Raw genomic sequence first — 288,358 nt, 5'->3', positions numbered from 1 at the left:
TAGAGCATGCTGGTAGCATACCAATAACACAACGATAACCCCACAGTGTCCACCCTTTCTTGTCCCCCATCAGATCTGCAACTGCCACATTTCTTAACTTTTACGTTTCACCTTGAGATATTCACGCCAGTGACTGTGTCTCACCATCCTTGTGTCAAAATATTTTTGCTTTTAGCTAATGTTTTTCTTAGATTGATGAGGGTCCAACAGCTTCCCCAACAATAAAGTTTCCAAAATCCATAACAATACAAGCTTTGGCAAAACCCAAAGTCTGTGGATAAATACTAGACCTACTAGCTTTGCCAGTACTTTTTTAAATGTATGCGTATGCACTGTCTAAATCACAGCGACTAGTGGATGTGCATGAATGTGTTGTTTATAAATAAAAACATACATTTTATATCACCAAACTGAATTCCAATAAGATCACATTCTAGTCTGTAGCTCAGCTACAGCTGCAAACAGTGGTTTAATAAGGTTGAAATAGATATCCCCATGATGAAGGGACAATATTATCTATGCTAACGTGCCTCCCCCTAGTAGTTGCCTATCATTAGTCCTGGAGTCTAGTGCATGCTCTCATGCCCATTTTTTTCATGAACCATTTGACACATGGGTGAGGGCGTACGCAGGCCATGCTTAGCTTTTTATTTTGACAGACCTGATCGCATGAGCTGGGCTCTTCCAACCATTGCTCTAATAGAGTTGGAACCACCTAGCTACTCCTAAACTGGACCCGAGATTTGGGCAAGTCTCAATTAATCTCCTTGGTTGTCTGGGCGCTGTGTGCGGACCACTGGCACACCCAGAGATGTCATCACATTTAGTTTACATCTGTGTAAAGCAGCGGCCTGCAGGGAAGCTTATGGTTTCCTTTCCACAAAGCTCAGCTGTAAATGGATCATTTAACCCGACAATCTCCAATTTGTTTGACAGTTACTAATTCCTTAGCCCGAGTTTTGTGCCCTTCTTAGAGCACCCAGAAGTCATCATCATCATCATCATCATTTGAGCTTTATTTCGGCAACAACTGCCATAAAAGTAATACAAATACACATATAAAAACATATTTCACAAAACAACATTAAAAATACATTACTAAAATGTTTTAAATAAAAAATAAGAAATGTTCACATTGCCAGTACTCAGGGCATACAGATCAGACACCAAATTACTCTGTAAAGGGATGCATGTAACTTGGTTTTTCTTAATATTCGTAGGCCTGTGTCATAAAACATTTAACCACATTTACATTCTAGGTCAGACAAATAACACAATAGACTTAAACAAATAAATTATTTTCCGAAAACCTTAACATTTTTTCCCATACTAGGAAGAAATCCAATATAATACAATTTCTACAGTACAATCTAAGAGATATCACTGTTAAAACAATTAAAAACACAGTCTCTATCCTTGAGTACATATTATGTCAAGAAACTTGCTCTAGTACGCCATACGGCTACTAAGAATTTTGCCACAGCACACACCACCGGCCCGTGAGTACTGGTACAACAAATCCTGAGAGCCAAATGGCGATCCCTAATTCCAATAGAATTAAAAAGAGGTCTTATCCAGCGGGCCCTTTGATTTTTGTATGCAGGACAATAAAATATAAGATGACTAATCGTTTCCCTAACGTTGCACCCCATAGGACAAAGATCTGACAAACTAACAGTTTGCTTCCATCTGGAGGTAAGATCACGAACTGGTAAAGATCCCAGTCTAAATCTTAGGTAAAGTGCATGTGCCGCAGGATGTAAAATGGTATCGTAAAAGTGCTCGAATTCATAGTGACACTTAAAAGATAAAAAGCTGTCCGTCATACTACCCAACGGAACAGCTGCTAGGATGATGTTTGAACACTCACCCAGTATGCGTCTTTCAAAATCTGTGAAGCGTTTTTTGGAAGATGCAAAGGATCCATCCAATAGGAGCCCAGCCCAAGTTTGAGAAAACCTTTTTTTACATACTGATACCATGGAATTATTTCGACCTGAGAGTCTCTTTAAAGCGCTACTAGCCATATCCTATAAGGATCTAACGCTGCAATGGGCCAAATCCGAATCCAATATTGCAGCGGTCTCAAGGCGGCAATATCGGCATTAGAATACAGGTTTAAGTCTATTCGGCTAGGCAAGGTAGGAGAGCTCAAGGGAACTTTTAACATGGCCTTAATAAAAAGGTTCTCTGCTCTTTCCATACTGTCAAGCTTACTATGGACCCACAACTCAGCACCATACAGAGCACTCGCTCTGGCCTACACTTTATAAATATCCACTGCAGGTGTGACAGGGAAGGCGGGCGTTCTCGCAGCAAATCTCAAAATACCCCCTATCTTTTGTTTAAGGGGCATAACACCCTTTGTTAGGTGTGATATCCATTTATGGGAATTTTCTAGTCTAATCCTCAGATAGTCAAAATCACTAACACGTTCAAGAACCTCACCGTCCAGCACTATATTCTTTTTTGCTCTAAATTTTGGGTCGCCAAATACCATGCATTTTGTTTTGGTACAGTTTATTTGTAAGCCATAATCCTTACAAAACCTCAAAAATCTCTCCAGAAGCCTAGACAATCCAGAGGCAATTTGGGATAAAAACAAGGTATCATCAGCGAATAGCAGACACAGGCGGTCATTCTGACCCTGGCGGTCAAAGACCGCCAGGGCGGAGGACCGCGGGAGCACCGCCGACAGGCCGGCGGTGCTCCAATGGGGATTCCGACCGCGGCGGTAAAGCCGCGGTCGGACCGGCAACACTGGCGGGCTCCCGCCAGTGTACCGCCGCCCCATTGAATCCTCCAAGGCGGCGCAGCTTGCTGCGCCGCCGAGGGGATTCCGACCCCCCCTACCGCCATCCAGATCCCGGCGGTCCGACCGCCGGGATCCGGATGACGGTAGGGGGGGTCGCGGGGCGCCTGGGGCATTGCAGGGGCCCCCGTAAGAGGGCCCCTAAATGTATTTCACTGTCTGCTGCGCAGACAGTGAAATACGCGACGGGTGCAACTGCACCCGTCGCACAGCTTCCACTCCGCCGGCTCGATTCCGAGCCGGCTTCATCGTGGAAGCCTCTTTCCCGCTGGGCTGGCGGGCGGTCTGAAGGCGACCGCCCGCCAGCCCAGCGGGAAAGTCAGAATTACCGCCGCGGTCTTTCGACCGCGGAACGGTAACCTGACGGCGGGACTTTGGCGGGCGGCCTCCGCCGCCCGCCAAGGTCAGAATGAGGGCCACAGTGTCTTGGTACCACCCAATTTCAGGGCATCACTTAAGCTAACAAGTAGGTACGGGGTACAGGCATTTATAAAAAGTAAGAAGAGAGTTGGAGCCAAAACACATCCCTGCCTAACACCTTTCTGTATGGGAAATTCATCCGATATCTCTCCGTCCTTCCCCCACCTTACTCTAGCAAAGCTCCCTGAGTAGAGCTCCCTAATCAGATTTAACAGGGGGCCCGGGAATCCAATTTTTGCCAGAGTCTCCCATAGCTTAGGACGGGGTATCAAATCAAAGGCAGATTTGAGATCAAGGAACAGCCTACCACCATCCAGGTCCACCACCTTCCATTTAATCGTAAGAAAGCGGAAGACCTGGTCCACCGTGGCCGTCCCTCTCGTAAAGCCCGTCTGCAAGCGGCTTACGGCCCCATTTTCCTCCATCCAGGCTCTGAGCCTACCCAGAACCTGGAAGGAAAAAATTGCTGGAGATTGTCCAAAAGGCTAATCGGTCTATAGTTTCCGGAGCTGATTTGTCCCCTTTTTTACAAATAGGGACAATTATTGCGCCCTTCTACAAGTGGGGAAAGATGTTGCTCTCCAGAATAGCATTTGAAACTTTATTAATGTAAGCTCTCCCTTTCGGATTGTCTACGCCTACCTATGTCTTTTCTTAGCTATTGGTTCAAGTAAAGGGTCTAACTGTATTTCCATATTTGCATGAGTGATTAATGTCTACTTCTTTTATTAAGGCAGAAAAGCTGTTGTCGTGGTAATTGCTCTGCTCCAATCTTGGGCCTCGTGGTGAACGTTAAAAAGTTGCATCTTGTTCCATCGCTAGTCCATTCTTTGGAGCCCAATTCGATACACATGTGAGTGTAAAGTTTCTGGCAGCCAACAGGAGATTTTCAGTCATATCCATTGTCCAACGACTGTCAAATAATTATCATGCTAGAGTGAGAGATTGGCTCAGGATGCCACGTCTTCTAGCAGCATCCACAGCTGTTGCTCCATGGACACGCATCTGTCTGAAACCAGTGGTAAACCATATTCTGGGACATTGTTCCCCAAACTCAGCAGATTAAGAGCCGTGGATTCCGTTCACCGTAAAAGTCTATCAGGCCCTCTCGATGGTGGTTGGGGAAGAAAAATCAGGTGAGGGGAATATTCTTTTCATATCCAGTCCCAGCCATACTGGACATAGATGCAGGTCTTTGGGGGTGAGGGGTGATTCTAGAGGGTCTAGAACAAAAAGCCCCTTTGTCTCCCTGGTAAAGGACCAAGTGTTCCAACTCAAGGGAGTAAAAAGTAAAGTAAGACTGTTTATTGTTTAGTTATTCAAAACCATAACAATGAGTAAAATGTTATACAATACATTCACAACCTTAATAGTTCAGCATTTACAGCCTTGGTGATTCGAACATCTATTACTTATTTATATAATCCGTCTTAATAGATAAAAAACACAATATGGCAACTCAGTCAAGCTGTCCAGTAAGCCACAAAAACCATTCATCACTTAAAAACATTAAACATCCTAGTTTCATGTATAAAACATCTCTAAATACCATTAAATACCTAACAACACTTAGACTAAAAAATATCAGCGTATAATTCCACCCAATGTTTCCAGTGCCCCACCACATTTTTAATACACTATAATAAGCATTGTCACATCATTTCGTACAATGAACCACACAAGCACCGCTAGCGGTCCTCCTTATTGGACCGGAGACCCCTGTGCTCACAGTACCCTGAGATGTTATTAAAATACAAATGACTGAAAAGTGCTGAGTGCATAAGATTTAGATACTCAGACAGTGTACAGAGGTCCTGTTTGGGGCCTTGTCTTCTTTCCAAGCCTACCAGTCAGTGCACCTGTATGGTTTGCTATCAACATCTTGGGGACATTATGAAAGCTTCCCTTTGAATGCGTTCCGCCTATTGCTTACCATTGGCTTTGTATTTCTTAACTCACGTTTGCTTGCCTTTTTTTGCTGGCTTTATTTCTTTTTGCTGTCCAACTTGAGTTTGTCCCGCCCATAGAGCATAGCCTATTTAATGTGTTCTTCCACGGCTTGCTTAAAGCATTACATATTGTTCTCATCTTGCCAGATTTGCTGTGTATTCAAAGACAGAGGTCAAATGTCAGGCTCATGCTAAGGAACTTGGTGTTTACTTTTCTTTCTCTGACTTCAAGTGAGATGAGTTATGTGATAATCCTGCAGAGAGCCCATTTGAAAGGAGAGGCTGTAGAACTTTTTTTTCTAGCACATATCAAAATGTAAACGTGTGTAAATGAATTGTGCAAATATTTCAGAATGTATCAGAATTAGGAAAGCACAAATGAAGCATGTTTTTTTACTCCACTCTATGCGGCTCTTCTCCATTCCACTGTACTCTGCTACATTCTACTCGACTCCACATCATACTCTAAGCCATTCTTCTCTATGGCACTCTAGAAACTCTTTGCTACTCTTCTCAACAACACTCTATGACATTCTACAATACTCTACTCAACTCTCTGACACTCGATGCTACTCCACGCTACGCCAACTCACTCTGACACTTTACTCCAGTCCTCTTTACTGAGCTCTATTCTACGCCACTCAAGGCCCCTCCACTCTATGCCTCTCCACTCTACTTCACTCTATGACACTCCACTGCTCTCTATGCCTCGCCATTCTACATCCCTCCACACTACTCTAGGCGACTCCACTCTACTCTACGCCACTCCACTCAGTGATACACCACTCCACACTACGCCACTCTGACACTCTACACCGCTCTATGCTACTTAAGTCTAGTCCCCTCTTCTCCAGTCTACGACACTCCATGACATTCCACAATATTCCACTCTATGCCACTCTACTCCCCACTTCTCTCTAAGCTACTCTACTCCACTCTATGCAACTCCACTCTACAACCCTCCATTACACTACAACAATCTATTTACGACACTCCACTCTGCAGCAGTCCACAACACATGCCACTCAATTGTTCACTACAACACTCTTTGCCACTCTGCCCGATGACACTGTATGCCACTTTATTCCACTCTTCACCACTCCACTCTATGACACTTTACTTCATCCTATGCTATGCCACTCTGCTCCAACCTACAGCACTCTACTTTGTGACTTTTTACTCCACTCTGGGTCATTCCACTCTACTCCACTCTATGTCGCTCCATGACACTCTTCTTCACTCTATGCCACTCTACGCTACTCCTCTCCACACTGATACTTCACTCCATGCCCATCCACTCTAAGCCCTTCCACTCTATGCCACTATACTTCATTCCATTCTACGCCTCTCTGCTCCCCTCCCCTCTGCTATGCTCCACTCTACATAATTTCATGATACTGTACTCTATGCCACTCCACTCTGTGACACTAACTGCCAATCCACTCTGTGCGACACAACAACACTCTATGACACTCCAATCTATGCCAACCCACTCTGACACTTTACTTAACTTTATGGCACTCCACACTACTCCATTTTACTCAGCTCTATGCTACTCCACTCAACACCCCTCCACTGTATGACACTACACTCTACAACACTCCACTGCACCACTCTATGCCCCTCCATTCTACGTCCCTCCACTCTACTCCATGCCATTCCACTCATTGCTAATCCACTCTATGCTTTTCTATGCCACTTCACCCTAGGCAACTCTTCTCCACTCTACGACACTCCACTCTTTGACACTCCATGACACTCTGCTCCATTCCACTCTGACCCACTTCACTCTAAGCCACTCTTCTCCACTCTATGTCACTCCACTCTCAATACTCTACTCCACTCTGCAACAGTTTACTCTAGAACACTCCACAATACTCTACCCCACTCCACGACCCACTATGACACTCTGCCACTCCAACCGATGAAACTGTATACCACTTTACTCCACTCCACTCTATGACACTTTACTCCACTCTATGGTACGCTGCTGCACTCTACTGTACTCCACATTATTCCACTTTACAACTTTTTACTCTACTCTACTCTATGCTATGCCACTCTGCTGCACTCTACTGTACTCCACATTATGACTTTTTACTCCACTCTATGCTTGCCGCTCCACGCGCCTCCACTCTAGGTCGCTCTACTATATGAAACTCTACTCCACTCAATGCCACTCCAAGACATTCTCCTCCACTCTATACAACACCTCTCCACTCTACAATACTCCACTGTACACTATTCCACTCTCCGCCCCTCAGCTCTATGCCCCTCCACTCTACACCACTCTGCTATACTATCCTCCACTCTACAACCCTCCGTGACATTCTACTCTACGCCACGCTACAACACTTCACTCTATGCCACTGAGCGTCACCCCACTCCACAGAACTCTGTGTCACTCCACTCTATGCCACTCCACGATACACCAACCCACTCTGACACTTTACTCCACTCTATGGGACTCCATTCCACTTTACTCAGCTCTACGCTATGCCACTCAATGCCCCTCCACTCTACGCCACTCCACTCTATGCCACTCCACTCTATCCCACTCTGCAACGTTACACTTTATGACACAGCATTCAACCATTCGCTATGCACCTCCTTTCTACGTCACTCCACACTACTCTCTGCTACACTCCATGCCCCTCCACTCTAATTCACTCTGCTCCCCTTCCCTCTACTATCCTTCACTCTACAGCCCTCCATTCTACGGCCCTCCATGACACTCTATGCCACTTCACTCTATGCCACTAAGTGCCAATCCACTCTACGCCACTCCACTCCAAGCCACTTCACAACACTCTACGCCACTCCATTCTATGCCACTCCACTTCATGATGCAACACTCTATGGTCCTCTACTCCACTCTATGCCCCTCCACGTTACACCACTCCAGTTGATACCACTACATGCACTCTACACTGCTCCACTCTATGACACTCTAAACTCCACACTATGAGACTCTATGACACTCTACGCCACAACACTATATGCCCCTCTAATCCACTCTATGGCTATCCATTCTGTGCATCTCCACTTTGCGTCACCCTACTCTCCACCACTCCACTCCACTTTAATCCCCAACACTCCACTCTAGTCTATGACATCACTCTTTGCCACTCTATGATGCACCACGCCACCCCACTCTCCCCCAAGCCACAAACATTTAGCCAAGCTAAACAGCAGCCACGCCGGTGTACAACATGGCTAAAACACATTGGCAAAGCCAATAGGTCTTGCATAGGCGAGACCTATTGGCCTTGCCAATGCTTGTTTAGGCATGCCCCATAGCAGTGCAAGCTGCTGACCTGCATGACCTAAAGTGAATGTAAAAAAGTGATATGAAGCGGCCACCTTTACCCGGGTCAGAGTTTTTTTTTCCTTCACTTTAAGTCATGTCACATAGCAGTTTGTTCTGCTGTGCAGTATGTCTAAAACAAGCACTGGCAACGCCAATAGACCCTGTCTACAAGGGTGTTTTTAGCTTATTAATTTTTTTAGTCATGTTGTACAATAATGTGGCTGCTTTGTAGCATGGCTGAAAAGAAAAAAAATAATAAAACCCTTTGAGGCAGCCAGCGCTGGCTTTGTCATAATGGCTTTTTTTTATTGCTGGAGTGGACAAAACTGAGGGAGAGAAAGAATGTGTTGGGGATGCAACACGGACAATTCAGGGATTGGGGGAGAAGTGCTATGACGCAAGCAGTAGCAGACAACGGAAGCAAGGACGGAGGGTAGGAGTGGGCAACCAATAACAGAAGGTGGGAAGGTGTGGGCAGGAAGCACAGACAAAGGAGGGACACAGAGGGGGGAGAAGTACACGGGGAAACCAGAACACAAAGACGTATGCTTAAAAAGATGTGTAGTGGAAAGACACATGCAGGAATATGGAATTCCTATAGCCTGATGCCCAGGACATATTGTTTGGGGTCAAGGACTATAAGTTTTCATGTTTATTTTGTCCTTAGGACAAGTAGGCCCAACCCCCTGCAGCACAAACACTTTGGCTGCCAACTTACAGCACCACATAATGGATCAGGGAAGGGCATTGTCTGCAGTTAGATTAATGTTTGTGTCTATATGTGAATGCTGTTTGAACTTGTAGTTATGATTCATTTATGCAAACCCTTTATTATTAGGCTGAGCGCTTTAAGGAAAATGTTGTAAGCTCGGACTGCACTAAGGAGATTGGTTCCATTATGAAAATGTGTACAGACGTTTGCAAAGTTTAACAATATGAAACTACTTATAATGTTCTCAGAATGCTCTCTGATGAGATGCAAATATTTGTAGAAGCTTGAAAGCAAGTCTGATTCATAGTTTTCAAAATAAAATGTTTCCAAATATTGCTACTAGGAATAAATAGGCTCTGCTAATCTACTTTGAAATTTTATTTCTTTGGAGCATCCTTCAGTAAAATGTGTTGATTCATGCTAAAAAAATCATAATGGGAAATCATTGTAATCATATTTAACAAGATTACGGGAAAAAATAAAAATAAACAAGCTTTGGCAAAGCCAATAGGTCTCATATTGGTGGTCAGGCTTTTTGGTTTTGCCAATGCGTGCCTTGTTTTGACATGGTTTTTGTAAAACTTTATTGTTGTGGGAGCTGTTGGGCCTGCACCTTTATAATAAATACTGGCAAAAAGAAAACATATTTTTTGTTCTCAAAAAGCACACATTGCTCAGAATTTCCTGGCACTGAGCAAAACTACCTTGTGTTCAGATATGCTCCGTGTGAAAGAGCAGAATGCTGTCACTCGCTGTGAAGCCAGCGATAGATAGAATTTTAATTAGAGGCCCAATTCTTAAAGAAAGACACAAAAGTGCACCCATGGTATACGTCCTTGCATTAGTGCAGATTGATGACGTGAATTCACAAGAATTTTCCGAAGTAGGCCAGAAAATTGTACTCCTAGAAAATACTTGTGAACATTTTAGCACGAGCAAATATGCATGCGTACATTTGCTCATGCAAATATCTGTTGAGTGTTTACAAGTTCACTTCCATCAAACCATTTTTGTTCCCAACCCTGGAAGAAGTTTTACTTCTGCCCTTGTCAGGAGTAAATTTCCAACCTTTTTCAGTATGGAAAAAGAGCAAAGAAGAGCATAACACACAAATACATTCTTGTCAAAACAGACAACATGACAACAATCCAAATCTGGTATTGGTGGACCAATCCCATGCACCCTGGGGACTCCCCAGCAGCTGTATCTGCTGCATCCATTGCCGAGCGTATCTGATTGTTTGAGATACTCTGTCCTTCCTCCACCACCTGTTGTGCTCTTTTTTGGAACTTTTTGGGCAAATGTTCAATGAAATGTTGCATTTCGTCCCAATGAGGCCTATCATATCTCGCTAGCAATGGCTGTGAGTTGGCAATGTGCCATTGGTTGGCCGCTTGTACTGCAACCCTTTTCCCTGCAGCGTCGAACTTGCGACTCTCCTTGTCTGGAGGTGGTGCGTCTCCCGAGGTGTGTGAGTTCGCTCTCTTACGAGCTGCCCCTACTACCACAGAGTCTGGTGTTAATTGCTGCGTGATGTATACAGGGTCTGTTGGCAGTGGCTTGTATTTCTTCTCCTCCCTTGGAGTTATGGCCCTGCCCTTCACAGGCTCCTGAAACAGCTGTTTGGAGTGTTTTAGCATTCCAGGTAGCATAGGGAGACTTTGGTATTGGCTATGTGTGGAGGATAGTGTGTTAAATAAAAAGTCATCCTCAATAGGCTCTGCATGCAGGGTGACATTATGAAATGCCGCTGCTCTTGACACCACCTGTGTGTAGGCTGTACTGTCCTCAGGTGGCGACGGTCTCGCTGGATAATAGTCTGGGCTGTTATCTGATACTGGCGCATCATAAAGATCCCATGCGTCTGGATCATCCTGACTCATTCCAGTATGAGTTGGGGACTGCATCAGTGGTGGAGTGGCTACCGGTGATGTGTGCGTTGAGCGTGGTGGAGATGGTGGCGGTGTTACTTGTCTTGCCACCTTTGCCTGTGGCTGCTTGTCTTTTTCTTGAAAGGCAAGTCTTCTTTTCATCCTAATTGGGGGAAGAGTACTTATCTTCCCTGTGTCCTTTTGGATGTGGAGCCTTCTCTGAGTGTAGTCTGGCTCCATTGACTGTAGTTCTTGTCCGAACCTATGTCGTTGCATTTGTGAGGACAGTCCCTGTTCCTCTGTGTAGAAACTTGTTTTCGGTTCCGAGGCCGGATGTTTCGGAATGGAAACTTTTTCGGCAGTCTTTTTCGGCTCCGACGCCACTTTTTTAATTTTCAGTGTTCCACTCTCTCAGTGCCGACTCATTTCGGTGCTGCCCTCTCGGTGTCGAACTTGCTCTGACCCGCTGTCTCGGGGTCGAGTCTGCTCTGTGTCGGTATCTCGACCGGAGTCGGATGTCTTCGACACATGCGTGCCCTTTTTCGGTGCCGATGACCGGTCACCTATTATTCGGGTTAAGCCATGGCCTGCTGGCGGTGGCGTCCCCTGGGCTTTAGTGGTTTTTCCGTGAGTTTTATGTGTCGACATCTTACTCACAGTTTTCGGCGTCTGTTCGGGATCGACCTCGTCCGAGTCCGACTCCTCGATGGAGAAGGTTTCTTCTCCCTCCTCCAAGTGTTTTTGTCCTGTTGGCGCCGACGCCATCTGTAGTCTTCTCGCTCTTCGGTCTCCTAATGTCTTCCTCGACCGAAACGCTCGACAGGCTTCACAAGTATCTTCTTTGTGTTCTGGAGACAAACACAAGTTTCAGACCAGATGCGGATCTGTATAAGGATACTTGTTGTGACATATGGGGCAGAAGCGGAATGGGGTCTGTTCCATTAGCCTTGAAGAGACACGTGGTCGGGCCGACCAGGCCCCGACGGGGGATCGAAAACCCCAAAGGGCCACCGGAGCTCTTCAAAATTCAGTGTCGATCTGTTGTAACTAACCCGATACCGAACGCAAACAATACCGTCAAATTTTCAGAGATTCTAACTATCTTTCCGAACCGAAATGCGGAGCGAAAAGGAACACGTCCGAACCCGATGGCGGAAAGAAAACAATCTAAGATGGAGTCGACGCCCATGCGCAATGGAGCCGAAAGGGGAGGAGTCCCTCGATCTCATGACTCGAAAAGACTTCTTCGAAGAAAAACAACTTGTAACACTCCGAGCCCAACACTAGATGGCGGGATGTGCAAAGCATGTGTATCTGCAGCTACACATGCCATCGAACATATATATACAAACACACCTACATAGTATGTATATATTTGTATTAAAAAACATTGAAAAAAGCAAAGGTTAAAGGGAAGGGACATTATAGCTAGTCACCATTTATAGTTATCTCAAGTAAATATAACTTGTGCCCTAAAGAAACTGTAACTAACTCCCCCTCAATGCACAGTGTTGTCATCAAGTATGTCATTTCCGATGTTACAGTGATGTTATCAATGCTGCCATAGAGTATGTCACAAGTACTATAATATGCGAGGCAATTAGTAGTGCATGTTGAATGCGCAAGTTATAGTTACTTTAGGTGGTCGGAGGAGAAAGACGAGGAGCCATGCAACGAGCCCCAGGGGATAGGTACACCAGGGCTGTACTAAGGCTCGAAGAGGGGATGCCCGCACCCCCTCCCAAAAACATAAAGAACAAATAGGTCCCAGGGGATGGGGTCACCGGGGCCCACCCCAGGGGGCTTATTTTTGAAAAAGCACAGATGGCCACACTTTTTTAAAGGTTTTTGCCCCCCCCCAAAGACATATGGCTCCGCACCAGACCTAGTGGGGCAGGGAATCCCTACTTTGTAATATATATACATATAGATTTGTTTTTTACTTCTTTTCAGTACAGGGGAGTTTTAAAATGGCTGATGCCACACCTTGATTCAGGTGGTGGCAGCCAATCAGATCTTATTTCTAGATCTGTTGGCTCCGAGGTGTGAAATTCTTTTTAACTTTAATTTTTTTAAACTACTGAACGAATTTAAACCGAATTTAAAAAATGTGCACTTTTTGAACCAAGATCTATCCTTCTGCCATATCTGGTGAAGTTCTATTCAGCCGTTTTTGCGGTATCGCTGTTCAATTTACCTATGAAACATTGCATGGGGAAATCACGTTTTGGCCTTCTTGTTTTTATTTGGTTCCCACTTAACGGATCACTCTGAAACTTTTCAGGAAGGAGCGGAGGTGGAACAATGAAGGTGCAGAATCTGCAGTCACAAGTATCCATCAAAATGGGGAACATTTTATGCTAAGAGATTTCAAAGTACAGCCAGATGAACCACCATCTAAGTTCTGGTTATAAAGCAAAAGTGCTTGATGGAGAGGTGTAGTTTTTCAGGTTGCTGCTATACATACCTCTTTCAATAGGACCAGAATAAAAATGGAGGTTGTGGTTCCCATTTCTCCTATACAACAAGCTTGCATTATACCAGGTAGAGGGAAATATGAAACTAGCCATGCAGCAATACTTTACTTTGACAAACCCTTGCCTTCGTTGTTTGGTCCTTAAAAACATAAAGTTGGGCAGTATGACGAAAAACTATTTGTTACACAAAATTTTAGACATCACTTGACTTCAGGAAGAGTGTCATGATCTCTCTGCTACTGGCCCTGGTTGTGGGAAAAATTAGACAAAACAATCTGCTGTTTTAAGTGAAATGATATGTGGACTTTAGGACTAAACCTGGAATTTATCCTGAGAGTTACATTGTCCTTGAAAAAACAGAAATACAGCTTCTAAGCCAAAAGTTGCTCGAGTCTCACTAATTATTGTGGCTGAGAATATGGTTAGTAAAAAGGCAGTTTTACAAGACAAATGTTGAACCACAGATTTGTGGATAGGTTCTTAGGAAGGCTTCATCAAGGCAGCCAAAGATGTATTTAACTTTCACGCTAGAGCCTTTTCTGACATTGGTGGAAATCATTAAAATAAACCTCTAATACATTCTTTTATTGATTGGGTAAAACAGTGATAGCTGATCTAATATTCTCAGGAGTCAGAGATAGCAGTTAGGTGCACACTTACCGAAGAGGCTTGATTTAGTGAGATGTATAAAGTTATGGTGAGAACTGGTGAGCAGACATTGTTTAGATCTTACCTAAGTAATAAGCTTTTTCCATTTCATTCAATATGATTTTAATATGGATAGTGCACTACTGTAGGAAGTTGGCTCTGTATGCACTATTTCAAAGTAAGGAATAGTATGCACAGAGTCCAAGGGTTCCCCTTAGAGGTAAGATAGTGGCAAAAAAGAGATAATACTAATGCTCTATTTTGTGGTAGTGTGGTCGAGCAGTAGGCTTATCAAAGGAGTAGTGTTAAGCATTTGTTGTACATACACAAGCAATAAATGAGGAACACACACTCAAAGACAATTCCAGGCCAATAGGTTTTTGTACAGAAAATGAAAATGTCACTTACCCAGTGTACATCTGTTCGTGGCATTAGTCGCTGCAGATTCACATGTTTGGCACAGTCCGCTGCCTGGTGTTGGGCTCGGAGTATTACAAGTTGTTTTTCTTCGAAGAAGTCTTTTTGGTCACGGGACCGAAGGACTCCTCCCTCTTTGGCTCCATTGCGCATGGGCGTCGACTCCATCTTAGATTGTTTTCCCCGCAGAGGGTGAGGATGGAGTTGTTTGGTATAAATAGTGCCCATGCAATGGAGTGAATATGTATGTATTATAAGAGTTTCTAATAATTATTTACAAATGTTCAGATGTTTAAGGTTTATGATCTACTTCTAAACGGCTACAGGCTTCCCGGGGAGGTGGGAGGGTACATGTGAATCTGCAGCGACTAATGCCACGAACAGATGTACACTGGGTAAGTGACATTTTCAGTTCGATGGCATATGTTGCTGCAGATACACATGTTTGGCATAGACTATAAAGCAGTTACCTCCCCTAAAAGCGGTGGTTTAGCCTGTAGGAGTTGAAGTAGTTTGGAATAATGTTCTTAGTACAGCTTGGCCCACTGTAGCTTCTTGTGCATTTAGTACGTCTACACAGTAGTGTTTAGTAAACGTATGAGGCGTAGACCAGGTTGCAGCCTTACATATTTCGCTCATAGGAATGTTTCCTAGAAAGGCCATTGTAGCACCTTTCTTTCTGGTTGAGTGTGCCTTTGGTGTAATAGGCAATTTTCTTTTGGCTTTAAGATAGCATGTTTGGATGCATCTGACTATCCATCTAGCAATGCCTTGTTTAGAGATTGGATTTCCTATGTGTGGTTTTTGAAAAGCTATGAACAGTTGTTTTGTTTTCCTGATTAGCTTTGTTCTGTCAATGTAATACATTAGTGCTCTTTTGATGTCTAATGTATGTAGTGCCCTTTCAGCCACAGAATTTGGTTGTGGGAAGAACACTGGCAATTCTACTGTTTGATTTAAATGGAATGGTGAGATTACTTTTGGCAGAAATTTTGGATTTGTTCTTAGAACTATTTTATTGTTGTGTATTTGAATAAATGGTTCTTGTATGGTAAATGCCTGTATTTCACTTACTCTTCTGAGGGATGTGATTGCAATGAGAAATGCGACCTTCCAGGTTAGATATTGCATTTCACAGGAATGCATGGGTTCGAAAGGGGGACCCATGAGTCTTGTTAAGACGATGTTAAGATTCCATGAAGGAACTGGTGGTGTTCTTGGTGGTATAATTCTTTTTAGCCCTTCCATGAATGCTTTAATAACTGGTATTCTAAATAGAGACGATGAATGAGTAGTTTGTAGGTAAGCAGATATAGCTGCGAGGTGTATTTTTATAGATGAAAAAGCGAGATTTGCTTTTTGCAAATGTAGTAAGTATCCTACTATGTCTTTAGTAGAGGCATGTACTGGTTGTATTTGATTGGCATGGCAGTAGTAAACAAATCTTTTCCACTTAGATGCATAGCAGTGTCTAGTGGAAGGTTTTCTAGCTTGTTTTATGACCTCCATGCATTCTTGTGTGAGGTCCAAGTGTCCGAATTCTAGGATTTCAGGAGCCAAATTGCCAGATTCAATGATGCTGGGTTTGGATGTCTGATCTGTTGTTTGTGTTGTGTTAACAGATCTGGCCTGTTGGGTAGTTTGACATGCGGTACTAGTGAAAGGTCTAGTAGAGTGGTATACCAAGGTTGTCTTGCCCATGTGGGTGCTATCAGTATGAGTTTGAGTTGGTTTTGACTTAACTTGTTTACTAGATATGGAAGGAGAGGGAGAGGGGGAAAAGCGTACGCAAATATCCCTGACCAATTCATCCATAGAGCATTGCCTTGTGATTCGCGGTGTGGATACCTGGATGCGAAGTTTTGGCATTTTGAGTTTTCTCTTGTTGCGAACAAATCTATCTGGGGTGTTCCCCAAATTTGAAAGCACTTGTTCAGAACTTGGGGGTGAATTTCCCATTCGTGGACTTGTTGGTGGTCTCGCGAAAGGTTGTCTGCTAGTTGGTTTTGTATTCCTGGAATAAATTGTGCTATTAGGCGAATGTTGTTGTGAATCGCCCACTGCCAAATTTTTTGTGTTAGGAGGCACAATTGTGTTGAGTGTGTTCCTCCTTGTTGTGAAATAAAACATTTGCCTAGGATCAAACAATTTGGTTAAGTGTAGAAGCCGGAATGTATACCTGTTTCTGGTTTCATGTTGTGCAATTCAGACACTAGATGTATATGCTTCTCTACAACCCCTTTACCACTACCTCTCCCCACCCCCAGCCCTCCGACCGCTATCCTGCTGGCATCAATGATGCCCTCGGTCACATCACAGACCAAACAGTGCGGCCTCTGAGAAAATGTTTGTGAGTACCTATGCTCTAGAAGATTCCAACAAACTATTGTGACCTCTGCTGCGCTGTCTAGCAGTGCTAGAGCCCAAGTCTTGTTCTTCAAGAGAACCCTCTTCCTGAGTGGCATGTCGAAATGAGACTGCTGCCACTTTTTTCTTTTTAAATTGTTGTTTTTGCTGTACAGGTTTTTCTTCCTTTTTAACAGAAACCTCCGAAGAGCGTTGTGATTCCTGTCTCAGTTTCACATACTCTGTTCTTCGCCCTGATCGCCCACCTCTCTCATTTCTTTTTTCCGATGAGTCCTGAAAGGAACGAGATTTGTGTGTATCAGTATATTGATATCTATCAGGCGTTTTTATATTTTCTCTATTCCTGAGATTATACCTATTCTGTGGGGTCTCCATCCGTGGAGATTCTCCCCTTTCTTTTTTAGGTCTTTGTTGCTTTTTATCCCAGCATTTCTTATTACCCTCAGGTTGTTGTTTAGTATTATCTTTATTAATTTTACCCTGAAATAGAGGTTTTTGTGGTCTAGACCCTAGGCTATCTCGACCGATACTTGATTATGTTTCCGCTATTATTTTACGCAGCTCCCGTTCCTGATCTTGTTGCGGAACGTCACAGAGCCGCATGTGCACTGCAAGTGCAACTGCTTCTCCTTTAAGGTTACTTAGGATGATTGAAGAAACTGTGGCAAAATTGCCCATCAGTTGCCTTCCCAAATCTAGGGCCGGGGCAGCCCCGTATTCATCTTGAATTTGTTTAAGCACTTCCGGTAAGTTGGCAAGTGTCATTGTACCTGTGCCGTTGTATAGAGCGCGGCAAATACAGTGCCCCATGTATTACAGTGTTCAACTGTAGGGACCATCCCAAAGGGCAAGCACATAGTCAATATTCTATGCTTATCCTGAGGTCCCATATGAGGAAATACTGCTTCCAGCGTATTCATTTTTTGTGCTAGCCAGAATGGAGTCTCCTCTCGTTTGGCCGGGAACTTGCCCATAATTGAATGTACAGTCACCGGAATTATACCTGGTGTTAACTGCATGTGGTTGTGCTGGAGCAGCACGCGCTAGGTTTGTATTTAAAGTTTGCATCACAAATTGCACTAATCGTCTGTATATTGCTATTAACTCAATGTATAACCTCAGCTACTGCTAAATTCGCAACCGCAGGATGTGGTGTATATGTGGCCAATAAAGGCCAAGTAGGACCGTCATTACTTAGTGGACCTAACCTTACTGGTAATATTGTATGGGGTAGGGCACCATCAAGCCAATTATTATGTTCTTGATAAGATAGATGTATCTCTAAATATGCGTACGCCCTGCTGTATTGTCCAGGCGCGTTCGCAACTGTATATGTGTGAAATGTATTTGAGTTTCCATCAACTGCTGGAAATGTGACCCAAGAGTAAAAAAGCTCTGTTCTATAAGCTGCGTGGGCGTCCACCACAAACGTGACTGGACCTCCCTGGGCCCTGAGGCCATTTGCTAGTAAGTGTGCTGTAAGAGGTTGTCGCATGTTAACAGCTATTTGTACAACCTGGGGATTCGCCATCATAGGAGCACTAAGAGTTCAGAGAAGGCACACCAAGATGGGGTTGTTTCCTTTTAAAGTTCAAGCTTGTACATCCGCCAGCTGAAAATAGGATTAGCTATATGGTTGTGGTGGAAATCCTCAGTACCACGGATGTCTCCGTATACGGAACTGAGGTGTCATTCGATAAAATGAGACTGAGATATTCCGGTGGACCCAAAAATTAGAGCCTGACCAAACGTTGGCGGCGCCATGTCGTGTAGGCTGTCATTATCTTAATGAGACTACTGGATTTTGAGCAGCAAGATGGTCCACAATGTGGGGGACTGAGTCTGACCCACGGTGGATGACGCTTGTCACTCCAAATCTGGGTTTTGCTCAGGCTTACTAGCAGTGCCTCATCTCCCCTGAGTGGCAGAGACAATTGGGCAGCCGAGCGCATGACATATCAGTAGTTCTCAGGGAAGTCGTGGTCACTCAAGTCACAACCGGTTCTCTCATTCACAATACGGGCCCTCATTCTGACCTTGGCGGTCTTTTCGCAAGACCGCCGAGTTACCGCCGCGGTGAAGACCGCCGACCGCGGCGGTATGCCGCTGTGCGCATTCCGATCGCTGGGAGCGTTCCGCCGGAAAACCGCCAGCAGCCACACTGGCGGTCGGCGGGAAAGTGGAGACTGGTCAACCTCCACCGCCACGCCAGCAGAACACCGCCCACAGAATTACGACCCACATTTCTGTGTGGCGGTCTTCTGTTGGCGGTCTTCTGTTGGCGGTCACCTCCCCATGGCTCCTGTCGCCTCCCGGAGGACCAACGCACAAGGTAAGTTGATCGTCTGTGAGGGGAGGGGGTGGGGGGGTGTTGTGTGATGTGTGCGTGCATGGGGGTGTGTGTGTGAGTGTGTAGAGGGGGTGTGTGAGTGCGTGCATGCGGGCGGGGGGTGCTGCTGTGCCTATGGGCAATGTGTGTAGTTCGGCGGGTGCGCATGTCGGCATGTATGTGTGCGGGTATGTGTCCCCGTTGTGTATGTGTGTGTGTAGGGGGTGTGTATATGTGCATGTTGGGGGTGTGTGCATGTCGGGGTGCGTGTATGTGCATGTCGGGGTGGGGGTGGGGAGGGGGTTCGTACCACCTCTGGGGGGTGGCAGGGGGGTGGAGGGTGTGGGGGGTGGACTCGGGGGGCAGTGGGGGAGACCCCTATCAGTGCCAGGGAAGGAATTCCCTGGCCCCGATAGTGCCTACCGCCATGGTTCGCATGGCGGTTCCCGACCGCCAGAAACCGCGGCGGTAAGCAGGGTCATGATACCGTTGGCGGTCTTGGGTCGACCGCCGGGCCGGAGTGCGCAGACTCCAGCCCGTCGGTCATGACCGCCGTGGCGGTCGGAGTGGGGAAGTGGCGGTCGATCGCGGCGGTGACCACCGCGGTCAGAATGCCATTTTTTTGACCGCCGGTCTGTTCGCGGTCCGACCGCCGCCTTTCCGCCGACCGCCAAGGTCAGAATGAGGGCCACAGTCTTATATATAAATGACAATAAAGGCAGTGTAAGTTTAAAAGATTGGTTTAATAAAACGACTGCATTTTGGATAGCAAAGCGTGAGCTGCAATAACCAGAACTATACAACACAGTAATATTAAAATAGTGACGATGAGAGTGAAGCACAAGAATAAGGCTTTCATAGAGCCGCTAGATTATTCTCTCTCTAACTTATATTTTGAGCACAGCATTTTAAGCTCTAAGCCTGCCCTTCAGGTTCCCCCGGGAGGACATCAACCCTCATACCTGAGCAAAGGCCTGTAATCTGCATCAGCATCTGCAACTGGGCATTCAGCATACAGTTGTGGTTCCCTGGCTGGAATCTCCCTCTTGACGTGTACTAGGACTAGAAAGTGTTTTTATAACTAACACGCAGATGTTGTAAGAAAATGTCCCTACGTAAGGATGTGTATTTTCTACCAATGCTGGAGACTAAACTTCTACCACGTTTACCGGCAATGTACCAGACTGTAGCCTTGACTGAAGCACAGGGCGATCAAGAATGCATTATTTGGGAACACAGTGCTGAATTAAGCTAAACAGTGTGATAGAAGAAATTAAAACAAGACCGTAAAAACTATTTATTGGAAAATAACAATGCAAAGCTGAATAAAAGATATCTAGGGCAAAGTTCACAGCGGCCTAGTATGTTAAACTAACGTGCATGGAGCAATACTTAAAATGGCTACACAACACTGGCAAGGGACCCTGCTCCTAAGCACTGACTTTCCATCCATTACTATCAGTCATCCAACACCCATTTGGGGAGTATATAAGATTTATATTACTGCTGGATGGAAACCACCTTAGATCAGAAGGTCCTAGGGGTAGTCCTTCAGGGCTACTGCCTAGAATTCCACATCAACCCAGTCAACACACTACCCAAACGCCACAACCTCAGTCAAGAGTATTTGACTCTCTAACAAGAAGAGGTCCCTGCCATGCTCCAGAATGGTGCCATACAACTTGCACCCCTGCATCAGCGAGGAGAGGAAGTTTACTTGCTATACTGCCTCAGTCCGTTATAGGACGGTTCACTCCTCCACATACTAGATCTGAGGCTACTGCATTGATATATCTTGTTGGAACATGTCCATGTGGCCACTCCATAAGATGCCATACTATAACTTTGATAGGGGGTGAGTCAAGACTGCCTTAGATTCAGAGATGCATATTTCCACCTCCCAATCCACTCTGCTCATTATAAGTGCCTATGTTTCATGGTAAGTTGGCAGAATTACCAATTCACAGTGCTACCCTATAGGTTCACCATAGCCCCAAGGGTCCTCACAAAGTACTTCAGTGGTGGCTGCTCATCTACTCTGAGCTGCGGTACACTTATTTCTCTACCTCTACAACTGGTTGATCAAGAGCAGCATCAAACAGCAATGTCTATCAGACACTCAAACAACCTGTACATATACTAGGATTCATAGTAAAAGCCAAGAAGTCTAATCTTCGACCTCAGTAGAATCAGCCCTTCCTGAGGTAAATTTTCAGGGCAACACTATACCCCAAGCAGCAGAGGATGATGGCATTTCGGTAGCTGCTACCTCTTTTTCACACCACACGTTCTGTAACCAAAGATTGGTAATGAAGCACCTAGGTATGATAGCAACATGTATAGCAGATGTTCCAAATGCCAGGCTGCACATGCATCCAGTTCAGCAGTGCCTCATCAGTCAGTTGTCACAGGATCAGTGGGAAGATCTAATTTGATAAAGTCCAGTATTTAGTGCACTTTGCAATGGTGGAACAGCAACAATCTGTTCATCTGCTTTCACAAACCTTCAGCAGAATCATCGCTTCCTGAGGTCTCTTTTCGGAGCAACAGTGTACCCCAAGCAGCAGAGGATGATGGCATTTCAGCAGCTGCTACCTCTTTTTCACACCACACGTCCTATAACTGAAAAGTTGGTAATGAAGCACCTAGTATGGTGGCAACTTGTATAGCAAATGTTCCACATGCCAGGCTGAACATGCTTCCAGTTTAGCAGTGCAGATCTGGCTTTTTGAGTAGTCCTGCTGGGCCATATGTATGGCCAGACTAATGCCTGCTCAGCAACAAGATACCCTGCAGGATGATTGTGCGCTCTACAGATCTGCATAACATAACATTGGCAGGTTTTGTGTGGACCCAGTTTTGCAGTTGACCATTTCTACAGATGTGTTACTTACAAGGTGAGGTGCACATCTTAATAATATTACCATCCTGGGCGCCTGGACCTCCTCACCCCCTTCTGTCCCCTTGACCATTGAGGGGCATATCAATTCCCTGGAACTACTGGCCATTTTTCTGCCCAGCAAAGCATTCTGCTCCATGGTAAGACAGAAGGTGTGCACAGACATGCTAATCATGTACTACATTCAGCATTGGCACAACAGATTTGACATTGGGCAACTTGCCATCACTAACTTCTTCTAGAAGAGCATCTCCCATAGGTGAACAATGATTTTGCAGATCTACAAAGCAGGACCCATTAAAAATGCTGCCAGTAGGAGCTTCATCTGCAAGTTCTCCATGGGTACTTCCACCAGTGTGGAGCTCCACTCATCAACCTATCGTCACCCCAGAAAAAGCAAAATGCCAAAGCTTTGCTGCCAGGGAAATATACAAACAGTCCATAGGCAATACACTATGGATGAATTGGTAAGGGCTACTTGTGTATGCTTTTTCACCTCTCCAACTCATTCCATACATTGCCAGGAAGATGAGGCAGGTATCAGCCACCATCATTCTTGTAGGTCCAACCTGGACTAACCAACCCTGGTATTAGATGCTTCAGGAGATGTCTATCGCCCCACATGAGAAACGTCACCCGGGGTGGACCTTTTCACTCAGCAAGAGTGTCAAATCAGGCATCTAGACCTTGTGAGCTCAACCTTGCCAAATGACACCCTCAGTCTTAAGAGTTTAGATATTTGCACCCCCCACATGAGTGTAAATCCATCTTGGAAGAAGTGCACAGGCCAACCAATAGGGCCTGTTATGCAGCCAAATGGAAATAAAATTACCCATTTCTGCTTTTCAAAACGGAACCTATTTAGGATTTACATTCAGGATATTGTTTCATACCTTTTGCACTTTCACAAGGCAGATCTATCATATCCCTCTATGCGCTGTCATCTTGCGACTATAGCTGTATACATGCAAAACAGGGAACCTGCTTTTTTTTTTTATTCTTGCCGTAAAATCGTTCATGGAGGAGCTCGAGGACTAAATCCCCAAGAACACCACTTATACCGGCTTTGAACTTTAATGTGGCATTGACATGGCGGATGGGGCCACCTTTGAACAACCTCACTCATGGCAATTGCAATTCCTTTCATGAAAGTTGTTTTGATTATAGCAGTAAGATCACTAGAGCTAGAGTGGTGCTTAGAACAAACCCCACATTATTCCCTAGGTGGTATCACCTTTTCATGTCAATCTGGCAATTGAGCTTCCTGTTTTCTTCCTACAACCTGCTACAATAGCAGAAAGAGTGTTACACCACCTAGATGTGAAGAGAGAGTGCTCATGTATTATAGTGATAGGACAAAACCCTTTCGATGGATCAATTCACTCTTTGTAGACTTTGCTAAATCTTATAAAATACAAACTATCTCAGCTGCAGACATTGCTAGGTGGATTGTTAAATGCATTCAGGCCACTTTTGCCAAAATGAAACATATACCCACTGCACGCTCAAGAGGCTCACTCTACATGTAAAATGGAAGTCTCTATAGCTTTCCTATGTAACATTCCTTTAGCAGATATCTACAAACCTGCTACTTGGTCAACGCAACACGCATTCACAAAGCATTAGTGCATGGAAATATTAGCTCATCAACAAGCTATGGTTGTCCAGTTGTTTTAAAAACATTGTTTCAAACATTTGCATCCTCTGTCTCTTAGCTACTGAGGGAGGAAACTGCTTTACAGTCGATGCAAAGCATGTGCATCGTCAGGCACAGACGATGTAAACGGAAAATGTTACTTACTGGGTAAGCATCAGTTTGTAGTATGTAATGCTGTAAATTTATAAACACTCACCCACCTCCCCAGACGTGGGCAGTGATGGCATGTTTCTTACTGCAACTATTCATATATTTTTAAATAACATTAAGGGCACTTACCAAAAACAATTCAAGGGTGGAGTAGGTGGCCATATGCAGTGTAATGCAAAGGGAGGAGTCATACAACGTTGTATGACTTGAAACTTCTTTGAAGAAAAAGAATTTTGTTGCGTCCAAGCCCAAAACTAGAAGGCAGGAGTAAACCGAGAATGTGAATCTACAGCACTACATGCTGTGAACAGCTGTATACAGAGTACATAACATTTTCCTTTCTGCTGTTGCAAAATAGAACTGCCCTTCACAAAACCGAATAAAGAAAAATGGCGCACCTGTGCAAAATGTAATGTGGTACTACACACTGCTTCTGTTCTGTTTTTCTCTACTTCTTTTGTAGGTACCTAATGTTGTTTTGTGGCAGCAAAAATCAGTGCTTGTTTTTTATTTACTTAAAAAAAGTAGAAACAATGCAACTTACTGCAATGGCCAGCACAAAAATATACCGCCACCTTGCAATATGTTGTGTGCCACTTTTGCATCCAGATAACTACTAGTAGCATAAGGCCAACGCCTTACAGATCTGTGGTATTGTGTGTCTGGTGCTGGCAGTCTCTTTTGTGGTATGGTCTCAATTATTTACCAGTAATTGCCATTACTGTGAATCCTTGCTTCCTCATCCCAGTCCTAGCTAGAGATGTCATGTCCTCAACATGGAATTTGCCACTTTTGACTTAACCCACCCCCTCTTTGTCTTGCTCCTCCTTCCTCAAATATAACTTCCTCCCATAGTAATTATACTTCTTGCTTCATCTGCCTCCTTGGGAGACTGGATCTGGCTTTGCTGGGTCCTGATAGTTGGGTAAGTGGTTTTTCAATCTTTTTACCTTGTTTTGGGAGTGCCTAGGTACTCCTCTGGCCTTAGAAAAATGTACTTTTGTCAGTGTGGGGGCAGGGTTGACATACAGGTGGTAGGGGGGACTTGGCAGGGATCTGTTCCAGTGTGCCCGATTTCTGTGGACAGCCGCGTTCTGATTAGGCTAGGAGACCAATGGCACATTGCCGTGCTTTTTGGAGGAAGTTGCCTCTTTCTCTTGCCTGCCCTCCTCCTTTGGTTTGTGCAAGGGACTGTAGACCTCTTTGATCTGTGTGTCCTCAGGCTCGTTGTTCTTGGTGTTATATGAATCTGTTGAGTTGGGAGAGGATGTTGGGTCTGCCTGTGGTTTTTGCAATTTTGGCCCTGTGTCAGAAGCTTGGAGGTGGCAAGGGAATGCAGTAAGTGCTCTGCTAATTGGAGGCATGATGAGGACCTTGAACTTGTAGAACTGAGGTGGCTTGCCTCTTCTATTTTATTAACTGCATCTGAACATTGACTGTATCCTAGGCACTACAGTCCTCCTTAGAACTGGGCCAAGGTGATAACGTGCACAGTTCTGAGGTTCTCACATTTAGTGCTGTGTTCATTTGAAAAAATATATTCAGAGGAAGGTTACTCATGACGGCCACACCCAGAATATTGAGTGCCAACTGATACCTTTAGGGCCCACTGGTTTTATGCAGTATGAGATGGCAGACACAGGCTCTGTTGAGGAGCTGTGAGACCAGTTTGTTGTCTCAAACTTTGAGTGATTATTTAATTCTTCTGGTTAACAATGAATGAAGTGGACACATGACATGAGACCCAAAAGTAATCTACTATTGAAGAAAGTGAGAAAGTGGCAACTTAGAGCCCCCTGGAAGCAAGGGAAGCAGATATGCTACAGTTGTAAGGAGTGACAAGATATCAGGCAGTTGAGAGTGAGCTGAATCTTAAGTATGTGGAACCTGCCTTCTTTAGATATTGACAGCTTGGAAGGAAGGAGGCAAGCAAGTAGGTAATGGAAAGAGCCGATATAGGTGAAAACTAAAAGAACACTGCGCACTAGAGTTGGTGCAGCATATCTTAAGGTGCAAGTGTCCATGTCGCAGTGTGTATGTGTCATCCCACTTCAGAGTTTGAGTCTGATCCACCCAATTTGTTTCTTGTGCAGGAGACCTTTGTCTTGTGTGACCTTACAAGTGACCTGCTGGATTTGATGTGTTGCTGTTCACCAGAGCACTAGATTATTTTAGGTAATAGGAGTCCTCCCAAACGTGGGACTCTTTTTATCATGGGCAGTTGCTGCCTCCATGACAAGCCCATGAAACCAGTAAGGGCTGGTGTCACCTGATCCATGGGAAGGGGGTCAGGCCTTTGTACCAGAACTTGAGTTAATAGATGCCTACCAGCTCTCCCTGTGTAAATCCCAGTAGTATGACATGACTATATCCCCTAATTAGAAGAGGTGGGCATAAAAAAGTTTGGGCAACCTTATTTGGTGTACACCTGGATTTATGGAACCCCTGGGGTTGTAGGGTGCTCGGGGGTTTAATAGTAGTCAATCCTGCTGTTTCCCCATCTATGCGCATGCCCCCTGTGTGGCTCTTTGCTTTCAATCCCACCTAGTAGACCCTTTGTAATCCAAGTGCATATGTCTGATTCTCATTTCATATCTTCTGAATAGAGCAAGAAGGATTGCATGTGCTTACTGGACCAGGACCATTCCAGTTTCAGCAGGTCAGCCAATGGCCTGAGAGGCATGAAACTTGAAAAATTGATATGGCTAATGGCATGGGCAAGGCCAGCACACCTCACGTAACAAAAGGTGTTGACTGTCCATCTCCTGCGCCCTGTTCTGCTGGATCGGCAAGAGCCCTCATAGAACTTATTGTACACAGATCCTTGGGATTCGAATCTGCACACTAAGAATTAAGGCTCCCCTGTAGTTAGTTCGTTGTTGTGAAGCTGCAACACACTGTCAAGGAAATTTACTTTTGACACTTTGAAAATCACTTTGATACTTTGAAATTCACTTTGTCCTAAAAGTTGGGGCAGGTTTGAATTTGAGTGGCTAGTTGGTTGGAGGCCACCTGGCTTAGTGCTGGATGTAAGGATACCCCTTTGGCTTAGCGATTGTTCATCTTCCACTTGAAGAGTGTTGTCCATCTTTGTAGAAGAAGGCTAGGTTAGGAGACATAATCTTTGGCTGGCTCCCCTGGAGGGATAGGGTAGATTTGCCCATAATCACAGGACATTTAGCCTCCAGCGAGACTCAAACCCAGTTCCCCAGCTTCAAAGTCAGCCGCTCTAACCATTATGCCACAAGCTCTACCATTGTTTAATGAGTGCAAACCTTGCTTAGTTTTAGCTTGTGATTTATTGTTTTATTTGCCATGCACGGAAGATGTCCGAGGATGTTGATCTGATGCCTGGAAACATACTTTTTCATCCCATCTCTTCCTCTTCCCTCCCCCAACTGCTCTCCATAATTCGCTTGTGAGCCTGCATGAAAGAAAGTGATAGGAGAGAAATGAGTGTGGCATCTTTTTTTGCTACCTTTTTTTCTCTCCTTTTTAGTCTTTGTACAGTTTCTGATTTAGTTTCATTAAAGCCCTCCTACATCACTTTTTTTTAAAAACCTATTGAAGAGCGTGGGCTGCTGCGCTCTATAGCTTTTTTTTTTTTTTTAAAGCATTATAGTGTAGTCAACACTGGCCTCACCATATCGCTTTTTTACTTTAACCAATCTTGCTTGTTATTATATCATCGTAACTCAGCCCTGAGGACATTGGAGCGCTTTACATTTAGCAGCAATTACATTGCACAAAGTAACATACATTTGTAAAGATGTGTCCAGAATCACGGGATGCTGAGCAACTTTGGACTCCCGGACTCAAAACTAATCATAGCAGGAATCAAGCCCAACGGAGTACTTTACATTTACCATCTATCACACTACACACGGTCGCCTTCATTTTTTAGTCGAGCGTTAGCGTTCGACCTGGTGTATACTTTTATTATACTTATACTGTGGGTTAAAGCAATTTTATTTGTCGGTTGCCGTGTCCTTTAAACATTCATGCTCGCTAGTGGTCAGTTCTGCCTTTTTCTCCCTCCTTTTTCTGTTTGAGAGCAATGACCTAGAACTGTATTCTTCCACCTTGGTTTCTTTATCTGTTGCTGTGACAGACTATTTTTTACATTCCTTTGGTGCTCCCCTTTCTCTGTGCTGTTTAGGCTGGGAGCTGCCTGAGTTTATTGCAGCATTCCATTCCTCCCACCTTCTCCCAAGCTGACATTTGTTTTAGCTAAAGGCTCCTAAAATAAGCTTATTTTACTAAATAAACATAATATGCCTTCACAGAGAGTCTCTCTCTCTAGGGCCTCTCCCTGCCAGCACTCACGACATCGCACACAGGGCATTGCTTATCTCCTTTATTGGGGCCATAAATCTTCTGAGGCTGCTCTGCTAACTTCATTAGAGCTTTTTTTTTTTTGCTCATGGGCGCTGTTGTCAAAATGACACTTGTTCAAAATGTGCGATACCTATTGCATTGCAAATGCTTGTTTTTAGAAGCTTGCGTTATTCTGCAGCCCTTAGTTTGGTTTTAGTTCATAAACATGAGCTTGCACATCCCATCGTACACTTGGTTGATCAACGAGCACGGCTGGCTGAAGATGTCATGTCGTGTACAGGGCAATGATGGGCAGTGCAGATAGGTGTGTCAGTGTTAAATGAGGCGGCAAGTGCCTGTGTTGTCGGTCTGTAGAGCCTCGTGTGCACACTGCATTGCCATTCGCCATTACGTTTGTGTTTTTAGGGGCAACTGTGGCATTCATCCTAGACCGGGCCAGCTGATCCTGCGCGGAGAGACAGGAGCCTGTGCTATCACCCGCATAACTACAGGTCACTATGCACAGCTGACGCGGAGTTCATTGTCGTGCTCGACGTGATCAATGTCACTCATTTTTATGAAAGTGTTGTCTAATGTGTATTTAATCGACCAAAACACTTTCCTACATCGCTCGACCAGAGGAGGTGAAATTATTTTTGCTGTGTATAATAACATTCCAATACTTTATGTGGGGAAATATTTACCTGGGCACTCTCTAATCTGCCCCTGTGTTTTTATGTTGGGATGCAGTCGCCTCTAGGCAGCAGTGTGCTGCCCAGATACAGTTCCTTGTCCTGCCACTAGGGGCATTGTCAAAGCAGGAAGTCATGGGTTGCCTCGCAGTCTGACTAAAATCAGAGACTCTCTGTTTGTGAAATCTATTGTGTTTGACCTTTTAGTTATTAGCCAATTGACCTTTGTGCACTTGTTTACTGGTGGCAACCTCATATTTTTTAGGGTCAAACGCGCAAGCGCTCCGGCCTTTTATAATCTTTCTCTGGGCTTTTAACCACGCCCACTCTTGCTATTCATTCTTTGTTGTGCTTGTCTTAAATGCTTCATTTTATTGTTATATTTTGTGAAATGTCCCTCCTTTGTGTGCTGAGTTCCCTTCCTAGGCGATTTAACGAAGTGAACTTTTTTTTTTGGCCGTCATACTACGTCACACTTCCTCCTGTTACAGCATGTGATGGCCCCTCCTCCGATTTCGATTTGCCTTTCATTCCAGCCGCAATCCTTTCTAGACATTCATGCAGGGAGCAAGTAACTCTTGTGGTCATGCTAATGGTGGCCGTGGTGCTTTGAATCAGCTTGCTTCTGTCAACTGTTTTACTTTTCATTTCAATTTATGTGGAAAGAAAAGATCAGTTAGGAATTCACCACGCTAATAGCTCTAACTCGAGCAAACGCAAGATCCATTGCTTTGGAAATGCTTATTTTAGGATATGCCCAGAATCACAAGTTGTTGGGCAAATGCCGGGACCCAAGTTCCAAAGTCGGCAGGCCGCTCCATAAGGCCATAGTCTCTGCCTTCCACCGCTCCTCCATTCTTCACCTTGTCCTGTGCTTCTCCCCGCCCTCCTGTTTCTTCAATCCCATCTAGACCCTTTTTCTAGTTTACACTGCATTTGTGTAGCTCATTGCTTTTCTTGTGCTCCTAGAACACACTGTGGAGCTGACTGTGGTTTCATTGATTAAAATCTTGTGGTACATTTGTTTACATGTTCATCCTTAGAGACTGGTCTGCCTTTGAAGTTGCAATTAAATTAATATGTAATGGAGCGCTTGTGCACAGTGAGTGCCAGCAGTGTATAGGGGTGCAGTAGCTATAATCTACCGCCTTGTGACTGCCCTATTCATTCTTGTGTTGCTTCAATTACTTTAATATAATTGTCGTTTCAGTTTGTGCTTGGTCCTTATAGGCGACTGTCTGGCCATTTGCAACCAACAAGAGCAGACAGTAAACTGTCTACATTACGCAAGTACTGCCGCAAATCTGGCTGGGTTTGTGTACCTAAGGTAACTAATACAACTACGGGCATTTCTTGCTGACAGTGCTAACTAGAGATGCACCGTTGTGTTAAGTGTACTGTGTGAAATGCTGCGACCTCCAGCTCGAGATGGCTGTGTATGGCAGAGCTGCACATATACTTCCCTCTGCTACTTATGAGAGGTCTTCCCAGAGCAGGTACCTGCTGCCTGTTGTTCTACACTTTATTTATCTGTTACTTTACAGCACTGTGATTCTGCTGGAGATGGCCTTTAATTAAATCTCTGATGTAACAAGTTTTATTAGTTGAAGTGCTGTCACCATTGTTAGCTGCACTTCATAAAGGAATTACTGCTTGGATAATATGTGGAAACAGACACCTGGTGTAGTGTTAATAAAGCTGCAAAAAGAACAAGTGATGGACAGAATGCTGAACAGTGTCATTCACCCCCAGTACAGAGTTCTGGGCCTAAATCCATTTTTTTTTTTTTGCTACCCGTGCCATTCCAGTTTGGCCCCAGCCATATTCAAATCAGCTTTGACCCTGGTCTCCATGGGAACAGTCCAGCCTGAACTGCCAGGTCTTCCCTGAACCGGAAACAAGCATCCTGGGACTGGTTTCGGGGAATCACCCCTCATCAAACAAGATAGCTTGACGCTAGTGGCATGGGGAGCACGGGACCCATGTCTGGGCATACCCGTCCCATTTGAGGCAACAACTGCAAAAAGAACAAATGATGGACGGAATGTCGAACAGCATCAAACATTCACCCCCCTGCCCCGTACAGAAATCTGGGCATAAATTCATTGTTTTTTTGCTACCCATGCCATTCCAGTTTGGACCCAGCCATTTGCAAATCAATCTTGACCCTGCTCCCCATGGGAACATTCCAAGCCAGGTCTTCCCTGGATCGGTTCTGGGGTATCACCCCTCCTCATCCAGGCTAGCTTGAATCCAGTGGCATGGGGAGCATGGGATCCACATTTGGGCATACCTGTCCCACTGAGGGCAACAACTGCAAAAAGAATAAGTGATGGACAGAATGCTGAACAGTGTCAACCATTCACCCCCAGTACAGAGATCTAGGCCTAAATCCATTGTTTCTTTGCTGCCTATGCCATTCCAGATTGGACCCAGCCATATGCAAATCAGCCTTGACCCTGCTCCCCATAAGAACAGTTCAGACCGAACTGCCAGGCCAGGCCTTCCCTGGGCCAGATACAAGCATACTGGGACCGGTTTCGGGGTATGACCCCTCATCAGTCAGGCTAGCTTGACTCCAGTGGCACGGAGAGCACGGGACCCACGTCTGTGCATACCCATCCCACTTAGGGCAACAACTGCAAAAAGAACAAGTGATGGACAGAATGCTGAACAATGTCAAACATTCACCCCCAGTAGAGAGATCTGTGCCTCAATCCAATGTTTTTTTTGCTACCCATGCCATTCCAGTATAGTATTATTAAAGAACATTAAAGCTGCCCACTTTGCTAGTACAAGTCACCTTCTCTTACTTCCAAGTGACTTACTCTTTATACAAGTAATTTATCATTTATTGCCAAGCACCTGGTCTCTTTAATGCCAAGCACCCTGTCCTGTGACAGGAGCATGCTGGTAGACATGGAGCAATGTGTTCACTACTGCTGTGCCAGCACTGAAACATTAAGTGCTGCAATTGGTTGCCATTTCACCCCACTCCAGTCTGCCCCACTCCAATCCAATCCACCCCACTCAAATCCACCTCGCTCAAATCCATCTCTCTCCAATGCACCTCACCTCACTCCAATTCACACCACCCCATCTCAGTCCACTCAACCCCACTCCAGTCCACCTCACTCCAAAATACCTCACTCTAATCAACCACAATACACCCCATTCTTGTCCAGCCCTAGTCCACCCAGTCCAATCCACCCCACCCCTCCCCACTCCACTTTAATCCACCAATAAACCCCCACTCAAATCCATCCACCACACTCCAGTCCAGCCTCTCCAGTTCAATCTACCCCACTCCAGTCCAGTCTGATCCACCACACTCCAATTAACCCAGCTCCAAATCACCCCACTCAAATCCAGTCCACCCCACCCCAATCCTATTCACCCCACCCCCGTTCCATCACTCCAATCCACCCATCCCAATCCAAGCTAATCCACTCACTCCAATCTACCCCATTCCAGTCCAACTCACCCCATTTCAGTTCGTGCCACTCTTCCCCAATTCACCCCACTCTTTTCCCATCCATCCCATTACCTCAATCCACTCCAATACATTCCACCCTATTCCATCTATGCCACTCCACTCTGCTACACTGCACTCTCCAACCCTTTCTATGGCTGCACCACTGAACACGACTCCCCTCTACTCAACTCTACTACTGTACCTGTACTCCCCCTACTCCACTCCACAACAACAAATCTACTCTACAACGCTCTACTTCCGCACTCCACTCTATGTCACTCTACTCCCCCACTCCACTTTATCAATGTCCACGCCACTGACATTTAGCCATGCTAAACAGCAGCCACACTGTTGCACAACATGGTAAAAACACATTGCCAGAGCCAATTGCTGTTGTATAGGCAAGAGCTATTGGCTTTGCCAATGCTTGTTACTTTTGAAAGGCCTACTTTGGTAGTAATCATGGTCACAGAAAGAGGGGGTTGATGATTCGGACTCTTTCTGATGGATAGATCTTAATCCACTAAAGAACAACAGCTGGAATTCTGATGTCATTGAACCTTTCAGGGGCGCCTCCTGTCGGGGGAAAGCAGCGGTGCGGGGGGCACAAAACAAACGCAACAGAAATGGATACAAAAAAAAAAGGAAGCTTACCTCACCCGCCGCATCACCGCTGTTGCGCCGCTCTTCTGGCTCCACTTGTAGGCACAGGCTCCCAGCCAGCCCTTCTGCCAATCCGAACGCTGCTCTCATGCTGCTGGTGCCCTGGTTTGGCGCTCCCAGGCAGACTGGGAGCCTGTGCCTTCTGTCTCCAACCTGGCAACACAGTGCCAGGTTTGAGAGAGCTCAATGTGCATGTGTATTTGGCTGCCCTGAGACGGCCGGCCAAAGATACATGCGCACTGAGGGGAGTGCACACCACTCCCCCTCCGTACTCATCGTCCCTCATTGCCCCGTCCCTTGAAAAATAAAATAGATAATAAACATTCTTTATTATTGTTTTTAGTTTTCAATTTTCTGCTGCTGCTGCGGAGCGGGGGTGTTTTTGAGATGATGCTCCTCCACCATAGCAGAGGAGCTGCCGCTGGAACCCTTGTCGAATTTGTCGGCGGTGTTAAATGCTGATAATAGGTGGAGGAAAGGCGAGAGCAGCTACACTGGCATGGCAGGGAGTGCTAAGAGGATGTTTTTGAAAATGTTTGGGGGTGTCTGGGTCAGTTGGTGAACCAGCAATATAGACCGACTTCATTATTTCTTTACTTTAAGACAGATAGTTGCTTTTAAGTATTGTGTTCCTGTCTGTAGTTGATTTTGCAAATTGATGTAGTGGTCTTTCAGGAGCCACATTTCTCATGTTTATTTTTTGTTTTTTTATTCAAAGGAGTAGCCTTTTTTCATACACAACCCACATAGGTAAGGTGGGTACTTTGTAATGCAGATCTGAGCAGCTTACTAGCTTTTTGGTGAGGAGCTCTCTTTTATTAAAAGTGCACCTTTTAAATATATTTTCTGCATGTAGGCTTGTTAAACACAAACAATTATTTGGTTTCCGTCTTTTTTCCCTCCATCCCTTAGGAGTTATGTGCAAATAAACTAATGTAACACTGAATGGAATACCCTTTCAAGGACAATAGTAGTAAGCAATTAAACCTCATTACAAGGAGCTCTCAAGACGCTGCAGTCATTTTTCATTCGGGATTACACAGACCCAGTGTTCCATTACTGCCATTCATTTCACCAACAGGCCACCTCCTCCATGGTATCTCTTCACTGACAAGTTAAAAGGCATTGATCCCTGGTACCCCCATCTTTGTTAACATTTGTGAGCGTCCTCTATCTTCTTCAATTACTCTTTCCACATCTTTGGCGTGGGGCTACAGCACCTCTGGACGATGTCATGGAAAGTCACTGTTCAGAGGAATGTTACCAGAACTGTCTGATATTTGGGTAAGTCCTTGTCCCCTATGTTCCCAACTGCATCCCCCTCTTCTGAAATGAAGTATGTATGCACAAGAAAAATAGGGTCAGGCTGCTATATTTACTTTTATAGTTCAAGTAAGCTGTTTCTGACCATAAACATGATTAGCATCTGTATTAAATACTAAATATCTACTTGCCAAGTTAAAATGCCCTTTGAGTGACAATGTCACTCAACAATACCCCATAACTAGCATTAAAAAGCAGAGTTGGTACCAATGTAATCACAAATGTGGGCACCTGACATTCGACGTTGGTTAGTTTGTTTGTCGTAATCCTTGGTACCTTGATATTTTTGCGTTCTGGTATGCAGTTAATATAGACACTGGTTCTGACTCCCCCTTCCACTACGTCCTGCAACTATTGTCTCTAATGATGAGTAGCTGACATGTTGCTTCCTTATACTTAGGGCCCTAGACTGCCCTATTGTACCAATATGATACTTACTTTGTACTTGTGCCATGTATTTTCTTTGTGAGCACAATGTATGTCCTCATAGAATGTTGTTACTTAATGCTTAATTGGGAATCCATGTTCTTGGCTGGCCTTCTGAAGCCACTTGGTTCCGTGCTGAGTGTCCTTGGAGTCGCCGGACCTTGATGTGGGCTCCCTTTTGGTAAATGAAACTGGATTTTGTGCCACGATTGCTGCTTCCCCTTCTCATCCCACATTTGAGGACGAGGCCTATTCATCCATGGGAGTCCACACTTCTGTCCGGTGACGCTGTTTGCATGATTATCTTAGCAGGAATTTTGCCGCTACTTCTGTTATGTTTCTGCAACTTTGCACATCTTGGCCACTGGTGTGTGACCTGCTGGGCTCTTCACTTCCTCACGTTGCAGAGTTGCAAACGGGTTTTATCCCTATAAATTTGCCCCAGAGAACTGCCACAGCCTCACAAGCAATAGCTGCGGCTCAAGCTGCCTCCTTGGTATGAATACTTTACTATGGCGTATTTCATTGGTTGGTTCTACTTTGGAGCAGCCATCACGTGTTCTACATCAGATTGCCATTTTGAATCTGGTTTGTAAAACGGAATTCGTGTTGGTCACTACGCTCTCTTGCTTAGCATTTGGCAGCCATCTTAGTTGGAGTTTCCTAATTTTTTGCATACATTCACGCAATGTACTGGTCTTGAGATATTTCAGATGATTAATTTAACTGGATCAACTTGCTCTTGAGTATTGTCTCTCACTGGTTATGTTGCAAGTGTAAAACGTCTCCAACTTAAAAATGGTTGCTCTCAGAATGCGGGAAATAGTTCAGCTTCCAGTGTTACATATTCAAAATACAACATATTTACATGCACACAAGCTTATTTAAAAAGCCTTTCATTCTAAAAATGAATGTCCACCAACCTATACGAGAACAAAACGCAGGCTATTTGAAAGCATACTGCACACGCCACTGCAGTGATCACAGGCATATGAACAGACAGCACGCATCACAGCGGGAGCTCGTGCCAGGCAGCATGCGCCTCAGCGGGAGCTCATGTTGAGACAGCAGAATAACACCTATACAACACCCCCCTTTAATAAAAGAAAACAAAATTGTTACAACAATCAGTTAGAAATGATTGCGTGACCTATTACAACAAATGAATACTAACTAAGAAACGTAATAGCCCTGAAATTTGATAAACATTCCCAAATGGCAAGTATTTCTGATCCGCATTGTTGATGCAGGATTTCTCTGACTGCAACATTTGCCCAAATGAACAGGTTTCCTCACAACACAGTCTTACCATATCTGGTCCTTCAGATAACTGTGTTTCCAAAGTTAGCATTCCTGAAACATTTTGTGATGAGTTCAAGAGTTGCTGATACCCCCCAAAAATTGCATTCTTGATTAGGTGTCTTTGATCTCACCAATAATATTTTCTTTGCTTGCTCTTTAATAATTTTAATTGTATCTCGTTTACTCCACTAACCTTTGTTCTGTAAAACCTGTGAGACTTTGGAAATTCTGTCAACCTGAACAGGTAAATAGAATTTAGAACTTCCCTTCTTAACTCTAGAAGATACTGTCATGAAGACGCAATCTCCAACCTCAACATCAACCAGTTTTAACTCTGTATTTCTTGTCAGCGAGTTCTTTTGTTCGATTTTGCTTTTCAAGAACAGTTGCTTTAACATTAGATAAATCCTCAAATTTGCCCTTGTTCAAACCTCTAATTCAGTCATGTAATATGGTATACCTGGGCAGCGTTTTGTGCAATAGAGCAAATGGAGAAAAAAAACAGTAGTTCTGTGAGGGGTGGTTAAATATGACCATTTTTTTTTGTTTTAAAAACAATTTAACATCCTGACCCATTGTTAAAGCTGCGTGACCACCTAGTTTTAAGAATTTGTTCATACGCTCCACCAGACAGTTTGATGAAGGTGAGTAAAGAGCCACTTTAATGTGCTTTATGTGATGTTGAGATATAAGCTCATACATTTAGTGTGAAGTAAAATTCATACTACTGTCTGTCACAGTTTCATTTGGTGAACCTTCAATATTAAATATGCAAAATTGTAATGATTATGTCAGTATTTGCATTGGAAGTGACACTAACCTAAACCCATTTGGAGAAATAGTCAATGAAAACAATCTGATACCTTTGATATGATGAAAGCAACTCAAAAGGACCTGCAGTGTCTAATACTACTTTTTGCCAGACCATGTCAGGATATGGAGTATCTGTAGGAGACTGGCCTGGCTTGTAGTGGGTACCAAGGGGTACTTATACTCTGCACCAGGTCCAGTTATCCCTTATTAGTGTAGAAGAGGTGTTTCTAGCAGCTTAGGCTGATAGAAGGTAGCTATAGCAGAGCAGCTTAGGCTGAACTAGGAGACATGCAAAGCTCCTACTATACCACTGGTGTCATATGCACACTATCATAAGAAAACACAATACACAGATATACTAAAAATAAAGGTACTTTATTTTTATGACAATATGCCAAAAGTATCTCAGTGAGTACCCTCAGTATGAGGATGACAAATATACACAAGATATATGTACACAAACCAAAATTATGCAGATAATAGCAAAAGGAATGAATGCAAGCAAAGTAAAGTTACAGTAGCTTGCAATAGGAGCACATAGGTATAGGGGCAACACAAACCATATACTCCAAAAGTGGAATGCGAACCACGAATGGACCCCAAACCTATGTGAGCTTGTAGAGGGTCGCTGGGACTGTAAGAAAACAGTGAGGGTTAGAAAAATAGCCCACCCCAAGACCCTGAAAGGTAGGTGTAAAGTGCACCTACAAACCCCAGAAAGCACAGAAGTCGCGATAGGGGGATTCTGCAAGGAAGACCAACACCAGCAATGCAACAACAGTGGATTTCTGGACCTGAGTACCTGTAAGACAAGGGGACCAAGTCCAAGAGTCGCAACAGTGTCGAGAGTGGGCAGATGCCCAGGAAATGCCAGCTGAGGATGCAAGGAAGCTGCCACCGGGTGGAAGAAGCTTGGTGTTCTGCAAGAACGAAGAGGACCAGGAACATCCCCTTTGGAGGATGGATGTCCCACGTCGTGAAGAAGCTTGCAGAGGTATTCCCACGCAGAAAGACCGCAAACAAGCCTTGCTAGCTGCAAGGGTCGCGGTTAGGGTTTTTGGATGCTGCTGTGGCCCAGGAGGGATCAGGATGTCGCCACTTGGATGAAAAGACAGAGGGGGCGCCCAGCAAGTCAGGGAGCCCTCACAGAAGCAGGCAGCACCTGCAGAAGTACCGGAACAGGCACTTAGAAGAGGAGTGAACCGGAGTCCACCCGAAGTCAGAAAAGGGAGTCCCACGACGCCGGAGGACAACTCAGAAGGTTGTGCACTGCAGGTTAGAGTGTCGGGGACCCAGGCTTGGCTGTGCATGAAGGAAATCCTGGAAGAGTGCACAGGAGCCGGAGCAGCTGCAAATCACGCGGTACCCAGCAATGCAGTCTAGCGTGGGGAGGCAAGGACTTACCTCCACCAAACTTGGACTGAAGAGTCACTGGACTGTGGGAGTCACTTGGACAGAGTTGCTGAGTTCCAGAGACCACGCTCGTCGTGCTGAGAGGGGACCCAGAGGACCGGTGATGCAGTCTTTTGTTGCCTGCGGTTGCAGGGGGAAGATTCCGTCGACCCACGGGAGATTTCTTCAGGGCTCCTGGTGCAAGAAGGAGGCAGGCTACCCCCAGAGCATGCACCACCAGGAAACAGGCGAGAAAGCCGGCAGGATGAAGCAATACAAGGTTGCAGTAGTCGTCTTTGCTACTTTGTTGCGGTTTTGCAGGCGTCCTGAGCAGTCAGCGGTCGATCCTTTGGCAGAAGGTGAAGAGGGAGATGCAGATGAACTCTGGTGAGCTCTTGCATTCGGTATCTGAAGAATTCCCCAAAGTAGAGACCCTAAATAGCCAGAAAAGGAGGTTTGGCTACCTAGGAAGGAGGATAGGCTAGTAAAAAAGGTAAGAGCCTATCAGAAGGAGTCTCTGACGTCACCTGCTGGCCCTGGCCACTCAGAGCAGGCCAGTGTGCCAGCACACCTCTGAATCCAAGATGGCAGAAGTCTGGGGCACCCTGGAGGAGCTCTGGGCACCTCCCCTGGGAGGTGCAGGTCAGGGGAGTGGTCACCCCCCTTTCCTTTGTCCAGTTTCGCGCCAGAGTAGGGCTGGGGGATCCCTGAACCGGTGTAGACTGGCTTATGCAGAGATGGCACCTATTTCCAAAGGCAGAGGGTGTAACACCCTCTCTCTGAGGAAGTCCTTTGTTCTGCCTTCCTGGGCCAGGCCTGGCTGGACCCCAGGAGGGCAGAAACCTGTCTGAGGGGTTGGCAGCAGCTGCAGTGAAAACCCCGGAAAGGCAGTTTGGCAGTACCCGGGTTCTGTGCTAGAGACCCGGGGGATCATGGAATTGTCACCCCCAATGCCAGAATGGCATTGGGGTGACAATTCCATGATCCTAGACATATTACATGGCCATGTTCGGAGTTACCATTGTGACACTGTACATAGGTAGTGACCTATGTACAGTGCACGCGTGTAATGGTGTCCCCGCACTCACAAAGTCCGGGGAATTTGCCCTGAACAATGTGGGGGCACCTTGGCTAGTGCCAGGGTGCCCACACACTAAGTAACTTTGCACCCAACCTTCACCAGGTGAAGGTTAGACATATAGGTGACTTATAAGTTACTTATGTGCAGTGGTAAATGTCTGTGAAATAACGTGGAGGTTATTTCACTCAGGCTACACTGGCAGGCCTGTGTAAGAATTGTCAGATCTCCCTATGGGTGGCAAAAGAAATGCTGCAGCCCATAGGGATCTCCTGGAACCCCAATACCCTGGGTACCTCAGTACCATATACTAGGAAATTATAAGGGTGTTCCAGTATGCCAATGTGAATTGGTGAAATTGGTCACTAGCCTGTTAGTGTCAATTTAGAAAGCAGAGAGAGCATAACCACTGAGGTTCTGGTTAGCAGAGCCTCAGTGAGACAGTTAGTCATCACACAGGGAACACATACAGGGCACACTTATGAGCACTGGGGCCCTGCCTGGCAGGGTCACAGTGACAGATAGACTAAACCAACATATATACAGTGAAATATGGGGGTAACATGCCAGGCAAGATGGTACTTTCCTACAGTATCATGCAGAGGTGTCACCCGAAACTTCTAATGTTTATCAGAGACCAGACAAGTAACACAATCACCAATATAGGTAGCTACTTGAGATTCCATGGCCGGCCACCAATAAAATTGTTTCAGGGCTTCACAAGTGCTACTTACTCCTAAATGCTGTTTCTGTACTTCTTCAGTCAGAGGCTTTCTCAAGGAATTGGGAGGAACACACAGGTCTGTACGCATTAAGACTCCACTAACTAATGACAGTTCTCCAGATACTTGAATATATGGACGTAATGACATCTATACATTCCTCTAACGAGGCCATTGGTTCTTCATATATGATGTGACTTTAGTAAATATTGGATCTTTGCTTGTAGCTTCTACCCATTTCTCATACGAATGCATTCCAGTATTATGTAAAATGTCCTCTATAGATGCCACAACGCATTCCTCTTTGGAATCTACCAACATTTCATCTGAAACTGGTAATCTTGACAAACAATCTGCTCTGACATTCTTACCTCCAGGGGTATATTTAAAAACAAAATCAAATTCATGTAATTTAGAAAGTAATCTAACCAGATGTGAAGATGTCTTTCTCGCTCCATCGCCATTGAGACGATAAATGAGAAGCTTGTGATTCGCAAACATATCAAATTGAGTGCCCCAAATATAGTTCTTCAATCTCTTTAATGCCTAGGAGCACGCTAGTGCATCATGTTCAATTGTACTGTAATGTGATTCAGCATAATTCAAAGCATCTGAGGCAAAGGCAATGGTGTTTTCTTTGCCTTCAATTTATTGGGATAGCACAGCTCCTAGACCCACTTGATTGGCATCCACAGTAATTAAACATTTTTCTCCAGCTACAAAAGGTGATAATGCCGGAGCGGATATAATCAATTTCTTGACATTCTGAAATGCTTCCTCAACATCATCTATATTTGGTTCCTTTTTTAGCAAGTTTCTTAACAGCTGAACAACATATGCATATCCCTTTACAAAACGTGAATAATATTCACTTAAGCCTAGAAAAGACCTAAGGGTATCCTTATCTCTGGGGAGCTGTGCATCCTGAATTGCTTTAACTAGGGAATATTTTGGAGAAATGCCATTTGGGCTGACTGTGTGACCCAAGTATTCAAATTCTGAACATTGAATCTGCATTTATCAGAATGCAGAGTGATGCTAAAATCCCTAAATTTATCAAAAGCCCTGGTTAAAGATTTCATATGCTGAGACAAAGTTTCTGCAAAGATGAGTAAATCATCCTGGAAAGCTTGAACTCCTACTATGCCCTCCAATACTTTGTCCATCAATGTTTGGAAGACACTGACTTCTGAATCCAGACCAAAAGGTAGACTTGTTAATTTGAAAGCACCAAAAGGTGTTATAAACGTAGTGAGATTTTGTGATGTCTGATCAAGGGGAATTTGATGGTACGCTGACTTAAGATCTAGAAGGGAGAAATATCTTGCATGACCAAGTTTAGCTAACAGTTCTTGCACCTTGGGCAGTGGGCGACATTCAACAACAATATTTTTATTTAATGTGTGAAGATCAACACAGAGTCTTATGTCCCCATCCTTTTTCCGTACGATTACTATAGGACTGACCCACTCAGAGGACTCAGCCTGTTTAATGATACCTTCACTTACCATTTGGTCCAATTATTTTTTTAATTCTTCCCTAACGGTGAAAGGTACAGGACGAACTTTATGAATGACCGGAATAGCATTTTTCTTAAATTTAATGGAATGGTTGTAATTTTTAATACAACCAATGGTATTATTAAAGAGCTCAGGGTAAGTGTCATAAATATTTTTTTTACTGAAATGTTATCCTGAATTTGAATGAGAGGTACAGGAATTTTACATATTCTCACAGATGGATCTGCTCCAGGAACAAGCATGAGCCCCAATTTAGCTAACTCACACTATCCAATGATATGTTTACCTTTAATGGCAACATAGACCTTGGTAAATACACTTCTGCCCAAATAATAGACTTGTTCTTCAAAATACCCTTTCACATCTAAAGATCTCAATGCTGAAATAAAATCCTCCACAGATTCATCTGTCGACTATTTCTTTTTAAAGAAATTAAATCTTTCTATCAGTAATACTTACATGAAGTACTATATTGCAGTTGTTTTGTTAGCACGCTTTTACAATTATTACAGCAGTTTGTTAATTTTAGTTATTAAAGCAAAACAACCGTGGGTGGGAGAAACTGATAGATTTAGATGATGGGACTTTTAATGCTTTTGGCTAAAATCAGCACCTCACTTAAAGATGGATCCCTGCAACTCAATAATTGTTTTTGAATCTTTTTTGAATAGCATCTAGAAACAAATTGAACATGTAAATACGTATCTAATGCTGCCCCAAAATTACATGTGGCTTCTAAAGATCTCAATGCTGAAATAAAATCCTCTATAGTTTGGCTGTAGATGTTCAATGGCATGTGTAGCTATAGATACACATGCTTTGCATAAGTCAGCCATGTAGTGTTGGGCTCGGAGTGTTGAAAGTTGTTTTTGTTCGAAGAATATTTTCAAGACACAGGATCAAGTACTCCTCTTCTCAGTGATACTGCGCATGAGCATCGAGTCCTTTGTCAGATTGTTTCTTTCCGCTGTCGGGTTTGGACGTGTTTTCCTCTCGCTCCCGTACATCTCGGTTCAGTATCTTCTGAACTTTTTTCCAAACTTTCTATAACCGTTGGTATAGTTTTGATCACGTTTTCTGCTCTTGTGGTCGATCTGCTTGCGATAGTCTGGGTCGACTAGATGCTCTTAGGGGCAATCTTGCCAGTCTCAGGCCTACTTCAACACCTGGGACTCGAACAGTGGTAGGCTTATGGAACAGACTCAGTTTCGGTTTTGCCCTCGGTGTCACGCCAAATTTCCCTACACCGACCAACATTTGGAGTGTAATCTCTGCCTGTCTCCTAAACACAGAGAGGAAACCTGGGACGCTTGCTTTTCGTTTCGATCCAAAAAGACTTTTAGTGATCGAAGAGCTCATCGAATGGAGATTGCATCCAAGTCGTCGGAGCACACACCAGACATCTTCAGGGACCAACATGCGCAAGAGGAGGTACAACAGAGCGGAACAATCTCCATTGAAGACTCCGATTCGGATCAAGAATCCGATGTCGACAGCCAGTATATTCCATCGGCGCAGTACTTGAGTACCAAAGCCCCGAACCACCACCCAAAGACAATAAAAAAGACTCCTGCATTGGTCTTGGGTCCTCCACTGCCTTCGAGCCATGGTCGGACCCGAAAGATACAATCGGATGACCAACCCTCGGGTTCAGCACCAAAAATAAAGACCAAAGTGCATTCAGCACCGACCAAACACCCATCTGCATCTGTTTCGGTGCCAAGCTGAAAATCGGACTCCTCCACCTCGGGGCCTAAAAGACTTTTGTTGCCGACATTTTAGACTCAAGCAGTCTGTAGCCAAGCTTTTGGAGATGAAACCTGTCAGGGTTAAAAATGCTCCAGATACAGAGGAATCATCAGAAATACAGCCCATATTGGAGGTTATGGACATTAAGCAGCACAAGATCCACATACGTAAGGATACTGGAAGGATCATAGCATTTCCTCCTCCAACAATAAGCGAAAACTGACTTTTCAGCAAACATTATACGCTGGGCCTCTACCTGCCGAAATCTCCAAACACAAGGAGAGCCAAAATCACCACAATAGCCTTCACCACTACATTCTCCTTCCCTTCCTGTTATGCCACCAGCCGTTTCTCCACCACATTCCCATTTACAGTTCCCACCGCAACAATTCTCCATTTCACCAGATAGGGATGATTTGTCAGATCCTCAACTGGATGTAGATCCGTGGGATATGTACGGCTCAGATCCCGTTCTTCCCAATGAGTCTGATTTATACCCAGTGAGGCCTTCCTTTCCCTGAAGATACCACCGCCTATAATCAGGTTAAAGCTAGAGCAGCTGTGTATCACAATGTACAACTGCACAACGACCCTATTGATGATGACTTTTTATTTAACACGCTAACATCTACTCATAAAGAGTTTCAGTGTCTCCCTATGCTTCCAGGCATGTTTAAACATGTGGAGGACATCTTTAAAGAGCCTCTGAAATGAAGGGTAATTTCACCTATTGTGGATAAGAAATATAAACCCCCACCCTCAAATCCCATGTTTATTAGGGCACAGCGATCACCTTACTCTGTAGTGGTCAGTGCAGCAAGAAAGCGGGCCAGTAGTCAATCCACAGACGAGGCCACTCCTCCAGAAAGGGAGAGTCGCAAATTTGATGCAGCAGGCAAAAAGAGTGGCCACTCAAGTGGCTAATCATTGGAGAATTGCAAACTCCCAAGCTCTCCTAACAAGGTATGACAGGGCACACTGGGACCAAATGGAGGACTTGCTGCAGTATCTCCCATCAGAGCATCAGAAAAGGGCACAACAGATAGTAACGGAGGGCCAAGCTACCTCTAATAATCAAATAAGATCCGCTATTGACGCGGCTGATACTGCAGCAAGGAGGTGAGCACCAGCATTATTATCAGGTTGTAATGGGGACACCGTTATTCGATTGCCGTCGGCAGTGACAGTGGCTGGGACAACCAAAACAGAAGAGACTGGAAGGCGCCTGAGGGGGGGGCCTTCGAAGGCAAGGAAGTGGAAACCTCTGAACCCTTCTGGAGTTGGCCCGACATAGAGGGGATCGGAGGAGAGGAGAACGGCAGAGAGAGAACGAGGAGCAGATGGAGGGCGAGAGGAGGCAGGAAAACCACAGAAACAGGAGGAGGAAAGGAATCACGATACATGGAGAGAAAGTGACACAGAGGAGGAAAAACCGGAGGATAGAGACTACACGAGGAAGCAGGAGGACAGGAAGAGCAGAGCTGACAGAGGAGGACCGAGAGTGATACTGGAAGAGCCTGACTGCGGGAAATCCTGCCACGTCCCTGGAGGGACGTGGCTGCATAAGGTACGGGCATATTTATTGTCAAGATCTCCCATTGGGGAGAAAGGGGAAGGGGAGAGGGTGAGGGAACCATCAGCAGACCTCACCCTATAGAAAGAAGGGGAGGGCACAGAGGTCAGGAAGAACGCACTGTCACAAGCACACATGCATGCCTGATAATTGTGACACTGGTGTGACCCCTCCCTCACGTCCACTCCCTTCCCTGGTGAACCATTCTCCTAGTATAGAAATCCATTTACCTGAAAACTGGGATTTTCTTGATCTCTCTTTCCACCGAGTCACCCTGGTACAAGCAGGAAGCAACGTGAGAGGAGCAAAGAAATCACCTAGAGAGGAAAGAAAAGAAGACAAATACAAAAGAACATTAAAACAAGAGTAACCACCATAATAAAAAACATTTCTAAGAAATAAACACAATACGCAGACAATTAACCCAAGCCTGTAGTCCGTCTGTTTGATAAAAACGACTTCTACGCTTACAGTGGTGTCAGAAGTGGGATATTTTCCCTCCGTTTATTAACTCTAACCCACCCACCCCAATCCAAGCATACAGTGGATACTAACACAAGCCTAACGGACATGATACGCCAATTGGCTGAAGGCCAGAGAGATTTACAGATAATATTTGAGGAACAAGGGAAGAATTAGTAAAAAGGCCGGGAGCAATTACAGGCGGCTTTGAAAAGCCAACCTACCATAACTGCAAACAATCAATTGGTCCATGAGACAGCCATACAAAAACTGACAGAGACCGTAGCCAACGCTAAAGTACATCTGAATGTTCCCAGTTCGGTTCTGAAGAAATACGTACTATGGGAAGACCCTGACTCATTTTTTACTAATTTTAAGAGGGTTGCCCATTCAGCTACATGGCCCGAGAACGGTGAAACCAATACATTGCCCCCGTATTGACAGTCGAATTACAAAGTGCTTATCAAGCCGCTAACCCGGGGGTACTACTCCATATGACGGCATTAAGAAAGCTATATTAGAAAAACTACGCTCCAACAGTGAATACTACAGAGTAAAATTTAGACAAGAGAAATGGGGTGCCCAGGATAATGCTAGAGCTTTGTATTTCAGGATTCAGGATTTAAGGTTAAGATGGTTAAAACCTGAGGAGTCCACTAAAGAGGCAATAATCCAAAAGATCTTACTTGAACAGTTTTTAGAAGCCTTAACCAGTTCCACCAGGCATTGGACAAAACAACACCTAAACATGTTTAATACCGAAACCATAGACTTAGCCAATGCCTACCATAGAACTACGGAGTGTAAAGCGTATCTGTCACGAAATAACAATAATGTTATGGGGAAACCGACAGTCAAAAAAAACCTCAGTACGGGAACCTGTGGAGGCTCCTAGACTTTCTAGACCCATAGGTAGAGAGATCAACAGTCATCCTCAATGTTATAATTGTGCTTAGTGGGGACATATCGCTCGAAATTGTCCCCGATGGGTTCAGAGCCCTGAACCCATGGAAATCGTTTTTTTGAAAGTAAGAGTTCTATGCGCAAAAGGACTTCAGATGAAATATCTCCTTAAGATGAAAGTCAGTGGACCACCTATAAGAGTCTTAATTGACTCGGGGGGGGTTGCCAGTCCGTAATACAGGTGGAAAAAGTAGCACCATAACAATGGATACCCAACCAGAAAACTGCCATAAGATGTGTAGATGGCGAGACACGCACAAATCCCCTTGCACGAGTCACGTTGGAATGGAGGGGTAACATAGAGATTCTCCGGGTGGGAGGGATACCCGACCTAATGCAGGACCTAATTATTGGCACCGTCTACACTGAATTTACATCCCTATTAGAGAAAGCCATCGCAGAAGAAAAAACTTCATAATGGATGTCAGGGGGAACTTTCCATGGTGAGGAAATAGAGCCAGGTAAGGAGAGAATAAAACTAACCCGGACAGAAAAGAGGGAAAATAAGAAACACTATTGTGCTGGAATCCTTGCTCATAATGTTTCCTTCTCCCCTACAGTTTCCTCCATGAATAACCCTACAGGGAGCTTCTGCACCTGTCAGAGAGAAGATCCCATACTTAAACATGCTTGGGAACAGGTTGTTCCTGAACTACCCAACCAGGTTGGAATTTATTTTTTTATTAAAAAGGGTTAGCTTTATAGGTATGTAATAAACCCAGATCAAAAGAGGACCCAGTTGCTAGTACCAGGTCCCTTTAGATCTCAAGTTCTACACCTGGCCCATAGTCAATGTGGGGGAGGTCATTATGGTGGTAAAAAAACAGAATCCTACCTGTTAACTCGTTTCTATTGGCCGGGAGTTTTCTCTGACATTAGAAAGTATTGAGCCGCCTCTACCCGGTGTCAACTTACCAACACCCTTCAACTGCTTAAAGCACCCTTATATCCCTTACCACTTGTGGATATTCCTTTTACCCGGTTTGGTATGGATTTAGTAGGACCTCTTAAACCATCCTCCAAGGGATATCGATACATTCTGGTATTGGTGGACTACGCCACTAGATATCCTGATGCTCTACCTTTAAGGAATATGACCACTAAAACTATGGCCCAATCAATGAGCAAACTCTTTCAAGAGTAGGATTTCCCAAATAAATCTTGACCAATGAAGGAACCCCCTTTATGTCTAAATTAATTAAACAGATTTGTAACGTACTAGGTAAAACTCAGTTAAAAACATTGGTTTATCATCCTCAAACAGAAGGCCTCGTGGAACGATATAACTGCACTATAAAGTCTCTACTTAAGAAAACTATTACAGACACCAGCACAGATTGGGATAAGAAGCTTCCCCTAGTCCTCTATGCTATTCGGTGCCATGTACAATCTTCCGCTGGGTATTGCCCTTTTGAAATGGGCTTTGGTAGGCTGCTCCGAAGTTTGTTAGATGTGGCAGCGGAACAGTGGGAGAAGGAAGAGGAAGAAGGGAAGGATCTCTTAGAATATGGTCAACAGCTCAAAGACACTTTGCATACATTGTGGGCCACAGTACATGAACAGATGGAGAACAGTCAACAAACACAAAAACAATATTATGATAGAAATAGTAAATTGAGGAACCTAAGGGTAGGAAGCAACATACTCCTGTTACTTCTTTCTTCTGATAATAAAATGTTAGCAAAGTGGCAAGGTCCCTTTAAGATCACCGGTAAGGTAACCCCGGTCGCTTATAGAGTAGCAGTACCACACGTGAAAAACCGCAAACAGATATATCACATTAATATGTTGAAAGAATGGAGGGAGCCAGAAAAACCTGTCCCTGTTTCCCTCATCACCACCACCTCACAACCATTGCAAATAGAGTTTTCATCCTTAGGCAGGGACAAAGATATAACATTCCCTGTCCTTGATGTAGGACTTTCCCCAAAGCAAAAGGAACAAGTACTAGCCCTTGTCCTTCAGTATCAAGAAGTATTTTCCTTTCAACTGGGACAAACAATCCTAGCACAACATCACAATCATACAGACCCTGGAAAATATGTCAGACTAAAACCCCATTGTGTTCCCGAAGCACAGAGAAAAGGTGTAGAGGAAGAGGTAAAAAAATAAAATGCTAGAGCTCGACATTATAGAACCTTCTACAAGTCCTTGGTGTTCTCCCATTGTCTTAGTAACAAAACCTGATAATAGCATCCGGTTCTGTATAGATTTCAACCAACTAAACGCTATTTCGACTTTTGACGCTTACCCCATGCCTAGAGGAGATGAAATGGTAGAACAACTAGGCGCTGCAAAGTATATGTCCACTCTTGACCTCACCAAGGGTTATTGGCAAATACCTCTTGCTCTAGAAGACAGATGTAAAACTGCCTTCTCAACACCTTCAAGACTCTATTAATTCAAAGGAATGCTGTTTAGATTACATGGCGCTCCGCCACCTTCCAGAAGCTTATGGACAGACTCCTAGTAAAACACCAACAACACGCTGCTGCCTATCTAGATGATATTGTCATGTTCAATCCTTCTTGAGATACACATCTGATGCATTTAGAGAAGGTCTTGAAAACCCTTCGGGAGGCCAATCTCACGGCAAATCCCAGTAAGTGTAAGTTAGCCCGAACTTCTATTCAATATCTAGGGTATGAGTTTGGACAGGGCACTATCTGTCCACAAATGGCTAAACTCCAGGCAATACAAGAGATACCTTACCCCACTACAAAGAAACAAATACGTTCCTTTTTGGGATTGGTTGGATATTATAGGAGGTTTATACCCCACTTTGCGGAGAACGCCGCCCGCAGACCAATGTGTTGCAAAGGAAAAATCACATTCCTACGTTAACTGCAACATAAAGAGCTAGTTTTGACACTTGATGGCTTAGGGGTCATTACAACCCTGGCGGTACAGGACCGTCAGGGCTGAAATTATGGAAGCGCCGCCAACAGGCTGGCGGTGCTCCCCTGGTCATTACGACCGCAGCGGAAGCGCCGCGGTCGCACCGCCGGGGCCGGCGGTTTCCCGCCACAATGGCCCCGGCAGTAGTAATCTGCCAGGGCAGCGCTGCTAGCAGCGCTGCCCAGGGGAATACGAGTCCCCCTACCCCCAGCCTTTTCCTGGCGGTTTGAACCGCCAGGAAAAGGCTGGTGGTATGGGGAGTCGCGGGACCCCTGGGGGCCCCTGCATTGCCCATGCCACTGGCATGGGCAGTGCAGGGGGCCCCTGACAGACTGCAGACAGTGAAAAGCGTGACGGGTGCAACTGCACCCGTCGCATGGCCGCAATACCGCCTGCTCCATTTGGAGCCGGTTCCTATGTTGCAGCCCACATCCCCGCTGGGCCGGCGGGCACAAACTATGTTTCCGCCCGCCGGCCCAGCGGGGATGTCATAATGGGCCCCGCGGGAGTGTGGCTGCATTGGCGGCCGCACGGCGGTTACCGCCGCCCGCCAGTGTTGTAATGACCCCCTAAGTGTTTGCACCCATCCTGTAGTATGTTGTCCAGATTTCAGCAAGCCTTTTGTGCTTCAAACGGATGCTTCTACTCAGGGATTGGGCACTGTTTTACTTCAGCCTGATGAGCACACTGAATTACACCCAGTTGTCTATATCAGTAGAAAACTCTTACCCCATGAATGAAACTATCCGACCATTGAACAGGAATGCTTGGCTATTAAGCGGGCGGTAGAGTCTCTTCAATATTACTTGCTGGGCCGTCCTTTTTCCATCCTCACGGACCGCACCCCACTAACCTGGCTAGCCCGGCATAAGGACCCGAATCCTAGAATACTTCGTTGGTTCCTAGCTCTTCAGCCTTTCTCCTTCCAGGCCATTCATCTTTCGGGAAAGCACTTGATCACGGCTGACTATTTGGCTTGCTTACCTGGTCCATCATGGCCTGAGCCGCCATCCTGGGAGGGAGAGTTCTGTAACGGGGATGCCGTTACTCGATTGCCGCCGGCAACAACAGTTGCCGTGACAACCACAACAGAAGGGACTGGAAGACACCCGGGGGGGACCTTCGGAGTCAAGGAAGCAGAAATCTCGGAACACTTGCGGGGTCGGCCCGACGTAGAGGGGATCGGAGGAGAGGAGACCAATGGCGGGGAGACGAGAGAGGCAGAGCAGAGGGACGGCGATAGGAGGCAGGAAAACCACAGAAACAGGAGGAGAAAAGGAATTACGATACACGGAGAGAAAGTGACACTAAAGAGGAAAAACCAAAGGAGAGAGACGACATGAGGAAGTAGGTGGACAGAAAGAGCAGAGCTGACAGAGGAGGACCGAGAGTGATACTGGAGGTGTCTGACTACGGGAAATCCAGTCACGTCCCTGGAGGGACGTGGCTGCGCAAGGTACAGGCGTATTTATTGTCAAGATCTCCCACTGGGGAAAAAGGGGAAGGGGAGAGAGTGAGGAAACCATCAGCAGACCTCACCCTATAGAAAGAAGGGGAGGGTGAAGAGGCCAGGAAGAATGCACTGCCACGAGCCCACATGCATGCCTGATAATTGTGACACCGGTGTGACCCCTCCCTCACGTCCACACCCACTCGGTCCCCTGGTGATCCAGTCCCCTAGTATAGTAATGCACTTACCTGAAAACTGGGTTTTTCTTGTTCTCTCTTTCCACAGAGGCACCCTGGTACAAGCAGGAAGCAACGTGAGAGGAGCAGAGACATCACCTAGAGAGGAAAGAAAAGAAGACAAAGACAAAAGAACATTAAAACTAGAGTAACCACTGTAATCAAAAACATATCTAAGAAATAAACACAATATGCAGACAATTAACCCAAGCCTGTAGTCCGTTTGATAAAGCGACTGCAATGCTTACACAGGAGATATGCGTGCTTAAGAGCTACAGGTTTCAAGCCAGAAATCCAGCAGGCGGTGTTAAATATGCCTTTTGACAAACACAATTTATTTGGGCCAGGGGTAGATACCACTATCGAAAAGCTCAAAAAGGACTCTGAGACAGCTACAGCTATGGGTGCGTTATATACTTCACCCACTCAGGGCACTTTTTGTAGGCCACAGTTAAGAGGTGGTTTCAAATCATCCACCACAGAGCCATCCACATCCCAATCAAAACAAGGAGATCACTTTTACAACAGAGGTGCATTTAGAGGCTCCTGTAGAGGAAATAATTATAGGGGAAGAGGTAAATCAACCCCTCCCAGAGGTTCCTCCACCTCAGCCAAGCATTGACTTCATACACATCCCCGCAGAGCATCCATCTCCTGTGAGAGGAAGACTGGTAAATTTTTACCCACAATGGCACAACATTACTACAGATCAGTGGGTTCTATCAATTATCCAACATGGCCATTGCCTAGAACTCATCTCCATTCCACCTAACATTCCCCCTCGTTCACACAGACTTACTCCGGAACATCTTGTCTTATTAAAACAGGAGGAGCCAACGCTACTCCTCAAAGGCGCCAGAGTCGGTACCTCTTTCCCAACACGGAGCCGGAGTATATTCACTATACTGCCTCATACCAAAGAAAGATGGTACTCTCAGACCAATCTTAGACCTCAGACCCCTCAATCAGTACATCTTTTCAGAGCATTTTCACATGGTCACACTGCAAGATATTATTCCCCTACTACAACAACAGGATTAAATGACAGCATTAGATCTCAAAGATGCTTTTTTTCGATATTCCCATACACCCAGCACACCGAAAATATCTCAGGTTTGTGATCGCAGGAAAGCATTACCAGTTCAGAGCCTTACCATTTGGGGTAACAACAGCACCAAGGGTATTCGCCAAATGCCTAGCGGTAGTTGCAGCATTCCTCAGACGACAACACATTCATGTATTCCCATATCTGGATGACTGGCTCATAAAATCCAGTACAGAGCAAATTTGTCAACAACATACTCAGTATGTACTAGACATACTACACAATCTAGGGTTCACAGTCAATTATCAGAAATCTCCCCTGAGGCCAGCTCAGATACAACCGCATCTAGGAGCAATTCTCAACACTCAGTCGGGTTAGCATACCCAAACTTGCTCAGAATTCAAGCATTTCACAATCTTGTATCGCAACTACAGGTCAACCACACTTACACAGTAAAGTTGGTCATGAAATTATTGGGAATGATGGCTTCATGCATTGCAGTAGTACCCAATGCAAGACTACAAATGCGACCACTACAGCAGTGTCTTTGTCAACAATGGTCTCAGTCACAGGGTCAACTTCAGAATCTAGTGTTGTTTGACCACGAGACTCATCGCTCTCTGCAGTAGTGGAATCACACAAACCTATCAAAAGGGCGGCTCGTTCAGGACCCAGTGCCTCAGACCATAATCACAGCAGATGCATCAATGATGGGTTGGCGAGCTCACCTCAACAACCTCACTGTACAAGGGGAATGGGACTCAGTACAGCACACTACACCACATAAACCACTTGAAATTACTAGCAGTATTCCTAGCTCTCAAAGCTTTCCAAATGCAGATCACATACAAGACAGTGTTAATAAAAAGAGACAATATAACTACAATGTATTATCTACAAAAACGGGGGGGGACAAATTCATCTCAACTGTCCCTTCTAGTACAGACAATTTGAAAATGGGCAATTCACAATCGCATTCACTTACTTGCAGAATATATCCCAGGGAGACACAACTAACTAGCAGACCTCTTAAGCAGGATGCAACAACAAGTAGTCAAATGGGAGATTCTCCCACAGGTGATTCAACAATACTTCCAATTGTGGGGAACACCAGAAATTGATCTTTTCGCGACCAAAAAAAAACATAAAATGACAAAACGTTGCATCCTGGTACCCACGCCCCCAATCCAAGAGCAATGCTCTATGGATCAGTTGGTCAGGGATATTTGCTTACACTTTTTCACCTCTCCCACTCATTCCATTTGTGATCAGGAAGATGAAACAAAACTCCCTCACTATGATACTTATAGCTCCCACGTGGGCATGTCAACATTGGTACACAACAATATTGGATCTGTCTGTGGTGCCACATCACAGACTACCAAACAGATCAGATCTCTTAATTCAAACCAGAGGTCAAACCAGACATTCAAATCTCAGCATACTCAACCTGGCAATTTGGCTCCTGAGGTCATAGAGTTTGGATATTTACAACTTCCATCTGAATGTATGGAAATCCTACAAAAGGCACGTAAACCTACAACTTGACAATGTTATGCAGCTAAATGGAAACGTTCTGTCTATTATTGTCAGCCAAAAAAACATCGAACCACTAAAAGCTTCATTACAGAATATTGTATGCTACTTGTTTCACTTGCAAAAAGTAAACCTAGTGTATTCCTCTATTCGGATACATTTAACGTCTTTAGCTGCATACCTTCAGACCAGACTGCATACGTCCCTGTTTAGGATCCCTGTTACAAAGGCTTTTATGGGAGGGTCTTAAACAGGTTATTCCACCTAGAGTTACACCAGCTCCTGTCTGGAACCTTAATATTGTACTCACAAGACTTATGGTTCCACCATTTGAGCCCATGCATTCTTGTCCACTTTCGTTTCTATTGTGGAAGGTTGTCTTTTTTTAGTAGCCATCACTTCTTTAGGAAGCGTTAGTGAAATTCTAGCATTCACTTTAGAAGAACCTTTCCTTCAGATTCATAAGTAAAAAAGTACTTCTGAGGACAAACCAAACATTTCTACCAAAGGTGGTTTCACCTTTTCATATTAATCAGTCAGTAGAATTGCCAGTCTTCTTTACACAGCCAGATTCATTTGCTGAAAGAGCTCTTCACACTCTTGATGTTAAAAGAGCTCTCTTACTATATAGATAGAACAAAGGATTTCAGCAAAACTAAAAAACTTTTTGTGTCTTTTTCAAAACCTCACAAAGGTAATCCTATCTCAAAAACTGGGCTAGCAAGATGGATAGTCAAATGTATCCAAACTTGTTATCTTAAATCCAAAAGACACTTGCCAATTACTCCTAGAGCTCATTCCACTAGGAGAAAATGAGCTTTCATGGCATTCTTAGGGAACATAGCAATAGCTGACATATGTAAAGCAGCCACACGGTCTACACCGCACACATTTACTAAACATCACTGTGTGGATGCGTTATCTCGCCAACAAGCAAATGTTGGACAAGCAGTGCTTAAAACACTATTTCATACTACTTCAACTCCTACAGGATAGCCATCGCTTATTCTAGGAGGGGACTGCTTTACAGTTTATGGAAAGAATGTGTATCTACAGCTACACAAGCCATTGAATGGGAAATGTTACTTACCTAGTAAACATCTGCTTGTGGCATGTAGTGCTGAAGATTCACATGCACCCACCCTCCTCCCCAGAAGCCTGTAGCCGTTGTAGTAATATATATTGTAAATATGTACATACATTGCATGGATATCTCTTCCCTCTAAATATATACATATATCTACACACACTCATTACTTCACCCTCCTGCGGGAAAACAATCTAACAAAGGACTTGATGCCCATGCGCAGTATCACCGAGACGAGGGGGAACTCAATCCTGTGACTCGAAAATATTCTTTAAACAAAAACAACTTATAACACTCCGAGCCCAACATTAGATGGAGGACTTATACAAAGCATGTGAATCTACAGCACTACATGCCAATAACAGATGTCTACTGGGTAAGTAACATTTTCCACACATGCTGTGCATACTCCTGGCATCTAGTGTTGGGTCTGGATGTGTGCAAGTTTTTTTTTTTTTCAAATAAGTCTTATGAGTCACAAGGGAGGGTGACTACTCCTCTTGGTGATAATGTGCAGGGGGATCGACTCCATTGTTAGATTTTTTTCTTTCTGCTGTCGTGTTTGGACGTTTGCTCCAGGTTGACACTGTTGCAGTGCTTTTTTCAGTTCACTGTACCTTTGCCTTCTTTGGTGTAGTCTTCGATCAAATTCTCTTTCCCTTGCGTATCAACATTCTGCTTAATTTCAATTAAGCAGGGTCTTCGTCGACTGCGGCCCCTCCAGGGTCTCGCCCTTTGGGGCTCAATCCCATCTCCATTGTATCACTCAAGACTGCCCACTGGTGATGGAATGGGCGTCCTTCCATTATTGTTCTCGCTGCCACGCGAAGTACCCCCTTTATTGACTTACATCAGGTCTGCAACTGGAACACAGCTAGGTCCACTGCAATGCTTGCCGCTTCTGCTCAAAAAACACTCTCAACCATTGTGCACATTGACTTGAGATGTCACGGAGTAGCATGGAAGAAACACTGGACCTTTTCGGTTTCAGTGACACAGAGGGAGAACAAAAAGCTCAGCCATTGGCTGCAGAGTAAGAGGTTTTCTCCTTTGAGGACAGTTCTGGATCTGACCTGGAGATGGGAGATATTCCCCCAGTTCAATAGTCTGTGAGTATCCCCTCTCCACCGACACCATCCAGAACAGCCTTCAGCTAAAAAACATGCAGCCCCTCTGGAACAGCAAATAGAGCTCTCAGTCCGACACTGCCTTTCAGCCATGTCTGCACCAAGCAACTGGTTCGGCCGCCCCATCTAGCTCCGGCTCAGTGCTGAAAAAGTATTTTTAAGCTGGGTGCTTCAGCTCCAGAAGCTTCGGTATCAGACCATCCCTCAGCATTAAGCCAATTCTCTGTGCAAGCCAACCAATGACATTGACTCCCACCATTTCGACACCAAGAGGACCTTCAGCACAGAGACAGAAAAAACTTCAGATCTGAACATTTCAAAGCCGCCTTTAATAACAGACACCGGTGCACCCTTTGAGCCCATCCTCCATCGACTACAAGAAAAGCTGGACTCCAGACAAAAACACATTGTTATATATCCTCTTACGGGCTGCCTCCTTGCCCATCCCATGCCTGTTGCTGCTCCACCAACCAAGAGACAGTTGTCGTTTCAAGAAGCCTTGAACAGTCCAATTCCTGCGAAAACATGCAAAAAAGCTGATATGACTACCAGCCCTTTACCTTTTGCACTACCATTGCCACCTCCCATCCAACCTCCTTTGCCTTCGCCCTCCGCACCTCATTCTTCATGGGACACACTTGACATTTTGTCACAGCAGGCTTCATATTCCGACACAACAGGCCATGGTTTTGGGCGGGCACTTGCGGCAACGTCCACAGGATGATCCGTGGGATACCGATTACTAAGACTCGCAAGGGGACACAGATCCTGATCTCTACCCTGCCCGCTCATCAGCTCCTGATGACTCTACATTATACCAGAAACTCATTGGTAGTGCCACTTCCTTCATCAAGTAAAACTACATAAGGAGCCCTTAGGGGAGGACTTCCTTTTTTAAATGCTTTCTTCCACTCCCGGATACCTACTAGTGCAGTGGTTCCCAACCTTTTGACTTCTGTGGACCCCCACTCTGTCACTATGGGAACCCGGGGACCCCCACTGAATCATTATTGGAATCTGGGAACCCCCGACCGAGTCATCAGTGGAAGCCAGGGCCCCCTGCCCAAACACTGATTATTTGAAATGCAAAACAATACACAAAAGATACTGAAACAAGCATTCATCAAACACATACACAAATGACAATACATTTTATTTAATTTGCAAACAAATATAAATAAATTAAAGAAATAATTTTAATAGAAAGGTTGGAGCTTTTCTAAATTCAATTGAAGCCACACATCACCCATACTATAATCTGTTTAATGCAACTGCAGTGCTCCTACAAATCAATCTGAGAATACTTATTTAATTTTTAGCCTTCAATTTCAAATCCCTTCATATTTACAGTACTCTTTAAAATGTTCAAATGTACATCTAGCCACTTTATTTCTGTATACTTTATTTATCTGTTAATATTATTTCATTTTTTAAGCAGGCGCGGACCCCCTGAGGAGGCTTCGCGGACCCCCCAGGGGTCCCCAGACCACAGGTTGTGAACCACTCTACTAGTGCTCAAGGGCATGCTTAGACATACCACAGACATCTTTAAAGATAGCTAAGGTTATAATGCCCAGAGTCGACAAAAAGTACAAGGCCTCCCAATCTGACCTAAGCATGGTCTCCTTAGTCATTACCATTGTCTGTAATTGGGCAAACCCTCAGGCTAGTGGAGATGCCCTGCTGACAGATAAAGAAAGCAAAAGAATTGATGCAGTGGGGAAAAGTGTTGCAGCGCAATCTGCCAGGCATTGGCATATTGCGAACTCTATTGGCCTCCTTGCAAGCTATGACCATGCAGACTGGGACAAGATGGAGGAACTTCTCCAATATTTCCCAGAGGAGGATAGAAAACGGGGTCAAGAACATGTCTCAGAGGGCAAGCTTATATCCAACTCATCCATAAGCTGTGTCCTCGATTCTGCTGGCGCAGAGTCTGGGGGAGAAGGGGAGTCAACACAAGCATTCTCCTACGGATTAATGCATGGATCCGCGTTTCTGGCTTTAACCCGAGAGAGTCAGCAAAATGGACTGAACATGCTATTTGACAGAGAGCATCTTCTTGGTCCCCTGGTGGGCCAAATGTTAGAAGCAATCAAGAACGACACATAAACGGCAAAAGAAGTGGGAGAACACCAGCTTCCCATGGCTCCTTTTGCTGCCCCACCTACTGTGAAGGTTCGAAAACAAGCCATTCGGACACCTCAACATCCTATTAGCTTACCAAGGACCAGCGCATCTCTCACAGGGTTTACTTCAGGTGATCCTGTAGGGGGAATAGCTCCTGAGGCAAGAGTAATTCCCCAAACGGAGCAACACCCTCCCAGACAGTGACTTCCTTCTTCTTCCCCATACCATATAACACCAATCAGGGACATTTACAGGAATTTCTACCCACATGGCAAACTGTAACCTCAGACCAGTGGGTGTTGGATATTTTCAAACATGGTTATTGTCTGAAGCTCATTTCCACAACTTCCAACAGTCCACCTCGCAGACACCGTCAATCAGTAGAACATTAAGCACTACTAAAAGAGGTAAAAACCCTCCTCCTCGAAGGGGTTATATAACCTGTCCTCAAAGATCAGCAGGGTACAGGAGTGTACTCGCAATTCTTCCTAATACCCCCCAAAAAATAGGTCCCTCAGACCCATGCTGGACCTCAAGCTCCTAAATGTATACATCCTATTACAGAACTTTCACATGGTGCCTTCAGGATGTCATCCTGCTTCTCCAGCAAGGTGGCTTTAGGTCTGCCCTAGACCTAAAGGACACCTATCTCCACATTCCAAAACCCCCAGCATATCACTGATATCTCAGGTTAGTGGTAGGCAGAATGCACTATCAATTCAAAGTCCTTCCCTTCGGAGTGACTACTGCACCTTGGGTTTTCACCAAGTGCCTGCCAGTGTTGGCCGCTCCTGTACGCAGACATGGCACCCACATATTCCTGTAGCTGGACGATTGGCTTTTCAAAGCTGCCACCCGTCAACAATGTCAAAATCGCACACAGATCAGAATAGATCTGCTGCTTCACCAGCTAGAGTTCACCATCACTGCCATCACGTCCCAACTCCAACCCCTACAGATCCGGCCTTACCTAGAATCTATTCTCAGTGCAGAAATAGGCCTAGTCTATCCCAACCAAACAAGGATCCAATCTTTTCAAACACTCACACCCTTGTTTCAACAAAATGAGCAGTTTACAGTCAGGATAGTCTTGCGTCTCTTTAGCATGATGGCCTTCTTCATTGCCATAGTACTTCATCCAAGGCTGCACATAACTCCATTGCAAAAATGTCTAGCTCAGCATTGGTCTCAGACAGCGGGTCATTGGGACAATCTAGTGTTGATCGGCTGCTGCACTCATCACTCTCTGCAGTGGAGGAACACCAAAAACCTTGCGGGCGGCCTTTCCTCAACCCTGTTCCACACATCATTGTTACAGTAGACGCATCACTCATGAGGTGGGGTGCATACTTACAGAATCTCACAGGGCTTGTGAGAAATCAGATATCTGGGTCTTAACATCAACCACCTAGAGCGTTTAGCGGTTCACCAAGCATTGAAAGCATTCCCACCTGTCCTCATTGGCAAGGTTGTCCTAGTCTAGACAGACAATATGTCAGCCATGTACTACCTACAGAAACAGGGGGACACACATTCTCCACAACTATCTCAGCCATCCAAGGCAATTTGGCATTGGGCTGTCTGTCACAACATCCACCTGTTGGTGGAGTCTCTTCCAGGAATGGACAGTGATTTTGCCAACCTCCTCAGCAGGAGGAGGCAGCAAGTCCATGAGTGAGAACTGCACGTGCAAGTCCTTCTCTGTTACTTTCACAAATAGGGGTTCCCTCAGATAGATCTGTTCGCAACCGCAGACAACACCAAATGCCCAAACTTCACCTCCAGGTTCCCACACCCCCAGTCCAGCGCCAGTGTAGAATGGATGAATTGGTCAGGGACATTTGCCTACGGTTTTCCTTCTCTCCCTTCCTCTTCCATTTGTTGTTCGGAGGCTCAGGTAAACATCTCTCACGCTCATCATGGTAGCTCCCACATGGGCCCACCAGCCCTGGTTCACAACTTTTCTTGACCTTTCAGTACCCCCCCACACCCCCACAAGAAGCTCCCCGACAGGCCAGGACTTACTTACACAGAACCATGGAGAAATCAGGTACATGGATCCTAGGTGCCTCAACCTAGCGATTTAGCTCCTGAGTGCATGAACATTCTCAGGAAAGCCCGTAGACCTACCATTTGGGCATGTTATGCAGACAGATTAAAGAGATTGTCTACTATTGTCACTTCAAACAAATTTGCCTTTTTAATGCTACAGTAGTACACATTGTCTGTTACTTGTTTCATTTACAGATCTCTGTCTCTCACTTCCATACAGCTACATCTCGCTGCAGTAGCTGCCTACCTTCAAAATAGACAACACATTTCCCTCTTCAGAATGCCAGTAATTAAGGCCTCTATAGAAGGTCTTAAAAGAGTGATTCCACCATGAGTCCCACCAGCACTCTCATGGAATCTTAACATTATCCTCACACAATTCATGGGCCTTCCATTTGAGCCCCTTCAAACTTGCCTCCTTCAATTTCTGTCTTGGAAGGTGGCATTTGTAATTACTATTACTTCACTCTGGCATGTTAGTGAGCTTAAGGCAATAAACTTTAAAGAACACTTCATAGAGACAGGGTTGTCCTCCGCACCAACCCCAAATTCCTTCCAAAGGTAGTCTCTCATTTCCATTTCAAACAGCCAGTCACCAAACCTCTCCTTTTTCCACAACTAGACTCTTGCAGAATGGACTCTCAAACTTTAGATGTAAAATGAGCCCTCATGTACTACACTGATAGGAAAAAAACATTTAGAAAGACTTAACAGCTTTTTGTTGCTTTCTCCCAATCTCATTAAGGAATAGCTATATCCAAATGAGGCACTGCTGTCATAGTTGGCCTCTCGCTCATAGGCGAGACTGCTGGTTTAGCGATGACAGCACTTTTGTTTGTAGGTGACTAAGCCATTCCTACAACAAGTCACAACTGTCGGCCCAACCCTCCTGGCTCACAAGCAGTACCTCACCAAAAACTCAACCAGTAAAAGGGGATTCCTGAGAGCTTACGCTTGGACTCTAGATAAGACCTCTCAGGGAAGTTGTGGTTGAACAGAATTTATCCTTTTCTCATGTTAGTAATACATCTCAGTCACACACAGGCAATAAAGGAGATGCAGAAGAGTTTTCAATAGGTTTATTGAAAAGACTGCAATCTACGATAAAATGCATGAGCTGCAATGATTAGGCTAATGAACTGTAAAAGTAGCATAATTGTGAAGATTAGAGTTGTGAATGCAAAACCCCCTACTATAAGATGCAGAATGCCTAGCATAGAAAACCTAATCTCTAACCTAATGAGAGCTAGGTATGATACACCTAATCTGCCAGTACCATCTCCATGAGAAGTGCCCCCCAACCCTTGTTACCTTGGAATGAGGTCTTTAGGTCCGACTCCTTGGGGATACAAAGGCTGAGTTCTGCAGCAAGGTGACATGAAGGGTAGATGGAACCTGGCCATTGGGCCTTGTCCATATGAGATGTATTTATGCAGATCATGTAGGATCCCTGACACAGGTATGTTCCCAAACAACTGATAAAGAGGCAGATTTGTGGCGTCAATTATATAAACAATCTCCAACAAGTGTACATTATGTTCCTGTCACACGTAAGTGAGAAACGGACATGATGTTAATACCTATGTACATCACTGATCATGATGCTGATAATGACACCTTCACAGAGTGGCACTAACAATGCAAATGAAAACATTTCCATAACTATAAACAACGGCAGCCAACTTAAAAGTAATAATAAAATAAATGGACTAAAACAAAGCAAGCTAAGTAGGTTAAAAGTCACTAGGTGACAGGGGCACAGGCCTGCAAGCCAAAAGGCATAGCTAAACACCTGGGTCCCGAAAAAAATTAAATTGGATTCACCACATTGCCAGATGGATATTTGAATGCATTCAGACACGTTGTGCTAAAGCTAAAATAACTTTACCTGCTCCTCCTAGAGCACACTCTACTCAAAAGAAAGGGCCTTCTATGCCTTCCTGGGGACATTCCAGTAGCTGAAATATGTGAAGCAGCTACCTTGTCTACACCACACACTTTCACTAAACAGTACTGTATGGACGTTTTAGCACGCCAACAAGCCAACATGGATAAGGCAGTGCTACATACACTTCCAAACAACTGCAACACCCGCAAATTAGCCATACTTTTGTTAGGACTGCTTTACAATCTGTATGCAGCACGTGTATCTACAGCGACACATGCCTCAAACGGAAAATGTTTCTTGCCCTGTAAGCAACTGTTCATGGCATGTAGTGCTGTAGATTCATATGCACCCACCCTCCTTCCCCGACACCTATGGCCATTGCAGTTCTCCCTTTATATCTATTTCCTCTTATGCATAGACACATCTTTAGTTATCACCTTGTTTCACACTCCATCCTCACCTGACATGTGGGAAAACAATCTAACAATGGAGTCGATGCCTCTGCTCTATTAACCTAAGAGAAGGAGTTACTCTACCTCGTGACTTGAAAGACTTCTTAGAAAAAAAACTACTTGCACACATTCCAACCCAATACTAGATGGCAGGACTATGTACAGCATGTGCATCTACAGCACTGCATGCCACGAACAGATGCTTACAGGGTAAGTAACACTTTCCTTACTGTTTTGGCAGCACCTGGAGGTGATGGTGAAGGTTGTGATGTCTGTGTGGAAGCAGTATGAAGCCTACAGAATATGTTTTCTGAACAAGCAAGCGTACTTCTTGAAGGATTTAATTTCTTTAGAAGGAAGCAATTGTTTGATGAAAGCATAGGGGAATTTATTTCTGGTCTCAGATTCCTAGCTTATACTTGTAACTTTGGTGATTTACTAGACACTTACATTAGGGATGAGTTTGACTTTGCTTGCTATTCTAAGAAGATTCAGGAGTGACTGCTGAGTTGTGTGGACCCCACCCTTCTTGAAGTGATTGATGTTGCCAAGGCCGCAGAACCATCTATGGTCTCTAGTAAACTCATGGCGGGGGAACATTTACATAGTTCACATGTTAATATTTATTCAAGTTCTGAGTAGCAACCTGTGAAGGCCTTATGTATGAAAGAAAAGTCTGCTAAGAATGCGCCTTAAAATGTTTGTTACTGGTATGGTTCAAAATTCCATTTAGGGAACCATGTAAATGTTGGAAGGAATGTAAAAAGGTTAGGCAATTTCAGGCTGCTTGCAAGGGTGGCAAGCCATCTTTTAAAATTAGTGGAGTGGATGATTGTATCTCTGATTTGCCTAAAGTACTTCTTTATGTGTACATGGTATCAACAGTGTGAGGGGTGATATTAAAGACCTTGGTGTGAGATCACAATTGGTAAAATCTCCATCAACATGATGCTTGGCTCAGTGGCCCCTCTCACAATTTTATCTGATGTTTGTTTTATCAAAATTGGAATATGGACATGCCTCTTCAAGGAGTTATTAAGGCAATTAACCATTGTTGTGGTTAAAAAAAAAGAAATCTGGAGAAATTTGCTTGTGTGCAGATCTTCACACATTGAACAGAAACATTGTGGATTGCCAAAACCTTCCAAAGGTGCATGGATTTCTAGCCAACTTGGGACATAGCAGATTACTTTTGCCTAATGATTTATGGTCAGCCTACCTCTAAGTTCCATTAGCAGCAGAGTCTCAGGATTTGACCACTTTTGTAACACCTTTTGGTGCTTTCAACGTCCTGCATCTTCCTTTTTGCCTAGATTTTTTGCTGAAAATGTTCAAAAGCAGAATTAAATTTTAGAAAGGGTCCTCCAAATTTTCAAGGATATCAGAATCACTTTGAGGAGTGGCACATTAATTTTTTTAGTACAAGACCTAGATTATTTGGGCCAATATATCGCAATTAAGGCGATTAAACCTAAGTTTTCCCTTGTGCAGGCTATTCAGGATGCAGTCCCTCCCAAAGGTGAGGATACTCTTCGGTCCTTTTTGGGACTTAGCAAGTACCATTCTAGGTTCATAAAGGGGTATGCATTTATTTTTAAACCGTTATGCTGTTTACTAAAGAAAGGTGTGAAGTTTATCTGGAATGAAGCTGCTGATAATGCATTTTAAAAAATCAAGTCATTGATAATTTGATAATTTCTGCTCCTGCACTGGTTTCATTTGATTCAGGGAAAAATAGTTTTATGACAATGGATGCCAGTCAATTTGGTTTGGGGGCAATTTTCTCACAGTGGTTGAACGGTAAGGAACAGACTGTGACTTTTGCATCTCGAAAATGTAAACCACCTGAGAACAACTTTAGCACGATAAAGAGTGAGGCACTTGCGTGCTGGTGGGCTGTGGAGTAATTCAGAACATTTTGTGGGGTATTCATTTTAAGATTTATACAAATCATATGCACCGTCAGAGCATCATCTTGGTTGGTGGGGTTATTGGCACGTCTCCAGAAATGTTCACTTACTCTCAAATGTATCCCAGGAGGTAGAAACAGTAAGGCTGATTGTCTAGAATGCCATTGGAGTCTGGTATGTTGACTGATCAAAAGGAAGATGTTGATTGTGTTGTGACATCAGTGGATGACATGTTGGAGGACAAAGGAGACGTTGCTAGACCTGAGTGGTTACAAGCTCTAGAATCAGATCCAGACTTAAAGAAAGTGATGAGGTATATCAGGGATGGTTGGCCTCAAGTGAGGAATTTGGATGTTAGTGTTTCACCTTTCACCAAGGTTACTGAAGAGCTATCAATAGTAAATGGTTGTCTAATGTGTCAGGATTTATGCATTTCTCCAACTGCTATTAGAGCATGCAAATTAGTTTAGCAAATGAAGGTCATTTAGCCATTAGTGGTACATTAAAGAACCAACAACTGGTGACCTTTAATGGATGTTCAAGTAGTTACATGGGTTAATTCTTGTAACATGTCTTCACTCGATTATGCATTGGAAGACTTTGGAATCATCTTTGTATGATGTTTCTTTACCCAAACATCCTTGGGATAAGGTTGCTCTGAATTTTGCGGGACTGATTATTTTTCCAAGTTTGTTGCAAAGTCCAATACCATTCCAGTCATTACATTTTTTAAGATTTTTATTTTAATAGAAGGTGCTCCTTAGTTCTTATCACTGATAATGGAAACATTTTACTTTGATGGTGATGAAAACAGATCATTGATTTGCACCATTTCACTCATCTTCGCTTGGATCTGTATTCTCCAACCTCTAGTGGTCTTGTGGACAGAATGAATGGGTTTTTGAAAATGGGAATTCAGAGTGCACCCCATAGTACTAGAGGAGTTTCTCCTTTTAAGCTATTGAGGAAAATAAATCCTATATCTTCTTTGTGTCCTGTTTGGTTGAAGTGCAATATTTCTGCGAGTGCCAATGAAGGTGAGCTATGCAAAAGAGTAACAGATGCTGTTCAGTCTCAAGAAGAGTTATTCCAAACATTGTTTTGACAAGAAACATGTCAGAGCTGATTTTGAATGCTGGTGATTGGGTATGTCTGAAGAAACCTTACAAAATCAGGAAAGGGCATTCCCAGCTTATGACTTTTAGAAGAGTTGTCAAGGTTTCTAAAGTAGCGGTCTTAGTGGAAAAGGGCGGTGGATCAGGTGACATTTGATGAAGTTGCCTTCTGAGCTAGCATTTTATTGACTTCTAGGCTTAGACTTGCTGTAGGTCAGGATTTTCCTGAACAGTTTGATGGTTCTTGGTGGTGCTACACTTCTGGTAAAAATGATGATGATTCTTTGGTAGAATCTTTCGCTTCAGGTTTGAGGTCAGCATTTAATATTAATAGGACTTTACATACTGATCCTGTACTTACGGATTCTGATAGTAACAAATAAGCTGATGGTCACAGGTCTAGCGTTGTGATTCCTATACATTTGCGCAAAACTAATACACCTATCAGATGTAAGGACTTTTGCATGCATTGGCATTTTCTCCCTGTGTTTTTGTGCGTTTTATTTTGTTTTTGTTTGTTTTGTAAGTGGGAAGATGATGTGCCAATACAATACTTACATTGCACTTGTGCCACGGATGTTTTTTGCGGGTCCAATGTATGTTCTTGTAAAATGTTGTTACTTAAAGCTTATCTGGAAATCCATGTTCCCAGCTGGTGTTCTGAGGCCACTTGGTTCCACAATGAGCCAGTTTGAGCTGGATGTCCTTGGAGCCGCCAGCACTAGGCTCCTTTTTGTTTAATAAAACTGGATTTTGCGCCACAATTGATGCTGTGCCTCTGTGTTCCACACCTATTTAGCTGGTTAATAATGTACCATTTTTATTTCCAAATAAAAATATTAGTGGCTCATTTTCACATCCATAGTCTAAAACTGTGTCAGAAGCTATGTAACACACTGTTTGTACTTTACAAAGTATCTCCTCCGTAAGCTAAACCCCCCCCCCACTTTACAGCGTTTGAGTTGATGTTTCAACACCTGTTCTGCCACATGTGGTGTTTTCTTCAGAACCTGGTTAGTAAATTGTAAGGTCCCCCAATTCATTTAGGGCCACGTATATTCCATACCACTTCTGTCTCGTGTGCTCCTTATACCATGACGTGAGATACACTTATCTACATTTCAAAATTGACATATATGAGTGGCTGATGAAAAAAGAGAAAAGACTTATAAGTAAGGTGCTTGTATGTCTCTTAGGACACACTAGTTAGTCACACCTGTAGTCTTTTGTTGTGCATGTAATCGTGGCATATTTACACTGTTTTCACTTATGTTAGTGACAGTGTCAATGGCAAAATATCCATTTGATATGGAGACCCATTTATACTGAATAAATGTCATATGTTTTGCGATAAATTTACTTGTATGAAGCAAAAAAATCCAACCGCAACTGAAACAGATTTTGGTGAAATTCCCAAGGATGGGAAGGTCTTCTCTTCTAGTACTAAAATCATTATTCTGTCTAGCTAACCTGGTCTGGTTTTTTGGACTGAACAGAGTGTCGTGTATCAGTGTGTAAACAACCCTGAACAGTATATCTGCCAGTACCCTGGTGAACACCCTAAGCTCAACATTTAAGAAGATAATAGTTTGGTTTGGTGCGCATTCATCCCTTGGTTTTTCTCTTTGAGAATGGGAGTGCTGTTAGCCATTTTCAAATCTTTAGAGAATATCCCCCCTTTCTTGGCCACCTTGAAAATATTTAGCTTATAAACTTTGGTTAACTACATTCTTTTAAATAAGTCTGCGTAAAATCCACGTGGGTTGGTTGTTTTACCTATTTAACTTTGATGGAGACCCTGTGTAATCTCCGGAGTAATTGCAGTATCCACGTTCAGCCTTAGGTCATTGCCCGGTACTGGGAGAGTTACCTCAAAAAAGAATTAAGGGTGTTAACATCCCTGTAGGGTCTGTTTGCTTACATTTCACAGTAGCTGAGAGAGAACAACGACGCTGTTCCCATATTCCTAGCTGTCTTCTGTTCCAGGCCATCTTGTAGTTCTTCAATTCAGCTATATTCTTGAAATATGGTCAAACATGCTATCAGTTTACCTGCCAATGCTGCAATTCTAGAAATAGAGCTGTAGCCTCGTTGTTCTTTAACAACTATTATTACCCTCACCCCCCCCACCTCCAGTGCCAGTCATGCTTTTAAAAGTTGCCCTTGCCCTTTTATGTATTGGCTGTCGAGGCCCACCAAGTCTCTCTGAATGTCCTTAACGTTCTCCAGCCTACTTGCTTGCCTCCTAAGGTCACTGTGTGAATACTGCGATGGCCCCTGTGGGACAGGCTGTAGCAGCTAGATAATTGGTATGATAAACTTGAGAAGAGGACTTGCACACAGTATCCACCCCCCTGGACTGACACTACCTACACCATTTTGTGGCACACAGAGAAGGACTGCATCCAGAAGTGGGAGGTACAGTACCAAGGTCAGGAAAACTGGCACAGCTAACCAACGTGTGAACGAATTGCATAATTTTGCAGATGCCTGAAGGTGGAGGGGAAGCAATTTCAGTGTACCTGGCTCACTTGCCTGATGCTTGGCTACATGATTGTGAGCTCACAACCACAAAAGTTCTGGAAGTAGTGATGGATTCTAGAACATTTGAGAACAAATTTTAGTCTTAACATAGTGAAACACCTGTTGCAAAGAGATTTGAGGAAACCATCTGGGAGGTTAGGGTCTAGCAAGAAAGGGCTGTGTTATTTGTCTGAAAAGGTAGTGAAACTTAAAGCCTGTGTGTGGAAAATGCTGAACAACTCCCTGATTTTTTTTTTATTTTTTTTTTATCGAAGAACTGAAGGTTTGAAGGGTGTTGTGCTCAGGTATTTATTAAGCTGTGTTGTAAGTAGAATGTAAGTGTTCGTGGGTAGAGTGTTGAGATTTGAAGGGGTGGAATGTACAGTGGGAACGATGGGACATTGTGGTGGAGGACGGCGAAAATAGATGACAGCTGAGGGACTTCTCTCTATGTACGCTGTCGGTGCGAAGGGATCTGAGTTGCAATACATCTTATGTTCTTATGTACCTTCCTACGCTTTATATGGTACATGAACTTAAGAATTTTGGCGACCAGCGCTCAGGACCCATCATCGAACCCATTAGTTTACCGACAGCCTATTTATACAGCAAGACCTTTTCATTACTTTGCACTGCCTGCGAGAGACTTTCATTATGCTGTTGGCGAAACTTTCTTAAGGAAATTCGCATTAGCACATTAACATTTCTTTAGTGACTTTTATTTTCAAACTGCTCACCACATACCGGTTATGTAGTTAAGCGGGTGACTGCTACTTTCGCGAGCCTTTTAGCGTAGCTATCAGATGTCACCAGGGTAGCGCCAACCCAGTCCTTTGTGCCGGATGCCTTGTGTCACTGAGGCAGTGCGTCTTTGTTTCTGTTCCTGCGCTCGGATCTGCCGCTGCGTCACAAAGCGCTCCAACTCTGTTCCTGGATTTGAAGTGTAGTGTGTGTAGATAGCACATCTACTAACGCGTAAGTGGCGACCATCCTCGCCCTGTTTTAACCTCAAGAGCAAAGTCGTTGCCTGTTATCGGTGACAGACACACCTGCCAGCATTAGTCAGCGTCCACAACACTTGTTTTCTATCAACATTTTTGTTGATGTTGTTATATTTGTTGCTTATTTATTACTCGTTTATACATGTAATAGCTGATACTTATTTGTCTATCTGGGTGGTTAGTAAGTTAAAGATTATAGCATGATGTAGTGTTCTAGTTTTATTCTTAGAATGCTCGTGATGCTGACTTGGGGAGATTCCACGTTCTATCTCGTGCAGTCTCCTGAAGTCAGTTGATCCAGAGCCTGTCCCTGAACGGACCTGTTCTTCCGTCCTTATTTCTTAAATAAAGGATTGTACCTACCTGGCTTGTGAGAAGCAATTACTTCAATTTGGCGACGAGGATCCAAACCGGCAGCGTCTTTGTCAACGTTTTCATCTTTTGGATGCTTCTCCACCGCCTTTTTGTACCTTGCCGCTGTCTTGGGGGCTGTCGACCTGGGACGGAACGTCAATGTAATTATCTTCGCTATATTTGTTTTTGGGGAGATTTGGAAATTATTCCTCCGTGCGCTTAATCCTTCCTCCGTGCGCGTTTGTGCCCATCCCGGCCGTTGGTGTGCGCGCGTGCAGAGCAGCGCGAGCAGGACAGCGCGAGCGTCCTCCTTTCAAGACGCGCACGCACTACGCGCGTCTCCTGGGCAACGCGACGCTTCCTCTTCAGCGAGTCTCCATAGCTACGAGCACGCTAAGGAGACTAACACAGCTTCCGCTAGTGTCTCCTTCGATCTCCAAGGCAGGTTACGTGTAACACATAAAGTGTATTATTTTGAATCTTGTGGATCTCTGCTGACCTTTGCATGTACTGTTTCTTCTGCCATCGTCGTGTTTTCATGGGGTTCTACAAACTGCACATTCAAACATCGTTAGTCTTTGAACATTATTAGCAAAGGAGGAGTCTTGGATATTTAAAAAGATTAAAAAAATTAAAATAATAAAAATAAAAATAAAGAGGAATAAATAAAATAAACAGGAAGGAGGGAAGGAAGAAAACAACAATTTTGAAGGCATTTTTCTTTAATTGCAAAACAACATTCTATTGTAAAGGGTTGGAACAGGTCCGAGAAGGGAAGGATATTATTATTTGTTTTTTAATTAATTAGTATTATTTGGTGGCATTGGAGGTCATTGCGTGTACATTATAATTGGCCACTAACATGGCGCAGGCCAATTTTACAATTGTTCCCCCGCAAATATTTTGGGCAATGGGCAATTCACCACCTATCAAGTGGTTAGAATGGAAAGACTATTTTTTAAATTATTTAGCTGCCATTGATATGGATAACAAAATGCCTGCAGAACAGAAAAAGAGGATCCTGCTGCATTCTTTGGGTCCTATGGGTCTAAAAACTTTTAATAAGATGCCCAAAAATGCCATAAGCGGTGATATTTGTGTTTTTAATGCCGCTATGCTGGATCTTGACAAGTATTTTTCTCCAAAAGTTTGTATGGGAATTGTCCGCTATAAATGTTTCCAACGAAAACAGGAAAAAAATGAGCTTGTGGATGACTATGTTGCGGACTTAAAGAAACTTGCTCTGGACTGTAGATTTGGAACAATTCATGATGAACTTATTAGAGATCAAGTAGTCATGCATTGCGGTAATCAATCGATTCAAGAAAGACTTTGGATAAATGGTGATTCGCCTCTGGAAGACATCTTAGCCATTGTAACGAAAGCAGAGATCTCGGAAAGAAGTTTAAATGAAATAAAATCTACAGGGAAAAATGAGGACGGCATTTACAAAGTGTTTAACCGCAAACCTGGAAAAAGTTTTCAGAGTGGGGAAACTGAAAGGAAATGTTATAGATGTGATAACAAGGATCATTTGGCTCACTCTAAGTTGTGCCCAGCGTTAAAAGTAAAATGCAATAAATGTGGAATGGTGGGCCATTTTGCCAAAGTATGTAGAAGTAAAAAGAAAATAGTTAAGTGTATTTATGAAGGTGATTATACGGCAAAGAGTGACACGGAGGAGAAAAATATGGACTCCAGGGTAATGGATGAGGATAAGAGTTTCGTACTCAATATAACGGAAGTACACACTAAGGAAAAACCAATATGTAACATGGAAATTGGTGGAGTACCAGTTACAATGTATGCTGACTCTGGATCACCATTCACAATTGTGAATGAGGATGTGTGGAACAAGTCCTTTGTAGTGAAGATTGGCAAGCAACTTACCCCGCCAGATATTCAGCCAGAGAGCTACACAGGAGAGAAGATCGACTTGTTAGGTTTTAGATGGTTGGCATTCTCGTTCAAGAACAGGAGTGCCAGAGGAAAGTTATATGTTGCTAAGAGGGGACCGTCTGTTCTTGGGTGGAAGGATCAAGGACAGTTGCAGATGATCCTAACAGTAAAGAAAAAGTGTTAATGGTAAATGAAGAATGCTCCGTGACCGCTGTGATGGAGGTCAAATTTCCCAAAGTTTTTCACAAGGGTTTGGGAAAACTTACCGGTTTCGAGCACAAGATCATTTTAAAGAAGGAAGCTTTACCAAAAATTCATAAGGCCAGAACTGTGCCGATCATGATCAGAGAAGAAGTCTCCAAGGAGCTGGACAAATTGATTTCAATGGATGTGATTGAGCCAACTGAGAGTTCGGAATGGATTTCGCCTGTAGTAATAGCTCGGCGCAGTAACGGGAAAATCCGTTTATGTGTAGACTTAAGATACTTCAATAATAATATCCTGATTGACCGTTTCCCTCTACCCAAGATTACAGAAATGGTTTCTAGTCTTGAGGGAGCGCGTTGGTTTTCTACTATTGACTTGTCATCTGCGTATCACCAGATTCCCTTATCCGAGGGTTCCAAAAGATTAACAGCCTTCATCACACCCTTCGGATGCTTCCAATACAAGAGGATGCCTTTCGGTCTAGCGTCTGCAGCAGCTGTTTTTCAACGTCTAATGCATAAACTGTTTGGGAAGGTTAAAGGGGTTGTGTGCTTCCAAGATGACATTTTAATTTTTGGGAAGGATAAGTGCATGCATGATGAGCGTTTGGAACATGTATTGGAAGTTTTGGGTGAGAAGGGGTTAACAGTGGAATTAAGTAAATGCAAATTTGCGAAAAGAAGTGTGGAGTATTTGGGACATGAGATTAGTGGTGAGGGTGTTAGACCAAAAACTGCTTTGGTGAATGCTATAATCGAGGTATCTCCTCCTGTGTCTAAAGATGAGGTAAGATCTTTTTTGGGTATGGCTGAGTTTTGTGCAAAATTTATTCCGAACTTTGCAGGTAAGGTTTACAATTTAAGATCTTTGCTAAAAAAGAATTCCCCTTTCGCGTGGAGTGAAGCATGTAATCAGGAGTTTGAGTGTATTAAAAGGGAGTTAAGTAAGGCTGCATGTTTAGAAAGTTTTGACCCTAATTTGGATACATTTGTTACCACAGATGCAAGTAATAAAGGTTTAGGTGCTGTTTTGTCTCAAAGGAATTGTAAGGGTAAGGAAAGGATTATACTTTTTGCTTCCAGATCGTTATCTCCTTCAGAAGAGAGATACTCTGTTATAGAGAAGGAAGCCTTAGCCTGCGCTTGGGCTTTAGAGCACTTCCGTGCATTTGTGTGGGGTAAGGACATAACCATTCGCTGTGACCACAAGCCTTTGATTAAACTTCTTACAAGTGAAGGAAGTGTAATGGCTTCTGCTAGAATCTTAAGGTTGTCTATGCTTTTAAAGGACTACACTTATCGTATGATGTATGTACCAGGCAAGAGTAATATATTAGCGGATGGCCTTTCTAGATTACCTAATTTGTTGGAGAAATGTGTTGATGACCCGTGGCATGAATGGAATGTGGCGCTTATACATGACTTTGGCAACCCTGCACTGAATGAGGATAGTTGGAGGAAGGAAATGCAGGTAGATGTTAGTTTACAGTCCGTCTTAAATTTAGTTTTGAATGGATGGCCTAGGAAGGATCTATTACCTGAACTGTGCAGAAATTTTTGGGAGGTAAGGAACGAACTTTCTGTTGTGAACAATGTTCTTTGGAGAGGTGATAAGATAGTTCCTCCTTCTGGTATAAGGGAGGTGATCTTAGAATTATGTCATGAGGGACATTTCGGCATCGTTAGAACCAAATCTGTGGTAAAGGAGCTGTTCTGGTGGCCTGGTGTTGATAGATCGGTGGAAAGATTTGTCAGAACCTGTCATATATGTTCTACAGCTGACAAAAGTTTGTGTACCCTTAGGCCTTCCATGCAGCAAACATTCATTCCGAGACAACCATGGGAATATGTTGCTATTGATCTCTTGGGTCCGGTGGGTGATTCTCAAGAGTTTGTAATAGTCCTTATTGATTTGTTTTCCAAATGGCCAGAAGTTGGCATTTTAGAAAAAGCAGACACTGTAAGCGTGTTGGAGTTTTTGGATAAGATTTTCCTCGCAGAAGGTATCCCTTCTAAATTGTTGAGTGATAATGGGGTACAGTTTATGTCAGATGCTGCAAGAAACTATTTTAGGAGACTGGGAATTGAACATAAAACTACTTCTTTGTACAATCCCAGTGGAAATGGAGCGGTAGAAAGATTCAATAGAGTAGTTAAAGGTATAATTCAAGGTGCTATGAATGGTGGAGAGGATTGGCACATTGCCATCTTTAAAGCTGTGTGGGCATATAGGATAACAGAGAATGTTACTACGGGTCTCAGCCCTTTCATTATTATGAGGGGAAGAAGACCAAGATGCAAACATAACCCTGCTTGGTTGAGCGAGACTGGTTTTCAACACTGGTCTGTGGAGAATGTAAGGGATTGTTTGAATAAATCTCTTGAGAAATCGAAGTCCTATTATGATAAGCTCCATCATGTTAAGTCTGTTGATATTAATATTGGTGATTTGGTTAGAGTTAAGAAACCCTACAAGGTTAAGAAGGGCGAGAGCCTGTACTTTAATCCTGAACGTGTCATGGAAGTTTTGCATAATGCGGTAAAACTGAGTGATGGCAAGGTGTGGAATCTTAAACGTATTGTCTTACTTCGTAACGGACAGGAATTGGGATGTGGTGGAGTTCACACTAACGATAAGGAGGGTGGAAAGGCTGAATGGCTGGAAGATGAAGTTATGAGTCACAATGTGTTTAATAAGGAAGCGCCTCCACCCGTTTTGTGCGAGGAGGAAGATGTGATAAGGGATTCGGTTGTCGAGTCGGAAATTGGGAGTGGTGGTATATCTGGTGGTGTGCAACAGGGTGAGTCTGTGGAAAGGACAAGGAAAGTGAGTGGTGGTATATCTGGTGGTGTGCAACAGGGTGAGTCTGTGGAAAGGACAAGGAAAGTGATTCCTCCTGGTTGGTTCAAGGATTACGTGTTAGGATACTTAACTGACGTTTCTGATTTTCATGTTTAAGTTCTTTTTATCTATTGTTATGTTAATTGTTTTTTTTCTTGTTCCATATTTTCTTGTTATATGAAAAGAAGGAGGATGTGTAGTGTTCTAGTTTTATTCTTAGAATGCTCGTGATGCTGACTTGGGGAGATTCCACGTTCTATCTCGTGCAGTCTCCTGAAGTCAGTTGATCCAGAGCCTGTCCCTGAACGGACCTGTTCTTCCGTCCTTATTTCTTAAATAAAGGATTGTACCTACCTGGCTTGTGAGAAGCAATTACTTCACATGACCACTATGGATTTATCATCACCGCAATTTTGCAATGTAAAGCAGGATGAGGTCAGCAGCTTAAAAGTGGAAGGATTTTTTCATCAATTATATTTAAACATTTCAAAACGTCATAAGAAAAGAAAAAACAAGTATTGTTGCATTGCCTTGGCCCTGGTGGCTTGAAATTATACAATGCATGGAAAAGAAACCACGCTCGGGAGTCAAAGGAGATGTATTCACGAGAGCTTTAGCAGATCTGGACGCATACTTTTCATCTACTGTTTGCAAAGCGATTGACTGATATACTGTTTATCTCAGGAAATAAGGTCCCAACGAGAAGATTCAAGACTGTGTATCCGCATTAAGGAAACTGGCATTATCCTGCATGTTTGGGAGTTTGGAGGATGAGATAGTGCGAGATCATGTAACTATGCACTGCAATAATCCTAATTTACAAGACCGGTTGTGGGTTCATGGTGAATCCAGTTTGCAGGAGGTCACTGCTATTATTAGCAAATTGGAACTTACCTCCAAGTGTGCTAAAGCAGCAGTGTCCTCCAGCAAAAGAAATGGAGAGGATGAAATGGTGAAAACTGTCAAAACAAAAATTCAGCGAAAAGGAGTTCAGGAGACACTGAGAAAGGATGAAAAAAGCATAGGGAAACAAAAATCTAATTCAATAATGAAGGATTTGAATAGTAAGTGTTACCGATGTGGTTGTTCTTCCCACCTGGCCCACGATAAAAAAAGACGTGCATTTGGGACAAAGTGTGCCAAATGTGGCATTAAAGGTCATTTTGCTTGTGTGTCGAAAAAACAAATCTGTTAAATGTGCTGTGGAAGAATGTGAAGAAGATGACCACTCTAGTTCTTACTTCGATAATACACAAGGTTTGTGTGTACAAGATAGTGTGATGCGTATGGAAAAACCAGAGAGAAAGAAGCCTATGTGTAGTATAGTGGTTGGGAGAGTCCAAGTGTCGTTCGTGGCTGACTCTGGGTCACCGTTTACCATCATCAAGAAGGATATGTGGTCTAATCTATTTTGTAACAAAATAGGATCCGTGTTGGAAAAACCAGACATCCATCCACAGAGTTTTACAGGTGAATCTATTTACCTTTTGGGATTTTGCAAGTTACTATTCAAGTTCAAAGGTATGAAGAATGAATGCAAACTTGATGTTGCTGTGTCTGGTCGATGTGTTTTGGGTTGGTGGGATCAGGGAGAGTTGGACATGGTACTGGATCCCAACAGCCCAGATCCTGTGTTGATTGTAAGCAATAGTAAGAACGATAGGACAGATGTTGTCAACTAATTCCCGAAAGTATTTACAGGTACATTGGGCGAATTGAAAGGATTTGTCAACAAGATTATCCCAAAGGAAAATGCACACCTTTTCATACACAAATTGAGAAACATTCCAGTCAGTGTGAGGGATGAAGTGATCCACGAACGTAATAAGCTGGTAGAGAGTGGCGTGATTGAGCAACTTGAGTTTTCGGATTGGGTAGCTTCAATAATTGTGGCAAGAAAGGCAAATGGTCACATCCGCCTCTTTGTGGGCTTTGAGAGCTTTATAAGAACATCTTTGTGGATATGTTTTCATTACCTAGAATTGATGAACTGTTATCAGCAACTAAAGGCATGAATTGGTTTTCCTCAATAGACTTAACTTCTGCTTACCACCAGGTACCTTTACACTGTAGTAGTAAACTGCTCACTGTATTTTTAACTCCTGTAGGGTGTTTTTAATTCAAGAGAGTTCTGTTTGGGTTGGTCTCAGTTGCAGCCATAGTCCATCCTCTGATGTACAAGTTATTCCACGACAGGAAGAATGTAATTGTTTTTACAGGATGACATTCTAATTATAGGGAAAGATAGATAAGAGCACAGTGAAGAATTACACAGAGTACTAAGGACATTAGAGTAGTATGGGTTGACAGCTGATGAAACTAAATGCAAGTTTGCAGAAAGCACTGTTACTTACATTGAGTATGAGATTAGCGCAAATGGTATTAAACCCAAAACCAATTTAGTGGATGGTATAAAGAAGGCCCTTGACCCTCAGAATAAAGACGAGCTATGATCCTTTTCAGGATTAGCAGAGTACTACTCCAAATTTGTGTACAAGTTTTCAGGAAAATTTGTATCACATCAAGCAGTTGCTGAAAAAAGGGGTTACACTTTTATGGACAGAGAAATGCCAGAGTGGTTTTGAACGCATTAAGGAAGACATTTGTACAGCCCTGGCACTCTAGGGATTTGATCCCAAATGCAGATCAGCACAGATGCAAGTGATAAAGGATATGGGGCAGTGCTATTCCAATTACAGGATAACGGAATTGAACATGTAGTTGCTTTTGCATCTTGAGCCCTAACTACAGCAGAGGAAAAATATTCTGTTATTGAGTGGGAGGCTGGGGTGTGTGTGTGTGCGTGTGGGGACTTAAACATTTTAGACAATTTATTTGGGTTAGTAAGGTGGTAGTAAGGAGCAACCACAAACCCCTTACTAAGGTGTTCACTTTGCATGGCCTAAGCAGTGTTTCTCCAAAGATAAGTAGATTGTCCATGCAATTAATGGATTTTGTATATGAAGTGAAATATGTTGCTTGTGCGTGCAACAGGATTGAAGATTTGCTAAGTAGGTTACCTTTACCCATCAGTGATGTGACAAAAAACAAGTGGGATGAGTACCTAGTAGCCATGGTGTTTGCAGAGGAATTGCAGAGCATAGGACAGGAAGAGTGGTCTGAGTCCCGCGTACAGGATTGTATTTTGGAACACTGTGATGGGTTATGTTAAGGATGGTTGGCCAGAAAAAAATCTCTTGCAGGAGGAGCTAGTCCTTTTTCAGGAAATAAGTTAGTGGAGGAAGGATGTTTGTTAAGAGGTGGCAAACGTATTCTACCCAAACTGTTAAGAGAGAAAGTAGTTAATCTTTGCCATGAAACCCACCTAGGTATAGTCAAGACCAAGACCAGAGTTAAGCATTCTTACTGGTGGCCAGGTGTAGAAGGAGCAATTAAACGAGTGGTAAGGGACTGTGTGAGGTATACTAACTTGGTTAAATCTATGGTTACATATAAACCGCCTTTACATCTCATAGAAGTTCCAAAGATGCTGCGGGAAAGCGTAGGGTTTGACATTTTTGTCCCTGTGCAGCACAAGAATGGTGTTTCCATTATAGAACATTTTTTCAAATGGCCAGAATTCATAGTGGTACTCAAAGCAGATTCTGAGGCTGTGATAGATTTCTTAGAGGACTTTCTTTGTCATGAAGGACTTTCCCAAGATTCTTGTCAGAAGTGTTCAAGGTGTTTGGAAAAAAGCAGGGATAGTGCATAAAACTACATCTTTATACCACCCTAGGGGAAAGGGTAATGTTGAACAGTTCAACAGCATAATTTAAGGGTACTATTGAATTGTCTAACACTATTGGTATGGCGTGGGAGGTTGAATTAAGGAATACAGTAGGAGCGTACAGGATTACTAAATGTATAGCGACCGAGCACAGTCTTTTTGAATTAATGAGGGGAAGATCTCTATGCACTAAAGATATGAGGTGGTTGGAGAGCATCAAAAAGGTTGTGTGATCACCTAGTAAGGTGAAGAAACATATGGAGTTGGAACATGTGAAGTAAACACAGAGGTAAGTAGGAGACATAGTGTAGGTACAAAAAGGAAGAAGTGCGTAAAGGAGAGAGTACATTTTCTGCACCTTTAAAAGTGAGTCACATTTTGTGTACTTTTTTCCTACTAAGTGATGGAAAAGTGTGGCATGCAAAAAGATTGGCTGTGTTCAAAGCGAAGAGTATGTTGGATTGTGTGAGGAGTGATCCCAGACATATGTTGTACGATTGGATGGATGATATGCATGAAAAGGAAAAATTCACGAGAGGTCATATCTACAGTTCCATGGCAACTGTTAATCAGGATTTGAATGACTTTCCTGAAAATCACATTGACAATGAAGGTCGCAAGCAAAAGACTACTAGATCAGGCAGAGTTTGTGTGAAGCATACACGCTTTGATTTCGTAGTAATGTGACGCTTAAATGCCTTTATGAGTTCGTAGTAATGTGAATTTATAGAACAACTTAAAGTATATATAACTTGGAAAAATGTAGTTCTGTTTTACATTATATCTTCCGTATTCTATAAAATTATGTATTTTTTATATCTTGTTGTTAGCTTTCCTTAACTGGGGTTTTCATTTTTAGCTGGGGATACAGTTTGTTATATTTTAAGGGGGAGGATGTGTTGTGCTTAGGAATATATGAAACTTTGTTGTGGGTTCTCATGGGTAAAATTTAAGTGTCTGTGGGTAGAATGTTGAAATTTTAAGGGGTGGAACGTACAGGGAGAACGTTGGAACATGGTGGAGGAGGACGGCGAAGATAGATGACAGCTGAGGGATCTATGGATGCTGCCGGAGCGAAGGGTTCTGAGTTGCAATAAATCTTATGTACCTTCCTATGTATTATGTGGTACGTGAATTTAAGAAACGGCTATTCCCACCATAGCAGTGTGCGCGTTGTATGTTTTTTTCAAATGGGCAAAAGGGTGGAGGGGAAGCTTTTCATAGGAGCTTGCTTGACAAATGCACAGTGTCCATGTTTTTTTGGTGAAACATGCACAAGTATCAGTGCCCCATTCTGCACCCAGCGTCCCACCTACAATCATTATAACAAGATTTCTGAATCACAGGCACGTGCTGTAATTCTCCCATGTGGCAACAACGAGGATCCTACCCCATGTATAAGCATCTGGTTTTACCTTTCACCAATTTACGTAGGCTGTACAGAAGCAAAAGAGGAGTTTCAAGGTGGCAAGAAGACATTGAGACTTGGGCCTAAGTATATGACGCTATTTCTGGCCAAGTGATGTCTCTCTCTGAAAGGGAAAATATAGCACCTCCCGACAACCCAGAAGGTAAAGGTACTGGCTGTACTGGTGGAGAAAAGTCAGACGCAGCTGAGACCTTGGTAGCAGTACCAACTTTAATGAAGGAAAGGGGATAGAGTGACAGGTTTTGGAAAACAGTGGGGGTACTGGCACATAGACACAGATCTGGGGAGAACAGTGAAAGCCTCAGCTAAGGTGCTTGATGGGATCCAGAGGAAACTACCAGAAACTTTATTGTCAAACTCACAATAGCAGATAACTGAGCTCTTCGCAGGCAGTGATGGTTGGCCAAGTGGAGCAAGAGATGTCTAGATAGGCATGACTACACTCCTCTGTTTTTTTTCTCATGGATTTGCCCACTAGGCCGTGCAAGGTTCAGTAATGTAAGGGAATGCAGGAGCCCTTAAGTGGCCTATTTGGGGATGAGATGGCCACTCCTTGGGTCTAATATGATACATGATTCTAGACTGCATCTATGAACTCCTACACACAGCAGGCCAACATTTTAGAACAGGAAAGGGGAGAACACTTGAGATGTCGGTTGGTGTGCAATTAATCCGGCTGTACAGGGTTTCCCACTGGCAGTGAGATACCATATTGTTTACTTGTTGGATTTGACTACTTTGTTGACTTAATAGCAAAGCTGGCACCATGAACACTTGATTTGTTGGGGTGCCAGCAGTTGTTAATCTAGGATATAGGAGAGGGTGGTTTGTTTTCACCTCAGCAGGCTTAGTGTACAGCAGCACTCCCATCCCTCAGCTAGGCAACCAGATAGAGGGCATCCTGCAAGCCTCAGTGCAATAGCCCCACCTCACCACACCCTCTGTTCTGCTGGGCTCAGACCTGGTGGTGGTCATGAGCTTGTCAGCCCCCCTGTTCCCAGACTTGATGTCCTTGTTGTAGGATTAATGAAAGGGTATGCCTCCCCAGTAGCCGCTTCCATCTAGTCACTTGATCTGCTGTACAAGGTTCAGTACAATAATGCTCAGTTCTAGCCCTCTCAGCCAGTCCCTTTCGGCCTGACACCAACCATAGTTAAATGGGGGATTTCTTGATTTTTACCACTTCTGGTGGATTGCATCTGAGGTCCAAGGTCTTTTTGCGAAAATTCACTGCTGAACATTCTCTAGGTCTTCGGCATCCATTCTCCCAGGGAAGCCTATATTTTCACTATGTATCTTTTCACAGCTCATCTGGTGGCTTGAGGTGATCCTATCTGAGGAGATGGTATGGTGGTTAAGTTTTGCTCAGTAATATCGCCAATGAATTACTGGATTCACACCTAAAAAGGAAAACACTGCATGCTACATAGGTTTGGGTGAAACCTAAAATAATGCTGCCCAAAGCAGCAGCATCCTTTTGACCTCCTCAGCTATTGTACAAGCAGGATATGTTACAAGGAAACACCGTATTGTAGTCTTCACAGCAGCTCCGAGGCATCATCTTTGTGCATGTATGGAGTGCACACCTTGTCATTGTGAGGTCAACGCACTCCTCACGCAGCCTTCGCGACGCAGGCGTCATCTTTGAATTACCAGTACACGTCACAATCGGGAGACGTACGTGTACCAGGAAGTCTTGGGGTATTACAAATTTCCTAGTTAACGAGAAGGAAGTTTAAATTCTATTAAGGACAAGGTTTGTTGCCAACCGGATTGTGTCCTGAAGAAATAGCTGATCTAAAAGAGTTTATTGTACGGTAGGTTAATCCAGATTGGGTTGATTACCCTAAGAAATGTATTATATGAGTAACTTCTGCCCCCAAGGGATCCAGATGTTTTTCCACACACCAACTATTCCATCATCTCCATGCCGATCGATACTTCTTGGTGGTGCCTGCAGCCCAAGCTTTTTGCATGAAGTTAGCAGCTTCTGCTGAAAGTTGTTCGTTTTTCCAGCATCCCCCGAAATCATCTATCCCATGAGCGAAAGATGTCCATGAAGGGCCATCGGGTGCAAGCAAACCAGGTGATTCTAAAGAATCGAAGGGAATAAGGCCAGTTCTGTTTGGAGATCCCAGCGTGCTTCCATCAGCGTCCGGAACCAAGCTTACGATTTCCAGATCGGTGATACTAGTACTAGAGATGCTGCTTGACGTCTGACCTGAGCCGCCACCCTGGGAATCATTAGAAAAGGTGGGAAGGCATATGGGTGATTTTTCAACCAATCCTGAAGGAAAGCATTCACTGCTGCTGCATCCGGGTCTGGTCTCCACCTCACATATTGAGGGTGTTGATGATTCAAGTGAGAGGCAAAAAGATCCAGATCACAAGGACCCCACCTCTCCATGAGGTCTCGGAAAAGAGAGCGGTTTAATTTCCAATTGCCACTGTCCGAGAAGTTCCTTGAGTTACAGTCTGCTATCGTGTTCCGGGTCCCAGGAAGTTATTTCGCTGTCACGGAAATCTGTTTCTGAAGGCAGTAATGCCAGAAATCCTTGGCTAGGTCTGCTAAGATTTTTTATTGAGTTCCTCCCAGGCAATTGATGTATTGAACCGCTGAGATGTTGTCCATCCGCATAAGGATACAGCATGACACTTTGTCCTTGGTGAGAGAATTTATTGCAAAAGACCCAGCCAAGAGTTCCAGGCAATTTATGTGAAGTTGCAATTCCTCTGTCGACCATCTGGCTCCCTAGACCAGGCGACTGGCATCTGACCCTGACTATGTCCGGGTTTGTCCCGAAGATCACTGTTCCATTTCAGGCTTCCATATGGTTTATCCACCATTGCAGTTCCCCCCTGGCTTCCAAATTCAATGAGATCAGTTGTGAGTATGTTAGACCCTTGCGTAAGTGAGTGGCTTTTAGCTTTTGAAGGGCTCGTTAGTGTAAGGGTCCCGGGAAAATGGTCTGGCTGGACGATGAGAGAAGACCCACTACTCTGGCCAGTTGATGTAATGATATTCTGTCTCATAGAAGGACTGTCTGTAGTTCTTTTCAAATTTTTGTGACCTTCAATGGATGAAGACTCAGGGAAGCTTTCAGTGAGTTGATAATCCTAGGAAAGGAATCTGTTGAGTTGGAACAAGTTGTGATTTCTGTTTGTTGATGATAAAACCTAGGTCCTGGAGTAGAGCAATAGTCATGCTCAAGTTGTATTTGAGATGTTGAGGGGTTTGGTCCATCAGAAGAATGTTGTTTAAATAGATGATTAGCTGAACCCTCCCTTGTACAGAGAATCTCCACCACTGGTCTTAGAAGCTTGGTAAAGCACCATGGTGCCGAGTATAGACCGAAGGAGAGAGTTCGAAATTCGTACACCTGTTCCTTCCATAAAAATTTGATAAATCTCCAGTGAGGAGGGAAGATATGAGGTAAGCATCTTTGAGATCCAACCTGACCATCCAACCTCCTCTCAGAAGAATGTCTCTCAAGAGATGTATACCTTCCATTTTGAAGTGGCGATAGACTAACCACTTTTTGAATTCTTTTAAGTTTATCACAGGTCTGAAGCCTTTGTCTTTCTTTTGTACCAGAAAAATATTGCTTAAGAACCCGTGCGGGGAAGCACTGACCTGTAAATGGCTCCTTTTTGTAATAGATCTTGCACCTCTGAATTGATAAGGATTGATTCGTCGTTGAATAAAATTAGCGGTCTTGGACGAATTTTTGGGATTTGGGATCCATAAAAGTCGATGTGAAAACCCTGAACAGTTTCAAGGATCCACTGTCATTTTCCCCAGTGAGCAAATTTCTGAATTCTCCATCCCAGTTTTTGAGGGGAAAAAGGGTATTGCTTACCGGAAATTCCTCCAGGTGCATTAGTTCCTGCTCTCGCAGCATGGTTGCTTCTTCCTTTTCCTGAACTTCTACTGGGGTAGAAGGTTCCCTGTCTTCCATCATTCCATCCATTGTTCCTTTTAAAGTGGGCTCTAGAGGGTCATTGTTGTGAGAAACGGCCAGAGGAGCGCCCCTACCTCTTCCGACCCCTGCAAAAATCTTCCAAGGGAAGATTTTCTTAATAGAGGATTGAGCCTTGTCAAGGGCGTCAAATGTTACCACAAACTTCCCTAATTCTTTAACAAAGAGTTCTCCAAATAGGTTACCCTGTGCATCCTGTCCTGCCTCAGAAGATACCAGTTAACCCAGTTTAGGGTCAATTTTCATGAGGAGGGATCTCCTTGGTTCAGTTGCAAATGCGCAATTTGCATTACCTAGCAAGCAGATAGCTCTTCGTGCCCAACCGGTGGTAATCTCATCAGATAAAGGAGTGCCTGTTTGTTTGGATTGTTCTGCCAATTGAATTGTCTGGGTAAGACGGCCAGCGACATCCAGTAGTTTATATTGGCAATTCCTCCTGACATAGAATCAGTTTGGTTTCCCTGTAGACTGCGCTGCCTGAAGACCGTAGCTCATGGCCCTTGATTTTGTCGGGCTTTCGAGCAGGATATTTCCTGTTAGCTGCAGGATTGAACCTTCCTGACTGGCTGCACCTGACACATTCACTGGACATCAGGATTTGCAATACCTGCATGTGAGTTTATTATTTTAATTATATTTTCCTTATTGATTTTTTAATTTACCGGGGATTCTCGGGTGTGTAGATCGTACACCGGGGTGGCTGTTCTTTCTTTGGACTCATCGTCCAGTGGCAGTGTCGGTGTATTACCGCACACTTGCTTAATATGTTGCTGTAACTTTGAAACTGTAAATATTCGGGTGTGGTACAGCACACCAAAAGACTGTTTTTTCATAGTATTCAGTGGCATAGCTTTGGTGATCTCCGTAAATGTATTTAAAGTTGGACATATGTGCAGGTATTATGTGTAGGATTTTTTCACCATATTCAATGACACAGCTGTGGTGACCTCTAAGAATATATTTAAAGTTGGAATTATATGCATGTATTAGGTGTAGAATTTTGAATAACATTTGCTTGCATTAGATATTATTTCGGGCTACCATCTTCTGCCTCAGCAGTGCCATTGAAGGTTTCTTGCAATGCAAAATATTACCCAAAAAACATCTAAAAGCAAAAAAAACAAAACACCAAAAAGCACAAAAATAAAAAAATCCCACTTGCCTCTATTAATTTATTCAATAAGAATAAATCCTAAGTGGAAAGACCCAAATTACACTCTATATCATTTTACAAAAATCTTAGTTTTTTATCTTACTTTTGTTTGATATCAAATTTCATATAATTTATATTCCATTACTGCTTTATGTTTGTGACATATTTTAGAACATCACATGAAACAGAAACAAAACACTGATTAACACAATTCACGCAACACTTATTGAAATTGCAATCTTTTCAAAATAGTGTCACCAAGAAAATAGTGTCACCAAGAATTCTTAAAAATCACCACCCCATTTGTCCCTTCCTTTGCACTCTCACATCACTCACACCACATACCACATGCTCTACGACCTTCCAGTTCGAAAGTATCGTACACCCCCAAACACAAACGGAGTCCGTGCTTCCTCTGCCTTCCATTGTGGTGTCACCAGACTGGGCTAAACAACAGTCGACGGACGCTTTGATGGGTTTACATCATCCTAACCACCTTTTCAGGACAACAACTCATTTACAAATTTCTAAAAGACAGGGATATATCTTGATGTTCAAGAGATTATATTATCTCATGAACTTTCTGAGGAGATTGAGTTCCACAGGACTCTCCGAAATGCTATCCCACACTAGGGCAGTGCAGGTACTGGTACTGGAACGGTGCAGGTACAGAGACCTATGGCTCTAGCTTTATGTTTGTATTTACTTCTTATCAGTATCCTAGCTCGCTGCTTGTGGCATCCATAATTCGACTGTTCGGGGCCTGTCATATATGTCCACCTCCCTTGCAGATTAACACATGCTCTGTGGGTGAGCCTTTGTTCCTTCCGAACTCACTCTGACCGGAATTCAGCGTTCTCATGCGATCTCAAATATTACTCCACTGCCTTTCTTCTTGTCCTCCCCAGGGGACCCAAATATCCGTTGGTGGAAGAAAGTTTTTCTACACTACGCCTGCATCTGCGGAGCATCACCAGATGTAGAGAGAAAAACGTCCTTACTTCTGAACTGTTTAGGCTCAGAAGGCCAGGAGGTATTTGAGCACCTTCCTCCCTGACCTTGATGTGAATGAGTCCGAGGATTTGAGTGAGTTTGACATATGTTTGAAGAAAGTAGACAACCATTATCTCCCGAAAGTGAGTACTTTCTTAGAACTGTACCACTTCGAAAGGGTGCAAGAGTCTGTTGAGGCCTACATCACGATCTCTGTAAGGTAACTGCCACTTGCAAATTTAGTGATTCTTTAAAAGATTGTATCTGTGACCAATTTATGTTGGGCTGTACTATAGAGAAAATCAGGGATGAGTTGTGGCAGAGTGACAACCTGAAATTAGATGAGGTGATCCTGGTATCAAAAAGGAATGACCATTCTCTTGTGTGGGGGTTATAAGGAAGGATAGTACTCATGCCCTAGTGAAAGTACAGTGTGACCAAGGCCACAATGGAGCGCTCAGACCTTGTCACAGACAGTACCTCTGGTTCCAATGATAAGAAAGGGTTCAAAGGCAAAAGGTTTTAAATGTGGTACAGTGGGACATTTGGCCAATGATAAATCTTGCCCTGTTTTGCTGACCAAATGCTGTAGTTGCGGCAACCTTGGCCATTTTGCCAAACTGTGTTGTTCTAAACAGAAAACTAAGCTTGTGAAGGAAGTGGTCAATGAAGATGTGAGTGACTGTGAGTATGATGAACTACTTTGTGGTGAAGTTGTTCTCCAGGTCAGGCAGAACAAAGGTAGGAGTCCTGTTGATAGTGTTAAAATAAATGGCCAAGTAGTAACAAAGCTGTTTGATTTGGGTGTGAAGCTTACCCTTGTACCTAAAGAATTTTATATCAAGAATTTGAAAGGGAAAGTGAAGGTATTTACTCCTGACATAAAACCCCCTGACACATGGTGGTCAATTGATACAGTTATTGGTTTCTTTCTGGAGGGTATCAACTATAAAGATCAGGTGACTGCAGGTACATTTACATTTCTTGTAATGGTGACAGCATCATCAGTTGGGTTTACCAAGGTTACCTTGATGTGATGTTGGACCCTAACAGTGAACTGAATAATATTCTCAAGAACACCCACCATGGTCATGTTTCAAATCCAGAAAAGAAAGTGGAAGTAATTTCTAGCACATTTGCCAGAATGAGGGAGAGAACAGAAGTATACAGAGAGGAGGGCAAGGGGGGTGGGGAGGGTTGGGCCCGAAGACATACAGATTTTGTAATGGGCCACAGGAGGTGGAGGAAAATGAGTGAATTCCTGGGGGTGGGGTGGGGGGGGCAACACACAAAGGCTGCCTTGTTGAGGGTGAATGTGTGTGTTGAAGAAGGTTCAGGTACTAAGTTCTGTTTTGTAATCCTGTAGTCTCTGTAGCAATAACTCTCAGCTTGTTGCTATCGGAACCCTGTGCAAGCCACAAGCTTCCTCATGTCGCAAAGCCACTGCCTGCACCGTACCCGACTTTAGGGTCGCTGCCCACCAGTGATGTACATCAAATAAGGTTTGGGCTTTCCACTGCATGGCTATGAGTCTCCTGACCATGAGAAGCATGAGGTCAGTAAAGCGGTTCAAGGCGTGGTCAGTTTTGAATCTTTGGAAGAGTACCAACAATGCTCCCTCCACAGTGTAAACAGTCATGCGACCAGTCACGTCTGCTAAAGCAGTCCCAAAGTCTCCCCTTAAAGCGCCTGCCACAGGGCAACCCCAGAAAATGTGTAGCATATCCACCCCCTGTTGAGGGGACAGTCTGTAAATGGCCCAAACATAGGGTGCAGTGTAGCTGGAGTTAGGTAAACCCGGTGCAGGATGTTATGCTGTATGTATTGAAACTTAGCATTTTGTGACAGTTTTCTGGGGTATAATAATGTACTTAGGCTCCACTAATTGGATTCACAAGGAGTGTCTATTCAAAAAGGTGGGGGGCGGCCCAAACGTGGTGCGGGCTCCACGTGTCTCTCCCATTATAGCAGACCTGGACTCTGTCCGCCATCTTACGGCGGCAGGCTATGCAATTTTTGTGGTCTTCTCTGTTTCTGGAGGTAAAGAATGCTCACAGTGGGGCACCCTCACTACAAAGCTTTGATACTTTTAGGTGCTCCATCTTAATTACTAATGTGAGGACTATGCGCAGCACTCAAATAAGTAAAAAAATGGCAAGGAGGAGGCCATCATGTTTTGTTTAGGGCTTTGGTCAGTCCTGAGGTGAGGTATTCAGTTTTCGAAATAAGTTTGTAGGTATTTTTTTGTCCATCAAAAAGTTTCAAAACAAATTCTCAGGGGTAGTACCTGTGTGAACAGGTCGGATCACAAACCCATAAAAGATGTGTTTTGCAAAAAGGGCTTGGATGCCATCTCCTCTAGAATTTGTAAGTGGGTGGTTACAGTTTTGAGGTTGAGTATGTGCCAGTACAGAGAACAGGGTGGCTAATTGTCTTTCTCGCCTAGTGGCAGTTCAAACTCCGACAGATACGGAAAAAAGGGCAAAGATGAACAGTGGGACTTGTATGACTTTGAAGTTTGCGAGGTCACTGAAGTAGTGGTCAGTGAAGAGGAATGGTGTGATGTGGTCAAGATGGTCACTGGTGGCTGGAATGGGAGGAAAGTCAAGCTTACTCTGTTGGGGCACAAAACTCATTCATTCATTCTGTGTCAATCAGAGAAAAAATAATTAATTTAGGACATCAGGGTCATCAAGGCATCTCGAAGACTAAGGAAAGAATCAGGTTGCACTTCTGGTGGCCCGATATTGTACAGGTTGAGCCCCTTGTGAGGGATTGCATGGAGTGTAATGCCAGTGATAAGGTGTTCAAGACTAGAGTACAACCCATGATGATAAGGGAAACCCCTAAAAGTGTTTGTCAATTTGGGGCCTGTAACCAGCAAAATTGGTCAATTGTATGTTCTTGTCTTGATGGACTTATTTTCAAGGTGGCCAGAGATTTATATCACACAGAGCATTGAAACTAAAGATGTCATTGGTTTTGTAGATCACACTTTCAGTAGAGAAGGCTACCTAAATGTATATTAATTGTGTCCAGCTAGTCTCTAAGGAGATGGAAGACCTCTTGTTAAAAAGGGGAATTAAGCATAAAAGATGCTCCCTCTATCATCCAGAGACTAACGGCATGATAGAGAGGTTTAACTGGGTGTTGAAGGAGTCTGTTCAAATTGCAAAATCACAGAATAAGGACTGGAAAATGTAAATCTTAGGGAGAGCAAGATTATACAGACTCACTCCTCATTCAGTCACTGGGAAGGTGCCTTTTGACTTGTTCGGGAGCAGAAAACCGAACACCCTTGTTTCCAACATAGATGAGGGACAAACTTGTGACTGGAAACCCTGATAATGAGTTGTGGAAGGATGCCCAAAACTTAAAGGTGTTGAGAAAACGCAATTTTAATGTGCGACATGCCAACTCTGTGACTAAAGTGATGGTGGGTGACATCGTGAGGGTGAACTGTCCTCAGAAGCATGGGTCTTTGAACTTTTTGTCCCCATTTATAGTTGTTAAATTATTTCCGAATGTGGTTAAGTTGGATGACAATTGCATCTGGGATTTAAATAGAATCACAGTGGTTTGTTCTAGTTCACCTAGTCATGGGAGTTCCCTGAAAATGGGCTTGTTTGAAGGGCCGAAATTAAGGAGAAGCATACGTAAGGTGATTTTGCCTACATTTTAGGTAGACTCTGTTTGAAAGGTGGGATAAAGATAAGAAGAGGTCTCTTTCCCTACCGGTTGTGATTTCTTGATGTGATGTCATATAGTCCTTTGGGTTTATTCTGGTTGTTTTGTGTTTTTTTCTCACCATATTTACTTTTCGTTTAATTATCTTGTCAAAATTATTTTGCTGCTAAGATGTGTGGTAGCTTGATTGACAGTGATAAATTTGTGTAAATTGATATGCAGAATACTTTACCATGGAGCATTATGAGAATGTTAGAATGTAGACTACTGTAACGCTTTGGAATGGATTTAGAGTCAGATAGCAGCTGGCTTTTCTTATGGATGGGACGTTTCTGTGTGCTGCAATAATTATTTTAAACAGTTCTAGCTTTTATTCTATCTATGTTGGTGAATGGACTTCTTCACAGAAAGTATATCCAAGGACAACAGTCTGTTGTCCCTTATAGGCCACCATCACTGCATTTGCAGCCAATCACAGGGAGTTACAAATTGTGACCTGCCTAATGATTATTCATTACAAAGGTTGTTTTGCAAACCCCTATGAATGAACAATGTGTGATCCAACCTATTATTACATTGGTTGTATCACAAATTGCATACCCATGTGTGAATGACAGATCCTGATATGTGGGTGGATCTTTGTACAACAACTTTATTTATTTTAATTCTCTTTCTTCTACAGAAAGCAATTCTTTTAAAAATGTTTTGGATTGCAGCAGTCATTTTTATTGTTATCAGCTCTCAAGTGAGAGTATCAAACCTATTGGCTTTGCTAATGCTTTTCATCAATTATTTTTTAGTTCTTTATCTAAAATATTTTTTCCTAAATTTTCTTTGTTCCTTATATTCTTATGTTTTTTTTAAACGTTGTTTTTTGAGTTGTTTGATTCTTCGACCTCAGAGGTCCTCCCTGGAAGTTTTGCTTTCCACACACACCAAAGGGGCAAGGCTCTTTTTGAAAGTCTTTTTTGTCCCTGCAAAGTTCCTTAAGAAGGTCTTTGAAAGAATATCTCTTAAAGTGTCCACTGGACAAAGTAGAGTAACACAGTGTGTCCCGAAATTGAGAGAGTAACCTGTGGGGCACTGGAAGGGGGGGGGGGGGGGGTGTATGTCAAAAAGAGGAAGACTGATAGCACTAGAAGTGAACAGATAGAAACATGTTAGTACTTTACAAAGGGGCAAAGATTGTAGCTCTTTCCACATATACATGATGAACCCTAGTTCAGTAGCCTCAGTGAGTATTCCTTTACCAAATTCGATCTACCTTATTCACACATGAATATTCAGCACCTCACTGGGTATCTGTTCCATACGGTGAGGTAGCAGTTCTTGTTTCCTCTTTAATTCTTATGGGTGTTTTCTTGTCAGGGTGTGCATATTCTTCTCCAATTGACTCTCTTTAAGCATGGCTTTTATATAGATTTTCAGTCATTCTTCGGTCATCTAAGATGGTTGTCATGTAAACGTGTTGATATGGGTAGTACAAAAAAACGGTACTAAGGTTTCATGTCCGGCACAGTCTCATTCTCTGGATACCAGCCAGAGCTATATAACATATGAACTCTCTGAAACTTTTGCACCCATATATATAGTCCATGAATTTTTCACAATGGCTTTCTGACACGATACATCACACTTTCGTTGTAGGCTTCAACACAAGTTATCTTCTTTATTTATAAGAATTAAAAACACTTTCATGGCCAACATGTGTTTAACAGCTTCTGCCGCTTCCTCTGGGCTGTAACACAGAAAACACCAGTATAACCAACCTAGAAGCCAAAAGGTGTTCATCAACATTACAGAATTCCACAATATTCTCTTGAAAACAATAACTTAAACACATATGTTAATCTATGCACCATAGTATGTTATACACATTGTACTTAGTTCACTTACCATTAAACATTGGATTGGTGCTTTAATTATTTTCATCCCCTCTTCTTTCCCATACCCGCTTCTCAAATAATGGGAAGACTCTTTCATATCTATAAGCACTTTGTCCCTGTTCAATAAGTGTGGTATTTGCAGCAAGCTCCTCTTCCTAGTTCACTGGGTCACCATCACAACCATTAGCACATAATCACCATAAGGCCTATATCCACCCATACCTGATAGATTCCTGACCTTCTGAATCTTGCCTCCCTGTTATGCTTTCGTTTCTCAGTCTTTGTAGATTCTGAAGAATCCAAACCCCACAATTAAACTCCACAATATACATCTCCCTTTCATGCTTCATTATCCTCAGTCAAATCAACTTAATTAACTTACATATTACTGTGTATATCAGCGTGTTAGTCCTAATACAACCACTTCACCATTCAAATTCCCCGATATCTTTCCAAGTTGTCAGTTCCACCTTTTTCTTCTTTGCCTATATATGTCAACACCAAGCAAAAATTCTTAACACTGCGCTCTATACACATCTGTTTTCCACACTTCACACTCTGCAACCTTCAGCATAGTGTGATAACTTCCATGCTTCCAACATATATCTCTCTCATGAGTGTCTTTCTAACCCCATGTTACGGGCTTCTGTCTTAAATACTCACCAGATTCTACTGTTCCTCTTACTCCCAATCAAACTCAAAAAAGAAAATTGGTGTCATACATTGATCTCACTCACTGTAATCCACTACACTGTTGTATTATTGACATTTCCAAGTCCACATTACTCAAGCTATATCTCTTTAAGGATACCTCTGTATGACTAATAAATTCCTCGTGGGAACTTCACATCAATTCCAATAAACCTTTTTTTTCAACCAATTTGCAAATTATATCCTCTTTTTAACCAAATTTCAAAGCATACTTTGTTACACAAAATAAAATTAGAATTCAACCAGCTCGGTCTGTGTATATCAACACCAAACAAAACTTCTTAACACTACACTCTATACACATCCATTTCCACACCTCACTCTCTGCAACTTTCAGCATAGTTTGATAAAATACTCACCTCAAACTCCCATGCTTCCAACATATATCTCTCTTATCAGTCCTTCAGATCCCATGATACTGCATCTCCTATAGTAACAAAACAAATCCTACTTTAAATCAAAGTCCCATCATCTAAATCTATCAGTTTCTCCCAACTGCAGTCATAAATACTCACCAAATTATACTGTTCTCTCACTTTCCCATCTTGATGTCGGCTGTCAAACCGGGCTCATTCCGAGCCTTCCTTAAAATACCTTTTTGCCCATTAGCAATCAATTTTAAACTCTCTAAATAGTGAACACTTGTTCTTTTTTGCTCAAACTACTAAGCTACAGTTTTACAACTGAAGGAAGTGGCCATCACCCCGCTTCCTGTCACCCAGTCAATCTAAAAAAAAAGCCCTGCTTGTTTCATACATGAATCTCCCTCTCTAATCAACTACAATAAAGCATTATTAACATTTTCAAGTCCACATCACTAATGCTATCCCTCGAACATTTACAAGTACACATCACTGAAACTGTCTCTCTTAAAGTATACCTCTGTATGTCTAACAAATTCCTCCTGGGGACTCCAGATCAATTGCAATAAACTTATTTTTAACGAAATTGCAGATCATATCCTCTTTTTAACGAGATTCAACACCTTACCTTTAACATAAAAAATAAAATTAATATTCATCTGTTTCTGCATCACCTCGCAACTTCAGGGATCAAACGCTGTATATCTGGTCCATATATCACACTCATTCCAGTCCATTACACTATTGTGTTTTAAACCTAACATCCCATATATTTGGTTATATCTCTTAAGCACAGCTCGATGAAACATTGATTTCTTCCTGGGAATTCCACATCAATTTGAATGTCCAAAATCTTAGAGCATAGTACAAATCATTCTAATGTCACACACTACTCTATGGCTCAGTCTCATTCAAAAATAACTAAAACTAAGACCGCCCTCTCTCTGATGCTGACCCCACCTAACTATACGTAACATATTTTCATTTTCTAAACAGTCTAATAAGTTAATCCACATCTGCTCCCTACTATTAATTAAATACTTCACAACTTAACATTCACTTTCCTCCAACTTCCCCTCCATCATATGGGATCAAACAAACACCATATATATTTGTTAAACTTTCTCTTCACCACTGCTCTAATGTATCCAGAGCACTTTGACTTCCAAATCAATCTCATATTATTTTTCACATACATCATACTGCTATTGCATTCCTCCAAAGAGATAGACACAAATTCCATACCCCCTACTCCTATACCCAAATAGTAGACTTCACAGATTTGCCAGTAGTAATAGTAGTTGCTCACAGGAGAGTCCAGCAACTCTGGAAGCATTGAGGGCAGCCTCAATGAAGATGACCTCCTGTTAGCTAGGATGGTCAAAAGATTGGCTTTGGAAAGACAGATCCTAGCCATAGAAAGGGAAAGGCAAGAGACGGGCCTAAGTCCCATCAATGGTGGCAGCAACATAAATAGGGTCAGAGATTCTCCTGACATGTTGAAAATCCTAAAAGGGATTGTAACTAAATATGAAGATGGTGATGACATCACCAAATGGTTCACAGCTTTGGAGAGGGCTTGTGCAACCAGAAAAGTAAACAGATCTCACTGGGGTGCTCTCCTTTGGGAAATGTTCACTGGAAAGTGTAGGGATAGACACCTCACACTCTCTGGAAAAGATGCAGAATCCTATGACCTCATGAAGGCTACCCTGATTGAAGGCTTTGGATTCTCAACTGAGGAGTACAGGATTAGGTTCAGGGGGGCTCAAAAATCCTCGAGCCAGACCTGCGTTGATTTTGTTGACTACTCAGTTAAAACACTGGATGGTTGGATTCATGGCAGTGGTGTAAATGATTATGATGGGCTGTACAATTTATTTGTGAAAGAACACCTGTTAAGTAATTGTTCCAATGATAAACTGCATCAGCATCTGATAGACCTAGGACCAATTTCTCCCCAAGAATTGGGAAAGAAGGCGGACCATTGGGTCAAGACTAGGGTGACCAAGACTTCCACAGGGGGTGACCAAAAGAAAGGGGTCACAAAGACTCCCCAGGGGAAGAGTGTTGAGACATCCAAGGGAAAAAGTAAAGAGTCTTCTATAGGGCCCTAAAAACCTGCTCAGGAGGGAGGGTCCAAAGCCTCTTCACAATCCAATTTTGGGTACAAGGGTAAAAACTTTGATCCCAGAAAGGCCTGGTGTCGTAGCTGTAATCAGCAGGGACACCAAACTGGAGACAAGGTCTGTCCCAAGAAATGTTCCACTTCTAACTCTACTCCAGCTAACACTGGAATGGCCAGTCTCCAAGTGGGATCAACAGTGTGCCCAGAGCAAATCAGGGTTCACACTGAAGCTACACTAGTCTCTGAGGGTGGGGTGGACTTAGCTACACTGGCTGCCTGGCCCCCTAATATGCAAAAATACAGGCAGCAACTCTTAATTAATGGGACAAGTGTAGAAGGCCTGAGGGATAAAGGTGCCAGTGTCACCATGGTAACAGAGAAACTGGTTTCCCCTGGTCAATACCTGGCTGGGCAAACTTATCCAGTCACCAACACTGACAATCAGACTAAAGTACATCCCATGGCTATGGTAACTTTAGAGTGGGGAGGGGGTCAATGGCCTGAAACAGGTGGTGGTCTCCTCAAATATCCCTGTAGACTGTTTGCTTGGAAATTACCTGGAGTCCTCAGCATGGGCTGAGGTAGATCTCAAAACCCATGCAGCCATGCTGGGTATCCCTGAACTGGTGTGTGTCAAGACAAGGGCACAGTGCAAGGCTCAGGGTGAAAAAGTGGTGTTGGAGCCTGGAAAAAGGGCCCAACCCTCCAATAGAAAAGGAAAGAAGACTGGGGAACCAGCTTCAACACAACAAGAGAAAGAGAACCTCTCTTCCCAGGAAGAAGTTCTGCCCTCTGAGGGAACTGAGCCCATGGAGTTAGAACCTTATCAGGTTGAGCTCCTAGGCCCAGGGGGACCCACAAGGGAACAGTTGTGTAAGGGGCAAGAAACATGTCCCTCTCTTGAAGGCCTTAGGCAGCAAGCTGCTGAAGAGTCCAAAGGAAAAATCACTGGAACACATAGAGTCTATTGGGAAGATGGACTCCTGTACACTGAGGCAAGAGATCCCAAACCTGGTGCCACTAGGAGAGTGGTAGTGCCTCAGGAGTTTAGGAAGTTAATTCTAACCTTAGCTCATGATGTTCCACTTACTGGGCATTTGGGACAGACAAAGACTTGGGAGAGGTTAGTCAACCATTTCTATTGGCCCAACATGTCCCAGAAAGTAAAGGGGTTTTGTGTCTCCTGTGCCACCTGTCAAGCCAGTGGTAAGACAGGTGGACACCCAAAGGCCCCCCTCATTCCACTTCCAGTGGTGGGGGTCCCCTTTGAAAGAGTGGGTGTGGACATAGTGGGTCCACTAGAACCTCCCACAGCCTCAGGGAACCAATACATACTAGTAGTAGTGGATCATGCTACTAGATACCCTGAAGCAATTTCCCTTAGGTCCACTACTGCCCTTGCAGTAGCCAAAGCACTCATTGGTATTTTTAACAGAGTGGGATTTCCTAAGGAGTTGGTGTCTGACAGGGGTACCAACTTCATGTCAGCATACCTGAAGCATATGTGGAATGAGTGTAGGGTGACTTACAAATTCACCACACCATACCATCCACAAACCAATGGTCTTGTAGAAAGGTTTAACAAGACTTTAAAAGGCATGATCATGGGGCTCCCTGAAAAACTCAAAAGGAGATGGGATGTCCTCTTGTTATGTCTGCTTTTCGCCTACAGGGAGGTGCCTCAGAAGGGACTAGGGTTTTCCCCCTTTGAACTTCTGTTTGGCCATCCTGTAAGGGGACCACTAGCTCTTGTAAAAGAAGGCTGGGAGAGACCTCTTCATGAGCCTAAACAAGATATAGTGGACTATGTACTAGGCCTACGTTCAAGGATGGCAGAGTACATGGAAAAGGCAAGCAAAAACCTTGAGGCCAGCCAACAACTCCAGAAGATGTGGTATGAACAAAAGGCTGCTATGGTTGAGTTTCAGCCAGGGTAGAAAGTCTGGGTTCTGGAGCCTGTGGCTCCCAGGGCACTTCAGGACAGATGGAGTGGCCCTTACCCAGTGCTAGAAAGAAAGAGTCAGGTCACCTACCTGGTAGACCTAGGCACTAGCAGGACCCCCAAAAGGGTGATCCATGTGAACCGCCTCAAACTCTTTCATGACAGGGCAGATGTGAATCTGTTGATGGTAACAGATGAGGACCAGGAAGCTGAGAGTGAACCTCTCCCTGATCTCCTCTCCACAGCCCCTAAAGATGGCTCAGTTGATGGAGTGATCTATTCAGACACTCTCTGGCTAACAGCAATCTGACTGTAGGAAGGTCCTACAACAGTTTGCTGAGCTCTTTTCCCTAACCCCTGGTCCGACACACCTGTGTACCCATGATGTGGACACAGGAGACAGCATGCCTGTCAAAAACAACATTTTCAGACAGTCTGACCAAGTTAAGGAAAGCATCAAACTGGAAGTCCACAAGATGCTGGAATTGGGAGTCATTGAGCACTCTGACAGCCCCTGGGCTAGCCCAGTGGTCTTAGGGCCAGATGTAGCAAGGCATTAGCGCCTCGCAAACGTTGAAAAACGCAGTTTGCGAGGTGCTAATGCCCGCACGCGATGCAGAAACGCATTTTGCGAGTCGGAACCGACTCGCAAAATGCATTTCCGGCTCGCAAATAGGAAGGGGTGTTCCCTTCCTATTTGCGACTCGCACCGCGATGTAAGTTGTTTTGCGACCGCGAAAGCGGTCGCAAATCAACTCGCAATTACCATCCACTTGAAGTGGATGGTAACTCATTCGCAAACGGGAAGGGGTCCCCATGGGACCCCTTCCCCTTTGTGAATGATCACAAAAGTATTTTTTCAGAGCAAACCGAGACAAAAGGTTTCGGTATTTTTTCTATGTGCAGCTCGTTTTCCTTTAAGGAAAATGGGCTGCAGATAGAGAAAAAAAAACTGCTTTATTTAAAAGCAGTCACGGACATGGTGGTCTGCTGTTTCCAGCAGGCCACCATCCCCACGAGTGCCCAGACTCGCTATGGGGTTGCAAATTGCGACCCACCTCATTAATATTAATGAGGTGGGTCTTTGCGACCCCATAGCGAGTCGCAGAAGGTGTCTGAGACACCTTTCTGCATAGCAAATTGCGAGTTGCAATTTGCGAATCGGAAGAACTCGCAAATTGCAACTCGCAATTTGCTTTCTTCCTACATCTGGCCCTTAGTCCCCAAACCTCACACCAAAGATGGAAAGAGAGAGATGAGGTTTTGTGTGGACTACAGAGGACTTAATTCTGTGACCAAGACAGATGGCCATCCCATTCCAAGGGCAGATGAATTAATTGACAAACTAGGTGCTGCCAGATACTTAAGTACCTTTAACTTTACAGCAGGGTACTGGCAAATCAAAATGGCACCAGGAGCAAAAGAAAAGACAGCATTCTCCACACCTGATGGGCACTATCAGTTTACTGTTATGCCCTTTGGTTTAAAGAATGCCCCTGCCACCTTCCAAAGGTTGGTGAATCAAGTCCTTGCTGGCTTGGAGTCCTTTAGTGTAGCTTATCTTGACGATATTGCTGTCTTTAGCTCCAGCTGGCAGGATCACCTGGTCCACCTGAAAAAGGTTTTGAAGGCCCTGCAAGCAGCAGGCCTCCCTATCAAGGCATCCAAATGTCAGATAGGGCAGGGAACTGTGGTTTACTTGGGACACCTTGTAGGTGGAGGCCAAGTTCAGCCACTCCAGCCCAAGATCCAGACTATTCTGGACTGGGCAGCTCCAAAAACCCAGACTCAAGTCAGGGCATTCCTTGGCTTGACTGGGTACTACAGGAGGTTTATGAAGGGATATGGATCAATAGTGACACCCCTCACAGAACTTACCTCCAAGAAAATGCCCAAGAAGGTAAACTGGACTGTAGAATGCCAACAGGCCTTTGACACCCTGAAACAAGCTATGTGCACAGGACCAGTTCTAAAAGCTCCAGATTACTCCAAGCAGTTCATTGTGCAGACTGATGCCTCTGAACATGGGATAGGGGCAGTTTTGTCCCAGACAAATGATGATTGCCTTGACCAGCCTGTTGCTTTCATTAGCAGGAGGTTACTCCCCAGGGAGCAGAGTTGGAGTGCCATTGAGAGTGAGGCCTTTGCTGTGGTTTGGTCCCTGAAGAAGCTGAGACCATACCTCTTTGGTACTCACTTTGTAGTTCAAACTGACCACAGACCTCTCAGATGGCTAATGCAAATGAAAGGTGAAAATCCAAAACTGCTGAGGTGGTCCATCTCCCTACAGGAAATGGACTTTTTTAGTGGAACACAGACCTGGGACTGCCCATGCCAATGCAGATGGCCTTTCCAGGTTCTTCCACTTAGAAAATGAAGACTCTCTTGGGAAAGGTTAGTCTCAGCCTCTTTCATTTTGGGGGGGGGGGGTTGTGTAAGGAAATGCCTCCTTGGCATGGTTACCCCCTGACTTTCTGCCTTTGCTGATGCCAAGTTATGATTTGAAAGTGTGCTGAGGCCTCTTAACCAGGCCCCAGCACCAGTGTTCTTTCCCTAACCTGTACCTTTGTTTCCACAATTGGCACACCCTGGCATCCAGGTAAGTCCCTTGTAACTGGTACCCCTGGTACCAAGGGCCCTGATGCCAGGGAAGGTCTCTAAGGGCTGCAGCATGTCTTACGCCACCCTGGAGACCCCTCACTCAGCACTGACACACTGCTTGCCAGCTTGTGTGTGCTGATGGGGAGAAAATGACTAAGTCAACATGGCACTCCACTCAGGGTGCCATGCCAACCTCACACTGCCTATGGCATAGATAAGGCACCCCTCTAGCAGGCCTTTCAGCCCTAAGGCAGGGTGCACTATACCATAGGTGAGGGCATAGGTGCATGAGCACTATGCCCCTACAGTGTCTAAGCAAAACCTTAGACATTGTAAGTGCAGGGTAGCCATAAGAGTATATGGTCTGGGAGTCTGTCATACACGAACTCCACAGCACCATAATAGCTACACTGAAAACTGGGAAGTTGAAAACTGGGAAGTTTGGTATCAAACTTATCAGCACAATAAATGCACACTGATGCCAGTGTACATTTTATTGTGAAATATGCCCCAGAGGGCATCTTAGAGATGCCCCCTGAAAACATACCCGACTTCCAGTGTGGGCTGACTAGTTTTACCAGCCTGCCACACACCAGACATGTTGTTGGCCACATGGGGAGAGTGCCTTTGTCACTCTGTGGCTAGTAACAAAGACTTTACTGGGTGGAGGTGCTTCTCACTTCCCCCTGCAGGAACTGTAACACCTGGCGGTGAGCCTCAATGGCTCACCCCCTTTGTTACAGCGCCCCAGGGCACTCCAGCTAGTGGAGATGCCCGCCCCCTCCGGCCATGGGCACACTTTTGGCGGCAAGGCTGGAGGAGATAATGAGAAAAACAAGGAGGAGTCACTGGCCAGTCAGGACAACCCCTAAGGTGTCCTGAGCTGAGGTGACTCTGACATTTAGAAATCCTCCATCTTGCAGATGGAGGATTCCCCCAATAGGATTAGGGATGTGCCCCCCTCCCCTCAGGGAGGAGGCACAAAGAGGGTGTAGCCACCCTCAGGGTTAGTAGCCACTGGCTACTAACCCTCCAGACCTAAACACACCCCTAAATGGAGTATTTAGGGGCCCCCAGAACCTAGCAAGATAGATTCCTGCAACCAAATACGAAGAAGGACTGCTGACCTGAAAGCCCTGCAGAGAAGACGGAGACACCAACTGCTTTGGCCCCAGCCCTACTGGCCTGTCTCCCCACTTCAAGAAAAACTGCAGCATGGATGCGTTCCCCAGGTTCCAGCGACCTCTGAAACCTCAGAGGACTACCCTGCATCTAAAAGGACCAAGAACTCAAGAGGACAGCGGCTCTGCTCCAAAGAAGAAACATCTTTGTAACAAAGAAGCAACTTTTAAAGACCACACGTTTCCCGCCAGAAGCGTGAGACTTTGCACTCTGCACCCGACGCCCCTGGCTCGACCTGCGGAGAACCAACACTACAGGGAGGACTCCCCGGCGACTGCGACCCTGTGAGTAGCCAGAGTTGACCCCCCTGAGCCCCCCCAGCGACGCCTGCAGAGGGAATCCAGAGGCTCCCCCTGACCGCAACTGCCTGCTTCAAAGAACCCGACGCCTGGTAAAGACACTGCACCCGCAGCCCCCAGGACCTGAAGGATCCGACCTCCAGTGCAGGAGCGACCCCCAGGTGGCCCTTTCCCTTTCCTAGGTGGTGGCTACCCCGAGGAGCCCCCCCCTTGCCTGCCTGCTTCGCTGAAGAGACCCCTGGGTCTCCCATTGAAACCTATTGCAAACCCGATGCCTGTTTGCACTCTGGACCCGGCCACCCCCGTGCCGCTGAGGGTGTACTTTTTGTGCAGACTGGTGTCCCCCCCGGTGCCCTACAAAACCCCCCTGGTCTGCCCTCCGAAGTCGCGGGTACTTACCTGCTGGCAGACTGGAACCGGGGCACCCCCTTCTCCATTGAAGCCTATGGGTTTTGGGCACCACTTTGACCTCTGCACCTGACCGGCCCTGAGCTGCTGGTGTGGTAACTTTGGGGTTGCTCTGAACCCCCAACGGTGGGCTACCTTGGACCCAACTTTGAACCCTGTAGGTGGTTAACTTACCTGCAAAACTAACAAACACTTACCTCCCCCAGGAACTGTTGAAAATTGCACTGTCTAGTTTTAAAATAGCTTATTGCCATTTGTGTGAAAACTGTATATGCTATTTTGCTAATTCAAAGTTCCTAAAGTACCTAAGTGAAATACCTTTCATTTGAAGTATTACTTGTAAATCTTGAACCTGTGGTTCTTAAAATAAACTAAGAAAGATATTTTTCTTTACAAAAACCTTTTGGCCTGGAATTGTCTGAGTGTGTGTTCCTCATTTATTGCCTGTGTGTGTGTACAACAAATGCTTAACACTACCCTCTGATAAGCCTACTGCTCGACCACACTACCACAAAATAAAGCATTAGAATTATCTCTTTTTGCCCTTTGCCACTATCTTACCTCTAAGGGGAACCCTTGGACTCTGTGCATGCTATTTCTTACTTTGAAATAGTGCATACAGAGCCAACTTCCTACACTGAACTACATCCTTAAAATGGCCTGCTGTTGTCCACATAGTAGCCATTCACATTAACATTGTTTTATTCATCATTATGCTCCCTTTCAAATGATAGACACATTGTTCATCGGTTTCCATCACCACACTAATATGTTTTATTTCCGAATCTGTGGCTAGTGATATGAAAAAATAATACTAGTCCATGAATGATGGACACCATGAATGTACAACCCATTAGCTAAGTATTATATTGTGCAGTCTAGTTGTTTAACTGCACTTGCAGCCTTAAAATGGCTGCTTGAGTCCACACTCTAGCCATTTTATCAGTGCTCTGAAACAGAGCCACAGGATCGCATTTTGCATTCCAATTGATCAGAGCCCTCTTCAAAGTTAAATCGTAAGCAATTTGATGCTACTTCCTTGACCCTGAAGGTTTTCACTTGATAAAATTCCTACTAACTGTTGCTCTTCCTCAAACTATTATTGTTACTTTTCATGCTTCAATATCAAGGATTGTGGTGAGCTCAAATGCAAAATAAATCCAATTGTAATTACTATGTGCATTTTTCTGCCACTTCAAAGACAGATGATATAAAAATGGTTTGCTGATACAACAGTAAACGAGATGTACAATTGTTTGTTTTACACTTTAGCACTTTTGTGATGTCACACTAACAAGCTATATTGTTTGGATTTAGAACAGATGGTTTAGGTGATCAGAGTGCCACACTTTTTGGTTTTGTGATGGTTCACTTGTACCTCAAAATGGATGTAACACAGATTTTATTTTAACTTCAGTTTCCCGAGGCATTTGCCAAAGTTTGTGTTTGCTCTCTCTTAAATTCGTTAGTGAAATCTATGACGTATTTTGTTTCTAAGCATTATCCTGAGGATGGTCTCGCATAATATTTATTCAAGAGACAGAAAAGTCGACATCTGTCCACTACTTGCCTCTTTGAAATCAGCTGATTCGGTCACAGTTGAACGACTTTCTTGTAAAAGTGGCCAGCAGTACCTTTGGCCCTCTCTGTAGATTCGATGGGGGCAGCTTTGGGTCATTGGTGTGTTGGATGCTGAAATTTATGTAGCCCATCATTTCTATGTGTATCTTCTGTTTGACCCTTTTCAGTAAAAATCATTTGTTTACATGTATGCGCCCGGTCTTGAATTATTTTCTTTATCACTTTGATGCTCAGTAGTGAGAGATAGCTCTATGTATATATTGTTGCTCAAATTTATTTATATATAGGGTTTGAATGATCTCCTTGTCAGTCTTTTGTTATTTAGCTTTAAAATGTAAGCATCTTACTTTACGCTAGTGTTTCCATCCAGGACTGGGAATAGGCAGGAAGTTGTGGAGAGGAAGGATAGGTCTTGTTCATGAACGACATAGGTACAGTGGAAACTAAACAAATACTGACTTTCTAGCTGTAAACAGGATGGGAAATGAGATCTGCTTGGGTCTGGGTCCATTCTAAATTATTAATTGACTGAGACGAAGAGACAGACACACGAGTGTTATCGGAGTCTTCATTCTTGATCTTTACACCCCCAACTAAATAAAAGTGACCGCTCTCTTGTTTTTTATTTTATTGCTGTCATTAACCCCAAGGATAAATATAAGAGCAATATGTTAAGACTCTGAAATGTGTAGCCTGTGGCTTAAGGTTTAAGTGATTAATACAAGATATGTAGAGTGGCTTTTGATCGAGATGGATTAAAGACTAGCTTTGTTATTTTTTTAATGGAATTGTGTATTTTTATTATCAAATGTATTATTTCTATAACATAGATTGTTCTGTTTGTCTTTGTAATGGCAATCCATTCCAGAGCTCATACCCTGACTCCACAAATCTGCGATCGCCATAGCACTTAAACTTGGTTTGGGAGACCATAACAAAGCAATAATAGTCTACAGAATGGAGCTGCCTTCTGGATTTGATATGGGGGGGATAGGTAGGAGTGTTCCATCTCATGTAGGCTTACAATGTCAGGATTTTAAACTGCCTTCTGTCCCTTATTGCTAACCCACTACTGGACCTCTTATAAGGCAAGACAAGATTAGTTTCATGGAGTGCAAAGATTAAATGCTGCTGCTTAATTTTGCACCCACAGAAGTCGAGCTAATTTAGTTTGCAGTAGGCCTCTATGTAGAGTATTTCCATCACCTAGCATAAAAATAATCAGTGCTATTACCACTACCATAAGACATTGTATAAAACACCCATCCATGACAATACCATTGAGTTGGAGACGGAGGGAATGAAGACAAAGGAAGCAGATATATAGTTTGGCCACAAATGATGACACGTATGATTACCTATGTTTTAGCTGCATTGGTTTCAAACATTCTGTTCCAAGCCAGCCAGCAGTCTTATTTAAACTTAGCCACTCAGTGGTGTCCGCTCGACCCCTTATCAGCATGTGTATTTCTGATGGACTCTTCTAATTGCATATTTCTCACTTTAGAATACTCCCCGAGGCCAGACTGGATCCAGAAACTTTCCATAGCTATTCAGTCATGCACTGCTGTGTGGTGACATTTGGCTCAGTGCTTGACTCCACACCGTCCCTTAAGTGACAATGCATAACCACATGCAAGCATCACCCCTGCACGCTGATGTCTGTTTTTTTACTTCCTGCACCTTTTCACAAGGATCTGGCCCCTTGCTTCCAACTTTGTCGGTTTCTCTGATGAGTTTTCAAATAATTCTCCAGTATACTAGGGACAATGGCTCCCATTTAGATCGACAGGGTTCAGGTTATACCTAGACTGCAGGAAGCATAGGTCAGTCATGGACTCACACAAGGTGTGCCTTTGGTTTCTGGGCTCGAAACATGCTCCAAGTCATGCGATAACTGTACCCTCATGTACATAACGACGATTCAAGACTGGGAGGTAAAGCTGTTTGTCCCACCGAATACAAGAAAAAGTATTGCTGTTCCAAATCACAAGCATGGACCCGGCTCAAGGTCATTCCCCCAGCCACTTTACTTCATGCTCAAAATCTTTCAGCAAGTCCAAGTCCAAATGCAAACAAAAGAAAGTAAATTGGAACTCGAGCCATCCTAAGGCTAAAGAGAAGGCACCAGCGTGTTACAATGGCATTCACACCCCTTCGAGGTTTCCCGATGTGGAAAATGCTGCTCAGTTGATTCCGACACACCCTGAATTTTCCAGGCCGTCAATGACCACGCAGTTGATCGAGATCTTCAAGGAGGCTGTGCTGCAAATTCTTGGTCCACTTCTGACGCCCTCTGGCAGATCTACCACTAGTGCCATCTGCCCCCTCAAGACCCATCATGGGGCCCATACTGACTCTGCCATAGATGTCTATTCAGGCCCTAAGGTGCACCCTGATCCCTACAACCATTACACCACTTCTGGCACTGTAATTAGATCTGGTGCCAATGTTGGACCCTGAACCGACTTTGGCTCGAGCCCAGCGAATGTGATGCTGTGAAATTACAAAAGCACAATTGGTTGTCATGCATCCCGCAACCCACTGCCTCTTCCATTTAACACCTACTAGCAGAGGCTCCATTATCTGTTTGGCTGTGACTCTAAACCTATGCCAGTGCAGCAGTACCCCAGGATATGAATGACGTTGATGGGGATGACTTGCACCCCCATTCACTATACTGAGGATGCCCAATGTATTGAGTTGCAATATGCCAGTGGGTTTGACACTTCGTCAGAGACCAAGCTTGACTTTCCACTTAAGTCATCATTGGAAGAGAGTGCCTCATTTGCAGTGGTGTTTCGGAGGGCAGCTGAGGAACTAGAATTAAAACTGCCCTCCACTGAGACCAAACAAATGTTCTAACAGATACTACAGCCAGAGACAGCTAGTCATGAGCCCTGGCTTTCTTTTAATGCTACCCTTACTGATATATTATTGGCCACTTTTTCGAAGCCTTGTTTTTGACTAACTGAGATTAAAGAGTGGACTGGACTGGACTCCACAGGCCAGAGTCTGGTGAGCCAAATTTTCTCACCAAGAAGCCCTCTCCAGAGAGCCTTACCATTCAGACCTTAAGCAGTAAGGTGAATTCTAACTCATTTCCCAGCACTCCTCTAGACAGAGAATCCAAGAGTATTGAGGCTTTTGACAAGCATGGTTTCTTTCACCAGTCTAGCATTGCAATAAGTAAATGCTGTGTTTTATTGCCGGGTTGTACAAGCCTCCCTTATGGGTATGTCCTTTGTTGGGTCCTGTCTTCTTGGCAAAAAGACAGATTGAGCATTGGAGCACTTTTTGGCTCAACTTTTTTGTAATAATATTTTAAGCCCATATTTTCATCACATAAGTACATCAGAGTCCTTCTCAGGTAGTGACTGCTACACATCTTTGCCCTAAGTGTTGAGCAACCCCAACTGTAAAAGGATATCACTGTCCCCCTTCGCCCCCCACACCCAAGGCAATCTACACATCGAACTGAGATTGTTTTATCTCCCATAGAGCCTTTAGATCCTGTCCTCCATTTCTAAGGTGCCTCCTGTTAGTCACAGTGTTACACTTATGTGTTCCTTCCGGGCGCACAGTGTTTGAGAATTGAAACACACTCATATCTGGTTCAAGGAATCTCTTTGAATTTGGTTGACAAGTCTTTTAGAGATGGTTGCCACATTTTTACTAATTGTTCCCACTTCCCTTCCAGATACATAGTAGTTTTCTCTATCCCAATTAACTCTCAGATTTTATGTAATGATGCACTAAAAGTTGATGTTTCGGCTATACACTATTTGCTGAGCACGACTTATTTAGCTGCACATAACAACAGAGTTATTAATCATCTCCTCATCGATTTCACAGGTATGTTACTATATCTGACACCCTTAGAATAATGTAGGCCGGCAACCTTATCTCTCAAGTGTTGCACACAAGATCTAGTTTGTCCAGAATCTCTACCCAAAATCTTAGCAGCTTTGGGCAGTTCCACAGTAAATGAAGTAAGATATCTGGGTTCCTGCAGCATCTCCAGCAGGCGGCGCCACACACCCTGTTCAACAGATGTGTATAGCCCAGGGTATAGTAACAATATTCTGCAATCTTATCCAGGATTTTATTAACTGCTGTACTGGACCCAGTAGTCTCTGCCATATCAACTACCTCCTTCCACTCCCTGTTGATCACAGTTTCTTCCCCAAATCTGCCTCCCATTGTTTCTGTCCTGACGTTTTATTCTGGGGTGACTCTACTCTTAGGAATTGATTGGTTTCAGACAGTACACCTTTCTCCCCTTCTGTAGACAATAACCATCGCTCAATGGAAGTCTTCTCCCTGACGGTTTTGATGGTCGTGTAGGTGCTCTGTCTCAGGAATCCCATATTCTTGTTTGACTTGCTTAAAAGATTTGAGCCCCTCTGAGTTCTATAGGTCTCCCACCAGTTTGCATCCCATATTTTGCAAGATTGTAGATTGCCCTGCTCCATATGCTGGAGTGAAGTCTGGCTTACCGAAGGTTGATGTGAGTAATGATGGGAAAGATGACCACTCTTTCTTCACCAACACTGCATCCTGTGCTTCCAGTGTCTCAGTAGTGACCGGCAGCAGATGTAATCCCCCGGCCTAGATCCTTTGGGTGGCAGACCACTTCCAGATGTTGTCCCCCACAGCAGCCTGATCTGTGAAGCACTAGTATTTCACACTATATCCCCATTCCATTCCAGCAAGTAACTCAGCTGTACTGCACAATAGTAGTCCACAATACACGATAGCCCCACCTCTTTCTCCCTCAGATGGCCGTAAGAGGTGTGTTATACGACTCTTGGCTTCTTCCCCCCCTTATATAAAGCTAATAATGCCTTTCTGTATTCCTTCCAGGACCTCATGTGGGGGTCGCACTGGCAAATCTTGGGCTAACTATAAAAACCTGAGGATGGCTACCATATTCACTGCAGCCATCTGTCCAAACCAGGAGAGTCCACCCTTATGCCTTGTCTGAAAGATGGCTTTCAGGATGCGTAGCAGGTCTTCACAATTTACCTATATGGTTTTCTCAGCAGACATGAAGGGTCTTACCCCGAGGTAAGTAATAAACATGCAGTCCCAGGCCAATGGAAAGCACTCCTGGAGTGCTTATTGTTGTGCTAAGAGGAGATTTAGAATCAGAATCTGCGAGTTTTGTAAATTGAGCTTGAAGCCAGAGATTCAATTGTATCTAGCCATTACCTTCACCAAGGGAGGCAGACTCGTGACTGGGCCTGTCAGAGTTAATAGCACATCACCAGTATAAAGACACACTTTGTGTTTGTGGCCATCCATTTTGGAAACTCTTATTTTTTGCAGCGTGAATTTTTCTGGATTCACATGCTGTGCATTATTCTGCCATCTAGGGATTGGTACTGGAATTCATCATTATCTTGTAGTCTTGTAGATTGTTGTTTTTTGCTGTGCATCGAGTGCACCTCCATTTGGTGTCCCATGTGACATCGTCCTCCTTCCTCTGCATGCTCCCACCTTTTGTCGCCATCTTCAGATTATTTTTCTGCCATTAGGTCTGGAAGCTGGCTGAAGGATCTCCAACACAGAGCAGAAGTTTAGGAAGAACATTTCTAGAAATTGACTAAACGTTCATCAGAATCGTTACCATCACTGACTGAGAAATTCAGGACGACGATTCGGAGAAGAAGTTTTCAATTTCGGAAGAAGTTTTGAAAATGCCTGTTCTGGGAGCTCCCTGAAGGACCTGGATGGAGAAGACACCTTTCCAGTTTTTCCAGACCTGCCGCCACATGTTCTCATTGAAGAATAAGCACCCGGTCTGCAACCTCTGTCTTTCCATCAAACATCGGAGTGAGGACTGCAACGCCTGCTCAGCCTTCACAGCAAAGACGCTGAGGGCAAGGGAGAGATGGAGACAGGCACATCACAGCATGCAGAACGAGCAGACAACCCTGAGGGACCTAGGCATCTCCAGTGAGGAGGAAGATACTGTTGCCAAAGTAGCAGTGGGAGAGACTTCAGACACAGAAGTAAAAAACATTGATGTCAAGGAACAGGTGGCGAAAAAGAAAAAAGATGCAGTAAAAGATCCAGATTGTCTAAAAAAAATCATCTGAATCGCCAAAATCTGACTGGAAGCCATCAAAGAAAGCCTCAGCATTGAAACACTCGTGGACCGCAGGCAAGGAGCCCCACAGATCACTCGAGTGGAGGAAGGACTCCAGTGGAGGAAAAACTCCAGAGGAACCCAAGGTGTTAAAGGACATACTGGAAAAAAGATACCTCAACGTTGAAAAAGACAGGTCAAGCTTGACTATTGATAAATCGTCAAAAGAATCTTCGACACCCAAAAGAATGACTGAATCTTGAACCCGAAATATCCACATTTCTGCAAAAGAAGGAGTTTGATGAGTTTGAGGGGATTCAGGATCTCGAATAAAAACTTTGACGCCGAAGTAGACTACTGAGAAAGAGGTTGAAGATTACCCATTCCTGTTCACTCCTGAACCTTAAGAACAGGGGGAAGAGCTCTTTTATGAAGAAGAAGATAAGGAACAAGCAGGAATGTATCAGGGTTTGGAGGAATCTGAAAACATTGAGCCGCAATTGCAAGACCTCAAAACAGATTCACCTGAGGAGGGTGCCTAGAGTTGTATGTTAATGCCTTTGCCTCTGGATCATATTGGAATGTATAATCAGGTCATCAAGCACACAGCTGCCAAGTTTGGTGTACAGCCAAAAGAGGACAAGCTACAGTCATATTTCTTGCTCGAAACATTGCTGCCCAGTCAGGCAAGAAGTCAGTTTCTACCTATGCTCCCTAGTATCCTCAACCAGAGTAAAGGGGCATTCAAGGAGCCAGCCACTTGGAGAGCAGTAACTCCAAGGGCTGAAAAGAAATACAAATACTCCTTAAGAGACCCAGCATACATCAAGAGCACTGTCCCTTCGGATTCGATAATCACATCTACAGCCAAAAAAAGAGACAACATTCCCTCAACCTCCGGCCCACCGCTGGATAAAGAAAACAAAAGAATGCACCTCATGGGTCACAGATTTCAACGCAGTGCTGCCAACCAGTGGAGAATTGCAAATTCAAATGCGTTATTAAACAGACAAGCACACCAGCCCTGAGAGGAGATGGGAGAACTTGTGAAGCACCTCCCTGAGCAGTATCGAAAGAGGGCAGAACATCTAGTTGAAAGTGGCAAAATCATTGCCAATACCTGTTTAAAAAATGGCATGGAATGTGGCAGTCACATCAAGCCGCCAGATGATGATAGCCGTCACACTGAGGCGCCATCCCTAGTTGACATTTCAGGGTTCAAGCCAACACAATTAAATTTGGATATTGCATAGAACTTATCAAATTCCTGCCAACAGGAGTACCAAACAAAAGTCCATTCCAGAGAAGAAACAGCTCAACTCCTCAAAGAGTTATAAAATTTACTGGACAAACAAGCAATCGAACAGGTCCCGAAACAAGAAATCAACAAAGGAAATTACTCAAAATGTTTCCTAATCCCAAAGGTGGACAGATACCTGCATTCATTCCTAGGTCTCAGGTTCATCAACACATTTTTTTAAACTAAAACATTGAAGATGACACCCATCATACCACAGTTACAGCAAGATTACATAGCAACAATAGACTTAAAAGATGCTTACTTCCACTATTTGTACATTCCACTGAACGCAAACCACAGGAAATACTTATGATTTGTGGTGAAAAAAAACATAGTCCACAGTACTGGCATTTGGCATAACATCAGCACCATTAGTGTTTACAGAGTGTCTGGAGGCAGCAGCAACACACTTAAAAGTAACAGAATACATGCATACCCTTACCTCGACAATTGGTTAATAAGAGCAAACTCATACATGAAGTGAAAACAGGACAGTCAGGAAGTAATAAAGACCATTTGCACACTAGGTGCCTCCTTTAATATGGAGAAGTCCTCTCCGGAACAAAAGAACGTTTTTTTGGGAGCAGGAATCAACTACATTCTAGGGTACCACAACAAGAAGAGGACGCAATCCCTACTGATGGAGATTCAGTGCTATCGCAAGGGGCAAGCTCTGACAGCGAGGACAGTGGGGAAACTTCTAGGGAAGATGGCACCCTGTATCTGTTTAGTTCCATATGCAAGACTTCACATGAGACCAGTACATGAATGGCTTAAAAACCAATGGTCACATGCAACTGGGAGTTGGGAAGATCTAGTGGTTGTCACGCAGGAGATAGAAGAAGAGATTGAGTGGGAGAACAGAACACACATTACACAAGGAAGAACATTTTCACAGCCAGCTCCAACAGTAATGATAATGATAACCACAGACACCTCTCATATGGGATGGGATGCTCACATCTGCTCACTCAAAGTGTGAGGGATATGGAAGGGACAGGATGTAGTGCAACACACCAACATACCGGAGTTGAAGAGTCTTCCTAGCCCTAAAGACATTCCAAAAACAACTTTTGGGGAATTTTTTTTTATTCGAACCGACTAGGCAACAATACAACAACACTGTTTTACATAAACAGGGAGGCACCCAGTCACCACCCTTATCAAAGATAGCTCAACAACTTTGGAAATAGGCTATAGAGAGGAAGATGGAAATACAGGCAATACATCTTCCGGGGAAAGACAATGTTGAATCAGAGAAAACTGAGCAGACAAGCCTCATGCTCCCACGAATGAGAACTGAACCCGAAGGTAATAGAAATAATCTTTCAGAAATGAGGAACACCAACAATACATTTATTTGCAACTGCACCTCCTGAGAACCGCACCACCTATCAGTGGGGAATGCTCTGTGGATAAATTGGTCAGGGACATTTGCGTACGCTTTTTCCCCGGTTCCACTGTTGCACACAATAATCAACAAATGCAGGAGGAGCCAGATGACACTAATCTTAATTGTCCCACAGTCAGCAAGACAAACATGGTTCTCAAAGCTAATAGAACTAGCACAAAAAACTATCAAAAGTTACCAAAACAACTGGTTCTGTTGTCAATCAAAAGGGGGAGAGTAATTCATCCAGAAACAGACATTTTGGCCCTCATTATGAACATGTCGGTCAGACCGCCATGCTGGCGACGGGCATGGTGGTCTGAACTGTCATATATTGAACTCAGGGATGGCCGCCTGTGGCGGCCCTCCGCCACGCCAGGCTACCGCCGACAGGCAGCCTGACGATGGCGGATTACATTATCCGACAGGGCAGCGCTGCTTGCCGGATAATGTACCCTGATTCCCCCAGCCCTTCCCTGCCGGGTTCCCCCGCCAGGGAAAGGCTGGCGGAAGGGGTGCTCTGGGGCCCCCGTGCAGTGCCCCGCCGCACAGGGTCACTGCCTGATTTACGCGCAGTGATCTGCGTGACAGGTGCTGCTGCACCCGCCGCACATCGGCATTGACGGCGGCTCCATATGGAGCCGTCGGCAATGTCCCGGCCCTGCATTCTGAATGTTCTTTATTTGGCAGGCGGGATCCTGGGGGGTGACGGTCTACGGAAAGACCGCTGTGTTCATAATGACCCCCTTTGTGTCCAGTAGCATGGCTCCTGAAGACTTCTAATTTGGGCACCTCAAGCTATGTGTTTGTGGTCCAGGACAATGCCCTCTGGCTGTAGGCTCAGCAAGACATGTATGAAAATGCTCTTAACCTAATGTTTGTACCCTTTACATTTCTTGCTACTTCTCGGATTCTGATGTTCTGACACCTTGAATGGTTTTCAAGGTCCTCAAGGGGGAGCTGCAAGTCCTAGTTCTGCTTCTTCAGTCGTGATAGCTATTCTCACATCACTTCCAATTTCTTCTTTCTAGGATGCAAGGCGGTTTCCAGATCATCTACTCTCTGGCCAATGACTGCTAGTTCTTGCTTAATATCTTCAATGTCTTTCGAGATTTCTCCTTTCAGGCTTGCAATGTCACTGCATATACCTCAGCACAACTCCTTCATGAATGACTTTGTCAGGGGCGACTCTGTCTCTGCGAGTCCTCTCATCTGGTCCAGTGTTTCCACTGGTGAATCTGCTTTTGTTAACTGTTCTGATATGTGAGATGCTGCTCATGTCAGCATATCCTTAGTGTTTCTTCTTTCTTACCAATGAAGGCTGCCATCATTTCTAAGGGTCTTGGTGTAAGCTGGATCAACACTTCTCGCTTTAACAGGGTGTAAATCCCCCACACTAGAGCATGTCTGACCCCCAGAGAGGCCCATCCCTCTCTGAGGGTACTCGGTGTGATGGGACCTTTATTTGGGTCCTAGCTCGTCGCATCTCCTATGCCTGATATCTGCTTCCTTCTCATGACACAAGCACAGTCTGTTGTTGTCCCAGTCTGCCAAGCCGTCAGGGCCTCCTATACCCACTCTCTTCTGTATTCTGCTGCCTGGCTTTCAAATCACCTTGCTGTGCATCCAGGCTATCCCGGGGCTGTTGACTTTTGGGATATTTGAGAAGCCTCCTAGAGCAGCCTTCTGCAATACCTACCTCCACATAGTCTGCTTAGCAGAGCTTAGGGGGTGCCCCACTGCACAGGCAGCCCCTCAGGAACCTTCTCTCCTCCCTCCCCGGCAGCCACACCACACCCAAATGAAGACCACTCAGCACTGTTGTCTCCATACTCCAGGCACCAGTCAGACTTCCTCTAGTGTCCTGGCCTTGTACGTCACAGTCGATATATTGTCTAGTTTGCTGCATTGCCGCCGAGCCTCAGAATGCCATAAGTGCAGTGAGCTATGTCCCAGTGTCCCTCCTTATATGCTTCCGATGAGTGCCTGGCACTCTGATTCCAGTGGTCCCCACAGCATCCCTGGCGGCCGCTTTAATCACAGTGCACGGTCTGAGAGGGAAGAAACGGAGGGTAGACAGCCAATTAGACTCCACCTCTTTGAGCACTTTAAGGACAATAGAGATATGGCATTCTACACCTTTCCAGATAACTAGCATGCAGACAGAGACAACCATGCGAACCTGTGAAACACATCACCAAGTACTTTCAAGGCAGTGGGCGTGAGTCTGGCAGCAACCTGTAGGACAGTAGGGGATCAGTCTTCCAATTCCTCTTCCCCTGCAACCAAACAACCTTAGTTTGGCCTTAGTTGTGCATCCACAACTGATGGGGTGGGGGGCAGGTTCTACATTTCTTTCCAGGGTGGCGATCCAGCACGTCAAACAGATGGGTCTTAAAGATTGTTCAACGTAGTTATGCTCTACCCTTTCTTTCTGTCTCGTCCATTACCCATCCCACCCCAGAGCAGCTTTCAGGCAGACACCTGTCCATTTTGTTACAGGAGTTGCGTTGTCGTTCTCCAAAGGTGCCATCGAAAGGGTTCCGACTTCAGAAAGAGGAGGGGGTCGTGTAGGAGTGGGCATAATTCTTATGATTTTCTGCAGCATAATTATGCGAAATCACGCAAAGAGCATAATCCCGCATTTAGCACTATTTTCATAGTGCAAAATGCACCTTTACATGCAAAATGGACCCAAGGGTGCATTTTGACTGAACAAATAGCAGTAAATGCATCAGAACAAGAACAGCAGCCGCCAGAAGGCACTCACGCTGTTTCTTTGCTCGTGCTGTAAGAATTTTTGTTGCGCCCATATTACACAAACAGACAGAATTGCATAATTTCCAGTAATTTCACATCAGAAGAGTAACACAAATTTACTGAATTACTCAGATTAATCCAGCATAGTAAAAATGACACCTAGGCATAGCTGTTACTCTCACTAGGTCTTAGTTCAGAAGAGCAAAGGTGCCTAAGGCCTATCCTGGGCCATCAGCCTCTGAATGCTTTTCGACTGAAGGACAAATTCAAAAAGCTCACTCTGGCCGAGATTCTGCTGCTCTCGAACCAGTTGACTGGATGGTCTCCTTGGATCTGCACCCTTTTTAAGTTTGCCAGACACACTGTCCTTGTTTAAAATCACCTTTTGTGATGTGATTTTTTGAAGGTTTAACACATTGTCTCCCAAACTGTTTGTGTAGCCACAGTGGGACCTTGACTGGTTCTGACATTTTTTATGTGTAACCCTTAGAATTGAATGTATAGCTGCTTGCTGCATCTCCCGATTTTAGGCTACCTCATTCAAATCACATCCGCTTGGTGCTGAGTAATTGAGTTATTCTTGCCAAACCGTATAGCTCTCTTGCACGTGTGGCTCTCTTGTCTGTGTGCTCCCCTCAACCTCTCAGAGACTCCATCTGTTGGGCCCTAAGAGGGCTTTACATTTTACATTAATCGTACCAAGTACCACCAAGAGATCCACTTTTTGTGGAGTTCTCTGGTGCAAAGCAGAGGAAAGCTGTACAGAAGATGACCATGTTGAGGTATATAGTCCTCTGCATTGCATTTAGATCTGCTATGTACTGGCCAAAAAGCAGCTTTCAGAAGGTCTGATAGCCCATTTCACTGGGCTAAGACTGCTACCACTGTTTTGGCACGTGAATAGCCTGTTGACATGTGCATGGCTGCGACATGGACGCTAGTGCACATGTTCACAGAGTACTTCTGCCTTGAGAGCAGTTTGGTCTTGCAAGACTTCCTTTTGTTCTGAGTCCACACCACAGACCCTCCTCCTTAGGAGATATATGTTCTAAGGTGAGGAGTCTGCAGTTAGAAATATCCATCAGAAGAACAAATCATTTACCTTTGGTAATGTTCTTTTTGATGGGTATTATATCTTAGCACACCTTCCTCACATCCCTCTTTGCTTCCCTGTGCTGTGGAGGGACCTTTTTTAACATCTAAAAAAGCTCTCAAGTTAATGGTCAGCACATTGGTACCAATAATTGCTTACTCTCCATGTCTAAGGCCTCGAAAAGAGAAATTGATAGGAACCTGAAATCAATGTGTAGACACTGTTCTTATGTGCGATTCTGCTTCTTCATTTCTGTTACAGTGTGGAGTCAAGTGTGCAGCCGCACAGCACAATCTAGTGACACCCAAGAGCACTGCTATAGAAAGTTTGCAGATCCAGTCTCGTTCTTGGGGAGTATTCTGTCAGGAATCCACGGTTATATAAAAAAACCTAATGTACATAACTTGTTCTTTGGTGCCATCCACATTGTAATGAGTCCAAACTTTCTAGATGAATCGGTTGAAGGAGTGACTTGATAAAAATATATGTTAATAGGGGGCTCCCCGGGGCACATCAAAGTTGATAGGTTTGGAGGTCAAAGTAAAATGTCCTGGCATTAATCATCAAAAAGCTTTATTCTTTTAGTTTAATAAACTATCATAAAAGCACATAAAACAAATATATCATTGTTAAACACAGATTGGTGATAGGAAAATAAAACCTGATCTCTTATGCAGCATCATTCTATCTTTTTTTTCAAATAAAAAAGATTCAGAAATTCAACTGGTTTCGTTTGCTTATTGCAGATTTATTTTTAAAAACTTCTCACCTGAAGACAAGCAAGTTGATTGGGCAGCATGCGCAAAAAATACAAAGCTGGTTTATACTGGTAAAAATCATATGATTTAAGAGCAGGTTTTAAACATTTCTTGGTAAAGAGTTCATATTATTAAGAAAAGAATACAAAGTGGGGAAAAGTTTGAACTGAAACCTCATCACAAGGGCAGATAAGGACTGACGAAGCATCATATTGGCCAACTGAAAACATAGCTGAATTCTTATAGTCCCCAGCTGGAATTTTGTGAAAGGCAGTCTTTCTCACAGGTTCTTAAACCAAGTGAAAGATGGTTCAAGGTTATTAGTAGTTTGGACAATAGCATAATCCTGCATCAGTGATTTCCTCATTTCCTCCTTTTCCCTGGACGTGTTACAAAATGACATGTATGACTTTTGTTTCTAATTATTTCTGTCTTCAGTAGCGAATGAGGAGTAACACACGGATCAGGACTGCCTATAGCTTTGGTAGGAGACTCAATATACTTGAACCATGGAATCATGTGACCCTCATCACATGCCAGACAGTCAGGAATAATGGCTTGATTAAGGGTAGCATGTTTATTCATCCAAATTGAGACCCAGAGCAGCAATGATGGAAGCTTAATTTGACCTATCACAAATTATCATACAAGAAAAAGGGAGGCATGGATGGTGGTAGCCTGAATAATCGTCTACAAAATCGGTTGTCCCCAGTTTGCAGTTTGGAAACATCACAATAACTCCAAATCCCAGCCCCATGGGTGAAACAGGCAGGCATTTACATTCATGGGCTTCAGTGAGGGGCAAAATAGGTTTGCTATCCACCCTCCTAGCAAAATCAGATAGTGCCCCCACAGAATGATTAAAACGTTGGTTTCTTTTAGAGGTGCAGGGCAACCATGTACAACGTGAGTTAAATAATTATCCCCAGATAGTTGTCAGTCAGTCTCCCCTTGATGCGAACAGGACCTTTTTTTTAACTTGTTTTTGTACCACACACCAAGCACTTTGTTTTCGAGAGGTTCATCTTTAAATCTGAATTATCAAATTATCCATGAACTGCGCAATGTTTTAATTTAAAGTTCTCAGGTCATTAGGGGTATGTGAAAGCAAGACTGCATCATTAGCGCAAAGTAATGTTTTGGCTGCAATTAAGCTGATCTTTGGCATATCTTTCCCTGTGGATTGCAAGCAAGCGTTCAACCCATTGACGTACAGTAGGAACAGGAGAGGTACCAAAACGCATCTTTGGCACACACCTCGTGCCAGGTCAAATGCATCCGTGCATTCGCTGCATGATCCATAGCTTACAGCAGCAGCAACCCAACAATGGAAGATCCTAAGATAGTTGTTGTATCACTTATTTTTGTGCTCTGGTATTTGATAATCTAATTGTAGTTGTACAGTTTAAAGTAAGGGCAAACAGTAGTCATGAAATAGTTTCTGAAGAGCCATGCCTTCAATGTCTTTTGTTAAGTCCATCCTGAAGAACCTAGTCCTCAATGCCTTGGAAATCCTCTCTGCAAATCTGTGATGTTAGTTTTTTTTTTTTTTTTTTAGCTATTTCTTAAGTACTCCAGGAAGCCCTTTTCATAGAGCCATAGTTTCAGTGCTTTAGGAAAGTACTTCTTAAATCATCATATCTCGCAAGACAGTTGCTGCATCTGTCCATACCAGCTAAAGCTGCGGAAGCACTTGGTTATATCCAATGCTAAATTTGAGTCAGTGGTTGCTGTTGGCGACCACAGGTTCTCATTTTTCCACATTAGATGTTTCCAGAGAGCAAGAGAGGGAAAAGCACACAAAGGGTGAAGAAGGAGCAAGAGAAATATGGAAAAATGGTCCCATAGGGATAAAAGGAACCTGCAAGAGTGCGATAAAGGGGCAGATAATGTCTGATGGTGGATTAGAGAGGCATGAGTTGTAGTGAGGAATACTAGGGCTTGGTATTCAGTGCTGACACTAAATAGCGCCTGCCTTAGGCTTTTGAGCAGAGCTTTGGGCACCGGTACTCATTCCTTTACAAATTAAGCACTGGCTAAATCCCTCGAGACTACCATATCTTCTAAGCCCAGGCTACAAGTAGACTGCTTAGCATTTTGAGAATCCCTTCATGGAGAGCAATTGCCTTGGTTACATTTTATTTAAGAGCCAATGCTTTGAATTCACGGGCTTCGTCATGGTTCAGGTCTTAACTTATATTCTGAACCATTGAAACCGCAGAGGGAGCTGAAAAGACGTTTATCCTCAATAAACCTATGCATAATACAGCTTCTACGTGTCCAGTAATTCTGTGGTATCATTTTTTGATATGAGCTGCTTTGGACCTCATTAGATGACCATGAGGATCAATATCCTACAATATCATGCAGAGTTATCAATTTCTTCTTGTGTTTCCCTCTTCTAGCCCGTTTCTCTCGAGTGGACATCTGCTTGGACTCCGAGACAGCCCACCCAGCTGTGCTCCTGTTGGACGATAGGAAGACCATGACATACAGATCTACCAAAGAGCCAGTTGCAGATGGAGATGCCAAGGGTACAACTCCCTGTGTCTTGGGAACCGAGGGTTTCACACAGGGCAGGCACTACTGGGAGGTGAAGGTGCAGACCACTGGCGGCAGAGGTTGGGCTATAGGGCTTGCCCGGGAGTCACTCAAGGGCACCAAAGAAATCAAAATCCGACCACAAGAAGGGATCTGGGCAGTGGGCATGGTCCTAGGTGAGTACCAGGCTTGTGAAAACCCACTGACACGCCTGAAGCTGGATCCAGCCCCACAGAGAATCCGGGTTTACCTGGACTATGAAGGGCAGCTGGCTTTCTACAATGCAGCCACCATGTGCCACATCTTCACCTTCCTTACCTCATTTAAGGAGAAGGTCTACCCGTTCTTCTTGACTTTGGATTCCCAGACACGTATTTCACTGTGAGTCTTCCTTGTGAAAGGTTTGGACAGGCCCAAGACATATCCCCAACTTCAATTAATTTGCATTGCTTACTGACCCACATCCATTATCTCAACATTGGGACCAACATATTAACTTTTTTTTAAAACATGCAGAACAGTTGGTTTACTTAGTAAAATTGCTGTTTTAACTGTACCAACTTTAAAGTATTACTTTGAGTAAATGATGAGCTTGCATATCTTTTTGTAGTATCATGTTTGGATTAACCTTTTTATTTGTTAGTCTTATAGCAGTCTCATCTCTACGAGACTGCTTCAGAGTGGAGCAGCAAGTGAAAGTCCAATGAAATACTCTTAGGATGTTTTAAAAATCAAATAAAACATATTTCACAATGATTAGCGTTGTAGATGAACCAAATATTGTTAAAGGTAAGAAAGCAAAAAATGCTTACAGGATGATCTTTATAAATGAACTAAAACATGTTTAATCATCAGCTAAGCGGACAACTGTATCATTTCATAGAAATCAACCACTGACTATACATGACCATACAGACAGTGATACGGTTCACAAGAGGGTGGTTGCGTAGTACTGATACTGTAGTTCACTGTACTTGGGAACAGATGGTTGCATATTACAGCCGAATAGCTCACTACTGAGGGCTATACTAGGTGTTAAAGACCCTGTACCTGAGCTAACAGCCCAAGCCCATAACGATGGAAGGACCTTTACCCAAGGCAGAAGGGCTATAATGCTATTAGAACAGTCCACCCTTTGAGGATAGAATGTTCTAAATTAAAAAGGGAGAAATAGAAAGACAAACATTGGCATGTTAGAGCAAAACGCTTATAGCAGCCATGATAGGTGCTGAACCACTTCATTGTCTTCAGTAGAGCCCCAACCATGCCATCATTCTGATATCAATGAAGCACAGTTCTTAATGTGATCTAACAAAGAAGAGTACTTTTAAACTTACTATCAACAACTCTCACAGCACAATACTGCATGTATACATTTTTAGAATTTACTGCTGAATATATGGCCTTATCTTATTTCTGTTCCTTTGGCGACTTCTGTTACTGCCTGACCCCACCCTCGGTGCTGTTACACATAGTTATCTTTGGAATTCTTATTGGGATTTTTTAAATAATCGTGTCTTTGTATTTTAAAATATTCATACCATTTCTGGCTTTTTCTGTAATTGGCAGGTAACAAAATTCAAATGTATGATATAAATCAGTGGGTTCTTAACCTGTGGTCCGGGGGCCCCTGTGGGTCATCAAAGCTTACTGAAAGGATCCACGGCTGCCTAGAACATTAAATAATATGAACAGATTAATAAAGTGTATGTAAATAAAGAAACAAAATGTACAACTGAACATTTTAAAAACTTTCTGTAAATGTGAAGGAATCTGAAACTGGAAATTAAAAATTAAATTAGTAGCCTCAGACTGATTTGTGAGAGCAGTGCAAGTGCATCAAGCAGAATATAGTATGGATGATGAATGGCCTAAATTGAATTTAGAAAAGATCCTTCCTTTCTAATAAGATTAAAATGTTGTTTAATATTTATCAATTAAATACAATGTTTCATCATTTGTGTATTTGTTTAGGAATGTTTGTTTCTGTATTTTTTGGTTGTTGCTTTGAGGTTCAAATCGTTGAAAATGCTTAGGCCGAGTTTCCTGGTTCCAGTAATGAGACAATGGGGTTCCCAGGTACCAAAAATGATTCATTCTGATGGATACAACTACCTGTGGATTCCTCACCTCATGAATACTCCCATGGCGCCAGCATTCGACGGAAATCTTCTTACTAGTCTCTGCACGTCGACGAGGACGTCACTGTCTCACACGCGACGCCGTCTGACGTCATACAGGCAATAAGAGGTCCTCGACGACGTGCAGACGTCAGTTCCCTTTTTTCCGTGCATTCGAAACGGTTATCTTCGAGGGAGCAACTGTTACTCTTGCGGTTACAGTGTATATCTTGCTGCGTACTCTTTCTCTGTGGAAATAATGTCGCAGAGAAAGTCTGGATTTAAGCCTTGTCGTGAGTGTGGAGGCAAGATGTCGGTGACGGATCCTCATTCCGATTGCCTTTGGTGTTTGAGCTCCGACCACGACGTCTCGACTTGTGATTCATGTCAGCACATGAATCCGAAGGCCCTTAAAAAACGCGAGGCGAAGCTGTTTATGGCCAAGTCAAAGGAGAAGCATCACAAGAAAAAGTCTTCTCCAAGACATCGGCGTCATCGAGACTCCCGGCGCCGTAGAGAATCTCGGCGTCATTCAAGGGAGGCTCGTTCCAGGTCTCCGGATCGGCGCCGGAGGACATGGGAGGTCAGCCCCACGGTGACGCCGCATCCTTCGACGCCGTTGCCCTCTCCGGCGTCTCCAACTTCGCCTGGACAGGCGTCGGTGATTGAGGTATTGGAGCCTCAAGTGTTTTCTCCGGCGCAGACGCCGAGGCCGGCGTCGGGGTCGCCTCCGAGTCAGGCACCCCAGTATCCGGCTTTTCCCACCCCTGGAGCCGATAGTTCCGCATTCTTGAATGCGATGTATGCCATCTTCCAACAGATGGCTCCAGGGGGTGCTCCGGCTGGGCCTTTGGCCTTTTCTTTGGGTGATCCTGCGCCTCTTCGGCCGGCACCCTTTATGCCCTTTCTCCCGTTTGGGAACGTGGGCTCGGCGCCAGTGTCGGCGCCGGTGGCCGCTCCGGTGGCTTCGGAGGGATAGGCCCCAGGGATTTCCATCCCGTCGACGTCGAGATTTCGGCCTGTGACTCCGGTGGGTCCATCCGTTTCAACTGCTCTTCAGTCGGCGCCGAAGTTACCTGTGGCGCCGGATGCGGCGTCGGTGACTTCGGAAGATCGGCGCCGATCTCCGACTTCGGCGGAGGTATTGTCGACTCCGCGGATTGAGCAACGACTGCATTCAAGGAGGCGTGCTCTCCGGGTACTAGAGGAGCAGGAGTACCAACGAGCCCTAGAGGAAGGAGAGCTAGAGGACTCGGGTGATGGGCTGCGTGGACTGGAGTCGGCCAGTGGGCTGGACACTTCCCCTGAGTGGGACCTTTCGTCCCCGGGGGAATATACCGAGGAAGCTGCTTCCTTTCATACAGTGGTACGGAAGGCAGCTAGTTTTTTGGACCTGCCTTTGCCGGTGGTGGAGGCGAAACAAAACCTTTTGACAGAGGTGTTGCATCCGGCCTCAGCCGCGGCGGAGCCTCTATTACCTTTTAATGACGCTCTGCTGGATCCGGTTTTAGAGGTGTGGAAGAAGCCGGCATCTTCCCCAGCAGTTCACAGAGCCGTGGCCAGGAGGTATCGGACGGCTCCAACTGATCCTGGTTTCCTATCTAGGCACCCTACGCCGGAGAGCTTGGTTGTGCAGGCCTCCTGTTCGTCCAAGTCAGCGCCTGGTTCTTTTCCGACGGTGCCGGGGGACAGAGATTCAAAAAAGCTGGAGGCGCAGTCGAAGAAGATTTTTTCGTCCTGCAGTCTGGCTTTAAAAGCCACCAATGCAACCTGTATCCTGGGGAGGTATATTCATGCTCTGATGGATGACATCTCCTTTTCGTTTACAGAGCTTCCCCAGGGTCTTTTGGATCTTGTCTCTGATGCCCAGGCTGCTGCGACCCAAATTATCCAGACGGGACTGGATACCACCGACTCGGTAGCCAGAGCAATGGGCACAACTGTGGTGGAAAGGAGACAGGCCTGGCTCCGTAACTCGGGCTTTTCGGCAGATGTACAGTCCACATTGTTGGATCTCCCGTTTGATGGGGACAAACTGTTTGGGGCTAAGGCTGATTCGGCCTTGGAACGGTTTAAGGAGAGCAGGGCCACGGCTAAGTCGTTGGGACTCCAAGCTCCTTCTTCCACGGCCTCTTCCAGATTCTTCAGGAGGTTTCGTGGATTTGGGCGTGGCTCTTCCTCCTCTTCCTTTCGGGGAAGATATCAGCAACCTGCCTCTTCCCATCCCTATAGATCTTTTAGGGGGAGGGATAGGGTCCGCACCAGGGGAGCTTCTCAGCAGCACTCTGCCTCTTCCTCATCCTCTGGCGGGGTGCAGCAGGGGAAGCAGCCTTAGGCTTCCACCATTTCCCACTCACTCCTCTCCTGTAGGGGGAAGATTACAGCATTTTCTCACCAAATGGGAGACTGTTACGTCGGACACTTGGGTCCTCAGTGTTGTGGGAAAAGGCTACACCCTTCCCTTTCAGGAGTTTCCGCCCCTCATCCCGCCCTTCGTATTGTTCACAAGAACACCTCCTGTTGCTAGAACAGGAGGTAGAAGTCCTCCTTTTAAAGGGCGCGGTGGAGTTGGTCCCGGAGCAGGAAAGGGGTCAAGGAGTTTACTCAAGGTATTTCCTGATTCCCAAGAAGGATGGTCGTTTGAGACCAATTCTGGACCTGAGGATCTTGAATTGGTTCCTCAAGCAGGAAAAGTTCAAGATGCTGACCCTAGCACAGGTGCTTTTGGCGTTGAACATGGAAGACTGGATGGTGTCTGTCGACTTGCAGGATGCTTACTTTCATATCCCGATACTCAAGTCACACAGGAAGTATCTCCGGTTTGTGGTGGGATCGCAACACTACCAGTTTGCGGTCCTTCCGTTTGGTCTTACTTCAGCACCTCGAGTCTTCACGAAGGTGATGTCGGTGGTTGCGGCAGAGCTCAGAAGGAAGGGGATAGCAGTATTCCCTTACTTGGACGATTGGTTAATCAAAGCCAAGTCCCCGGAGCTTGTGTTGCGTCATCTGCAGTCAACAACCCAGTTGTTGTTCGACCTGGGCTTTTCGGTGAACGAGCCCAAATCTCACCTAGAGCCCTCTCAGCGCCTCCTGTTCATAGGGGCAGTACTGGATACAACATTGGGTCGGGCCTTTCCTCCGCCTCAGCGGATTCAAGATATTCAGGATTTGGTTCCAATGTTTCGAAATGGAGCGGTAGTTCCAGTCCTCAAGGTCCTTCGTAAAATTGTAAATTGTAAATTAGCACTTGTATAGCGCACTACTCACCCGTTAGGGTCTCAAGGCGCTGTACTCATACCGCTATGGAACCCCTCCTGGCTTTTCCCTGTGAGGCGCCCACTCCTGAGCACCCCCAGGGTGAAGCCAGGCATCCAAGCGCTGTTGGGGCCGTTGTGGAGATTAAGCAAGCTATTGCCCAGAGTTGCAGAGTGGGACTTATGAATTAGATTAGGCACCGAGGCGAGAATTATCTGGTCAAGGGGAATTGAGCCCAAGACCTGCCGAAGCGGGACTTGAACCCTGGTCTTGAGCCAGATCTCTGCTTCAGGGTCTGCCGCTCTAACCATTGAGCCACACTTCTCCACGTCTGCTCGGTCTTTTTGCCTCCTGCATTCTGTTGGTCACGCATGCTCGCTGGCACATGAGGGCTCTTCAGTGGTGCCTCCGAAGGCAGTGGTCTCAACACAGAGGGGATCTAGAGGGTACTGTCAAGATCTCCAGAGATGCTGCTGTGGATTTGAAGTGGTGGATTGCAAGCAACAATCTTTCACAAGGAAAGCCGTTCCAGCAGTCGCCACCAGTGGCCACAGTCATAACGGATGCTTCCACTCTAGGGTGGGGAGCTCATCTGGGGGATCTGGAGATCAAAGGTCTTTGGTCTCCAGAGGAACAGATTTTTCACATCAATCTGTTAGAGTTACGGGCTGTACATCTGGCTCTCAAGGCCTTCCTCCCTTCCCTTCGTGGTCAGTCGGTACAGGTCCTAACGGACAATACTACCACGATGTGGTACATAAACAAGCAGGGAGGAGTGGGGTCGTACCTTCTCTGCAGAGAAGCTCTTCGACTATGGTCCTGGGCAAAGGACCATCGGATTTGCTTGATAGCAAACCATCTGGCCGGAGTGTTGAACGTGCGTGCGGACAGTCTCAGTCGCCACTTCTCGGCAGACCACGAGTGGCGTCTCCATCCAGATCAAGTCCGTTTAATCTTCCAAAAGTGGGGGTTTCCTCGGGTAGATCTGTTCGCCACTCGAGAGAACGCGCATTGTCCGTTGTTCTGCAGCCTTCAGTATCCGATGCAGGAAGCGTTGGGGGACGCGTTTCAAATGACCTGGTGCGGCCAGTTGCTTTACGCGTTTCCTCCCATACCCTTGATTCCTCGAGTATTGAGGAAGATTCGCCAAGACCGGGCTCTAGTAATCTTAATAGCTCCGGATTGGCCAAGGAGGGTGTGGTACTCCGACCTTCTCCAACTCTCAACGTGCCCGCCGCTCCGTCTCCCTTTCAGGGCAGACCTCCTCTCACAGTCGCAGGGGCAGGTTCTACACCCCAACCTCCAGAGTCTGCACCTACATGCCTGGAGATTGAACGGGGCAACCTGAGTTCCTTCTCTCTCCCGCCTGAGGTAGTGGATGTTATATTAGCGGCCAGGCGACACTCCACTAAATCTATCTACGCTAATAGGTGGTCTAAATTTGTTGCGTGGTGTGGAGAGAGGCAGATTGATCCCTTACATGCTCATCTATCGGACGTTTTGTCTTTTGCTCTATCTCTGGCGCAAACAGGTTGTGCAGTGGCTACCATTAAAGGTTATTTATCGGCCTTGTCAGCCTTCATATGTCTTCCAGACCAACCATCTTTATTTAAATCCCCTATTGTTATCAGATTCTTGAAAGGTCTTCTAAATCAATATCCTCCAAAGCCATTCGTTATGCCGCAATGGGATTTGTCCTTAGTCCTGACTTTCCTTATGGGGTCCCCTTTTGAACCTATGCATTCTTGCCCCTTGAGGTATTTGGTTTTAAAAACAGTCTTCCTGATAGCTATAACATCAGCAAGGAGAGTGAGTGAGTTGCAGGCCTTATCAGTAAAACCCCCTTATACAACTTTTTATGGGGATAAGGTGGTGTTGAGGACCAAGGCTGCTTTCCTCCCGAAGGTTGTTTCACCCTTCCATTTGGCTCAGGCAATTACTTTGTCCACGTTCTATCCTCCGCCTCATCCTTCCAAAGAGGAAGAAAGACTGCACCGTCTGGACCCAAAGAGAGCGTTGAGCTTCTTTATCAATAGAACAAGGGATTTCAGGCTGGAGGATCAGCTGTTTATTGGATACGTGGGCAAGAGGAGAGGAAAGGCAGTCCACAAGAGAACACTATCCAGGTGGGTTGTTCTTTGCATTAAAATATGTTACTCTTTGGCAAAGAAGGATCCTCCTGAGGGCATTAGAGCTCATTCCACCAGAGCTAAGTCGGCCACTTCGGCCTTAGCCAGAGGTGTTCCTGTGGTCGACATCTGCAAGGCCGCAACTTGGTCGTCCCTTCACACTTTTGCAAAACATTACTGTTTAGATTCTGAGGTTAGAAGGGACGGCCATTTTGCACGGTCAGTGCTGCAGGATTTCTTGGTTTGACCATTTAGGCACCCACCGCCGGGCGTGGTACTGCTTTGGGACTCTATTCATGAGGTGAGGAATCCACAGGTAGTTGTATCCATCAGAAGAACGAGTTACTTACCTTCGGTAACGACTTTTCTGGTGGATACATTAGCTACCTGTGGATTCCTCACGGTCCCACCCGCCTCCCCGTTGCCTTTATGGTCTTGCCAAGTAATCCTGGAGTGCGCTCCTCTTGGTCTTTGAGGGTGCAATAGATGTATATATAATATATTTATATATATATATATGTATATGTGTATATATCTTTATGTATATACTTGGTGTGTGTATATATTTTAAAAGAGAGAGTTTTATATATATATATATATATATATATATGTACATAAAAAGATTTACAGTTATTCATACAATGTGGTGTATTTTTACAATATAATGGATGTTGCCTTGCTCTTTCATTGCATTGCCTGGTTGTTCTCATGCACGTAAAAAATGATTGGTACTGACGTCTGCACGTCGTCGAGGACCTCTTATTGCCTGTATGACGTCAGACGGCGTCGCGTGCGAGACAGTGACGTCCTCGTCGACGTGCAGAGACTAGTAAGAAGATTTCCGTCGAATGCTGGCGCCATGGGAGTATTCATGAGGTGAGGAATCCACAGGTAGCTAATGTATCCACCAGAAAAGTCGTTACCGAAGGTAAGTAACTCGTTCGTTAGGTTCCACAGGTTCCAGTAATGATTTGGGGGTGGGGGAGGAAAGTGGGGTCCACAGTATTCACAACGTTAACAACCATTGGTGTGTTTTCTGCAGATGTTAAATTCATAATGCACCAACAGAAAGTATTTTTTTAAAGAGATGTTTGTAAACATTTTATATGCATGCTGCCCTTGTTTATAATCCTCTGTATATTTTTAGGATACTGTGTGACATCTTACTTTATTTCCAGAATGTTTGTATTCGCTTCCTATGAACCTTTGTCGCCATCTTCATTATGGAATACTTTCTCAATGATTTAACTCTCTGGCATCATATAATAGGAAACTCTCTTGTTTTCAACTAATAAACCTTTATCACAAATTTACATCAGTGTGCGGCTTTTTGTGTTATATACCCCCTTCAGGGGAGGTGAGTGGCCTTTAAGTACCTGCTCACAGACCATTTTTATCTGTTACTTTATTTGGGATGTTGTAGAGTGCCAGGCAGATGTGGGAGCCATCGCAGGTCTCTACCACAATCACTACATGTTTCAACAGTATGTCATTTTTGCATTGAGGAACTATATTAATCAGTTTAGAACAGTGAGAAAACAGGAAGGTGGGAGTAACTTGAAATTGAGGGAATGAGCCTTGTCGTAGGCAGAGTTTTAAGGGAGATAGCACATGGTTTGAGGGAGATAGGCTCTGTGGACACATAACTTGCTGAATGATCTCTCGTATCTTTAGATATAGTTCTTCCTAGATAAGGGGAGCAACAAAGGGTGCGGGATGCTCAGTTTGTCCATGGCAGCATAGGCTCCTTGCATTCCATTATAATAATAGCTTCCGTTTTACATAGCTCTGCAAAAACAGCAATGTGATGGATGGCATGCTTGAATGTATCTCAGCTGCGACAATTGTTCGTGCCACAATCGAGGCCATCGTTTTCTACCCACCATGCCACTCTAGAGAAAGGCTCACTAGTGGCTGAGATGCATTATAGCATTCCATGCATCACTTTTTCAGTATAGTTCAGCGTGACACCCTAAGGTGATGGGTATGCTCAGACATGGACCATGTGCTCACTGTGCCACGGAAAGAAAGCTGCGCACAACCGACAAGGCCCCTTCAGGGTGAAACCGTCCCTGGGTCGCTTGTGTTACGAATCAGGGAGGACTTTGCTTAGCAGCTCGGCTGGGATGCTCTTGTTGGAGCAGGGACAAGACTGTTTTGAATATGGCTGGTACCGAATTGAAATAGCATTGTGTGCTAATAACGATGACTGGAATGCAGCCCAGAGTATATACCTGTGGCTGAAATTAATTCAAGCATTCCATCCATCACTTTTTTGTATTTTGCATAGATCTGCAAACTGCACTTCTGCTGTTTCTAAGTTCTGTGAACGGCACGTTTAATTACCCAGTTAATGATACTCAGTTGACCAATCTGTGGAAGAATAGAAGGCTGAGGCTGCCTAGCTGTGATTTGAACACACGATGTCCAACACACAATGTTTTATCAGCAACAAGCGTTGAGATCCATGGACCACTCTTATGAGCCCTGTATTCCTCACAATGTCTTCCCATGCTCTCTGAGCTCCTCACCCTGTTACCATGAGCCCCATCCCACAGCCCAGTATCATCTTACTGTCTGTCCATTAACCCATTACACTCTCTTTCCACGTAGCCCAAGGTCTGTCACAGTGCGTCTCTGTAACCTATGCTATCCACTGTGTCCATTAACCCTAAGGGCCATGAACTGTCCTACCAAGTGCCCGAACTCCATAGACTGCTAGTGTGTCTCAAGCTCCTCACGCAGTTTGCAAAGGAGAGCGCTGCAGGTATGGTAGATTAATTACGCCCCTTCTGAATTGCTTTCCATCCTCTCTAAACATGGTGGCAGCCTTCGTTCTGCTCCATTGACAAGGATGAGTGCCTAGAGGAGAGCACTGGATTCCCTGCTACACTTCAGCCACGAACCTGAGGTCAGTAGAAGCCATCTTACTCCTTCTTGTTGACTTCTGTCCATAAACACCAAGGATTCATATGTTCCTTGACGGTGCTGCAGTATACCGAAGGAGCTACAAGGATGACGGGCCAGTGTGCAGCTCTAAGTGCAACATTTGGCCATGTGTCACTCCAGAGATGTGGTTTCTCTGGAAGCTAAGCACAGTTAATCATAGACTTGCCCACAAGGGAACTCACAGAATTTATATGTGCTGTCATGTAGTGCCAGCATACACAAGTGTAGCACAGGTACTTAAAAGCACAAAAATGACAATTGGAGATCATGCCCCTCGAAGAGGATTTACATAAAGCACATTGCATCATACACATCTCCAGCATTGGGGCAGAGCAATATAAAAGCTGTATTTAGAGTTTAACATACGAGCTTTAATCCGTCACAAATGTGGCAGCTGTTTCATCAGTTGTATTGTAAGTGCATTGTATACTGCGGACAAGATATCCCGTCACATTTTGACTGAACACCTGTCTGCCAAACTCTAATTAATATCCTAAGTAGTTTTTCCGCCATCACTACTTTTTTGGTGTAGTATGAATGCGGGCATTAAACTCCTAGTTTCTGGGTTCCCACGTCAACATCTCAGACATACACCACACCCCCTTCAATTTAAACATTTCTCCAATTCAACACCTCAGGTTTCTCTAGTCTGTAAACGCTCTTCTGCCATCAGTGTATAAAACCAGTTATTCCACTCAGACTGGGCCATATCACAGTGATGCATGTGCGAGTGGCGGTTAGTCATCTCAACAGTTTGCCAATATACTTTGTGCATTTCAGCAGCTCCTGCCTGGCTTTCAGTCTGCTATTACACCAGCTCTGCTTCAAATGAAACTTATTAGCTGTTGTCTTAACTCCTCAAGTTGATGTATCCTGTTGATGGGAATGAAGTATGAAGTCTGACTTGTTCTGTTGTTTGAGTGAATGGGTGGGTGACCCCTTGATGTATGTGGAAACACATATACAGCCCATCGCGAGACTGGGAACTCATTTCCCCGTGCCTGCATGTTCTTCAATGAGACAGTGAGAGGACAACAGAATCTCGGTGACCTAAAAAGCGATGACGGCTCATCTCACCTGGACACTTTTAAACGGAGACTGGCATCACTGGAGCACTAAAGTTTCACTGTTCTATGTCCAGGAATTTTCGTTGAATTCTGGGACTTATCATCATAATCAAAATACTTTATTCGGCACATTTCATGCCATAAAAGTCAACTAAAACCAGAATACATAACATTTATGTGTTAAAATACAAAGAAAACTTTGTAAAACAGTAAGCAGATCTTAGAAAAGTTAAGCCACAAAAATCCTAGAAACACTAGGTGCATAAGCCAAACCTCGAAATTTTCGGTGTGTACAGAGAGCTTTACAAAGAAAGCCTTCAAATTTAAAACAAGCCTTAGTATCTTGAGCGCACCTTCAAGGCACAAAGTATAAAATTTAAAACAGCATGGATAACCCTTTGGTTACTCAGCTGTAACAAAAATGCAAAGGCAACTGAGTGTGACTTAGTACATAAGGCACGAAGAACATGTCGCAGAAATTGTCGTCTCTGTGGTGCATAAAAAGAGCAAAACAATGCAAAGTGCAATGTGCGTTGTGGTGCTGGAAGCTGACAGTGACAATAAGGAAACCAACAACCTTTTTGGGGGGAAGCCACTAAAAATCATTTTTTTGAAGTCTGAACCGAGTCAGTAAAAATGTGTCTTTCATTACGAATAATTTGCAAGTAAAGTGCTGGGTGCAAGGAAAGGTCACAGGGTGACTGACAGTACCTCCACTAATTGGGGCAGGACTACCACCTCCATGACATTGCATAAAAGGTACTTTGATCCTTCGAGACAAGATGAAAACTAAACTGTCAGGATCAGAGTAAAAAGAGGGGAAACCCAGTCTTTCAAAACTTGTCTTAATATAATTAAGCCAATGAATATCTTGGTTCCTATCAAGAGACATGGAATCCCTGATTATAGTTCGGCACAGCTGAGCCCCTGAATTAGTGCCAATCCTAAGCCACACCAACAAGGGCTGAAGCCCAATGTAACCTCTCAGGTGAAAAAGACCAACCTCTTTATGACAAAAAGTGGCAGGAGTGGACTGTGGGTCTGCCAGCAGTCTCCGCAGAAACGTATTTTCAAGGATCTGAAGAACGTTACTGTCCACACAACCCCAAACCCCGCCCCAAAAGCAGCTACCAAGACACATTTACTTTTAAAGACACAAATGGTTTATCTCACCGGCCTGTGGCCCAGCCACTTCTAAAATGTAAAAATGGCATCAATAAAGCGCTGAAATTGCAACACTCTCACTTTAATTAGAAACTTCCAATTGTGATTTTTATCAATTGGAATAAACCCAAATAAGTAAAACGAGGGGACTTCTGAATATGGCCACATATCAGCACAAAAGATGTAGATCAATAAATCTTAAGGCCCAAAGAATCCATAAAAGTTTTAAAAGAATCTAAAAGAAGCTGAAGGGTATTTGCTTTTTCGAGCTATGAGAACAGCGTCATCTGCGTAAAACAGAACCGGGATTACTGTCGTACCCATTTTAGGAATATCTTTCCCCTCCCTAGGCAAGTGCCCCCCCCCCCCAAGAATTAATATAAAATTTAAAATAAAAAGGGGGACAGAACACAACCCTGACTAACCCCCATAATCGACAGGAACTCCTATGTAAGCTCCCCACCCTTGCTGTAACGGTCTCTGGCTGTAGTTTGTTCGTGAAGCCTACTAAGAAGGGAAACAATTGCTCTATCAGTCCCCAAACTGTGCATGTTAGATCATAACTTTGCACGATCGACCGTATTAAAAGCACATGTAAGGTCCATAAAGGCAAGATAGAGAGAACCTTTCTTGGCCTTAGTGTACTTTTGAATGTTCAGAGGGATTGTTCCACAGTCCCGAAACTCAACCGGAAGCCAAACCGTAATTCAGAAAGTCCCTGCGACTCTATTGCCCAGGTTTCTAGTTTGGAAAATATGACTCTACCCAGTTTCTTGACTGTGCAATCTAATAGAGAGATAGGACGATAACAATGGAGAGAGTTCTTATCTCACTTTTTAAATATAGGAACCTTAATGGCCTCCTGGAAAGATTTAAGTTGAGGACCTAATATTGTACTTCTTAGTACATTGGTTAATAGAGGAACCCAAAACTCTGGCCGAGATTTTAAAACATCCACAGAGACTTTGTCGGGCCCAGGTGCCCTCCTCGATGGGCTATTCTTAATAGCTAAAATAACATCTTGGACTGTAATTGCATGACAAAGAGCCCGACTAGCAACTAAATCACAGGGGAACGCTTTTGACAGGGCCATTGCAAGAGACTGCTCCTTGGGGCCAAATACTTTAGAAAAAGTAGGTGACCCAGCCTTTACTACTAAAAACACAATCCATGTTAGGGGCAGCCTCAATCAAGGGATTAAAAGAATTCACTTCCTTCCAAAAGCTTCTGGAGTCTTTCTGCTCACTCGCTAACCTTAAGTCCTCCCAAGCTTTGTCCCTAGTCTCTGCTTTCCGCTTACGAATAGCTTCTTTATAAAATTTCCATTAGAACACAAACTGTCAAACCATCTAGGAGCAGCACCGCCTTTGCAAGCCGCTTTGGTCTGCTTATCAGCCATATAAACATTCAGCCTTGTGTAAGCCGCTATGATTCCAGAGGGGTTTCAACAGCTAAATGATTATACAGAAACAACTCTCTATAAAAAGCATCACTATCTATTCTCTCCAATTTAATACTAACACCTTTTTTGGGACTATAGACCATCTGAGGATAAGAAATTCTGGGGGAGTCCCTAATACCAGGAAAACTAAGTTCCAGGGTGAGTGGATTGTGATCGCTCAGACATGAGACCTTAAGTTCACAAGAACCAACTGCAGATAAGAGAGACCTAGACACTAAAATATGATCAATACAGGAATTGGATTTGAGACCCATAAAGGTGTTTTTTTTTTTGGCAAAATTGTCTGTGAAGGATCCAATAATAATATAACTGTTTGAATACATCACACTGTTCAGGGAATCACTATATGGTGTATGTTTAATGTGGGCAAGATTATAGTTAAATTAATCACAAAAAACACAGATTTGGTTTTTCCCGAAAACGCACATCTCTGTGTTATAATCCCCCACCCAAACTATTACCACTTCCTTGCAACGACCACTCATGTTTTTGCAGAGTGTCCTCTAGATTGTCCACAATGCTTGTCTCAGCATGGACAAAAATATTCTGATAAAAAATCACTAATACCATATCAGAAGGCCTGCGTAGCGTCATCAATAACACCTGAAAATATGCAGAGTCCGTTATTACAGATACATTAAAATCTGCCAAGGAGACAGATACAAAAGTTACCAGACCCCCCTTTGCCCTCCCTCATGTAGGACGAATTGCCGGCACATGGAACGAGACAAACCCATTTAAATGGGAAACCTCCCTCAACCAAGTCTCCTGACAGCAGATAAGATGATATTGCCCCACAAAATTCAACGAGTCTGGGGATTGCAACTTAGAGTGCAGGCCAGCAACTTTCCAAGACAATATGGCCACGGAGCCAGCTGATTCCAGAAGGTCATTAGTATGAGATGTTGTCGGGGTAGAACTCAGACTCTCCTCAGAAATACAGTTCCTATTTATCAGTCAATCATTTTGATCCAGAGAAGAAAAAACCTCGAACCTGTTGGACAAGGGAGGGGAACAAACCTGATGTCGATTAGGAAACAGAGCAGCAGGCCCTGAGACACCAGATTAGGGGGGGTCCTTGCCCCGTGGGATCAAGAGTCTCTGAGCCTGGGGAGGATAAAAAAAAAGTCCAGTGGATATGGTATGATACCTTCCCAGTTGAATTCTGGGACTCATTGTGCATGTGCCAGAGTGGATCTGGAATTTTTACCTGCCATAGTTCCTGTGTGCCAACAGGTGGCATTGGATTCTGAGGTGGCGCCGTCCACCCTCTGGAAATGACTGCACAAAGCCAAAAATAGGTTCCAGTGCTATGTGCTGATGTCAGTTCCTAATTTTACGCATTTTTGATGCACATTCAAAGCTCAGCTCCCAGATTTTGTGTCGTTTTTACCAAGCTTGCAAACTATCACTGTGCAGGGAAGTCTCGTCTAAAAATACAGGTTTAAAGATGTGCCATGTCTGAAGTAAGCAGATGTCAGTTGTGGATCCTCACGACACCTTCCTTTTGTGTCTTGGTTCCAACCATGACTTGAAGAACTGGAATAAATTCTCCTTTAAAAAGGTCAACAGGGAGCATAAAGCAAAGCTATAGGTTGCCATGCATAAGAAGCCAGATAGGTCCCATTTGAAGTGTCACACTCATTCCCACTACAGCCAGTCGCCAAGGTAAGAAGAAATCAAAATATAAATCTTTATGAAAGCACATGAAGGCTAAGCAGGGCTCTACCTCATTCCACCATTCTTGTTTTAGGGCAAAATCGCACAGCACGCACTCTGAGGCTCTGACTCCGGCATCATTGTCCAACTCAGACTAGATTCTAAAATTGGAGCCTGTGATCCCCAAACGACTAGGCCTGTCTTCGACCACTTCAGGGAAGGTATGCTACAATCTTCCTTATGGTTGCTGGGCTTTCTGGCAACTTTTGGGCCCCACAGATCGTTTGGACGTTCCAATTGAGTTTCCACCGGTGGGACCTTCCCTGGCACCAACTGACCGTGTTCGGCCTCAGCAGGAACTCCAAGCTGCACCTCGACACAGGCCTCACCGGTGTGACCACCTCAACACTGGTCTCGACTTCGAAAGCACAGCTTCCAGATCCCATCCTGATTCGAACGTCGGATCTAGAACCAACGTCAACCAGATTGTGGCCTGTGGTGTCCTCTAAGATAACTAGCACACAGCCTGCGACCTTGGACGTTTCTCCTCCTGCACCCTTGCATTGACACCAGTGCCACAGAAGATTGAAAGCCATTTTTGGTTCCATCGTCAGTATTCACAATGCAGAGCTAGACAATTTATTCTAACCTCTTTGTACTGATGCTGACTTGTACCCTGACCTCCAGAATGATAACACTGTTGCCACTTCACCTGAAACGGTGTTTAACTCCTCACTGGCCCCACCTACTGTGGGGGGTGGCACTTTTCTGGTGGTTGTCTGCTGAGCTGTGGAGGTCTTGGATTTGCAGTTGTCCAATGTTCAAACCAAGGTGAAGTTGCCCATTTAAACGTTGCATCCTGACCTATCCACTACAGAGCATGTGTTATAACAAGGCTCAGCACCTCTCCGGATAATCTAGTTGTTAAAACTTGGATGAGCAAGGTGAACCGTAATGTTTCTATGTGGCAACTCCTGAGAGCGAGAGTTCAAAAACACTGAGGCTTTTGGCTAAAGAGTTTTTTCTTCTGCCGCTCTAGCTCTGTGATCATTGAAAGCCCTGTCTCACTTGGGTGATTACACTCAGCCACTTTGGGATGTAGTGAGTAAGATCTTCCTTCTGACCCTGAGAATTTTTTTTAGCTTTATTTGCACGAATTATCTACATTATTGCCAGGATGTAATCAAATACATTCTTAGGACCGGCCTGGATACTATATATTGTGTTATCCTTTACATCGGCACTAGCATTGTTTTTCGATTACGTGCTTGAATGCATGCACCCGGGTTTTCCAGCGGCGTATAGGTGCGATTGATGAATCTGCCCCTCTTACAACCGGCTCTCTGGGTTCACTTTCCCCAGCTCTCCAGTTCTACCAACAGTGCCTGGAATTCTGGGGCTACTTCAGGGACCTTGCCTACCGTGAGAGTTAGCCTGTACAGCCTGTCCTGCAACTTGTTTAGCCTCCTTGGGGCTAGAAAGGTGTAGGAGGTGGCAGAGGCCTTAGTCACCATCAGATTTATGTCTCCATTTTCTTCCTCACTTGCAACAAAAGGAAGCCTTTGAAGTGGGGGAGACTTCAAAGAGTGGTTTTCAAGTGCACAAGGTCCCCTTTCAGTACAACCCTGTCTGCCAGGGTCCCAGTAGGGGGTTTGGCAGTCCATTGTGTGAGGGCAGGCCACTGTCCTTTGAAATGTGTCAGGAAGTGAGTCCCAAACAGGTATGGTCTCAGCTTCTTCAGTGCCCAGACCACAGCAAATGCTTCTCTTTCAATAGTACTTCACCTCTGTTCCCGTGGCAATAGTCTTCTGCTAATAAAGACTACTGGTTGATCTAGGCCCTCCTCATTTAGCTCTGCTAGGACCGCCCCTATGCTATGCTCTGAAGCGTCTGTATCCTCGATGAGTTCTTTGGAGTAGTCAGGTGCCTTGAGAATGGGGGCTCTGCACATGGCTTCCTTCAGGGAGTCAAAGGCTTTCTGACAAGCCTCTGCCAATTCACCAACCTAGGTTGCTTTTTGGATGAGAGTTCTCTTAAGGGGGCCTCTATGGTGCTGTAACCCTTAACAAACCTGCTGTAATATCCGGTGAGACCTAAGAAGGCTCTCACCTCTGTCTGGGTTCCAGGTGTTTGCCAGGCCTTGATTGTTTCAATCTTGGCCTAGAGGGGCTACGCCTTTCCACCACCTACTAGGTGTCCCAAGTACACCACGTACCCCTGCCCGATCTGGTACTTACTGGCCTTGATGGTGAGGCCTGCCTGTTGCAGGGCTTGAAGCACCTCCTTGAGGTGGAGCATGTGTTCCTCCCAACTAGAACTATAGACTGTAATGTTGTCTAGGTAGGCTGCATAGAAGGCATCCTTGCCAGCTAGGACCCCGTTAACCAACCATTGGAAGGTAGTGGGGCATTTTTCAGTCCAAAGGGCATTACTCTGAACTGGTAGTGACTCTCAGGAGTAGAACAACTAGATCTCTCTTTTGCCCCCTCAGTCAAGGCGAGTAATTTAGTAAATATGAAACCATTGCAAGAAACACAAAGAAGCAGAAGTGGGTGACAGTAATGGCTTTCCTATTTTTTTTTAGCTTTTGTTGATACACTCAAGCAATTGTTTTGTAACAATTCAGCTGTTGTTCTAGAAACCAATCAATTGAAGACACACTGATGTACTAAATTTATAATAAAAGGTTCATATAAAACATTAAAATTATCGGGAGAAATATTTTAGCGTCAGATGAAAAGTAGGAAAATTACCTTTTTTAATAACTTCTTGGGAAACAAACTATAATAATTGTCTTTGTGATACCAGTTGAAGGAAGCAAATCGGGACTTTCACTATTTTCTTCAAATAGCAAAGGAAGAATTTATTGGCAATGATGAAACTATTCCTAAAGCCTGGGCTTGAGGCATACTGTATTTATTTAAAATAGCAAAGAAATTCAGAAGGTGGTGGACTTCACAAAAAACATGCTTTCCTAGAATGGGAGAAATCTGTCAACCCCTCCATTCCGATTATACTGACCACTGGTAATAAGTATCTTTCACAAACTGATGTTGTAGAAAATCTTGAAATAGAAGGTGACTTTTCAGGTGGCACAGGCCACATTGCCTGGGGGATAGGAATAGACTGGGGATCTTCAAGAGGCGGGGTTAGAAGTGTAGCTATAGAGGTAGAGGGAAGGGGCTCGTCCCCCTCTTGCAGACTCCATTTTTGTGAGTTGGGATCAGGGATAAGTTATTTCAAGCAGTTGAATAGTTTCGACGATTGGGTGAGGTGGCAAAGAAGAATTTGTGTATGTTGTGTACTGCAGGGAGAGATTACCTCACTAGGCCTGGGTTCTGGATCAAGCTTGGGTGGGCATTGTGAGGCCCAAAAGGGAGGCAGCTAGTGGATTGGTGGTGGTGGTTGCCATCACAAGATAGAAGGACAGTCTGGAGATTGCAAGCAGCACTGAGGAAATCCCATTTATTAACAAACATTTGCAATGCAATCGGTCTCACAACCCTTTACGAATGCAAACCATTGGCACGAGACATACCACGACCACAGACAAAACCAGAGCCACACTCTACCTACACCTATACACCACCCACGCACCCCACATCACCTTACACACCCTCACTTACACAACTCACACAACACCCATGGCACCACAAAGACACCCCAGATTCTCAGAGGAGGAGCTAAGGGTCATGGTGGAGGAAATCATCAGGGTACAGCCACAGCGATTTGGAGCACAGGTGCAGCAGATATCTATAGCTAGGAAGATGGAGCTATGGCGTAGAATTGTGGACAGGGTCAACGCCGTGGGACAGCACCCAAGAACCAGGGATGACATCAGGAAGAGATAGAATGACCTACGGGGGAAAGTACGTTCCATTGCAGCAAGACACCAACTCGCTGTACAGAGGACTGGCGCTGGATCCCCACCTCCTCCCCCACAACTAACAACATGGCAGGAGCAAGTCTTGGCAATCATGCATCCTGAGGGCCTGGCTGGAGTAGAAGGAGAACTGGACTCTGGTAAGTAAACTCTCTACTACTACTTTCCCCCTGCCTGCATGACATTACATACCCCCACCCTCACCCTCACTCCCATCACTCCACTACTTCCCACCTTCACATCTCACTCATCCTAATGCCAAGCCCTGCATGCCATACCAATGCATGGACACCACTCACAGACATGCATGGACGCCTATCACTAAAGCATGCACACTAGAGAGAATCAGGTATCCCACCACTTACGCAAGTGAAAACTGCCAGAGCAAATCCAACCAAAGAGGGCAAGCCACAGATGCACAATATGTCAGACACAGAAACAATAACACAGTGTTTACAGCCCCACAGGTATCCCAGCCAATGTCAGAAGAGAGGAGATGCCAGCAATAACCTAGTTGCCCAACTGAAGAGGCCCACACTGATGACAGCAACTCTGGTCACCTGGATCTGGATGACCAACCTGGCCCTTCAGGGACCGCTGGACAGTCGGTTATCCAAGCCCAGTCACAAACAACCACAGAGCCTTCCCCATCTGGAAACACCACCACAGCACCCACCCAGCTTACCCACACCTCTGTCCCCAGGACACGTCAATCAGCAGTGTGTCCACCATTACAGGGACCCCAGGGCACACCTCAAACCCATGACAATCAGGGACCTGGGGTCAGTGGCAGTAAGCACACGGTTCAGGGGACAGAGGCACAGGACAACAGGTAAACTGGGAGGAGTGCTGTGCGTCAGGGGGAGGACAGGCCCAGGGAACCGACTCTCCAGGAGGCACTTGCAGAGATCCTGGGAGCATACCAACATTCCCAGGACACGATGGGCCAGATCCTGGACAATGTGCAGGAGAACAGGTGGCTGCAGGAGGGACAGTACCAGGGGATCAAGGAGGAATTACAGGCCATCAACACCACCCTGGGCTCCATAGCAGGAGTGCTGGCAGACATGGCCAGTATCATGAGGGAGGCAGTCTCACACCAGCGGGCTCCTGCCACTAGACAAACATCTCAACTGCCTTCTACCTCTGCTGCCGCTAGTGGACAGGAGGCCCTGCTACAGGACTCACAGGCCACCAGCACCCCTCCTCTTGCAGAAGGAGAACCACCCTGCAAACATTCCCTGTGATCCAGGCAGAAGCCAGAGACTATTGCCAAGACCCCTGCCAGGAAATTAGACTCTCCTGATTGTCAACCTTGTGTCCCACTCTGTCACCCTGTCCACCTTGAACTGCCATTGCTCCCCTTCCTATGTCCCCATGGACAATGCACCTGTGCTACAGACTGGAACTGTACCCTGGAATATCCTCCATCATCACCCCATCCCATTGCACTTGCCCCTCAATATCTTAGCACTTAAATTAACACCCTTGAAAAAAATAGAAATATGGAGTAATGCCATTTTTTAAGTATGTATACGTTTAACCATGTACAAACATTGCAATTCAACTGTACAGTAAATGAGCACATATGAAAGACCTGTAGTTTGCTGCAGTGATCACACTAGGAGCTATTGTGAGGCACCAACATCTGTAAAATGAAATGCCAAAGGGTACAGTTAGTGGGCATAAAAGTGGGAAATAACAGGATGCCAGTGCCAAAGATTTTCTCTGCCTCCTCATCCTCACTGTCCACAGGGTCCACTGCTGCCACACGGGCATCTCCAGCCTCCTCCTCCTGCAGAAAAGGTACATGGCGTCTCAGGGCAAGGGTGTGCAACATGCAGCATGCCACTATTATCTGTCAGACCTTCTTGGGTGATCCACCTGTCAGATGGAGGCACCGAAACCTGGTCTTCAGGAGGCCAAAGGTTCTTTCTATGATCCTTCTGTTTCGCCCATGTGCCTCAATATAACGTTCTTCTTCCCTTGTCCTGGCATTCTTCATAGGGGTCAGTAGCCATGATAGGTTTGGGTAACCAGAGTAACCTGCAAATATTGAGGGACAACATTTAGCCACACACTATCCCTTATGCCCCACACCATATGCATACACCAACAGATACTGGGTGGGAACCAGGGCTCATGTATTAGCCACACCCTGCGCCTCTGTAGTTGGGCCATCACATTTGGGATGCTGCTATTCCTCAGGACAAAGGCATCATGCACCGACCCAGGATACTTAGCATTGACATGGGAGATGTACTGGTCCGCCAAGCACACCATGTTCCATCAATCGCACCAGTTATGTTGGGGATATGTCCCATTGCATAGAAGTCAGCCTTCACTGTGGCCAAATCTTCCACCTGGGGAAATACAATGTAGCTGCACATGTGTTTAATCAGGGCAGACAACATTCTGGTCAGCACAACTGAGAACATTGGCTGTGACATTCCAGCTGCCAAGCCCACTGTCACTTAGAAAGAACCAGTTGCCAGGAAATGGAGAACTGATATAACTTGCACAAGAGTGGGGATTCCAGTGGGGTGACGGAAAGCAGATATCAGGTCAGGCTCCAACTGGGCACACAGCTCTGTGATTGTGGCCTTGTCAAGTCTATAGGTGAGGATGATGTACCTGTCCTCCATTGTTGCCAAGTCCACCAGGGTTCTGTACACGGGGGTATGTCTACATCTCCTATTCATCTGCAGCGTTAGCAATCTAAGGGACAAAAGAGTGAGGAGCCGGCCACAAACTGAACAATCGGGCTACAACAGTACGATGCATGCTGTCAAATTGTAATGGGTCTGTGATAATTGTCCTGTATGTCCAAAATTACACAGTGACGCAGTAATTATCCAGAGCTTGCCCCCCCACTGAAAGGGCATCCGCCTGCCTGTGTGGAGGGACAGGTGGAAGTGAGGTAATTCCGCTGACGTTGTGCACCGTTGCGGGAGGCAGTTGGAAACCGCTGTGCAACTCCTCATTGGTTATTATTGGGCCCTCTGGGTTACAGTGGCCAATGGTGATGTACGCCGGCAGTGATGGTATGCACCGCTGCGGACGTGACCGCCATTTTCTATCATATTCCTCACTTGCTACCTGACCTGCAACAGGAGAGGACCTACACTGTATGTTATGCTGTGACCGGTGTCTGGAACCTACCATGACCCATGTGACTGGGGAAAGGGCCCCTGCCTTCATTTCGGTGGAGTTGGAGCAACTGGTGGATGGGATCCTACCCCAGTACGGACTGCTGTATGGGCCTCCAGACCAACAGGTGAGTACACTGCGGGCACGATGCATGTGGCATGACTGCATGGAGTTGGGTGTGAAGGCATCGTGTAAGGGGGGTGGGTGGATGTTGTCTGGGCGGCGTGCAGGTTGTGTGCTGGGCCATGTGTGTGTAAATGGTGATGTGAAGGGGTATGGTGGGCCATAAGTGTAACATGCAGGACTGTCTGACTAATACAATTTTCCTATGTGTATTCCTTCTGCAGGTCAGGGCCCATCAAATGAAGGCTATATGGCATGCCATCGCCAAGGAAGTGCGAACCCTGGGGGTCTGCGGCAGGTGGAGCACCCACTGTCAGAAACGGTGGGAGGACCTAAGGCGCTGGGCACAGAAGACAGCAGAGGTGCAGCTGGGGATGGCCTACCAACAAGGAAGGGGTGCCCGTCGAACTCTGACCCCCCCTGATGGCCCGCATACTGGTGGTCGCCTATCCTGAGCTGGATGGGTGCTTCAGTGCATCACAACAGCCACAAGGGAGTGAGTACAGTGCCCATCATTATAACTTATGCATGGTAGGGTGGTATTCGGGTGGGGGATGTGTGTCAGAGGGTGCCCCCAGGCCATGCCTGACATTGCAGCATAGGTCCCCTGGTGGCAAGGGTCCAGAAAGGATAATCCTACTACCTAGCTCGTAGACATCCACTACTGGTAAAGGCTGTGTGGGTCCCAGGTGTGCTGGATTTGGCGGTGTGTGCCCCTCCCCATGCCTTGTTGGCTAGCAATATCACTGGTAATGCAATGCATAGTACGTAGGCCTGTACCCTGTGTATGAGTGTGTTGTGTACGCCAACGGTGGTGTTGGTGCAGCCACTGACCAAGTGTTTCCTTTGTCTCTCTCCCCCCCCTTTCTTGTTGTGTCACCCTCTCCTTATGTGCATTAGCCTCATCTGGCTGAGGAGCAGAGGCACCGGCGACGGAGGGAGCTGCATACCACAGGACCCAGGAGGCGGAGTCCACTGACGGTGAGGGCACCAGTGGGACGGAGGGCGAAGGGAGCACCACGGCGGAGACTAGAGGGAACAGTTCAGACACAGATACCTCCTCCGATGGAAGCTCCCTGGTGGTGGTGGACACTTCTGTGACCACCCCAGCTGCAGGTACATCCGCCACCCCCGTACCAGCACCGCCCTCCCAGCAGCCCCTCATCGAGTTGCCCGTGCCCGCTCAAACAGGAGGGTAGGCATCTGCTTCGCCCCAGGCACCTCAGGCCCTGCCCCAGTTAGCCCTGCTGCCCTGAGTGAGGAGGCTATTGACCTCCTGAGATCCATCTCTGTAGGGCAGTCAACCACTGTGAATGCAATCCAGGGGCTGGCAGCCCAGATGCAATGGACTAATGCATTCCTGGAGGGCATTCACATTGGCTTGGCGGCCCAACAGAGATCAACCTGGGCTCTGGCCTCCTCTCTGATGGTAGCCATTGTCCCTGTTTCCACCCTCCCCCCAACTTCCTCTTCCCAATCCTATTCCCCTCAACCCCAACCTCTCCCAAGCACACAGGCAGATGAGCATGCATACAAGACAGCACACAAGAGTGGCACAGGCAAATGCAAGCACCACACATCATCCCACAGGCACTCACACAAACACCATCCAGATGCAGACATACCAACATCCACAATTTCCACTTTCTCCCCCTCCTCCTCCTCCGCCTCCTCTTACTCTCTCCCAGTTCCATCTACATTCACACCTGCATGCACTACATCCTCATCCACTACCTGCATCTCCACCACACCTAGCAGAACACACACCTCACTGGCAGACACCTCCACAACAGCCATGCACACGTCCCCTGTGTCCTCTCCCACTGTGTCTGTCCCCCACCCTAAAGTACACAAACGCAAGCACTCAGACACCCAACAGCCATCCACCTCACAACAGCATCCAGCCCATGCACCTGCACCCAAAATCAGCAGACAAAACCCTCCTACAACCACTCCCTCTTCCTCCATTCCCAAACCTTCTCCCTCTTTCTGCCCCAATGTCCCTAAAAAGCTTTTCCTATCCACCATTGACCTCTTCCGTACCCCTCCCCCCTCATCCTGCATGTCTGACCAGGGTGACAAAAACCCAGCCAAGCACCTCAGCCACCCAGCCCATGGGCCCAGTAGACACCACACCCACTCGTGGTGGGAAAGGATCCAGGGCACAGGTCCTGAGGGTGAAGGAGCCTGCACCAGGCACCCTCAAGGGTAAGGAGCCTGCCCCAGCTGCTGCCAGGAAGAGCAAGGAGCCAGCACCAGCAGGCAGGAAGGGCAAGGGGCCTGGGACAGGAACTCTGAGGGAGCCCCCACCACCAACCATGGTTGTGCAGCCATCCAAGGCTGCAGGGGATGGGCTGGAGCCTCCCCCTACCAGCAGCACCACCATCACCAGTGGGGAACCATCCAAGGCTGCAGGTGGATAGGCTGGAGCTTCCCTCCACCAGCAGCAGCAGCAGCACCACTACCACCACCAGTGGGCAGCCATCCGAGGTTGCAGGGGATGGGCTGGAGCGTCCTCCCACCAGCAGCAGCACCACTTCGACCACTGAGCAGCCGTCACCGCCGGTACCCAGTATGTAGTCCTGCCTCCATGGGTTGCTGTGCGGCTTGTCCCCTGCAACTCCTGTGGGTATGACACCCACCTGAGAGACTGTGACCTTGCACTCCCCAGGATCAAGAGCACAGGGCACGATGCCCCCTCCAGAACCAGTGGGTAAGACACCCACCAACCCCAGCCTTCCCAGAGCACAGGGCACAATGCCCCCTCCAGTACCAGTGGACAAGCCACCCACTTAAGGGACTGTGGCCTTGCACTCCCCAGGACCAAGCACAGGGCATGTTGCCCCCTCCAGTGCATGTGGGCAAGTCACCCACTTGAGAGACTGTGACCTTGCACTCGCCAGGACCAAGCACAGGGCATGTTGCTCCTTCCAGAGCATGTGGACAAGTCACCCACTTGAGAGACTGTGGCCTTGCACTCCCCAGACCAAGCACATGACATGTTGCCCCCTCCAGAGCATGTGGACAAGTCACCCACTTGAGAGACTGTGGCCTTGCACTCCCAAAGACCAAGCACAGGGCATGTTGCCCCCTCCAAAACCAGTGGTCTTGTTCCATCTCCCGGCTGAGGTGCCCCCCCATCCCCCTGAGGTGCCTGCCTATTTACCAACTGACACCCCTGCAGCGTTCTCTCCGTGTTGATGCAAGTGACAAGTGGGGCCTTGGACTTTGGCCTGTGGCCATGTGGCCCACGCAAACTGGGGACTGGCCAGTGTCCCTTGAACTGTACAATTGTAAATATCTGTAAAATAAGTTATTTTTATACTGTGTTGATACTATTACACTCACGTTAGTGAATTCCTGTTGTCCTTGCATTATTCAGCCGGTTTAGGGGGAATAACTTGTTTTCTTGTGCATCTGGTTGTGTGTATAGTGTTGGGGGGGCATGTGTATGGTGCGTGTGTGTGTCACTCTTTTTCCTCCCTCCCTCCCTTGTGTGCTTGGTGTCTGTACTCACCGTCATCATCTTCGCCGTCGTTGGTGTTCGTGGTGGAGCAGCACGTAGAAGAGCATGGGGAAGACATGCTGTTCGGGCTCCATGGTGGCGTGCTTGTTCCCTGTGTCTCCAATGGTGAGTCCTTTCACTTCTGCGGTCTGTTTCTGCCAGGCTTTTGATGTTGTTGGTACCGCCCCGGAAAAGGTGGCGGTTTCCAGGGTCTTAATATGGTCGGCGGAACATTGAGTTCCGCCTTGCTGTTGGCGGCTACCGCCATGGTGGCTGTTGTTTCCGCCCTGGCGGTCGGTGTGGTAAAATGGCTGTCTATCTGAGATCTATCCGCCATGTCATAATTTGGTGGTAATTACCACCAGCCTGTTGGTGGTATTACCGTCACTTTTACACCAACCGCCAGGGTTGTAATGAGGGCCAATGTCTTTTACCCATGTGTTTTGGTTTGGAGTGGACATATGTGATTTGGAGAGGAATTATGTGGGTTGAATTGTAATTGTTAGTTGTGGAATGGTGTGGTGGGTAGTTTATTTGTGTAGTGGAATTATGTGGCATGGTGAATAGATAAGGGTGAGAGTTGCACAGAATAGACAGAAAAGAAGATAGGGAGGGATAGGTAGTTTGTGCACGAAGTGGTTAATGAACTCCAGATAGAGAAGCAGAAAGAGTGTGTGAGAAAGAGAGAAAGACGAGGAGAGCAATAAAGCCCACACCCTGGAGAACACAGGCAAATGGGGATAATGTAATACAAAAGGGTTAGGTAGCACAGAGTAACAACAAGGCAGCAAACAAAGCCCAAGGACACTTTAAAAAAAAAAAACTTTGTTTATTGATTTTTTTTTGTTTTACATCTGTTAATGAACATTAATACATACGTGTATTCTTCCAAACAAGCCATAGTTACAGTTTCATACTATTCAGTCCGATCGCACACTTATGGCAATATTATTGCTATGACTGGGTAGTCGTGGTGCCGTCTACCCTGCACACTTCGTGTTTATCCTCGCGTTTTATTCATGCTCATGGAGTCTTCATCCCCCCTGTGACCACCTGATCAGTAGAATATATAGACTTTAATTACAAAAAAAAAAAAAAAAAAAAGGTAAAGAAAGAAAACCAAACAAAACAAAACTATGCGCAAGTGGGATAAATAACGGCATTGAGATCCCATCTCTCCAGTGCATGTAGTCCGCTCTACTATTGGGGTCCACTTGGACTTACTCCTGTCTCGCCCCATAAGTGTAGATCCTCTCGAACCTTGTAAGGATCTTTCTCCTCTTTGTCTCCTTCCGCAGGGTTTCTGAGCTTGGCCTACCCCCATCCAGCTCTGTCCTACCCAACTGGTTAGTGCTCCATTGCTCCCACCTCCTCTCTCCCTAGTGTCTGACCCCCTGTATCCTCCTCTCTCCCTTCACCTCTCAACTCAGTCTCTTCCCTTGGCATGCTGTTGTGATCATCCTCTCGAGATCTTCCACCCCCTCGGTCCTCCCAGGCCTCCAATATCTCCTTCCATAGTGGGGCTATGTGTTTAGTCCGAACTCCCCGTGCCTCATCTCTCTGAAGTGTCTGTAACTCAGCTTGGGCCGATAGCGTTACTTCTGCTCTCCAATCCTCAATTTTAGGCCCCACTAGGGATTTCCAGGTCAATGCTATCCGGCATCTATAAACAATCATTACAAGATCTATAAACCTACTGCCTACTTTCTTGGATGCTGGCCTTCCATGTAACCCCAATAGGCAAGAGTGGGGGCTCATGTGGAGTCTGGTGCCAAGGGTCTCCCCCAGGTCCTTCAGTACTTGGGTCCATCCCCCCTGAATGCTAGTGCAATCCCAGACCATGTGGTAAAAGTCCGGGTCCCCCGCCTGACATCTGGGGCAGTCCCTGGGCTCTCCCCCATATATCACTCTGAGCCTGTGTGGGGTGAGGTATGTTCTGTGGATGTAATTATATTGGATATATTGAAACTTGGTGTTTCGAGATACTTTCCGAGGATACGCTAGCACCCTCTGCCACTCCGTTTTCGTTAGCTCCCTACCCCCTATCTCCTCCCATTTCGCCCGCAAGGCCAGTAAGTGTTTTAGGGTGGTTTCAATAGAAGCCTTGTAGAGTTTGGTGACCAAATGGCTATCCGCTCCCTCCATCAGAAGCAAATGTAATATGGCATGGGTCTCTGGTTCTGTGTTCACTGTTGACCATAGTCGTCTCACCGTGAGGACCATCGTTTGATATATAAAAAATTGGCCCGCGGTGATCTCCTCCTCTTCCACAAGTCTCTCGAAGGGTCGCAGTACCCGTCTTTAAAGAGATCTCCTATCGTCAACACTCCGGCCCGGGTCCATGCTCTGAACTGGCCCCCACTTAGGGTATCGCCCGATTTATTCAACGGTATCCCAGTTAGCGGTAGCCCAGGAGAATTGGCCACTCTCATCCCCGTCTGCCTCAGGCATCTCTTCCAACAGGAGAGTGCCACTGTCAGCAGGACCGATTTCCCAGACTTGAAGTTTCCAGCACCCAGCAATACGGCCACAAAAGCCTCCGCCGCTATCTCACCACTGGCCACTCTCAGTCCTGTCCGATGTGCCCCCGAGACCCATCTAGCCACCCATTGCAGCTGACATGCCTGGTAATACAGCTCAAAATCCGGGACTGCCAGTCCCCCTTCCAATGCAGGCCGACGAAGAATGGAATGCAACGTCCGTTGGCGCCCCCTGTCCCACACAAGTCCCCTAAGGAACACATCCAGTACCTTGAACCAGCTCCCAGGAACAGTCAACGGTAAGTTTGTGAAGTAATACAGGAGACGTGGCACCATTATCATTTTAGTCATGGCCACCCAGGCCATTGTTGGGAGTCTAAGAGAATGCCAGAACTGCACAGCAGACCGCAAGGGGCAGATGGCTGCCCCCAGATTCCCATCCCATAGATCACTTAGGTCGTGGAAAATCTGGATGCTCAAATACTTAAAAGAGCGTGGCGACCAAGGGAGATCTGCAGGACACGCAGTTGGGTGTCCAGGACCCTCAGACAGCAGGGAAAACCCTGTTAACCCTGAGACCCGAGTTCGCACTGAATCCCTCCAGCTGTGCCAGCGCCCATGGGATCCCAGACTGGCCGTCTTTCAGGTATTTCAACAGGTAGTCTGTATAAAGCGACATAATATGTTCCTCCCGGCCCAGCGTCACCCCTCTGCGCCACCCCTCCATACGAAACTGTGCCACTAGGGGTTCAATGGCAATCGCAATCAGCAGGGGCGAAAGAGGGCAGCCCTGTCTTGTGCCTCGGGCTATAGGGTAAGACTCAGACACCACTCCCCCGACCCGCACCCTGGCCACCGGTCGGTGGTACAGTAACTCTACCCAGTGGATCCAGTTCTCTGCCATCCTCATTCTCTTCATCACTGCTCTGAGATAGTCCCACCTCATTGAGTCAAATGCCTTTTCTAAGTCTACTGACAGGAGCATAGCCTCAGGTCGGTGCTCCGACAGAGGCCGGTGCAGGATCGTAAAAAAACATCTAAGATTCAGGGATGTGCTGCGTGCGGGCACAAAACCATTCTGATCCTCATGCACAAGAGTAGGGATTTGTTCCAACAGCCTATTGGCCATTGCCTTGCTGAGGATCTTAAAATCGCAATTCAGCATAGACAGGGGGCGGAAGTCAGTCACCGACCTCTCTTTAGATTTTGTCTTGGGCAGCGGGACCACTAACGCCTCCCTCAGGGTCCCCGGGAGAGTACCTCTCTCAAAGGCTTCTGCATAAAGCTCAACCAGTGCTGGGGCCAATATATCTATGTATGTCTTATAGAATTCCATGGGTAACCCGTCTGTGCCCGGAGTCTTACCCACGCCCAACTGTGTGATAGCTACCTTCCCCTCCTCCAGAGAGATCGGCTCTCCCAGACTGCCCCTGTCATCTGGCCCAAGGCTCGTCAAAGGCAGGGACTCCAGCTGTTCCCCTACCATCCACGGTAATTCGTCCTCTGTGTGTCTGTACAGGGCTGTATAGTAGGATTTAAAAACATCATTCATTTCAGCAGGCGAGTAAACCTGGTCCCCAGTCGTCCCTCTCACACTTGTGATCGGGTCATTCCCTCCTGCAGGTCGTACCAACCATGCAAGTAGTCTGCCCGCTCTACCCTCCTCAGCCTGCACGGACAGCATGTGTTTCCTATAATCGTGGCATCTCAGTCTGTCAAGTGTCTGGTGGTATGTCTCTCTGGCCCTGAACAGGCTGCGGTCCGTTTCCGGGTCCCCTCTTTGCTCAACCTCCCTATCATGCAGGTCCTTTTCCAGCTGATTCAATTAGCTGATTAGGGCACGTTTGATCCCCACTGACTGTCTCAGGCAATGGCCCCTGGTCCCCACCTTAAGTGTCTCCCATTCTGTCCTGCGGGATCCTGTGGAGCCTCTATTGATCCTAATATGTTCCCTGAGGTATGTTCGTAAATCCTCCCTGTACGCCGGGTCCTCCAGTGCCCGCGGTTGGAGTCTCCGCATCGGTATTGGGGCCCTTGTCTCTGTCCTTTGCCAGGTGACTATTAGTGGGCTATGGTCGGACATCGTGTGGCCCAGATACTCAGAGAAAACCATTTCGTGGGCAAGGGAGCCGCAGCACACCACCCGATCTATTCTAGTGTGGAGGTGATGTAATCCTGAATAGAATGAGTAATCTCTGGTCTGTGGGTGCTGTAATCTCCATGTGTCTTCCACTCCCCAATGCCCCATCCATTCTCTCAGAACCTCTACCATTTTGTGCACCGCTGCCCCAGGCATAGGAGGGAAGGAACGGTTGAGCCCCAGATCCAGTGTGAAATTAAAATCCCGCCCAATTGGGAAGCGGTCTCGGGAGCACCTGGCCATCCGCCCCTGATAATGTGTGCCAAAAGGAAGCCTGATCCTGATTTGGCGTGTATACACACCCCAGCACCACTGGCCTGCCTTGTAGCCTACCCTCTACTATTACATATCTCACATCTGTGTCCAAGTCTATTGAGATGGCCTCAAACAGAACTCCCGCCCTGATCCAAACCAGTACCCCTCTGGCATACGGCACGGTATGTAGTGGCATAGAGTTGTCCCCGCCACCTGTGCCTCAGTTTGTCTACCTCCTGTGCGATTAGGTATGTTTCCTGAAGCATTGCTATATGCACCCCCCTTCTCTTGAGGTACGACAGGATTTTATGACACTTAGCCGGTGACCCCAGCCCCCGAATATTCCAAGTTATCAACTTGTGGGCCATAGAGGTGTGATAAGTAAGTCCAGGGGGGTCACTTCCCCCTCGTGGGACCCAAAGATCCCCAGCATTCTGCCACGTTTCGGTCCTGCTGTATCCCCGAATACCAAAGTAAGTAACCCCTTGCGCATGTAATCAAAGAACATCAAACCCCAACTCCCTCTTCCCAAGGCAATACCACAAAAGGTGGTCGTCCAGTTTACGATCATTGAGCCAAACAATAACATTAAGTCATAAAGAGTTCTCGCCATCTAAGGACGATGGACAAGAATCTAAGTGGGGGGGAAGACCTTCACCACACGTAGGCCTTCCATCAAACCTTGCCTCCAGAGGGCAACCCTTCAGTTTACCACATACATTCTTTACAGGTCATCTGCAGTTCTCGGGGTCACTATTGGGCCGCCATCAGAATGATGAGAGTCCGAGTCTGAGGAGCATGTTCGGTGTTTCGAGTCCCCACCACTGGCCTCGGTCACCATCCTCCCCTGTTTCAGCGATGCCACCGCCTCCAGGGCCAATCTCCTGGCTTGGTTCTTCTGTGCCGGTGTTGGCCTGGCTCCCGTGCGTGATCTGTTCCGGCGTCGCCTCTCCCCCTTGCGCTTTTGGTTATGCGACGGTGTAGGCGAGGATCCAGGGTTACCCTCCATTTTATGTGCTTCTAGCCACTCCCAGGCCCCCTCTGGTGACAGGAAAGATAAGGACTGTGGCCGTCGCAGATTACTCTCATCGTAGCAGGAAATAAGAGTGAGTACTGGACACCAGCATCTCTCAAGGCCCTCTTCACCTCCATGTATGAAGCTCTCTTAGTCTGTACTAGTCCGGGAATAGGGTCACTGATGCGTTGTCGATCCTGAAAGGGCCTGCCTTCTTCGCGCGCTGCAGTAGGATGTCCCTGTCCCGGTAGTGCAGCAGCTTAGCTATCACGGTCCGCGGAGGAGAGCCAGACGCCGCCGGTCTCGCCGGAACACAATGAGCTCTTTCCAAGGCAAAAAAGAGAGTCAAGAGGTCCGGAGCCACCACCTGTCGCATCCATGTTTTCAGATATGTCACTGCATCGTTCCCTTCAGCTCCTTCCGGCAGCCCAATGATACGCACAATAATGCGCCGGTTGCAGCCTTCTGCGTCCTTGGCACGGCGTTCCAGTCTCTGGACACGGTACGTCAGTTGCTCAGGTGTGGTGTGTACCACCTGTTGCTCTGGCGCCATTCCTGTGATCATTTTCTCTGCATCCCGGACCCTGTCTGCTAGTTTCTGGTGGTCTGCACGCAGTAGGCCTCGTTACGCCGACACCTGGCCATTTTCTTACTGGAGGGTTGTTTTGGACTCCTCTATTGCCCCCAGGATCTTGTCTAGTGTTTCCTGCAACACGCGAGGTACCGACTTCCATTTCCAATGTGCCTGGGCCACCCGCGTGTTCTTTCCCTTGTGGCCTACTGTTCTTGCGGCTTTGGTTCGACATTCAGTCCCGAGCGGCAGTGCGCCCTCCCCCCGGGGGGCTGGCAACGATCACGACATTCGCCTCTCCACCAACCTCTTCACTTGCTCTGTGCCAGCGCAGTCCAGGAGAGATGGTCCTCCCCAGGCGGAGCCCGTTCCAGATCTCTGACCACCTCCAGGCACTCTCTCTCCCCCTCCGCAGGGGCTCTCTGCTCTTGGGATCACCGTACACACCTCCAGTTATTCTGCTCAGAATGTCCCACCAGTGCAGGTCGTCGGTGATGCAGCGGCTTGAGTCCACTCAGTCTCTCGATTCTTTGGCCTGGGTCATTCATCCAGTTTTTACATTCCAGGCCTTGGGCCGACCGCGGCTGCTCTCAGCCGCACGTGCTTTGCATCTCACTGTCTCTACCCTGGGGCATCCCCCTCAGGGCGTCACACTCCCAGGTCAGCCTTTTCCTCCCCGTAGTTGGTCCCCTCTGCGTCCTCCGTCGGGCCCCCGGCGCTTACCTGCTCCCCAGCCCATCCAACGCCCCGCCACCGAAGGGGGGGAGCCCCCTCGGTCCACCCGTTCTTTTTGGGCCAGGCAAGTCCTTCGCCCCCAATGGTGCCGCCTGTCGTGGCTCCCGTGGTCTTCCTTTATCCTGTTCCGGGCCACCTCAGCCCTAAGTTTCTCTCCAGGTGCTTGTTTGCCGTAGCTGACCGGTCCCAACCGGTTGCCACGTTTCGGCCCTCCCCGGGTGTCACTCCGTCCCGTCCAGTTCACCACAAACCGCACCGGGGCCTTCGCGCTCCAGGGCCTACTGCCTCTCTTCACCGTTGGGCCCCCTCCACTCCCTTCCCGGGGGTCCCCAGCACTCACTCAGGCTCCAGCGCGCCCGGCGTCTCTCCATCGGGCCGTTCTTTGCTGGGGTTGGGCACGTTCCTCTCTCACTGATGCGCCACCTCGTGTGCCCTCCTTGGCCTTCCCTTTCTTGCATATGGGCCTCAGCAGCCTCCGATCTGCCCAGAGACTTCAACTGAGCTGGTCAGGCCCTCTCGGCCACCGCGCCCCAACTCCTCTGGATCGCTGCTCCTCTCCTGCACAATCAGCGCGGCCCGCTCCACGAGCCAGCCACAGACACCAAATCACAGCCAGCCGCCTGTGGCACACGTCCAGCAACCCACCCCGTGGATCACTGGGCAGCCACCTCAGACTCACAGACCCTTCCAGTGTCTCCCCCCGCGACCTCACTACTGTCGGGGGTTCCCTCCGGGGCACTGTTCTTTCGGAGAAATAGAAGGCCTCGGCAGAGCGGCGAGTTTACACGTCCGCCATCTCTGCCGGCCAAGCCACGCCCCAAAGCCCAAGGACACTTAAGGAACAGCCCAGCAGAGTGGAAGATACTCAACTGCCCAGTGGTTAAGGCCAAGACTCTGGTGGTCATTACTAGTTTGACGGTCTTTCAGCAAGACCGCTGCGCTTGCGAGCGCCAATAGACCGATAGTGTTGGTGGTATCCCGCCCGCTGTATTACGAGTCCACAAAGCATTTTGCCTAAAAATAGCCACAATCTGACACCGCCTGGACAACCGAGGGCAGGATAGAGGCACTTCCACCACAAACACTGTCATGCAGAACAAAACCTGCCCTCCATATTACGACGCACAAATCAGCACAGCGGTCACTGCACGGTGGAAAACCATTGGCAGTGTTAACCGCTGTGGCCAAAAACACAGCTCTACTAGAACAGAGCACCACATTGGACAAATCAAATACTCCACACCTGACACACATACATACATTAGACAAACCAACAGACACTACTATAAAACATACCCCTGCACAACCCACAACCCTTTGCGACCATAACGAAATACACCGACAGCAAGGACCACACAAACCAGAGATACTGACATGTACCCCATACGCACTATTACACACAACAGTCAGCACACACAACACAACTTCACCGTTGACACAATACACACATCGTCACAGCACACAAACACCACAAACAACCAGCACACACAACCAAGCACCCCGACCCCACCAAGCACCCTACACTGCACCCCTGCACACTGCACACACAGTCACAACACAACCACCATGTCCCGTCAGAAACACCCACGCTTCCCAGGTAGGTCCAACAAACATCCATAGCCAGGAAAATGGAGTTATGGCAGAGAATAGTCAACAGGATCAACTCAGTCTGTACCATCCATGCACATGGGAGGATATCTGGAAAGGGTGGAAAGACCTATGGGGGAAGGTGCGTTCCATGGTGTCCAGGCACCAAACTGCCGTGATGAAGACTGCCGGTGGGCCCCGATCTTCTCCCCCAGAGTTGATATCATGGGAGTAGAAAGTCTTGTACATCCTGCATCCTGAGAGCCTAACTGAAATAACTGGTAATGTAACCACACACCCCAGCACTTTTTCGGCTCACCAGCATGCTAACCCACCACCCTACCACTCTCCAAGTCACCCTGTCTTCCAATACACCCCCACACCATCACCTAAAGCCCCTTCCCTGCATGCCACCTACCCACAATGCCCACACAGTCCCTTGCCACTGCATGGATAACACTGTAAATGACTATCATTACGACTCCCACAATGCACCTACGCATCCACATGAAAAGCTGATCGTTCCACGTCACAGTGCAACACCTCCATGTACAACTATCCCACCTGCAATACCAACAGGTTGGTACAAATGATGACCTTTACATGGCAATGACAGAAATGCAATCCTTAGCAACCCTCAATGGAACATGCTATCCATTTCAATATCCATTACCCAAAAACAATGTCTGTAGTGCTGCATCTGTCATTGCCATTATTTGGAATCGAGTTAAGCCACTGTATGCATCATACACAGGTCAGCATTTCCATCTCTAACATGTGATACTCTCCCACTTAATTCACAAGCATCCCTGCCACTGCCACCATGGAGAGGATACCAGATACACCCAGATCTTCCAAGGATGATGGCTTCAGTGAAGACAACACCACAGGATGTCTGGACATAGACAACTTACCTGGCCCATCGGGGACACCTGGTCAGTCCACCACTCCCTGCCCACATCCAACCCCCTCCAACCTTGGGCATCTACATCTCAGCCAAACCCTGCTCCCTAAACCTGTGTCCCAATGAGTGGTCAATCAGCAGTGTGCCCCCACAGTACAGGTAACGGAGTCGACCCCACACCCAAGACGATGACGGTCCTGGAGTAAGTGGGAGGGGGCACATCATGCCAGGGGCACAGGCGGTCAGGGGCCGTAGGAGGGGATCTGTGGTCCAGGGGATGGGGCCCCCAAGGCACTTGACTGGCAGGAAACCATCTCCCAAGTCCTGGGAGCATACCAGCAAACCCATTGCAAGATGGACCAAATACTCATCTTTCTGAAGGAAACCTAAAGGCTGCAGAAGCAATTCCACCAGGATGTCATGCAGCAGTGGCAGGCCCACAATACCACCATGGCCTCCATTGCAGGGTGCTGAGTGAACTCAGAACCATCCTGCATGCTTCCTCCACCAACCAGCAGGCCCCTTCCACTAGACAGGTAGTAACAGAGCCATCAACATCAGCCAGTGGAAAGGAGGCCCAGCCAGAGGACCTGCAGGCCACTGGCACCCCACCCTCTGCAGCTGAGGAACCCCCTGGAAATGTGATTATCCATCCAGACATCCTGCAGGAGCTGATTCCAAGACCATCCTCACTTCCAGGAAGTGACCCCCCTTCTGGACATTCTTCCCTGTGTGCCAATAAGATACCCTGTTGGCTGTTCAATGTCATTACTCCAATTTCACATGGCCCTTGGAAACTAGACCTGTACTGCCTACAGCTTGGTCATCTACTGTTATGTTTACTCCAACCATGACCCCCCTATTCAAAACGTTCACACTTTGTTCACAATCAACACCAGAGAACACAGGTACTGTCTCCGTGTCTTTATTGTACAAATGTAAATCTTAGTGAATTGTAATGTGTGGTAATTCCTCTCCACCAAAAGTATGTCACATGGACAGAAGAGGGAGCCATTCCCTGCAGGTAACACCCTACACCAGACAGGGTCCGATTTTCAGTTGCAAAGAAGTGACTAAGCCAGCCACACACAAGAGTAGATCCACAATTCCAACCTACAAATAGATCAAGACAGGGATTCATATTACGATAGTAGGCATGGTGGGAGCCACAAAACATATGTAGTACATTCTAGTTGTGCATATTGTGAATTTGCAACTACCCAGGGGACAACAGAAGATAATGTCAGACCCACAAGATCAAAAGTTCACAGGACTAATACTCAGTGAATCACAGCTGACATGGCTGAAATACAATACTTACTACTGTTAGGAAAGGACAATGTCCATGAATGCCACTGCCAACAGTTTTGGTAGGGAGTGAGACACACTACACATTCCTCATTTGGGAACAGATTTGCACAGGACCTTGCAGGACAAATGACACACCACATGTCTGTATATAGGAAGTATCAACCTACCAATCTGCAGTCACCACACATGTCAGTGAGATTTCATCAGTAACACAGCTCCTGATAGTCCTTCTGTCTCCCACCATATGTCACACCGAGGAATAGGTACACTGTACATCTCCAATCATGGACCAGACCATGAGCAGCACTGTCATGAGGCCTTTTGTAACTAATAGACCTGACAATACACGCACAACATACCTGTATATTACTGGAAGTAATGGTTGATCAGCTCAGTCCTACATTCAGCTGCACCTTCCTCATACCAGCCTCCTTATCACTGGCCATGTCCCCAGCATCAGCCACTGGTCCTGCTGCCTCATCCTCATTAGCCAGGAATGGAATGTGCAGTCTCAGAGCCAGAGTGGGTAGCATGCAGCAGGCAACTATGATTTGGCATACCTTCAGGGGACTATAGAGGAGGGCACCTCCAGAGATGTGGAGGCACCTGAATCTGGCCTTCAGGAGCCCAAATGTTCTTTCAGTAACACCCCTTGCCATGCCGTGGGCCTCATTGTAACAGTGTTACCCATCAGTGGTAGGGTACCTCACTGGTGCCAGCAGCCAGAGAAGGTTAGCATCTCCAGAGTCACCTGTGTGAACAAAGGTAGGACTCTTTCTCTCTGTAGTTGTGCCATCATGTATGGGACATTGCTGTTCCTCAGAATGAAGGAGTCATGCACAGATCGAGGATACTTGGCCGTCACTTGGGAGAAGTACTGGTCTGCGAGACACACCACTTTTACATTGATGGAGTAGAAGTTTCTATGGTTTCTGTAGACCTGTTCATTGGCCCTGGGAAGCACCAAAGCAATGTGGGTGCCATCTATGGCCCCATTTTCATGAAGGATGCCTCCAATTTGATAGAAGTCTGCCTTAACAGTAGGCTAATCCACATGTTGCGGGAACCTGATCTAGCTGTCCATGTGTTTCAGTAAAGCAGACAGTACACCTGTCAACACACGACTGAACATCGTCTGTGACATCCCTGCTGCCAAACCCGCTGTAATCTGGAATGAGTCTGAGGCAAGGAAGTGTAGCACTGAACTGTGGGAGAGATGGCATAGGGATTACGTATGGCAGGCAAGAGATCAGGCTCCAAATGGGTACATAGTTCCATGATGGTCTGACAGTTCAGACAATAGGTCTGAATGATGTGTCTCTCTTCAGGATAGCAAGGTTGACTAGGGGCCGGAACACCAGTGCATGTCTCATTCTCACCATTGCACGATATCCTGGAGTAGGAGAGAGGAAAAAATCACAGGTTGATGTCAACAGTTCACATGCCACCTAACACTATACTTGTAGCACACAATAGTAATGTGGACATAACGCTGAAGTATACGCAATCCATTTGGGCATGTTGACTGAACGTGCATGCCATCTTAGATTACAGTTTCAGCCCCAGGCAAACAGCTTGTCACACACAAAACATGTGACACTACCATTTCACAACACCCTATTCCCCCACGTAATAAGCTGTATGTAACTTTTTAACATACAGATATGGTTATTCCATCTATGAGGCAGCAAGTGACTTCACATATCCTGTCATTGTCAGCAGTCCATCTAACTACACTGTCCATGAATGTCACATGTGTGTGTACCCAGCTTTGATGTGTGAACATAGTCAATCTATGCGCTTGTCACTACAATTCATCCATGACACAGTTATTATTCACCTACAGTACACTGATGACATGCTAAATGGGAGCTGCCTGTCCTGCATGCACAGGACAGATGGAAGTGACTTCATTGCACTGGCTTTAGTCGTCATGGCAGTAGGCAGTTGCAACCGCCGTGTACTTCCTCATTGGATAACAATGTTGCCTATGGGAGTCTGCGCCCAGTGAAGGTCACCGCTGGCGGTGATGGTCATGTAGGTGGCAGCTGTGACCGCCTTTTCTGTTGCATAGCACACTTGTCTCCTGACACTCGTGTAAACAAGACCTCCACTGCTTGAGCTGCTGTGTACTGTCTCTGGGAGTCCTAAAGCCACGACCTTCACCAAGGAGGTTTTGTAGAAGCTAGTGGATGAGGTCCTATCCCTTTATGGACAGTTGTATGGGGCACCAGAGCAGCAGGATAGTCCAATGTTACTGTCCTGTCTGATAGTGGTGTGTGTGAGGGAGAAAGGCATTGTGATGAGTGGATGCATGCAGTTGGCAATGGCAATGGTGCTTTTGTGCAGTTAAGACAGGTTGGTGTGGGCATGAGATGTATCTGATGTGTGAAGTTCACTGCTGTTGCTGTGATGCCACTCTACATGACTTTCTCCTTCTGTCTGTGTCACCCATGCAGGTCAGCGCCCATCAGAAGAAGGGGATTTGGCATACCATTGCCAAGCAAGTGTGGACCCTGGGGGTCCATAGCCAACGGAGCACCCACTGCAGAAAGCGGTGGGAGACCTGAGACGCTGGGCCCGGAAGACTGCAGAGACCCAGCTGGGGATGATCTCCCAGCGAGGGAGGGGTGCCCGTTGGATCCTGACCCCCTTAATGGCCAGCATTTTGGCTGTAGCCTAACCTGAGGTGGATGGGCGCTTGAGGGCAGCACAGCAGCCACAAGGGGGTAGGTACACACTCACACCTCGCTAATGTTAGGCTTGTATGGGTTTGGGTAGCCTACTAGTGGTAAGATGTAGTGTAGATCATTTGTAGATGCACATGGACAATGGGTAACAGCCACCTTGGCTGGATTTGTATCGGTAATGTGTGCCAATACCATGCAGACGAGGGGACTAATACTATGTTTGACTTTGTCTGGGCCCCCTTCGTATATTTTGTGAGACCAGCTACTTGCGTCAGCATCAGTATACCTGAGATGCTAAGGCACTGCCATCAGTATTACTCTGCCACAATGACAGAGGTAATTTGTGAGTTCCCGAACAGCTGCCTTTTACTGAATGTGTAGATCGCTGCAGGGGCCAAGAACTTACTGACCACATTGTACATGGATTTGTGGGCATGCTATCTTACCATGCAGAAGTCTGTTGGGTAAACAGTACAGGAGATGTCAATGTAATCGACCATGGGAATGTGGTAACTAGTATGCAACTGTGTATTGTTAGACCCTTCATGAAGTCAGTGAGTGCCACATTAGTAGGTTTTTCCAGCATAGTTTTTGTTTCCCCTATGATTGCCCACAGTTAACATGTCAATGTAAAGGCATGCCCTCCCATGGCATACCAGCAAAATAATAAGTTGTTGCTCTGGTTGAATGATGGGTAGGTATTGACCCATTGCACCCTTTCTTTCTCTCCCACCCTCTCTCCCTCGCCTCCTGTGTCTTTGTGTGCATCAGCATCATGAGGTGAAGGAGAAGGGCCACAGGCAAGAGGGGAAGTTGCAGCCAACAGGATCCAGGAAGCTGACACCAATGGAGCCGAGGAGACCAGTGCGGCGGAGTGCGAGGGAAGTGCCACGCGGGAGACTGGATCTTCAACATCATCTTCGGATTCCTCCTCTGATGGATGTTCCCTGTCGGTGGTGGACCCACCTGGGATAAGCCCAGCACCATCCTTGTCTGCCACCCCTTACCAGCACCACCCTCCCTGTAGCTCCCCACCCAGTTGCCAGTGCCCGCTCACCCAGGAGGGTGGGTGTCTCCTTCGCTGCAGGCACCTCTGCCCCTGCCCCAGTCAGCCCTGCGGCCCTCAATGAGTAGGCTACTGACCTCCTGAGGCCCATCTCTGTGGGACAGTCAACCATTGTGAATGCCATCCAGGGATTAGCATCACAGATGAGGCAGAGCAATGCCTACCTGGAAGGCATTCACGGTACCCTGACTGTCCTGCAGAGATCCTTTCAGGCTCTGGCCTCTTCGTTGACGGCAGCCAGTGTCCCCTCATCTTCCATCCCCTCTCCAGCTACCTGTGCCCAATCCCACACCCCTCTCCCCACCCCCATCTAGAGCACACAGTCAGACCACCATTCATCCACCTCAACTGACACGGACAAACACAGGCACCACTAGACCCACCACCACCATGTACACAGACAACACACACATGCCGACACAACAACATCCACTCCCAAAACAGACACCCCAACCACCTCCTCCCTCAAAGAAACTACACTCTCAAACCTGCCAAATCCAGCCACTAGTCCACCCATACCCACCGTCACCACAATTGCAGACCCGCATACATCCACCCCATTCACCACATGCACACTCACGACTACCAACACCCCCACATGCAGCACATCTACTTAACCTGCAGGCACCACCCCAACAGACAATCACACATCCACGTCGGCATCTCCCTGCATCTCCTCCCCCCTCCCAAGACACCTAAATGCCCGCACTCATCCACACAACAGACATCCAACACACACATGGTTTCCACCCATGCACCTGTACCAAAGACACCTACACACCTCACAAGCACTCCCTCTCCCTCCACTCCCACACTTTTTTTCAATGACCGCCCTTGTGTCCATAAAAAAGAATCCTTTATAAGTTTTCCCTGTTCCCTCCCACTGTCCCAGGCCATGGTTCCCCCAAGCACCCCATTACCCTCCCCAAACTCAGTCCTTCCACCTCCCAGTCCTCCCATGCCCCCCGGTACTGCCTATGCCCCTCCCCCTGCAAAAACTAAAACCCCCACCAAACAGAAGGTCAGCCCTCCTAAACCCAAGGCCAAAGGCCGTCCCCCCAAAGCCTAATACCAACTCCAAACCCAAGCCAAAGGACCCCCTCCCAAACTCAAGCCCCCACCTCCGCCCCCTCCCCTCACCCCTGAGGAGCCTGCCTGCCCAATTGATGCCACTGCCATGTGGAGGCCACTTTGCAGTCAGGAGTCAAGTTGGGGTCAGAAACTTTGCCCAGTGTGCTTGGAGCAGTAAAAACTTTTCGACTGGCCAGTCGGCCTATGTTGTACATAGTTTATTCTTCTAATGACATATTTATTTCACTATATATGCACCACAGTACCATTGGTATAGAGGGTAACAAACTTGTTCTTCCTTTCCTTCCACATGTATGTGGTGTATTTGTGTGATTTGGTGTGTTTTTTCTGTTTATGTGATGTGTTTGTGTAGCAGCATGAGTTGTGTAGGTGACTTGTGCTATGGACTTGTTGTGATGGTGTTGTATGGCATTGTGTGGTAGTGGTGTGTGTGTCCATGTGTGTAGTGATGCATCTGTGATGTGCTTTGAGTGTTGGATGGAAGTGGTGTGTGATCTGACACGTTGTTAGCCAGTGTTCTGGTCTGGTTGTGTGCTGTAGTTACGTGTTCCTGCCAGTATGTGCTGTCTTGTGGAGGTGTGCAGTGTGCCTCTCTGCCAATGCGTTTGTGTGGTTGTGATGGTGTTGTCGTTGTGTGACTCTGTGGTGTTGTGTATGAATGTGTGTGGCAGTGGTGTGTATGTGCGGAGCAGTGTGTGTATGGCACATGTATGTTGGCCGTGGTGTGTGTTTGTGTGTGCATGTGTGTGTGTGTGTGTGTGTTGGTACAGGTGTTTGTTTGTATGTGTGTGTGGCCGTTGCTAGCCGTGCTGGGTGTGTGTGTTTTGTGTGGGTGTGCAATAATGGCCTTCCCTCCAGTGTGTGCTAGGCGGGTGTACTTAGGGTCGTTGTCGTCGCTGGTTCTGGAGTTGTTGTGCCATCAGGAGCAGTGGGAAGACTTCATGTTCAAGGTCCATGGCAGCTCCAGACGTGTCTGTGTTTCTGAAAGTGAGTGTCTCCTTTTATATGGTTCGTTTCCACCAGGGTTTTGGTGGTGGTGCGACCACCCTGGAAATCCTGGCAGTGTGCAACCTCGTAATATGCTTGATGGAAACATGTTCCACACCGGACTGGAGATGCCTGCCGCAGCAGTCCGTCCACACTGGTGGTACTGCTGTGTCTTGGCTGTGTTCTGTTGGGAACACCGACATGGTCATAATATGGGGGTCTTCTCTGCCGGGCCCGTAGCAGTGCGACCGCCAACCTCGTAATGGCCCCCCTCTGTGTTGTAGTGTGAACCACTTCACGGACCAGCCTGCTAAAGTAGTCTGAGGCACTCCAATCAACATATAGCACACAGGGACAGCAACAATAGTGACGCAACCCACAGTGCACAAGGAGCATTTGGCTTGAACAGCTGGGGACAGCCTTCACAGGGCAATGCGACCCAGCTGATAAAGAGACATCTGATAAACACAGAAGAGCAGTGGGGACAATTGGTTATTGGTGATGCAACCTGTCTGTACACCATTCATGGAGAATGACAGAGACAGACAGCAGCGCACATCAAGAAGACAGTGATGAGATCATAAGGGCGGCGAGAGAGGCAGTGGCCACCCATGACAAAAGCTGGCTGCTGAAGCAAATAAGAAGGGAGCCGAAAGGTCGAAACAGCCCGGAAGAACCCAGTGACATTGGGGAGAGCAAGGAGCATTGCAAAGGCTACCCTCAGGACAGCAAAGGCGGTAAGAAGGTGATGGAAAAGAAAGAGAATAAAAAGCAATGGATGAACCCTTATCTGTGGCACTCAGCACCAGCAAGAAGGCCAAGTCTTCAAATGATGAGCAGATAAGCACGTTTGTGCAGGCATGCTTAAATTGTTTGCACCACTGCTATTTGCAAACACTGGGGCGGGGGGACACGCTTGGGGGAAACAAGGCAGTGGGGCCTGTGGGAGCGAAAACCAACACTAGGGATCACACAAATGCCGCCAGCTCAGCCACACAACCCCCAAGCAAGGCAACAACCCTTGGGGAGACACCATCAACAAGCAGTACCAAAGCAGCCCCTACGGAGGTGAGGGGGAGCACATTAGGGGCAGAGGTCATGTCCAAACTGGGGAAGATTAGTGCCAGAGGCCTGCAAGAGGGGCAAACTAGGGCATCCTTATATGGTGACAACGGCCACAGGCCTAGCGAGCCTGATAACTTAAGCAGTGAAAGAGAGTGTCTAGCGCAAGGTGTTTATAGGCATTTTCACACTGCTGAAGATTCAAAAAGAGGGTCTAGATCTGGTGACATGCGATAAGAGGGATGATGACAGGAATGAGATGGTGTGAGTCAGAAAAGAAAGGAACTTTGATAACTGTCTGGAAGCTTTCAGGATAATGGCCTGCATGATAGTGGAAACATTGCTGCATTGCATGAAAGGTCTATGGTTGTATGAGTCCAAAATACCCGAGTCATACAGGCAGTTCACATGGGAATCATGGCTAGATTACAATAAGGGCTTTTGGATAAAAATGCAGGCACACCCAGACATGGAGTGGAACGAAGAGGATGTGTCAGGCTACATGCATAAGATGATGGTAGCCAGGTAGGCCAGGTCTTGGTCAGAGAAGCCCGAGTAGTCTTTTCGGAAGGGTCAGTTCACGGGGCAACAGGAAAAGCAGAATGCCTTCTTTAAGATAAAATTATTTTCAAGTTGGAAAGTGGGGGCAATTATGACAGGGCGAGTGCGCCTAGCCTGCATGTATGTTCAGGCATGTGAGCTCCACCTGTGAGTGGGGGGCACCCAGCAGCTGACTGCAAGAAAAGTAGGGGGGACAGAGAGAGAGAGAGACAGAGAGAGACAGAGACAGAGAAAGAGAGAAGAAAGAGAAGGTGAAAAACAAGTAGCCTGGAGGAAGAAAAGGCTCATAAGGTATGGGGGGCTTTCAGCTAGCCTGCTCCCCATCAATACCCATGAGCTAAGACAGCTAGTTAATTGGTTTGACAATAAGCCAGACAAATGCTTACTGTGTGATGACTTTGAAAAAGGGTTCAAGATTCAAGTGACAGAACACTTCAGGACAGAGGAATCCAAAAACCTTTGCTCAGAGCTCCAGCATTCCAAGTGCGCAAGAAGATTCTGAAAGAATGATAGGATCAACCCTGAGGACTACGCAGTTGGCTATGCATCAATGGGTTACGCTATTCATTTAGTGCACACAGCAGGACGGGGCTTTGATGGCAATGGCAGGCATTAAATCTGCCTTTAGACTCCTGCTGGTGCATCCCGAGAGCTATCACTTCCTGGGTTTCCAATTCGAAGAGAAGACATATTTTGATAAAGCACTGCACATGGGGTATTCCATATCTTGCGCATACTTAGGGTGATTCAGTGCCTTTCTGGAGTGGATGCTACACAGAGAGCACTCAAATGGGAAAGGGGCAAACTCCGCTATTTAGACAGCTTTCTATTTGTAGGTGAACCAAAGGGGCAGAGTGTAGAAAACTGCTTAATGCTTTTCAGCAGATAGTGACCTAGTTTGGGGTCCCATTGGCAACAGACAAGGCAGTGGGACCAGCTATCAAGATAGTATTTCTGGGGATAAAGCTAGACTCAGTTGCTAGCACTCCGCGCATCCCAGAAGACAAAGTGCAGGATATTACAAATAAGGTTAAGGCGCTGATAGGGAAAGAGAAGGCCACGTCTGGTGAGCTCCAAAAACTGATAGAAAAAATGAGCTTCGCAGCAAGAGTGATCCCGGCAGGGAGAGCGTTTGCAAGGTGTCTCACGCAGCTAACTAAAGGGCTAAGGAGGGACAAAGCAAGACCTGATGACCTGGCTAACCTTCCTGAGGGATTTCAATGGGGTGTTGATATGGAGGGAAGGTTGAGTCTCGAACAGGCTAATAGCATGTACACAGACGCCAAAGGCAGCATAGGGTTTGGCTCCTAGGAGACAAGTGTTGTACAAAGAGCTGGCCAGAAGATTGGGCAGCAGCAAAGATAACCATGAACATATCCTTCCTGGAGCTGTTACCCATAATAGTAGCACTGACAATATGGCAAGCAAGACTGCAACATGACGCTGACCTTATGGTCAGATAACCAAACTGTGGTGCACACAGTCAACACAGGGACAGCCATGTGTCCACAGGTCTTGAGGCTGTTAAGGAGATGGACGAAGCTTCAGTTGGCAGGCAATCTGGAAATGAGGCCAAGGCATGTCCCAGGGGTCAGTAATGCTCAGGTAGATGTGTTCTCTTCTTTCCAAATGGAAAAGTTCAGAAATGTGGGCTACACAACTGAGAGTAATGTCTCCTTTTTCAGAGGAGCTCTTGTCCCCTGTCGGATGCGACCTGTCCCAGGTGGTAGAGCACACCCTGGCACCCAACACAGTGCAAAGGTACGCCACATACAGAAAAACAGTTCAGAGGGTCACTGGGCTATACTCTTTCAGGTATGCACAGAGCACAGCAAGGGCTGCAGAGCAATTTGTAAAGTGGCCTTTTGATCAGAGCAAAACTAGATCCTGGGTTCAAGAGTACCTGACAGCGATAGCCCATTTCCCCAAACGAGAAGCCGGGGAGGACACCACCACCTCACACTGCCCCAAGGCAGCACTGAAGGGATGGTGGCGCCTGTAGGGGAGAAGGGAGGACAAGAGGCGGTACACTGAATTCAAGACCCTGGCACGCCTGTTGGGGGTCCAGTCCCAGATTTTCTGAGATGCCTCAGAAGTTACATTGTTCAATGCAGCATTTACGCTATCTTTCTTTGGGGTGTTTAGGGTAAGTGAGCTGGTGGCAGCAGGAGACCGCGTGGGGCCTTCCTACATGCATGCATTGTACTGCTGGGCACAGGGCAGGTCGAGATAACACTGAGGAGGTCCAAAATCGACCAGCAGGCAAGAGGGGCACTGGTGAAACTAAAGTGCCTGTCAGACAAAAATATGTGCCCTGTTCACTGGATGCGGCAATACTGGGCATTTTGCCAAGCCGGAGAGGGCCCTCTTTACAAGCACAGGAACGGGAAGTGCCTGAGCAGTTTTCAGTTTCAGGCAGTGCTGAAGATGACATTCAGCAAAGTAGGGTTGCCAGCAGCTGAGTTTGGTATGCATTCCTTCCACATTGGGGTAGCAACAACAGCAAGGGTGGGGTGACAACTGAGGGCATCAAAGGAATAGGCATATGGCTCTCTGCAGCCTACAAGCGGTACTTGAGAATCCCACAAAAAAGGGAGCCTTTGAGCCAGCCACCCCACCCCAACACACACAACCATACCACAACTACTATACAGTAAGCTGTCACCATTTGTCTTGGCAGGAGAACGAAAGATAACAGTTTGGATTGTGGGGCACATTTTCATTCGGAGAACCCAATACTGGTGGGCTCAGGGGGGACGAAGCCAGTCTCCCCAGACCCAGCAAGATAAACATAAGATGGATGGGGGCGTCCAAAATGCACTGGGAGCAACTAGGGGCTATGTTGGAGAGATACCATGAAGAATACCCATCCAAACCAGACCTCCTCATTGTGCATTCAGGAGGGAATGACCTGGCACAGTTGGGAAGAAAGGAGCTTCTGGGGTGCATGAGGCATGATTTAACCAGGGCTTACAGGCTATTTGGCAGTGTGCACTTGATATGGTCTGAAATTGTGCACAGGCAAAAGTGGAAGAGAGCCTGGTCCACTAGCGCCCTGGAAAAATCCAGAAAAAAGCTCAACATATTGATAGCCAAATACTGCAGGGCAAACGGATGGGAAAATATCAGCCACGGCCTAAACAATTTGAGGCACCTGGGGCCATATTTATACTCCGTTTGCGCCGAATTTGCGTCGTTTTTTTTAACGCAAATTCGACGCAAAACTAACTCCATATTTATACTTTGGCGTTAGACGCGTCTAGCGCCAAAGTTCATGGAGTTTGCGTCATTTTTTAGCGTGGACACCTACCTTGCGTTAATGATATGCAAGGTAGGCGTTCCCGTCTAAAAAATGACTCCCAGGCCTGTGCTCCGTATTTACACTCCCGTGCAAAAATGGCGCACGGGAGTGGGCGGGCCTTAAAAAATGACGTCTACCCGCGTTAGCGTCATTTTTTAACGCCTGCTCAGGGCAGGCGTTAAGGGACCTGTAGGCTCGGAATGAGCCCACAGGTGCCCTCCCATGCCCCCAGGGACACCCCCTGCCACCTTTGCCCACCCCAGGAGGACGCCCAAGGATGGAGGGACCCACCCCAGGGACATTAAGGTAAGTTCAGGTAAGTATTGTTTTTTTTTTTTTTGTGGCATGGGGGGCCTGATTTGTGCCCCCCTACATGCCACTATGCCCAATGACCATGCCCAGGGGACATAAGTCCCCTGGGCATGGCCATTGGGCAAGGGGGCATGATTCCTGTCTTTGCTAAGACAGGAGTCATGTTAATGGCGTCTGGGCGGCAAAAAAAAATGGCGCAAATCGGGTTGAGGCGATAATTTTGCCTCAGCCTGACTTGCCCCATTTTTTGACGCCCAAACTCCATTTTCCCCTACGCCGGCGCTGCCTGGTGTGTGTCATTTTTTTTGGCGCACACCACTCCGCAGCGCCGGCTAACGTCATTGAATAAATACGGCACCCGCATGGCGCTTCAGAATGGCGTTAGCCGGCGTTAACTTTTTTGACGCACAACTGCGTTGGCGCAGTTGTGCGTCGAAAAGTATAAATATGGCCCCTGGAATACTTCAGTAAGGTTGGGGTGCACCTGCCAGAGGCTGGAACAGAGGTATTCTGGGACAATCTATGGGCAGCCATGGCGCTGGCAGCGTGCCAGTAATGAGCGAACAACCAGATGGGGATGCTGCCCACGGACATAAGCCCACGAGCAGTGTGGTGGTAAAGAAGTCAAATAAATGGAGCTTAAAGAGGTTTGAAAGGCCAGACCCGACAACAGCAGGGTGGCAGACCACGTACTTACGTTGAGATACCTAACAGCAGGGTAAGGCAGTCATAGATGGGGGTGCAGAACATGGCACTTGAAGCCTAGGCCCGTGGATCGGCGGACTACTCAAAGTAGGCAAAGGTATTGAGTTGGGCCTTAAAAGAGATTTTGGAATTATTCCCCCCCACCCCACACACAGATATTACACTCCAGCTCAAAGACTCCAGTTGACCAATAAACGTATGAGTGATTTCTGGTGATTTATGACAAGGCAACAATATTCATGTGCATTTGATTTATGACGTGATTTATGACCTGATGACAAGCTGTCTTTACTCCTGTGTGTTTTGATTTATGGCAAGATTTATGATGACAATGTAGCCTTAGGAGCGCGATTTGATTTATGATGCCAGTTATCTTAGTCAATTATCGTTTTATGACAGATAGACGTGCAGGCTGATTTATGATCCCTAATAAAGTTATATCGGGGTACATATTGTTTAATCTTGGTGTTAATAAAGCTGCAGCCAAAACTTCCAAACAGATTCTGTGTATAAGCGTTTCAGTTCAGAATAGAAGTGGTCACATGCGAAGTTTAGTGGAGCACGGCCGCTGATGGGCGAAGCCTGTGGGTGAGGAAGGGGAAAGGGGCGCGGGCAGATCAGGCAAGCGAGCAGTAGGCGACGCTGGTTTTGTGTCAGGCTGTAAGAGGAATGCAGTGATACTTTTTTCCTCAACTGCCCCTAGTTAACCATCAAGTAGTAATTTATGAAACGCTTATGGTGTCATGCCTGCGGACATGCCAGAAAATGTAGTTTTTCGGTAGCTAGGAATTGGATTTGGTTTGCCAGGCATGTAAGGAAGCATCGCAGCAGGACAGCATGGGAGACAAGCTAGGAGCACCCCCCTGTAGTGCCACTGAAGGAGAGGTAGGCCACAACCCGTACTATGAAGGAAAAGAGGACGATTGTGGCAGTAAGTACAGGATGCGAAGCCCTGGAGCAGGAGGGCATAAACATACAAAGTATGAAACACAGGCATTTGAGTGAGCCTCATGAACTGGGTGTAAAACAGCAGTAGGTTTGGATAGCAGAAGTGGATAGAAGGACACCTATGGACTGGAGTGGTTTAAAATGATGGAGACCCTCTGGGTTAGAGCAATCTGTGGGAGAAGGCGAGAGTGACTCCGGCCCACAGGGCTGACAGTTGCAAGCTGGTGCCAGCAGAGCATTCTAAGGCTGATGTATGTTGGCCTGCATGCAATGAAAAGTATTCTGCGGCTTTTTCATGACTGAGGGCACAGCTGCCTACCTCTTCTAGAGCATGGAGTGGTTATGTTGGCAGTGTGATGAATGGTATGAAGTAGGATGTGAGTGTGTGGCGTGAGGTTAAAGAGACAGATGACCCGGTTTTGGACTATGGCAATAAGAGTGATGAGTTTGAAGAGGGCGAGATGCTTAAGAGCAGTGTGACAGAGATCAGGGTTGAGAAGGGTCAGGCAGATGAGGACTCGACAGAGCATGTAAACTGGAGGAAAGAAGAGCTTTGATGCCTTTCAGAGATCGTGAGTGAATGAAAGGAGACCATTAGAGGCTTTGGACAAGCACAGAGGAGCTGGTTGGAGGGCAGGGGAGCTGCCAGCAGTCACAGGAAGAAACAGCCAAAATGTATGGGTCAGCGTGGGATGTCGGGATGGATGGTAATGCTAATAATATCAAGACAAAATCTGTGGAGTAAGAGATGGAGTGGTAAAGTAACAAAGGGCAAGAGCTACTAAACATTCATGTTCAGGGCAGTGGAAAAATATGAGGGGAGTCTAAAGGCAGGGAAATGAATGTGTAGTAAAAAAATGCAATGTTAGGATAAGAAGGAGAAGGAAGAAGACAACAGTAGAAAAGGTGATGGTGGTGATAGCGATCCAAAACACAGGAAGAAGCTGCCTTAAATGGGGATAGCAATGTACTTGGGGTCACATTCATCAGAGAAGACAAAAATAAGACTTGGAAATATAATTATGTGGATGTTTTTAAATTGTTGCATAGGGATTTGCAATCTAAGGAAGGGTCCAAAGAGGAAGAGTGGGATTTGGTGTGATGTCCATGGGTACCTAAGATGGTGGGAAATTGGAAACTGGCCTTTTCTGATTTATGCTAGCATATATTGCAAAAAGTACAGACTGTTGTTAAAGTACATGAACATAATTGACAAGACCCAAATGTATTTTGGGGAGTACACATAGTTAAGGTACGACGAGGAGTTTAGGGAGGTGAGAAACGTCCTAAACCACGACTCTGGAACAACAAAGTCATCTACAACGCAGGCGTAACCACGCTTGCCGGAACAACGACTGCCTTTTTCTCACATGTGTGGTTAAGGCAGAGAAATGTGTGGTTAAGGCAGAGAAAAAGGCAGAGTGTATTGGTAGAGGGCGTGGTCAGTTACGTGGGGTTGGGGCAGGGTTGGGGGGTAGTTTTTTGGGGTGGGGTGGATTGAGGGCTTGGGGCGGGGGTAGGGGGTCGGTGTAGTTTGGTTTTTAGGGGCAGGGTGGGAGGATCAAGGTAGTTTGGTCAGTTATGTGAGCTGGGGCAGGGTCGGGGATAGTTTTTAGGGGTGTGGGTGGATTGAGGGTTTGGGGCGGGGTAGTTTGGTTTTTAGAGGCGGAGGTGGGGAATCAGTGTAGTTTGGTTTATAGGTGGGGTGAGGGATCAGAGTAGTTTGGTTTTTAGAGGCAGGGGTGGGGGATCGGGGTAGTTTGGTCGGGTAAGTGGTGTTGGGGCAGGGTTGGGGTTAGTTTTTACGGGTGCGGTAGATTAAGGGCTTGGATGGGGTAGGGGTTGAATGCATAAATGCCACATAATATTAGAAACATGTTTAAGTCTTGTAAAAATTAAAAAGTCATATTACAAAATAATGCAAAACCATATCAAATCATATTCAGTTTACAAATCACTCCAATCTAGGTGGTCACAAGACTCAATCAAACCATTTGTGTGGAAAACATAAACAATTCCAGAATACATGCTCACCCCATTGTCTCACATGCCAGTTGACTCTCCATCTGTATAAAGTGTCAAAATAAAACAAATATGAAATACATAAAAATCTTAAACAGCAGCTCAAATAATGTGCCCACACATACCTTGCTGACACTGATCACTATATGTGATCTAAAAATACATAAAATTGAAATTACTCCCTACTCCAAACTACACAAGCAGCCCATTTCACCACTCAGTGTGCTTCGACTCCTACCTCATTAAAGACTGTCGATCCCGTATATAGTCCAAACTTAAATCCCAATGACTGCAGTATTACTAGCACAACATCTGCAGACAGTAATATAATCCTATTAGTAAACATCCATAATAAAGCAATACTACAACAAATGTACCAGCATATAAAACTATAATCCCTCTCTCATACTCACAGTAAGGATACACTATTGGTCTGTAATATCAGTCCACCCGTACACCACGTGTAAGCGGTGTGCGTAGAAAACCTGGTTGAGTCGTCCAGTGAGTGCACCTTGTGTAAACTGCGTTCCTAGCGGGTGCCATCTTGCCTCCTTTAAAGTGTCATGGTAATCATGAAAGGACAATATTCCTTCCCAACGGCCGCCATCTTGGACCTATTCATGAAACATATCACATGAATATATCTTGTCGCCTAAACACTCCTCAGTGTATCATAAATTTAAACCTGTACACCCTTAGTCGACAAAAATACTCCATGTATAGTTAGTGTATATGAAATAAGGCGTATGAATAATCACGTGGTAAATGCACTTCGTGCAAACGGCGTCCATGACGGACATCATCTAATCCCATAAGAGGAGGTAATAATGATAATAGAAGGAAAGTTATCCTATGTCCCCAATGGCCACCATCTTAGACTTAGTCGCAACATTTGTCATATAAATGGATTCCATCACTCTAAATACTTTAATGTGCAAAAAACTGAAGCATGTGCACTCACTTTTGTACCATATCACCGATAAAGAATTCCTTGAAGCAGACCACCACTCACTTTAAAACTAAACTACAGTAAATTGTACCGCAAATAAGTATTAACTTTTATGTCATAGCGGCCGCCATCATATTACTGTTCCACATATAGTCAACATACCTCATTATGAAAGAAACACTAACTAAAATGAACACGAATGCTATGTTAGCAAAGGAAATTCAATCATTCATGGTTGGAAATAAGTCAGTTGTTACCACAATCCCAAGTAGTCTGCACCAAGACGGCCGTCATTGTGGTCGCAAGTCTACCATATGGCCAACACATAGCCTACCTCAAACTCCACTATCCTATGATGGAGCATCGTCACAAAATCTCATATCAAGAATCATAACATTTGATTTAGTGTGCATCTCAGGGCATGTCTATCCCCCAAAGAATTTGGGATACGTAAGGCAGTACACTTAGGATGTTAAATACACTAATAACTGGATGGAAATGCAATAACGCATGCATCACATTACAAGTAGAGAATTGCTTTAATTACCCAGGAAGTATTGTAGCTCATGGTCCATATTCAACCCCCTGTCTACTGATTGTAGTTTTATAATCCATATGGCCTCATATCAGTATAAATTCAGATCCCTGTTTCCGCCCGGGGGTCCCTGGCAAACTGGTCTATATACTAAAATTGAAAACTGTGTTGTCTTTGTGCTTCACAAGCAACCTACAAGGAATCTATTAAATGCATAACATCCACATAGAATGTCACCCCTTTCATGGAACACTGCAATTCAAGCTGCAAATGTCATAAAACTTCAACTTGAACTGAACCCTAACATACCGACCATGAGCCACCTTTAACAATCTTTGAGTGGTGTGAATAAGAGAGCAGTACAGATCTGCTTAGTGTGGTGATGTCTTGGCAACTCCGAATTGGGGAAACGAGTGCAGCGGCAATGTCCCTGCTCGGCAGCGGTGGTGACTGCGGCTGGGCCAACCTTGTTGAGGCAAGGGGATCCCCGGTGGCTGTACTGCCGCCAAGAACAGAGACCCCTGGTATTGGAGAGTGGACCATGCCCGGTTGAGCCCTGGTGTCCTGACCTGCTGATGGAGGGGAGTAGTGAGCCAGGTCCGCTGATGCACGTGGGGCCGGGAGCCACTCACGATCGTAACTACCTGGGTGAGCGGGCTTGCTAGCCGTGACTGGCTGTAAAGATAGGTTCCCTCCCTGGAGGCAAGCAGTGGACAGAAAAAGCCACCCCAGGAAATGCTCATGATGGACGCTACCGACAGATGCTGATAAGGCCTAGTGGACAGGATGGCTGACCTGGACAGCCTGAACGAAGACTGCTAACAGACCTGAGGTGAGGCAGCAGGAATGGGGAGTACAGAGCTGCTGAGCCCCCTTGGCAGATATGGGAGGATTCCTTTATAAATGACTGGATTGCAGGCACAACCTTGGAGCCTGGCTGCATAGCAGAGGGGCAGAGAGTGGGCTGTTTCCAGAGATGGCCAGGTGAACCTGCCTATTGGTGATCACCTGCTGCTGATGTTTCTGCCCTGGTCATGAAGGACGGCACCACTGGGCTCTGAGGACAGAGTGGGCTGGACTGCTCTCCGGCCCAGTTATTTATCTTTCTATCAACCAGGTTGAGAGAAAAGCCTTGGGGAAGAAGCACGTCAACCTGCAGCCATCACCTGAAACCAATATACCTTGGGGCCGACGCCCATGAGGGTGCAGAGACCTAGATAAGCGGGTGGCGATACACTGGCACTGCGATTGCCGGCATAGGTCACAGACAGACAGGAGGTTTCTTAATGCCCCTGGCCCTTGTGCGAATGGCTCCAGCCCCGAAAATGTAATGGCCCACGAACTAGAGTACTACGCACTGTGGGGAGACCTGTGACCCCGGAGGACTGCTAGCGGATTGACTTTGGTGCCAGGCTCATATTGAACTGTCACTCTCCTTCACACTGCAGTGACAGGCTGCAGCTTTACCCGTCTTTCAGCTTACAGTGGAACTAGACTGCGGCAACTGCCCTGCTGCAGGCCCGGATGGGCAGAGGGGAGGTGGACGAAGCTAGATGGGCTTTACCCGGTCAGTCACTCTGTCTTGGCTTCCTGGCCTGCACTGCTAGAGGCTTCTTTACTGGTTTGCCACTCTGTAGAACAAAATATGGGGAAGCCCCGGGCACAACAGCTGGATCCTCAGGTTGGTGCATTGGGGTCAGAATTGACTACAAAGGGAGAGATGAAGGACCCCGTGGATACAGTTCTTTTTCTGCAAATCCATTTTGATAGGATACTGGCCACCATCCCAGGCACAATAGCTACACTGCAGCAGGACATTAATGCTGTTTCAGTGGGTTTGGGCCTGTTGATAGCAGTACACCACAAACTCGCAGACAGGGTGAAGGATGTGGAGTCTTGACTCGAGGAGGTGCATCTGGCACACATGGGCTTAGCGCGGCAAGTGGTGGCATAGATGAACAAAGTGAGTGTACTGGAACACAGGGCTAAAGACTCCGAAGGCCACAATTGGAAAAATAGTATCCGCATAGTGGGCTTCCTGAAGGCATAGAAGGCAGCAACTTGGTGGCCTATCTTGAACAATGGTAAAAGAGAGGTTGGCCCGGGGCATCTGAATCTGTTCTTCGCATTCAAGAGTGCACGCAGCGTGCCTGCTCGGCCACCAGCTCCCAGCAGACCACCCCGCCTGGTAGTTGCGAAGCTTCTACACTTCAGGGATGCAGACTCCCTCTTGCAGAGGGCCAGAGAAGATGGCCCGTACAGTGTTGCTAACAGCAAAGTATCAATGTTTACAGATTACACAGCAGCTGTACAGACGAAAGGGGCCTCATATATGAAAGTGAATAGAACAGTCAGGGAGGAGGGGATCCAATTCTCTATGATGGTCTCGGCAAAGCTAAAGATTATGCTGGGCAGCAAAGCACACTTTTGCGAGGACCCCAAGGCAGCCTGGGATTTTGGTTGGACATGTACAAAGCAGGATCGACCCCCTCTGCATCCCACAGGGAGACAGGAGGGAAAAACCATGGACCCAGGAAAAGACCACGGAAGGCTTGAATTAAAAGTATCCCTAAGAAACCATCCAAGTCAGAGACGGAACGGGATAGGGCAGCAGCTATACAAGCGGACAGCTGCACTAGGTCGGAGTCCGAGCAAGAATCATTTTTAGACAGTCAGCTGACGCTGAATCAGAGAGATCAGTGCTAGCAAGGGGACAACTGCTTGGAGTGACTCCTCAGTTGGTGGAAGACCTGATTTGACACCAGGATGCATCAAAGTAGAACCCGAACAGTTGCTGTGGTACACCACTGCACATGCATGAGGGAGCGAGGTTTGTGAGGGCTGCTCCATATCATGATCAAGATGACTGAGCAGACACAGCACTGAGGAATGGCTCTGTTGCAGCTCCACAAATGGCTGGGACGAAGGCAGAAGCTGACCTCTGATGTGCCGCTGGAGCGGATCACTGCACACTGTTTTTCTTTCCACAGCACCCCTCTCACTTGACCCCTTGCAGGAGTCTAGTGGAGTTGGACTAATGACTCTGGTTTCTGGTTATCTTAAGTTTGGGCGGCCGGCCGTTGCCAAGCGGCTCTGGTGAAGGGAAGTTAATTACTGGGACTTGCTTTGTTCTTCTGTCTTTGGGATGCTATATCTGGGGAGACGGAGCGAGACTCAGGAGCCAAGAGAGAGTGGTGGGGAAGTGGAGGGGACTCATGTATCCCAGTGACTAATACGAACACTGGGGATATATGCATCTCCTGGAGTGTGTGAGGCAAGGGATCTGCAGCCAAATGCCATAACATCCACCGATATCTGAAATGTAGAGGGGTACACATTGCCATGCTACAGGAGACACAGACCTGGTGGGGGTAGAAATAGAAAGATTACACCACAGATGGAGAGGCCAGCTATATGCCACCTGATATTCTGAGTAAGCCCGAGGAGTAGTGTTGTGGGTGAGAGCAGGCATTCCATTCAAACCTTTGCATACACTGATTGACGTGTAGGAGTGATATGTGTTGGTGAAGGGCAGACTACTGGGGATCGAATTGACCCTGGGGAGTATATATGCACCCAACCATGATCAGTTACCATTCTTTCAGTCTCTGTCGGCCCCAATGGGGCAACTAGTAAATGACATCTACTGGCAGGAGGAGATTATAACTGTGCCTCTGATGGGATTTTGGAACGCTCTACACCTTCTCTTCCAGGGGCACCAACCCATAAGTTAGTGGAGGGCTTCAGAAAGTGGCTCCAGCATTGGGAGCTGGCTGACATCTGGGGGGTCCACCGTGGTGAGGAGTGGTATTACTCCTTCTATTCCCCTCCTGTATCCATTGCTCACACACCTAGACAGGTTTATCTGTTCGAGATGGCTGAATCAGAGTACTTAGGGCACACATTATCTCACCACAGCCCCTTGCTCCTGGGGCTTCGACTACTGGAGGATAGGCCAGTGATCCCAACATGGTGCCTTCAACAGTGGATCTATGCTATAGGGAGACATTACGCCCAGCCATTACAGAGTATTTTGATGCAAATCAAGGCAAGGCGTCATCTGTATTACTGGAGTGAGAGGCATTTAAAGTTGTACTTCGAGGCCATTGCATGGGTCAGTCTGTGGGTATTGCTAAAGAACTCAATACAGAACTTGGCACATTAGACACTATGCTTCACATACTTGAGACCCTGGGTCAAGATGTCCCCAAGAATAAACTCTTGTTTGACACAAAGGAACTTTATACCGTACTAGAAAAACTGAAATGTCACGATGACAAAACTTATATAACGAGGAACATGACAAAGAAGGCAAGTTGTGGAGATTGCTGACATGCCTGATTTGACCGGAATCACAGGGTAACTCCATCACACACCTGACATCAGTATCGAGCATGCATGTTTATTCACCAGAGGGCATAAATAAAGAGTTCAGGCAATACTATTAAACACTATATAGCGAGCCGGCTGCCCCCTCAGACCACCTGTTGAATTACTTTTTGTGGAAGCTCCATCTCCCAACACTGCCGCCTTAAGCATGAGAGGACTTAGGGTACCCAGTAACAACTCTGGAGATTAGACTGCCCATCAAGGAAATGGCCACAGATAAACCCCAGGTCTGGACGGCCTCTCGGCAGAGTTCTACACAACATACGTGGACCTGTTGACCCCTAGACTGGAGACACTATACACTGAGTCCTTAAAACAGGGTTGCCATTTTGAAACCACATGAATCACAACTGTTATTCACGTGCCCTAAAACTACAACTCTATGGGTACCTGTAACCACATTTCACCCGCTGTCCATGCTTAACATGGACCTCAAAATCCTGAGTAAAGTTCTTGTGACCAGATTACTCCTATACATGCAGATTCTCTTCCATGGACACAAGAACGGTTTCATCCAATAGCGTTGTGCATCACTTAACCTTAGAAGAATCTGCCATATCCTCTAATACCCAGAGGTTTAAAACCAGCTGTACTCAATGCTCATGTCAGTAGATCTCGAAAAGGCCTTTGACTCAGTGAGGTAGGATTACCTGACGGAGGTTATGCACAAATTGGGACTAGGAGAGGCCTGGATTAGAGGGGGCACTCTGCTCCATATAAGACCGATTCCAAGGGTTAAAATGGGTGGCACCATTTCCCCCTCATATACTATCTTCCAAGACAGAAGACCGGTTTTACCACTGTCGCCCTGGCTGTTCCCTCTGGCCATGGAGCCGTTAGCGGAGCTCTTCTGACAAAGGGGGGGAGGGGGGGACATTCTGTTAGATGGATAGGAACATATTGTATCCGTATATGCTGATGTTATCCTCCTTTACTTGTTGGGTGGCACTGCTGGGGCCCAGGAGGTGATTCAGCACCTTGTTGACTTTGGAGACCTCTCGGGACTCAGGGTTAACAGAGCTAAAACATGTTTGTTTCCCTTTAAACAGGGTACTACCCCACTGCTAGATCCCCCGGAGGGGCTTACTTGGTTTCCGGTATCCTTCAGATACCTGGGAATCTAAATATATCACCAATTGTAGGATGTGAACGAGGGAAACCTGGGTAGAGCATTGCACTCACTGTGTACCTGTGTTACCTTCTGAATATCTCTGTTCCTCCCACTCATGGCTCGAGTGTCAATCTCCAAAGTGGTGATGCTCCCATGGTTTTTATACTTCTTTGCCAAAGTCCCAGTAAAAATCCCAGGAGGGAGGTTCCGACACCTAGATGTCCTACTTCGGGAGTTGAAATGGGATGGGCGGGGGCAGACATACATTTTCACTCAAGGTGTTGAGACAATCACTTATACAGGAAGGCCTGGGAGTCCTGAACAATGAGCTGCACTACCTAGCCGCACAACTGCAGTAGGTGGCCAAAAGGCTCAGCAACACTTGAGGACAAATTTTGGACCTTCTGGAACTGGCGCCACACCAGGGATTCTTGCTAGCGAAGCTGTTACACCCCAGTCTCCCGACCCAACAGATAAACATTCTTTTGCAGGTTGGCCTTATATTGTTGATGCCATATCGTAGTAAGGATACATAGAGCGCTGTTGTACGCTGCAGGTATATGGCTGGTTGTACTGCCTCATGGATCACAAGTTAGTTGTTTCACTACAACTCAGCTTTAGACCTGGACTGTGTCTGGTGTGACAAGTGTGGGTGTTAGAAATGGGGTCTTTGGTTGGCAGTCAGCTTACCCCCTGTCCAAGCAAGGACCCTCACTCTAGTCAGGGTAAAGGAGAATCACCCTCAGTTAACCCCGCTAACCCCTCTTTATAGCTTGGCATGAGCAGGCAGGCTTAACTTCAAGGTGTAAAGTATTTGGACCAACGAACACAGTAACTCAGTAAAAACACTACAAAATGTCACAAGACAGGTTTAGAAAAATAGATAATAGTTATCTAAACAAAACAAGACCAAGACAATAAAAATCTGAGATACAAAAATCAAGTTTAAATTTAAACAGTGAGAATGGTGTTAGCATACAAAAGTACCTAGGAAACGTCAAAATAAAGCGGCACGGTCGAGTGTATGTCGGAAAAGGCCAGCACTGCGTTGATTTCTCACTCGCAAGCGAGAACGTGCGTCATTCCTCCTCCGGTCGGGTCGGCGTCTGTTGTTTCTTCTCTCCCACGAGAGAGCGATGCGTCAATCCCAGATGGGTACCTCAGGTCGGGCAGGTTTTTAGTTGATTTTCCGCCCCCAGAGGTGTTGCGATGAAATCTGGTTGCACAGTGGCAAGAGGCCGCGCTGCGTGGGGGCTTGCGTCGTTAACAGCAGTCGCTGCGGATGTTGCGTGTCGTTTCTCCAGCCGCATTGCGTCGATCTCTCAGCCGCAATGCAGGTCGATTAAAACGTGAATCTGGCGGCACGTCGTTTTTTGTCCTGAGGCGGGTGGTGCGTCAAGAGTTTCCCTGCACAGCCGTCTTTACGTGGATTTCTGTCCTTTTCCATCAGCTTCATCTCGCCAGGGACCAGAGACACGTTAGGGCACCACTTGGCAGGCAGGACATTCAGCAGAAAGCCCAGGTGCTGGCAGAGAGAAGTCTTCAATGTCCCTGAGACTTCAACAACAGGAGGCAAGCTCATGTTGTAACACTTGGAGATTCTTCACCAGTGGGAAGTCACACAAAAGTCAGTCTTTGTCCTCTCTCAGGCAGAAGCAGGTTCTGCAGGCCAACCCAGGAAAGCACAGTCACAGGCAAAGGGGCAGTACTCTTCCTCCAGCTTCTAGCTCTTCTCCTTGGCAGAGGTTCCTCTTGGTTTCAGAAGTAATCTGATTTTCAGGTGTTTTGGGTGCTCTTCCTATACCCCTTTCTACCTTTGAAGTAGGCCTACTTCAAAGAGAAGTCTCTGTTGTTGTCAAGATCCTGCCTTGCCTAGGCCAGGCCCCAGAATCACACCCGGGGGTTGGAGACTGCATTGTGTGACGGCAGGCCTTTCAGGTGTAAGTGACCACTCCTCCATTCACCTCAGCCCAGATGGCCCATCAGGATATGCAGGCTACTCCCTAGCTCCCTTTGTGTCACTGTCTAGAGGAGAGGTGCAAACAGCCCAACTGTCAAACTTACCCAGACAGGGAATCCACAAGCAAGCAGAGTCACAGAATGGTTTAAGCAAGAAACTGCCTACTTTCCAAAAGTGGCATTCTCAAACACACAATCTAAAAACCAACTTTACTAAAAGATGTATTTTTAAAGTGTGAGTTCAGAGACCCCAAACTCCAGATGTCTATCTGATCCCAAAGGGAATCTGCGCGTTAATCGTATTTAAAGGCAGCCCCCATGTTAACCTATGAGAGGAATAGGCCTTGCAACAGTGAAAACTGAATTTGGTAGTATTTCACTGTCAGGACATGTAAAACACGTAAGTACATGTCCCACCATTAACGTACACTGCACCCTGCCCATGGGGCTACCCAGGGCCTACCTTAGGTGTGCCTTAGATGTATAAAAAGGGAAGGTTTAGGCCTGGCAAGTGGGTACACTTGCCAAGTCGATTGGCAGTTTAAAACTGCACTCACAGACACTGCAGTGGCAGGTCTGAGCCATGTTTACAAGGTTTCTAATGAGGGTGCCACAACCAGTGCTGCAGGCCCACTAGTATCATTTGATTTACAGGCCTGGGCACCTCTAGTGCTCTTTACTAGGGACTTACTAGTAAATCAAATATTCCAGTCATGGATAAGCCAATGTACACATACAATTTGTACAGGGAACACTTACACTTTAGCACTGGTCAGCAGTGGTAAAGTGTCCAGAGCAAACAAAAACTGCAAAAACTGAGTCCATCACACAGAAGCAACCTGAGAAGTAGAGGCAAACCGTTAGGGGAGACCATGCCAATGATACCAAGTCTAACAGTGGGGGATTCTTTTGAGATGGGTCCCCTTATCCCACTGGAGGAGTTATTAGAACAATTGGCATTACTCAGAGGCCAGTTCCTGATGTATGAATCATTAGTGAGATCCACAAAAAAAGCAAAAACAACAGAAGGTGGACGGAATGCAGAACAAATCAAACATTCACCCCCAGTCACAGATCTGGGTTTAACCCATCAGTTTTTTTGCTTGCCATGCCATTCCAGCTCAGACCCAGCCATATGCAAATCAGTCTTGACCCTCTTCCCCATGGGAACAGTCCAGCCCGCACTGCCAGGCCAAGTCCTCCCTGGACCAGAAACAAACATCCTGGGACCGGTTTCAGGTTATCACCCTTCATCAGCCAGGCAAGCTTGAATCTGGTGGCATGGCAAGCACGGGACCCACGTCTGGGCATACCCTTCCCACTTGGGGCGACAAATTAAAAAACAACAGAGGATGGACGGAATGCAGAACAAATCAAATATTCACCCCCAGTCCCAGATCTGGGTTTAATCCATCAGTTTTTTTGCTTGCCATGCCATTCCAGCTCATATGCAAATCAGTCTTGACCCTGTTCCCCATGGGAACAGTCCAACCCAAACTGCCAGGCCTGGACCTCCCTGGACCAGAAACAAGATCCTACGTCGAATTAACAGATGCAGGGAGAGAGGAACAACAAAATGACAGTTGACTTGGATATATAGGGCGCTGACTGATATGGATCAGAGATCATTGGAGGCCCTTAGGGCTTGGTGCGAGAGCAACTGAAATTGTAAACTTCCTGATAGGGAATGGGATAGAATGCTTGCGTACCCCCAGAAAATCTCTTGCAACACAAGACTGAAATACACCCAGTTTAACTAGTTACATGTGACACACCTCACACCACACTGCCTGTAGTTGATATAGGGTGGGATCGCAAAAGAATATCAGAGATGCCAGGCATTAGATGCAGACTTAACACACATGACCTGGGATTGCCCGACAGTCCAGAATTATTACAATACTGTCCTACATCGCATCCAAGAGGCTATTGGGTGCACCTTGTTTTTCATGGTAGAGACATGCCTCCTGGGGAGCTTTCCTAGACCGAAGAAATGCAGCGTAGGCACTAGATTTCTGGTTCTGGCCCTCGCGTTGGCTAAACTCCAGATCACACTGGTGAAGAAATATAGGACAGGACCAGTGATGGAGACGTGGGTGAGAGAGGTTGCAACTTGGGCTAGGGTGAAAGAAAGAATACTCCATAGGGAAGATGCTTGGGGAATCAAGAGACAACTTAAAGCAGGGTTGTGGGTGGGAATACTGGAAAGATGGGAAAACCCAGACAGAACCTTGAGGGTGTAAAAGACTAAGGGGGTCATTACAACATTGGCGGTAAAAGGTGCTTACCGCCGTGCAGAAGACCGCCAATACACCGCCGCTGCCGTGGAACTCCGCCACAGCTATTATGACACACATCTCGGAATCCGCTGAAATTCAGACACCCACAGAAATCTGCCACACCAAAGGTCAGTGTTAAACTGGCGAAAACAAATCCTCCACCTGCATGCCAACAGAAACACACCCATGCTATTAAGACCCACGAATCCACGCGGTGGTCTTTCAACCGCGGTATTCCATTGGCGGTACACACCGCCGCGCTCAAAATACACACACATCTCCAAAACACCGCCACATTGGACAATTCAAAATACACACACCTGATACACATACACACACCACTCCCACACACCCAATACAATATAAAACACACACCCACATCACCCACAAACCCCTACGACCAAAACAGATTGACAAAGGCCACAGAGAGAGCACAGAATAGACAATCCCACCACACAGAGGCACACAACACCATCACCCACACAACATCCACGCACAAAACACCACACACCACTACACATCACCACACACATCAACACTGACACCGCCCCACACATCACCCACACCACCCCATGTCACGCCAAAGACACCCCCGGTTTTCTGAGGAGGAGCTCCGGGTCATGGTGGAGGAAATCCTACGGGTAGAGCCACAGCTATTTGGCTCACAGGTGCAGCACCTGGAGCCAGGAAGATGGAGCTATGGCGCAGAATAGTGGACAGGATCAACGCTGTGGGACAGCATCCAAGAAATCGGGAGGACATCAGGAAGAGGTGGAACGACCTACAGGGGAAGGTGCGTTCAGCGGTCTCCAGGCACAACATCGCGGTTCAGCGGACTGGCGGCGGACCCCCACCTCCTCCCCCACAACTAACAACATGGGAGGAGCAAGTCTTGACCATCATGCATCCAGAGGGCCTCGGAGGAGTTGGTGGAGGAATGGACACTGGTAAGTCAAATCTTAACTATCAGATCCCCCACCCTACCTGCATGCTATCACACACCCCCACCCTCACCCCCTCCCCTATCACTCAAACTCTTCACTAATGTACCAATAACACAAACCACCCATCTCAACACCAAGCTCTCCATGACACAACTAAGCATGGTCACCCATCACTAAAGCATGCTCACTGCACATACCCAGAACACCCCCCCAACCATCATCACACAAGCCCCCATACAGGAATGCTTGCACTGGTGTACACGGTGAGCCACCCATTGCACACCATGACACACACACATGCAATAATCATGCTCTTATGCCCCTGCAGTATCACGAAGGACCGTCACCACACCGGAGGGTCCAGACAACTCTACTCCACCCATAGAAGAGGCCCACAGTGACGATACAGCCCGGACCATCGTGGGCCTCGGGACAGTCGGTTCCCCTTGCACAGGCACAGCCCAACACTGACCTTCCACCCTCTGGTAACACCAGCACAGCACCCACCCAGCGGGCCCATACCTCCGTACCCAGGACAGGTCAATCAGCGGTGTGTCCACCACTACAGGGAACCCAGGATAACCCACCACCCCAAAAACAACAGGGACCTGGGGGCAGTGGTAGTGGGCACACGGTCCAGGGGACGGAGGCACAGGAACACAGGGGAACTGGGAGGGTTGCTGTGCGACAGGGGGCGGACAGGCCAAGGGAACCCACTCTCCACGAGGCCCTATCCTCCATCATGGGAGCATACCACCACTCCCAGGAGACGATGGCGATGGTCCTGTACAAGTTTCAGGAGACCCAGGGCCTACAGGAGGAGCAGTATTTGGGGTTTAGGGAGGAGCTCAGGACCATCAGCTCTGCCCTGGGCACCATCGTAGGGGTGCTGAAGGAAATACAGCAGACCTTGAGGGACACCGTGGCACTCCAAGGGGCCCCTGACACTAGCCTGGACGATGAACTGCCCACCACCTCCGCCGGCGCTAGTGGACAGGACGCCCTGCCACAGGACCACCACACCAGCACCCCACCAGCTGCAGATGGACAACCACCACGCAAGCGGTCCCTGAGATCCAGGAACAGGACAGAGAAAGATGGCAAGACCCCCGCCAGGATATGAGACCACCGTGATTGTCCTCCCACTGTCCCACTTTGTTACCCTGTCCATACTTTAACTGCCCCAGCTCCACTTCCTTTGCCCATATGGGCAGTGCACCTGTGTGACCAATAGACTGGACTCTGCCATGGACATTCCTCCACCGTCCCCCATCACCATATTACAACCCCCCTCCATTTTTTATCACTTAAATAAACACCCTTGAAGCACAAAACAATCTGGAGTCAGTCTGTGATTTGTTAAAATGTATTATCAATGACAGTGTCAAAATGCGTTTCTAGTTGTAAAGCCAACATACCTATGTCACACATCACAAGTCCTTGAAGGATGCAAGCAGATGACACACGTTGGTAACCACACCTGTGAAACCGTAATGGAAAGGTACAACTCAGTTACCAAATAATGCTATGAAATTACACACAGGATAGAGGAAGACGTGTGACAGTGAATGTAATGGTAAAAATGAAAATGTTTTCACCTGTGTGTCACTGGAAATATTGCTGTATGACTGACTCCCTGCTGTCGATGTCTTCTTCCTCAGCTTCCTCCTCATCACTGTCCACAGGCTCCACAGGCTCCACAGCTGCCACAACACCGTCATCTGGACCATCCTTCTGCAGAAAAGGCACCTGGCGTCGCAAAGCAAGATTGTGAAGCATCGAGCAGGCGATGATGATCTGGCACACCTTCTTCGCTGAGTAGAATAGGGAACCACCTGTCATATGGAGGCACCTGAACCTGGCCTTCAGGAGGCCGAAGGTCCGTTCGATCACCCTCCTAGTCCGCCCATAGGCCTCATTGTAGTGTTCCTCTGCCCTGGTCCTGGGATTCCTCACTGGGGTCAATAGCCAGGACAGGTTGGGGTAACCAGAGTCCCCTAATAGCCACACACGGTGCCTCTGGAGTTGACCCATCATATCAGGGATGCTGCTATTCCGCAGGATGTAGGCGTCATGCACTGAGCCAGGAAACATAGCATTTACCTGAGAGATGTACTGGTCTGCCAAACATACCATCTGTACATTCATAGAATGATAACTCTTCCGGTTCCTGTACACCTGTTCACTCCTGTGGGGGGGGGACCAGAGCTACATGGGTCCCATCAATAGCACCTATGATGTTGGGGATATGTCCAAGGGCATAGAAGTCACCTTTAACTGTAGCCAAATCTTCCAACTCAGGGAAAATGATGTATCTCCTTACGTGTTTCAGCAGGGCAGCCAACACTCTGGACAGCACGTTGGAAAACATAGGCTGGGACATCCCTGATGCCATGGCCACTGTTGTCTGAAAAGACCCACTTGCAAGGAAATGGAGCACTGACAGCACCTGCACGTCAGGGGGGATTCCAGTGGGATGGCGGATTGGTGACATCAGGTCTGGCTCTAACTGGGTACATAGTTCCTGGATAGTGGCATGGTCAAACCTGTAGGTGACGATTAAATGTCGCTCCTCCATTGTCAACAGGTCCACCAGCGGTCGGTACACCAGAGGATTCTGCCATCTTCTCAATTGTCCCAGCTGACGGTGCCTAGGAAGGACAACAGCGACCACAGAGTCATCTTTTTTCCAGGTATGTACCCACAGATACACAGAACACGACACCAAACACAAAACCCTTCCTGTATGTGTGTTGAGTGTAGGCCTAGATATGTGTGACGCAGAAGTAAATGAAGCCATGTGGGCCCCTGAAATGGCAGCTGCCTGACCTCTAAACTGGGACAATGGGATTGTGAGGTAACTGCGCTGGCGTTGCACACCGTCACGGTAGGCGGTCGTAGACCGCGGCGCAATGCTGCACTGGTTAACATTGGACCCTATGGGTCCCAGGAGCCAATGAAGAAGTGCGCCGGCGTTGATGATACGCACCGCCGGGACGTCACCGCCGCGGACGTCACCGCCATTTTCTATCTGTTCAATCACTCGATACCTGATCTTCGACAGGAGAGGACCTACACTGCAAGTGCTGCTGTGACCTCGGTCTGGAAGCGACGATGGCTGCTGCGTCTGGGGAAAGGGCCCCTGCCTTCACTGCTCAGGAGTTGGAGAAATTAGTAGACGGGGTCCTCCCCCAGATAACGCTACTCTACGGTCCTCCAGACCAACAGGTAAGTACACAGGGAGCACATTGTATGGGCTAGGCCTGGGTGGAGAGGGCTGGTTGTAAGAGGGAAGGGGGCAGAGTTCAGGGAACATGAATGCATGTGAATGCATGTGCCACATGGCTAGGGTAGGGAGGGGGGACACTCACATCAACGGTGCAGTCTTCTTCCCTTGTGCATGTCATGTAGGTCAGCGCCTACCAGAAGAAGGACATTTGGCGTGCCATCGCCAAGGACGTCCGGACCCTGGGGGGCCACCAGAGACGGGACACCCACTGCCGGAAAAGATGGGAGGACATTCGCCGCTGGAGCAAGACGGCGGAGGCTCAGCTGGGGATGGCCTCCCAACGTGGGAGGGGTGCCCGTCGCACCATGACCCCCCTGATGTTCCGGATCCTGGCGGTGGCCTACCCTGATTTGGATGGGCGCTTGAGGGCATCACAGCAGACACAAGGGGGTGAGTACAACCTCATTCTGGGTACTTGGTGCGCAGTTGAGGGGCTGGCTGAGGGAGGAGGGCTGTGGGTGTACCTAGGCCAGGCCGAAATACGTAGGCTAGGCCCCTCCGTAATGCAGGGCATGTGGCACTCCACCACACCTCAGTAGTGGGCAAAGTACAGGTATAGATGCCCCTGTGGCATCCATGTGTGCAGATGTCCACCATAGGCATGTAGGCCAGATCCCAGGATTTGCTTCTGTAGAGGCCAAGAGCACGGCGTAGTGCAGGGGGCTGCTGTGTCTGTATTGTCCGCCAATGGTAGCGGTAAGCCATTGACTCAACCTGTCTTTCTTCTGTCGTCCCCTCCCCCTTTTTCTGCTCTCCCTGTTCTTTTGTGCATCAGCATCATCAGGCGGAGGTACAGTGGCACCGGGCACGAGGGAGCTGCATCCCACATGGCAATGGAGGGCCACACCACGGACTCAGAATGCACCAGTGGGACGGAGGGCGAGGGGAGCTACACGTCGGTCACCGGATCACCAACCAGCGACACGGACTCGTCCGCCGATGGGAGCTCCCTTGTGGTGGCGGCACCATCTGTGCCCCCCACTTCTCCCCCCATCTCCCCTACCAGCACCGCCCTCCCAGCAGCCCCTCAGCCTTCGCCCCGTGCCCGCTCACCCAGGAGGGTGGGCATCACCTTCGCCCCAGGCACCTCAGGCCCTGCCCCTGTCACCCCTGCTGCCCTCAGTGAGGAGGCCATTGACCTCCTCAGGTCACTCACTGTTGGGCAGTCTACCATTGTCAATGCCATCCAGGGTGTAGAAAGGCAGTTGCAACACACTAATGCATTCCTGGAGGGCATTCATTCTGGTCAGGCTGCCCATCATCGAACCCTGCAATCTCTGGCCTCAGCACTGATGGCAGCCATTGTCCCTGTCTCTAGCCTCCCCCTTCCAACTCCCTCCACCCAGACCCAATCCCCTGTACCCCAGCCTTTCCCAAGCACACCATCAGACAAGCATGCATACACCTCAACACACAAAAGTAGCTCAGGCAAACATAGGCACCACACAACCCACAGGCACACACACAAGCATCACACACATGCAGACACAGCAACATCCACTGCCTCCACTGTGTCCCCCTCCTCGTCGTCTGCCTCCTCCCTCCCAGTCTCGTCTACACTCTCACCTGCATGCACTACATCTACAGGCACCAGGACTCGCACCAGAACACCCAGCACCACACCCCGCTCACCTGCACTCACCACCTCCACTCCCATTTACACGTCCCCTGTGTCCTCTCCAAGTGTGTCTGTGACGCCCCCTCCCAAAGTACACAAACGCGGCCACCCACACACCCAACATCCATCCACCTCACGACAGCCTCCAGTACCTGCACCCAAAACACCTAAAGTGACACCTCCTACAACCACCTCCTCTTCCTCCACTCCCAGACCCCCTCCAGCTACCCATCCCAGTGTTCGTCAGAAACTGTCCCTCTGCAAAGTTGACCTTTTTGCCCCCACCCCTCCAATTCATCAGTCTGGTCGTAGCGCCTCAGCCAAAAAGCCTCCAGTACCAGTTGTGCGTGTTACAGGTGTGCGGAGTGCACCGGCCACCAGGGCAGGCAGTGTGACACGGAGCCAAGGCACTGCCAGTCCACCCCCTGTAAAGGCTCTGAAGTTGGAAAGTGGCCGACGGGATCGGGTGAAGACTCCTGGAGGCAAAACAACTCACAGGGGTCCCAGGGGGATTGCAGAGTCAGCTGTGACTCCTCCAAAGGTGGGGAAGGGCCCGAAGAAGTCTGCACAGCCTGGTGTGAGCATCACGGCGGAGAAGAGCGGCATCCTTCCCGGCGGCCGGGACGCCACCATCAGCACCGTCGTCACTGGTCAGGAGACCACCGCCAGAGTCAGTGCCCAGGAGGGCAGAAGTACAGGGAGTGCAGAATTATTAGGCAAGTTGTATTTTTGAGGATTAATATTATTATTGAACAACAACCATGTTCTCAATGAACCCAAAAAACTCATTAATATCAAAGCTGAATATTTTTGGAAGTAGTTTTTAGTTTGTTTTTAGTTTTAGCTATGTTAGGGGGATATCTGTGTGTGCAGGTGACTATTACTGTGCATAATTATTAGGCAACTTAACAAAAAAATATATATACCCATTTCAATTATTTATTATTACCAGTGAAACCAATATAACATCTCAACATTCACAAATATACATTTCTGACATTCAAAAACAAAACAAAAACAAATCAGTGACCAATATAGCCACCTTTCTTTGCAAGGACACTCAAAAGCCTGCCATCCATGGATTCTGTCAGTGTTTTGATCTGTTCACCATCAACATTGCGTGCAGCAGCAACCACAGCCTCCCAGACACTGTTCAGAGAGGTGTACTGTTTTCCCTCCTTGTAAATCTCACATTTGATGATGGACCACAGGTTCTCAATGGGGTTCAGATCAGGTGAACAAGGAGGCCATGTCATTAGATTTCCTTCTTTTATACCCTTTCTTGCCAGCCACGCTGTGGAGTACTTGGACACGTGTGATGGAGCATTGTCCTGCATGAAAACCATGTTTTTCTTGAAGGATGCAGACTTCTTCCTGTACCACTGCTTGAAGAAGGTGTCTTCCAGGAACTGGCAGTAGGACTGGGAGTTGAGCTTGACTCCATCCTCAACCCGAAAAGGCCCCACAAGCTCATCTTTGATGATACCAGCCCAAACCAGTACTCCACCTCCACCTTGCTGGCGTCTGAGTCGGACTGGAGCTCTCTGCCCTTTACCAATCCAGCCACGGGCCCATCCATCTGGCCCATCAAGACTCACTCTCATTTCATCAGTCCATAAAACCTTAGAAAAATCAGTCTTGAGATATTTCTTGGCCCAGTCTTGACGTTTCAGCTTGTGTGTCTTGTTCAGTGGTGGTCGTCTTTCAGCCTTTCTTACCTTGGCCATGTCTCTGAGTATTGCACACCTTGTGCTTTTGGGCACTCCAGTGATGATGCAGCTCTGAAATATGGCCAAACTGGTGGCAAGTGACATTGTGGCAGCTGCACGCTTGACTTTTCTCAGTTCATGGGCAGTTATTTTGCGCCTTGGTTTTTCCACACGCTTCTTGCGACCCTCTTGACTATTTTGAATTAAACGCTTGATTGTTCGATGATCACGCTTCAGAAGCTTTGCAATTTTAAGAGTGCTGCATCCCTCTGCAAGATATCTCACTATTTTTGACTTTTCTGAGCCTGTCAAGTCCTTCTTTTGACCCATTTTGCCAAAGGAAAGGAAGTTGCCTAATAATTATGCACACCTGATATAGGGTGTTGATGTCATTAGACCACACCCCTTCTCATTACAGAGATGCACATCACCTAATATGCTTAATTGGTAGTAGGCTTTCGAGCCTATACAGCTTGGAGTAAGACAACATGCATAAAGAGGATGATGTGGTCAAAATACTCATTTGCCTAATAATTCTGCACTCCCTGTATTGTCACTGGTTAGGAGACCACCGCCGGAGTCAGTGCCCAGGAGGGCAGAAGTATCGTCACTGGTCAGGAGACCACCGCCGGAGTCGTCACTGGTTAGGAGACCACCGCCGGAGTCATTGCCCAGGAGGGCACAAGTATCGTCACTGGTCAGGAGACCACCGCCAGAGTCACTGCCCAGGAGGGCACAAGTATCGTCACTGGTCAGGAGACCACGGCCGGAGTCAGTGCCCAGGAGGGCAGAAGTATCGTCACTGGTCAGGAGACCACAGCCGGAGTCATTGCCCAGGAGGGCACAAGTATCGTCACTGGTCAGGAGACCACCGCCAGAGTCAGTGCCCAGGAGGGCCCCGGCAGCCACAGCCCCGCTGGGCAATGAGGGACCGTCATGCCACACACCAATGCACAGGTCAGAGACCGCCATGGCAAAGCACCGCTGAACAGTCCAGAGACCGCCATGGTGAAGCACCGCTGAACAGGGCATGCACCGCTGAACAGTCCAGAGACCGCCATGGCGAAGCACCGCTGAACAGGACATGCACCGCTGAACAAGGCAAGCACCGCTGAACAGTCCAGAGACCGCCATGGCGAAGCACCGCTGAACAGGGCATGCACCGCTGAACAGGGCAAGCACCGCTGAACAGTCCAGAGACCGCCATGGCAAAGCACTGCTGAACAGGGCATGCACCGCTGAACAGGGCAAGCACCGCTGAACAGTCCAGAGACCGCCATGCCAAAGCACCGCTGAACAGTCCTGACACCGCCATGGCGAAGCACCGCAGAACAGGGCACGCACCGCTAAACAGTCCTGAGACCGCCATGGCAAAGCACCGCTGAACAGGGCATGCACCGCTGAAGAAGGAAAAGACCGCCACATCAAGCATCGTTATCCCATGTGCAGCTGGGACAGTGACGGGACAGGAACTGTCACGGGGAGACTAATCCAGTCTAGGCACCAGTCCCCCTCCAGAACCAGTGGAGAGATCCATCCACTACCTCAGTCCTTCACAGGATGAAGCACTATGGGCACCAGTCCCCCTCCAGAACCAGTGGAGAGATCCATCCACTACCTCTGTCCTTCACAGGATGAAGCACTCTGGGCACCAGTCCCCCTCCAGAACCAGTTGAGCCTGTTATCTATTTGAGAGACTGTGGCTTTGCACTCCCCAGGATTGAACAGTGGGCAAACCACCCACTGTAGAGACTTGAGAGACTGTGGCTTTGCACTCCCCAGGATTGAACAGTGGGCAAACCACCCACTGTAGAGACTTGTGAGACTGCGGCGTTGCACTCCCCAGGATTGAACAGTGGGCAAACCACCCACTGTAGAGACTTGAGAGACTGCGGCTTTGCACTCCCCAGGATTGAACAGTGGGCAAACCACCCACTGTAGAGACTTGTGAGAGTGCGGCTTTGCACTCCCCAGGATTGAACAGTGGGCAAACCACCCACTGTAGAGACTTGTGAGACTGCGGCTTTGCACTCCCCAGGATTGAACAGTGGGCAAACCACCCACTGTAGAGACTTGAGAGACTGCGGCTTTGCACTCCCCAGGATTGAACAGTGGGCAAACCACCCACTGTAGAGACTTGTGAGACTGTGGCTTTGCACTCCCCAGGATAATGCAGTGGGCAAACCACCCACTGTAGCGACTTGAGAGACTGTGGCTGTGCACTCCCCAGGATTGAACAGTGGGCAAACCACCCACTGTAGAGACTTGAGACTGTGGCTTAGCACTCCCCAGGATTGAACAGTGGGCAAACCACCCACTGTAGAGACTTGAGAGACTGTGGCTTTGCACTCCCCAGGATACATCAATGGGCATGGAGCCCCGTCGTGGATGTGGCGTGGTGCTGTAATCCGGCTGAGGTGCCCCCCCCTTCCCTTCCCCCTGAGGTGTCTGTTGTTTTTCTCTCTGATGCCCCGGCAGTGTTCTCTCCGTTTGTGGACAGGTATCTTGTGTGGGCCTCGCCCATGCATTTTTGGCCTAGTGGTGCACGGACATTGAGATGTGCATATCTGCACTACTTCTCGTAATGTATATACCTTTGTATGAGTTTATATATATCTGTATATATTTGACACATGTATTTTGATGCATTACAATGTTTGAACTGATTTTGTTTTGTCTTTGCATCCTTCCGGGGGGGGGGTTGTGGGTTGTTACAGTGCTGTTTGTACATGCATTGGTGTGTGTGTTGTAATATGCGAGGGTGGGGTTGTTGCGTGTGTGTGTCCCTGACTTTTGCCTCACCCCTCCCCTATGTTGTAGGTGCAGTACTCACCGGTGTCTTCGCCGGCGCTGCTCTTCGTAGATGAGTAGGAATACAAGGGCAGGTAGGATTTGTAATTCCGGCTCCATGGTGTCCTCCTTCCTCGTGGGATGTGTTAAGGTGAGCGTTTTCCCATTGCAGAAACTGTTTCCGCCGTGTTTTTATCCACGGTGTATCCGCCCCGGAAAAGGTGTCGGATGGGCGGGTTGTGATACTATGGGCGGTACATTGTCTCCCGCCTGTCTGTTGGCGGTGACCGCCGCGCTGCTTGTCTGTACCGCCGTGGCGGGCAGTGTGTTAAAGTGGCTGTCTTTGTTGGCGGTTTCCGCCACGGTCATGATTCCCTTTTTTTGTCCGCCGGCCTGTTTGCGATATTACCGCACCTTTAACACCGTCCGCCAGGGTTGTAATGACCACCTAAATTTGGAAGAGGAAGAAACTGATAGTGAGGAACACGGCATAGAGGGAGATGGGGATAGGGAACACGCCCTACAGGCCCAGGATTAAATTTGACGAGAGTTGGTACCTCGTGTGCATATATGCGTTTCACGCGTTCCCCCCCAGACAACATGTGTATACCTACTAGAGATACCCTAATGCCTTCCTCATGACTCCTGGAGGCGTACCGTATTAAACTACTTAAATACACCTTAGAGAGAAGGGCAGGTTCGGTGCCTTTCTCCTCAGCTATTTTCATCACACCACATGGAATTCTACACCCAGAGACATTAAGGAACAGATTTACAAGGCCCTACCGCCTCTTAGCGCGACACAATCGTCATTTTTGTTTACACTAATGTGGTGTTAAGAGGGCCATTTTCCTTTGCCATATTGACAAAGTGGCGCAATGCATGCATTACCCCACTTTGTAACTCCACCTGGTGGCTGTCAGAGCTAGGACCAACACCCAGACCTGCAATCCACTCAAGAAATCTAGGGATCATCCTAGATGTCAAGCTCAACATAAAGCCGCAAGTCAGCACAGTGTAGACCTCCTGCTTCTACATCCTACTGATGCTGCGAAAGATCTTCAAATGGTTACCTCAGAACACCAGACAGACCATCACGCAGGCATTCATAACCAGCAGACTGGACTGTGGCAACACTATCTATGCCAAAATCTCAAAACAACTCATATTTAGGCCCCAGACCGTCCAGAAAACTGCAGCAAGACTCATACTAGACCTCCCACACCGCACCCACATCACACTGCACCTCAGGAAGCTTCACTGGCCCCCTTCACAAGTGAAGCCAATTCATACTTCTCATGCACACATACAAAGCCCTATACAACTCAGGACCAGAATACCTGAACAGCCGCAAACCCTTTCACCAGCCCATCAGACACCTACATTCTGCCTCACTCGCACACATTCTCCATATCCGCAAAATCAAAACTGGAGGTTGCTCATTCTCCTACATCGCACCCGTCATGGAACGACCTCCCTCATCACTTCAGAGCCTGCTCCTCACTTCGTGGGTTCCCCAAAACTCTGCTGAAGACCTGGCTCTCTGTATAACCACCTTGGAGACCTCTCATCTACACACCTGCCCAAGCACCTGGAAACCCTCTCAGGTGATTAGTGCACTATACAAATCAACATAGTATAACATAACAACCTCAACTTATGTCATAGGGTGCATACTCCAGCTAATGTGCCAAGGTTAATTTCTTGGCTTACATTTTATCCTAATGGGCACACAGCCGCTATGTCAGAATGGAGTTTTCAGGAGGGCTTTCGGTTGAGGTATCAAAGACCTAGGTGAGATGTTGGGTGGACAATCTAAAATCAGATGTTGGGTGGACAATCTAAAATCAGCCCGATAGTTGCTAAATATTGTGCAAGAAAAGTGAGTCAAAGAATTAACAGAGGGTATGATTGTGATACCTTTCTGGGAGTAGCCTTTACTTAATATTATGATTTTCTCTATTGTGGCAGCGCCAAAGAGACAGGAAGGGGAGGACCATCTAATACATCATCTTTCATGGACTGAAGGAGTGTGAGTGAGTGATTAAATTACATTGTAGAAGAAAATGTTATGGTGTTCTATGCGCCGATAGATGATGCCATGACATTGGTGAGGTGTGAGGGAGTGGGAGCGGAGTTGGCAAAGAGTGACACTAAATCTGTATTCCTCTTATTGCTAGTAAACCCAACATATTTTCCACTACTAAGAATGCAGTTTGGGGGAGCCATATTGGTGAATAATGGCTGTGCCATTTCCTGTTCTCTTTTTGAGGTGATTAGTGCCTTTATGCAGTGAACTTTCAGACAGAACAGTAATCACATTTTGGTATGTCATTAACTGGGTGATTTCCTATTTGTGGGAAGATGGGAAACAGGTGAGTATCGCCAGGTAATACAGTGTGTTGAGCTGTTTGCCCAGGATTTGGGGTACTGATACCAGACTGAGGGACCAGCAACACTCTGAGCTGGATACAGTGAACATGACTGCAAAGTTACCTGACAATTAAGTGGAGGAGATATAAGTTTTCCTGGATAAAGTTATTGGTGATAGGAAGGATGGTTTGTGTACTGTTCAAAAACTTTTGGGATAGAATTTGTGTGGAAGATTGGGTTTTGTAATGGCAGATACCACCTTACCTCATCATAGAGTGTGGATTTCTATCGCAGTGAGAGCGGACTTGTGTTTGGAGGACCTTTTTGGATTACTTCAAAGGGCTTTAATTCTTGGGTGGTGACGCATTTTGGCAAGTGCAGATTTTTTCTGATGCTGCTGGGGTGAAAGTTTCTGGTATTCTTGGGAATGGAAGTTGGTGTGCTGAATACTGAGCCAGGCACTGGATAGCACAGGGAAGGAGTCTAGTACATCTGGAATTTTTTCTACTTTTGGTTGCACTGGCGGTTTGAGAGTAGGAAGTGGCAAACAGAACGGTGATGTTCACTCTTGACAATAGGACAGTGGTGGAGCTCATGAACAGACAAAAGGCAAGGGAGAATTTTACGGTTGATGAGATATTTAAGGCTGATATGTTTGCATCTAAACTGTCAGGACCCAGTTCAGAGGACCAAGGGGCAAGCAGGGATTACTGGGCCCACCATCGGGGATGAAGCCTTTTACTCCTGATGTCCTGGGGCCTGACCTACTATGTAGTCTAAGCCAGTGGGCTAAGTACCCATTCAGCACTTGACTCTCAATAATAGCGTGGTTTGCGCTGTCCAAGACTCCCTGGTAAGGGGGGCAGACAGATATAGACGTGAGCACAGGTTTACAATTCAAAATCTGCAAAGAGGCAGCAATAAATTATTGTCTAGCTAACTACTCACTTTTATGAAAAAAGAAGTATTTTATATTACCATGATTACACAAAGAGATATATGACATTCCCAAACAATTTTCGCACTACTCCTGAGGTCAGGGCTCTAATGTTTCTTAGGTGGTTCCATATGTCCCACTCTCTTCTCGCTTTAGCAATAGTGGTTATTCCCCATTCACTATAGGCAACATCTAGGGTAAGCCTCACTAGTAGTTTGAATCTCCTGAGTTTCACTTTGATAAAGTCATATGTTTTCCAGCACTGAAGCGCTGTCTAGTGAGTAACCTCCCCAGAGGCTAACTGGCCAGAAATGAGTCTCACCTGCACATGCAGTATTGAAGGCCCAGATTTCCTGAGCATGTCCCTTCCACGGGCACAAGAGTGGCAGCGGCTGGTCCTGGTGAGTTCAATGCACACAGCCCAGGAGCAGTGTACTAGGCAGTCCACTAGTTCCTCACTTGTGCTCGTGCAACCACAGCAACCAGAGGTTCTTTGTGGCTCCTCCTGGCTGGGTAAGTTCTTTAGTCCATCCCACAGTCAGTACTGGGGAAGTAGTGCGAAGGTCCTGATGATGATCCTGTGAGGGAAGCAGTGCATTACATTGTGTGGTTGTGTGGCCTCACTGTATAATATATTCACAAGTCAGGCTTGTTTTTCAAACCCTTAGATCAACCCTGTGTAGCTGTGGCTTTGAGAAGTCAGGCTTAAATAAAGGAACAAGTGCAAAGCATTTCAGAAGTTGCAAAGCAACCGAATAAGAAAGTCAGTGAAACACAATGAAGTCCAACACCAACTTACGAAAATAGAACTTATTTTAATAAACTTTTAGACTCTAAGGGCCGTATTTATAGGCCCCTAGCACTACAGGAGTGTCACTTTTTGTGACGATCCTGTGGCGCTAAGCAGAGCGCTGTTTTTACAAGATGTTGTTAAGCTACTTTTTGTGGCTTAACGCCACCTTGTAAATACCGCCCCTTCCCACGAAGCACTGTGCGTGGAAGGGGCATGCAATGGGTGTTGCTGTGGGCGTGCTCGAGATATCGATTTTTGACTAAAACATAAATTGTTGCTTTTCATCCATATTTTCAACATGCACTGGTAGCTCATGCGGTTAGCAGAAACTTTGGAACCATAAAACTTTTATAAAGTTGTGTTCATATACTCTGGCCCAATTCAGATTGCCAACTCCAGCAGAAAGCAAGTCACGGGCCAGTGAGGAATTGTGGAACAGTTACTATGTCATCAAAGCAGTCTCAAGGCCAGTTCCAACCGACTGTGCTATCTGGCTCTCATTAGAATTGGTGATCTGTAGGTTACACGTAATCTGTAACCAAAATGCGTTAAATCAGTCAGCTGTTATACCGTGTTGCACCATGAGAGAAATCTCTGCATCAAATACGACCTAATTCATTTGAATTGAAGGCTGCGATTTACAGGTTATATGCAGATTACATGTTTTCAACTCAACGAGATACCCAAAAAGAATATTTTATCCATACTGTATGCAAAGCAAATTATCTTGCCCTAGTCCAGGAAGTTGATTTTTTTATATCAGTAGAGCTGTATATTTGTTAAATAAATAGCTTAAATAGAATTAGATAGATAGGTGAAAGAGAAATACATTCCATTGCACAGTTAAAATGAATTACCTTGAGGTGTTTAAAAAAAGGCTGTATTATCATTATCTAAATAAGTGGTACAAATACAGACGCCCATGTAGCAGATTTGAAGATGAAAAACACTGGAATGCCTCTAGTCGTAGCTTTTGTCATTGTAAAATGGGCATGTAGGCCCTCAGGAGGACCCATGTTGGCCAAATCATAGTACAGCTTAATGCAAATATTGATATTGTTCATTTCTGGATCTCTTTCCCCTTCTTGTAACGGGAGAACCTGACAAGGAGTTGATTGTCCACTCAGTGTTGTCTAGTTCTAGTTCAATAGAACCTAATGGCATGCTTAGGATCCAGCTGGTGCAGCCTTTTCTTTAGAAAGATATGTTGGAGAGAAGAAAGCAGACACCATGACATATTGTCCAACATGAAAAGGTAACACCACTTTTGGCTTAAAGTTCCAAGCACCAACTTGTCAGAGAAGGTGGTATATGGAGGCAGGCTGAACAAAGCCTACAGTTCCCTGAAGCAACCTGCAAAAGTATTTGAAAAGCAGTGACTGGGTATTACTGGCAAAACACATATCCCAGTTTCACTAGAATCTCACAACAACCTATTTTCCAATCAATACAATCAGTAGAAGAATGTAATAGTAATACAGAGCTGCTCCAAGTGGAGGAAGTGCCACCCAATGTTCCTCAAAGAAGACAAATGTCCATAAAATAAACCAATCACTTAACACTTCACCGAAATTAATTCCCAGGTTTGTTGAAAAGTCTTTTTGCTAGTATGATCACATATAGCCTAACATCTTGAAATTGGTTTTATTGGTATTTATTTACTTCTTTGCTAACATAATGTTTAAGTTCCTTAATTGAATACACTTATATCCTTTAGTTTGTGGTACCTTGGGACCTCAAAGAAGACAAATGTCCATAAAATAAACCAATCACTTAACACTTCACCGAAATTAATTCCCAGGTTTGTTGAAAAGTCTTTTTGCTATTATGATCACATATAGCCTAACATCTTGAAATTGGTTTTATTGGTATTTATTTACTTCTTTGCTAACATAATGTTTAAGTTCCTTAATTGAATACACTTATATCCTTTAGTTTGTGGTACCTTGGGTGATGACCCCCAGTTTTATCTTTAATTTTATTTTCTAACACACAGTATTACTTTTTTGGAACCCTGAGGAAGGTTGTTGGCAAGAAGCTGTCCAGTGACGAAACACGTGTTGACTAGTGATGTTAACAAACGTGTACATCAAGGAATGGAATTTTGATTCATGTGAAGAAATGAATATCAACAAAACCAGTTTCAAGATGTTGGACCATTTGTGATCATAATATCAAGAAGACATTTCTACAAACCTATATAATGTGGCCATTGGCTAGAGACAGAACGTTTGCGGAGTTGTCACACCTCCTCGTAGCAAAGGACATCTTCCTCTGCTAGTCCCAGTTTGTGTAGCGCCCCATGCCAGGCCATCACCAACGGGGCTGTCGGCGATCGCCAGTGAAGGGTAAGTGTACTCTTGGCTAGAAGGAGTGCCAACGCAGAAAAGCAGAAATGCACTTTATATTGCTTTCGGCGTTTGGTGATACCCAGGGCTGTTGCCTCCCAGGTGCAGAGATCCAGGAGTTCTGTGACCTTCAAGTGTCGTGCACCGCTTGCCAGTAATGTTGCAGAGCTAGGTATGACCACAGCATATGCATAAGATTTGCATCAGGCATATGACATCGGAGGTAGTCCACCTGTGCATTAAGGTAATAGCTGTTCAGTTATGGTCGGGTAAAGATAAGCTCGGTGTAGTATGGAGAATTGAATGTTTTTGAATCAGGAGTTACTTGAAACCTGTTGGGGTGTTCTAGCACCTGGATCCACTCTTTGTCATGAAGAGCCCCCCCAAAGTCATCCTCCCACTTGTGTCTTAGTGTAGTGAGTGAGGTGTTTGTGAGTTCATGGATGGCTTTATAAAGCCATGTTATCTGTTGACAGCCGTCACCCATAAGGAGTATTGTGTGTAATACTGGGTGGGTGGGAGGTTCAGTGTCAGGCGAGCCCCATAGGTCTTGGAAGGTGGCATGGAGCTGGCGGTGGATAAGAAATTGTCCTAGGGGAAGGCAATAGTCTTTGGTCAGCTGCTCAAAGGTGAGTGAGTAGCCCTCCGAATATAGGTCAGCCACCCTGGTTACTGAGTTATCAGTCCGGTGCCGCAAAGGCTCTCGTCATGTAATACCTCAGGAAATGAGGGAGGCCGACGAGGAACATGGACGGCTTATATGCGAGAGTTCCAGTCACGAGGCGATGTAAGCGGAGCATAAAAGAGCATGCTACCGCCACCTTTAAGCGCCAGGGTGAGAAAGGTACGGCCTTAGGTAAAAGAAACCCACGGAGGGTTGCTATGGGGATGGTCCCTGTTCATTGGAAGCCTTCCCCATATTCCTCTGTGCCATTGTAGTTGGGCAGCTACAAATATGCTTCGAAGGAGGGAGCACTGAGTCTTCTGTGTCCCACTGGGAATTGGAGCTTTTGAAGGGCGACGCAGCATCGCTTACTACTCTGTATAATCATACCCAGGAGAGGGTCGAGCTCGGTGAGGAACACCCTCGGAGGTATTTCCAGGTACATTTGTGGAGAAGTCTCAGAGGCAAGATAGGAGGACCATTTTTGCCAGTGCAATTTTCCCGATCGGGGCTAATGGTAATGGTTGCTAGAAGGCACCAGTGAGCAGTTTCCATCCACGGCTCTGCAGTAAATACCCTCATAGAGAGCAGATGGGGAGTAATGCAGGTGCATTCCTAAAAAACGGATCACGTGAAGCTGTACTTCCCCAAGGCATGTGAAATGCGGGGGATAAACTGGAGAAAGAGGGCATATTGCGGATTTTGTCCAATTAACACAGAGTCCTGCTGCAGTGAGGGTTTCATGAATAAGGGAGAGGTCAGCCGAGGTAATCTTGTAGGTAGGCCAGGAGATCATCCGCTTATAAAGACACAGCATGCGTTCTGTGTTCAGGGGCATGCCCCAGTCCGACCCTCCTTGCGTAGTTATATAGCTCAGAGTTCCATTGCCACTGCAAACAATAGCAGGGAGAGCGGGTATCCCTGTCGGATGCAACACTCGATTGGAAAGGGAGCCAAAATAAAGCGTCCGAGGCAAATCCAGGAGGACGGGTTAGTGTAAAGGAGTTTGGTGTATGCGAGCAATCTTTGTCCTATACCCATACAGGCTAGCAGCTGGAAAGAAACTCCAAGGACGTTGCATCATTCCTTCTCTGGATCTAGTATGAGACAGGCCTATCGTGGATATCGGCCCTATACACGATCCTGGATGTGGAAAAGGTGCCCTTATGTTCAGAGAAGTGCTCTGACATTGGACAAACTTGTTCTGGTCCGTGTGCATTCGTTTCGAGAGTATCTAAGTATATCTGGCTGCTAGGACTTTCTCCAGGATTCTATAGTTTGCTCTGAGGATGGTAATTGGGCGCTAGGGCCCCAGAATCGTGTGGTCTTTCTCATATTTAAGGATTGTGGCTTGTAGAAGCTCACCTTGGATGGCTGCCTCAAACATTTCGGTAAGGCGAGAGTCAAGGAGCGTAGAGTACTGCACAAAGTATTTGAACGGTAACCCATCTGGTCCAGGGGTTTTATTATTAACTAGGTCCTTAATGGCCTGAATAATCTCTGGTGTTGTTATAGCCGTGTCAAGCGAGAGGCTGGTGGAGCCGGTTATGCGCAGGAGGGGAATGTCCGTTAGGAATTCCGATGATGCATTGGGGGTGTGGAGTGTTGGTGTCTGTTAGAGGGAAGAGTAGAATTTGTGGAATGCTTGTAATATCCCATAATGTGTGCGTATCATGGTCCTGGGTTCAACAATTATCTCCGTGATAGGATTTACGGTATGATCTTGTCTGATGAGCAAAGCAAAGAGATGACCAGATTTGTCGCCTTCTCTGTTGACTTTAGCAGCGTGAACCGTAAAGTTGAGGCGCCGTGGGCTCTCCAGCAGAGCAACGTATTCTGTCTTTGCTTTGGTATACCCGGGGAGGGATGCAGAAGTTCAGTCCGCTTGCTTCTCTAGATCCGTTAAGCGGTGCTCAGCTGCTGATATCTCTCTATCTAGTGTTCTGCGACGCCCACTATTTATTTCATGCATATACATCTTTTTAACACCTTAAAAGCATCCCATTCAAGGTTTTCATTGGTGGCGGTTCCTTGATTCTCAGCAAAATACCTATGGATATGTATTTGCTGTGTTTCTTTGAAGACTGGATCCTCCAAGCTGTCTTTTGTAAGTTTCCATGTTTGTGTGGGTGGGAAGACTGGATCCTCCAAGCTGTCGCTTGTAAATTTCCATGTTGGTGTGGGCGGGGGGAGGCTGTCAATGCAGATCAATCATATGGGCATCATGATCAGAGATTATACGACCTAAGTAGTCTGAATGTCTGACAAGGGGGATCAAGGATGTGGAGTAGAGACAGTGATCTAGGCATTCATGCAGGTGGTGGGAAACTGAATAAAAGGAGTAAATCTTGGCCCTGGGGTCTTCAAACTGGGGGGCGGGGACCAGGGGGGCCTCAAGTGATTCCAGGAGGGGTGCCAGGCTCTGGACAAAAGTAGCATTATGCTGATAAATGTGCTTGTTTTAAACAGAAAACAATTTGCTGCATTTTTAAAAAGGTAATATAACTTGTCTGCAATGTTTAAATAAGTCTAGACATGTTTAAACACTGTCATCTTAATAGAATAATTGTGAAAAATTCTGACGGACCCTGATGAGTTTTATTTTTTCACGGGGTGCAGCATTAAAAAGTGTGAAAACCACTGCTCTGAGCACAATGAGGTGATATTAAGCTAAGCTTGGCCCAGTCACTTCTCACTTTCTTAAGGACTGGCAGGCCCAGTGGCAGAAGTGGAAAATGCATACAGGAGGCCGGAATCCCACCAAAGGTGGAACACGTCTCTCAATAATCCCTGAGAATGAAACGCCAGAGTGCAAAAAGCCAGACATTGAGCATTCACTGCACCAGTGAACAAATCTACAGAGAACAAGCAGTAGTGTGTGAAAACACCTGGAGCCACGTCAGAATGTATATGCCACTGTTACTGCAAAAAGAATGCCTGTTGAGATCATCTGAGCTGATGTTCAAGGAACCATCTAATTGACTGACTGAACGAGATATCCCCTGCAGTTCCAGGCATCACCAAACCCTCACAGCTTCTAGACAGAGGGCTGTGCATCCCGTGGCACTCTCCTTGCTGCAGTAGGAAGCTGTCATGGTGTCCACACGACCAGGACTGGCCTGCCCTTGATGAAAGACAAAAAGGTCTGAGGGCCAGACAAATGACTCACAGGGCATGAAGATAGATATGGTGCTGCTGCTTCATCAGAGACCATAGGACTCTGATCGCCATATGGTCCAGGTGATCTCCCCACATGGGAGAAGGTGCATCCATCACCACTGTGAGCTCTGGCTGAGGCAGGCAGAATAGTCTGCAGCACGTCAGGCTGGCCTCCGTCATCCACCATTTGAGGTCTCAGACTGCCACTTCAGCTATTCGGATCAGGCCTAAAAGGCACCCCCAGAGCTGAGTACATTAAAGGTGAAGGTTGCCCTACAGTGCTTGTATGTGACAAAGAGCAGGAGGCACTAGTAGTATTCATGGATCAAAGAAACTAGGAAGCCTTAGAACCACCTGGGCCAGAGCAATGGCATGAGCCTTAAACATTTGGATTAAAGTATGAATATTCATGACTTCTTGTGGAGACAGGAAGGACTCCAAAGCCACTGTGTCCAGGATTGCCCCTTAAAGGAAATCTTGAGCTCATGCAAAAGATGGGATTAATGATCTCTGATGGACAGCATGAAACTGTCTATTTCTAAGTGGACAAGAGTGAATGTGGCGAGCCTGCTTTTGGGAGTCGTTGAGGTACAGTAATAAGTGAATTCCTGACCTGTGAAGATGAACTGCGACTACTAACATCTCTTTCATGAATGCCATGGGGTAAAGCGGAAAGGACAGTGACTACAAATGTTCTGACACTTCTACAAACTAGAATAAATGCCTGTGGCACTGCAGGATCATAACACGCAAGTATGCATCTTGCAAGTCGAAGAACACCATCCAGTCTCTGGAATTCAAAGCTGCCAGAATCTGGGCCACTGTTCAGTATTGTGAACTTGTTCTTCCTGAGAAAAGCGTTCAGAGCCTGAGTTCAATATCAGCAACAAACCCCTGCTCCTGGAGAAAAAGAGATACCTAGAGTAGCATCCAGTGCCCCTCTCTGACTCGGGTACCAATTTGATTGCACCTTTGGCAAGCAATGTCTGAGCCTCTTTGGCTAGGATGGTGGCATGCTTTTCCGATATCTGAACACCAACTGCTGGATCATCTGGGGAGGTCATCAGTCAAAGGAGGATGTAACCAAACTAAGCAATTTGCAGAATCTGCTGGTGCTAAGTAACTGCATACCAGTCAGGTCAACAAAATTGAATTCTCCCAGTCCCACCAGCCCAAGATGTTCTAGGATGGAGTAGTGAGCCTGGTTCTGAAGTGTGCTGCTTGGTCCCTGCTCAATCACAAATCTGTTACATTGTTTATACCTGGGAGATACCATTACCACAAGTGAACAATGTCTTGGCCAGACACAGAGAGGATACCAGTTTGCTTCCAGGAAATGGCAGCCTGTTTCTCTGAAGTAAAGTGGAAGCTTTTATATAAATGGCAGAAGGAACTGTACATGATATTCACGAGGCCTTGGTTGCACTGAGACCTCTCATTGCACCTCTGTATTTGCACTAGGAGCTGAAGAAAAATAACCATCTTTGGGCAGTCAGTGAAGTGTTCACCATTTCTCAAGTAATACAAACTTGCATTCAGATTTGCAGTTGGAGTAAGCCAGGAGAAAAGCCAATACTTTAATGGAAACCCAGTGAAAAAGTGTAGGAGGCTGGCCTGGCTTGTAGTGGGTACCAGAGGTACTTACACTTTGTGCCAGGTCCAGTTATCCCTTATTAGTGTAGAAGAGGTGTTTCTAGCAGCTAAGACTGATAGAAGGTAGCTATGGCAAAGCAGCTTATGCTGAACTAGGAGACATGTAAAGCTCCTACTATACCACTGGTGTCATATGCACAATATCATAAGAAAACACAATACACAGAAATACTAAAAATAAAGGTACTTTATTTTTATGACAATATGCCAAAAGTATCTCAGTGAGTACCCTCAGTATGAGGATAAGTTATATACACAAGATATATGTACACAAACCAAAATTATGCAGGTAATAGCAAGAAAAGTAATGCAAGCAATGTAAGATTACAGTAGATTGCAATAGGAGCACATAGGTATAGGGGCAACACAAACCATATACTTCAAAAGTGGAATGCGAACCACGAAGGGACCCTAAACGTTTCTGAGCTTGTAGAGGGGCGCGGGGACTGTAAGAAAACAGTGAGGGTTAGAAAAATAGCCCACCCCAAGACCCTGAAAGGTAGGTGTAAAGTGCACCTACTACCCCCAGAGAGCACAGAAGTCGTGATAGGGGGATTCTGCAGGAAGAACAAACACCAGCAATGCAACAACAGTGGATTTCCAGACCTGAGTACCTGTAAGACAAGGGGACCAAGTCCATCAGTCGCAACAGTGTTGAGAGTGTGCAGGAGCCCAGGAAATGCCAGCTGAGGGTGCAAGGAAGCTGCCACCTGTTGGAAGAAGCTTGGAGTTCTGCAAAAAAGAAGAGGACTAGGAACTTCTCCTTTGGAAGACAGATGTCCCATATCGCGTTGAAGCTTGCAGAGGTGTTCCCACGCAGAAAGACTGCAAACAAGCCTTGCTAGCTGCAAGGGTCAAGGTAGAGGTTTTTGGGTGCTGCTGTGGCACAAGAGGGACCAGGATGTCGCCACTTGGAAGAGGAGACAGAGGGGGTGTCCAGCAAATCAAGGAGCCCTCACAGAAGCAGGCAGCACCCGCAGAAGTACCTGATCAGGCACTTGGAAGAAAAGTGAACCGGAGTCCACCTGAAGTCACAAAAGGGAGTCCCACGACGCCGGAAGACAACTCAGAAGGTTGTGCACTGCAGGAAGGAGTGTCGGGGACCCAGGCTTGGCTGTGCATGAAGGAAGTCCTGGAAGAGTGCACAGGAGCCGGAGCAGCTGCAAATCATGCGGTACCCAGCAATGCAGTCTAGTGTGGGGAGGCAAGGCCGTACCTCCACCAAACTTGGACTGAAGAGTCACTGGACTGTGGGAGTCACTTGGACAGAGTTGCCAAGTTCCAGGGACCACGCTCGTTGTGCTGAGAGGGGACCTAGAGGACCAGTGATGCAGTCTTTTGGTGCGTGCGGTTGCAGGGGGAAGATTCCGTCAACCCACGGGAGATTTCTTCAGAGCTCCGGGTGCAGAGAGGAGGCAGGCTACCCTCAGAGCATGCACCACCTGGAAACAGTCGAGAAAGCCGGCAGCGATACAAGGTTGCTAGTAGTCGTCTTGCTACTTTGTTGCGGTTTTGCAGGCGTCCTGAGCAGTCAGCGGTCGATACTTTGGCAGAAGGTGAAGAGGGAGATGCAGAGGAACTCTGGTGAGCTCTTGCATTCGTTATCTGAAGAATTCCCTAAAGCAGAGACCCTAAATAGCCAGAAAAGGAGGTTTAGCTACCAAGGAAGGAGGATTGGCTACCAAGAGAAGTAAGAGCCTATCAGAAGGAGCCTCTGACGTCACCTGCTGGCACTGGCCACTCAGAGCAGTCCGGTGTGCCACAAACACCTCTGTTTCCAAGATGGCAGAGGTCTGGGACACACTGGAGGAGCTCTGGACACCTCCCCTGGGAGGTGCAGTTCAGGGGAGTGGTCACTCCCCTTTCCTTTGTCCAGTTTCGCACCAGCGCAGGGCTGGGGGATCCCTAAACCGGTGTAGACTGGCTTATGCAGAGATGGGCACCCTCTGTGCCCATCAAAGCATTTCCAGAGGCTGGGGTAGGCTATTCCTCCCCAGCCCTGACACCTATTTCCAAAGGGAGAGGGTGTTACACCCTCTCTCAGAGGAAATCCTTTGTTCTGCCTTCCTGGGCCAGGGCTGTCTGGACCCCAGGAGGGCAGAAACCTGTCTGAGGGGTTGGCAGCAGCTGCGGTGGAGACCCCGGAAAGGCAGTTTGGCAGTACCCGGGTACTATGCTAGAGACCCGGGGGATCATGGAATTGTCCCCCTGATGCCAGAATGTCATTGGGGGTGACAATTCCATGATCTTAGACATGTTACATAGCCATGTTCGGAGTTACCATTGTGACGATGTACATAGGTAGTGACCTATGTGCAGTGCACGTGTGTAATGGTGTCCCCGCACTCACAAAGTCCGGGGAATTTGCCCTGAACGATGTGGGGGCACCTTGGCTAGTGCCAGGGTGCCCACACACTAAGTAACTTTGCACCGAACCTTCACCAGGTGAAGGTTAGACATACAGGTGACTTATAAGTTACTTAAGTGCAGTGGTAAATGGCTGTGAAATAATGTGGACGTTATTTCATGCAGGCTGCAGTGGCAGGCCTGTGTAAGAATTGTCAGAGCTCCCTATGGGTGGCAAAAGAAATGCTGCAGCCCATAGGGATCTCCTGGAACCCCAATACCCTGGGTACCTCAGTACCATATACTAGGGAATTATATGGGTGTACCAGTATGCCCATGTGAATTGGCAAATTTAGTCACTAGCCTGTTAGTGACAAATTTGGAAAGCATAGAGAGCATAACCACTGAGGTTCTGGTTAGCAGAGGCTCAGTGAGACAGTTAGGCTTCACACCGGGGACACATACAGGGCACATACTTATGAGCACTGGGGCCCTGCCTGGCAGGGTCCCAGTGACACATAGACTAAAACAACATATATACAGTGAAATATGGGGGTAACATGCCAGGCAAGATGGTACTTTCCTACAAAAAGCACAGGACATGAGGCCTTCACATCACTGGTTTAATTCATCATGGTATATGGACCTCCAGGAATATAAGGCATGAGGAGTCAGGAGCACTAATCCAGCAGGTGATGTAAGTTTAACATCTGTGTTTTCCTCAAATATCAAAGCAAAAAAGGGAACATGTTCTCAAACAAATCTTGAAGGCGAGGAAAGAAGTAAAAGTGTTAGAAGAAAGAAGATAAAATTAAAGTTTTGAATTCGCCAAAATGTACTGAAAGCTTGATGACATGCAACACGTTGCCTAGAGATCATGATTTGATTATTCTACAATTCTTTGAGAAGGGAGTATACTCTGAAAGCAAAATGTGGTCACAAAGTAATCAGGAACTGATAGTAAAAACGCTACAAAGTGTGAATATTGTTTCAGTAAGTCATCACTTTCCAATGTGTGTCAAGAAAACTCGAAAAGAGAAATCAAAAACATATGATCCAACAAAAAGTGTTCTGAGAAATGCACAACCTCGTATAAGCCAAACAGGCTCACTGCCACAACCCAACTGTTGTACATATACAGACAAAGGAAAAAGACTCCAAGCAGAGACTATGGACGAAGCACGAGGCAGAACATAGGCTCTATTTCATACTAGAAAACAAAATTAGGAGGAGATAACGCATATCCATATGTTGATTCTAAAAAGCCAAAGCATCAGACTGCAGAAAATGCAAAACAAAGAAAGAGAAAATCAGTACACTGATTGTGACAAAACCTTCATGTGAAAGCATCATCACAAAGTGCACCAGCGAACAGATCCAGGAGAAAACCCATATATATGCACGACATGTGGGTAAAACATTCGTCTTGCAGAGACTTGTAAAAGGCATGGCAAGACGCATGATGTCCCTGACTCATTGATCAGTGCCCTTCAAGGCATTGCATGTACACAAAAAGGGGATCCAACTTGGAGTCTTTAACCCTGAAGGCCACTGTAACTATGTTCACAAAGGTGTACAGGTTCCTATCCACTGACAAGCCAAACTTAAAGATCTGTAGCTTCAGAGGGAGTTCACAAGTCAAATTGGAAAGATGTCCGTATCTATTATAAAACTCACAAAGGCAGGCTTCCATTGATTCGAACGGCAGACTAATAACCCCAAAACAGGACACAACACTTTTCCTGCTTCCCAAGAATTTTGAAACACATCTGCAGTGTCATTTCTAAAACTCTCCTCTGTCTATCCATTTAAGATCGTCGGCTGAAGCTTTCTGAATTCATCAGCTTCCTTGTTTTATCGAGGACAAAATATCAGAAAAACACGTTGACAGGTAAGTCTAGATTTGCTATACCTAACTCCAGACATAAGCATCTATGTGGTACATATATCTTCAAGATACGTAGATGTGGTGTTATGAAAAGTAAATTTATACTTCCCTATCTTATGTTATCTGTATTTGTATAGAGCTTTAATCAACCATGAGAGTATCCATGCTCTTTTCCGGTGACAGCAGTTGTCCCCTGGTCTTACCTTTTGACACTTTGGCCCATATTTATACTATTTCACACTAAACTGCGCTAACGCAGTTTTGCGTGAAAAAGTTTACCGCCTGCTAGCACCATTCCAAGACGCCAGCTGGGTATCTTATTAATTGGTGCAATCTTGCGCGAAGGATGGGCTAACATCAAGGAAAATGACGTTAGCTGGGTGGGGGTGGTGGTATGGGAGAAAGGGGTTTTGCACCAAAAAATTATGTTTGGCTGGCTAGAGGCAAAAAAAGATGACTCTAACCGGCCTATCATGATTTCTTGATGCTAATCCTACCATCCCACATGACTCCTGTCTTATAAAAGACAGGAGTCATGCCCACCACCCCAATGGCCAGCACAGGGGACAAGAGTCCCCTGGGCATGGCCACTTCACCTAGTTCCATGTAGGGTGGGCTATTTCAGGGCCCCCAATGGCACTTAAAAAAAAAAAAAAAAATGCTCACCTCTACTTACCTATACTTACCTGGGATGGTGTCCCCCATCCTCCGCTGTCCCTCTGGTGTGGGTGTCCCTGGGGCATGGGAAGGGCACCTCTGTACTTATTCCATGGTGTTCCACCATGGAAATTGGTCTACAGGTGCCCTAACGACTGCCCTGACCCATGTGTTAAATAATGGCGCTAAGCAAGCTAGCCCAATTATTTAGGCTCTCCTCCTTCTGGTGCACCATTTATACACGGGAGGAAAATAAGGCGCCTGGGCCTTTGAGTAATTTTTTGCCCGGGAACACATACCTCACATCTCATTGACGCAATGTAGTTTCCTGCTAGCAAAAAATGACTTTAATTCCACACCTTGTGCGCTAGACGCGTCTAGCGCCAAAGTATAAATATGGAGTTAGGTTTGCCCCTAATTAGCATCAAAATAAATGACACTAATTCAGCGCAAAGCAAGTATAAATCTGGGCCTTTGTCTCTTAATATTCTCATACCAAAATATTGTTGGTGTCAATATTCAGCTGTCCTTTCCAGTGCTTAATTTGAGCCACTGTTTTCCAGAGCAGGGGACCTGGCACTTATTTTAGAGGGCCAGCACAAATTATTCTGTTTCAAGCATTTACTGCAAGCAAAAGACACATATGGGAAAGACAGAGGAAGAGAAACATGAAAAGGCATCACAAATGCGAGAAAGCAGAAAGCTGCAAGAGTGAGCTGAAGGGGCAGGGAGTGGCTGTAAATGAATTAAAGAGGCCCGCGATGGCTTCAGGATTACACTGCCTCAGTATTCCCTGCTCACACATTTAATTGCAGCAATGACGTGTTTCAGAGGAGAGCTTTGGGCACCAGCTAGTTTTTATTTACAAATTAAGCACTGGTCCTTTCAATGTCTCTGCCTCACCATCGCATCTGCTGCTGAGGTCATAGCACAGCACATGTAAAGCGCTGCCAACAGTGTTTAAAAGGCGATATCAAGTCAAATCCATTTACTGAATTCTTAACTCCATCGCTTTCGAATCAGTGAAAAATGAATTTACAGCTTGGTGAGGAGCTGCTGCCTGTGTACTGTGACCATTGTTCATGGCGTGATACCATATAACACGGCAAACAAATGTCACAAAGTTTGCCCTTGTTGTTTCAGAACATCACATCTAGGTAGAAACAGCTGGATATTTGCTGTACGTTTCATCAGACGACAGCAGTGCGAGGTAGCAGTCATCGTCCATAGGAACAAACTGGCTTAATTACGTACTTTATTGTAGAATTCAAGTCTAAATTTCAGGATTTGAGACTCTGCTAAAAAGTTAATTATCAGATTAATTACATAAATTCACATGCTAATTTCTTTGTTGTGTGCACACCTTTATTAATTATCAAACTAGCAAATTTAAAACATCCCTTATAATCTAAAAGAAAAGCGAAGAAGTGGTGCAAGGGTGCCTGAGTATTGGGGATGATTGTTTTTGTGCTGGAAGGGACACCTTCCTGAACAAGAAACAATCACAAGAGGTGTTTTCCACTTTCTATGTGTGCTGGAGAATCCAGCACACATAGAGTAAAAATGAAGGTAATGTTTCACCCCGTTGAATCACTCTCACTCCACCACTGTGGTGGCGTAGGACCTGACGCATTCCCAGACTTGTAAATCTGGGAATGCATCACATTCCTTGGGTGTTGCATGGGAACACCCCAGGCAACACCCATGAGGCACCCTTTTCACGTAGTGTTAGGCGTGAAAGAGGTCCATATTTACAAGACCATGAAAAGCCACGCAAGGTGGCTTTGCATGACTTTGTAAATATGGGCTGGCACACTGTGAGGCCCTTGGTGTTTCTTATTAAAGCTGAAAGCAGACATGCATAAGTGTCATAAACGGATTTCCACTGTGTGTCATAATCCTCACCTTTTGTGGAGCAGACCTCAGTTTAAACGTGAGTCATATAATGATCTAGAATCCATTATAATTATGTTCACAACCATCGCCATTCTGATATAAAATCTCTTTACGTTGAATGATCGAAATCAGCAGGGAATATTGTGGTGTTCCAGACAGAATTCCAATTATATAGCTACATAAACAAACTTGCTTTGAACATACATAATACATGTACATATTTGATTTTGCTTTTATTCCCATGCCTAATAATATGTTTAGATTCTGCTTCTTGTCTTCTGTAAGCTTGAAAGTTGGCTATTTTACAGAATATGATGATATTTGCTTACGAAGTCAACCACTGAATGTTTTTGGCTAACATGATATCTACCATTCGCTTCGGAGAGTACAGGCAAAATGGGTTCCACTGTTTAAGGTGCAATAAGACCAAACCACAAACTGTATAGCATAGGGACAGAACAGTAGTTATGAAAATTCATTATTTGCAAAATACAACAACCAAAAACTGTCATTGCTAATGCAACATAACTCCTGATATCCCCCACTTCCTTTTCCCTGCCACAATTCTACTTACCCCGCTATATCCTGATGACGCAGAAATGAAGGTTTTACATTTATTAGCGCTTAAACGTAGTGCTGCAATAATCAAGTGTGACTTTAATCGAACTAAATAAGATTGTACGGGGACAAATGTGCCCTCAGAGTAGTTTGCCAACATTTATAAGCGTGCTTTATATAACGTGATGTATTAGAATTGTACGAATCTGACATAATCGTAAACGTGTGCCATGATTTGCTTGTTAGAAATGTTTTAGCTTAGCATAACTTTAGTGGAGGCTTTGGCCTAGTTGCCTTGTCTCACGGTTTAGATGCTCGTATTTTTCCAATGTGCTAATTAAACGTGTATTCTTGCTTGAAGCTGTACTTTTCCAGTGAGATCGGTTCACATGCTTATCTTTAAGGTTTCGTGCCAGCCTGGCATCTTCTTCTTTGCTCCAAGGTCAATCTGCAGGTGCGGACAATGGACGCTCTGAAAGTGAGTTAATTGGTCAAATATGTTGCAACTTACGTTCCCGACTCCAAGGATAATGTATGCTTAGGTAGAAGCTTGTAAATTGTTGTTTTTGATTGGACAATTTGAAGCCAACCTATGAACCCTCCAATGGAAGACCCTACTGGATTTGAACTGTTGTCTATTTAAACCAGGTGCACAAGAAGAAAGCAGCCATTACAGACATTATCCGCCATTACCAGCCATTACCGGACATTAGACATTATCCGCCATTAGCTATTATGGCCCATCTTGCGGCGACGCCATTTTGAAAGAGACTTTGATGCTTTCTCTAATCGAGAGAAAGAGACTTTAAGTAATTCTCGCCCTAGAGACTTTAACTTTGATTTGTCCCTTTGCATGAAGTAGTAGTTTTATCTTGCCGCTGTGAGGCAATTGCCCCGTCCACCCTGCCCCTTTGCCCCCGTCCCATGCTGATCGAATCCGGTACCTGTGAGACGAAGACTTCCTTGAATGCTGATTGAAATTGGTAAATATGAAAGGAAAATGTACAATTGCATTGTGTTTCTTTTTAGGTAACCAACTGCTGATTTTTGATAAGAGCCCTAGTTAGGAGTTTTCCAAATTAATGTTGCTAAATTGTTTTTGCATGAAATCCCACATGCAGATGCTAATTTGAGGTTAGATGAGGATCCATTTGTTGCACGATGCAATTTGAGACCTTGTTATGCTGACCAATGTATGCAATTAGCTCATTACAGATTATAGTTTTAGTGGTTTGCGTTGCTATCATAGAAGGCATTGTTATTCAAATACTGCATAGATTGCATCTGTTCCGCCGTTATGGACAGCTATTAATGTTCATTTACATATATCATTTGGTGTTAAGACACATTTATATTGTGCTAGCTTTGTTAATATAGGGAAATAAATGCACTAACTTTGAATAAACTGGTGTGGTTATTCATGACCGAAAGGTCATGGTTCGCCGAAATGTATTCTGGATTAATTGTGAAGTGTTATGTTGATCAGGGCATTGCTTATGTTCGTTATTGATTATTGATTGATCACTCTCGAGTGAGGAGAGTCCCACTTGGTCAAAAGATTCATCGACCTAAGAGCGTCCAGATACAGGTAATTTATTAGATCGGAACGCTCTATCAGTAGATGGTAGCAGAGGACGGTTACGCCCTTTGGGAACGCTCACTCTTAAAGTACATGGTGTTGAATTAACAATTTCGCCCTTTGGGATCCTGCTCGAGAGGTATATGGTGTTGAATTAGATTTTTCTTGGGTAAAACAGATTGAGAGAATGATGATGGGCTAAGTCCCCCGCGACTTTCCCGGGATCTCGGAGCTTGCAAATGGAGAGAATGGAGGTGTGGAATCGGCGTTGGCGGTACTAGTGACGGTATGAGTGAAGTTAGGGTTTTGCGCTTGCACAGCTTATTGCCGCAGATTGTGTGAAAAGGTTGCGAGGATTTTAGAGAATAGCGGAGGTGCGACTCCGAGTGTAGGAGTAGGGAAGTCGTCGAACTTCATAGAGAATAGCGGAGGTGCGACTCCGAGTGCGAGAGTAGGGAAGTCGTCGAACTTCATGTGCGTGTGGCACTTTGTGCAGAAAAAGGTCCACGTGGTTGTTGTTGTTGAGACGGGCCCTGCGAGGTCAAGAGACTCCGGAGTATGTTGAAAAGTGTATGAGACACTTGTTTTATGTTGTGGTCTGGTCGGTTTAATAGGTTGACCGGGCGTGGTCAACGAGTCGGTACGTGTGTTAAGGGAGTGAAAGAAAACTTCGACTTCGGGCTTTGACAAATTCTAAGTGCACTAGAATAGATCATTGACAAGTTGAGAGCAGAATCTGCGGGTCAGATTTGCTTGCGAAAGTGGGGACCGAGAAAGATGGAATAACTGCCGAGGCTAGTGAAAAATCCCTAAGGTCCTGAAGCGATTGTGTTACCCTTCCTGTAGTAAACCGACAGATCTGTTTTATTATTATTTGGTTGCTCGCGATACATGCTAGAAGTTATTACGAGAGGAGCTGAGTGAAGGAGGACAAGCCGCAAGGCTTTGTCAGCCGCAGTGTGTGTGAGTGTGACGTCACTAGGAGCCGCGCTGGGATAGGTTGGTTGCAGAGAAGGGTCGCGCACGGATTGGACGCAGTCCGTGGGGCTCGATTGGAAGGGGAAAGGCAAGCGAAGAGTATTCCGGGAATTAAAGTCACTTATTGATTACAAACTTTGTGAAACAAAAGACAAGAAAATGAAAATTTTTAAAGCATTAAAGAGTGTGATGAAGGGGGAGTCTTACATTAAAGCGAGCGTAGGAGAGGAGACGCCACCCGAGGGTACACCAGCTTACATTGTAATGGAGGAAAAGGGGGTAGCTCCATGCCTTTGGCTAAAGCAATGGCACAAGCTGACAGAGAAACATGGGAGCGTAGCGTTCCCGATCCATGGGACATTCAATATAAGGATCCTAGAGAATTTGAGATTTGCGATGTACGACATGAAGGTACCTCCAAGGCCAGCACAGTTTGAGGCTCTAGCGATTTGGGAACTAATGGCTAGACAGCAACAGCAAAAGAAGTTCGAGACCAGGATAAGGAAGGTAGAAAAGACACTAGCGGACGCTAGGTGGGATAATTCACAGAAGGTGTGGAGGTCAGATATATTGCAGGGGATAAATGTTTGGTGCCAACACAACTACTGGCAGGAACACACCTTATGGCGGAAACAGAAAGGCTGTCCGTTTTCAATGAATGACACCTTGAACACACTGTGACAAAGCACATGCTGTGTCATGCAGATCGTGGTAGGTGTGTCATTGCAATAAGACATCTTCTAGATGTATTATCACCAAATATTAAGAAGGAGACTACATGTCCCATAATTCCTTCAGACAACCATCGTGGGTGGGTTCCCTCTTTAGAAGGCAGCCCCACGCGAGTTCAATTGCTCAGTATTTTTGAAGAAAATGTGAGAGAAGAGGAGCGTTTCAGAGCGAGCACTTCTAGTCGCATCATCTCGAGATTCAAGGTCAAAACCTGAGTGTTTCTGGTCAGGGCACAAGTACTCCAATATTCTGCCTACGATTTCCGTAACTGATTCAAAAGAATAGAAGCTCTTTCATACACAGCGATTTATGTGGCTTATTTAGATTTATGTTTGCTTAAAAATAACATTTTGATCACAGAATGCAATGTCAGATTCATGTGCGTTTAAAGATAAATCTGAGAAGAGGTTGTTAAAGTTAAGATTGCAACCTGAATGGCTAATTTATTAGCAAGAGCAACTGGCATGCTACTAATATCCTTGAAATAACTGCACAAAGACCAAGAAGAAAAAAGACACTAAAAGTAAAGTGCACTTAGATGTTCCTTTCACATCTTACTGTGGAAAATACAAAACGTTAAAAGATAACACTGAAAAGTCTGCGTTATAACTGAAATGGCATTACTGTCTGTAACCAAAAATACTTGTTTACCAAGACTAGGATGAGTGCAATCTTAGCAGTACATGAAGCAGTGCTGGATAACAAAAAAACGTATAAGGACTAAATAAAAGGAAACTCATAGTTCTCTTTTCCTCCAAAGGAAGCAATCCTAGCCCCCCCAATGTTCTAGAGACGATAAGGAACATCCACTGTGAATATGTGATGATGATTTATGAATGTGTTGATGCAGTTTTTCCCTTAATTAAAGAAATGAACTATTACAGATAATCATTCATTATCTTTGTGTATAAATAGATATCTGGGGAGCCCCTGATCCTTACTGACTTGCACGACGAAGTGATGAAACCTACCACGAAGCAAGCTCATGATTTACAGGTATTTACTGTAACTGTTTAAGAGTATGTCCCTCAATCTAGCCGGGAGAATAAGGGGAACAAGGACAAGGAATAATGGACATTTCCTTCTCTTCCAGGTCTTCTTTCTTGCTGCTCCCCATCACAAAAACCCTCTTCCCTCGCCTTGCCACTCCACCACTCAGTGCCTTTAAGCTAAGCTGAGTTGGCGGTGCCACAACATGGACCCAAGTGAGCATTGTGCTGACCTGAGGATCAATGGACTCCTGACAAATGGAAATTCTAAAACAGTCTTGTCTCTTATTCCCTCATTTACTGTTTAGGTCTCATCCTTCCAGCTCCTGGAATGCCAGATATACACTTCTACTGTCCGGGAACAAAATCTCACCCCTATCTTGTGCAAAAGACCAGGACTGGGTATCCACCATTGATCCCACAGGCCTCCATTACTCAGACTCACTCACACTTGATGCATGCACCACACAGGTTACACGCACAAAACATACACAGCATACACTTGCGATGTTAGCGCTAAGTGTTGGGAAAGCATACAGAAGCAGAACTTAACACTAGTGGGCCAAAAGCTTCCCCCTCCCCAGTAACACAGATAAAAAGATCTAGTCACAACTATGGATTCATAAAACATGATACACTGCCACGGTCTCTCAATGTACTAAACCCATGACAGGGACATTAGTGCACTGTCTTTCGTGAAGGGATGTTTGGTGCTTCCTTCCTTCCGATGACCTTACTCATGTCAAAGAACAGGCTTAGTGCTCTGCACACACGCCAAATAAACAAGGGACCAAGGCCAAAATAAAACAAACGCAAGTTACTAGATACTCGCAAGTAGGCTCTCAGGTCATAGGAGCAAGATTGTGCACCAAGCAGGGGACAATACCTATCCCAACAGCAGCTCGCTGAAATGTGGATGTAGCCTTTCTACAAGGACTAGGTAGAAAATTCCTCCATTCTAACCCATAATCAGCCTTCACAGAGCAAACTATGGGATTGGCAAGCACTCCTATGCATTCCTGGGATAGGCCTAAGTGACCAGAAGTCCAGAATGGAGCCTACCCATGTTCCTGTTCTGTTGATGATTGGCTGCTCGTAGCTGAAAGAGAGGGTGCAACAAAAGTTGGGGCAGTTCAGGGAAGTATGTTTGCCTCACCCATTTTGGCACCATCAAGATCAATCTATATTTGCACTTTTGCCGTCCATGTACCAGCTGGTATGGCAGAAGTACCCATGGGAAACCACTGAAGAACTCTCCTTTCACTTCAGTGGAGAACATGTCCCTGATTCTTGAAACCTGACAGTGAAGATAGAGCATTTTCTACTTGTCGCTGAAAGGTTTTTTGGTTGAACAATTCACCCTCCACCATCTGATCCAGTTCCCACTCATGAAACTGTGTCCCATCTCTACAAAGATTATCTGCCCTTTTTATTTATTCCTAGTGTACAACTTTATTTTGATCGAAATGACCATAAAAGTACACCGTACATTAACATACACAATACAAATACATTAAGAACAAATACTACAAAAACATTCCATTGATACCAAGTGTAATCACAAATAGCAACCCACACTACCAACCCACAATCCCATATGTACTGGTAACCCATTAGCAGCAAAAACTTCTAAAAAGACCAAGCAATGGACTAAAAAGTGTCTGCTGTGCTGTCTCAATGTTCCGCTCATCAGGGAGTTTATGCGGGCCCTATAGTTTCATTTGTGTCACTAATGCACTCAATCTACACCTAAAATCCATTAAAAATAAATGCATCCTTAGGCCCACTAATCTAATAAATTCCAGACAAACAATGTGTACATTCTATTGTCATGGCCGTCTACTACAAATGGGCTGGAAGAATATCCAGGTTACAAATAAAACCTTGAATAGACATCAAAAAAATAGGAGATTTACCTATATGATATACTATCTTCTATCATGTCCCTCATCTGCAGAGGAGGAACAAATTAAGTCCAATCACAGTTAAAGGGTTTCCGGGGGCAGTTCTTTCAATCTAATCTTCCAGGCCCGCTCTGAGAACCTTGCTACCACGAACACTATTGTCTCCTTTGAATCACTTTTTAAAATTCTTAACATCTCCCAGTAATGCCTTTCCCCCACCAACTTGCAAACTGCAATTCTCCATTTTTTGCGTGGCAGTGAGTATCTGGGGCAAAATAAAAGGAAGTGACCTACCGTTTCTTTAACCGGGGGCAAAAAAGGCAAAGCTCTGGGGCAGGACCTGCCTTGTCCCAGTTAGAAGTAAATGTTCTTAAGGGTAAAGTACCATATCTAAGTTGCATGTACAGGCGTTTCGCTGAAGGCAGATACATTTTATTCATATATTCTTCAAAACTGGGTGAGCATTTAAGCTCTAACACTGTCATGTTAGGCTCCCGTCTTTGTGAGCCAGCCAAATCTGTGACAGGGAATTTTCCCAGTATGCCTTTTTCAGTTTTCGGGCAACACCCTTGTCAATTTCTGCCGGAGAATTCCATATCTCTCCCATTCTCAGTAGCTCACATTATGGGGGTCTTTATGAACACGGCAGTGTTTACCGCTGTGTTCATGCTGGCGGTCATTTCACTAACCGCCAGCACCCCGGGACCCTGCCGGCAACATAATGAACAGTCTGATTGGCCGGCGGGTGGAAACATTGTTTCCGCCGCCTGCCCAGCAGATTGCATGGCCAGAACATTGCCCGCGGCTCCACATGTGGAGCCGCCGTCAATGCCGCTGTGTGGTGGGTGCAGCTGCACCCGTCACGCAGATCACTGCCCATAAATCGGGCAGTGACCTACACGATGGGGGACTGCAAAGTGCCAAGTGCATGGGCAGTGCAGGGCCACCCAGCGGGCCCCCAAATTGCCCCAAGATACCCATTCCACCAACCTTTACCTGGTGGTGTGGGGATCGCTGGGAAAAGGCTGGCGGAATGGGTATCATTATCTGGAGCTGCGCTGCCCTGTGAGATAGGAATACACCCCCCCACCAGCATTACCGCTGGCGCTCTCTTCTGCCATGGGGTTTTGGGCCGTTCATTATATGGCAGTCTGGGCTGCCAGGCCGGATGGCGGTATTTACCGCCACCGCCGGCATGGCGGACCAGACTGCCATGTACATAATGAGCCCCTATGTCTTATTTTTTTTTTTCAGCAAAAGGGAGTGGATTTTTCTATCAAAGGAGATGAAGGGGCATATTTACAAGCCCCTAGCGCCACCGGAGCATCACGTTTTGTGACGCACCGGTGCTGCTGTGCCATATTTACAAGGCAGCATTAAGCCACTTTTGTGGTTTAACGCCGCCTTGTAAATATAGCCCCCTGATGAAGTTTTCTGCGACAGAGGGGCGTGCAATGAGTGTTTGCTATGGGCGTACCCATGCAACACCCATTGCTTTTTTACACTACCCCAGATTTACAAGGGCATGGCACAACGAGGAGAAATACTTTTATTTCTCCTAGTTTTTGCCTTTTCTATGTGTGATGCATTCTGCAGCACATAGAAAGAGCAAAAAGCCATTAATGATTGTCTATGTGCAGGAAGGTGTGCCTTCTTGCACATAAACAATTATTAAATAATGACGATTTGCTACTTCAATGTGTGCTGCTTTCTGCAGCACACATAGGAGTAACAAATCACCATTATTGATTGTTTATGTGCAGGAAGGGACACCTTCCTGCACATTGACAATTATCCCTGCAACGCAGGCACCCTTGCACAATGGTGCAAGGATGCCTGCGATGTCGCTAGGCAGCTAAATTTAGCACCAGCACTAGGGGAAGCACAGGGGTGCACCATATTTTTGTAAATACTGTGCATCCCTGCATTTCTGAAGTGGCACAGCACAGCTCTGCCAATTTTGGCACAGCGCTGCGCTGTGCCTACTTCCTTGTAAATATGCCTCTAAGTCTATTAGGAAATCCCTATATGGAGCCAACTCCAGAGTTGTTCAAATCCACACCCAAAATAATAGGGGCTTAATGGCAGACACCTATGGGCAGATTTATGGACAATGGTGCTGCATCGAGTGCAGCATCACTTTCCCTACGGCCCTTAGCACCCTTTGACTGCCACTATGGTGGTCATTATGACCCTGGCGGTATTATAACCGCAGGGCCAAAACGACGGGAGCCCCGCCATCAGGCTGGCGGTGCCTCCTGGCGTATTTTGACCGCGGCAGTAGCGCCGCGGTCGCACCGCCGGGGTCGGCGGTTTACCGCCACAATGGCCCCGGCGGATGTAATCCGCCAGGGCAGCGCTGCTTGCAGCGCTGCCCTGGGAATTACGACCCCCCTACCGCCAGCCTGTTTCTGGCGGTATGCACCGCCAGGAAGAGGCTGGCGGTAAGGGGTGTTCTGGGGCCCCTGGGGGCCCCTGCACTGCCCATGCCACTAACAGGGCCCCGGACAGCTTTTCACTGTCTGCATAGCAGACAGTGAAAAGCGCGACGGGTGCAACTGCACCCGTCGCACGGGCGCAACACCGCCGGCTCCTATGTTGCGGCCTCATTCCCGCTGGGCCGGCGGGCGCAAACTTAGTTTGCGCCCGCCGGCCCAGCGGGAATGTCATAATGGGGGGCGCGTGAGTGTGGCTGCATTGGCTGCGGTAGCCGCCCGCCAAGGTCGTAATGACCCCCTCTATGTGTGCACCGTGTTTGAAATATGGCACACCATGGCGCAGGGTAGGGGGCTATAGCATTATTTCTCATGACGCTATTGATATACTCTGCAGGAGTAGCACCAAAATATTGGCGCTACTCCTGCAGAGTACATAGGGCCCCATTCTAAAGAATGGAAGCCCCCTTTTAAAGCCTGCTTCTGAGCAGGCATTAAAAGTGCAGTAAAAAATGGCGGAAGGAAATCTCATAGATTTCCTTATGCCATTTTTCCGGCTTCTCTAAGGGGGAAATGCCCCCTTTGTATACGTTATGCCTGGCGCAGGCATAATGTAGCACAAAGGGTTACAGAGTGGCACAATGTATGCATTGCGCCACTCTGTAAATATGGCACAGGGATTTCGGCCTTGTTGGGCCACATTAATTAAAATAATTATGTTAATGTGGCGCAAGGTGGTGATAGGGCATTATAAATATGCCTCCTAGTGTGTAGGGTTCAATGCTGAATCTAACCTCAGTGGAACTAAGGGCTTGCCCAGTGGCAAATTGAATAGTTCCCTTATAAATGTTTTCTCAGCAACAGTAAGACTAGCTGCATCAGCATACCCCCATATCTCTGTCCCATAGGTAGCAGCAACCACCACTGTAGCTTTATATTACTCTTCTCAATTTGATGATCCCAAGTCAAGGTATTAGTCATTCTTAGTCCTAAATGATCAACATGTTTAACCTGTTCTATTGGAGAGCCTTCAATCATCATTATAGCTTTACAGGACCTACGTGGATTAATTCCCATATATTTCGTTCTTAGTGGGTTTATTTCGAGGCCTCTCTTTTTGCAAAAAGCAGCCAAAGAGTCCAGTTCTGCCTGCAAGCCCATGGGAGTAGTTGAAATAAGGAGGGTATTGTGCACGAACATTAATATCGGGACAGGTACTCCAGCTGATTTCTGTGCATCAGGCATACATTCAGATCCCCATTTAACTGCCCCATTTATATAAAGACTGCTTTACCCACTGCTTAATGGGGATCCTATCAGTTAAATCCCCGCCCCTGTTCCGACTCACCTTGGCATAGGTGTTTGTGTGAAGAACTCTTAAGATCCACAGAAGACCGCCAGATATCCCATAGCCATACAGAAACCTCCATAACCAGTCCCTCAGAACGAGGTAAAAAACTGATCTCAGATCAATAAAGGCGACATACAAGTGATCTCTCCTCAAGGTGATATGCTTCCAGCACATCGCCATGAAGCGCAAGACCTCGTCGAGTGTACAACATTTTTCCCTGAATCCTGCCTGGAAGTCCTCAAGAATGTTATTATCAGTAGACCTCTTTTGGAGCCTTGCCAAACCCTGCCTACAAAAAATGTTTTGCCTTATATCTCATAGACAGATAGGTCTATAGTTAGAAGGTGAATCCCTGTTACCCATTTTATATATGGGAATTATAGCCGCACCAAGCCAGGTAGGCAGTGCTTTACTTCCCCTCATGATGGCATTACTTAATTAGTTAAGATAAGGAACCCACACTTCAGGATATGACAAAAAAAGATCTCCTCGAATTCCAACTAACCCAGTGCCTTTTCCTTTTTCATTAATTTTACGGCAGCTGGTGTTCCAGTCAAGGTGAAAAAGCGCCCCCTCACTCCGGAATCCCCTCCCCTTTCACTATAGTTTGAGTTTACTTGTTTAGTTAACAGTTCCTTCTCCCTGTTCTCCTTCTTTTCAGATTCTGGGTTCCACATTCTATAAAGGGTGCCAAAGTGATCTGCATTACTGTCTCTAAGTGGTAATCAATTGTCTGAGTGCCTACTGCAACTAACTTCCAAAGGGCCTTTAAGTTCTTGTTCTCAAGAGCGTTTATTAGCTCCAGCCACCGTTCTTCCTCCCAATTTGTGTTGGCCATTTTTTTTTTAACAAGGTTGCGAGGAGAAGAGAACTTAAAACATGAACCCTTAACAGAATACAAAGTCCACCACAAGCAGAGATTTACTGAAAACAAAATCTGTATTGTTCTGTGAATACAAGTTACATTTGACAGGGCGTTGTGACTAGTCGTGTGCAGAGTAGCCAACGGCAGTACATTTTCCACAAATAACTGTTATTTGAGTTTGTGCAACATGATCATCCGATACTCCTGCCCATTTTACATTTCTCCTATTGTTAACTGTCAAATCCAGATTATTGTACTTTGCAGTTGTCTAATGTGGGCTCAGGAAAATAGAAGTTGTAAATTTAGCACTCAGTGCTTGATGGTCGATGTCTGGTCTTGGAATGACAGGTGCATCAAACAAGGAGGAGCACAATACCTGGTCCAATAATATATAATCGATGTGGCTTGTAATATGAGCTCTTTTGAAAGTTGGACGGGGGAAAAATCTGATAAGTGTTACTGTTAACAACTCTTAAGCCATGTTCTAACATTAGATCTTCCAGCTGTGCTGCCACTACGGTTTGCTTTATGTCTTGATCTGAAAACCCTGACTGTGTAGCCTATTAGCAGTTTGTGGTGCATAGTCTTAGGGCACCTGATAAACTGAATGTCTTGTATTGCAGTCTCCTGCAATAGGTTCTACAGCATTACAAGGTATATGAGTCAACATATCTGAAAGAACATCCACTAATGGTGACTGAGTATTTAGGGGACTTATTTAACATAAACGTTGGTGATAACAATGTGTCTCGGCCCATAGGGAGTCTTTATTTTAATTTCCAACCCCATCAGGTCACTACTCCTCGATTGTACAATTCTCGCTAATGGGAAGAGATCCAACCTTAACCATATCAATAGACCACCCAAGGCTCTTCCTGATGAGGATGGAATCACATTAACACAGAATGCAATATACCCACTCCTGTATACCAGAGCTACCGCCCAAGTCTCCTGAAAAATAATGATATGATGTTGATCGATGAACTCCCACAACTCACGGTCTAGTAGTTTAGCTCTAATACCCGCCAAATTCCATGAAAGTGTCCAATATTTCCCCTCTAGTTTGTGTAGAAGTTGTGTGCTGTGATAACACTAGGGCACAAGAGTCATCAAGGCCTCCCAGAGTCTGCATTGTATTTATTCCTAGTAGGTGTCCGGCTAGCAGGTAAATTGTCTGTTTTGCAGCCCATCTTCCCTAGGCAGAGTTAACAAATGGGTGCTGTCTTGTTCCTGGATTCAAGTCATTGTTGTGCCTGCCATTATGTACACGACCCTTTCTGCATTGAGCCTGGATTGCTTTGAGGACAAATTTGACTTCCTTGAGCCCCAGCACATTGATAGGAAGTTTTTTTTGCAAAGTGCTCTTCAGTGTTTTCAACTCCCAGTGAGCACAGCTGTGCCCTTCTCGCTCAAGAAAAGCATGACCTCTGGAGGCAGAGGATAGAAAAGCATGCCAGCTGATATGGAGATGATGGATTCACCATCTGAGGGATGGGTTCACTGTGTCCATTAATTGAAACCTGCTCTAGCAATCCCTGTTCATTGCAGGTGAAATTATTCTTGTAGGGTTTGCATCTTGAGCATGCACATTGGCACCATGAAGATGCAAAACGTTACGCCAAACAGGCCATGAACTGTCTGACTAGCAGAGTTGTCTACTTTTTCCATGCAGTAAACTTTTCCAGCAAGGCCTCCATCCTGTGTTCTGCGGGTGTATCTTGCCACACTTGGTGGGGGGGGGGGGGGGGGGGTGGCAGTTTTACAAATATATGAAATGCAGCAACAAACAACGGTGCTGTGTTGCATATGTGGGGGGAAGGACACTGCCATATATTGAACATACATGACACTGTTTCCCTCTCCCCTTGTGCTGGTGCTCTTTGAGCCAGCCTTGCGCTACACACACACCCTTACCCAGTAGTGCAAGGGTGCATGTATAATGTCGAGCATAGGGTTTGTGCTGGAAGGATACCCTTTCAGTACAAAATCCTATGCTTTGACCAACTTGGACACATTTTAGAGTACAGCAGGAAAAGAATATAAAGCATCCCCCGAGGTGACAAGGTAACACGGGTTAATTCAAATCGTGAGACACAGCAATAAATTTTCAAGCAAAGGGTCGAAAAAAGCACATACCAGAACTAATGTTCCAATTGAAAAAAGAGTTGTTATTCGCAATAAGCATGCGAACGCAAGTGTTGGAAGATTCTACAAAATTGAAAAGAAGTAACTCATAAAAATATGTACAGCGGGGAAATTTTTAGATTTACATAGTGTAGATGAACAAAAAATATATTGTGTTTGTAAACCGCGTAAGTAAATGGACTGGCTGTTCCAGCCTTACCTGAAATGTACGAAACTATAACTTTAGTAGAAGTCGCTGTAGCCGTAGAGACCCGTAATAGAAAAAATGTATATATACAGACAAGGTAGACGGGCCCTGTCGTGTATTGCCCGTCACCTACGGAGTACGGGTGTCCAAAAATTATACTGCGAGGGATATTGAGTATTTATAATCCAGCCGTAAGCTTGGAAGAGCAGTCAGCACAAACAACGGACTATAGAAAAACAGCGTCAGTGTGTAGTTGATGTGCTGAAGATCGTTCGTAGCGGCCATATTGGAATAGCAAAATAATAAATACGGAAAAAGTGTACAGACCCAATATTGCGCAAAGTGTTTGATAATTGCTGTAGTTGAGGTAAGTAAGGGTGAGAAGGTGATGAGAAGTGACTTGCAAGATAAGACAAGAATTATATTAAAAAAAGGAGATATGGTTAAATACTTCGGAAAGAGAGAACAGAAGAAGATGGGAAACAAGCAGTATGAGGGACTAATGAACCCAAGTGAAAAGAGTATACCTCGTCCAAATGATACGAAAACGATTAATTCTTAAATTAACATCAAAGTGATCTATTTACATAAATTAAGCAAATAAGTGTACGGCAACAACCACAATGTAATTAGTATTTTGAATTAAATTAGATTCAAGGCCCTAACAGAAGGGTACATGAAAAGATTTTTTCATCATATTGGTCCTACAATAATCCCCTCGGCTAACAATACGTCAAGTCAATATGAAGAATCAGTATATTAACAAACGAACTGATGTAAGCAATCTTAACAAAATATATCAATCATAGAACAAATAACTGAAAATGAACAACTTTTATAAGAGAAATGATATATACATAGTATAACAGTAATATCATAAATAATAATGGAATTCATGATCAGTGTTATGTCCCAGCTCAACTGCTCATAAACGACAGATCCAAGCAGCCTCCCTTTTGCATAGTTGTAGCTCCCTATTGCCCCCTCTGGGGTGTGGAGGAATATAGTCAATCTCATGGAACAAGATTGATGCATCATATGGACGGGCCAATGTCATGTGTGATGTCAGTGGGTACCTGCTGTCATTGTTCTTGAGGGCACGTATGTGCTCTTGTACTCGATGTTTAACCCCTTCCCCGCCACGGACGTAATGGTTACGTCCATGGCAGCGCCCGTGTGGCGCCATGGACGTAACCATTACGTCCAGGGACTGGCAGTCGGGGGAAGCGCTAGCGCTTCCCCCGAGGGCCGCCCCCCAACACCCCCAGGCCAGGGCTGAAAGGGGAATCCCTTCCCCTTTCACGCTCCCCCCCATGACGTCAGCGCGCGATCGCGCGCTGATTTCATGGAAACGGGGAATGACGCGCTGGAAGCCATTTGCTTCCAGCGCGTCAAGGGAGAAGGTGAGTATTTCACCTTCGTGCGGGGTGGGGGTGCTCTCAGAGAGGCATCGAGGGAAAGGAAAGGGTTTTCCTTTCCCTCGATGTCTCTTTGAGCATTCCTGCTGCCCGATCGCGATGCGATCGGGCAGCAGGAATGCCCACTAGACACCAGGGATTTCTGTATGTGTGTGTGTGAGTGAATATTAGTGTAGGGGAGCGACCCCTTGGGCAAGGGTCGCTCCCCTTTGGGGGCACATGCTTTTTACGTCGTTTCTGCCCCCCCTGGGGGCAGATTGGCCCTATTTTTAGGCCGATCTGCCCCCAAGGGGGGCAGAAAGCCACTAGACACCAGGGATTTTATTGTTGATTTGTATTTTTTGTGTTGGGGGGCGGCCCCTTGGGCAAGGGTCGCTCCCCTTTGGGGGCAAATGTATTTTACGTCGTTTCTGCCCCCCCCTGGGGGCAGATTGGCCCTATTTTTAGGCCGATCTGCCCCAAAGGGGGGCAGAAAGCCACTAGACACCAGGGATTTTATTGTTGATGTGTATTTTTTGTGTTGGGGGGCGGCCCCTTGGGCAAGGGTCGCCCCCAGGGGCCCTCATGTATTTTTGGGCAGTTCTGCCCCCCTTGGGGGCAGAGAGGCCTATTTTTTTTAGGCCTTTCTGCCCCCAAGGGGGGCAGAATCCCAATAGCGCCAGAAATAGTATGTATGTATGTGTGCTTTGTGTTGGGGGGTGGCCCCTTGGGCAAGGGTCGCTCCCCCCAGGGGCGCAATGTATTTATTGTCGTTTCTGCCCCCCTTGGGGGCAGATTGGCCCTATTTTTAGGCCGATCTGCCCCCAAGGGGGGCAGAAAGCCACTAGACACCAGGGATTTTATTGTTGATGTGTATTTTTTGTGTTGGGGGGCGGCCCCTTGGGCAAGGGTCGCCCCCAGGGGCCCTCATGTATTTTTGGGCAGTTCTGCCCCCCTTGGGGGCAGAGAGGCCTATTTTTTTTAGGCCTTTCTGCCCCCAAGGGGGGCAGAATCCCAATAGCGCCAGAAATAGTATGTATGTATGTGTGCTTTGTGTTGGGGGGTGGCCCCTTGGGCAAGGGTCGCTCCCCCCAGGGGCGCAATGTATTTATTGTCGTTTCTGCCCCCCTTGGGGGCAGATTGGCCCTATTTTTAGGCCGATCTGCCCCCAAGGGGGGCAGAAAGCCACTAGACACCAGGGATTTTATTGTTGATTTTTATTTTTTGTGTTGGGGGGTGGCCCCTTGGGCAAGGGTCGCCCCCAGGGGCCCACATGTATTTTTGGGCAGTTCTGCCCCCCTAGGGGGCAGATATGCCTATTTTTTAGGCCTTTCTGTCCCCAAGGGGGGCAGAATCCCCATAGCGCCAGGGATACTATGTATGTGTGTGTGTGCTTTGTGTGGGGGTGTGGCACCTTGGGCAAGGGTCGCCCCCCCCCAAATGGTGCAATGTAATCTGGGTGATTTCTGCCCCCTCCCCTTGGGGGTAGATTGGCCTATTTTTTTTTTAGGCCCATCTTCCCCCAAGCAGAAAAGACTAGACACGGGAAAATGAAAAAATGGTTAGTGGCGGAGTGTTTGTCAACTGGCGAAGTATTTACTTTTATGATAATAACAGTTTTTCACCTTTTTGTTTTAGTTCAAAGCTTTTGCTGACTTTGCTGTGGCTTGTTGCAGTTTTGGCAGTAGTTGTCCTGCGGTTTGCGTAGTTGCATGTTTTAGGTAAGTAAATAAATTTACTCCAAGTGAGTATTGTTGCAATGCATGAATGACATGTTTGTAGGTGGTGTACTGAATGCAGGATTGTGTGTGAAATTGTCCTTAGAGTTATGCACAATGATTATTGTGTTGTCTTATGTCTAATTTGCTTTTTTTTTTCTCTTTTTAGTGGGATATCGTTGGTGATTGCTGTGGCTGTGCAGAGTAGTTGCTGGTGAGTCAAGCTTTTTCAGGCAAGTGAGCAGTATAGTTTTTGAGTTTATAATTCTTAGTGATAAACCTATACTTTGTTACTTATCTTACACAGTGCTGGTTGTTGGTGGTGTATTTGTCCAGTTAATTTTAGTAGGAAGGATCATGGCCAGCCGTAGGATGACCGCTCAGCAGGTTGTTAGTGTGCTTTTTGAGTCATCTTCTGACCATGAATATGAGACTGACTCTGCATCTGAGGCAGAGGAGGAAGTGCAGGATTCTGGAAGTGAATTTTCTGTCAGAGATGAATCATCTGATGATGAAGCCACTCTCAGTGCTGATGAAGGGCCTGTTTTAGAGGAGGACAGTGATGTGCCAATGGTGCAGGAGCCAGCGGCTGAAAGGCTTCCCATTGGAAGACCTGACGCATGGGTTGCACCAAACATGGAGCAGCCACAGTTGCCTGCGTTTACTGGTTTTCCAGGGTGTCGAGTTAATACGGAAAACTTTTTGCCCGTCAACTTTTTTGAGTTGTTTATGGACGATATATTTTTGGAAGAGATTGTTGAGCAGACTAATTTGTATGCAGAGCAGTTTTTGAGGGACAACGCTGCCAGACTTAGGCCAAACTCTAGAGCTAGCCGGTGGATTCCCACAAATCTGGAAGAGTTGAAAAAGTTCTTGGGTTTAACTTTTTTGATGGGGCTGATAAGGAAGCCGTCGCTGTCTTCATATTGGTCTACTAGTCCCTTGATGGCAACTGCTATATTTCCTGCCATCATGAGTCGTAACCGGTATGAGCTTCTTCTTCGGATGTTGCATTTTGTAGATAATGCTTTAGCCTTGCCACAAGATCATCCTGATTCTGACCGTCTTTTTAAGATTAGACCTGTCCTTGATCATTTGGTAGATCGGTTTTCAGAGATCTATGTTCCAGGGAAAGAAATATCTGTAGATGAGTCTTTGGTCCTGTTCAAGGGTCGTTTGGTTTTTAGGCAGTACATTCCTAGCAAGAGGGCACGGTATGGAATTAAATTGTATATGCTGTCAGAAAGTAGTACAGGATATGTTTATAATTTCCGGGTCTACACTGGTAGGGATTCCAATATTGACCCCCCTGGTTGTCCTCCCACTTTTGGAGTTAGTGAGAAAATTGTGTGGGAACTTGGTAGACGACTGTTTAACAAAGGTCACCATTTATATGTAGATAACTTCTACACTGGAGTTCGGTTGTTCAAGGAGTTGTTCAGAGTGGACACTGTTGCTTGTGGCACAATCCGCTCTAATCGGAAAGGCTATCCAAAAGAGCTTGTCTGTAAAAAACTTGAGAAGGGACAGTGCAGTGCCTTGCGGAATGATGAGCTGCTAGCTCTGAAATTTGTAGACAAGAGGGATGTATACATGCTAAGCACCATCCATGATGAGAGTACTTCACCTGTGGCTGTTTGGGGTCAGGTTGCCGAAGTGCGCAAACCTGTGTGCATCTTAGACTATAATAAGCACATGGGTGGTGTTGATAGAGTAGATCAGAGGTTAGAACCTTACACTGCTGCTCGTAAGTCTTATGTGTGGTATAAGAAATTAGCGCTTCACTTGTTCCACTTGGCAACTTTTAATGCTTTTGTTGTGTTTAAGGATAGTTCTCCAGAGTCAAGGATGACATTTGTGAAATTTCAGGAGTCTATCATAGCTAGCCTTGTTGTGCTGGAACAGGCAAGAGTTCCTAGAGAAGCAGTGGTGGAGGATGTGGCTAGATTGAAAGATCGTCACTTTGCTGAGCACATTCCTCCCACGGCCAAAAAAAACTTTCCTGCTAAGAGATGTAGAGTCTGTGCTCGAAGAGGTATCAGGAAGGAGACTAGGATGTACTGCCCTGATTGTCCTTCAAAGCCTGGGCTGTGTGTGGGTGGCTGTTTCAGGAGCTACCACACACAGAAGAATTATTGGGAAATTCCGTGAGCGTAAACTGGTGTTTTATATTTTTATATGTTCGGTTTCACGGTTGGCATTAGTCATGTATTCAGTTAGAGCTTTTGTGTTTGTAGTTTTGTACTAATTTATGATTAGTGGTTTCTTTGTTGTTTAAAAACAAAAAAAAGGGGATGGCATGTGTAGAGTGGCGCTTGGCTGGCGGCGTGGGTGTGGTGGCGCTTGGCTGGCGGTGTGTGTGGGGTGGCGCTTGGCTGGCGGTGTGTGTGGGGTGGCGCTTGGCTGGCGGTGTGTGTGGGGTGGCGCTGGGCTGGCGGTGTGTGTGGGGTGGTGCTGGGCTGGCGGTGTGTGTGGGGTGGTGTGGGTGGGGTGGCGCTTGGCTGGCAGTGCCGGCCAAACGCCAGTCCACACACTCATCAGCTGGTGTGATTGCTGTATCAGGCATGTGGGCGTATGAAAGTGATGGGCCCTTGACTGGCGCTGTCTGTGGATGCGAGTCTTGTAATGTGCTGGGCCCGTGGCTGGCGGCGTGAATGGTCTAGTGCATGTCATGTATGAAAGGTGTGTGAATGGACTGTAAAGCGGTTGGTGCCTTGTCGTGGCTTTACAGCTCACGAGCTGTGAGTCATTGGTTCAGTTTTTTGGCCTTTCAGTTATTACCAGTGCATTTCACTTTTGTGAAATCTCTTGTTAATAAAATTTGATCTACTGAACCATCACTCACCCTCGTGCCAAATCCAACCAGTATGTGTGGTACAAATGACAAAACCTGCTCCGCTGTAATCAGGCGTCGCAGCACACTTGAGACACGCTAGGTGCCTCAGGTGGGACCCCGATGATGAAGCATGCCACCAACTTGGTTGGTGGGTGAGGGGTCTTCTTCACATAACCTAAGTGTGTTTCTTTTCACAATTTTAGTGTTTGGCACATCACGGACGTATGTGCACACATCAAAGTGATATATTCCAAAAATACCTGTGTTTGGGGGGGAGGGCCCACCTATGTTTTTGGTCCTGGGTGCGGCCGTCATGTAGGGAAACCTACAAAACCCAGAAACTTTTTAAAACTAGGCACCCCAAGGAGTCTAGGGAGGTGTGGCTTGTGTGGCTCCCCCAACATTTTCTTACCCAGACTCCTCTGTAAACCTCACAATTTGCATAAAAAAGCATATTTTCCTGATTTTTCTTAGTAGGATCACCGCTCCAGCACAAAATTCCTACTCCCCAGTTTTCCCCTCAGTCTCCCAAGTAAAATGACACCTCACTTATGTGGGTCCCCAAAGCAGAGTCCGTCTAAAGATGTATAAAAGAATATGCCCTTATAAACTTGCTGTGCTATCCCTTCTATCCCTTCAGGTTTTGGGCCTTATTATGTTGCAGGCACCTGGGCCACCCACACAAGTGAGGTATCATTTTTATCGGGAGACTTGGGGGAACGCTGGGTGGAAGGAAATTTGTGGCTCCTATCAGATTCCAGAACTTTCTGCCACAGAAATGTGAGGAACATGTGTTTTTTTAGCCAAATTTTGAGGTTTGCAAAGGATTCTGGGTAACAGAACCTGGTCCGAGCCCCGCAAGTCACCCCTCCTTGGATTCCCCTAGGTCTCTAGTTTTCAGAAATGCACTGGTTTGGTAGGTTTCCCTAGGCGCCGGGTGAGCTACAGGCCAAAATCCGCAGGTAGGCACTGTTTTCTCCCAAAATTGTGGATGTGTCCACGTTGCGCTTTGGGGTGTTTCCTGTCGCAGGCGCTAGGCCTACCCACGCAAGTGAGGTATCATTTTTATCGGGAGACTTGGGGGAACGCTGGGTGGAAGGAAATTTGTAGCTCCTCTCAGATTCCAGAACTTTCTGCCACAGAAATGTGAGGGACATGTGTTTTTTTAGCCAAATTTTGAGGTTTGCAAAGGATTCTGGGTAACAGAACCTGGTCCGAGCCCCGCAAGTCACCCCTCCTTGGATCCCCCTAGGTCTCTAGTTTTCAGAAATGCACAGGTTTGGTAGGTTTCCCTAGGTGGCGGCTGAGCTAGAGGCCAAAATCTACAGGTAGTCACTTTGCTAAAAACAACTCTGTTTTCTGTGATATGTCCACGTTGTGTTTTGGGGCATATCCTGTCGCGGGCGCTAGGCCTACCCACACAAGTGAGGTATCATTTTTATCGGGAGACGTGGGGGAACGCTGGGTGGAAGGAAATTTGTGGCTCCTCTCAGATTCCAGAACTTTCTGCCACAGAAATGTGAGGAACATGTGTTTTTTTAGCCAAATTTTGAGGTTTGCAAAGGATTCTGGGTAACAGAACCTGGTCCGAGCCCCGCAAGTCACCCCTCATTGGATCCCCCTAGGTCTCTAGTTTTCAGAAATGCACAGGTTTGGTAGGTTTCCCTAGGTGGCGGCTGAGCTAGAGGCCAAAATCTACAGGTAGTCACTTTGCTAAAAACAGCTCTGTTTTCTGTGATATGTCCACGTTGTGTTTTGGGGCATATCCTGTCGCGGGCGCTAGGCCTACCCACACAAGTGAGGTATCATTTTTATCGGGAGACGTGGGGGAACGCTGGGTGGAAGGAAATTTGTAGCTCCTCTCAGATTCCAGAACTTTCTGCCACAGAAATGTGAGGAACATGTGTTATTTTAGCCAAATTTTGAGGTTTGCAAAGGATTCTGGGTAACAGAACCTGGTCCGAGCCCCGCAAGTCACCCCTCCTTGGATTCCCCTAGGTCTCTAGTTTTCAGAAATGCACAGGTTTGGTAGGTTTCCCTAGGTGGCGGCTGAGCTAGAGGCCAAAATCTACAGGTAGGCACTTCGCAAAAAACACCTCTGTTTTTTTCCAAAATTTAGGATGTGTCCACGTTGCGCTTTGGGGTGTTTCCTGTCGCCGGCGCTAGGCCTACCCACGCAAGTGAGGTATCATTTTTATCGGGAGACTTGGGGGAACGCTGGGTGGAAGGAAATTTGTAGCTCCTCTCAGATTCCAGAACTTTCTGCCACAGAAATGTGAGGGACATGTGTTTTTTTAGCCAAATTTTGAGGTTTGCAAAGGATTCTGGGTAACAGAACCTGGTCCGAGCCCCGCAAGTCACCCCTCCTTGGATCCCCCTAGGTCTCTAGTTTTCAGAAATGCACAGGTTTGGTAGGTTTCCCTAGGTGGCGGCTGAGCTAGAGGCCAAAATCTACAGGTAGTCACTTTGCTAAAAACAGCTCTGTTTTCTGTGATATGTCCACGTTGTGTTTTGGGGCATATCCTGTCGCGGGCGCTAGGCCTACCCACACAAGTCAGGTATCATTTTTATCGGGAGACGTGGGGGAACGCTGGGTGGAAGGAAATTTGTGGCTCCTCTCAGATTCCAGAACTTTCTGCCACAGAAATGTGAGGAACATGTGTTTTTTTAGCCAAATTTTGAGGTTTGCAAAGGATTCTGGGTAACAGAACCTGGTCCGAGCCCCGCAAGTCACCCCTCCTTGGATCCCCCTAGGTCTCTAGTTTTCAGAAATGCACAGGTTTGGTAGGTTTCCCTAGGTGGCGGCTGAGCTAGAGGCCAAAATCTACAGGTAGTCACTTTGCTAAAAACAGCTCTGTTTTCTGTGATATGTCCACGTTGTGTTTTGGGGCATATCCTGTCGCGGGCGCTAGGCCTACCCACACAAGTGAGGTATCATTTTTATCGGGAGACGTGGGGGAACGCTGGGTGGAAGGAAATTTGTAGCTCCTCTCAGATTCCAGAACTTTCTGCCACAGAAATGTGAGGAACATGTGTTTTTTTAGCCAAATTTTGAGGTTTGCAAAGGATTCTGGGTAACAGAACCTGGTCCGAGCCCCGCAAGTCACCCCTCCTTGGATCCCCCTAGGTCTCTAGTTTTCAGAAATGCACAGGTTTGGTAGGTTTCCCTAGGTGGCGGCTGAGCTAGAGGCCAAAATCTACAGGTAGTCACTTTGCTAAAAACAGCTCTGTTTTCTGTGATATGTCCACGTTGTGTTTTGGGGCATATCCTGTCGCGGGCGCTAGGCCTACCCACACAAGTGAGGTATAATTTTTATCGGGAGACGTGGGGGAATGCTGGGTGGAAGGAAATTTGTAGCTCCTCTCAGATTCCAGAACTTTCTGCCACAGAAATGTGAGGAACATGTGTTTTTTTAGCCAAATTTTGATGTTTGCAAAGGATTCTGGGTAACAGAACCTGGTCCGAGCCCCGCAAGTCACCCCTCCTTGGATTCCCCTAGGTCTCTAGTTTTCAGAAATGCACAGGTTTGGTAGGTTTCCCTAGGTGCCGGCTGAGCTAGAGGCCAAAATCTACAGGTAGGCACTTCGCAAAAAACACCTCTGTTTTTTTCCAAAATTTAGGATGTGTCCACGTTGCGCTTTGGGGTGTTTCCTGTCGCCGGCGCTAGGCTTACCCACGCAAGTGAGGTATCATTTTTATCGGGAGACTTGGGGGAACACTGGGTGGAAGGAAATTTGTAGCTCCTCTCAGATTCCAGAACTTTCTGCCACAGAAATGTGAGGAACATGTGTTTTTTTAGCCAAATTTTGAGGTTTGCAAAGGATTCTGGGTAACAGAACCTCGTCCGAGCCACACAAGTCACCCCTCCTTGGATTCCCCTAGGTCTCTAGTTTTCAGAAATGCATAGGTTTGGTAGGTTTCCCTAGGTGGCGGCTGAGCTAGAGGCCAAAATCTACAGGTAGTCACTTTTCTAAAAACAGCTCTGTTTTCTGTGATATGTCCACGTTGTGTTTTGGGGCATATCCTGTCGCGGGCGCTAGGCCTACCCACACAAGTGAGGTATCATTTTTATCGGGAGACGTGGGGGAACGCTGGGTGGAAGGAAATTTGTGGCTCCTCTCAGATTCCAGAACTTTCTGCCACAGAAATGTGAGGAACATGTGTTTTTTTAGCCAAATTTTGAGGTTTTCAAAGGATTCTGGGTAACAGAACCTGGTCCGAGCCCCGCAAGTCACCCCTCCTTGGATCCCCCTAGGTCTCTAGTTTTCAGAAATGCACAGGTTTGGTAGGTTTCCCTAGGTGGCGGCTGAGCTAGAGGCCAAAATCTACAGGTAGTCACTTTGCTAAAAACAGCTCTGTTTTCTGTGATTTGTCCACGTTGTGTTTTGGGGCATATCCTGTCGCGGGCGCTAGGCCTACCCACACAAGTGAGGTATCATTTTTATCGGGATACGTGGGGGAACGCTAGGTGGAAGGAAATTTGTGGCTCCTCTCAGATTCCAGAACTTTCTGCCACAGAAATGTGAGGAACATGTGTTTTTTTAGCCAAATTTTGAGGTTTGCAAAGGATTCTGGGTAACCGAACCTGGTCCGAGCCACACAAGTCACCCCTCCTTGGATTCCCCTAGGTCTCTAGTTTTCAGAAATGCACAGGTTTGGTAGGTTTCCCTAGGTGGCGGCTGAGCTAGAGGCCAAAATCTACAGGTAGTCACTTTGCTAAAAACAGCTCTGTTTTCTGTGATGTGTCCACGTTGTGTTTTGGGGCATATCCTGTCGCGGGCGCTAGGCCTACCCACACAAGTGAGGTATCATTTTTATCGGGAGACGTGGGGGAATGCTGGGTGGAAGGAAATTTGTGGCTCCTCTCAGATTCCTGAACTTTCTGCCACAGAAATGTGAGGAACATGTGTTTTTTTAGCCAAATTTTGAGGTTTGCAAAGGATTCTGGGTAACAGAACCTGGTCCGAGCCACACAAGTCACCCCTCCTTGGATTCCCCTAGGTCTCTAGTTTTCAGAAATGCACAGGTTTGGTAGGTTTCCCTAGGTGGCGGCTGAGCTAGAGGCCAAAATCTACAGGTAGTCACTTTGCTAAAAACAGCTCTGTTTTCTGTGATGTGTCCACGTTGTGTTTTGGGGCATATCCTGTCGCGGGTGCTAGGCCTACCCACACAAGTGAGGTACCATTTTTATCGGGAGACTTGGGGGAACATAGATTAGCAAAACAAGTTCTATTGCCCCTTGTCTTTCTCTACATTTTTTCCTTCCAAATATAGGAGTGTGTGTAAAAAAGACATCTATTTGAGAAATTCCCTGTAATTCACGTGCTACTATGGTCACCCCGGAATTCAGAGATGTGCAAATAACCACTGCTCCTCAACACCTTATCTTGTGCCCTTTTTGGAAATGCAAAGGTTTTCTTGATAGCAATTTTTTACTCCTTATATTTCAGCAAATGAATTGCTGTATACCCGGTATAGAATGAAAACGCACTGCAGGGTGCAGCTCATTTATTGGCTCTGGGTTCCTCGGGTTCTTGATGAACCTACAAACCCTATATATCCCCGCAACCAGAGGAGTCCAGCAGACGTAACGGTATATTGCTTTCGATAATCTGACATTGCAGGGAAAAGTTACAGAGTAAAAAGTAGAGAAAAATTGATGTTTTTTTCACCTCAATTTCAATATTTTTCTTTTTCAGCTGTTATTTTCTGTAGGAAACCCTTGTAGGATCTACACAAATGACCCCTTGATGAATTCAGAATTTTGTCTACTTTTCAGAAATGTTTAGGTTTCTGGGATCCAGCATTGGTTTCATGACCATTCCGGTCACTGACTGGAAGGAGGCTGAAAGCACAAAAAATTGCACAAATGGGGTATGCCCCAGTACAATGCCAAAATTGTGTTGAAAAATTGGGTTTTCGGATTCAAGTCTGCCTGTTCCTGAAAGCTGGGAAGCTGCTGAGTTTAGCACCGCAAACCCTTTGTTGATGCCATTTTCAGGGGAAAAACCACAAGCCTTCTTCTGCAGCCCCTTTTTCCAATTTTTTTGAAAAAAACGAAATTTTCACTGTATTTTGGCCAATTTCTTGGCCTCCTTCAGGGGAACCCACAACGTCTGGGTACCTTTAGAATCGCTAGGATGTTGGAAAAAAAGGACGCAAATTTGGCTTGGTTAGCTTATGTGGACAAAAAGTTATGAGGGCCTAAGCGCGAACTGCCCCAAATAGGCAAAAAAAGGCCTGGCACAGGAGTGGGAAAAGGCCTGGCAGCGAAGTGGTTAAGAGGTCTTATAGTACTGCCCACATATATTTTGTTGCATGTGCACTTTAAAATATAGATCACAAATTTGGTGTTGCAATTGATAAAACTCTTGATAGTAAATGTCCCAGTGTTATTGTAACAGAAAGTACTGGTTTTATCCAGACCAAAAGCACATACATTACATTGGCGACATGTGTAAAAGCCCAGAGGTTGTGTGGGAAGCCATGTAGATGTATTAGGTATGGACACATAACTGGGACAGAGGTTATCACAAAGTGTCCTACCTCTTCGGTAAGTAATCTGGGGTGACCTAGAGAGAAACCCTTTAAGTCCCTGTAGGTCAGTGAGCAAATGCCAGTGGTGTTTCAGTATTTTGTAAATGCCATGGCACTGAACCGTAAATCTGGTCACGAAAGACAAACGTTCAGTGTGTTTTTTGCTATTTGCTTTGATTTTTTGAGACAGAGTGTCCTTCCTTGGTGTACTCATAATACGTTGTTCTGCTTTGCAAAGGATCTTGTGATTATAGCCTCTATTAGTAAATCTCTGTTTGACGAGTCCAATTTGTTCACGAAATAGATCATTAGTGCTACAGTTCCTTCGTACACGTGTCATCTCACCAAATGGAATATTGTTAATTACAGAGGACGGATGTGCACTTGTTGCATGCAGGAGGCTGTTGCAGGATGTGGATATCCTATAAAGAACACTTTGTACAGTGTTGTTGTGTATAAAGAATTTTATGTCCAAAAACTCGATGCTATCCCTGCTATAGTGAAGACTGAGTTTGTAGGGATTGTCATTAAGAAAGGCATGATAAACAGTAAGTTGTTCAACAGATCCATTCCAAATCAGGATAATGTCGTCAATATACCTCCCCCAAAATACAATGAATTCAGTCCAGGTGGAGGCGTGCTTGCCCCATGCATGTATTTTTTCAAACCAGCCCATAAAGAGACAGGCGTATGATGGGGCGAATTTAGAACCCATCGCTGTCCCTTGTATTTGCTGGAACCACTTGGTGTTATGTAGAAAGTAGTTTTTAGACAAGATTATATCCATCATTTCTAAAAGCATCTGGTTTTGGTCATAGTGGTTAGCAGAACGAGAATTCAGATAAGATGTGACTGCCAATAGACCAAAAGATTTTTGGATGCAAGTGTAAAGGCTATTGACGTCCATCGTCACAAATAAGAGATCATTTGACCACGGAAAGTCCTCAAACTTATTCAAGATGTCCTTACTGTCCTGTATGTATGATGGTAAATCACAAACAAACTTTTGTAAAAAAAGATCCACAAATTCTGATAGTCTCTCCGTGGGGGAATCAATCCCCGATATAATAGGTCTGCCAGGAGGAAAGATGCCTTCTTTGTGGATTTTTGGGAGAATATAAATACAAGGATATCTTGGATGTTTCACAAGTAGATATTTGTACTCATGGTCAGACAGTAGGCCCTGTTCATGCCACCTACATAATTTGTTGTTAATATATTCGGTCAATTCAAAAATTGGATTGCTAGTAAGGGGTTTGTAGCAAGCAGTATCGGCCAGTTGCCTGTCTATTTCCTGCATGTAATCATTTTTATTCATAATGACTACGTTTCCACCTTTATCTGCCTCACGAATTACAATTGATTGATCTTTTTTAAGGCTAGTAAGAGCCTTCCGTTCTGGAGTGGATAAATTGTCTATTTGCCGCCAGTTGGTTTTAAACCCACTTAGAAATTTAAAAAGGTCAGATGATACCTTACTTGCAAATAAATCGATATTACTGTGTGCCTTAGTGGGTATGAATTTGGATTGTGGTTTAAGACCACTGGTGGTGTTCAAATCCTCCTTGATTTCTAAGTCAGTTCTAATATTTTCAATGTCAATTTCATTACCGTTTTGTAAGGACATCAGAAGCTGTATACCGTACAGGTCTGATATTGATTCTGTTGCTACATGAGTATCCTCAACAGTATGATCTGCAGTCTGAGATATGCAGGTTTCACTACTAGCGGACCCACTGGTATGAGAAGAAAAATAATTTTTTCAATTTGAGTAGACAAGTGAATTTGAATAAGTCAACAAAAATTTCTACCTGGTCGTTGGTCTGAGTGGGACAAAATCCCAAGCCTTTGCTAAGCAGTTTACACTCTATTAAATCTAAGGGAGGGTCAGATAAATTAACAATAGTCAGGTTGCCCCCTAGTTCACTTGTCTCAGGGGCAAAGCATTCTAGTCTTTCTTGGAACGGGTACGAACCCCCTGTTTTTCTAAACCTTTTTCTCCATTGTTTCCCACCCCTTCTGGTCTTGTTTCTCTTCGATTCGTTTTTGTTCCAAGACGTAGTCGCTCCATTTTGACTAAAAAATTGGAGGAGCTGTGAGGGGTTTGCTTAAAAGGACCACTTTCTTTTGAGGTACTACTATCTATGGAGGACATGGAGCTACCACTGGAGAGATCAGTGTCACCTGTGAAAATATCCCTATTTGTCACCGTGCCAGAAATCTTCACATTATCATATTTGTGTGTAAAAGTGTAAATTCTACCCAGTTTATAGTCAAGATCATCACGCTTGACCTTCCGTAGTTTTTTATCACAAAGGTAGATTTGATAGTCTTCCACTACTTTGTTGAGAATCTCATAATTCTTTTTGATTAAATCTTTTTAGAGAATTTCATCAATCTCCTTTCCAGTGTTTCGATATCGCCCTGCAGTTTGGCAACCTTTATTAAGATACGCATCATATTGAATGATGCATTCTGCAAGTTGTCCTCCCAGTCCTTAAGTGCTTCCTCACCTAAGTCTTCATAGGTCGGAAATATCAAAATTCTAAGACCTCTAGGTATCCTATTATTATCTAGGTATTTTTGTAAGGTGATCCCATCCCACCATCTTGCTAATTCTTGTTTTTTCAATTTTTCTAATCTTTGAAATTTAGTTTTTAAACTATCGGTCTGTCGTGTTGATATACTGGTTGAAATTGAACCGGTTCGGTATGTGAAAAGGTCCCTTGCCAGTTCTTCCCGATTATCCTTGAAACGTGACATGTTACGTAAGGAGAGGGCTTGCGTAAGGGCCTTAGAAATGTAACACAAAATGAAATGCAGCAAACCCAAAAAAAGAGCGCACCAATCCCTATTAGTATCCAGTAAGTCACAATATATATAATAAGAACTTGTTCAAGCTACTGTGGTGTGCAACTCCACGAGGCTCATGCTGCACAGGCTCTTTTGTGCAGCAGGAGCCTCGGTGGAGTTGCATTGGTGCGCTCTTTTTTTGGGTTTGCTGCATTTCATTTTGTGTTTTTCTTTATGAATATGCCCTAACTCTCTAAGAAGGTGCTGAGGAAGGCTAATTTCTGGAATGGTTCCAAGAAGGATTTTTAGAGCTTCACAGACAGCCTCACATTTTTAAACTGTTGTTTAAGTATTTCTGGAAGGCAAATATGGCCCCTGCTTTTGACATCAATTTCATCAGCCTGTCATCCAAAGATAGACAGACAAAGAAATCTTGAATGCAAAGACTGGCCACAAAGAGTGTCAGATATTTTGTGGACACCATGGATGCTGACTACATTCTGAAGGGAAACACCCTGATCTGCCATTGCCTTCAACCCACTCTAAGCCTGAAGAATATTTGATGTTTCTGGCAGGTGTAAATGTAAATGTAGGTATCCTTGAGGTCCAATGACATTCAATCTCCTTTTTCGGGAACCACCTCTGGCTTCTTCAGTGACTCAAATTAACATGTTCCAGCATGTGACTGGGTGGCTTCCCTTGTGATTCACTACACCAGAAAATACCTGAAGTAGTTCCCCAGATTTTGTTCTTCTGCAGCACAGACCCTATTGCACCGTTGCACACTTAAACACCAATCTCCAGCTGTCAGAGTTGGGCTAACATCCTTGTGGGCCAAAATCCTTGTGGCCCCCTTTTCACACAGTATTTCCATGAATTTGAGAGCACAGCTGTATGTCAATATGTCTGTCACCTACTAGTTAAAGTACTGTAACCCCCATTAAGGACCTGTCGGAAATATGATGTTATGTGATACTGCGCTTCACTCGGTAGAGCAGCCCAACATTTTCTCTTTGGGCCTATCATGCCTTGTTCTGCACAGACCCACAGTCAGCACATCCCCTCTCCTCAGCCTGTCCAGTGACCAGAAGTCTTGCTCACCACTCTGGGAAAACTAGTGCTAGAAGCCAAAGGGTAGCTTAGGGAGTGGTCACTCATGAGACTAAGGTTGTGAAACCTTCCATATATCTCCTTCTTTGTCCTTGAACAACAGATGTGTACCTCAAACGTGGACGTCAATTCGCAAAAATGCCAGGGGTAGCGGAGGTGACATCACATGCCCTTCGACCTCCACTTTCACTCACACAGACATACTTGCCCATACAAGCAAAATCACACTTGCATACACTGTCTCTCACATAAACACACTCTCTCCCACAAGCACACACACAACATACGCTTAAAAACATTTTTTACTCACTTCAGCTGCCATGGAGGGGCATATTCCAGCTAATTGTACTCCACTTTTATTACACTTATAGTGAATAATATATTATTATTCACTATCAGTGTGATAAAAATTGACAGAAAGTAAAGAGAGTAGAGCCCCAACTGACGATCTTAAGGATGAAGTGTTATTATGCTCCTGGCACTGAATTTGACCCTTCTGAGGCCAGGGGTCACAAAGGCAGTTCCCGGGTCGCAAAAGGCAAGCCAAGGGTCCAGCTGCGACCCCTGGCGACCCCTAAATAACGACCATGACCTCAAAGGTGAGGCTCCTTTGCCTTTGGTGTCAGCCATGAGGAATTGGAAGGCCTCGTCAATCTCCATCCAAAAAGTTCTTTGTGACTGAAGGGTTTGTCTAGCAGAGGGACCTGTAGCTCAAGTTAAAACATAATACAATTCAGCCAAGCCAGGAAAAGGCCCTACTGTGCATACACTGGAATCCTGTGCCCTTTACATATAGAGTAGTCATCATTGTATGCTTTTAGCAGTATCTTTCTTGCTTTTTCTTTCTTACCATCTAGTAGAAATGGGATCAGCTTCACAGATGGAATCACATGTATTTTTCTATTCATGTCCTCTTGCTATCTGCATTCTTTCTTCAGTTGCGCACAGAGAACTGAATTAGAGTTCAGGTATCGCTGTCATGTAACTGCTGCCACCACTGAGTCCGGTTTGGTCTGGACCCACAGGCATGTAGGGGCTGAGCCTCTGTACATATATTTCTTGTATTGGTGTAAGTGGACTTATGGTAATGAGGTTGGGTTCTTAAAAGGGTTATTCCATGTTTTTAAATGTGGCCTACAAAGGTAAGCCAATAATTGTCTCTCTGGTTCCTGCTCTAGCACAAATATGAAGCCTGAGTCTTTGGCCTCGCAATGCTTGTTTAGGCCAAACTCCGATGATATTCTGCCCATCGGTACTAGGGGTTTGCTGTATGTACAACTGGTCGCAAAATGCTGGTCACAGTTTGAGACTTGTATTTTTGTAACCAATGTGGTAATTTGCGAAGAGACCTATGTACTAACAGGCCTGTGGTAGTGAAAGGTGTTGAGGACCCACCAACGACTGGTTGTGCTCAAGTTTTTATTGTTTATAGGTGAGGGTGTCAGGTTTATGTACAACAGTCCAGGGCCGATGGTGCAGTCAGGGGCTGGTTCTCTGGTCAGTCTTGGCCATTGTCTCATTCTTGGAATCTAGGAGCTTCTCCCGCATGTCCAGGGCCAGCCAGCAGTACAAGCACCCTCGAAAAGGAAACCCAAACAAAAGATCAGTTTACCAACAACTGTACATCACAAAACCACTGGTGCCACCTCCACCAGGGCGACGTGTTTCTCTACCCTACACACACCCGGGTATACCCCTACTCACTGGTGAAAAAACAAGCTCCCTTGTGTGCCTGTTAGGGTTTGCTCATGCCACATCATCTCCAGCAAAACAAATGTATGATCCTCAGCACTTGCCTCTAATCAAGACCCATCTCCTGGGCTGTGGCATTGGGCCCTGGGGCATCTGTCTCGCTCCCCTGGCCGACAGGTGTAATGTCTGTGTTTTGGAGCACTGGGGCTCCTGGGATTCTTGCTCCTGCTCCCTCGAGTTGGAAGCTGGCTGCTTCCTCCAAACAGTTTCCTCCTCCGGCATCCGCTGTTCCTTCAGAGAGGCCCACTGCCTTGCTTTCTCCCAACACTGGGTGCTCCTCACCGGCGTCTCTTCCTCCTCCCACAAAGCCATTTATTGCCACCCTGCTTCTCGTGGCATCCTCTCTCTCTCATCCCTGTTCTTCCAATTGCGCTCCGGGTCTCCTCTCACGTTGGTATGCTGCACCAATGCATCCTCAATGCATCCTCACTGCCCTCGGTTTGAACGGCAAGAGGCAGTGACCACTTACTCATCCAAACCTCTGGTAGCACTGGAGCGTGGAATGTCTTGTTGTTTTGTCCTATGTTGTGATAGAGCGAACCGTAGTAACAATTTACCTGTGTTCGGACGCTCTTTAGGCCGATGAATCTTTTGACTAAGTGGGAACTCTCTGTACTCTTAATCAATCAATTTCATTAAAATCAATAATCAATAACAAACATAAGCAATACCTTGATCAACATAACACTTAACAATTAATCCAGAATACATTTCGGCGAACCCTGACCTTTCAGTCAGGAATAACCACACCAGTTTATTGCAAAGTTAGTGAATTTATTTCCCTATATTAACAAAGCTAGCACGATGTAGATGTGTCTCAACACCAAATGATAAACATAAATGAACATTAATAGCTGTCCATATCGTCGAAACAAGTGTAATCTATGTAGCATTTGAATCACAAGGCATTCGATAATGGCAATGCAAAGCACTAATACGATAATCTGTAATGAACTAATTGCGTACATTTAGTCAGCATAACAAGATCTCAAATTGCATCGTGCGTTATATGGAATCCTCATCTAACTTCAAATTAGCATCGGCATGTGGGATTTCATGCAAAAAACAATTTAGCAACATAAATTTAGAAAACTCCTAGCTAGGGCTCTTATCAAAATCAGCAGTTGGTTACCTAAAAGGAACACAATGCAATTTTACAATTTCCTTTCATATTTACCAATTACGATCAGCATACAAGGAAGTCTTCGTCTCACAGGTACCGTTTCTCGATCAGCATGGGACGGGACAAAGGGGCAAGGGTGGACGGGGCAATCGCCTCACGGCGGCAAGTTAAGACTACTACTTCATGCAAAGGGACAAATCAAAGTTAAAGTCTCTAGGGCAAAATCATTAAAGTCTCTTTCTCTCGACTAGAGAAAGCATCAAAGTCTCTCAAAATGGCGTCGCAGCAAAGTGGGCCATAATAGCTACGAAGTCTGCAAAATGGCGGGTATCGAGCTGGTAATGGCTACCTTCTTCTCGTGCACCTGGGTTTTATAGGCAACAGTTCGAATCCAGTAGGGTCTCCATTGGAGGGTTCATAGGTTAGCTTCAAATTGTCCAATCAAAAACGACAGTTCTCAAGCTTTTACTTAAGCATACATTATCCTTGGAGATGGGTACGCAAATCGCAACATTGTCTACCAATTAGCTCACTTTCAGAGCCTCCATTGTCCGCACCTACAAGTCGACCTTGAATTAAAGAGAAAATATGCCATGCTGGCACGAAACTTTAAGATAAGCATGTGAACAGTTTCTGTGGAAAAGTACAGCTTCAAGCAGAAATACACGTTTAATAGCACATTGGAAAAATACGAGCATCTAAACCGTGAGACCAGGCCACTAGGCCAAAGCCTCCTCTAAAGTAATGCTAAGCTAACGCATTTCAAACAAGCAAATCGTAGCACACGTTTATGATTATGTCAGATTAGTGCAATTCTAATACACCACGTTATATATAAAGCACGCGTATAATGTTGGCAAACTACTCTGAGGGCACATTTTGTCCCCGTACAATCTTTATTAGTTCGGTTAAAGTCACACATGATTATTTCACACTACGTTTATGCGTTAATAAATCAAAACTTTCATTTTCTGCTTCATCAATCCCTCCTCTGATGACTACTTGTCATCACACAAATTAAGCCCACAAATTTTATTCCATTAAAATTCTGTCAGTTCCCTTTTCCTTTTAGTTCCCCTAGTTTGTGCTTTGTATTCTTCTGCCATTCTTTTCATAATTTTCTCCTCCTTTCTTCTTTTAATTCTTTCCATAATCATTATTATTCCCCTTTTTATTCCCCAAATTCCAAATACACAAATTATCACTATTAAAATTCCCTCTATTATTTTTAACAATATTCCATTCCAAATTCCCCCAATCCAATGTCCCACTGAAGCAAGTCCTTTTCCAACCTTCTCCCACACTCCTGGTTCTTTCAGTTCCTTCAAATCTGCACTTTCTTTTGTTAGATTAGCAAGCATAGTTTTAATTTTCACACTATTGTCAGGTATATATGTACAACAGTGTCTTGCACCAAGCATTTTGCAAACACCTCCATCCTTTGCTAAAAGTATGTCTAAAGCAAGCCTATTTTGAAGAGTCATAGCTCTTTCCGCTGCAAGTTCAGCATCTATCAGGATTATAGCACCTGAAAACTTTGTCAACATGTTATCCACTATATTAGACAACTTTCTTATTTTGATGGAATTCAGCACAACTCCCAATGAAGGAATCATGGCTCCAAATATATCACCTACCACAGCAGCTGCGGTCTCTCTTTTCTGGATACGATGGGATCCAGATGTCTTTTGAATCATCGATAGGTCATCCAGTTGATAAACCTTTGTGAACACTATACCCAAATAACATCTTCCCCACCATCCCTTTGGAAGACGATAATAGGCATTATACCCACAAATGTAATATACACCTGGAATGACAGGGTCAAGTCCGTCCATCATGAATGTCCATTTGGCCTTAAAGATAAACGTGTGTTTACACTCACTCGCCCCTACAAAAATGTTGTCATAATAAGATTCACCTCGATATATACAAAACTTCCCTACATGCCAAGCATCTAAAGCAATTTTCCCTTGTGTTTTTATTGCAGCAAAATCATAATTATCTACTGAAGTCCTCTTATGTAACTCCTTTTCTAATTTCGCCTTCATTTGAGCCCTTCTATCATCTGTGCGATCTAAAAAGCTTATTTCTACTGCAGAGAGTGAGCAGGTAAGGTTTTCCCTATGAGCGTGAGCCGTTTCAAAAGGTAGCATTGGCTCGAAAAATTCCCTCATAATTTTTGCATCCCAATCTTTTGCAGTCTGGCTTAGCTGCGCTATTATAGGAACATAAGCAAAGGTAACATCATAATTTGAGTAAAAATACTGTATGTTAGTTTGACCATAAAACCTAGACATTACTATACTACATGTAATCCCGTATGTAAGAGGCATGTGGTGATATGTCACCCCTTCCTTCACTGATGTCGGTATCTGGGTACATACATAACAATCTTTCGCATCCATTGTCTCAACATATTCTGTTAGTAAGCGATAGAAAACATTATACGAAAGCTCTTTCCTTTCATGCAAGAGTCTCTCATCCAGTGCTAGCCTTTTCAATGCGGTTAGTTCAGTGACAGTAACAGGAACAAAAGTAGAAGCCTCAATATTCTCATTCTCACCTTTTCCATGTATTCCAAGAATAATCGCCATTATTATTAGTACACATGTAACTACCAAGCCTATACACACATATTTACAATATTTCTTTCTATTGTTTTGCGTCATGATCTGTATAGAATCAGAGAGTTAGAAGCACTTATAAATGAAACTTATTTAGTAATTCAGTTACAAAGCTGAGCGAGCGCAACGTTCACACCGTCTTCTCCAAAAGGCCAGTCACTTATCGGTTAGCAGCATTTGTCTCGATTCGGCAATAACTCAGTCCTTATCGGTTTAGCAAATGTCTCAACTGGTTGTTTATTTCACGTTATATTGTAGCAAGCGATATCATTTATCACCCCTTCAATCAACACTGTCCATGAAACTTTTCTTTTCTATTGGTATCTCTTCCTCTTCTTCGTTCTCGATGCTTAGAGATACAAACTCGTCAGTCCAATCGTCATTGACTGCATATGCCCATTCAGGACCGGAATACCTTCTGTTCGGTATCCTTTTCCTTTTCAATTTTGCTTCTCTTTTCGATTCTGCCTCGCTGGTACTTTCCTCTTTTGTCAAGTCTTTTTCTTCACTCGAGGTTGGTACCACGACAGACACTTCTTTTCTTTTCTCTTTTACTTTTGGCCTTTCTCCGTCGTTCAATCCTTCTCCAGACCTTTGTTTTACTGGTGATATACTTAGTCTCCTCTTTGCACCGTGTCCATTTGATGGACCTGCGACCTTTTCTGTAGAGGTTTGAAATTTTTCGTTCTGCTCTGCCTTGTCCCCTCCTTCAGGGGAATCGATCACGTTCTCCTTTCCTTTTTCTGTATCGTCTGTTTCTGGGAAAGCCCCCTTCTGATCAGGCTCTCCTGCTTTTTCACCTTTTTCGAGCCCTTCGTCACCGTTACTTTCGTCAGGCTCTGTATCACTTTCAGCTGCTTCAGGTTCTTTGTCACCTTCAGCTTCTTCGTCGCTGTCTGAACTTTCTCCTTGGTCTTCCCCAAGTGAGTCGGACTCTTCGTTCTCCAATAATATCTCTTTTTCTCCTGCTGCTGCTTGTTCGCTTTCAGTTCGCTTTTGTTCTGTCTCAGCACTCGGCACTGTTTTATCAGGCACTGGCAATTTCAGCGCTTCAACTTCCTCATCTGTGGGACACAGCACCTTCTTTGTGTGACTGGCGTGAATCCAGTTGGGAACCCCCGCACACTTCACAGCGGTAGTTGTCGTCAGGATCACTTGGAAAGGGCCTTTCCAACGGGGTTCCAGGCACGACTTCCTCACGTGCTTCTTCACCACGACCCAGTCACCTGCTTTCAGTGCGTGTCCTGGACCTTGGATCGGTGGCAAGGTGGTTGCTTCCACCTGGTGAGAGAAAGAGCGAACCACGTCAGCCAGTCCTTTGCAGTAGTCTAACACCATATCATCTGTAATATTCAAAAGCGCATTTGCGGGAACTGCAGGAAGTCTCATAGCCCTGCCCATGAGAATTTCGTGCGGAGACAATCCAGTTTTTCTATCAGGGGTGTTTCTCATTGACATTAGCACTAAGGGCAATGCATCAGGCCATTTCAAATTTGTTGATGCACATATTTTCGCCATTCTTGATTTCAGTGTACCATTCATCTGCTCCACCAGTCCTGATGCTTCAGGGCGATAGCTACAATGCAGTTTCTGCTCAATGTTCAGCGCTTCGCAAAGTAACTTTATCACCTCGTTGTTGAAGTGACTTCCCCTATCTGATTCTAAAGAGATCGGGAATCCGAAACGTGGTATCAACTCTCTCAATAATAGCTTGGCAACTGTAAGGCTGTCATTTCTACGTGTGGGGTATGCCTCAATCCAGTGGCTAAAAATGCACACAATCACCAACACATATTTCAGACCTCCATGCACAGGCATCTCAATGAAGTCCATCTGCATACGACTAAAAGGCCCGCTTGCCCTACCAATGTGGCTCGCGTTCACAACTGTTCCCTTCCCTGGGTTCATCTGCTGGCAAGTGACACATCGATGGCAAACTGCTTCTGCAGCTTGACGAAATCTGGGGTTAAACCAATCAGTTTTGAACAATCTTATCATGGCATCTCTCCCTAGGTGAGCTTGCCCATGATAGAACCGCGCAAGCTGTGATAAGAGACTATTTGGCAAAACAAATTTTCCCTCATGTGAAACCCATAACTCGTCTTGTCTCTTTATACATTGTAATTTAATCCAGGAATCTCTTTCATCCTCCCTGACATTATTCTGTAGTGCTTTTAGTTCCTCTATTGTATCTACGACCTTCAAGGCAAATGCTTCAGCTGGTTCGAGTTCTGGTTCACTTATTGAATTCCATTCATCTCTCAGTAATATACAGTTCAAGGCACAAAATCTTGCGACCTGATCTGCATATGCATTTCCCAGAGAAACATAGTCCTGTCCTTTCGTGTGAACACTGCACTTCACCACTGCAACTTCAGCTGGTACTTGAATGGCATGTAACAATTCCCTTATTCTTTCCCCGTTTTTCACTGGGGATCCTGAAGAAGTCAGGAAACCTCTCTGTGACCATAGTTGTCCAAAGTCATGCACAATCCCAAACCCGTATTGACTATCAGTATAAATGGTGACTTTCATCAATGCAGACAGTTGACATGCTCTGGTGAGGGCTACAAGTTCTGCTACTTGTGCAGAATAGACTCCTTGAAGCCATCCCGCTTCCAAGACCCCTGTTACAGTGCATACAGCGTATCCTGCTTTCAGAATCCCCATCCCGTCTCTTAGACATGAACCATCAACAAAAAGAATTTGGTCGTTTTCATCAAGCTTTGTATCCTTAATGTCCGGTCGGGGTTTTGTGCAAAATTCAGTCACCTGAAGGCAGTCATGCTCGACGTCTTCAGCGTTCTCAATTTCAGCATTTTCTCCAGGAAGCAAGGTTGCTGGATTCAACGTAGTGCACCTTTTCAGCTGCACATTCGGTGAGCCCAGAATTATCGTTTCATACCTTGTGAGTCTAGCTCCAGTCATGTGTTGCGTTTTGGAGCGGGTCAAAAGTATCTCAACTGAGTGAGGGACCATGACTGTTACTGGGTGTCCCATCACTATTCCTTCACTCTGAGTGAGGCTGATACCAACTGCTGCTACGGCGCGCAAACACCCTGGGAGTGCTGCTGCGACCGGATCCAAAGTAGCTGAAAAATACGCTACTGGTCTGTTTACGCCACCATGGGCTTGAGTCAAGACAGACAAAGAACATGCATCACGTTCATGGCAAAACAGTGTGAAAGGCTTTGTGTAATCAGGCATACCTAAAGCTGGAGCCCTACACATGCATTCTTTCAATTCAACAAAAGCATCCATCTCATCTCCTTTCAGCTCAATTTGATCCAAAGCATCCTTCTGGGTCAGTTTCAGTAAAGGCTTCGCTAGAGTCAAGAAGTTGGGAATCCACTGGCGACAGTAGCCCACCATTCCCAAGAACTTCCTCACCTCCTTTCTCGTCTTAGGTGGACTCATCTGAAGTACACTTGTAATTCTTTCCTTCATTATCCTCCGTGACCCTTTCTCTATCTGGTGACCCAAGTATTTCACTTTCTTCTGACAGAACTGTAATTTGTCCCTTTCTTCCCAAATGGTTCAACAGGGCAATGGTATCGGCTGTGCAGCCACTTTCTGTCTTTGATGCAACCTGTAAGTCGTCAATGTACTGTACTAGGGTTGACTCGAATGGCAACTCTAACTCTTCCAAGTCTTTCTTTAGAACCTGATTGAATATCGACGGTGACTCAGAAAACCCTTGAGGAATTCGACACCAACTGTATACTCTGTCTAGGAATTTGAAACAAAAGAGAAATTGGCTGTCCTCATGAAGAGGCACAGAAAAGAATGCTTGTGACAAATCGATGACTGAGAACCACTCAGCATCGCAAGGGATCTGAAACATTATCACAGCTGGATTCGGTACAACAGGGCAGCATTTGACTATGATGTCATTTATTTTCCTCAAGTCCTGCACGAGTCGGACCTTTCCACTTGGCTTTATTAGTCCCATTATCGGTGAATTACAGGGACTGCTTAACACTTCTTTCAGTACCCCCCGTTTCACAAATTCGTCAATGAGTTGGGCAACTTTCATGAGGGTATCTTGTGGCATGTGGTATTGTGGGGTCTGGGGAAAGATCGCATTGGGCTTTACCGTCACTTTCACTGGTTCCACTCCTTTCATCAATCCCACCTCTTTCCCTGTCATGTCCCACACCTCTTTTCCGACTGTTTCCCGTAATTTGGCTGGAATATCTTCTTCAGTTATCATCGGGAAAAGGCAAATCAGAGGATACTCTTCATCGACCGTTTCCATTTCATCCCCCTCTACACTATCCTCTTCTTCCCCATCACTGCTCGTCTGTATCGTTATTCCTTCGTTCGAACACATGATCGAACATCCCAGCTTGCACAATAGGTCTCTCCCTAACAGCGCTATTGGGCTTGAATCACATATCACAAACTGATGCACCCCTTGATAGTTACCGATGCTGACTGGTACCGGATCTGTTATTGGGTTCGTCAGGTGCCTGTTTGCTACTCCCACCACTTGAACTGTCCTCCCTGAGAGTGGCAAATTTGGTACTTCACTGCTCTTAACAGTTGAACGTGTGGCTCCCGTGTCCACCAAGAATGAAACACGATGACCCATTACTCTTCCCTCTACGTACGGACCCTTTTGATCAACTTCTAAGGATGCTGCAAGCACACAATCTCCTTCCTCTTCTGAGCTCTCACTCTCCCATACATTGTTTATTCCACTCTCACTGTGTAATGGGAACTGTTGTACGGTGCCATTTGTACTCATTACCTGACCCGAGACCTGTGGAGGAACCATCACTTGCTGCTGACTCATTGGTGCCAAAGGTATTTGCATTTGCTGATTAGGTACCATGGGTAACTGCTGTTGCATCGGCTGCATTTGCGTCATCTGCATACGAGGCATCTGCATCTGCTGCGGCTGCATAGGTTGTAATCCCTGCAATTGATTTATGGTCTGAAAATTTGGGTTTGGACCTCTCATTTTCGGTCCTCTCATTGTCTGAAATGTATTGACATCATTGTTTTGCTGACCAACACTTGCACCTGCACCTGCACCTTCCTGCACCACCATCGGGCACTCGCGTTTCCAATGACCTATAATTCCGCACGCGTGACACGGCATCACTTTCTTCATTGCCTGCACACCCGTCACAACAGTGTTTAAATCCGGACCATTATTCACAAAACCTCCTCTGCCTCTGCCTCTCGCCTGTGGCTGAAATGCCATGTTTCCCTGCAACTGCGGCTGCGGTTGCGGTACCTGCTGTTGGAACCCTTGCATCCCTTGCAAACCTTGCAGACCTGTCTGAGCTGCTTTAAGTTGCATCATCATCACCTTCTCTTTCAGCCTTTTCTGTTTTACCTCAATTTCGTCGCTACAATATTTCGCGTAAGTCAAGACCTCATCAATCGGTTTAGACTGCCAACAAATCAAATGCGACTTTATCATCTGACTTATTTCTGGTCTCAGCCCTTCCACAAATCTGAACACAAAATGAAGCATATCTTTCGCCTCTATTGTTTCCGTGCCACTGTAATTCTTGAACGCCTTCAACAACCTCTCATAGTAACTATGAATCGATTCTTTAACCTCTTGGGCAGTTCGATCAATCTTCTACCAATCCACATTTTTCGCGGCAACCTTCGTCTTCAAATGCTCAATCACCTTATAGTACAAGCTCATCACCATAGGTGATGGTGCACCCGTCTCCCTGTCTCTCTCTGGTTCACTTGTCGGCCACCCTACAGCTCTTTTGCAATCCTCCCACAAATCTGCCGGAACCACGATCTCAAAGAGAGTGTTCAGGTCTTCCCAGAGACATTTTGCAAGCTTCACAAACCTATCAGTCTGTTGATACCATTCAATCGGCTTCTCTCTCAGTTTGGGAAAATCATCCGTAAATGACTGAATGTCGCTTCTGTGCCATGGTACATGTATTCATTTTCCACCTGCTGTCTCCCTCATTGGTAACATGGTTACTGTCTCGCTGCTCTGCGGTCTTTTCTCGTTGTGCTCTGTAGCACTGTCCCTCCTCTTATCCTTCCTCTTTACCCACCTGCTTTCCCACTTGTCTAAGCACCTCCACACTTGGGCACTCTGCAACAATTCTCTAAGGTGTGCCTTCATGCCTGCTGACCTCATGTGTTCAAAATCTGTGGTCCCAAAATCCAACCTATAGCTCCTGCTCAAGTGTTTCGTCTTGCCTATGTCAATCCCGTTTCTGTCCGCTACTTCCTGCAAACTTTTATGTACCTTGTTCACTTCTTTCGTAATCTTTGGACATAGATACCTCAGCTCCTCTTCCGTGTAGGATTCTAACCTATTCACACCCATATTCCCTTCCACCAATTCTTGTGCTTCCATGTTCAGCCTCATCCTATTCAAGTAATCTTCTCCTTTCCCACTGTCTGAACTTTGTGTGGAATTCAAACTGTTGAACCACTGTGTCAGCTGTTGCGCATTTACCCCCATCAGTGTAGCATTCACATCGACTGCCATCGATGGTTGCGGCAACTTTTCAGTATTCGATGTTAAAGGTATTATCAGTGGGGGGCTCGACCTCACCAGTGTAGACTGAGCACATATGGGACTAAACTCCATCAAGGATCCAGATCCACTTGGCTGAGCCGCTATCGGAGTTATCCCTGGAGTGTTCTCTATACCCCTCCTCTCTGTCCCATTCTGTAGCATTGATCCCTGACTGTTCATGCCTAAGTTAGGCTGGCTATACAGAGGTACCGGTGGACCTACAGTAATGGGTAGTGTTATCGCGTCTGGGTTCTGTCCATTTCCCATGTTCTGAGGCATGTTCATCCCCATATTATGGGTCATCATTGTCGGCATGCCCATCTGACTCCCCGTCATCTGACCATATGCGTTTCCTCCCTGCATCTGCGTTTGAGGCATCATAAACTGAGTTGATTCAGCCTGTATCATTGTTGGATTGTGACCATTCTGTACTCCCCTCACTGTTTGTTCTAGAACCATTCCTCCACTATTGTCACTGCTGTAGTACCCTGGCATCTGCGGTTGGTAATTTTCTGCTGGTTTCATTATGGGCACATCTGGATATATTCTCCTAACCTGCGGTATCTGCGGGGTGAACAGTAAACTCGGGTCCTTAGATCCCGATGGCGCTCCTGAACTCTGGGTTTCACTGTTCTGTACCGATGCCGGAGGGGCAGAACTGGTACTTGGACCTTGTCCATTCTCCGCATAAGGTGGTGGACGGTCGTTCAGCAATTGCATTATTAACTCCTCATCCTCTAACTCCTCTTCTCTTCTCAATTTTTCCTCGTCCTCTCTATCCTTGGAACACTTCCTGTCTGTCTTACAGGTAGCTTTCTTACCTGTCTCCTCTTCCTCCTTAGTAATTGCGGGAAACAATTTTATTCCCTGCAATACATCTGACCTCCACACCTTCTGCGCATTATCCCACCTAGCATCCGCTAGTGTCTTTTCTACCTTCCTCATCCTTGTTTCAAACTTATTCTTCTGTTGCTGTCTAGCCATTAATTCCCAGATCGCTAGAGCCTCAAACTGGGCTGGCCTTGGAGGCACCTTCATGTCGTACATCGTGAATCTCAAATTCTCTAGGATCCTTATATTGAATGTCCCATGTATCGGGAACGCTACGCTCCCATGTTTCTCTGTCAGTTTGTGCCATTGCTTTAGCCATAGACACGGAGCTACCCCTTTTTCCTGCATTACAATGTAAGCTGGTGTGCCCTCGGGCGGCGTCTCCTCTCCTACGCTCGCTTTAATGTAAGACTCCCCCTTCATCGCACTCCTAAATGCTTTAAGGAATTTAATTTTCTCGTCTTTTATTTCACAAAGTTTGTAATCAATAGGTCACTTTTATTCCACAAAATTTGTAATCAATAGGTGACTTTAATTCCCGGAATACTCTTCGCTTGCCTTTCCCCTTCCAACCGAGTCCCACGGACTGCGTCCAATCCGTGCGCGACCCTTCTCTCCAACCAACCTATCCCAGCGCGGCTCCTAGTGACGTCACACTCACACACACTGCGGCTGACAAAGCCTCGCGGCTAGTCTTCCTTCACTCAGCTCCTCCCGTAACAACTTCTTGCATGTATCGCGAGCTACCAAAAACTAAAACAGATCTGTCGGTTTACTACAGGAAGGGTAACACAATCGCTTCAGGACCTTAGGGACCTTTCACTAGCCTCGGCCGCTATTCCGTCTTTCTCGGTCCCCACGTTCGCAAGCAAATCTGACCTGCAGACCTACTCTCAACTTGTCAATGATCTGTTCTAGTGCACTTAGAATCTTGTCAAAGCCCGAAGTCGAAGTTTCTTTCACTCCCTAACACACGTACCGACTCGTTGACCACGCCCGATCAACCTACTAAACCGCCCAGACCACAACATGGATCAACATACTCCGGAGTCTCTTGACCTCGCAGGGCCCGTCTCAACAACAACAACCACGTGGACCTTTTTATGCACAAAGCGCCACACGCACATGAAGTTCGACGACTTCCCTACTCTCACACCCGGAGCCGCACCTCCGCTATTTCTATGAAGTTCGACGACTTCTCTACTTCTACCCCCGGAGTCGCACCTCCGCTATCCTTTAAAGAAAAAAAAAATCCTCGCAACCTTTTCACACACCCTGCGGCAATAAGCTGTGCAAGCGCAAAACCCTAACTTCACTCATACCATCACTAGTACCGCCAACGCTGTTTCCACACCTCCGTTCTCTCCATTCGCAAGCTCCGAGATCCCGGGAAAGTCGCGGTGGACCTAGCCCATCATCATTCTGTCAATCAGTTTTATCCAAGAAAAATCTAATTCAACTTCTCGAGTGAGGCCTCAAAATGCGTAACCGTTAATTCAACACCATGTATTTTAATAGTACTAGCCTAGTCCCAAAAGACGAAACCATCCTCTGCTACCATCAACTGATAGAGCGAACCGTAGTAACAATTTATCATTAAAATCAATAATCAATAACGAACATAAGCAATACCTTGATCAACATAACACTTAACAATTAATCCAGAATACATTTCGGCGAACCCTGACCTTTCAGTCAGGAATAACCACACCAGTTTATTGCAAAGTTAGTGAATTTATTTCCCTATATTAACAAAGCTAGCACGATGTAGATGTGTCTCAACACCAAATGATAAACATAAATGAACATTAATAGCTGTCCATATCGTCGAAACAAGTGTAATCTATGTAGCATTTGAATCACAAGGCATTCGATAATGGCAATGCAAAGCACTAATACGATAATCTGTAATGAACTAATTGCGTACATTTAGTCAGCATAACAAGATCTCAAATTGCATCGTGCGTTATATGGAATCCTCATCTAACTTCAAATTAGCATCGGCATGTGGGATTTCATGCAAAAAACAATTTAGCAACATAAATTTAGAAAACTCCTAGCTAGGGCTCTTATCAAAATCAGCAGTTGGTTACCTAAAAGGAACACAATGCAATTTTACAATTTCCTTTCATATTTACCAATTACGATCAGCATACAAGGAAGTCTTCGTCTCACAGGTACCGTTTCTCGATCAGCATGGGACGGGACAAAGGGGCAAGGGTGGACGGGGCAATCGCCTCACGGCGGCAAGTTAAGACTACTACTTCATGCAAAGGGACAAATCAAAGTTAAAGTCTCTAGGGCAAAATCATTAAAGTCTCTTTCTCTCGACTAGAGAAAGCATCAAAGTCTCTCAAAATGGCGTCGCAGCAAAGTGGGCCATAATAGCTACGAAGTCTGCAAAATGGCGGGTATCGAGCTGGTAATGGCTACCTTCTTCTCGTGCACCTGGGTTTTATAGGCAACAGTTCGAATCCAGTAGGGTCTCCATTGGAGGGTTCATAGGTTAGCTTCAAATTGTCCAATCAAAAACGACAGTTCTCAAGCTTTTACTTAAGCATACATTATCCTTGGAGATGGGTACGCAAATCGCAACATTGTCTACCAATTAGCTCACTTTCAGAGCCTCCATTGTCCGCACCTGCAAGTCGACCTTGAATTAAAGAGAAAATATGCCATGCTGGCACGAAACTTTAAGATAAGCATGTGAACAGTTTCTGTGGAAAAGTACAGCTTCAAGCAGAAATACACGTTTAATAGCACATTGGAAAAATACGAGTATCTAAACCGTGAGACCAGGCCACTAGGCCAAAGCCTCCTCTAAAGTAATGCTAAGCTAACGCATTTCAAACAAGCAAATCGTAGCACACGTTTATGATTATGTCAGATTAGTGCAATTCTAATACACCACGTTATATATAAAGCACGCGTATAATGTTGGCAAACTACTCTGAGGGCACATTTTGTCCCCGTACAATCTTTATTAGTTCGGTTAAAGTCACACATGATTATTTCACACTACGTTTATGCGTTAATAAATCAAAACTTTCATTTTCTGCTTCATCAGTTGTTGGCCAAGCTGGAGTCTGTCCTCGTGCCCTGTCTCTCCTCACAAGGTCGTTTTGCAAATTCACGATTCATAGTGGGTCGCAATTCAACCTAGCTCAGGAATATTATTCAGGTAGGTCACAATTTGTGACCCACTAGGATTCCCTGCCATTACAGGTCTGGTCGGCTGCTGAGGTCAGCGGACAACCATGTCTGTGATTGCCTTCAAACAAAGCAATAATTTTATTAAATGCATTAAGTTTTCCTCATAGGAAAATGGGATGCATTTGAAAATAAAAAAATTAAATGTTTAATTTTTATTTTTTAAGAGTAGGCGGTGGTCCGTGGGACCACTGCCTCCTCTTAAAAATATTTTTTAAAGATTCACAAAGAGGAATGGGTTACAATCAACTTTGAGTTGGTGGTAACGTATGAATGTTTTGCAACTGCATTTCAGTCACAAAACTTTAGTATATACGGCTATGATTTTGTATTTGGAAGAGACGCTGTAACCCGTCCCTTCCAAATACCGAATCGTTATAAAGTTGCAAAACCAAATTGCGATATGGTAATGTGTTACTGAATCACAAGTTGGGTTTACTACATTAGAAAAAGCCTTTTTATGTTGGCAAATGCCCCAATCCTGTGAACTGGTCCATTTGCAAATGGCCCTACATGCAATATTTTTCCCTCAGATGAATATGAGGCCTGGGGAAGCAAGATAGGAATATATTTGATGGAAACATAGGGGTACCATGGTCATGGATCCCATTGAGGGGTTAAGCCTTTGTATGGTCCTTCTAACTCCTGTCAAAATTTGGTGGAAGGTTGGATATACTCAAAATCATTCTCCAATGGACCTCCTGGAAGGAATAGACTTGTCATTTCTCCAAGGCATCTGGTATCTATTTTTGCTCAACTGTCTTTGTTTATCCTGCTCCCTTCAGCATTCAACTCTTTCTGGAGCATAGTATATTCTGCCTTCAAAATTGATGCGATTTTTATACTAATCTTCACAAAGCTGCTAGGACCAAAATCAACAGAGATGATGCCCGATTTGTTGACCTCAGTGATTAAAATGCTGGAGTTGATGGCTTTGAATTTGATGTTTGCTCTGATACCATAGGTTAGAATGGCATCCTAGTTCTTGGCCCTGGTGAATCTGACACAGCACACAATGGATTTGAAGACCATGGCATTGGTGTTGGCATTTAAGGACAATGGTATGAGCTGTAGAATGCTCCCTCGATTCTGTAGATTACTTTGAGGAATAGGCTGGAGACCTCAGAATAAGTTCAAGGGTAGGCATGTGCCTGTATTGAGGTTCCTCAGTATCCCTCTCACTGGTGGGCTTGGGATCTGGAAAGAAGAGTTTTTTTGTTATAACATTTATTTTATTGGCATTTCAAATATATGCAAAATGACAATGTTACTGATCAATCATTATTTTTGCTTCCTCCCTTTTCCATTTAACAGTCCCATCTGTTTTCCAGGTTGTAGCTGGGTTTCCTCTGTTTCTTTCTGTGTTACAGTGTGACGTTTTGTTAGTGTAGTCCAATATCTTTTTTATAGTTTATCCTTGCCCTTATTTTAGGTGTTTAAGTGGATATCCTAGTGCCTCATACTTTGGTGTTTCCAAAATCCTGAACAGTTGTGTGCCCCATTTCCACTGAATTCGTCGTTGTGCTCTTTCTGCTGTCCAATCTTTGTTTGATATAACTTTTTGCAGTTATCTATCCCAGTCCAATGAACATACATTGATATCTATTAATGTTAGATCTTCTAATATGTTTGGAAATTCGATTTTAGGTGTGAGTGCGATCGAGATACCTATTATCTCAGATAAGGTCCATACTATTGCTTTCCAGAAACTTTGTATGATTCTGCACCCTTACACTATGTGTTGGGAGTGGCCCTTTTCTGATTTTCACCTAAGGCAGTTGGGGGACGAGTCTCTCTAGAGATGCCAGGGTTTGTATGTAGTATATAATTTATATGGTCCCATTAGTGGAACTATATGATCCTATATCTTGATAATATGGCCATCCGTCACAGGGTCATTATTGAAATTGTTTAGTCTGAATCTTTAATTGGCTCTATGTCTGACTCCAAAGTTTCTCTCAGTTTTGGAAATATATCTGGCATGTGTATTATCAGGGTTTTATTTACCCTGAATATCATTTTATCTAGCTGTTGTTCAAGTGTGACTTGGCTTCTAAACTAATGGGCTAAATGTTAGTATTTGTGTTTCTATGTTGATGTTTGGGTGTATTACTTGTAGTTGTAAGAATTGGAAAAATTGAGAAGGGTATATGATTTTAGGTGATCTGTGCCTGTTACAGCTTTAAGTGAAAATATTCAGAAAGTGTTGCATCCTTTGAGTTCGGCTAATGCCGTGACCTATGAAAGCCACTCTGGGATTGCTGCTGTTAGTTTTCTCTTCCATCCAATCTCTGTAGTGTTTCTCTTTAAATTGCCAGTACTACTTTGGTTGCTGGTGGGTTGGGGCGAAGAAGAACATTTCATGATATCAAACAATACATACACATGAGATGTGACTCATTCTCATAAACCTTCAACGAATAGGGACACTAGGATAAAGTAGATGAAAAGAGAAGAGCTTTTGGAAGCACTTGCATGTGCAGTGAGAATCCACGGTGGTTGAGGCTGTTTACTTCTGATGTGCCGGGTCTGGCCTACTATGGTTCCTGAGCAACTAGGCCAAGTACCCCTTCTGCACTTGACTCTCAGTCATAGCTGTATTTGAGCAGTCAAGGCTCTCTCGGGGGGACGTAGACACAGTCAATAAACACTACTCAAGGAATGCAAAAATCAGGCCATATTCAAGAGTTCTCCCTTTTAACCTTGTAGGAACTTAGTCAAAAGTGCTTATGATTCCACAGCACTGTTAACAGCAAGTAGCAGCAAGTAGCAATAGATCCCTTGGGACCTAACTGGCCCAGTTCATGTTTTACTCGCTCACGCAGCACAGAAAAATGTAGTGATGCTTCAGTGATGAGACTGGCACCTTCAACGTGCATTTGTGAGTCCCTCTCAGTTTGGAGAAGTCGGGAAGCTTGCGGACCACGCAGCAGCATCAGGTGCGCAGGCTCTCTTCCTCCGGAGCAGCAGTGCCGGAGCTCTACCATATGTCAGAGTAGCTCCCTGCACTTGAAGACATTGGAAGCCAGCCTGGTTTAACAGGGTTGGGGTAATCCTTTCTTCTGCTCCTTACTGGAGCCAGCGAGGATGTGACATCATCCATGGCATCTCCGGCAGTCCTCCAAAGAGGAAGTTCGTGAGTCGTAACCTTAGTCTGTAATTCGGATGGCAGCCTGAACCCTTGGGCAACCTTGATACTGACAGCCTGTCCTGATATACGTGGTTGCTGCAGTATGTGGGGATATTAGTGCACGCTTATCTAACCTCAGCACCCAGGCCCAGAAGGTCAGAAGTCTTTGTACTACTTGAAATGGCACTTTAGCAGAGGCCCCCTATGGCATACTGGGTCATTGTAGTGCTACAGTATGGGTGTAGCAAGACCTGCATGGTTCTCAACAAAGAGCCCTCTCCTGGCATATGGGGGTCACCAAAAACAGACCTGCACCTAGACTACGGCCTGACCGAGGTATGGCGGAATCCTCACACCTCTTACAACATGGTAGGGCTCACCACTGGCCCTTGCTCCCACCAATGCTCTTATCTTCCTCACAGTTCACACTGGTCTTGGCAAGCATGCAGGCGCTGGTGCTGCATTTCAGGTGATCTTGGTTTACCTGGGTGATGTCCTCTTATGCAGCTGGGAGACTAGCAGAGACCTTGACCCCAATCCTGTCGCAGGCAGATGTCTTGGAGAGTTTCCCCTTCCCACACAGGCCTTCTTGGCTGCTTGACGGATGACAATTTTTGGGGACTCAACCTCCCTTTCTTACAGGTCTTTTCCAGACACCAACTGTGATTTAGGGTCTGGGTCTTTGATGTTTTGTGTTGGGGTTCGGCCTTTTTTGAAGTGGGCACTTTTTATCTTCCTTCATGAAAGAGGTGTGCTGCAGCAGGCACAACTTTGAAGCTGATTGCCTACAAAATAATTCAAGGGAGTGACCAAAATTTACTCTTGGATGTCAGCCACTGTGATACGTGAAGCAGAAGATCAATCCCAGTCCCCCAGTCCTACTCTTTATGATTCTCTCATCAACCCCATTTCCCTTCTTTAGTTTTCAGGCCCCTTCCTTTTCATCTATTACTGAATCAAAGAGCAGTTGTTGAATTGCGAAGGGAGTCTGTTTGCTCCAGTGTGTCCCTACCCAGCTCTCAGGTATGCAGCGAACCACAAATCTCCCTGTGGGATTCCTCTCCTCCTAATGTGTTCACCAGGCAGGCCTGGGCTTTCCAACATGGAATCCAGGATCCTCCACGAAATGTACCATTGCAGGCATACTCAATCTGTACATCCATAGCATACTTTCTGTTTAGCACTGTTACCTCTAAGCATGGTACCCTCACATATACCAATGCACCCAGTGCACACACACTCAATCTGCATGCACTGTTCAGCACAGAAGCTTTCCTATCTTTAACCATGCTGTATTAGTTCAAAACGCAAGCACTGCCAGGACACACTGAGTATGTGTGCACTGCACAACTCTTCACCCTTCATGTATTGTACTTCAAGCATGCATTCATACACCCAGCATATGTACTAACCACACATGCATTGCACATTACTGTACCCTCCCTAGGCACACACACAACTAACGCAGTCACTAGTCCTGCACTGGGCAGCACTCCACATGTATCTGATGTAGGCCAAGGGCAAGTTAAGCAGTCAGCGGCAGAACTTTTAAAAAAGGGAGTGAGTCTTTATGCCTCACTCAAGTGACATGAGGTAAAAAGGTCCTGTGCATTACTACTGATCACTACACAGGATGCTGCAACCACCACGCTCATGCTACTTGACTCCTAGGGATGGTGATAGCTTTCCATCACTATGAGAGTTGTGCTTTGGATGCCCCTCCCAGTCCAACAAGGCCACAGTCAGTGAGACAGACCTATGTCATGGCGCACATGCATAATCCATGTTCACCTATGACAAAAATTAGCATCAGGGATCTATACAAAAGTACATTTATGCACTCAGGGCAGAGGACTTTTCCATCCCAACAGAGCAGAGCTGCTCAACTTGTGAAGACAAATGAGTGCCCAAAAAGTCTACAGAAAGGTTAGTTGATTGATGACCCACTTGGATTATGCCGAACTGCACAGATCCCCTTTGGGGCCCTGCCCTTTTCCAGGACCTTTGTATTTGCTTTAATTAGTTACTACAGATTGAATTGGTTCAAGATAAAGAGGCAGACATGGGGGCATATTTATGCTCTGTTTGCGCCAAACTTGCGTCATTTTTTTTTACCCGAATTCGACGCAAACCTAACTCCATATTTATATTTTTACGTTACACATGTCTAATGTCAAAGTAAAGGAGTTTGCACCATTTTTTGGATGCATGCACCTACCTTGCGTCAATGAGATGCAAAGTAGGTGCTCCCATCTAAAAAATTGTGATTTCCCCATAGTCCCATTTTGACCCCCCCTTGCTAAAATGACACACGGGTGGGAGGAGGGGCTAAATATTGGTGCAAAGCTTGCTTTGCACCATTATTCAAAGCCTGGGCCAGACCAGGCATTAGAGGACCTGCAGACCCATTCCCATGGTTAAACACCATGGAATGGGTCCACAGGTGCTCTCCCCCAGCACCAGGAACACCCCCACCCACATCAGAGGATGGGGGACTCATCCCAGGTAAGTATTTAGTAACTTTTTTTTAAAGTGCCATCGGGGGCCCTAACTTGGGGCCCTCCACATGGCACAGGGTGCAGAAGCAATGCCCAGGGGACACTTGTCCCCTGTGCTGGCCATTGGGGTGGTGGGCATGACTCTTGTCTTTCCTAAGACAGGAGTCATATTTTTGGTGGTTGTGTGCCAGGAAATTGCACTAGTCTGTTTAGAGTCATTTTTTGCATCTAATCATGCTTTGCTTACAGAGTTTCCATCCACTAGTGGTACAGATTTAGGTTATTCACCACAATGTCATGGAACAATCTGCTGCATATAGGCTTTTCTGTCTGGTGAGAAGAGGGTTGTTTAGTTTGCTGTAACTGTGAATTGTGATCATTTATATGTAATTGCATTCTTATTATATATTTCCCTTGTCAGCATCTCCCACCCAAGTCCTCTTCCCTTTTGTGTGTGTCTGTATGCATTGGAATGCCATTGGAGCAGTAGTTGTTGGTGCTCCATTTCAATGAATATATGTGTTCTTCTTACCTACTACTGGTGTCCACAAGTGTTGTCGTCCACACCACTATGTGTTAATTTGGCAACGGCGATGCAAAGCCACTCCTATTGGTTTCCACTAGTTTTGTGTAGGTTTGCAGACAGTCCAGTGACTAAGGTGGGTTGTCTGCTCACCACTCCCGTGTGCTGCACTGAGGTGCATTCCTTATCCTGTGAGTTCTTCGCAGCGCATTTGAAAGTAGGTGGAACTGCATCCATCCTACATGCTGCCCACATCTATTTTCTTCAGCAACCCTCCTGCCCAACTGCCTCTATGCATTATCTCTTTCCCTCAGGCTGGAGAAAGTTTCTTGAGCAGGATGATTCCTCCTTGTTCCTAAGACCACTTGAGGGAGCTCTTTGTCTGGTTTGATTTTCACCTACAGTAAGCAATCAGAGCACCATCTTTCTTCATTGAGGTCTCACAGTTGACTCTTCCAATGAACTGATGCAAAGGTAACATAACCAATGCTTCCTGTGACACACTTTCAGTGTCCCCCTGTGCTTTTCAGCCACATTTTACCTACATACATATTTTTCCTTTTCTTTTCTTCTTCTCTTTTTCCTCAATATCCACTTTACTTATTCCACACATCTGCATGATCAATAAACCCCCTTAGCATATTTATTTCCATATTGTGCAACCCCTTAAGCACTTCTATTCAATTGCCTCAGTGTCTCAAGTGAGGAATAATGAATACTGTATCCCTGCTCAAAACCTTTGGGATATACGAGAGTGCCAATGAGAAGTTAGCCCCAGTGGATCAATGGCTTTGAAAAACATTTAGAAGCAACTGATGGAAGAAGCTTCAACCCAACCAGGAGAGAGAGATTGTTGTACAAATGAGGGCAGGAGATCATTTGATAATTTAACATCCATTGAGAAAGGAGGTAATATTAAAGCACATATGCGTATGCAACAACATTTTGACCCAACCATGAGTGTTATCATGGAAAGGTATATTTTGTAATACTATTACCAAGCTCCAGTGAGTCAATTGAAAAATATGTGGCAACTAAAGAATGTTGGCAAAGCAATGTTCATTCAAGCACACATTGACAAAATGATATGTGATCAAGTAGTAATGTGTACTACATATATCAAGGCAAAGGAGAAACTACTATGTAACAAAAAACACTTGATGAGGGGGTATCTATATTAAAAAACAAGGAAAGGTCAGCCAGGAGACGGAAATGCCTATGCAAATATGATGCTTCACCTAAATTTCAGGAGGGACCGCAACCACCTAGAAGGGAGAACAGATTTACTGTGCTCTCTGATTTAGAAGAAAATGATTGACGGTGTGTACAGGTGTTTCCATCAATATACGAGGAAACTGGCAAGGCAGCTTTATTGAGGTATTCTAATATAACCCCTGGTCTGGGAGGATGCAGCGAGGTAACTTCCCTGACCCGCCTAATCTCCTGTAACGTGGCAGGGTATGATGCCAAGCTCCAAGGTGGGGATTGGGTTAAGTTCATGTTAGACTATGATTTTATTTTACTCCAGGAAACTTGGTCAGAGGGAGACGTGGTATGGGATTGATTCCAAAGATTTGCTGTTCTGGCTGAGCGACTATCTGGTCATCGACCAAAAGGGGGTTTGGTTACCCTGGTTTGCACCTCTAAGATTGCTAAAGCATATCTGATAAATTGTAGTCATCGGGGACTCCTCATAGTATGGGTAGGTTTTCCAGATAAGTATAACATCCTTTTGGTAAACTTCTACAACGCAGTATGAGATTCTGGCTGTCAAATTGGGGCCCTTTTCTCATCATTGCAGATATTGAAGGAAAGATTGGAGGTCTGTGGTATGGAATTTTGTGCTATTGTATCTGGTGGGGGCTACTGTACTGCGGAGAATCCCTTTGAGACGGATCACAATGTTGCATGTACCTAAGGGTATAGGGGATGTGAGGGGAAGGACCCTTATTAAGGGGTTACAGAGTCTGGGTTTGTTGAATATACGTGACCTGGAATCTGTTTGTGGAGATCGGGTTTACACTGTTCTGTGATTTTTATGCATCGTTTAGAAGGAGATTTTTAGTCCCCCTTTTGAGAAAAAAGGGTTTTGCACAGTACCGCCCAGCTTATCTGTGGTTTTGTATGGTCCCTGATTTGCTGGTGTGTAGGGAATGGGATCTTTTTTAAAAGGAGCAATAAATTGGCACAATAGTAGAAATTCTTTTTAATTATTTATATGTGTATATTTATATTTTTTTTATCTTTTGAATTTTGATTGGAAAATGAAATTGTAAGTATTTAAGCTTTTAAATATAGTGAATTTGCAGCTTGTCTTGAATATTTTATGTCATGTATTTATGTGATCCATGGTTAATCTTATATAACCGTATAAAGAATTTGATGTTGATGCTTCACCTTCTAAAGTCAACGTGATCTGCCAGAATGATGACAATGACAAGAAATAACCTTGAAGAAGTATTAGAGAAAAATAAATGACTAAATCCAAACCAACTCGTTATAGGTGTGGATGTATGTTCCAGATGTTTTCCCGAAAATCTTGTCCTGCCTTTGTTGTAGGTGAAAAAAGAACATCCTGCAACAGTATGCAAGGTGAGCATGGGAAAAAGGTTTCAACCATAAAGGAGGAAGATGGCACGCAAAAGGCATATGAACTATTTGAAATGTAGTTTTGTTGGTAGTAATAATTGGCAAAGGTAGTGACGAAAATGAGCCAAGTTGTAACATAATGATTAATAGTGATGAAGTGGGGGTCCTTGTTGATACTCATTAAAAAATCACCATAATATCTCAGGATGCACACAAATGACTCAACAATAACAAGCTTACTCCAAGTTGAATCATACCTGAGGCCTTTGGAAGGGGTGTTTCGAGCAGAACTTACCTTCAAACAGAGGAATATCACATCCAAGATGTATGTAGTGGACCACAACATCAACATCCTGTGGTGGACTGAACACCAGAAATTCAAGATGTTAATAAATTCATACAAACCACCCTTCAATTTTAGTGTAGAAGAGATTGATATTAATTCAATACTTGATGGATACTGTTGGAGTATGATCTTTGAAATCTTGCAATATAATGTGTAGTGAAACTGCATAGAGATGTGTTAATGTACGTGTTTGAAATGTGCCCACGGGGTTTGGCCACCAATGTTAACAATGTACAAATACATGACTTTGTATTAGCATTAAGAGTTATGTATTAAGGTTTTGCTAAATTAATCACTAGGCCTAGGGTCTGGGCCTAGCTGCCTGATCTCATATTAAACTGTGTTTTTCTAACGTACAATGTGCTGCTTCCCTGAAGGACACGAAGCTGTACTTTTCCAGAAGCTGGAGATATGTGTGTAGCCGTAGTAAATTCTTTCTCATGGGACCCGACTTGCTCAAGTAGACATTCTTGCCAAATGCAACATTGTAATTCGCAACAGGTGCAAGGTCGCCTGGACTAGGGGAAGACAATGGAACTACTGACTGGAGCAACAAGTGTAACTTTTCTTACCTGACATTCCACCCAATGAAGATGTCAATCACAAGAGCAATCGACTGCATGAGAACTGTGTTAGGTGAAAATTATAGTAAGGTGTGTGAAGGATTATTGCACAGAGATAATGATGCACCAAATATTGCCCAATGGGAACTTAGAGACTTGTTCGACAGTTTTGACATAACAGCGTGACACAAGGAGAAATCAGCCATTACCTAGCCATTCTTTGCCATTATTTGCCATACTTTGTCATTCTAAGAGACTTTGGTGGTCATTACAACCCTGGCGGACGGTGTTAAAGTGGCGGTAAGACCGACAACAGGCCGGCGGTAAAACTTTTGGAATTACGACCGTGGCAGAAACCGCCAACAAAGACAGCCACTTTAACACTCCGACCGCCACGGCGGTACAAACAAACTGCGCAGCGGTCACCGCCAACCGACAGGCGGTAGACAATGTACCGCCCACACTATTATGACAAGCCAATCCGCCACCTTTTCCGGAGCGGATTCACCGCAGATAAAAACACGACGGAAACAGGAATCCCGAAGGAAAAACGCTCACCTCTACACACTCCACTAGGAACGACGACACCATGGAGCAGGAACTCCATATTCTTCCTGCGCAGTCTTCCTGCTCCTGTACCAGGAGCACCAACGCCGGCGGTGAAGACCACGGTGAGTACTGCACCTATGACATAGGGGAGGGGGGAGGCAAAAAATAGGGACACACACATGCAACACCCCAACCCCCACCCCCACCCTCACCCACTACAACACACACACCAATGCATATCCAAACATTACAGTAACACCCCCCAAACCCCCCCGGAAGAATGCAAAGACTAAAGGAAATGAGTGTAACCATTGTAATATATCAAAATAGAGTAAGCAAATATATACATATATACACTATTAACAAAATATACACCACGAATAGTAGTCCAGGTATTGCACCATTCATAGTCCGTGGACGACTGGGCCCAAAATGCATGGGCGAGGCCCACACAAGATACCCGAACATGACAGAGAAAAGATAGAAATACAACAGGCACCTCAGGGGGAAGGGAAGGGGGGCACCTCAGCCAGATGAATGCACGACGCCAGATCCACGAGGGGGATCCATGCCCATTGATGTATCCTGGGGAGTGCAAAGCCACAGTCTCTCAAGTCTCTCCAGTGAGTGGTTTGCCCACTACTGTATCCTGGGGAGTGCAAAGACACAGTCTCTCAAGTCTCTACAGTGGGGGGTAGGCCCACTGCTGTATCCTGGGGAGTGCAAAGCCTCAATCTCTCAAGTCTCTACAGTGGGTGGTTGGCCCACTGCTGCATCCTGGGGACTGCAAAGCCACAGTCTCTCAAGTCTCTACAGTGGGTGGTTGGCCCACTGCTGCATCCTGGGGAGTGCAAAGCCACAGTCTCTCAAGTCTCTCCAATGGGTGGTTTGCCCACTGCTGCATCCTGGGGAGTGCAAAGCCACAGTCTCTCAAGTCTCTCCAGTGGGTGGTTTGCCCACTGCTGCATCCTGGGGAGTGCAAAGCCACAGTCTCTCAAGTCTCTCCAGTGGGTGGTTTGCCACTGCTGCATCCTGGGGAGTGCAAAGCCACAGTCTCTCAAGTCTCTCCAGTGGGTGGTTTGCCCACTGCTGCATCCTGGGGAGTGCAAAGCCACAGTCTCTCAAGTGGATAACAGTCTCCACTGGTTCTGGAGGGGGACTGGTGCCCAGAGTGCTTCATCCTGTGCAGGACAGACGGAGTGGATGCAAGTCTCCACTGGTTCTGGAGGGGGACTGGTGCCCAGAGTGCTTCATCCTGTGCAGGACAGACAGAGTGGATGCAAGTCTCCATTGGTTCTGGAGGGGGACTGGTGCCCAGAGTGCTTCATCCTGTGCAGGACAGACCGAGTGGATGCAAGTCTCCACTGGTTCTGGAGGGGGACTGGTGCCCAGAGTGCATCACTCACCCTGTGACGGTCCCTGTTGCGTCACTGCCCCTGCCGCTCATGGGTTAGCGGTGCTTGCCCTGTTCAGCGGTGCTTCCCCTGTTCAGCGGTGCTTGACTTGGCGGTCCTTGCCCTGTTCAGTGGTGCTTGAGTTGGCGGTCCTTGCCCTGTTCAGCGGTGCTTGAGTTGGCGGTCCTTGCCCTATTCAGCGGTCCTTGCCCTGTTCAGCGGTGCTTGCCCTGTTCAGCAGTGCTTGAGTTGGCGGTCCTTGCCCTGTTCAGCAGTGCTTGAGTTGGCGGTCCTTGCCCTGTTCAGATGTACTTGCCCTGTTCAGCGGTGCTTGACTTGGCGGTCCTTGCCCTGTTCAGTGGTTCTTGACTTGGCGGTCCTTGCCCTGTTCAGCGGTGCTTGACTTGGCGGTCCTTGCCCTGTTCAGCGGTGCTTGCCCTGTTCAGCGGTGCTTGACTTGGCGGTCCTTCATTGCCTAGCTGGGCTGGGGCTGGCGGTCCTTCATTGGTCAGCTGGGCTGTGGCTGGCGGGGTCCTCCTGGTCAGCTGGGCTGTGGCTGGCGGGGCCTTCCTGGGCAGCTGGGCTGTGGCTGGCGGGGCCCTCCTGGGCAGCTGGGATGTGGCTCGCAGGGCCCTCCTGGGCAGCTGGGCTGTGGCTGGTGGGGTCCTCCTGGGCAGCGACGATGGGGCTGGTGGTGGCGTCCTGGGCAGCGACGAAGGGGCTGGCGGTGGCGTCCTGGCCTGCGGGGATGATGACGGTCTTCTCCGCCGTGCTGCTCCTCCCAGACTTTGCGGGTTTCTTCTGCCCCTTCCCCACCTTGGGAGGAGTCACAGCTGAGTCCACACTCCCCCCGGGACCCCTGTGAGTGGCTTGGGTGGCAGGAGTCTTCCCCCTCTCCCGCTGGGCTCTTGCCAACTTCTGGTGCTTCACGGGGGGGACTGGCTGTGCTCTAGCTCCGTGATACACCGGCTGTCCTGGTGGCCGGTGCACTCCACATACCTGTGACAACAGGCACCACTGGTCCCGGTGATTTTGTGGCTGAGGTGCTAGTACAGGACCTATGAGTTGGACCGGGGTGGGGTGGTGGGAAATAGGTTAAGGGTGGACAGGAAAAGTTGTTTGGAGACACTGGGACGGGTAGCTGGAGGGGTTTGGGAGTGGAGGTGGTGGTTGTAAGAGGTGTAACTGTTGTGGCTTTGGGTGCAGGTGCATGCGCTGGAGGCTATCGTGAGGTGGATGTATGTTGGGTGGGTGTGTGCCTGCGTTTGTGTATCTTGGGAGGGGGTGTCACAGACACACTGGGAGAGGACACAGGGGACGTGTGAATGGTAGTGGGGTGGTGACAGGACGTGAGCGGGGTGTGCTGGTGGGTGTGCTGGTGCGGGACATAGTGGCTGTAGTGGTGGTGCATGCAGGTGTGAGTGTAGACGAGACTGGGAGGGAGGAGGGAGACGAGGAGGAGGGGGACACAGTGGAGGCAGTGGATGTTGGTGTGTCTGTATGTGTGTGATGATTGCGTGAGTGCCTGTGGGATGTGTGGTGCTTATGTTTGCCTGAGCTTCCCTTGTGTGGTGAGGTGTGTGCAGGCTGGTCTGATGGTGTGCTTGGGATAGGCAGAGGGACAGGGGATTGGGTCTGTTTGGAGGAAGTTGGAGGGGGGAGGCTAGACACAGGGACAAAAGCTGCCATCAGTGCTGAGGCCAGAGTTTGAACGGTTCGATGAAGGGCAGCCTGACCAGAATGAATGCCCTCCAGGAATGCATTTGTGTGTTGCAACTCCCTTTCTACACCCTGGATGGCATTCAAAATGGTAGACTGCCCAACAGTGAGTGACCTGAGGAGGTCAATGGCCTCCTCACTGAGGGCAGCAGAGGTGACAGGGGCAGGGGCTGAGGTGCCTGGGGCGAAGGTGATGCCCACCCTCCTGGGTGAGCGGGCACGGGGCGAAGGCTGAGGGGCTGCTGGGAGGGCGGTGCTGGTAGGGGGGGTGGCGGCTGTACCTGTAGTAGTGGGGGCACAGATGTTGCCCCCACCACAAGGGAGCTCCCAATGGAGGACGAGTCCGTGTCGCTGGTTTCAGCACCTGTCACCGCCGTGGTGCTCCCCTCGGCCTCCGTCCCACTGGTGTATTCAGAGTCCGTAGTGTGGCCTTCCATGGCCATGTGGGACGCAGCTCCCTCATGCTCCGGTGCCACTGCTCCTCCGCCTGATGATGCTAATGCACACAAGAACAGGGAGACCGTAAAAAAGGGGGGGGGACAGAAGAAAGACATGTTGTGTGCATGGCTTACCGCTACCGTTGGCGGACAAGACAGACACAGCAGCCCCCTGCACTACGTCGCGCTGTTGGGCTCTACAGTGCAATTCCTGGGAAATGGCCTACAAGGCTATGGACGACATCTGCACACATGGATAACACAGGTGCATGAATAGCTGTACTTGGCACTCTACAGAGGTGGGGTGGGGGGCCACAGGGCCATGCCTTACGAAGGGGCATAGCCTACGGAACTCGCCCTGGCCGAGGGAAATCCATAGCCCTCCTACCCCCCAGTCCCCCTTACTGCGCGCAAAGTCAGCTGAATGAGAGTGTACTCACCCCCTTGTGTCTGCTGTGATGCCCTCAAGCGCCCATCCAGCTCCTGGGTAGGCCACCACCAGGATCCAGAACATTAGGGGGGGTCATGGTTCGACGGGCACCTCTCCCACGTTGGGAGGCCATCCCCAGCTGAGCCTCCGCCGCCTTCTTGTTCCAGCGGCGAATGTCCTCCCATCTCTTCTGGCAGTGGGTGCTCCGTCTGTGGTGGACCCCCAGGATCCGGACGTCCTTGGCGATGGCACGCCAAATATCCTTCTTCTGGTGGGCGCTGACCTACATGAAATGTACAGGGGAAGAAGAGAAGTCATTACCAACTGCGCAGTCAAAGTGAGTGGCCCCCATCCCTACCCTTGCCATGTGGCACATGCACCCACCGTCTTTCAAGCACTCAGAACTCTGCCCCCTTCCTTCTTACAACCAGCCCTCTCCACACAGGCATAGCCCATACAACATGCCCCCTGTGTACTTACCTGTTGGTCTGGAGGACCGTAGAGTAGCGTGTACTGGGGGACGACCCCGTCCACGAGCTTTTCCATCTCCTCCGATGTGAAGGCATGGGCCCTTTCCCCAGATGCACGAGCCATTGTCTCTTCCAGACCGAGGTCACAGCAGCACTTGCAGTGTAGGTCCTCTCCTTTCGAAGATCAGGTATCGAGTGATTCAACTGCTAGAAAATGGCGGTCACGTCCGCGACAGTCACGTCCGCGGCGGTGCGTACCATCACCGCCGGCATACATCGTCATTGGCTCCTGGGACCCACAGGGTCCAATGTTAACCAAAGCAGCATTGCGCCGCGGTCTTCGACCGCCTACCGAGACGGTGGACAACGCCAGCGCAGTTACCTCACATCCCATTGTCCCACGTTAGAGGTCAGGCAGCCGTCATTTCAGGGGCCCACATGGCCTAATTACTAACTGCGTCACACATACCTAGGCCTACTCCCAACACACATACAAGCCAGATTTTGTGTATGAATCGTGTTCTGTGTAGACTGTGGGTACATACCTCTGACTTGTTTGACTGTCTGGTCGCTGTTGTCCTTCATAGGCACCGTCAGCTGGGACATGTGAGGAGATGGCGGAATCCTCCGGTGTACCGACCGCTGGTGGACCTGTCGACAATGGAGGAAAGAAATCTGATAATCACCTACAGGTTTGACCGTGCCACAATCCAGGAACTGTGTACCCAGTTGGAGCCTGACCTGATGTCAGCAATCCACCATCCCACAGGAATCCCCCCTCAAGTGCAGGTGCTATCAGTGCTCCATTTCCTTGCAAGTGGGTCTTTTCAAACAACTGTGGCCATGGCATCAGGGATGTCCCAGCCTATGTTTTCCAACGTATTGTCCAGAGTGTTGTCTGCCCTGCTGAAACACATGCGGAGCTACATCGTTTTCCCTCAGGTGGAGGACTTGCCTACAGTGAAAGGTGACTTCTATGCCCTTGGACATATCCCCAACATCATAGGTGCCATTGATGGGACCTATGTGGCTTTGGTCCCCCCCCACAGGAGCGAACAGGTGTACAGGAACTGGAAGAGTTATCATTCGATGAATGTACAGATGGTATGTTTGGCAGACCAGTACATCTCCCATGTGAATGCCATGTTCCCTGGCTCAGTGCATGACGCCTACATCATGTGGAATAGCAGCATCCCTTATGTGATGGGTCAACTCCAGAGGCACTGTGTGTGGCTATTAGGTGACTCTGGTTACCCCAACCTGTCATGGCTACTGACCCCAGTGAGGAATCCCAGGACAAGGGCAGAGGAACGCTACAATGAGGCCCATGGGCGTACTAGGAGGGTGATCGAGCGGACCTTCGGCCTCCTGAAGGCCAGGTTCCGCTGCCTCCATATGACAGGTGGATCACTATTCTACTCACCAAAGAAGGTGTGCCAGATCATCGTGGCCTGCTGTATGCTTCATAACTTGGCTTTGCGACGACAGGTGCCTTTTCTGCAGGAGGATGGCCCAGATGGCAGTGTTGTGGCAGCTGTGGAGCCTGTGGACAGTGATGAGGCGGAAGCAGAGGAAGAAGACATTGACAACAGGGACTCAGTCATCCAGCAATATTTCCAGTGAAACACAGGTGAGAATACATTCCTGCCTACTACAAGTACTTTTACACTTCTACCTCTATCATGTCTGTCGATTTCACCCAGTGTATGGTCACTGAGTTGTTACTTTCCCTTATGGTTTCACAGGTGTGGGTCCCAACGTGTGTCATCTGCTTAGATTCCTCATGGACTAGAACTGTGTGACATAGGTATGTTGACATTCCTATTTCCTGGAAAGTTTGTCACTGTAATTGCAAATACACTATTTCAAAATCACAGACAGACTACAGTTCTTTTGGTGCTTTAGGTGTGTTTATTTACAAACAAAATATTGGAGGGGGAAGTTAAATGGTGAGGGGTGATGGCGGAGGAGTGTCCATGGCAGAGTCCAGTCTATTTGTCTCATAGGTGCATTGCCCATATGAGCATAGTAAGTGGAGCTGGGGAAGTTTCAATATGGTCAGGGTGACAAAGTGAGACAGTGGGTTGACAATCAGGGTGGTCTCATTTCTTGGCGAGGGTCTTGGCATCGTGCTCTGTCTTGTTCCTGGATTTCAGGGACCGTTTGCGGGGTGGTTCTCCGTCTGCAAGGGGTGGGGTGCTGGTGTGGTGGTCCTGTGGCGGTGCCTCCTGTCCACTAGCACCGGCGGAGGTGGTGGGCAGTTCATCGTCCATGCTAGTGTCAGGGGCCCCTTGTAGTGCCACAGTGTCCCTCCTGGTGTTGAGTATTTCCTTCAGCAGCCCTACAATGGTGCCCAGGGCGGAGCTGATGGTTCTGAGTTCCTCCCTGAAGCCCAAATACTGTTCCTCCTGCATGCGCTGGGTCTCCTGAAACTTGGCCAAGACCGTTGCCATCGTCTCCTGGGAGTGGTGGTATGCTCCCATGATGGAGGAGAGGGCCTCGTAGAGAGTGGGTTCCCTTGGCCTGTACGCCCCCTGTCGCCCAGCAGCCCTCCCAGTTCCCCTGTGTTCCTGGGCCTCCGTCCCCTGGACCGTGTGCCCACTACCACTGGCCCCAGGTCCCTGTTGTTGTTGGGGTGGTGGGTTATCCTGGGTTCCCTGTAATGGGGGACGGAGGTATGGGACCGCTGGGTGGGTGCTGTGCTGGTGTTACCAGAGGGGGGAAGGTCTGTGGTGGCCTGTGTGAGGGGAACCGACTGTCCCGAGGCCCACGATGGTCCGGGCTGGTCATCTAGATCCAGTTGGACAGAGCTGCTATCATCACTGTGGGCCTCTTCTGTGGGTGGGGTGGAGATGTCTGGACCCTCCTGTCTGGTGACGTTGGGTAGTGGTCCTGCAGGGGTGGAAAAGCATGATTATTGCATCTGTGTGTGTCATGGTGTGCAATGGGTGGGTGAGCGTGTATCCCAGTGCTTGCATTCCTGTGTGGGGGCTTGTGTGATGATGGTTTAGGGGTGTGTACGGGTATGTGCAGTGGGCATGCTTTAGTGATGGGTGTCCATGCGTTGCATGCAGGGCTTGGCGTTGGGATGTGTGGTTTGTGATATTGGTACATTTGTGAGGAGTTGGAGTGATAGGGGAGGGGGCGAGGGTGGGGGTATGTGATAGCATGCAGATAGGGTGGGGGATATGGTAGTTAAAGCTTTTACTTACCGGAGTCCATTCCTCCACCGACTCCTGCGAGGCCCTCAGGATGCAGAATCGCCAAGACCTGCTCCTCCCATGTTGTTAGTTGTGGGTGAGGAGGTGGGGGTCCGCCGCCAGTCCGCTGAACCGCCTGGTGGTGTCTTGAGACCACGGAACGCACCTTCCCCCGTAGGTCGTTCCACCTCTTCCTGATGTCGTCCCGATTTCTTGGATGTTGTCCCACTGCGTTGACCCTGTCGACTATTCTTTGCCATAGCTCCATCTTCCTTGCAATTGAGGTGTGCTGCACCTGTGCTCCAAACAGCTGTGGCTCTACCCGGATGATTTCCTCCACCATGACCCTTAGCTCCTCCTCCGAAAACCTGGGGTGTCTTTGCCGTGCCATGGGGTGGTGTAGGTGATGTGTAGGGTGGTGTGTGTGGTGATAAGTGTGGTGACATGTAGTGGTGTGCGGTGTTTTGTGCGTGGAAGTTGTGTGGGTGATAGTGTTGAGTGCCTGTGGATGCTAGTTTGTGGATGGTGGTGTCTCTCTCTGGCCTTCTTTCTGACTTTTTTGTCGTGGGGGTTTGTGCGTGATGTGGGTGTGTGTGTTATATTGTAATGGGTGTGTGGGAGTGGTGTGTGTATGTGTATCAGGTGTGTGTATTTCGAAATTGTCCAATGTGGCTGTGTTTTGTAAATGTGTGTGTATTTTGAGCGCGGCGGTGTGTACCGCCAATGGAATACCGTGGTTGAAAGACCGCCGTGTGAATTTGTGTGTCTTGATAGTGTGGGCGTATTTCTGTTGGTGTGACGGTGTCGGTTTTGTTATCGTCAGTTTATCACTGACCTTTGGTGTGGCGGACTTGTGTGGGTGTCTGAATTTTGTCGGATTTCGAGATGTGGGTCATAATAGCTGTGGCGGATTTCCGTGGCCGCGGCGGTGTGGTGGCGGTCTTCTGCACGGTGGTAAGCGGCTTTTACCGCCAATGTTGTAATGACCCCCTTTGTCTTATACCTTACCCATCCTCACTTTCTTCCTTATCTGTTATGCACTTCTCCTCCTTATGAGGGAAGAGCCTATTCTTAGCTATGCCCTACTGAGACTTACCTGTTCTATGCTGGCTGATGGCGAATCGACTGTTGTCCTGAAGACAAAGACTGACACTGCTTGCTGACTCATTCAGATGGATAACTATCTGATGATAAATTGTAATTGTCTGTTTGCCTTTTCTTTCTAGGTACCAACTGCTCTTTTGATAGAGTTCATAGTTAGATGTTTTCCAAATTTGTGTTGCTAAATTGTTTTGCATGAAGCCCAACATGCTGATGCTAATTTGAGGATTAGTTAAGGCGTTCACTAATAACGGATGAAAATAGACAAAAGACTAAAGTATTGCTTTGTTGAATAATGTACTAATGATGTTCTGCTAAAGTTGACTCATAATACGTAATGCTTTGTTCTAATGTTCATGATTTATGCTCTGATAAAGTTTTGCTCTGATTGCCAAGTTATAGTGGTTTTGTTGTGCTTGTTATTGTTGAGACTAATACATATGATATTAGATTGTAACTAATAAATATCCTAACTCTTACTAGATTTGTGTGGTTAGTCATGGCTGAAAGGTCATGGTGCGTCTGTTGTATTGATCTATATTAAATGATATTGATTGTCTAGCTTGATCAGTTATTGGGTATATTGATAGAGTTATTGACCTAATAATGGTGATGCCAAAAGATACCTCGTTCTGGGAAGTCTCCAAACGTGGTCAAAAGGTTCATTGGCCTAGATGTGTCTCCTTGTAAGGTCACTTATCAAGGTTCTGATGCGTTATCAGTTCTGGTAGCAGAGGACGGTTTCGGCCCTTTGGGGCCATAGGACGAGGGACCATTGTTTATAAATTGTTTTTGAAATAATGCAAATTGAAGAGATGATGTGCCCCTAAGTCACAAATGACATTCCCGGAATCTCGGAGCTTGCTACAGTGAGTTGGGTATGTTCTCGGCGTTCTAGTGATAGAGTGAGTGACGTAAGGTTTGCGCTTGCACAGCTTATGCATACCGCAGGTGAATTGTGAGGTTTGTGAGAATTTTAGGCCAGGTGATGTTTTAGTGGTAATGTGCGTACTCCGCAGTATGAGAGTAGGGAAGTCGGCGAACTTCATGTGATTGTGGCGCTTTGTGCTAAAAAATTGTCCACGCGGTTGTTGGTGATGTACGGACCCTGCGTGGTCTAAGACTCTGGAGTATACTGATGGTTTATGTTGTAATTTGCGCGGTTTAATAGCTCGATGGTGAAATCGACGAGTCGAGTTTGAGTCAGGGTGAGTGAATGAAAACTTCGATGGATATTTGGCGAGTTCTAAAGTGCACTAGGACAACCCATTGACAAGTCGAGAGTAGAATTTGCGGGTCAAATTTTGCTTGCGAGTGCGGGATCTGAGAAGGAGAGAGTAGCGGCCGAGGCGAAGCAAAATCTCTGCAAAGTTCTGAAGCGATTGTGTTACCCTTCCCTGTAGTAAACCGGCAAATTTGAGTTTATTAGTGCTCGCAATATATTGCATTAGTTTTGTTGGAATTGAGAGTGAGGAAGACAAGCCACAAGACTTTGTCAGCCGCAGTGTGTGAGTGTGACGTCATTGGAGCCGCGCTGGGATAGGTCGTTAGTGAGAAGGGTCGCGCACGGATTGGCATCCGTCCGTTAGAGGCAATTGGTTGAGAAGGTGAACGAAGAGAGTTCTGGGAATTAAAGTCACTTCCTGATTAGATTGTAAACGAAATAAAAGACGTACAATGACATTTTTCAAGTCTTTAAAGAGGGCTTTGAGGGGAGATGTGTACATTACTGCGAGTGTTGGGGAACCTACACCGCCAGAGAATACACCTACTTATGCCATAATGGAGGAGAGGGGAGTCGCGCCATGTCTTTGGCTAAAGCCATGGTGCAAAATTACAGAGAAAGATGGGTGTTTGGCGTTTCCGGAACACGGAACGTTCAATATAAGGATTTTGGAAAATTTGCAGAGGGTGTTAAATGAGCAAAAGCCACCTCTGAGGCCAGCACAGTTTGAGGCGTTAGCAATTTGGGAACTGATGGCCATACGACAACAGCAACAGAAATTTGAGAGGAGAATGAGGAAGGCAGAAAAGACACTAGCAGAAGCTAGGTGGGATAGCGCACAGAGGGTTTGGAGAAGAGAAATAGTAGAGGGAATTAGGGTGTTTCCAGCAATAACTCAAGAAGGCAGAACCCAAGGAGGGAAAGCCACTTGTAAGATGGATAAGGGTTCTAGCAAAGAAAAGGAGACTAAGAAGTCCTGGGCAGAGGCAAATAACCCAGATGATGATGAGTTCCTTAATCAGTTGCTACATGATGGACCACCGCCATATGCCCTAGATGACAATAGACCAAGTACTAGTGCAGGTCCCGTAAATATGACGCAAAACCAGGGGACAACAAACATGGTACAGGTAAATACTGTTGCAACACCAGTTCCGATACAGAATAGTGTCAGTGTGTCTACTGCCCCAGAGATGCAGACACAGCAGCAGCCACCACAGGTTCAGAGGCTCTACCCTGATGACCCAGTACTAGAAACTAATACGAATTTGATGGTGCCGTCAGATCTGGCATATATACAAGACAAAAGCTGGTACAGACCGAGCCAGCTCCACTTTTACTGCCTCAGGCACAGCAACAATTGATACCGAATTGCACCTTGGGCACAGGACCGCAGTCAGCTACAGCACCCATAATGAATCAGAATATGGGAGCTAACGCTCCACAGATTTTGGGAAGCAGGCAGCCGCCAGCCGCCATATCCTTACCTATTACAGTTGGTCCACCAGTACCATTGTATGCACAGGCAAAGCCTAGCGTATGTGATCAGGTCAAGGACATAAGGGATGACAAGAGGAGGGTTCGTAGGGAGCTCTCAAGGGATGACTCCAGTGGAACAGACAATTGAGAGATCTAGGTCTCTGTTAGACTTCAGTCCGACTGGGGTTCCTCCAGATACCATGAGACAATCAGGTTTGGGACTGCTGACTCCGCAGGTCCCGAGTGTGAATGTACCGCAAACACCAATGATGCCGGCTGGAAATATCTAATTACAAGGTTTAACTGCGCAACAACTGAACAAATGGTTAGATAAGCTAAATTCACCACAGACTACTCCTTCGACAGCAGAGCGCCGGAAAGAGAAGAGTACCTGAATTTTGTGAGGTTGGGCATGGAGGCAAATGAGCTAGTTGAAGGGAGCATGGGAGTGAACAGGCTGGAATCATATACTGAAGCAGAATTGAGGTACCTGTGCCCAAAGATAACTAAAGAAGTGAGCAAGGTGCACCAGAAGTTGGCAAACCTGGCTGATAAATACGGCATAGACTTAGACAATACTAAACATCTGAAGAGGAGTTGCAGGTTAGATTTTGAGCCCAAGGATTTTGAACACATGAGGTCGACTGGGATGAAGGCACACCTCAAAGAAATACTGCAGAGTGCACAAGTTTGAGGAGCATTAGAAAAGTGGGAAGGCAGATGGGCGAAGAAAAGAGACAAAAGGAAGAGTGACGGCATAGAGTAGCAGGCAAAAGCCGTGCCGGATACCGGTACAATAAAGATGTTAACAATGAGAGAAATGGCCGGAGGGGTTCTTGTCCATGTGCCATGGTCTAGAGGTGATATTTTGTCTTTCACAAATGACTTCCCCAGACTGAGGGAGAAGCCGATAGAGTGGTATCAGCAGACGGACAGTTTTGTGAAGCTTGCAAAGTGTCTTTGGGAAGACCTGAATACTCTCTTTGAGATCATAGTTCCAGCTGATTTGTGGCTCGAGTGCAAGAGAAGTGTGGATTGGCCAACCGCGGAACCGGCAAGGGATAGAGTCACAGGAGCACCATCTCCTGAGGTGATCAGGTACTGCTATAAAGTGATTGAGTTTTTGAAACAGAAGGTTTCGCCGCAAAATATTGATTGGCAAAAGATTGATCGAACAGCGCAGGAGGCCAAGGAGACGATACATGCTTACTATGAGAGGTTGTTGAAGGCGTTCAAGCACTACAGTGGTAGAGAGGTTATAGAGGCGAAGGACATGAATCACCTTGTGTTCAGATTTGTTGAGGGATTGAGACCTGAGATTAGTCAGATGATCAGGAATCATTTGATCTGTTGGCAAGCGAAGCCGATTGATGAGGTGTTGCAGTATGCGAAGTACTGTAGTGACGAGATTGAGTTGAAGCAGAGAAAGTTGAAGGAGATGGTGATGGTGATGCAAATTAAGGCAGCACAAGCAGGGATGCAGGGAAATGGTCTACAGAAGATGGTGCAACAGCCACAAGGAAATGGGATGTTTCAGGCGCAAGTGAGAGGCAGAGGTCGAGGAAGATTTGTGAACCGTGGTCCAGATCTGAATACTGTAGTGGTTCAAAATGATGTGCAGGGGATGAAGAAGGTGTTACCTTGTCATGCTTGCGGGGGCGTCGGACATTGGAAGCGGGAGTGCCCGATGATGGTGCAGGAGGGTGTTGTTCAACAAAGCAATAATGTTAATGCGTTCCAAAATGTTACAGGACCAAGGATGAGGGGTCCAAATCCGAACTTCCAAAATAACATGGTTCAGATGCAGGGTCTCCAACCCATGCAACAAGTGCAGATGCCACGTGTACAACCGGTGCAGATGCATCAAATGCTACAGCAGATTCCCGTGGTACCTAGACAGCGAATGCAGTTGCCCTTAGCACCAATGGAACAGCAACAGGTGATGTTTCCTCAACAGGCCACAGTTCAAAGAATGAATCAAAATAACACAGTACAACAATTCCCATTGCGTGGTGAGAATGGAATAAACGATGAATGGTCAGATGAAAGCTCAGATAGTGAGGAGTGTAGGCTTGCAGCGTCCCTTGAAGTAGACCAGAGGGGACCTTACGTGCAAGGGAAAGTGATGGGCCACAAAGTCTCATTCTTGGTTGACACAGGAGCTACACGCTCTACAGTCAGAAGTGCAGAGGTTCCGAAGCTGCCTCTTTCGGGATGTACAGTCAAGGTAGTAGGAGTGGTGAATCAACTCTTGACAAACCCAATCACAGATCCGGTTCAAGTTAAGCTTGGCACCTTTCAGGGATTGCACAGGTTTGTAATTTGCGATTCAAGTCCTGTGTCCTTGGGAAGAGACATATTGTGCAAGACAAGATGTTCGAGCACCTGTTCCAATGAGGGAATTGAGGTGTAGACAAACAGTGACGATGAAGGGGATGACGGTCAGGTTTCAGAGCGTGAGACCGAGACAACAGATGAGGAGTATCCTCTGATTAACTTCTTCCCAATGTTCACAGTGACTGATCTGCCAGCAGATTTGCCATGGCCAGTCAGAGAGAAAGTGTGGGACTTGACAGGAAAGGAAGTGGGACTGGTAAAAGGAGTGGAAGCAGTTAAAGTTAGTATGAAACCAAATGCTGTGTTCCCCCAGGTAACGCAGTACCACATGGCGCAAGATGTCCTTATACAGGTAACGCAGATAATTGCAGACTTTGTGAAGCAAGGAGTTTTGAAAGAAGTGATGAGCAGTCCATGTAATTCGCAAATAATGGGACTGAGAAAGCCTTGTGGGAAAGTTCAAATTGTCCAAGACTTGAGAAACATCAATGGCATAGTGGTGAAATGTTGCCCAGTAGTGCCAAATCCTGCTGTAATAATGTTCCAGGTTCCATGTGATGCAGAATGGTTCATCGTAGTGGATTTTTCCCAAGCGTTCTTTTCTATGCCTCTTCATGAGGACAGCCAATTCCTTTTCAGTTACAAATTCTTGGACAAGGTCTACAGTTGGTGTCGAATTCCTTAAGGGTTTTCGGAATCACCTTCCATCTTCAATCAGATATTGAAGAAGGATTTGGAGTCATTGGAATTGCCTTTTCAATCGACTCTAGTGCAGTACATTAATGATTTGTTAATTGCATCCAAAACGAGGGATGATTGCAAGTACGATTCCATTGCCCTGCTGAAACACTTGGGAAAGAATGGGCATAAGGTGTCCCCAAAGAAGCTGCAGTATTGCCAGAAAGAGGTGAAATACTTAGGTCATCTAATTGAGAAAGGGTTGAGGAAGTTATCCAGGGAAAGAGTGACCGCCTTATTGCAGATGAATCCCCCAACTACACAGAGAGATGTTAGGATGTTCCTGGGAATGGGGGGATACTGTTGTCAGTGGATCGCAAATTTCTCAGTCATCTCCAAGCCAATGGTGAGACTGACAGCTAAGGATGGGCCAGACGTCCTAACATTGTCAGAAAAGGAAATGAAGGTGTTTATCGACCTGAGAGAGTGTATGTGCAGGGCTCCAGCTTTAGGTATGCCTGATTACACGAAGCCTTTTGTTATGAATGTGATGCATGTTCTTTGTCTATCGTGACACAGGTCCATGGAGGTGTAAACTGACCAGTAGCATATTTTTCAGCTTATTTGGACCCAGTTGCAGCAGCCTTGCCAGGTTGTCTGCGTGCAGTAGCAGCAGTTGGTCAAAGCCTCGCACAATGTGAAGGCATAGTGATGGGACATCCTTTAACAGTTATGGCCCCACACTCAGTTGAGATTTTGTTAACCTGTACCAAAACACAGTAGATGACAAACGCAAGACAGACAAAATATGAAACGATTATATTGGGGTCACCAAATGTAACGTTGAAAAGACGTACAGTGCTGAACCCGGCAACTTTGCTTCCAAATGAAAACCCAGAAGTTGAGGATGCTGATGATGTAGAACATGATTGTCTTGAGGTAACAGAAATGTGCACCAAACCGAGGCCTGATATTAAAGATACCCAATTGGAAGAAAATGACAAAATTATCTTTGTTGATGGTTCATGTTTGAGAGACTCAGTAGGAGTGCTGAGAGCAGGATACGCTGTATGTACGGTGACTGGTATCCTGGAAGCGTCCTGGCTTGAGAGGGCCCATTCTGCTCAAGTGGCTGAATTGGTTGCTCTTACTAGAGCTTGCAATGCAGCTGCCGAATTGAGAGTAACTATCTCTACTGATAGCAGATACAGATTTGGAATTGTTTACCAACTATGGTCGCAGAGGGGTTTCCTGACCTCTTCTGGCTCACCAATGAAAAATGGTGAAAGAATTAAGGAGTTGTTGTACGCGATTCAGTTACCTCATGAAATTGCTGTGGTGAAATGCAGCGCTAATTTGAAATCACGAGACTTTGTTTCAATGGGAAACGGATATGCGGATCAAGTTGAAAGGTTTTGCGCATTAAACTGTTTATCGTTTAAGGATCAGTGGGAACTGTTACCTGAAACAGAAAATGAGACATGCACAGGTTACGTTTTGAGGGTGGTTGACACGTTGGAGGAATAAAAATTGTTGCAGGGACAGGCCAGCAAGGACGAGAAACGTTCTTGGGTTAAGATACATGGGCAAGCACATATTAGGAGAGATGCCATGATCAGGTTGTTCAAAATTGACTGGTTTAATCCGAAATTCAGACAAGCTGCAGAAGTGATCTGTCACAGGTGTATCATCTGTCAGCAGAAAATGCGGGGTAAGGGACAGTGGTGAATTTGAGCCACATTGGGAGAGCAGGAGGTCTATTTAGCAGAATGCAGTTGGATTTTATTGAAATGCCTGTGTGTGGAGGTTTGAGATACATGTTGGTGATTGTGTGTATCTTTAGTCATTGGTTTGAAGCATACCCTACACTTAGAAATGACAGTCTCACAGTAGCGAAGCTGCTGCTTAGGGAATTGATACCACGTTTCGGGTTTCCGATCTCTTTAGAATCAGATAGAGGAAGTCACTTCAACAATGAGGTGGTTAAGCTATTGTGTGTAGCATTGAATATTGAACAGAAGCTACATTGTAGTTACAGCCCTGAAGCATCAGGATTAGTGGAGCAGATGAATGGTACTCTGAAGTCGAGTATGGCAAAAATGTGTGCAGCCACAAATTTGAAATGGCCTTATGCATCGCCTTTAGTGCTAATGTCAATGAGAAATACGCCCAACAAGAAAACAGGACTGTCTCCTCATGAAATTCTCATGGGCCGAGCCATGAGACTGCCCGCAGTCCCTGCAAATGCTCTTGTGAATATCACAGATGATATGGTGTTGGACTACTGCAAGGGTCTGGCTGACGTGGTCTGCTCTTTCTCTCACCAGGTGGAAGCCACCACACTGCCACCGATAAATGATCCAGGTCACAATCTGAAAGCTGGTGACTGGGTTGTTACCAAGAAAGACGTGAGGAAGTCGTGTTTGGAGCCAAGTTGGAAGGGGCCATACCAAGTAATACTGACAACTACTACTGCTGTGAAGTGTGCGGGAATTCCAAACTGGATCCATGCCAGTCACACGAAAAAGGTGAAGTGTACAACTGACGAGGAAATTGAATTGTCGAAAGTAACAGCGACAGAAAACGAAGTCTCAGGACTGGAGAGTAATCAAAGGGGAACTGTGACAGAAGGAGAGCCCGTTGAGGACGGCTTAGTCACTCCAATAAGAGACGAAGGAGAAGAGATCCGGAGATGTGACGGTGAGCCTATCTCAACTGAGGCGCCAGGAGGACCAAGTCAGAAGGAGGTTCTCCCAGAAACAGACGGATACGGACAAGAATTTGAGCCCTGACAGACCCAGAAGGCGAAGGAGTTGAGGTGGAAGAGAATCAGAGTGTCCAGACTCCTGAGCAAATTGCAGGTCCATCAAGAGAAAACACGATAGAGCCACAAGGCAGATCAAAGACCAAAGACACATTAAAGGGAGATAAGTGGCATGAATTGCAAGTGACAAAAGGAAAGGGGGTTGTCGAAGATGCAATAGAGGAAGAGGTCGATACAACAAGGAGAGAAGATCTGAGTGAAGGAGAGCTGCAGGGTGATCGCAAGTTGAAAAGAAAGAGAGTAGCAAACAGAAGGTACGCAGGTCCTGAATGGGCATATGCAACGTCAGCTGAATAGCAACAAGAGTTCTTGGCGTTCTGTTTTGATTGAGAAGTCCCAGGTCAGTACTTTAGTACTTGAGTCTGGCCAGAGAAACAGACTGTGGTGATGCGAAAATTGAATTAAAGAAAGCAGAGGAAAAGAGACTGATGAATCACCGGATGTGACACTGTTAACCTGAATAGACTTTTGAGAACTGATTTTGACAAGCTGCTAATCTGAATTGACAAGGATGCTGGGAGTGAATGTGAAAGCTGTAAATAATTGCTGGAGAAAGACTTTGCTTAGCTTTGCTGGGAAAATATCATAATAAGTTTGATCATCCTCTGTTGATTGTTGTTTGAACTAATAATACTTCGCTTTCTGATTCTTTACAGATCATGGCTAACGTTAGAGATGATAATAGGGGAAGTAGGCGTAAATATTTGGGTGTTCTTTTAGGTGTCGTATGTGTGATATTCATCATAGTTGTGATCGTGGGTATGCCATTGGTGGATAAGAGTGAGACTAACAATGCTACAATTCCTGAGACCGCTGCTACACTAACAGCTTGGGAGAGGTTTGAGAAGGACACAAGATATTTGCATGAGGGAAGTAACGTAAAAGGGGAACTATCTACTAATGTTTTCTATCGCTGCTGAGTATGTTGATACTATGGATGCAAGAGATTGTTATGTGTGCACGCAGATTCCTGTCTCGGTACAAGAAGGAGTTACCTATCATAGTTTGCCTCTAACATATGTGATAAGCTCTAGTTTGTTACTAACACGATTCAATAACCAGGAGGAGATTCAGTACTTTTATTCGAATCACGACCTTATGTTTTCTTATGTGTCTATCATAGAGGATTTAAATAGTGTAGCTAAATACTATAGCATAAAGTTAGTAAAGGGATTCTTTGAAGCAACATCAACATTTAGTACATCTTATGCACACCTCAATAATCTGACATGTTTGCTTACATCCGTAGAGAAAAGCTTTTTAGATCACCCGGAAGATAGAAGAAGGGCTTTGAATGGGAAGTTAGAAAAGGGCTTGCAGCAGCGAGCTTTTGTAAATAGTAAGAGTTACAGTGCGATTAGGGAACAAGGGAAATTAGCTTTAGATGCACTACACGTAGGTAAGCTTTGCATTACGCGACCAAAGTCATATTATGACAATTTGTTTGTGGGAACGAGTGAATGTAAGCATGTGTTTTTGTTTCAGAGTAAATGGACGTTCATGTTAAATGGACAGGATCAAGCGATCCCCGGGATCGATTATATATGTGGACTTAATGCTTATTACCGTCTTCCAAAGGGATGGTATGGGACATGTCATTTGGGGATAGTTTTCCCAAAGATATACCAGTTAGAGGACTTGAAAAGGTTTCCGAAATTGTCTGAATTACATCGTACTAGACAAAGGAGAGAGACGCTGCTGGTGTAGTAGGAGACATATTTGGGGCGATAATTCCTTCAGTGGGAGTTATCTTAAACTCCATAAAGATTTAAAAGTTGTCTACTATTGTGGCTAACATGCTGACAAATTTTACAGGGGCTATACTCCTGATGGATACTGAACTTGCTGCGGAGAGGGCTATGCCTCTTCAAAACAGGCTCGCTTTAGACATTATTTTGGCGAAAAATGGCGGAGTTTGTAAAATGCTTAATGAGCAACATTGTTGTGCCTATATACCTGATAATAGTAACAAGATTAGAAATATGCTTACTAACCTAACAAGAGATAATACAGATTTGAAGGAACTGAAAGAGCCAGGTGTTTGAGAAAAGGTTGGGAAAGGACTTGCTAAAGTGGGAAGTTGGTTTAGTAATATTTAGCATGGGATATTGGCAAAAATAATACAGGGAATATTGATTGTTATAGCTTGCTTATTTGGAATATGGCTGTCATGCAAAATTAGTAAAAGAATTGAATTGAAAATGGTGCAAAATAATAAGAGGAGGGAAGGAAAGAAAAGGGAGAAAATGTTCAGGGCAAAATTAGAAGGGAGAAGGTTGAGAGAGGAAATTGAAATGAGAGAATTCTAGGATGCAAATTGTAAAGGAAAAGGTTTGTGTGATGACAAGAGTCATCAGAGGAGGGATTGTTGGTGTGTGATCTTTGAAATCAATATTAACATGAAAAGCTTGCAATATAATGTGTAGTGAAACTGCATAGAGATGTGTTAATGTACACGTTTGAAATGTGCCCACGGGGAGCGGCCACCAATGTATACGATGATTAATGAAACTGACTAATGATGACTTAACAATGTACTAATGTGTGACTTTGTATTAGCATTAAGAGTTATGTATTAAGGTTTTGCTAAATTAATCACTAGGCCTTAGTTAACAAGGGTCTGGGCCTAGCTGCCTGATCTCATATTAAACTGTTTTTCTAACGTGCAATGTGCTGCTTCCCTGAAGGACACGAAGCTGTACTTTTCCAGAAGCTGGAGATATGTGTGTAGCCGTAGTCAATTCTTTCTCATGGGACCTGACTTGCTCAAGGAGACATTCTTGCCAAATGCAACAGTGTAATTCGCGACAGGTGCAAGGTTGCCTGGACTAGGGGAAGACAATGGAACTACTGACTGGAGCAACAAATGTAATGTTCTTACCTGACATTCCACCCGATGAAGACGTCAATCATAAGAGCCAATCGACTGCATGAGAACTGTGTTAGGTGAAAATTCTAGTAAGGTGTGTGAAGGATTATTGGACAGAGATAACGATGCACCAAATATTGCCCAATGGGAACTAGGGGCCAGATGTAGCAAAATAATATTTTGCGAGTTGCAAATAGCGAGTCACAGCGACTCGCAATTTGCAACTCGCAAAATATTATGCAGAAAGGTGTCTCAGACACCTTCTGCAACTCGCTTTGGGGTCGCAAAGACCCACCTCATGAATAATAATGAGGTGGGTCGCAGTTTGCGACCCCATAGCGAGTCTAGGCACTCACAGGGATGGTGGCCTGCTGGAGACAGCAGACCACCATGTCCGTGACTGCTTTTTGAATAAAGCAGTTTTTTTTTCATTTTGCTTAAAGGAAAACGAGCTGCAAAAAGAAAAAATTCCGAAACCATTTGGTTTCGGTTTTTTCAGAGTAGGCAGTGGTCCATAGGACCACTGCCTGCTCTGAAAAAATATTTTTTGGGGCATTCACAAAGGGGAAGGGGTCCCATGGGGACCCCTTCCCTTTTGCGAATGTGTTACCATCCACTTCAAGTGGATGGTAACTGCGAGTTGGTTTGCGACCGCAGCCTCAAATTGCGAGTCGGTACCGCCTCGCAATTTGAGGTTGTGCATCGCGTTAAGCCTTTTGCGCCTCACAAACTGCGTTTTTCGCAGTTTGCGAGGCGCAAAAGGCTTCCTACATCTGGTCCTTAGAGACTTGTTCAACAGTTTTGATATAACAGCGTGACACAAGAAGAAATCAGCCATTACCTAGCCATTCTTTGCCCATTACTTGCCATACTTTGTCATTCTAAAAGACTTTGGTGGTCATTACAACCCTGGCGGTCGGTGTTAAAGCAGCGGTAAGACCGCCAACAGGCCGGCGGTAAAAATTTTGCAATTACGACCGTGGCGGAAACCGCCAACAAAGACAGCCACTTTAACACTCCGACCGCCAAGGCGGTACAAACAAACAGCGCGGCGGTCACCGCCAACAGACAGGCGGAGGACA

General features: G+C 46.0%; 1 long non-coding RNA gene across 6 annotated transcripts; it reads right to left on the bottom strand.

Annotated features, from left to right (window-relative positions):
* Window positions 1-90,860: 90,860 nt before the first annotated feature.
* Window positions 90,861-224,666, bottom strand: LOC138304278 (uncharacterized). Of its 6 annotated transcripts, none has more exons than XR_011205534.1 (6): window positions 224,479-224,666; window positions 195,662-195,917; window positions 170,470-170,501; window positions 119,861-119,917; window positions 92,168-92,235; window positions 90,861-90,949 (listed from the first exon to the last, which is right to left on the bottom strand). It is a non-coding gene; the product is annotated as an uncharacterized lncRNA (long non-coding RNA). The 6 variants fall into 6 exon arrangements; XR_011205531.1 differs by lacking the exon at window positions 195,662-195,917 and adding an exon at window positions 91,761-91,793; XR_011205529.1 differs by lacking the exon at window positions 195,662-195,917.
* Window positions 224,667-288,358: the final 63,692 nt, after the last annotated feature.

Source organism: Pleurodeles waltl, chromosome 7, assembly GCF_031143425.1.
Source record: "Pleurodeles waltl isolate 20211129_DDA chromosome 7, aPleWal1.hap1.20221129, whole genome shotgun sequence".
In the NCBI taxonomy this organism is placed as follows: Eukaryota; Metazoa; Chordata; class Amphibia; order Caudata; family Salamandridae; genus Pleurodeles; species Pleurodeles waltl.
Note: the sequence above shows the minus strand (reverse complement) of the source record. Positions and strands in the feature narration are given on the sequence as shown.